The sequence below is a fragment of the Aulonocara stuartgranti genome, assembly GCF_965226115.1.
Source record: "Aulonocara stuartgranti genome assembly, chromosome: 3".
Lineage (NCBI taxonomy): Eukaryota > Metazoa > Chordata > Actinopteri > Cichliformes > Cichlidae > Aulonocara > Aulonocara stuartgranti.
The window spans coordinates 54,759,920-55,037,506 of NC_138941.1; the positions used below are offsets into that span (position 1 = coordinate 54,759,920).

A 277,587-nucleotide genomic window follows, 5' to 3' on the forward strand; every position below is an offset into this window, starting at 1 on the left:
AGAGCACACCTCCTCCACCCTCATTCTGAACGTAGGTGTCCCACAGGGGTGTATCCTCCATCCCTTAATATACTCTTCACCCATGACTGTTCTTCAATTCACACCAGTAACACCATTATAAAATTTGCAGGCGACACCACCATCATAGGAGTGATTGACGACAACAACAATGAATCAGCCTACAGAGACGAGGTTCAGCATCCGAAACAATGGTGTGACAACAACAACCTGCATCTGAACACAGCCAAGACCAAGGAGATGGTCTTGGCTTCAGAAGAACAAAGCGATCAGAGCACTCAGCCCAAGGAAGTACAGGGTGGGCCATTTATATGGATACACCGTAATAACATGGGAATGGTTGGTGATATTAAAGTCCTGTTTGTGGCACATTAGTATATGTGAGGGGGCAAACTCCTCAAGATGGGTGGTGACCAGTGTTGGTCAAGTTAATTGAAAAAAGTAATCAGTAACTAATTACTGATTACTTCCCCAAAAAAGTAATCCCATTACTTTACTGATTACTTATTTTCAAAAGTAATTAATTACTTAGTTACTTAGTTACTTTTTAAAAACACGATTTACAACCTGAAGAGGTGATAAAGCGATAGATCTTTCAGCCCAATTCTACTTTTTCTACATAATCCATCATACAAAATGTAATCAAATGGAAAAGTCTCTCTTTTTTTTAACTTCTTTTATCAGTTTTAATCTTTTAACTTTATGCATCAAGCAAACCTGTAATTATATGCAACATTCTCTGACTTGAATAAATTAGTTTAACATTTAAACCTATTTTCTGCACATTCCAGCACATAAAATAAAATGTTTTTTGTGTTTACACTCAGTCTTTCAAATAGATGCAAGTAAAACACAACAGAAAATAAATAAAGTCAAAGACTAGCGGTCCTCTTGCTCTATTTTCACCTGTAAAGCAGGAGTGGGTTAGGCAGATGGGGCGACCGTGGCTCAGGGGGTTGGGATGCGTATCTGTAACCGGAAGGTTGCCGGTTCGATCCCCGGGCTCTCTGTCCTGGTCGTTGTGTCCTTGGGCAAGACACTTTACCCTACTGCCTACTGGTGTTGGCCAGAGGGGCCGATGGCAGCCTCGCTTCTGTCAGTCTGCCCCAGGGCAACTGTGGCTACAACCGTAGCTTGCCTCCACCAGTGTATGAATGTGAGAGTGAATGAATAGTGGCACTGTAAAGCGCTTTGGGTGCCTTGAAAAGCACTATATAAATCCAATCCATTATTACCCATCTCTGGTGGTGACCATGGTGGCTATTTAGAAGTCGGCCATCTTGGATACAACTTTTGTTTTTTCAATAGGAAGAGGACCATGTGACTAGGGATGGGTATCGTTTAGGTTTTATCCGATACCGGTGCCAAATCGGTACTTTTGAAACCGGTGCTTAAACGGTGCTCGAACCGGTGCTTAAAGAATGGAGAACACAAACTTTGTCCAAAAACCTCTCATGTTCAGCTGTTTTTTTTTTGCAAAAAGATAACAATGTTAGCCTTTTCTGCAGCTATGGGGCATATATGGTATCACTCTTGGCTGGAAGCAGTGCTTAAACAATGGAAAAAAAACACAAACTTTGTCCAAAAACCTCTCATGTTTAACTGTTTCCCACTTTTTCTTTGGTCATTTTAGCCTTTTTGTCCAGGGTGAAGGGAGTATCTGCCATCAAACAAGAGGACAGCCGCATGTAGCTATGATGATGTTTGCTAGTTCACCTTACATGCATTAATGTAATAACGTGGTTAGCCTACTCAACATAAATTACACTCGAACAACATTAAGCGACTCACGCAGAGAAGAACGGCTTCTGCTGCCATCATCATCCTCATCATTTCTGCTACACTGGCAGGGCTAGGGGCCAGGACTCTATTCTTCGTGTTTTTGGGGGATGTTGCTCCGGGTCCGATAACTGGCAACCCACCCGACGTGCACAGTGTGAGGTCTCGCAGCAAGCTATCAAATACGGCGCATTTCTCGGCTTTTAAAAAAAACGCTATGCGTCGCCAGGTGTTTCATCGGATTCGAGGTGTTACCTCCTTTGACAGTATCACAGTATCAGCTTAAAGCACTTGTTGCAGGCTGCTGAGTTTGCATATTTTGCTGTGAAGTACAGCCAGACTTTTGACCGCTTCGCCTTGGACATTTTTAATCTGTAGCTCTGCTCTAACTGAACGTACGTACCTGGCCCCGCCTACTATCCTCGGAAACGTAAAATGATTGGCTAGAAGTGTATCACAGCTCAGGAAAAAAAAAGCACCGAAATAAAGCACCGAAATGTGCGCTGCTTTTCGGTCTGGTTACTACCGTTTATGTCAGAACCGGTGCCATCATGGCACCGGACACCGGTACCCATCCCTACATGTGACACATCAAAATTATTGGTAATGTCACAAGAAAAACAATGGTGTTCTTGGTTTCAATGTAACTTTATTCTTTCATGAGTTATTTACAAGTTTCTGACCACTTATAAAATGTGTTCAATGTGCTGTGTGTTGGATTGTCAATGCAATCCTCATCTCCCACTCTTCACACACTGATAGCCATCCAGTATCCGTAGTTTCCGTAGTTTCAGGTGCTGCACATCTCGTATCTTCACACCATAGACAAATGCCTTCAGATGACCCCAAAAGTCTAAGGGGGTCCGATCGGGAGACCTTGGGGGCCATTCAACTGGCCCACGACGACCAATCCACTTTCCAGGAAACTGTTCATCTAGGAATGCTCGGACCTGGCACCCATAATGTGGTGGTGCACCATCTTGCTGGAAAAACTCAGGGAACGTGCCAGCTTCAGTGCACAAAGAGGGAAACACATCATCATGTAGCAATTTCAAATATACAGTGGCCTTGAGGTTTCTATTGATGAAGAATGGACCCACTATCGTTGTACCCCATATACCACACCAAACCATCACTTTTGTTGTTCCAACAGTATTGGAGGGATCCATTCAATGTGGGTTAGTGTCAGACCAATAGCGGTGGTTTTGTTTGTGTCATGACCCTGTGCCTTCTCGGCTGACTCTGTATGGCTACAAGTGTTTTTGTTGTGCTGCATCTCTCTCTCTCCCCTCCCGCGCACTGCGCTCTACCGGGGCGGAGTCGTGACGGCTCTAGCCCCTGGCTCGGACACCTGCAAGCAATCATCTCACCCACTTCTGAAGGCGGCTGCTGAGAGTGCTTCCTCGCTGGATTATTGTGTAACACTCGTCAGTGTCATCACCTATCTGAGCCGTTTTTCGAGTTTCTGTCGTGCCACTACTCACCTGCCTTTCCTCTCTGTGCCAGAATTCTCGCCAGCCTGAGGACCGCCGTTGGTGAGCTAAAGCCGGAGTCCGAGCTACCTGAGCTTCAGTGGATTTTGTACCTAGCCCTCTTCTTCCCGTGCCTGTGTTCCCCGGAGACCCTCTTCCTGTGCCCCCTCACCTGTATATAGTCGCACCTGGTGTCTGTGTGTGTAAATAAATCACGAACTTTAGTGACGGTCTGACTCCGAGTCCCTCCTGAGCCTGACAGTTTGTTAACTTCACCGTTCACATAAAAGTTTGCCTCATCTCTGAACAAAATCTTCTGCGTGAACTGAGGGTCCTGTTCCAATTTTTGTTTTGCCCATTCTGCAAATTCTGTGTGCCGATCTGGGTCATCCTCGTTTAGATGCTGCAGTAGCTGGAGTTTGTAAGGGTGCCATTTGTGAGTAGCTAATATCCGCCAAAGGGATGTTCGACCAATGCCACTCTCCAGTGACATGCGGCGAGTGCTACGCTGTGGGCTCTTGCTGAATGAAGCTAGGACAGCCACTGATGTTTCTTCATTAGTGACAGTTTTCTTGCGTCCGCATTTTGGCAAATCCAACACTGAACCAGTTTCACGAAACTTAGCAAGCAGTTGGAGCATGGGAGATGGGTGGTCTCGTATGGTGTCTTGCATTGAAATCTGCTGCAATGACCCGGTTACTGCGTTCACCAGATATCAACACAATTTCGATCCGCTCCTCACGTGTTAACCTCTTCGACATGTCAATGGCTGTTGAAAGGCATGTATTTCAGAAAGAGCAAGTCAAAAAGAGAAAAAACAATTGAAACCTCTATTAATTCTCACCGCACACACAAGAAATTGAAAAAATAAAACACCAGCAATTATTGCTGGACTGTGAACAAAGAGAAACTTGTAAATAACTCATGAAAGAATAAAGTTACTTTGAAACCAAGCACACCATTGTTTTTCTTGTGACATTAACAATAAGTTTGATGTGTCACATGGCCCTCTTCCTATTGAAAAAACAAAAGTTGTATCCAAGATGGCCGACTTCTAAATGGCCAACATGGTCACCGCCCATCTTGAGGAGTTTGCCCCCTCACATATACTAATGTGCCACAAACAGGACTTTAATATCACCAACCATTCCCATGTTATTACGGTGTATCCATATAAATGGCCCACCCTGTAGAAAGGGTAGAAGGCTTTACGTTCCTCGGGGTCCACATCTCGACCAACCTTAACTGGTCCACAAACATTTTCCACCAGGTAGGAGAAGCACAACAAAGGATGTACTTCCTCAGGAAGCTGCGTTAGGCCCAATTACCCCAGAGACTGCTAATTAACTTCTACCCTCTGACCTACTGCTCCACACTCTGGTTCAACTGCTGTACTGTGGAGGACAATAGGAAACTGCAATGGGTGGTGAGTGCAGCAGAGCGGGCAACTGGCATTTCACTAACCCCCTCAGAGACATTTATACTGGCAGACGTCAGCAGAAAGCTAGCATCATCATCAAAGAACCCTCGCACCCTGGACACTCAAAACACTCCCAAACTGTGTTTCATTGTTCTGGTAACAGTGACAATAAATATCTTATCTTATCTTATCTTATCTTAAACAAACAAAAAATGGACTTCACAGTTTCACCACTGCTTGGAGAGGAGTTGCCAAGTGTTTGCAGACATGCAAACTACAAGCACCAGCAGCGATCTGCTTCCGACCAAAGCAGTCAGCTATTTTCCTTGTGACCAGCAGTTTCCAGAATGGTCACTGACCACTCTGGAGCTTTAGCAGTCAGTTTCACCGCAGCTGGCATCAACCACTCACCAACCAGTCAGGGAGTGCAAATTTTTCTCTCTAGCAACCAGCGGTGGTCTATGGCGGCCCAGTGTCACAGGTCCAAAATGATGCAAAAGTTAATGTCACATGGTTAGTAGTCAGGTTACTGCTAAAACATGTGGCTAAACAGTTATGGCCACGTAGACTTGCCAAAATTTTAGGTTAGGTATGTAAAAAAGAAAAGAAAAGAAATCCAAATTACTATACGTCTAAAGTTGGACACACCTAAATAAAATCTTGAAATGCTGAGATAATAAATGAAAACTAAAACATTTTAAATAATAACCTGAATAATAACAACCTAAAAGTTCATCTTCTTTTGCAAACATTATCACTATTTGTATTGGTGCCAGCAGTTCAAGTATCGGTGTGTAATCTGAGCTGGGGAAAAGTTACTGCTGTAATACTGCATGCAGCCAACCTGATGCAGTATGTGGAAACAGGTCTGTTAGATCAGTATTCAGTGAGACAGTGGAGCAGTTGCAGGATCATGTCCCCCTTAAGAGTATCCAACATGCAGGTTTCTCCTCATGGTTCGTGCTGATGGAGGCTGTTAACATGTTATGTGCCCTGTGCAGACACACGCTGCATCTCCCTCACACAGACACACACACAGAGAAAGAGAGAGGGAGAGAGAGAGCAGGAGGAGGAGGCGGAAACCTCCATCTGCCCTGCTCGGTGACCGACCCGTCATCCTCGGGCTCGGGGAACAGACGGATCGTCTCCTCGCTGTTGTCATTTTTTTAATTTTAACTTTCACATCTCTGGATGAGGAAACCGCGGGGAGATGATGTGACCACGGGAAAAGCGAGAGGAAATTTAACACGGAGCAGATCTTCAGTCTATATATAGGCTATGCCCCGGACTGCACCACCACCACCACCTGCCCCCCCTGGTGCCGGTAAGTCACGGAGGGAAGAGGAGGTGGGAAGCTGGGAGAGAACCGTGGTGTCCCGGGGCGGGTTGGTGCTAGCCGTGCCTGGGTATCGTTGGTAACTGACCCGTGAAAATGACTTTTGAGGTCTCGTGAGGTCGGGTTACCGTTCAGCCATGTTGCAGGAGATCGATAGGCGAGGGAGGGAGGGAGGAGGTGTGTGTGGGGGGGCCGTTGGACTCTTGACACCTGCCCTTGTTCCCCATAACTGAAGGCAGCGCGAGGGAAAACCGTTAAAAATGTGTAAATTGGCAGTTAGGCGGCTCTAAATGGCGTGATGACTTTCTGACTCGGTGTGGCGGGGAGTCGGAGTGCCGTTCAGCCATGTTGCGGGGGGGGGCTGTACAGGAGGAGGAGGGAGGTAACTAGCTAACAGCGGGGCTCCGGGGGCTCTGACTCCGACCGACCGACCGACACCGAGAGGGACGTGAGGGGAAGGGGAGGGGGTGTTGTGGAGAAGCTGGTGCCCGATGATTGTCGCCTCCCTGCCGGATGCGGCGGCAGCAGCAGCCCGCGCGGTGTCGCTTAGAGACGGAGGCAGGAGGCAGAGCGAAACGGGGTCGACGGGGGTAGTGAGTGAACCGAGGCAATGAAGAGCCTGCCAGCCACATTTGATTTATTAAATAAAATTATTTAGTGCAATTTTTTAATTAACAAGGACCTAAATGTTAAAAAGATGAAGCAGTGAATTTAGCAGGATTTTTTTTATTATTATTTACTATTATTATTTAATTGCTATAGAAAATAATTTTTATACACACACACACACACACACACACACACACACACACACACACACACACACACACATATATACATACATACATTATTTGCACAATATTTCTTGATTATTGACTTTTTTGGTGTAGTTTTGAGTCATCATGGCGCTAAAATACTTTGATTTGGGGCTGATATTCTGACGGGTCTTTTTTACATTTTTAAAATGAAATGTGATTTATTGTTTAAAATAGTTTTTTCAACAACAATCATGTTCATTTAAATTACGTGTGTTCTTGCAGCCTGTGTTCATGTGTTCATTCTTTTTTTTTTTTTGCACATTTAAATTACGTAGATATTCCTACAGACACAGGCATGTCAATTTTTAGATAATTTATTTTACTTTTTCATTGATCTTTATTTAAATTACATTCCTACAATGGGACGCTGATAGATTATTATTTATTTATTCATTACATTTGTATTTATTTATTTGTTTGTTTATCTCTTTATTGTTAGCCTTCAAATGAAAGTATTTTCCTAGGATGCAGTCAATTTTTTTCCTTTCAGGGGCAAAAAGTGACCAAGGCTAACAGGCGGTGACAGGCGGAGTAGTTATTGATGATCACTGATCACAAGTGACGATTATTGTTTTTCAACAGGAAGGTCAGGGCAGGAGGTGACGAGGCAGGGTCCGTTACCATGGTGATAACAGATGATGATTTATCCCCTTATTGGGCCTTATCCATTCAATAATTTATTATTCACAGATTCACTTTGTTCCTTTTCTTCTCCTCCTCCTCCTCCCTTTATCTTCCTCTCCCCTGTTCTCTCTCGCCCTGCATCCTCGCTGCTTCCTCTTCCTCCCCCTCTCTCGTCCCGTTCCCCTCCGTTCGTCTTCCCTCCTCTCTCTTTCAGGTCACCGAGAGCCAGCAACAGCTCGCTCTGAAGATCAAATCCACCCTCGTTTCCTCTCTCTACGATGCTCTGCTCACGTCCATATGTTGAAGAACACACTCGTCTTATTTTAGCACCACTACCTTCCTCCTCCTCCTCCTCTTCCTCCTCTCTTGCCCTCCTCTCTTCTGAGTTTTGACTCCCCTTTTCACTCTCTCTCTCTTTGTCTCTCTCTCTCTCTTTCTTATTTTTTTCACACACGGAAAAAGAAAATGAAGCGTGGGTCGAGTGTGTTGCAGCCTCACTCTGCTGCAGCCAAACGACACGCACACCCTGCAAACACACACACAAAGACACACACAGGCGATGACGCACAAGCCGCAGGTTCGAGCCCCTTCCCAGCAGCCACCTCTCTGTTCAGCCCTGATGTCAGCACCAAGATGGCGTCTGACCTCCTCATCAGGCTGTCAGGTAACACACACACACACAGTGGGCACTAGAGCTGCTGCCTAATGACTAATCAATCAATTGATTTGCAGATTATGTAATAATGAAAAGGATGGTTAGCTCCACCCCTAATGTCCAGAATTGCATCTTGTTTATGTCATTTTTGTGGATGCTAATTTGTGCTCACAAACACTACAAAAGTATGTGGACAGATCTTTGTACTGTCCTGTCGTGGGAAATGGAGTTGCGTGGGTGGAGTGAAACAATAATTGCACAAGAATAATACAGTAATACAAGAATAAATGAACAACAAGCCCATTTCCCATGTGTGTCGTCCACGTTCCTGTCACTCCCTATACTGTCTTACCTAAGGAAGGCAAAGAATGGCCAAAAATAAAAGAATATATATGATAACTTGCACGGTGTTTATCCCAAAGTGAAACGCTTTATAAAGAAAAATCTAAACATAATACAAGGTTAGTAAGTAAACCACCTACTCCACCTGTTCTGGTGGGACACAGACGTGTTCACAAGCAAAACCAGCTCATATACTATATCACCAAATGTATTCAATCCAAATCATTGAATTCAGGTGTTCCAGTCACTTCCATGGCCACAGGTGTATAAAGACAAGCACCTAGGCATGGATACTGTTTCTACAAGCATTTGTGAAAGAATGGGTCGCTCTCAGGAGCTCAGCGGACTCCATGGTGGTAATGTGCAGCCCGTTCTCATTCCCAATGCGTAAAATACCGACAACTTGTCATGTCATGTCTCATGGGAACACAAAAGGTATGTGGATGAAATTCAATGGAATGACGCTCCCGGCGGTAACTGACATTCCAGCTGTGTATTCCAGCCCTAACCCTAACCTTAATCCTAACTCTAGCCATAACCTTAATGGTGTTAGATAGTGTTTTCCAAAGCAATTAAAGAAAACTAAATGTACATGTGCAGATTGAGTCCAAACGGTTCTCATGTTTCCTCCTGTTTCCGAACGCATAACATAGGAACATGTTGTGGCAGAAAGCATAATATACCGACGATTTGTCACACACAGTAATATGTTATGCTTTGGGAGTGGGAACGTGCTGAGGTGCCTAGTGCACGGAGATCACCAACTTTCTGCAGAAGGTATCAGTACTGACCTCCAAACGTCACGTGCCCTTCAGATAAGCTCAAGAGCAGTGTGCAGAGACGAACCACGCTTCTCCGTCTGGCAATCCGATAGGCGAGTTTGGGTTTGGCAGTTGCCAGGAGAACGGTACATGTCTAATGAGTTGAACCCTTATTTCCAGTGAAAGGAATTCTTAATGCTTCAGCACACCAAGACATATTGGACAATTTAATGCTCCCAACTTTGTGGGAACAGTTTTGGGCATGACCCCTTCCTGTTCCAACATGACTGCATACCCGTGCACAAAGCAGGGTCCATAAAAACATGGATGAGCGGTTTGGGTTTTGGAAGAACTTGACTGGCCTGCACTGAGCCCTGCCCTCAACATGACAGAACGCCTTTGGGATGAATTAGAGCGTGGGCAGACTTCATGTTAAACCCTGTGGATTAAGAATGGGATTTGACTCAAGTTCATGTGTGTGTGAAGGAAGTCGAGCAAATACTTTTGGCAATTTAATGGATGATCTTCACGTGTCCCCTCTCAATAGACATACCTGAAACACCTCACCTTTAAGGCACCCAGGAGGCATCCTTGTCAGATGTCGATGTGGAGGAGCTCCCAAATGACTGAGCTCCTCACCCTGTCTTTAAGGGAGTGCCCAGGCTCCTCATGCAGATAGCTCACTCTGTTGGTCACTCCACACAGCCTGTGGCCATACGTGAGAGCTGAAGCCTAACTCAATCAATCTTCCCTTTCACACTGTATTCACTGGGATTGGGCAGTCCAGGGGTATAATTTCCAGGGGGGTTAGGAGGGTTATGACCCCTCCAATAATCAGACCCAGCCAATATAACCCCTTTACTTTTCTTTACTCATTTCAGTTAATACCAGCAAAATAGTTGCATGTTTAATCATCTGGGAATTTATCCAGATTTATTTATTTATTTAGACAGAGATTCCCCCCCAGTGTTCAGCACAAAGTTACGCTCATGGGGCAGTCATCCCGTTCCTGCTGGGAATCACATCCTCAAACTTGGAGGTGCTCATTCCTTCCACTTCACATCTGGGTGCAAATCACCCAGCTGGTTCAGCTCGTTCGATGAGCCCAACTGAGCAGAGAGGTGATCTGGATGCAAACCCACCTTCCACTGTGTTTGTATGGGGACAGGATAGCCTGCAACAACAACATGTGATATCCCATACTCCTGAAACACCCCCTACGGGAAGTAATGAGGCCCACGGTTGGATGCCTTCTCCACATCCATGAAACACATGTAATTATGGCTATAATACATGGGTTATTCCACAGGATGTTTCAGTAATTTTCAGTACAAAGCGGTATACTGTGCCTCCACCTAAGACTGAATGCATTTTCACTATCTTCCAGTCAGCTCAGGTTTAACATGAAAAATAAAAAGGACGAGGCTGTCTCACCCTGAGTTTTCAAGGTCTACTAAAGCTATTGGTGCATACTCAAACACACCAATCAGAGCATACTGATGTAGAGCGACTTCAGAGATCAGAAAATGTTATTATTAAAAAGGAATTTTTGACCTAAAAGAAAATACGTATTCAGCCGCAGAACACATCTGAGCCTTATAACAGTGGTGGCACAGCCTGTAAGGTATAAATTAGCCCATCAGCATCACTAATAGGTGCAAATAATTATATTCTTTTACCACATGTGAGTACCCTGCAGACTTTTTACGATTATTTGCTACTTTAACTTTGCCTACAATAACAGCATGTTATGTTGCACTTATGAAATCATAGAATTAAAATAATGAAGATGATTTTGCGTTCATTTTATTTAATACAAAAAAATAAAACAGCTGTGAGGCAAAGGAACACATTTTGGCCTTGACAGAACGGTAGCATTCAACATCCAAGGAGTGATGGCTAAAAGCCTATGCCAAGGCACCCGGGAAATGAAAATGGTGGAAAAAGAATAACGATAATGACATTAATAAAGACAAATAAAATCAGTAAAAGGCAACATAAGCAGAATAAACAGGCAGGTTTTAAGGTTCTTTCACGGCTCTCCTCAGGCAGACTGAGGAGTAAACACCAGAAGCTGCTTCACCTCAGGTTTTTGTCCTGCTCTTTGGAGCAACTGAAAGCCCAGAAGACCTCAGAGACCATCGTCATTCACAGATCTGAAGCAAGTGGGCGGCTGCAAGAACATGAAGTACAAGATTTTTTAAATCAATAAAAAAACAAGCATCCAATATCAGGTCTTTAAAACAGGGTGATATGTCACTCTCCGGTTGAATACTATTACTCTGAGTTTAACTCCCATTGCAGTAAATTCCTGCTGCAGGTTTTATCTGCTGGAAATGAAGAGACGTGAGCGTGTAGGTGTCCGCGTACTTCGGGCATGTGTTGCAGGAGCCTGTGCGCTCTCATGAAGGCTTGAGTGCGGTTATCAGGCTGCAATTTGACCTCTGCAGTAATCTGTTTACAGTTAACTTGAATCAAATCACTCTCTGTCTCCAGAGGCCACCCAGAAGGCCCAGATGCATCCTGGGAGCCGAGAGGAAGCGGAGCAGCAGGATGAGCCAGGCGTCGCTCTCTCACCGGACAGCCCCGGGGCGAGTCCCGAGCCACCGTCCCTCACGCACACGCCTGACGGCAATACCGCTACGGACACGCTAGCTTCAGATCTGCTCCGGAAGCTAGCAGGTACGAGTTCGCCAAAACTGTGATGAGAGATACAGCACTGTGTAAAAGTCTTGAGCCAGTCCTTATTTTTTCATGTTATGTAGGGAAATGGATGCAGTGATTTACTGGAACATGTGCAAACATACACAGCATACAGCATATAAGGCAATAACAGAGTTTGTACAGTTCCAAGAACTTTGGAATGACCACAGTTATTCTTTTAGGCACCTTTCTTGTCATTTCTTGAAGTAGTCTTCAGGAATAGTTCTCCAGGACATTCAAAGCTCTCCTTTGGATCTTTCTTCTTTTTGTTCTGTTTTCTTCTGGTCTGAGCTCTGAGGAGGCCAATCCATGACTGATAATGTTCCATTTTGTGTTTTTATATCCAACTATACTTTGAGTGCATTGGAAGTGTTTTGGGATTGTTGCTGACAAATGAAGCTGCTAAATTTTGATGAATTCAATTTCTTCTTGAGAGCCACGCTAACACTCACACAATTTCTGATGGGGCTTCAGTGAACAGTAGATCAATCAACTGAAGGTCCAAGTGCATCTCTCGACTCCTGTGTCAGGCCTTTGCTGTTTCTTAAGGACATGACTTTCAGATAAGCCTGCCATTTCTTTTTTTGTCCTCCACTTTTCCCGATTTCCCAGATTTGTTTGAGGATACACTGCACACCATATCTAGACATGCCAAGGTTTTAGCTAAAAAATCTTTGGGTATGATCTTGTTAGTGCAAAAGTGCTATGTTACGCCTGTCAAACTGTGTTATTTCTTAACATTTTTTATAGATTCAGCTAAAAAATAGTAACAAATAATTGTGTGTTCTTGCAACAGGCTGCTGGTAGCAAAGTGCCTAAAGACACTGATTAAAAATGGTTATTTGCCACGTTGTCTGTTTTGTATAGCCACAACACTGGTTCATCCCTTGAGTTAGGTGCCTTTTTATGCTTGAATGATTCACGGGTCTGCATTAAGTGGCAGTGTACAAAGAAACACTTTGAAAGACCTTCCGACAGCCTGGAGAACTACTGTTCAGCACCACAAAATATAAGAAAGTCGGACTTTGAGGCAAATATAGAGAGAAAAGAGTGGTGGTTCAAGACTTTTGCACAGTACTGTAAGTCATTTCTGACTGTTGGCTTTGCGCTGGATTCCAGCCCTGCGCTCCCAGTTATAAGCCTACTGGTGTGGACGTCTTACTCACTTGTATTGGTGAACAACACAAAGTAGAGGTTCTATAGCTTGGAACCAGAACTCAGGTACCAGAGTCCAGCTGGACTGTCTGTTTTGTTTTGGGTTTTTGTTGGTTGAGGTCAAAAACATGTTACCATCTCTAGCTTTGAATGAACTTTCACACACTGCTTCTAATCATTTATTATTATTTCTTCCCAATCACAGAGCGTCAGGAAGTGAATGGCCATGTGGTGAGACTCAAAGAAGAAGAAGAGCCAATGGAAGTCGACACAGTAGCCCAGAGTCAAATAGTAACAGAAGACGTTGCTCTGCCTGCCCCGAAAATGGTAAATCATCACATCTTCAGTGTTAAAACAGAAGATCGGGGCCTCACTGGGAACAAGGTGGCCGAGGAGTTGCACCCCAGAGCCAAAATGGCAGACCGGTGTCTCTTTGGCCTTAAAGTAGAAGGCAAGTTCTGTGCTGAAGGATGCCCGCCTGTCTCCGCAATGGCAGACAGTGCAGTCTCTGGAGCCAAACAGTTTCACTTTCAAGTGAACATGGAGGATGTCTCTGGAACTAAGATGTCGGACCACCTTCTAACTGGAGCCAAGATGGAGGACCAGCTTCTCTTTAAAGCAAAGTTTGCCGAGCGGCCTTTCTCTGGAGTCAAGGTGACCAACAAGTTTCTCTCTGGAGTCAAAACGGAGGACAAGTTTGCTTCAGGGGCCAAGATGGAGAACCAGGTTTTCTCCGGGGTGAAGATGGAGGAGCAGCTCTTCTTTGGAGCCAAGATGGAAGACCAATTTACCTCTGGAGCCAAGATGGCTGACCAGTGCCTCAGAGCAGTGCTGTGGCAGGACATGTCAGTGAACCTGGCGTCCACACTGCTGCACCAACTGTCAGGTAACCACACAAGCTTTAATATTAACCTAGATTAAATCTAAAGTTGATTGTCGTGTTTCTACTGGTCAGAGTTGCTCCTTGATGCCGAAACATCAAATCTAAGAATACATAAAGCTGTCAAAAAAACAAATAAACGGAAAAACACAATCTTTCTTGAATATTTGTGAGTTGAATTTCAGAGATATTCTTTTTTTTTCCCTTGAAAATATTTATATGCTCAGTTTTGTGCAGGTCTTTGGAGGTTTTTTCACTAGTAACATAGTGAAAACCCCAGTGATTGCCTGTAAGCGAGCACATGGAATCAGCTGACTTCCTTTAAACAGGAAGAAGCAGCTGTGTGAGCCGACGGGCTGGTGCAGAGAGAGCAGACCGAGACTTTAGGAAACAACAGATAAGAAACCGTGCGTATCAGAGACATGCAGCCTCAGAGGTGGAGGTAGCTGCAGAGAGAAAAGTGCACATTGTCCACTGTTTGGGTTTTAGCCAAACACACAGGTTGCATAATTTTTTTCGGTTTGCACTCGAATGCGTTTCTTTTTCTGTCGCTTGTCTGCAGAGAGGGTCAGTAAGTCCAACAGTCAGCTGGTGGACAGGATGACTCCACCCATCAGAAGCAGGTAAGTGCACACTTCCATCTATCAGCGGCATATTTTGACCTCTGACCTCAGTCATGATGGTATCCTGTATCTGTGCGTGTTGCTCTCTGTGTAGTCCTGTTTTGAAGGGTAACGACGACCAGCGCCGCTCTTCCCCGGCAGTGATCAGCTCCCAAACTCCTCCACTTGGTAATGGACTTTCAATTTTTCACTTTTCATTTCCAACAGCGTTTAACAGCAAGCCCAGACATTTGTATCCACGCACTGCAGCACATGCATACCATTCAGGCTTCTAAATGCTGCAGATGACTTCTGCAGGCTCAGCTGGGAGAGGGATCAGACACAAGGCGAAACAGTCTTACTTTTAGAGCTGTGAAGAAACAGAGTTTTACGTTTGTGTGCACAGTGTAATCGATTTTTGGGGGTTAGCCTCTCCGCTATCAAGGTCTCACTATTTGTAGAGGCCCAAGAAAAGTTTGAACCTCGATTATACCCCGCTCCTGACGCAGACACAAAAACCAGGAGACACGCCAGAGCGGCTTGAAGGCTGCTGGCAGAGTTGGTGGATTGTAATGCAAATTATCCACAGATGAGTCCAGTGGAACTGCAGTCCCTTAGCGGACTTAGGGATAGAGAAATTATGATCAAGGCTTTAGTCTAGGTGAAGTTTCCAGGAGTTAGATGACCTCTGCTAAAGATCCTGAATGTAACCACAGCCCAGCTGCTTTTATATAGTGCAGCGGTGGGCAAAGTCCAGGTTTTAGATGTGTCCTTAATCCAACACAGCTGATTTAAATGGCTAAATGACCTCCTGAACATGTTTTGAAGTTCTCCAGAGGCCTGGTAATAGCCTAATCAATTGATTCAGGTGAGATCTAAAACCTGCAGGATACCGGCCCTCGAGGTCTGGAGTTGCCTACCCATGATATAGTGCATGGATGTAAAGTCTCTTTATTTGGAGAGCTGATGTAGAAAATTGAAAGCTTGTATCTTGGTCAGGCTTAGCTACTAAAAACACAGCTTGGTTAAGTTACACACTACAACTACCTGGTAAATTTAAGGCACTACAACAAGTTTAATGACATCATTTAAGAATTCCATGTTTTTTGACACTTTATTTTGTAGTTTTCTGTTAATTAATCACACTGACATAATAACCTGGTTTGCACACACAGGTTAAGATTTACATGAGTGTCACAGTGTCTACATGAAAATACAGGAACTCTGCGAGGATGCTCTGCAGCTGGAGGAGGTGTAGCGCCTTGATTATTAACCGTCTCCTGGAGGTGTTTTTCTTTTCTTTATTAATGAGTCACGGCGTTATGGGTTGTTGTCATTGATGTGTTTGCCTGCCAGTCTCGGGGTAATTTGCAGTGATGGAAACTGACACTGTCAGTCAGAGTGGAAGGATTAAAGGAGCTGACGGCTGAAATAGTGATCCAGCTAAATTTACAATGAACACTGGCACAGCAGGAAGGATGTCAGGTACAAGGATGCGAGCTCCCAAACCTCCAGCTGCCTTTTTAACAGCGCGCACTTCAGCATTTACAGATAAGCCCGGTGATGTTATGAATTTTTAATGCATTAGTCTGACTCTAAATCCCTCCCTAGTCGGAGAGTATGAGGCATGACTCTAAAAACAAAGCTTCCAAATATAAAGTGTCACTTTTAAGTGATGGTCACTGTTGTTTCTATTAAAGATTAATGAAACAAGAGGAAACATTTGCATGCGTTTGATACGCACTTATTCAGTGTTTCCGACAGACTAAGTGAATATTATTGGTTGGTTATAGCGTTTGGTTACATATCAGGATAAAAAGTGTTCATGCTTTTATTTGTGCATCAGTATTATTAGTAACAGATTTTTATTTTCATTTTAATTGAAATCTTGAGTCCAGATGTTTTGTGCAAAAACCTGTTTACCTGAATTTCTACTTCAGAGGTTGAGAATGATAAAGTTTATCTAATAGTCTGTAACAACTTCAAACTTCTAATGACTGAGACGTGGAGCTGTGGCACTAGTCTTAAGTATGAAGGTAGCTCCATCGATTGGAGTAAGCTATAAACCACTGAGAAAGTCTTTTGTAGACCACCTGTTCATGGTTTCTCTGTTAGACAGACTGGATTTTAAGTATCATCATAGCTAATTCTGTCACATGCTGCTTTGTGGACCTGTTTTGAAGCCTTGAGTTTGGCGTTTTGGGGTCACCAAGAGCTCGATTCATATTCCCTGCTCGTTAGTGCTAAAATCCAGACAAAAAAACCTAGAGTTTCATAAAAAATGTAACCATGGGTTACAAGTAACCACAGAGCCGGCCGTATTCTTTGTCAGATAAGTCCATTTAGAAATCAGAATCCAGTTCAGTTATTAAGGTTAGTGGGGGTGAAGCAGAGACTGTTTAAGAGATAGACGTAGCTCTGTGGTTGGAAAAATAAACCTGCATTGTGCCTGAAGGCCAGCAGTGGTTTCAAAACTGGTTCTCCGATCTGACCTGTGTCAAAGCTTTTCTCTTATTTTGGGTTGTGTTTAATAGACGAATAGCAGAGGTTTTTTGGTAAATCCTGTAACACCAAAATGCAAGATTATAAAACCATTAAATGGACCGATTCTTATATAGCGCTTAAAGTGTGTGCTTATTGGCTAACAATGTATAAAAACCACAAGTCATTGCAAACAGCTAGCTGCTTGCATCAGGTCAGGTATTTAACTTTAAGCCTTAATAAGAAGCAAATTTTGATGCAATAAACGTGTTTGTTTCTAACACAAATCTATGAGAAGTTACTCACGTCTAGAGGCAGCCTCAAGTGGCCATTTGAGGAACTGCAACCTCTGAGCGTTTTTTTGTTTTTAAATGTTTTTTTATGACCGTCATAACAAAAGTTTAAAACTTCAACTTTTTAAGGTGCTCGACCAAAAATGAAGTCTGAGCTCGTGACTTTATTTGGATCTGATTATCACCCTCTGTGTTCTGCCTGGCTGGCTCTTAGCCACCACAAACACTTTTGATCTCCTCCACTGACAGCTCTCAGCAAACACTCTCACTGAATGTGTGTGTTCAGTTTGCCTGCATTGTCTCTGTATCATTATTATTATTATTGCTATTATTATTACTTTTTAATGACTGCATGCTGCCTTTGTCTGCGTTATGGATGCATGCTGCTACTGGAGTGCCCTTTGGGTCTATAATAATAAAGATGGTGGTGAAGTGCGCTGACAGAGGCTACAGTCACACAGAGGTTTAGCAATAATAGCTTCCAGAGGGGCTCATCATTAAGAAGTTCTGCTGTGTGTAAAAAGCAAAAATCACGCAGAATAATAAACGAATGCTCTTCTTCTTCCTCACAGAAACCCAAACCAGCCTCAGCAGACACCAAACCACAGGTTGCTCTTACTTTTTCAGGTAACACACACACACACACACACATGTTTTCACATCTTAGTGAGGACATTGAATTGACATAATGCTTTACCTAGCCCCTTACTCTAACCATACCCTTATTGTAACCTCACTCTAAAACCACATTTTTGAGCCTCAAAAATGCCTTCAAATTTGTGAGGACGGGCGCTTGGTCCCCACAGGTACAGTGGCATGTTTTGGTCTTCACAAAGATGCTTAAACAAGTACACACACACACACACACGTACACCTTTACTCCTATATCTGTGAGGACCCCCTTTAAGATAGTGCACTTCCTCGCTGACTCTATATAGCTATCTCTAATCTTTGAGTTTCAGCCTGTTTTGGGACTCACTCTTGTTTATAGCTCTGTGAACGGTGATCCTAAATGTTGCAGCATTTTATCCAGCAGTAAAGCTTTCGAGCTGTTGTTTTCTGGCCTTCTGGAGAGACTGAAGTCCCCGCTTATCTTCCTGCATAGCTGCAGCTCTGCCGGATTCTCCATCTCAGTGTATTCTGCCAGCGAAGGCGTCTTTGAACATTAACTTTCTGGAGATGTTTAACAAACCGGTGGGAGATTTTTTTTTTTCATTAGCAGGAAGAAATTAGTACAAAGATTTCAAAGCTCTGGATTTTTAAAAAAGTTTTTATCCATGCTCGGCTCGATTTTGGAGACACAACCTTGGCATCCTGGAGGCAATTTTCATGGAGAAAATTATGGTGGATTAAAATGGAGTGTGTCTGTGATCTGCAGGAACTCAAGTGTATAAAACGACACAAATACTTCTTAGTGAGTGTACGTGTTGGTGGTGTGCAATAAGGCTTTGATCAGAAAGTGAGGCAAGAATGAAGTACGCTCTGGATACTGTAAGCAGGCTAACACATATACTATGTATAGTGTGGTAAACTAATTGAGTCCTTTTGTATTATTCTAGGGCCTTTACTTCACAATATAAGGCATCTGTTTTTGAAGTGTTGTGATTTGGCACTTTAAAAATAAAATTGCAATTTGAAGAAATCCAAATTCAAATAAAAAATTGCCCATAAAAGTGTTTTTGGTGAGAGTGGGCTGACTTCATCTACAACATAACCCTTACACTCACACTAACAACTCAAAAAGAAGCTTTTAATATAAAAAATGGCTTCATTATAAACTAACAAAGCCGTTACTGAGAGTGTGAAAGGCATTGAATGCTATTGTACTCGGCGTCCCGCTCCTTCTTCTTCTGTTGTGATTTTTATCTGTGATTCGGGCTCCACTCTTACATCAGGATGTGTGACTCGATCAGGATTAGCGTGCTGCCACTTTTGGGAGCGATTTATTGCATCGTTTTACAAAACTACAGTGCATCTGACAGAGTTAAACCCGAGCCTATTTTTGAGCGCCAGCTCTCAGCCATGCTTCATGGCGGTGGACTCAATCAGCACTTTGACATCCTCGATGGGGTTTTTATGGTCATTTTTTCACAGTTGCAGTTTACGTTTAATGAGAAATGTAGTTTTTCTCTCAGCTTTCCACATTAAAGACACTGTGAGGTGTCAGCCTGGAGAGTTTTGTCCTCCCGTTACTCTTTTCGTGACGGGACTTGTGGTTTTGAGCGCCTCTCTCATAGAGAACCATCATAAAACTTCCAAAACCAGGAGCACCTGTCTCCCAGAACTAATGCCACACATGAAACACTGAAACACTGATGAAGAGGTGAGTTTTAAGAGGACATGGAAAAACGAACAAGGTCAAGCGGAAGTTGTCGCTGCTTGTAGTGAAAGCGTTTTTTGTGGCTCCATTCTGTGAGTTTGTTTAAGGAATTGAAGAACCATGAAACTGTTAGTACTGTTCACCTGATGTTTGTCTACCTGTGCCCTCTAATCAAGCTAATCACTCATTGTTACATAAACGAGGTTCACTATGATCTGATTATCTCCAGCTGTCATGTATTTCACCTTCTCTTCATGCTAAAAGTGAGAAATGAAATCATTTCCTGGTGTTATGTCTCATTCTTAAACCCTCTCAGATCTGAAGTGTGTATATAAATCCAAACCAGCTTTATCCATAAAACACTTTAAACAACAGCTGAACAAAGTGCTTGAGATTAAAGATAGAATAAAAATACAAAAATATAATAAAATACAAAAATAAATAAACTAATAATAATACATATATATTTGAAAACAAAAGTGCATTTCAAGCATAATTACAACAAAATAATAACAAGTTAAAACCAACTGTAAAAACCAGCCAAGCGCACGCTAGAAAAACCTGCACCTGATTGGTTGCTGTCCTCTCCCACAGTGAGTCCCGCTGTGACCGCTTGGAGATTCATAGACAAATATCTGTTACCGTCATTTATGTGTTACAAGCTTTTGTCGTGTCCTTGCCTTCCAGGTGTCACGTGTGCGGTTTTGAGACCGAAGGACAGGCCCTTTTCCAGAGTCACATGACCGAACACCGCCAATGGGAGCACAGATCCTTCTCGCTGCACTGCTGCGTGTGCGACCACTCGACCAATCAGGAGGCAGAGATGAGGGCTCACGTCTGCACGCACATTCAGGGCGAAGTGAGGTAGGTGTAAGGATCCCTAACGACCCCCCTCCCCCCCGGATACGTGACCACACATCCACGTGTCAGCACATGATTACATCGTTAAATTTAAATTTACTTAGATTTTTGAGTTGTTTTTAAGCGAAACAACCCCAAACCTTATATGACAAATGACGATGATGATATTTTATCTTTTGGACAATATTTTTACAAAAATCTATCATATCAATAGTAAAAATAATCATGTCTGCAGTGCTCCTTTGAGGCGTTAATACGACCTTACAAAAGGTTTTCTGTGTATGACTTATTAAATAAGTGGAAACATCTAATAAAACGTACTTTAAACATAAAAAACCTTTGAGGTGAAAGTCGAGGCTGAACAGAATCAGTTTCTAAATCTTTGCTCAGTTACTGATATGAAGAAGTAAACTGAACTAAACAGTAAGATAGAGGTAGAGCTTTTATTGGTACATTTAAATTCTTCATTGAATGGATTTAAAACGAATTTGTTGATGTTACATGTTGATGTTACATGCAGGTGAGCGTGCTTTCTGTCAGCATCCTCGTGTAATGTGTGGGTCATTAACTCCTCCCTCTACCTTTCCTGACTCCCAGATGCCCTGTTACCCTTCCTGCCACAGCCTCCACCTCCAGCAGCGGTGCTCGTTCAGTTGCCACGGCAACCCAGCCGGAGACAAGCACCTCAGAGCATCGCTGCCGCATCTGCCAGAGGTCGTTTCCAGGGCAACAGGAGCTGCTGGTTCACTTCCAGGGTCATCGCCAGGGCAACCAGTACCGCTGCGACCGGTGTGGCCACCTGACCCGGACAGCCAACAAGCTGGTGGAACACGTGCGCGTGCACACGGGGGAGCGACCGTTCACCTGTGACCTCTGCCCCTACAGCGCCAAGCGGCGGGACAGTCTGCGCCTGCACTGCAAGGTCAAACACGCTGCGCACTTCTTCAACGGGGGCGCGACGGACGCACCCGCCGACGTGCATACGCACCGGTCATACGTGCATGCAGACAATCAGCGCTCGAACAAGCACGTCCAGCGGCTGCACACACCGCCAAGCGCTCACACTGCTGCATCCTCCTCCTCTGTTCCTCCTCTTCTTCTTCATCCATCGCTGTCCGACCGCGCTGGATGGAGGGATTTGTCTCCTCTCCTCCCGATCACGACCCTCATCTCTCTGAAACAGCGCTCTCCTTCATCTTCCTCCTCCTCCTCTTCATCTTTCTCTACCAAACACTCTTTTCTTGGTTACCTCGGCCTGACAACTTCTTTGTAAAGCCTCCCTGCTTTTGGTCCTCCTCTCTTCGTCTCCTTCTCTTCTAATTTCTCCTCTTCCTCTTCTTCCTTTTCTCTTCTATCCATCCTCTGGACTCTTAAAGCGATGGATGTAAAGCTCTGTAATGTATCCAAGGTACTGTCACTCAGCACTATGTATGAGAATGTCAAACAGCACTGAAAACACACCGATAAGGAACGTTTTTGAATTTATTCAACTTTTGCATCATGCTCGTGATTTTTGCTGCATTCCTGCCTGCTTTAGCCCGTCATATAATCACTGAACTCTTAGCTATTTAACCGTGTGACATATTTATTGCCTGTCTCTCTTGTCCTCCAGAAACCTTGAACTTAAAAAGTCGAATTTTATTATAAATTGTTCTAATCAGAAACACGAGATGCTGTGAAGTAAGGGTCATTTATTGAGATGATGAGATAATGTTGAGGGTGAGATAGTTTGTTTTTCTTTTAAAACACAACGTGTTTTTTAGACATTTTCTTTAAAAAAGCAGCGGACTTCAAAAAAACATGATTAAAGGAAGAAAATAAGAGTTGACAGCATTTCTAGCAGCTCTTTAAGGCAATATCTATATGAAGGTTTACTTAGCTGTTTACTTTGAGTTCAGCATGCTAACTGTTCCACAGTACAATGCTAATATAGCAGGTATGATGCTAATCGTATTCTATGTTCTTATTTTGTTATGTGAACATGCTAACTTTTGCTAATTATCGGCAGTGAGAACAAGCTACTGCTACTACTGAGAATGTCCTTAGTTCGGTATGCTTATATGTTAATTTTTGCTAATTAACCGCTGAGGCTAATGGAAATGTCTTTAGTTTTATTGTTGTATTATTTGCTTATTGCTGCTGAGACTTCGAACTTTTTTACTTGGTATAAATGTCTTTAGTCTAGCTTTTTAGCATGGTAATGATGGCGATTTAATACTAAAAAAATGCAGTTCAGCTAAGAGTTATATATATATATATATATGTCTTTAATTTAGATTGTTACTGCGCTAATATTTGCAATTTATCACAACAAACAATGCTGCTTAAATTGATGAGAAGGGTGTTAGTTTAACATGCTGTTTAGCACTAAACACAATATACAAGTGAGGCTGATGGGAATGCCTTGTGCTGATTTTTAGCATTGATAATGTTGGCCATATCTTGCTGTGGCATGTGAACATGCTAACCTTTGCTAATTTGCACTAAAAGAAATCACCACTTAGGCTGATGGGATATTATCAGTTTATCATGCTAATTTGCACGAATGATGCATTCCAGTTGAAGTTGGAATTTCCAAGTACCCAGTTGGAATTGGACCCCCCTCTCAAGTTGGATTTCCAATAGAAAGTGAGACCAGCCCCACCAACCCGACTTCTCAATCCCAAATGGTGGCTCCGAATCGCTTCGTAAAACTTTCATTCGTGCTGCCAGTGTTGTGTATCTGTGCCTCACTCTAGCCTCAAATGTGTTGCAGGGGCGTTTTAAGTGCAAAAACACAAGCGTTGCACTGTGTTAATAGTGATGCACGAATGGCTCTACTTTGCTTAGAAGCAAAACTAATCCTGGTATCCCTTGCTTTTCTGACTTTAGTACTGGAATACATTCAAATGAGGAGTGACATCACTCCCAGCATTGACAACCGACTTCTGAGTTAAATGGATTCACCATAAAAATAAGCTATTGATGCTACTGGGATTGAGAATGTCTTTAGTTTTGTGTGTTACGTGCTAACCTTTCAGTTTTGTATAGGCTCAAAGGGATGTCTGTAGCATGTTAGTATCTTAAACTTTCGAAGTTAGTACTATTCACACGCAATATTCCTGAGGGGGTTTGAAACTGCATTACTTTAGGGTGCTAACATGATCATTTCCACTGAAGTTATGAGAATATAATTATGGTGCATTCCAGATTAAGTCGAACTTTCAGAATTCCCTGTTGGAATCGTTGTCTCAAACACCCCCTGAACCTGGAGTTCCAACTGATAAAGTGGGAGAAACCCCTATATAAAAATCGAAAATGGTGGCAGTGAATGGAAAAAGTAGTGAAACTGTAATACTTTCTATCTGTGCCACTACTGACTTGCTAAATAAGCCATATACAGAGCAGTGAGAACGCTCTGTCCGTGAACGTGCTGCAGCTACATTTTTAAGCACAAAAACCAAACATTATGCTGTGTTCCTAGTGATGACATGAATGACTGCTTTGCTAAGAAACAAAACAAATCCTGTTTGTCGTGCTTTTCTGACTTTAGTACTGAAATAGACTAACTCTGGAATAACTTCACTCCAGAGTTCTGAATTAACTGGAATGGGACATTACCGTAGGGTATTAGCATGCTAACACTGGCTAATGAAAGCAAAAAAAAACACAGCAAGGCTATCAGTCCTCAGCTTATTGCGTAAACATGCTAACATTTGCCATTTAGCATTAAACAGAGCATCTAGCTGAGCTGATGAAAATGTTACTAGCTTTATTATTTTATCCTGAATTTGGTTAAAGTCATCAGGATGTTTGTGTCAAGTCTTTAATGCTCCATGTAAATCCATCCAGCCAACAAATGTGGAGATATTTCCAACAGACCAATTCAGAGAACCACTCAAGGTTTAAATCATTGGTGTTTTACTGAGTTCATCTACAACTGTGAGTGAAAGCATTTTAAACCAGATGCTGCAGCCGAAGTATACTTTTTATAATCTGTTGCTTATTGTCTTAGCCATTCTAATCGTAAAGTCTATATTTTCTGAGAGACCATCTTCACTTGTTGTGTCTGACTTTGGTATTGTATTACTGCAGAAAGCTCACATTTGATGAGAACACTTTATTTTATTTGACTTGTTGCATGAATTATTTAAAGTTACCATCCTTCAGTCTGCTGCTTCCACTTCAATATTGGAGGATTTTTGGGGTTATTCGTGGTTTCTGGAGGACAGTGATGATACTTCTAATATTTGTGTTGTATATTGATAATGTATTTGTGTTTACATGACTACATGGGGCTCCTGGGAGTCTGAAATGTCTTAATTTAAGGTTGCACTATATGTAGACAGAAGAAAAGTCAGTTTAGAACACTTTAGCCTTTTGCAAAAACACTTTAAGTGTTGGTTTATTTTGTAACTTCGCCGAAGGAAAAGTCGAAACCCACAGCCAAATAATTACTCTGCAGATTCAGTCCCGGGGATCCAGTTTTTGTTAAATTATCCAGTACTAACAGCTGATCCACGACTGGTATGGGGCAGGGACAGCTGCTCAATAAAGTGTCGAAAATATGTTTTTTCAGTGAGTATTATTTATTAAGGTTTAAAGCCGAAGAGCATCTTTCTTTCCTGAGGCAGGGAACGGCTTTAGTTTGAAGACAGTAAAAACCCGAAGTTGTATTACCAAACGCACAACACAACCTAAGCTAGCTTAAAAATTCTTTTAAAAGGAAGAATAATGCCCACTATGATTATTTGGTGATTGTCCCTTCTATCTGTTCCTACTTTGATAATAGCATAGCCACAGCGGCCTCACAGTGGGTGAAATGTCTTGCAGATTACAGGATTCAATCAAAATCTTATCCGTGATTTTTATTAGTTATGACAACAAAAGCTTATTTTATTCATAAAACATAACATTTTGCTTAAAAATTAAGACTTTCCTGTAGATTGTCTGGGCACACAATGACTTCTTTATGCTCAGAGCCAAATTTCATTGCACATGATGTTTTTGTTATATTTTCCACTGTTTTAATTATTTTTATGACCTGGTGGAAGCACTCACCGTGCCATTTATCTTTAGGAAACAATTAAATTCACAAAAGTGATTGTCCTGGTCACAACAAGACAAAGTTTGAAAAGAGTAATATACACTTGCCAGACACTTTACTAGGACTATTTTACAAACCGCCGATCTGCTGGGATTTTCCTTCACGCCCATCTCTAAACTACGGTTTACAGATGGAAAAGAGAAAATATCCAGTGAGCCTCAGTTTTCTGCATGAAAATGTCTTGTTGATGTCAGACATCAGGGGTGAAGGGTCAGACTGCTTTGAGCTGATTTGAAGGCAACAGTAAGTCAAAGAATCACTCATTACAACTAAGGTATGCAGAAGAACAGTGGCTACTGTAATCACACTACATTTTTCAGTAATGTGGTGTATTACTGCACAAAATTCAATAATATGTTGGCAGTGATGATGTTACTTGCGTTAAGGTTTTTCAATTATCTGCAGGTTGGGTGGACGGAAAGAAAAAACAACTGCAAACTTGAGCTACATTGAGGTGATTTCAGTTCATGTGTGGGAGGAGGAAAATAGTGGGCCGGTCTGCAGCAGAGACATCGACATTACCTTTATTTTTATTGCACGAAAGAACGAGAGCACAATGGTGAAGTGCAAACTGCACCCAGGACACAAACAATCACATTATGCTGCTAACACAACTTTGGCTCTTTGCAAACATCAGCACAGACAGCATGCTAACACAAAGTCAGCAAGCAACCCAGAGTGATGACAAACCTTAGTGCATGCAGACTTCAGTCCAGCAGCCAGAGCCTGAACTTCAACAGAGTCAGTAATGAGCAGTCTGGACTATAATAATAATAATGATGGATTGGATTTATATAGCGCTTTTCAAGGCACCCAAAGCACTTTACAATACCACTATTCATTCACTCTCACATTCACACACTGGTGGAGGAAGCTACAGTTGTAGCCACAGCTGCCCTGGGGCAGACTGACAGAAGCGAGGCTGCCATATCGCGCCATCGGCCCCTCTGGCCAACACCAGTAGGCGGTAGGGTAAAGTGTCTTGCCCAAGGACACAACGACCAGGACAGAGAGCCCAGGGATCGAACCGGCGACCTTCCGGTTACAGATACGCTTCCCAACCCCCTGAGCCACGGTCGCCCCTATAGTCTCCATTTGTGTCTGTTCATGTTTTTATAGTAGAATCACGGTGGAAGTCGCTTTGGGCACAACATGTCAAACATGAAGCAGACGGGATACAGCAGCAGAAGACCACACCAGGTGCCTGCAAGATAAGAGCAGGAAAGTGAGGCTACAATTCAAATTGAACAATACAAAACTGCAAAAGTGTTGCCTGGTCTGAGTCTCTTTAGCATTCGGCCATAATTTGATTTAAACGCCATAAAATCATGGATCCATCCTGTCTGGTATCGACGGTTAAGACTGGTGATGTAATATAATCAACAATCTTCTGGATACACTGTGTGCTCCTTAGCACAAACTGAGCATCATTCAAACACCACAGCCTACCTGAGTATTGTTGCTGACTGTGTCCATCCCTTTATGGCCATAGTGTACTCATCTTCTGATGGCTGCTGCCAGCAGGGTAACACACCATGTGGCAAATCATTTAAAAGCGATTTCTCGAACATGACAATGAGTCACTGCACTCACTTACCTCCACAGTGATGCAGTGTATCAGGAGGAAATAAAGGAAGCAGTGAAACATCTATCCTCGGTATCTAGAGCATGTGACCAGCGCTCATTACAGATGCCATGCATACATGTTGGGCTCTCTTCCCTCAGAAACCTTTAGTGAGTGAATGAAGGCCAACAGGTGTCCTTTATAATTGAGCTCTGATCTGGCAGCTTGTTGAGGGGAGGTCAGGTCTAAGATCACGTTCACCAGCGCTTCTCAGTGAGGAACATTCACCTACACTAGTGTTACATAATGTGTTTGTAGAGCACTGCAGCACGTCAACAAGGCAGGAACCTCATCAGGGGACGCTTGGACCCAGAAACGGGGTCGAGACCTCATCACTCAGGTTGGGTCTGCTTCAACAGCTGAATTTCACACAAAGCAGTGTAAAATACAACGACACCCTGAGCTCATCTTTGCCTCTTTTTTTCCTTTTTCTCTGCCGCATCCTGTCACTGTTTGCTGCCATGATCAATGAAGCTTAATTTCATCTGACTCGCCTTTGCCCTCGTGTCTTCCTCCCTCACGTGAGAGGAAGATCGTGTTACAGAGGAAGCTGAACCTGTTAACTGGGGCAGGGATTCAGCGTGGCGCCTGGATCAAATTAAAAATAAATAAATAAAATTTCATGGAGCTGAAATATAAACTCTGTCAGATTGGCTGTGCAGAGAGGGAGGGGCAGAGTTTTTACACAGAAACCAGGGATGAAGGTCACACACCACACTCACCAGGCGAGTGGGAGGATAAGTGTCAATCGCCACAGGTCCTGTCCCCTCCTCGCCAGTTGCCACGGTTACCTGGCATGTTGTAAGTCCCCGTGGCGGCGAGCGGGTGGCCCTTCTATTGGCCGGGAGCCGCTCTGGCCTCGGCGAATCGCGGAGAAGCGTGAAGGCCGCACTCACACAGAGGTCATTATTAGATTTGAGTAAATGGCATTAGAGGCGAGGAAGAAGAGGAGGAGGAGAAGCGTGTCAGTTAGAGGTGCAGTCAGGCTGCCAAGGACGCCTCACGCGTTCACAGAGGCAGAAAATGTTCACACGTGGACGAATACGAGCACTGAATAATCATTTAAAGGCACTTAGTGCCAATGAATGTGTTTAAAATGACTTGAGATCTTTTAAATTGACTAAATCTGTCAGCAGAATGTGAAGAAATAACTCCAAGGTGTCTGTGGTTGGTGCTGTAGAGATATCAGCTAAAGCTGAGCCGAAGCCAGGCTGTACCTTTCATGTATCACAACATCAGGGGTCAAAGGTGAAGTGGAAGCAAAGAAGGTGGACACAGATTCTGGCCTGGATAAGTTGTCTGCTTGAACATGCAAACAGATGCTTATTTTTCCTTCACTTCACCATTGTTGTGTTGATATTTAAAATTAAAATTTAATTAAAGGTAAACAATTTACTTTATTTCACTTCTATAACTTCATAAATGCAACAAAAACATGTTACTAATGCAAAAAAAATGCTAACTTAACGTACTAAATATCATAAATAGCCGGCTTCACAGTTACAGGATATGTCGCCGTCATTAGAGGCCCAGATATTCTTACAGATGTTTGTTTGCTTTGTTTTTTCAGTTGCTGACATTTTATATTCATTTAAGAGTAAACATGACCCTTGTGCTGCTGGAAAAAGTAAATTTCCTGATTTGGGGTTTTGATAAAGTCTGTGTCTAATATAAATGAGTTTTAAAGTTTAAAAAAGCAGCACAGCAGTGAAATGCTGCACCCTGCTGGTGAAATATATAGTTAAATTGTGCAAATACAAAAAGTAACTTTACATTTATTCTAAGGTTATTATAGTTGCCTATAACTAAATTAATGTCTGACTTAAATATGCCGAGAAAACACATGAAAATAACATCAAGCCATTCAGGACATGTCACAGATAAAGACTGTGCTTTCTGACATGCCAGAACATTAGTCACATAATGCTTTAGAAGTGATAAAAAACAGGAATCACCTGCACAGTTTTATGAATTTATGGAGACCGAAACTGTTGTTCGTGTCAGGCTGTAAACATGTTTATTTCTGCTCTAAAGTTACACATCCTAACATGGGAGTCAGTGGGGAGTGACTCGCTGTTGCAGGCAGCCTCAAGTGGCTGTTAGGTGAACTGAACTGCTGTTTTTGGTAGTAAAGTCTTGGCTCTGGTCCCATTTTTTGTTTCAAACCAGCTAGTTTTCTGCTTGGTCATTTCCTTTTTCTTTGCACGAAAGTTTTATGGTACAAAGTTTGAACATTTCACTGGAAACAAAAAGGCTTGAAAGTGGGTTGATGGACCATTTTTCAAAAATGTATATTTTCAGAAGTACTTTTGCCTCACAGCAAGAAGGTTGTGAGTTCCACTTGACCACGTGGCCTTTCCGCGTGGAGTTCGCATGTTCTCCCCGTGTTTGCGTGGGTTCTCTCCAAGTACTCCGGCTTCTTCCCACAGTCCAAAGACATGCAGTTAGTGGGTTTAGTTTAAATGGTGTGAATGGTTGTCTGTATTTCTGTGTTACACTTGTCCAGTTTGTATCCTGCCTCTCACCCTGTGGTTGCTGGGATAGACTCCTAACGGTAAATATGCAAGGCTTTAATGTACTAACTGGGATTCCTGCTAAGCCTGAGAGGTTGGAGATATGGTGTCCCCCGCTGGCTGGTGGAGTTGAGCACCTACAGCATGCACTGTGGCTAGCATTAACTAGAATGCTTATTGTTAACATGGCTTTTAAATTAATGCATGCCTAGATAAGAGGCATCCTTGGGCTGGAATAGCGATCTGCAGGCACAGTCATGAACACTGTGTTCAGTCAACATGCAGCCTCTCTCCGAGCGCTCTACTGGAGTGAAATCGATACCACAGCGAGTCACAGGAAGAGATGAAGAACCGCTGACGGTTGAAAAAGTGAAAGGGGGACTCAAAAGGACTGAGAGAAAGAAAAGAAAGAGTCAGGTGACCGAGGCGCTTCCTGCTATTTCTATATACTTTATTAAGACTATGCTGAGCTGCTGAGATCTGCACATTTTACATTTGGTTCAGGTCATAGATAAATACATAGATAAAATATGACTGTAAAACGCCCTGGAGAAAGCTGAATACAACACAACAAAAATGGTTCTATAAAGGAAAAGACAGCTTTTAATTTAAATCGAACAGGATGAAATAACTCATTTTCATATGAGTATTTTGTTTATTTATTTATTTATTTATTTATTGCTAATAGCTTTCTCTTTTTTCATAAGAAGAGTTTGAAACTAAATAATTGTAGGCTCTTATATATCTTTCTTTGTAAAAACGATAAATCAATTAAAGGCTCTAAAACGTTGTCATAATCTTACCCACCCGTCTCAGTTACATTTAAAAATACCTTCACGGTTTTTTTTTTTGGGGTTTTTTTTTTGAAATTATGTAATTTTATCACCTCATTGTTCAAAGTTTAATTAAATTAAATTATACGCAAGACGATGTGAAGCCTTTGTGTGTTCTTAATTCTGCGTTTTGTATACAGTCAGTGAATCCACCTAAGGATAGATGACTCAAGTACTTAAGACATAAGTAAGCTGAACCTAGTCCAGTAATAAAATAAAATGTGACTCTGAAAGACTCCGTTTTCCTTTGAATTTATAAAAAAAGAGGTTTTATTTATATTTAAATTTTAATGATTTAATTAAATGTATTATTATTATCCATTTTTATTTTATTTCATTGGTTTTTATTGAGCTTGTTTATTTTTTTAAATTATTTTTTATGTTTCCATAAATGTATCCTGTATCCTTTTATTTTGATAGCAACTGTGGAAGTCTTTGTTTTATGATGAATTATGTCAGAAAACCTGCGAACAGAACTTTTTATTATGTTGTACTAATGTACTATTATTAAATTCATCACTTCAGTAACGAATTTTATACACCGAGGAGTCTTAGAGTTAATTTCGCGATGAATTAATCGAGTGTTATTGACAAATGGAGGCTTTTACTTTGTAGAATCTGTTCCGTTCATGTTTGACAGTGAAGGGGGCGTGTTGTTAGCTGTTAGCCTGAGTGCTAACCGTGAGAGCTAAAGTTGACTTTCACTTTCTGAAGCTGGGATTCTTTCAGCGGGATGAACCGGGCTTCCAGGAAAACGAAACTGGACGCTGTCACCGCTGACGCTAACTCATTTTAGTTCGTAGATGTCGTTATGTAACTCTTTTTGGTGGCGATATTGACAACTTTTAGCGCAAAGTTTCGCCCCGCTTGACGTCCAAAACACGCAGGTATCTTTAGCGGCTAGCACCCTGCTAGCATGGACGGCGGCGGAAGCATGCAGAGTATTGACGAGAGGGGTGTCGAGAAATTAATGGATGACTACTTGAAATCGATCGGTTTGCATCGGAAGAAGATAGCCAAAGACGGGTCCTGTTTGTTTCGGGCTGTCGCCGAGCAGGTAAAACGGGAAAACTACAGAAAATGCTAACGTTAAGTAAGTTTTTAGCTTAGCACAGGTGAGAAGCTGGGCTTGGTCTGTTTGGTGTGCAGCTGCGATGTCCTAATGTTAGCCGAACAAAAGTTATGCCCACAAACTCTGGTTTCAGCGTAGACTCAGACCTACATCTACAAATGAATAAACTTTAAATGATGAAAAAAAATTTAATTGTGGCTTTTTTAAATCGTACTTCCGGCTTGTTTACCCAAAAGTGTCTCTGCTAGGCTTCTGACTGCAAAGGTCAGCTGTTTACAACTTCTTAACGAATTGTAAATGTAATATTTCCACAATATATGTGAGAATATTGATATTAAGTATGTCTGTTTGTGTTTATTGTTGACCTTTGACCCCTCCTGTGTAGGTGCTGCATTGCCAAAGCCTTCATACTAAAGTCAGGGCGAAGTGTGTGGAGTTTCTGAAGCAGAACAGAGACACCTATGAGGCGGTATGTACAGTGTCACCAAAATAAAACAACATCATGGGAGAGCAAAGTGGTTTTACTTTTCGAACTAGAAAGTAGATTTGTGGTAAAAAATAGCTGCCAGGGAGTATTTTTTATTTACTGAATTAGAATTCATAGAAAGGAGGAGAAATTTGTGTTAAAAAGAAACTGAAACCATATTGTGTGGTTTGAAAAGTAACTAAAGGGAAATAATAAACAGGTTTATTGGTTTAAGCAAATTTGTCAACCCAGTAGTCATCGGGAGGCTTTGGTGTTGATGTTCATTGACACTGGGATGTCCATGTGTCGTGAGATATTTTATTTTTATTGTAATATCTTTTGTGAACTTCTTAAATCTGTTCACACGATGATGATAAAAAACGACTACAACGAACACTGAAACTAGTCAAACTAAACTGAAACATGCAAATGCCCTGGAAACTGAAGTGAAAGTTAAAGGGTAAAACTTCAATAACTGCACTCATACCTATGAAAAGACATCAAAAAACACATAATTTGGAGTCAGTGTATCATATAGGTTGGACACTGTGTATATTTTTGTACATTACGGACAATTTCAGTTCTTTATCTGTACAGATACCCATGTATACACTTACCGGCTGCTTTATTTGGTAGTACAGGGTTGGATGCCCTTTTGCTGTCAGACCTGCTTTAATACTTTGTGGCACAGATTCAACAAGGAGCAGGAAACATTCTTCAGAGATTTTGGTTCATGTTGATGTGATGGCATCATGCTGATTTCCTGCTCAACCGCATCACAAAGGTGCTCTACTGGATTGAGATCTGTGGAGGAAAAGTGTTGAGAAAATATTCTGAACCCACTATCTAAATGTTGCAGCAGAAATCAAGACTCGCATTAGATCAGGTGATATTTCTCCAGTCCTCTGTTGACCGTTTTTGGCGAGCCTGTGTTAATTGTAGCCTCAGTTTCCTGCTCTTAGCTGACAGGAGTGTGTGCTCGGTATGGTTTCATGTGTTCTGCATACAGAGATGCTCTTCTGCATGCCTTGGTATTAAGGGTGTCATTTGAGTTGCTGTTGCCTTCCTATCAACATGAAGCAGGCTGTCCATGACATCGTCAAGGCATTTTTACCAAGAGACCTGCGCTCACTGGATATTTTCCGTTTTTGTTTTTGTTTTTTTCGGACCTTGAAACCACAGAGATGGTTGTGCTGAAAAATCCCAGCAGATCAGCAGCTTCTAAAATACTCAGACCAACAACCATGTGCGTTCAAAGTCACTTGAATCCACTTTCCTCCCAATCCCTGGGCTCAGACTGAACTTCAGCAGGTCATCTTGACCAGTGTACTTGCCTGAATGCACTGAGCTGCTGTCATGTGACCGGCTGACAGGTGTACCTAATGAAGTGGCCAGTGAGTATAAATTCAGCTGGTGACCCGTTCGTACTGATTACACACAGCATTCAAACAAAGGTGATTGTTAAACATTATATATATACTTCAACGAGGCGGCTCGGTTTTGTCCCACCCGTGTGTTATAATTAATCCTGGGAGGTGTAAACATCCCCTCTATGAGCTCTGAGGCTTCGAACTAATAAATTACATGAATAATAAATGTAGATGTAACAGGTGCTTACACCATGTCTGCTCAGCACTGAGAATTTGAACTTATATTTAGAAGTAATTTTCACTAAGCATGTGCTTGCGTTCTCCATCTGTAACCTGTTATTGTAACTGAGAGGTTGTTTTAATGTATCTCAGTTTAGTTAATGTTTTTTTCACTATTCAGAGACGTTCAGTTGTAATTTATCTTCACGATGGTGTGGCTGGTGGTTGTCGGGGACTTCACAATAAATCAAAACAAATGTGTCCCGAGTCTCAATAAGCAGATGTACCGAAGCCTCCCGACACTGTTTGTTTTGACAAATATGACGACGCTGAGCAAAGTTAATAGTTCTGGTATTTTTAGGGTTTGCGTTTCCTCTTAAAGAGCCGGACCGAGCTGTTATTCAATTGCAGTCGAGTTAATCATAAGTCTGTAAAGTAAGACAAGTAAAAACATGAGAGAATTTAAATTTTTTTTCTTTTTGTTTGTTTAGTTTAGCTTTATTCTCTTTAGTGACGTCACCCTGTGGCCTAACATTGAGAAAAGAAGCTGCTTTTGCCTCTCACACAAGCCGCAACTTCTCTATTTATAGCAGAAAACGTGTGAAAGCTCGAGCTTTCGGTCTTGTTTTAATGCATGAGCTGCACGTAATCATGATCCTGCTCGTTTCGTCGATAAATAATATAAATTACCATGTTTTATTTTTTTTAAATGTCTTGTTTTTGTTTTCAACAGCTGAGAACTGAAAGTTAGTGAGTTCACACCAAATGTGAGACAGAAAAGGCTCAAACGTTTCCTGTCTGAGCAGATTTTTGGCTGTTTTTGGACCCTCAAACTGCTGTCGAGGAGTCGATTTACTCTTCTGTGAATCACAGATCACGGTTGAGTGACTCTGCGGGTTTTCACTCCCTGAGTGACACATGAGAGGAAATGAAAGCAAAAGCTGCTGCTGGTGTTGTTTTTAATAGTGGTGATAAACTCGCTCTGCTGCAGGGCTTTACTACATTTCCCAGGGTGCCCTTTGGGCAGCTGGCAGAGCAGGAGCTGTGAGCTGCTGTCAGAATGGGGCATAGAGGTGGATCAACAGCATTAAAGCTCCACCTGTCATGTTGCTGCCTTCACTTCCTGGAGGAGTGGAAATGTTTTAGGTCCCATTTCAAAAAACTTTTAAATAATTTCTTGTGTGTGTTTGTTTGTTTTTCACTTGCTTACTTCTTAAATATCTTGATGGAGGGAGTACAGTCTGATAGATTTTTTTTTTTCTAAATTCATTTTTAACCTCCTAAGACCTGAACTCTTCCACAGCATGCATTTTTAATTTCTCTTTGATATTTGGGCACATTGGGGCCCGATGAATGTAAAAACAAAGAATTACCAGATTTTTTTCTTTTTACCAAATTTTTGTTTCTAAGAAAAATTAGATCCACATATGAGGATATTCATTTAAAGGACAGTGGCAGTATAATGTCCTCGTAAGTGGATATCAGGTCCTTGTAGAGCAAAATTGAGTATTTTGGTCTAAATAACCCAAAATGTGATGTCCACATACGTGGACGCCAGGTCCTAGGAGGTTAAAAATATCTTTCGACAGCATGTCATTGGCTAAACGTCTAAATTTAGTTACCTCTGACTGCGGTGTTTTAGGTTTTGTGTGGCCTGGTCGGCTGTAAACATGTTTATTTCTGCTGCAGAGTTAAACATGGTAACACTGGAGTCTGTGGGGACAGACTCGCGTATCCTTTAGAGGAAGTGGCGGTTTTATTTTGGCTTTGTTTTCAGCCTCACACATCATGTTTTTGTTTTTTTGGGAGAACTGAGGAAGAAAATTGCCTAAAAAAGTCACTGCTGTTTTTGTTTTGCAGTTTATTGAAGGTGACTTTGAGGATTACCTGTGCAAGCTTCAGGATCCACAGGTAAAAACACCACACGCTCTTATTGTTCTCACATGCTGGGTCATTTTAATATGAAAGCTCATAAAGTTTCTCTGTTTTCCAGCAATGGGTGGGAGAGGTGGAGATCAACGCGCTGGCCGCCATGTACAAGTGAGTGAGATCAGAGGTCTCTGAACAGAGAGCTGCACTTTAACTCGACAGAAAGCCTAGTGGGAGTTCCCACAGTGTTTGAGCTTTATTCACTGTGGATAATAAAGCTTTACGCTCACTGGCCACTTCATTAAGTATACCTATTTAAATGCTCGTTAACACAAATGTCTAATCAGCCAATCACATGAAAGCAGCTCTGTTTATGTGTGGAGAAATGGTGAAGACGACCTGCTGAAGTTCAGTCTGAGCATCAGAATGAGGAAGAACAGTGATTTCAGTGACTTTGAGCGTAGCGTGGTTGTTCGTCTGAGTAGTTCAGAGACTGCTGATCTGCTGGGATTTTCCCCGACAACCATCTCTGTGGTTTACAGAGAATAATTCAAAACTGACAGATTATGCAGAGAACGCCTTGTTTATGTCAGATTTAAGAGCAGAATGCTGATAGGAAGGCAACAGTAACCCAAATAAGCACTCATATTCCAACCAAGGTATGCAGAAGAGCATCTCTGAATGCACAACACATTAAACCATGAAGCAGCAGAGGCCCACACTGGGTGTCACTCCTCCCAGCTCCCAGTACTGGTTTCTTGAACCAGTTTATTATACTCACTGGCCTCCACAGTCACCAGACATCCAACAGAGGACCTTTAGGACGTGGTAGAAGCAGAGATTTACACTAACTGTGTGATGCTGTTGTGTCACTGAAACCACAGGAATGTTTCCAGCAGCCTTTTAAACCTCTGCCACGAAGAATTAAGGCAAACAGGTCCAGTCTGGCACTAACAAGGTGTATCTAATATAGTGGCCAGTGCAAATGTGATACTTGGATATTTTATTCACATAGTAACAATAATCACTCGTTTATGAGACATTTATGTTTTGTTTTGTTACTAAAAGCTAAAATCACCTCTGTCAGCATCCAGGTTTCAAACTAGTCTTTTTGAGTGCGTGCTGCTCAGTTCTTCCTCCAGTTTCATTGGTGCAGGTTTTGAGCAGAGGACCAATGCCGTGTGAGGTGTTTTTGATAATATGGCAGTGCAGTTTCTAAGCGCCGATAACGATGTGTGCAATGATCCTAGTGACACTGTACTGCCACCGCTCAGATGATTTTGATGAAAATGGTCGTAACTCGTTGTCTGTGGCTGTAAAGAGGCGCCACATTTACTTTAGAAGGTTTTGAAGCTAAACTTGATGAAAATCTTCTGCCCCCATGACCTGGACGCAAATGAGCAGAAGAGAATAGATGGATTATGTTTGGGTTTTTACCCCTTAGCTGTAAAAGACTGATGGGGTCACGACAAGTCTTGGACGAGTTTGGATCTTGGTGACCTCGACCTCAAGGTCAAAGGTCAAGTTTTCTGAAAATAACTGAAGAAGGAAGTCACCAAAGATTTTCCCTTTGAGGCAGCGCTGCCAGCTGTTTTGGGAAACTGCACGTAATGAGACAAATAACGTTTCTTTTTATTTAGTTTAAAGATGTGCATTTAAGTTTTCTAAGACACCCAGACCTTCACCTTTTGTTTGGACGCACAGTCTGAGACGTTCACGGAGTTTGACGATGATCTGCTTGTGAAATGTGTGTGAACGAGGCTCGGGGGTCTTAACAGGTCGGCAACGACCATCAGTCTGTCGACACGGCAACACTTAAACCCTGAGTTAGGCTTTAAAGGGCATCTCAGTCAGATATGAAGCAGCATCCCGAGGTGGCGGTGAAATCATCCCAGGTGTGACAGCTTTGGCTCTCTGGGTCCAAACGTGCAGAAGCTCGTCCTCATTTATAGTTGGAGGAATCTGCGTTCCTGCCCCCGAGTTTAGCATCAGATGGTGAAAACGATGAGTCACCAAAGCTTCGTCATCTCATTTCATCCTCTCCTCTCTCTCTCTTCGTCTCTTTTGATCTCTTCCTGCAGGAGGGATTTTCTGATCTTCCAGGAGCCCGGCAAGCCAGCCGTCAACATCACAGGCAACAACTTCAAGGACAAGGTGAGGTGGACGCGTTCGGCCGAGCGTTTAGTTAGAGACACGATTTGCATTTCCTGTCGGAGGAAAACTTTCAGAAAATACACCAAGCTGTCAGGCGGAAGCTTTGAGATGCTAACGGCGATTTTTCAAACGACACAGCTTGTTATTTTGTCTTTACCGGACATTTTAAAGCAGGAAAAAAAGATCGGTTCATCCCCGAAGCCTTTCAGGCTCTTCTCGCTTCAGTTTCCACTCTTTTATTTACTGAAGCCGAACCGTTTGTTTGCCTCTACAGGTGCAGCTGTGCTTCCTGAACGGGAATCACTATGACAGCGTTTATCCCATCAGCCGGATCAAGAACACCGCACTCTGCCAGTGTGAGTGTCTGTGATTTCATTTGTTTGTAAAACAAGGAGAGCGGAAAAGAGTTTAACTGATCCTGCAGATCCTCTCAGGGAGGGTAATCATCACTGAAGAGAAGTCTCAGTGAATTCATAACAAACAGATGAGAACATCAATCAAAATGTGGGCACTCGGCAGAGAAAATGAGAGAACAGAGACCACATTATAAACCAAACACCACATAGTCAGTGTAAGGCTGCGGCACTCCGAGGAAACCCTTTCAGCTCAAGTCTTCATAACACTTCTTAGTCAGTGTGCAAGAGGAGCAGCGTGAGTCATTAACCACGCTGCTCAAACTGGTTTTGTCTTAACTCTGCTAAAGGTGAACAATCACAGGAGAGCCTGCAGAGCCTCTGATTCATGCTGCTGTGTGTCCAGCGTTTAACACTGATGTCTCTGTTTGACATCTCTAACAGTCGCTGTCGTCTAATTACTGCCCGTTAATTTGATGTAACGTAAGCTTGTAGTGTTTCCTGTAGTGTAAGTTTCTGAAGTCCAGCGACCCGAGAAAACCGACACTTTGCAGCATAAACACAGAAGTTAAACTCAGTCTGTGAGCAGCTCGCAGGTGTCTGCTGACTCAGAACGTTTTCTGTACTACAAACTAGATTCACTTCACTCACCCTGTCACAGACACACATCCATGCAGCACTATCTAACATTACAACACAGTCAAAACGTGGGGGTTCAGGATACTTGGACCAAAGGAACAGATTGATCTTTCGATCTTCTGGTTGGTAGATGCTTTACTGCCTGAGCCCTCGTATCACTTTCCCCCTTAAATCTTCACCTCGGGATCGTCTAGCAAACGTATTTGTTACCTCTGATGTGAAGGTCAAGTTTTTCATGTAGCGTTCTGTCTGTGAACACGATATCTCTAAAAGTGGTGAAACCTTGTAGGGGTGTAGAGTGGGGTCGTGGCCCACATCCACCCAGCGTGTCTCACTGAGTACCAGCTCAAACATAGTTCAACATGGCAGCCCGAAACTCCCCTGACGTCATTTGTGTGCGACAGAAACACAACACAGCAATGGAGGACGTCAGGGTGATGGTACGCCTGCTGCTAAAACCCACCTTGTTGCTGGACCACGATGTTGTGGTGCAGCCGTCTTCCTCATCGTCGGGTTTCAAAAATTCTTGTGAAGGCGTTACGCTCGTGACTCACGTGGTGTTTTCACTTCTTGGCCAATCAGTGACATTCTGTCTTTTGACGTCACATTTTCGGAGTGAAACCCTGGCTGAGTAGGTACCGGATAATACCAGCTAATCGCCACATGGGCCGAGCAACAGGTATACCTGCACCCCGATGCCCTCCATTGTTGTGTTTGTGTCGCGTACAAAGAGCTTGTGGGGCTTCGGGCTGCCTTGCTGTAACTGCTTCGCCTACATTGAGGTTTCGCTCAGTTGTAATAGAAAACGACTGAAACAAAGTAGAGTGAAGCCAAGTAGATGCCAGTGGAAAAGAGACTACAGGCTATTCTTCATACAGGCCCACAGCAGGGGTCTGATGCTTTGTTAAAAAGGTGGCAGTCAAAGTCGAGGCTCGCCCAACATGACAGTCTTGTATTATTATGTGATTGTTCATCATAATCAATCCATCCACTTAAATGCAGCCTGCAAAGACAGTAAGTCAGTGATTACAGTTTAATGAAACTGGATGAGCCCACAGAGCGTGGGTTACCCATTCACTCACTTTTTTTTTTTTCTTGGTTCAAATATTGAATTTCTGTCTCGCCTCTTATCAAAAGTTAGACTTCAGGCTATAATTAGACCTCCTGTGATTCACACGAACACGGCAGCAAACCCCAGAAAAACCCTCATCCCGAGTCTCTGTGTGATTCTCCTGCAGCCGTCCTGTACGAGCTGCTGTACGAAGGCGTGTTTAAGGTGGACCGCAGCTATTTGGGTTCCTGTCAGCGGATCGGCCGACCCGCCGACCTCCTGAGCGACGACTGCATGCCCGCCTGCCCCAGCAGCGACGACTCCGACCTGGATGTAGACGAGGCGCTGTGGTAGGAAACTGGCATCAAGCAGCGGTTTATTCACCTGCATGATAACTTTTACTGTGAAGGGAAATGAGTCAAAATCCAGCACCTTGTGCCTGATTTTTAGTAAACGAGCACTCACACTTCATTTTTATTTACTGGCAGTGAATTCACAGGCTGCTGGTTTTGTTTACTTCCTCATCGTTATTGATTTACTTTTGTATACTAAAAACTGATTACCTACTTATTTGGACATATTGACACTTTATTTCCTTTGTAAGTGTTCTCAGCTCCTTTTATCAAACACAGTAAAACTTTAAGGCTTTAATAATCTCATGATGTCTGTTTTTGTGGCTCAGGGTGGAAAATGGAACCAGCCCTACCTCCACAAAGCACAACCAAAGCTACAGGGTAACATTCATAAAACACATGTTTTATAACAACCACACAGGGTAGTACTGTCACTGAAGTGTGTGTGTGTGTAACAGGGCCGTGGGCGTGGGCTGCCTCAGAGGGTGAGGCGATCTTTGAACCCAACATTGCTCAGAAATGTGGAGTACGATGTCTGGCACAAGTCCAAGAGAGGTGACACACACACACACACACACACACACACACACACACACACACACACACACAGAGAAAAACAAAGCATGCGTCTAAAAGTAGTCAGATCCCAGGGCGATGTCCAAAGAAACGACCTGCTTCACTATCAGTTTGTCGTGTGTAAGTTCACGCGAGGTCAACGTTACGATGAAACATGTTTGTTGAACATTTTCACAGGATAAAAATAACTAGAGCAACACGAGTTTAAAAACTAAGTAAAATTTAAATACACATTCTTGTGTTTACACATGTGCGTGGGCTGGAGGGATGTGTGGTATGCAGCACATTAAAGATGTGAGTGGTGTAAGCAGCAGTCTGATGGTCACGTATGGGTCAAGAACACTTTCATAAGTTATAAGAACGTCCGGCTGCTTGGACGGGTGACTGAAGACGAGCAGACCAGAACACTGCTTAAAAGTAAAGGCTGGTTTGCATCGGTTATAACCGGCCATGTTGGTGGTACTATTTCCTACAGTGGTCTGACAAAAGCAAACGCGAGGATCGTTTAGTTGGGAATTTGGCTGAGCTGAGAGCAAACCGATGTGAGCAGAGAGAGGAGACACTGGTTCCTGTGGTGTTGCAGGCACGCCACTGTTAGAAATATGCTGGGAGTGCATGATGTGTATCTGTGCTGGTGCATCACACCTGAGTGAGTGCTGGTAATGTGTGGTAAGCTCCCACTGAAACCACAGGAAGTGCTTCAGGTTTCTCAGGTGTTACTGTGGTGCTGGATAAATGCTGGGAAACCCTGTCAGCTGCAGAGGTCACAATCACATTACGTATAAATATAGACTCAAAGGAGACAGTTTTATATTCATTAAACTAACTCAGACTTCAAATAGCAGCGCAGACTCACTGTTGAGATTTGTCGTCTTGGGCTTGGTTTTCTTTCAGGGCTGCTTCAAACTGCCCGCTGATCGTCAGACTGTAATGTTCAATGTGGACGCTTTACAGAGTTGAACGTTTGGGACAACTTGCAGTTATGGACTTTGTATTGAACTCTCTGCACACCAATGGGATTCTGTTGGGATGTTCCCAAGGCTATGAACCTGCTGTGAAGCACCAGTTATGCTGACACGGTTTATCAAAGCTGTCATTCATGGCTTTGATCCTCTACTGACTTTTGGATGGCGTCCTTCGTACATCAGTGATTATATAATATAAACTAAACTCCTTCACATGTCGAACATGTAAAATTAGTCAGACTCGCCTGATCTTAACTACAGCTGTTAACGCTGACTGCATCACTTCACTGGGCAGATTTGAGGCTTTTATTTTTTCAAACCATTTTGTAATCTTTTTTTCAAACACGAATAAACAGATCTGACCAATCAGAGCGCTGCATTTGGCAACAAGTCCGGGTCAGCCGGCTCTCTGAAATTATTTCTTTGCCAACAAGAGTTCATATTCCTCACGGCACGTCGGGGCTCGATGTCAACTACATTTTTACCTCTTGGCCGTAACTGATCAGGTCATAACCCCAGTGGACCTGCAGGTGAGGTGGACACCTGAGTTTGTGACTGCAATAATGCGAGAACGAGGCATGAATCCTGATGAGGTCAGAGGGCAGAAGTGTTGAGGCTGTGTACAATTTTAACATCTACTAAGAGAATGACTGGTACTGGCTCTGAGCGCCGTCCCGGCTTGTCGATGAGGCGGGACGTCTGTGCCCAGCCTGATCGTTAAAGCGGAGGACCACTGCTCCACTTAGCTGGACACAGCTGTTGGTGGCAGGCAGCAGCAGCTGGATGTGATAACCTGTGTTTAAATATGCAAAACAGTGGCAGCGTAGCAGGTGGTGCAGAAGCTGAAAGTGTGACAATCAGCCCTGTTTTTGGATTTTGTAGGAAGATTGAAAACAGACGTCAGGCTGGGGATAAAAGATCTGAAGGGGAACTTTGAACACTTTTTGGACTCAAAGTGATCAGAAAATCATTTTTTAACAAAAGTTAAAAGTGAATGTTTCACGTTTTATTTTATTTTTTTCTTTTAGCCCAACAGAAGCTGGATTACTGCATCGCTGCTGGGATGCAGTTCACTGTAGGAGACCGCTGCCAGGTGTGTGTGTGTGTGTGTGTGTGTGTGTGTGTGTGTGTGATCCTCCTCGAGTGCATGTTTCACGCTGTTTGTGCGTCACCTGCAGGTTCGTCTCGAGGGAACCAATCGGCTCTACAGCGCCGTCATCAAGGAGGTGCCGGCCAATAACCAGCCAGTGACCGTTTACATAGAAGATCTGGGCAGGAAGTAGGTCGCACTAACAGCACGCACACACGCTCAGTGTCGTGGAGGTTGCACAGACGTGACAAATCTTGTTATGTGTGTTTTAAGGCAGGTGGTGCCTTTGTGGAGTGTCCGCCCTCCCAGTGATGACAGCGGGTGGAGCAAGGTGGGCAACCGTGACAAGAGGCTCAGCAACGGGCACGGAGGAGGTGAACACGTGCGCGCACACGTATGTTACAGGTTTATTGCATGAGTGCAGTCTGTGGAAACTCTCTTTCTCCTTCAGAGTGGGAGGAGCGGGGGAGAGGCCGAGGAAGGGGGAAGTCCGTCGGGCCATCGTCGTCCTCTGGTTCTCAGGCAGCGGCGCCGGGCTCAGGGGGCCGCACGCTGAAGCAGCACTCCTGGCCCCCGCAGGCCAATGTAGAGGAGCAGGGCGGGGCCAAAACCAGCAGGTGTGTCATCTCTGTTTGTATACATCAGTGCTGGATCACACAATGACACGATCACTGAACCCCTCCTTCATAATCTTCCTCTATGGTTTATATAAAGCATAAATATCATTTTGAGCTCGATTATTAGTTTATTTATTTTGTAGTTCTTTTCATTTTACGCTGCTGTTGTTGCTCTTTGGATTAAATAAAGTTCTTCTGCGTTTCTGTGTCTTTCTACAGGAAGTCCGTGGGTGCGGCGGAGGTGGCGTTCGGCCTGACAGAGGAGCAGCGATTGGCCAAAGAGGAGGAGGAGAGGAACGTGGCGTTGGTGGAGATCCAGCTCAGAGACGAGCACAGCTTCCCCGCACTGGGCGTGAGTTCACATGAGGCTGATTTCATGATAGGTGCAGATAAACCTGAACGTCCTGCTGAGGCTGGGTCGGCCGGTTTGAACCCTTTTAGAAAGGCAGCGAGCTGATGTTTAAACATCTGGGGCCAGATTCACTGACGATTCCCAGACAGCGCAGAGAGGTGTTCAGTTTTACGGCTGTCGAGGAGCCTGCAGGCGCCGTGTCGTAGTTTACTGAGAGTTTTATGTTTATTTTCTACCTCGCTCACCTCTGACTGCCAGACAGGAGTGTTACTCACATTTACAGACACTATTTTCACTGCTTCGTTTCCTCTCCTTCATTTTCCTCAGTGTTGTGTTTCTATGTCGAAGTATTGATGTGGACTCGGGGAATAGTGCATTGATGGGATACAGAGAAAACACACAGCAAGTGGCCCATATGGTAAAAATGTTTAACGAGCTCCAGGCTCGCTGTTAGGACATGTAAAAGTCTGAAAATGTTCCTCAGAGGCTGATACACGACGCTCCGGGAAGGATGAGAGTTTGGATTTAATTCATCATGCTCACGCTGTTTCTTGTTCAGCAGATGTTTTTTAGTTTTTAATGTTTCTAATGTTTGTTTTTCTCCCCTCAGTCTCAGCCGGGGACGCAGGGAGAGGGAGGGAAGAGGAAAGGAGAGAAGAAGCGATCTCAGAGGAACAAGACGGTGAGTTCAGACCACAAACGGACACAAACAGGGAGACATGTTATGATGCAGAAACGCTCTCAGGGCCATTTCCTCTGGTCCGAATCAGCTGATGAGTTTGTAAACTTGCAGCTTTTCCCTCGCAGTTTCGTTTGTTTGCACACAGCGAAGTCCAAGCGGACCAGAATGCATCACTACAAACTACGTGAGAGCATTTCAGTCTGCTCATTGGCCTGATGCGTCTGGTGTGGAAGCAACTAAAGTAAATACAGGAAGAAGATGCTGTGTGAGAATTGATTCATTTCCCAGCTAGTTGGTATCCCGCACAGACCGCTGCACATCTGTAGGACCTTCCAGCAGAGAATACAAAAGAACACAAGCTTACGGGGCGTGCTGTAGCTCAAGCTTATAGTAGTTGGTTTGGATCGCGTTCACACCATAAACGAACCGCTGTGTTCGTTGTGAACTGTACTTTGGAGGTTGTGTTCTCTGTACAGTGTTCACATCTGCACAGCCTCGTCAAAAGGGGAAAACTAACCAGAGTTTGATTTAAACAGACTAAACACCCTAACATTAATCACCAGCACAAAAAGGCACCGCATGGTATGTGACATTGTTCACATTCAGCTGTGAATGATTTCGCCTGCTCAGTTAGTGCGTACATGACTGTTAATGGGAGCAGCCGGTGAACATTCCTGTCTTCATTTAGGAGGTTTAATGCAACGATCTGCATTTAAAGTTAAAAGCATCCTGGTGCCGAGGCTCAGTGATACACTGATGCTAACTTTATTTGTAAAGCACCTTTCACACAGACGACTGACAGAAGAAAAAGGGATGAAACAAAATAATCAGCAGTGACACGAAACTCAAATTAAAAACACAAAACATCAAAGAAATTAAATTAAAATGGAAAGGCCTGCAAGTAGAATTAGAGTACATGAAATTAAATTGAGAACAATTAGAAAATGAGATGAAATGCTAATAAAGAAAATCAAATTAAAAAGCCTATCAGGAAGCTTTGTAGGAAAATTAGATTGCTGAATAAAAACTAAAATACTTAGAAACTAACAACAATAAAACAGAAGATGAATACAAAACACAAGTTAAAATAAATTAAAATAACTAATCGCACGCTGTCAGCTCGTGAGGCGTTTGCCGTCCTCTGAAAACTACGTACGTCACAGCATTCAGGAGCTTCTTTGAGACTGTCCTTCCCTCACATCACTGTGGACCAGTTTTGACCTGATGTCTTTACAACGTTGCTTCCAGTCATTGAGGTTTACAGATGGTAATTTATGCAAAGCTCTTAAGTTTTCACCACAGCCCTCCATGGACTTCATGGTTGCTTCGTTTTTTTAGCCATTTGGTTGTAATTTGGCTTGGACCATCGTCCTGTTGCATGACAGTGTTTGTGTGTCAGACAGCTGACGGGGGCCTACATTTACACAGAACACTTTTGTATAAAGATGGCTTCATGTATGACTCAATGACTGGTGCCCAAATCATCATCGCTCCACCACCGCGCTGACTTTGTTCAGATGTAACATAAGCTGTGCTGCCATGCTCTTTAAGAGAGACGGCAATCGTTCCAACGAGAAACGATGTGAGAGCGAGACCACGAGGTGATTTTTAAATCGGTAAAAAACCTCTGAAAATGAGAAAAAGCCTATGAGTGCACGAGTTCTAGTTTGCTTCGTACCTGGGACTTCAGTAAGGAAGCTCTATGAAGAATGTGGTCACTCCATATATGATCTATCAAATCTGAAGTTTCCACCTGACCCCAGAAGCTGAGCAGCTGTTTTTTTTCTGTGCATTTGGTCGTTGAAATGTTACCTGAGACCTTCAGGGACCGTCTGGAATTTAAAACCTGGAGTCTGATCGCTGCTGCTCTGTCCTTTTACAGAAGAGCCCCGTTGAAGATGTCAGAGCTCCGTCTCCTTCTGCCCTGGACAAACCCACACCCTCCACCCCACCTCTTACAGCAACCTCTACAACCACTACACCTGACACCATGACCAGCCCCGCCCTTCCTGCTGCTAAACCTTCTGACTCCACCCCCTCGGGGCTGAATTTTGTCAAGGCCTTGATGCCAAATGCGAGCCCCTCTGTCAGCCTGCCACTCACTTCTGTAGCTCCGGCTGCTAAAACAAACACACCTTCCTACGCCTCAGCCACTGCTGCGCCGGGCTCTCCTCCTCCTCCTGCTGCTCCTCCTGCTGCTAAACCTTCTCCAAAAGGCGAAGCACCGCTGCCTCCCTCTGTCCCATCATCTGCCTTCTCCTACAGCACCCCCGTTCTCCCCGCAGCTTCACCCACCTCCTCCTCATCCTCTAAACTCCCCCCTGCATCTGTTCATCTTCCTAAGCCAACCACCTCTCCTCCTCCTTCCTCCTCAGTTCCTCCTCCCACTTTCATCACTCCCATTGCTTCCCCACCCACAGCTGCACCAGGCTTCCCCGCCGCCCGCTCCTCTCCACCTATCACTTCTCTCCTCCGCTCTCAGACTCCACCCTCCTCCTCCTCCTTAATTCATCCTTCAGCTGAAGTCCGGGAGGCTCCACCTGCTCCACCTCCAACCACAAGTAAGAAATCTGTTCAGTTTCAGGCTCGTGTCACAGTTTAGACTGCAGGCTGTCCACAGAAGTAAATACACAGATATCCCCAGACTGACACAGAGTAGCAGACTTTCAGTTTAAACCAGTAAAAACTATTTTTAAGTTTATTTTGGGGGTTAAAATCCTTTTGAATCAGATGCGCCTTTCAAAATAAGAGCTTTGTTTATTACCATTCCAGCATTTTTGGGGTTGCTCAGGTGGTTCAGGCTCTGGGTGTTTAGTAGTAAACAATTTAAATGATGGCTATAGCCAGTGTGGCTAGGCTTTTTGGGGCTAGTACCCAGCTAACAGTGAAAGTGGCCACACCCCTTATAATTCTCAACTGTAAGCCTTTATAAAACTCCAGCAGGTGACGTATGAAAGAAGAAAATAGAGGTAGAGTTGTTCTGAAGGGTGAAATGATCCAAAGGATTTTTGTACTGTGCTGTAACAGGTTTATTTCTGTTGTTGGGAAATTGAAGATTGTTTTTCAGTTTTCAGCGAGATTTTAATAAACATAAAGTGAAAATCAGTAACGTGATTAACAGACAACAAATATATTTGAAGTTTAATTGAAAGATATTTGTTCTCACCCCTTAGTTTGTGCTTAATTTTGACTGTTTTGTATTTTTTTAGGCAGATAATTGGTAAATGTATCAGCAGCTGGCACGTCAGTAATTTACTTTGGTCTTCATGTCTTCTCTCTTTCTTTCAGATTCTTTACCAAATACTGGAGGCCCTCTGATGGCATCTCAGGCTTTCCAAAGTGAAATTCCTCCACCTGAGGTCCAGACCCAGGTCTCTGTGCCCTCAGCTGAGGAACAAGCAGAGTCTTCTTTACCCCAAATCCAGACTGAAAGTCAGGCTTCTCTACCACAAATCATGGGCCCACCCATGATGCTGAGCGAGCCCCAGGATCAGCCGCAGTCTGGCACAGAGGCGCCTGTCCTGCCTCAGACTGACCTCCAGCCCCACATTCAGACCTCTTATCCCACTCCTGTGGCTTCCTACCCCCAGGCCTCCCTTCCCCACCCCCCCGCCCAGGCTCCTCACCCTTCCCAGGTCCCACATCCCTCCCTTTCTCTCTCTGCCTCCACCATTGTTCCCCAGACCCAAACCGAAGCCCCACCACAACAGCACCAGTCTGCACCTGAGTCTCAAGCTCCACCTGCCTCCGAGAAGCTATCCCCACCTCACCCCCCTCATACTGCTCCTCCTCAGCCCCTCCCCGGACCCGTCCCCCTGCAGCAGATGTCCCAGCTCTACCAGGACCTCCTTTATCCCGGATTCCCCCAGGGAGAGAGAGGCGAGATAGCTGCGACTCCAAACCTTTCTTCCAACAAGTCCGGGGACGACCTGCCCACAGGTGAGCCACACCAAAGAGTCCTAAGATGATAAATAACCACGTCAACTGTCGCCATAGAAAACTGAACAATCAGATCAGCCATCAGAGCCATGCCTGTGTCGTGCTCTGAGACTCACAGCTTTATATTCAAAGACGGTGCTGACTGTCAAAGTAAAACGAAATAATGAAAAAAATTAGGCATGACAGAAGTGTTTCAGCAGATTTGAAAACATGAGAAAATATCCACATGCTTTAGTTTAATCAGCACTGGATGTCCTACACGGACTCCCTCAGCGGGAAACACCTGTCCTTCCACAAAAACTGCTTTTGACCCATTTAGGCAAAGAAAATACTCACAGATGTGCACGAAGGCCACCATACAGGCAGGGTCAGACATAAAGAACATGCTGGTGCTTCCCTGTGAGACGAAGCAGCTGAAATAGACTAGAGATGAGTTTTGTATGTTAATGGTCAGTGTTTTCATGGAGCAAAAGTAGAGGCTGCGATGTGTCAGCGCAGTGAGCAACACCATGAAAGAGATATCTGATCAGGATTTTGTATCCTTGTGTGTTTTTTGTTTTTCTCCTCAGACGTCAACATCTTGAGGTTTTTCTTTAACTTGGGCGTTAAGGTAAGACGTAAGCCTGGACCAACAGACACACAAACGCACACCCACAAGACACAGACCAGGTTTGGAGAAGAGGATTGAGAGTTGTGTTAAAGTAAAAGCCCATCATCTCACATTTCCTGTTAACAAGTTGATTCATCGTGTGCTGTATTTTGGGAACATTTGGAATAAAAACAAAAAAATACAACCACGTAAACAATGACTTCTGATGCAGCATGCCCAGTTGCCTAGCAACAGGTATTGTTTACACAGATTTTAATGTGGTAAATTATGTAAAAATAATGCCAAGCACTACAAGATGTACTTTAATTTTGTTAAAATAAAAGTTATTTTTGATGCACTTTTAAGTAAAATAACGAGGGGCTGATGCTGAGTCCTGCCTCTGCTCTCTTCCTCTACAGGCCTACTCCATGCCCATATACCCACCATACCTGTACCTCGTCCCCCTGCAGCAGGCCCATGCCATGCAGCCCAAGCCATCTTCCCGTTCCCCGTCCCCACAGTGCCTTCCCTCTAACACCCCCAGCAACACCCCCACCAACCCGCAGGAGGGCTATCCGCCTCACCAGTACCCTCCCACTGTAGCACCGGTGCCCTCTCAATATGACAACCAGGCTGCGCTCGATGAGCCCCCCGGTCCGGCTGAACCCTCCTTCAACCAGGCCAGGTACCCCATCACCCAGCCACAACCCCCCAGGATGCCATGGCAACAGATGCCTGCACGAAACCCAAGCTACTCAGTTGGGTATCTTTCCCCACCTCCACCGTACTCGGGTCCCCCGCCTTCATCTCAGGGTTACCACCCAAATCAGGGCGCGGGGGTCCCGGTGTACCCCACAGCCATGGGTCCGTACAGCCCCTCCTCTCTGGCATATCAAACTGCATCCACCCACCAGGAGCTCCAGGTGAGCCAGGGGGCGATGCAGCAGCACCAGCTTCAGGCAATCAACGGGGACACGATGCCTGGCCACGGGAACATCCACATCTCCAGTCCTCTGGAGAGCGCCGCTGCGTCTAACATTCCCACTACCAACAGTAACCGATCAGTGATGGTCCCATCCAATTATAGTAAGCAGGAATTCTGGGAGATGAAGTCCTTACATTTCAAAGTGTTATGGCTTTCTTTTAACTGTCAGGTGGAAAATTTTTTAATTCATTTTGTTTTCCTGATAGGCTTCAAGAGAGATCCGGGGGAGAGTTTGCCACGAGCAGTGCTCCTGGTGGATCCGCCACTTAACGACATGCCCATAGTACGTATATTTCTGAGCAACTTGATAACCTAATCAAATTAACTTCGGGTTTTGATTTTGAAACTAATATCTAATAAGTAGTTAGAAGTGGCTTTTATCTTTAAAAGATCACTGAAAGGCATCCTTCAATTTCCTGTAAGCAGGTGTTGGCTTTTATTATGGAAATCTGACAGTTTCCATAATGTGTCACATTTCTGAACTCCCTGGTAGCTTTTCATAACAAAGTGATTTGTTTTAAAAGTTGTTACGTCAAATAATCTTGATGAGATCTTAAGAAATTGAGATCCCATCAATTGAGATCCCCCCCCCCACTAAAACCCATCCTTTAACATCCTGTTAACTAACTGGCTCTTAGTATGTAAATCTGAGTGTTTAAAGAAACCAGTTAAATTTCTCTACCCTGTGGCTTTTATTAGAGAAAGTCTGACATTCCAGAGCGTCCTGGTAGCTTTTTATTACTAGGTGTTTTATTTTGAAAGTCATGCTGCATCATATCCTCTTGTAACAGGACCTCCTTCTGTTTCGCTCTCAGGTTGCTCTGCTTTCTGATCCGCACTTTAAGGACATCTCCATGGGAGCTATGAAAGGCAGCAGCAGCAGCCCCGGCTCTCCGTCGCAATACCGTCCCCGGAAACCAGTCCATGCCACCAACGTGTATGAACAGAGCCAGAGGGGCAGCTACATGAAGCCTGTCACCATGACGGACAATCATTCTGTGGGCTGCAGCACGGAGGATGACTGGGAGGAGGTGGAGGGGTTTAAAACGATGGTGCCAAACTACAGAGGGCAGAGGAGGCCCTACAGAGGAAGAGGAGGGAGAGGAGGCAGAGGAAGGGGTGGCTACGATCCAACCAGGGACGTGTACAGGAGTAGACAGGAAAGAGATATGGGGGTAGGGTATAACTATATTCAGCCTAACCCTGCCCACATGGGATGGGCTCGCGAGAAACGGTATTAGCTCTGAGCCAATGAGAGAAGAGGACACAGGTGGTGATTTTTTTTTTTCTTTCTTTCTTTTGCTTTTTTCTGGAGATCTGATTGGTGTAGACCGGCAGCCATGGAAATGCAGTGTGGACCCGAGTCGGAAAATCTAAAACTCCATTTGTGTTTTGCTGCCTCTAAATCAACAAGCTTATTGCTTTGTATCAAAACATAAACACTATCCTCCTCTTTTCTTTTAAGTGCATTAGCATAGCATGTTAGCACTATTTCTTATCACTCAGACGAATGGATTCAATGAATGTCGAGCTCAAAGTTTGTTTACGAGGATTGTGAATGATTTAAAAAAGTTACCCACTGTGTTGACATGATGAATGTATGGGTTTCTTTACTGGTTGTGTTTGAGATTTTGGGAAATATGTTTATTAGCTTTCTTGCCTGAGAGGAAACGCTTTCATGTCTGTGGCAGTTTAGCTTAGCTTAGCATAAAGCAACGGAAAATCAGCGAAGACTTTGTTTTTTTTAATGTAGCAAAATGCTACTCAATCTAATGACACTGGCATAGAACAATACTCATTTCATAAAGATATATAGTAAAAAAGGCATAAATTACCATTGCTATATAAATAAATTTTAGTAACTCTCTTAAAACCATACTCTCCCCTCTATTTCTATTATCACAGTTTAATGCTAGCAGCGGGAAATCAGTTATGACTGTAAAGTATAATTTTCTATGATCTATAAAAAAAAAAAACTCATAAAACCATACTCTCACTTGTACATATAGTTATTTAGCACAGCTTAGCAAAGCTTGTTAGCTAGCTTAGCAAAAAAAACCTTGAGGTATAAAGTAGCATTTTCCTATTTCCTATATAAATCAATCTTTTAGTAACTCTCTTAAAACCATATGTTTTTTTTTGTTTTTTTTTAATCTTTCCACTCCTATTTTTACATCATGCTAGTTAGTTGAGCACAAAGCAGTGGGAAAAGCCATGACTGTCGGGAGAAAGTTAGCATTTTTGTATATAGATAACATCTAATAAGTTAAACCAAATTTTTTCCCACTTTAGTTTTTACACACAGCTAGCTAGCTTAGCACAGGTGAGCCCGCCAATCCCCAGATTCAGTTTTTGCATACAGTAACAAGCTTTAAATGGGCGTGCTCGCCTAGCTGTTTGTGCCCATGTCTCTATGCTAAGGTAAGCACAGACACAAAGCGCTCTGTCTGCTCCTCTCTCTAAAATTATTTACAGAAGTCTTCCTCTGATGAGTCAAAGATAAATTTGTCGTGTTTGTTTTTTATGTTGTTAATACTGGGAGCTCAGTGGATCAGTGCGGGGGGAGCAAAAAGCCAAGGGGAGCGGGCTGGAAAGGAGTGTAAGAACTGCTGCTGCTGTTAGCGCCCATCAGGCTGTTGGTCACTGTGAGTTGTGCTTGGACATTTTTCTTTCAGGTCCGTCTGCTGGTTTCTGGTCGTCTAGCCTCAGATCCAGTGCCTTATGTTTGCTGAGTTTACTTCTCTGTGCTCGGAGAAACACTGCTGTATAGAACAAAAACGTGCTGTTTGGATTTGATTTTCTATGTGGTTAAATAAATAAACCTTTGGCTCAGATGCTGCCTCTGGAGCTGTTGGTTGATTTTTGGGTGAATAAAATTTCAGAATCTTTTAGCATATTATTAGCATATCGTAGTAACTATTGCAATGCACAACAAACTTCAGTGAAGTGCCGTGAAGAACTGATTCAGGTCATCAAACTTTATTATTAGACAAAGATAACATGAGTAAGTACAATGTGCAGTTTTTAAATGATGCAATGAAATCTCTGATTAACTACCTTGTTTTGAAAAGCTTAGCTCAATGTCACTTTTGGGCAGGCTCAACTTGAGAACAAGGGAACGTAGGAGTTTCATACTAAAAATCTCAGTGACCATAACCTCAATGCCAAGTTTTCTGAAATTCTTGTGACAGTGATAAGTCAAGGAGGAAGTCACCGCAAACATTACCATTTCCTTTTCTCTGTCTGCCACAAGGCTAACTCAGAGGCCTGCTTTGAATCCACCCTGAGGCCACTGACTGCATGCCGTCACAATAAACGCTGAAATAACCCCACACATTGTTTAATCTCTACTCTGGAGACCTCAACATGCCAATAACAGGTCACAGTTACAGCGCCACCCAGTGGAAGCAGGATGATATGTATCATAACATCATCCGGTTAACATGAAACAAACATGACGGTCTCTGCACACCATGTGCAGTAACAGGCATACACTAGTTGTTTATTTATAGCTGCCCTTTCTCCGTGACTAAAACGTGATGTGTTTAGGGAACGTCCGTAAATTGCAACTATCAAAAAAACAAAACTTATTGGTGAGGCCCTCCACAACAGTCCCAGCTTCTCATGTGGCCCCTTTGTAGAATTGATTGATCACCTCTGATCTAAAGGGTGTAGAGTTCATGAAAATGCTTTTAAACCATATTTCAGCTCCTAGGTGTCTGCAGTTAGCACTGCTGCCTCACACCAACAAGGCTCAAATCCTGGGGTGTGTCTGGGTACTCTGGTTTACTTCCAGTCTAAACACTTGCAGTGACTGGCTTGGTTAACTAGTGAATCTAAATTGCGTGTGGGTGTCTAGCACAGTCTGAATAGTTGTCACTCTGTTCCGCTCCTCACCCCCAAATGGTCACAGCAGATGGCTGTCCCTCCCCAAGCCTGCTGGTCTCTTCCTGTTAAAAGAGTTTTTCCTTCCCATTGTCACAAAGCGTTTGTGGTGATATGATTGTGGGGGTTTCCTCTGTGTTGTTGTAGGGTCTTTATCTTTTTTGTGAATAAAACTTGAATTGAGTTGTGTTAGCCTCGAGTCTGTAAGGTGTTTACAAACAAAGACACACACGGAGCATTCCTGGTTCAGGAAGCATCAGTTTATTCTGATTGTAAATGTACGGGTGTTAAAATATTCTCGCTGCCTCTGAATTCAGCCGAGCGTGTTCAGCCTGACGCACGCACACACACACACACACACACACACACAACGCAATGCACTTTATTTTTAAACACTTCACAACATTGCTTGCTATTGAATGCAGTCCGGTACATATAGGCTGATGTTTCTTTGTTTTTCTTAAATGTTTTTTTATTTAAAGTTTTAATATGTCTGCTGTTTGGCAGGCCGGCCATGAAATGTTGAGGTTATAACGCTTGAGCGTGCGCCGGCTCCAAGATGCGGCTGGGTAGTCGCCTTTGGTCAGGTGGGTCTTAGTCGTCCAGGAAGAAATAGTTCCCACTCTTCTTCTGTTCCGTGTCCTGCAGAGAGATGAGGCAGAGGTCAAAGGTCGGACTGATTCCTCCTCACTGACATCACCGTTTGGATTTTTCTGTCTACCCCCCTACATAAAGATTTCCATGTAGTGCAGCAGCATATATAATGCTGGGAGGGCTACACTTTCTAATTATTATCTCTAAATAACCCCACAGCTGAGTGGACGACTGCAGCTCAGCACAGTAAAAGCTCTTAAGTGATCACATGTAGAAGAGCCTTCAGTGAAACCGGAGGAGCACTGTGATGCTTCCTCGGGTTTGAACAGATTAAGAGAAAATACTAAATGCCTCTGAGCGGGTCAAGAGATTAGAACCGTCTGCTCAAATCCAAGGCTTTGGGCAAAAACAGTGAATCATAAAAAACGTTTGCTTGAAGGGGCGGAGCTAAAAGTCCTCAGTCTCTGCAAACTTGCACGTCGCCTTGAAGCCGGCAACTGATTGCCTGAGAACATTCCAGGGTCCAGTTGCCTAGGTAACTCTCTAACACTTTTACTACCAGGTTGTATGTCGGTCAGCGGTGTTCTTCGCTCTCATTGGCTCGCCTGTAAGTTGAGTCAAGTCTATTTTGGTTCCCACCCTCCTCGTTGCACCAGCTGTTATTTCGTCGAAAGTCACTGACTTTATGATCTCTGGTCGCCCTGTCGCTTCCAGCGTGTACGCAGCTTCATCTTTATCACATATTATGTCATCCTGTTGCCTAGCAACCACCTTCCAGTGGGCTAAAATGACCCATTTGGAGTATTTATGCACCGCAACACTTTATAACAGCATCGCATCGGTTTAATTTCAACAAAACTTGTTGATACAAAACTTGTTATGCATGACATATGTCATCCTGTTGCCTGGCAACAATGGACTAAAACACAGCAAATCACACTGCAGCATGAGTATGTGCAACCAAGATAAATTAGGATTCTTTTGACCTGAAAAGCTAATGGTCTCCAAGAAATAAAAACATGGAGCTGGAAATGAGCCTGAACCTAAATATATTCATTAAAAATATATTTATAATATATAATAATGCTTTCCCTCTCTATAGTGTACTGGTTTAGATTTGTATTTTAGTTTCTTTGATTTATTTTTTAACAAATGGGTTTTATTTGTTAGATCAGCTTTAAAGAAACGTCCTTTGGGTTGAATCAGGAATGTTGTAAATCAAAATAAATAGAGTTTATGGATCTACCCGCTGCATCTTTGTCATGTAAGACTCTCAGATCTGAAGAAAACTGATTTCCGCCTGGCTGAAGCACGGCACCAATCACAGCTGGACTCTGCTGCGTGGAGCTCTGTGCATCCCTGACACCTGTGAGGCAGGGCACAGGTCACGATGAAATCACTACAGCTCTGTATCATTTATCCCGGTGTTGACGGGTGAGGACTCGTCATGTGTCACCACTGACATAAAACCTCCACATCACCCCGGAGGAGGAGGAGAAGCCTCACACTGGTGCCCCTCAGTACGATCATTGAGCGTCTGCACTGACGTCACTAAAGCGCCGATAAAAACAACTACAATCATAAACTGCGTCAGCAAACTGGCTGCAGCGGCACCTGTGACAGGTTACCAAAATCAGGAAATGCACGACTGGCTGAAACGACACCCAGAAGTTACTTTTTAATATTATTAGTTCAGTGCTGCATTTTCGTGTCAAGAGTCCGTCCGTGTGTGACGGTCAGTGTGTTTAAATAAAGATTCAAATAAACATGGAGGTTGGGTCGTGGCGTTACCTTGATGGAGTTGAGTTTGTTGATCCTCGGCCTGAAATTGTTCGGATCTCTCCTGAATGTGATCTCCAGCAGCGACAGGAAGCGATTCATCCCAGCCAGCAGACCCTGAGGCCTGAAAAAACAAACATCACGTTACCGTGGCGGTGGCCGGCGAGCTGACGAAGCAGCTTAGACTCGACGGTTCATCTTACGTGTTGGCTGAAGTCTTCTTGGAGGGAAGCCCGTCAAACACGATGACTCTGTCGGCCAGGTAGGTCGCCATGATGAAGTCGTGCTCCACCACGAATGCTGTCTTCTTGGCGTGGAGGATGTACCTGCGAATAAAAGACGTGTCACAACAGCGCCACACACGGGCAGAGACACACGACAACAACGAGGCCTTCTAATTAGACCGTTTCAGGTCATCCAATGTGGAAGTTCTCCTTCTTAATTACATATTTTGAGACATGACAGACACTTCTTACCATCTTCCACCGCTGCAAAGATTAACCATTCAAATAACAAAAATACTGTTGAGCTATAAATCATGCAAAGCTACTCACAGAGTCCAAGAATGAAGCTGAAACGAGGAGATTACCTGAAATATGATTATTAAGACGCGCTCTCGTCTGACTTTGTATCAAAGTAAAACTGAAAAGAAATCCTGAGTTTTAAGCCGCTCGCTGTGGATTCGTTGACGCTTGTGTTTGAGGATAAACAGGAAGGGAGCTGCTTGAGGAGCAGGGAGAGGAGCGCATACCTCTTGATGACTCTGGCGGCCATCAATCGCTGCTCGGAGTCCAGGTAGGCAGAGGGCTCGTCGATGAGGTACACGTCGGCCGGTTTTCCCAAACAGAGTGTGAGGGCGACTCTCTGCAGCTCACCTCCAGACAGGTTCTGCACCTGTGGGCGGAGCAGGCAGCTTCATCACCCCGTCTTCATCGTATCTCATTAGAAAACGCTTTCTACCCTCCAGTCGGCTCAAAAAGTCTCCTTACATTTTATTTTAATTATGTTTAAATTGAGTCTGATGACACACAAGTAACAAAATAAAATGGAAAAAGATGGATCGGCGCCTTATCCAGGACAAAGATCAGGTTAGTGTGTTTGTGTGTACCTCTTTAGACATCTTTGCGGGGATCAAAAATTACAACGTTACTCTACTTGTGGTCACTTATGAGGACAAAGGGCCTGTCCTCGCGAGTTCGAGGGCATTTTTGAGACTCCAAATGTGGTTTTAGTGTCAGGGTTACAGTGAGGCTGATGGTTAGGGTAAGCGGCTAGGCTAGCATTAGGTTAATTAGAGGGCCGCTAATTGTTTGTCTCTCTCTTACATCCTGGTCGATGATGCTCTCGATCTGCATCGGCTTCATGACGTCGGTGATGAACTGCGGGTGCGTGTAGGCGTCTCTGATCTTCTCGTGCAGCAGAGCTCGGACGCTGCCCTGAAAACGTAAAACACACTCGACTCCATCAGAGTCCGGACCTTGGTCGCTGCAGATTGGTTTTCATGATATGAACAATGGTAAAAGTCTGGTTCAACTTTATTTAAACTTTTTGGACTCTGAACCCTGGATTTCTGTAAATTCAGTTTGCTGGCTAAAATCAATCAGCAGGCTGAAAGCTGTGAAACAGACGGATGGATGATCCTGTCATGGGTCCGCGGTTAGAAAACGAGAGCTGACCTTGAACTTGGGGCTGATGGTCTGAGGCTTGTAGCTGACGTTCAGGATGGGAATCTCGCCTGAAAGACAGAGCTCAGGGTCAGTGGGTGCGTCCGGTTTAATCTGGCTTCATCTGAGAGAGAGAGACTCACCTCCTCCGTCAGGCCTGAGCCCACCGGCCAACATCCTGATGAAGGTCGTCTTTCCTGTGCCTGGAAACACACATACACACTTTCAGACGTGCACGTGTCAGCTTTTCCATTTTTGTGGGAAACAGTCAGAGGAAACAAGATGATCCATATTTTTATTATTTTCCTTTAGTGCCATTTTAAATGAGCTCGTCTGAGCTACGAGATTTTTCATATTTTGCAACTTTTCTTCTCTGAAATTAAATAACTGACTAAGAAAAATTACAGGTTCACACCCTTTAAATTAGATTTTTTTAAATTGGCTTGGAAATGATAAAATGTGTGACGGCCTCCAAAGCTGCTTCTGAATGAAACATCTGAAAAGTTCAATTTAAAACCATTTTTAAACCTTGACCACAGAGATTTAGACTAAAACCCTCAGCGCAGCTCACCGTTCTCTCCCAGCATCACCATGATCTCAGAGTCTGTAAACTCTCCTCCTTTGATGTCCAGCGTGAACTCGCCCATCGTCTTCGACATGTCCGGATACTGAACAACAACAAACAATCAAACATTCAACAAAGAAGCAACTCGGCTCATTTTCTTATGCTGCTTTTTTGCAAATTGTGCAAAACAATATTTATTTTCATTTTCTTGCACTTCATAAAAATTTGTGTATCTCAATAATAAACGGAGTTGGTCCTGTGGTGAGCTTTAAAGGGTTAATGATGACATTTCTAAACCCACAAGATCGAAAAAGCTCAAGAAAGAAAAGGAATCGGCAGATAGAACTACAGCCCCGTGTGACGAAGCTTTTATTTTGAAAAGAAAAACGTGACAGGAAATGAAAGTGGTAGGGGAAGAAAAACAAAAAGAAAACAACGAGCCAAAGCAAATGAGCAGTGATTCAGATTAGGCACATAAACTGACCTGGTAATGCCTGAGTCTCTTCACCTCCTCCTCATTGGCCGTCTCGGCCACCTTGAAGACCAGCGACGTCTCACGAAACCTGAGATTCTCCGTGGGGACGTAACCGTCCAGGAAGATGTTGATACCTGGAGGAAGGATGCAGGAAGATCAGGACATGCTTTGGGTCCACTTAGCGACAGTGATATTAAGGACAAATACCACCACTTGTTTCTTCACACTTTTACAGAGGTGTGGTGCAATAACGTTTTTACCCTCTCTGACGCTGAAGGGCATGGTAACGACTCCATAGGCGCTCGGCACTCCGTACAGACAGCAGATGAAGTCCGACAGGTAGTCCAGCACGCTCAGATCGTGCTCCACCACGATGATGTACCTGCAACGCAACATCACGTTTAAGAGCGGCGGTGCACCTCCAGGGATCAAACCGAAGCTTTGAAGTGACAAACCTGTCGGGGGTGATGAGTGAGCGGATGGTGATGGCGGCCTTCAGCCTCTGTTTAACATCCAGGTAACTGGACGGCTCGTCAAACATGAAACTGCAGCAGAAGAGCAGAAACAAGAGGACGGCGGTCAGTCTGCGAGCTCGGCTCTCAGCTCACAGACAAAACAATACGTTTGTTAAATATTAAATAAATAAGCTTTCGGGCTGTTTCCTCACATGTCAGCTCTCTGGATGCAGACGACAGCACAGGCGAACCTCTGCAGCTCTCCTCCGGACAGATCCTCCACGTTCCTCTCCCGCAGGTGACTCAGATCTGCAGACAAACACAGAGATGCAATTAGAAATGTTGTTTATACGCAACATTAAAAAAAATCCAAAACAGGGGGAAGATCCCTGGGATTAAACGCTTATTTTAAGAATAGGAATAGTTTCTGCACACAAACTGGTTTATCAGCTCCACACGGAGACACACGCTTTCTTTAAATATGACCCATGAAATAACTCTGTTCCAATGAACTGTGATGTGTCACAAGAGTAAATAGTGTGTATCAACCTAAAAATACTAACACACGACTGTGTTTGTTCATAACGGCACTAAACTGTTTACAGTCGGCGTGTAAACGCTTCCACATGAAGGTTCTTCAGCTTGTAATTAAGAGAGTGTGTGTGTGTGTGTGTGTGTGTGTACCAAGTTGTTGGCAGACAAGGTCCTGCGTGTCTGTGTCATCTTTCCTGCTCAGGATGGCCCCTACTGACCCCTGTAGGTGGAGACGAAGAATTACAACCGGCCATCAGAGTGAACGCCCATGCCAACAGGAACGATATATTCAAGGAAAAGTCGGGAACCTTGACGGTCTTTGGGATCTGGTCGACGTACTGCGGCTTCACGATGGCCCGCAGATCGTCCTCCAGGATTTTGGTGAAGTAGTTCTGCAGCTCGGACCCTCTGAAGTAGGTCAGGATCTCCTGCCAGTCTGGAGGATTCTGGGATTTCAAAGTACGGATCATTAAAACACAAAGCTTCTGACAACGAGGTCAATGTGTGGAAATGATCCCTGAGGGTGAAAAACTCCGGGGTCTGTATCAGATCCAGGATGATGAACTGAGTGTCTGCACTGAGGCCTAGTATAAGAAAAAGAAGCATTACTTTGAATGTGAATCATGCAAAGCTGGGCTGACAGAGTCCATGTAACCATAACTTGGTGTGTTGTCCTGCACAAGTTAATCTGTTCGTAGCTTTTCAAGCAAAAAGGTTTACTGTGTAAATGTCCCTGAATTCTGTTCCTTGCAACACATCTGTCTTATGGAACAGATGTGCAAATTGTTCTACTTTACTAACAGGAAATATGGGATTTGTAAGGATACTTAAAGAAAATTAATAACAAAAGTGCAAAAATTCCAGAAAAGTATCAGTAAGTTGTGGGTTTACAATGAATGAGCTGAACAACATGAGTAAATGAGTCAAACTGAATTACAAGGGAGGAGTTTTGTTTTTAAATGGAACTTTAGAACCTAGTCAAGAATTTCCTTTTGGCTTTGGCTAAAGATTTCAACCATCGTTAGCAGTGAGAAGAGCATGTGATAAAGTTACCCGACCGGTCGGTGGAGCCACACCATAATCTTTTCCTGTTGCTAAACTGATGGCCAGCAAACCAAAAATGGCAACTCCACCCAAACATTATCTTCTCAGGCCAGCAGCAACATGACTGCTGGCCTGTGTGTGTGTGTGTCGTGTGAACACTCACATCAAACTTCCCCAGGTTTGGTTTCTGTTTTCCGGCCAGAATTTTCAGAGCTGTGGACTTGCCGATACCGTTGGTCCCCACCAGCCCCAAAACCTCACCGGGCCGGGGGATAGGCAGCCTGCGCGCGCACACACACACACACACACACAATAAACATCTTGACCCACCATAACAGACTTTAACATAAGCTAATAATCAAATAATTCCATCATTTAGTGTCAGCTTTCCTTTCAGGCGTTTCTGCTTTGGTTTGACGGCTTTTCTTTGCTGCCATGGTTCTAAAATGACTTCATTGCTGAGCAATAATAATAATAATAAGCTCTTACTTAAACACAAAGTCTTAGCAGTGTTTCTTTACATAGATGGGCTACCTGGGTATGTTTGTGCACTTCAGAGACTTGAAGACTGATTAGTCACGCCCCATGCTTTTATTTTGAAAGTCCAATTGCTGGTATTGAACTAGAGCTGTGCTTCCTGTCATGATGTGACGATCCTCGATGTCATTCAGCTGCCTCTCTTTAATCAGGAATTACTCTGTCCAGCTCCATGAGCCCGTTAGGGTCCGCTTACATAAAATGACGTAAATGTCATCATCAGACGGTTAAGACGAGGGTCTGTGCGGAGGTTTGAATGCCGCTGTTTCAGTGACCACGCAACAACTTCTCAGGAATGACTACATGGACAGCGGCTGTCCAGCTGTTCGCGTCTGCAACAGAGTATATTCAGAGTACGGTGGTCGTACCGACTCGGACAGCACCATCACAGCCCTGGGTTAGGACCTCAGTGGAGAGGCAGCTGATTATTGCTTTTATTTAAAGCATAAAAATCATTAACAGTTGAAACATTATTTTTATTATTCTCCCCTCCAAGGTCAACCTCTCACTTTTTAAAGGTCCTCTTGTTGTACGGAGAATGAGCATCAACTTGTCTGGATCATCAGAGCTGGCTCTCCAGCTATGAGCAGTAGCAGGTTCTCAGTTGAGGAGTCCAGCTTCCACCCAGAGGGCATCAAGTGAGAAGAACACTCACAGGGTTGTAGACCTGAGTGGACGTAAACTTCTGTTTGCTGTTGAGATCATCACGTGGAGCTCGATCCCCTTTCACGGATCCTAAATCTCCTCCAGGAAATCAAAAGAGCGATCTTCACTTTTGATTTCATCTCCATGGAGTAGTAAAGTCACAGGGAGATTCTTTTATTTGTGTGAACAAAACAACTTGTTTCTCCTCAGATCCCGCGAGATGTTCCAACAGAAGTCCGTGTTGGACAGTGCTGCAAAACCACACCTGACCTGATGTGCAGCCTCCAGGCTGAGAATCTGTGGACCCTCCAAACAAAAACTGAAAGCACTATCTATTAACCAGTGTTAACTAAAATTAGAATCATAGCACATGGTGGAGGTGATCAGAACTAAAGGAGCGATCCAAGAATAACAGCTACGCTGGAACTTAATTCCGACCTGTTTCCCGAGGTTTTTGTAACATGTCAGAGGAAACACTGCTCAGCTGTGAAGTGAAGGTAAACAGACTGGAGGTTTATCGCCGTACCGGTGCAGTTTGAAGGAGTTGGCGCAGTATCTGTGTGTGGTTTCCTTCTCCAGGTTGCTGGGAAGGTTGACGATCGACAGTGCTCCAAACGGACATTTCTGCAAGGAGAAAAAGTCACGAAACAAACTTCAAACACACTCTTAATAGTTTAAACGTTGTGACTAAAAGCAGTCTGAAAAGATCATTTCCTGCTAGATATTCAGGCGCCAAGATTACCTTGACGCAGATGCCACAGCCTATGCACAGAGACTCTGAGATCCACGCTATCTTACTCTGTGGAGTCACCTCAATACACAGTTTACCTGAAGACACACACGGTTCACATTTAGACACATTTCTCTCTCACTCTAGTTTGTGCCGTCGGTGCGATCATCTCCACACTCACCCATACGGACGACCGGGCAGCTCTTCTTGCACTCCTGACGGCATTTCTTAGGTTTGCATTTGTCATGGTTGACGATGGCGATCCTGGTGTTCTTATCCGCCATGATTGAGGGCGGGAATGATGGACGTTAGCACCTGTGGAGCTGGAGAAACAAATTGATATCTGAGGAGCTGGTTTTGAGAAAATGTGATTAAACATACAAAGAGAAACAGGAACAATTTATAAACTGAGTCATGATTAGCATGCAGCTGCCCAAAACCATCCAAAAAGTCTCTAAATGTAGAGTGCAGCAGTCGGGGTCAAACCTGCGTCCACATGCACAATGTTAACTCTGCTGAAACAACACATTCGCTTCTGAACAAACGCTCTTTTTATTCAACAATAGAGTGCTGCAAATCTCCTGCCTAAACCAGCCTCTGGCTGCATTTAATACCTGCTGTCTTTAATTCTGATCCTGGTCTGGTGTGTGCGTATCTAGGCCCCCAGGAGTCGGGCCCATTTGAGCTTTGCAGTCTTTTGTAAAGGAAGAGCGAGCCACACCAGGGTCCATTTAAAATTCTGCCCTTTCATCGTTGCTTCACGTCTGTAAGCATGTGTCTGGAAACACCCGCTTCAGCTCATTTAAACAATCTGTGCCCAACTTTCTTTTTAGTTCGGCATTAATTTAACTCATAATATTAATTATTTTAACTAGCTGTATTCTAGCATGACGGGCGGTGGCGACGAGCTTCAAACTAGGGATTTCTCCTCCAATAACGTGCTGTTCTGTGGTGCATACATATGCCGAATTAATAAACTACCCATAAACACTTTAAAAATGTCTTGGAGTTATAATCTCATGACTGTCTGCTACGGTGAGTGATGTGAAACATCATAACTTGGGAGATTTACGAATGGAATTTGGCGCATGATCCTGTCGTTAAAAGAAAACGCAATATTTTCAGGGCCCGTCTCTCAGCAATACGAGCAAACAGGGGAAACCACACTGACTGACTCCCAACAAGCTGTAACCATACAATTACACTGGATAACGGACCAATTATAAAGAGACGCTTGTCCGGTGGAAGCGAAGTTTAGGATGTTCATTGGAGAATGCTAACGGCTAGCTTCACGATATTAGCAGCGGAGGCCCAGCAGTCCGACATCTGCTCGTTTCCGTGGCAATAAAAACGTCAAAAGCAATAAAATCCAGGGCGATGAGTACGCAAACTCACCCTTATCCGGCTCCAGCTACCCGGTTAAGAAGGGATTAGAAGAGAAGACACGTTTAGAGACAAAAACTGTGGGGTGAAACTTCTGTTTTTTTCCAGCAACGTGTTCCTCTCACGGGCTGGAAGCCGGCAGGAAAGATGGCGGGAGTATCGCAGTTAGCATGCGACTGCTTGCTCAGCGCTGGTGACGTGTATAAGAAGCGACGCTGAGGCGCAAAAAAGTGGGAGATTCGAAGTGTGTAAATAGAAGCGGATTTAAACTATTTTGGACGTGCAGCCGTATTTCTGATGCACTGACACGACACCCCGGAGACCTGTACTAACGCGTCTGTGAGTCGGCTTCAATAACTGTGACGTAGATTGAGTTTTAGTGGTTTTGAGAGCGTTTAGAGTTGAGAAGTGTCAGCTGCTGGCGACTAGCTAGTCATAAATAACTCCCAAATAAGTCACATTTTAGCTGAAATGGATGCTCTAGCTTTGTCATTTAGACGAAGAAGTTTACCAAAAGGTCCCCTTATTCCTAAACAGAACTTACATTTTCTGTATTTTCTATTAAATGGAAATAGAGCTCGAAATGTTTAAAATATGCATAAAGGTTTGCGTCTGGTTATAATCTAGTTAAAATAGATGGTGCCAGTAGTGATATTTATAAGCCGAACTTTACCTAATGGTCAGCTTATTATTAAAATACAGTTATATTTGCTTCGTTGATTAAGTTGTATTTACTAAGTGTGAATAAACCTTAAAATATCGAAAACATGAATAGACGTTGGTGTTAGGTTACTGATCTCCATGAACCTTTTGAGAAAAACGCGTCAGATTTTCCATCAGAGTGTGCTGAACTTGTGTTTTTTTGTTTTAAAGTATGGCGACACCGAGCAAGACACCACCTGGAGCTGACCCGAAGCAGCTGGAGCGGACCGGGACGGTTCGGGAGATTGGCTCCCAGGCGGTGTGGTCCCTCTCTTCCTGTAAACCTGGTAACTACTCCCTCAGACCCCCCCTGCATACAGTCTGCTGTGTGAACAGATGACTGTAAACATCTTTCAGAAGTGGACACAATCTCAGAAATTGTGTTATTTTTCTCCTTGGAGCTGTTCATATGCATATCCACATTTGTGACAATAAAAGTGATTTGATTGATTTGATTTGATTTTCACAGCGTAGTAAGCAGTTTGCCTTACTGCACAATTGCCACGTTTGGATCAATTTCAGAGGCCGTTGGGATCAATTCTAGTCTGATGTGTTTGCCCTCTACGTGTCCAGGTTTTGGAGTGGATCAGCTAAGGGATGACAACCTGGAGACCTACTGGCAGTCGGATGGGTCGCAGCCTCACCTGGTCAACATACAGTTCAGGTAACGTTTTCCAGCTTCTGTACAAGAGAAGTTAAAGTAAACCTGGAAAATGTACATTATCTTTAACTGGAAGGTGTTGTTAATTTTATTTGTGTGTGCTGCTGCTGACAGAACCTTACTCTTTTGCTTTGTCATTAATTCACTTTCTTTAATATGTGACCTGTGGAGTAAAGGAGGAGGACGACAGTGAAGATGTTGTGCATTTATGCTGATTATAAGTCAGACGAGAGCTACACCCCGAGTAAGATCTCGGTGCGAGTCGGCAACAACTTCCACAATCTTCAAGAAATCAGGGTAAAGCTTAGTGTATATATCTCAATAAAATAAATAATTAATAAAAATAATCTGGTTTTCATCCGGAGGTTTCAAAATCACTCAGACCCTCCTCTTCCTCGTCTTCCCCTCTGCAGCAGCTAGAGATGGTGGAGCCCAGTGGATGGATTCACATCTCTCTCATGAATCCGGTAAGAATTAATATTTTTCCAACCTTTAAATGCTGCATTTTACCAAAACCGGACTCTGTAACATCCTGCTCTGTGGTCTCTGTTTGCATTTCTGATTGTCTCTGGTCGACAGGGTGTAACTGAATGTAAAGCCTTCGGTCAGGGGACAGAATCCAGTCATTTACTCACTGTGGAACATTTGAAGGCTTACCATCTGTATAAACGTGTAGATGTAAATACTGACACCCAGCCACAGTGACTGAAAGACGGAGAGAGACATTTGTGCCCTTATTTTGCACTCTTTCCCATAATGGCCAAAGTCAGGGAACTAAAGTCTCTGTGCAGTTAACTACTACACCTACTGATTAGAAAGTGTGCAGATTTCCCTCCACAGGCGACTGTTCAGTGTTTTTATAGAAGGAAACATCAGCACTGAACCATTTAATCGCTGCCTTCATTGTCTGTGCTGAGCCGACGTGTAGTTGGCATTCAAAGGAGGTGCAGGTTGTAGAAGTAAGCTTTCAGAAGGGTTTGTGGTTATGATGATGTACAGCGGATAACAAAATTATACGTTCATTGTGCAATGACCATTCATTCGTTAATTCATACCTTCTTTGCACTTTTTATCCACTTTAAAGTTTATTGTGTTGTTTTGTTGTGTTTAGTGCTGAAAGGGGACAGTTTTCTAATTTCACTGTATTTTTGTACAAAGTGTGACTGTGCGATGACAATAAGAGTTATCTTATCTTAAAATCAAGAGAACAAAGAAGTTCTGTAGAAAACGTGTAAACAAACAAACAAAATTAAAAATGACTGAATTCATGTTTTTGTACCTAAACCTGAGCCGGAACTCAGACATAACATTCGACCACCATAAAAAAGTTTTTATGAATGCAAGCAAATAAATGTAATTTGGAATCTTGATTCAAAAATAATATTGTGCTTTACACTTTTTATTCTTTGTTTTTGGTAAGACAGTAAATTTTAAAAAATGCATGGATAACAGCAAAAATTATTTATTAGCATTAAAAATGAATGTTTTGAGCACTGGGTGCTTCTGCTTGTACACATTGGGGACTTAACCATTACAGAAACATAAAAAGTGAATTTGATAATTATAAATACTGTTCATTTAGGGTGGCATAAACCTTACACTGGCCGGTGGTCTGATAAATTTGTGAAGCACTGTTCCTGCAAAAATAGACGTAATGCAAAAAAATAAGGCGGCGCTTCTCCACCTAAGACTTGTGGGGGTCTTTACATGCCACCAAGTGCAGTAACCTACAGCTCTTATGATTGGACAGTGACTATACACTTGAGTGTTTTGTTTGTTTGTTTTTCAACTCAGGGGAGCTAGAGATACGTTTTTGTAAATTCTTGTGTTTAAATATGGTTAAAAATGTTTAAAATGTCACTACAACATTAACAGAATGTAAAAGAAAAGCATGTGCTGTTATGTAATACCAGTTTGTACCACAAGATGGAGCAGTGAGTCAGTCTAATGAATGCAGCGCTCCCCAATCTCTGGGCCACCGACTGGAGAGTTGAGGCTCAGGTGTGAAATTTATGGTTTTCATCGTTTTTATGGTTAACTCTGTTTCTATGGGTCTTTTCCCATGTGTTATGTATAAATCTTTTTTCTTTTTTTGGTAATGGTACTGCTTTTATTTTGTTGTATTTATCTGCGACACCTTAAAGGCCGGTCCGTGGCACAGAAAAGGTTGGGGACTGCTGCTGTAATATTTATTTAAGCAGCACATTCTTCTCAATGGGAGCACCTAAAACAGAAACATTGAACTTAAACAGAACAGCACCTGCTGGTAAAACGCTGCCTCCCGGTGGTTAAAGTTGTAGTTAAAATTAGCAGATTATAAGTATCTTTAAAGAAGTGGCTTGATGCTCGGTCACTCTGTGTGTGTGCGTTTGTGTGTTTTTCAGCGCACAAACGAGCCCATCAGCACATTCATGATCCAGATTGCCGTGCTGGCCAACCACCAGAACGGGAGAGACACGCACATGAGGCAGATCAAAGTTTACACACCCGTGGAGGAGAGCTCGATCGGCAAGTTCCCACGATGCACCACAGTCGACTTTATGATGTACCGGACCATCAGGTGATCTGGACGTGACCCAGGAACCCCAACAGACTTATATCTGGAGCTGGATCATTATCAATGAGAGGAACATCAGTGAAGCTGCCAGTGTTGAATATTTAAAGATGTTCAGTCAGAGTCATAGACCCAGTCAGTGTTGGTTTACATGCTTTAACAATGAGTTTCCACACAGAGTGAATGCTTTGATATGAATTTGGTTCCTAAATTTATCCTTTTTGTCTCTCGCAGTATAAAAAAACGTTTGTGCCTACACATTGTTTCCTGTTGTGGATTGTTAATAAAAAGGTAAAAATAAATGTTTCAAAAATCCAGAATGTGACTGTGTTCGTGTAGAAAACTATAACTTGATTCTGTAGCTGTGCTCAGTCTTATGCTTCTTGGTTTAGTCACAGATGTTGTTGCTTTACTTGAAGAAAATGAGGTTTGAAAACAGTAATACGTTGATGATGCAGGAAAATGTTCTATTCTGCTGATGTTGGACCTCACGTCGACCTTTGATATGGTTGACCACCACTTTTCTGTGGCGGTTTCTAAGTGCAGGTCATCCTTCACTTCCCTTACCTATGGTGTGCCACAAGGTTCTGTATTGGGACCCTTATTGTTTCTAATATATCTACTTCCTTTTCAGCATATTTTGAGCCCCTTTGAGTAGGGCTGTGCGATATGACCAAAATCTCATATCCGGATATAAGAATTCTATCGATAACGATATAAATCACAAAAACATTTTCTGTAAATTATGTGAATCTCGGGCAGCTCGACTTGCGGAAAGTGTTTCCAGCTGCGCGTCGCGTACCTGGAGTCCAGTGTTTTAACCGATGCATGAAACTATACATTTTTAGACATAAGTTGTAAAGGCTGCCGTTTTCTTTGAGTATTTATTACATGGCGTGCTGCGGGGAAAAGCCTGTTCTAACGTTTGAGTCTAAGGTTTATTTTTTAGCACCTGGCGGCTCTTTTTTACTTCTCATCTGTAAATAATCTGCTCTTTCACGTGATTCAGTTTATTTTGAAAAGTCTGAACAGGATCTTGGGCTTTATTGTGAAAGGTTTATGTGGTACATAAACAAGCGGACACGCGATGCTGTTACTGTCATTGTTGCTAACTACAACGCATAAAAACAGGCGCTTGTCCGTCCGTAGTGTGGTTATATAAAATATAAGAGAAAGAGAGAACTTTAAGAAATTAATATAGCCACTACAGTGACCATCAAAACGATGAAAACATATTGCCGTAAACAGTTTATTTTACGACGCCACGAAACAAACGATAGTGTAAACTGAAACGATAGCTGTTTTTATATCGTCATCCGATATATATCGTTATATCGAACAGCCCTACAGTAATGCGTTGTGCTGGCAGACATGCACTTACAATGATGAAAGCTCTAGGTCCCCTTTCGACATTTGTGAAATCGTCTATCAGGAACCTTGGGGTAACTTTTGACTTTCCTCTTACTTTGGATGTTCAAATCTCTGGTTCCGTCTTTCTTTTATCACTTATCACTGCTACATTAAGTCCTGTAGTGTCACACACTGAACTGGAGGTGGTTATACATGCATTTGTTTCATCATGTTTGGACTATTGTAACTCACTGTTTATATGTCTAAACAAAAACTCCTTGGAACAAAACTCTGCAGCAAGGCATAAACTTAAAATCTCAGTTTTTTATTGTCACATAAGTGGTTGCCTGATTCACATGTTGCTGCAGTTTGTAGTCACAGTAGTTGCTCTAGCTTCACATTTACTAGCTCTTGCTGCAGTTTAGCTGCCTAACTTTCCATCTGTAGTTTCAGATGTTAAGTAGTATCAGTGTTTGATTAAGTTGTGGAAGTTTCCATAACTAGCACCAGATGGTGATGTAGCTTGGATATTTCATTTAGTTGCACCAGTTTCAGCTGCTGGTATAATTTATTTGTATCAGTCACTCAAGTTTCAGTCATTTCAGTTTCACTAACTTGACAATGTTGGTGTTGTTAGTTGCAGGCATGGTGTCAATGGTTGCTTCATTGCAGTCGTACTTTCACCCGTAAGCGTAGGTGCAAATCTTGAGATACTTGCCATGTTTAGTTTTAGCCATTACAGTTTTATAATTCCTGTAGTTTCAGAGGCTGACTCATTTGCAGGAGTTGCAGTTATACATATTGCTGTGGTCTCATTGGGTGCTGAATATATATTTATTTGCAAGTGTTGTTTGCATTTGCTGATTATGTATTTACAGATTTTTAACTGACTAGGAGGTAACGGATAAAAATGCAAACTACAAACAGACCTATGATGTTTAAAGTTACTAAACAGTGTCTACTTCAAACTGTTCTTCCTGGTAAAAGCTAAAGTCTGTTAACTCCTCCCTCTTCTACCTGAAGCACAGCAGCTCCAGTCTGTCCACATATTTTCTGGAATAGTTTCACCACTATGTAACAGAAACTCACAGAGACACTCTTACTGAGAGGAGAAATGGCACAGAAAAGAGATCAGCTAGATCGAGAAATGTTCTCTTGTTGGATCTGTTTGGATCTACTGAAGGATACTGTGACTATTCCCTGTGGACACAGCTACTGTATGAACTGTATCGAAACCCACTTTGATGAAGAGGATGAGAAGGGAATCCACAGCTGCCCTCAGTGCAGGAAGACTTTCACACTGAGGCCTGACCTGGAGAAAAACACCATGTTAGCAGAGTTGATGGAGTTACTGAAGAAGACTGGACTCCAAGCTGCTCCAGCTGATCACTGCTATGCTGGACCTGAAGATGTGGCCTGTGATGTCTGCACTGGGAGGAAACTGAAAGCTATCAAGTCCTGTTTATCTTGTCCAGCCTCTTATTGTGAGAGACACCTTCAACCTCACTATGATGCAGCTCCATTAAAGAAACACAAGCTGGTGGCCCCCTCCAAGAAGCTCCAGGAGAACATCTGCTCTCATCATAAAGGCCATGAAACAGTCCCAGCTGCAGCAGAAAGGACTGAGAAGCAGAAGGAGCTCGAGGTGAGACGACTTAACATCCAGCAGAGAATCCAGGAGCGAGAGAAAGATGTGAAGCTGCTTCAACAGGAGGTGGAGGCCATCAATGGCTCTGCTGATAAAGCAGTGGAGGACAGTGAGAAGATGTTCACTGAGCTGATCCGTCTCATCCAGAAAAGAAGCTCTGATGTGAAGCAGCAGGTCAGATCCCAGCAGGAAACTGAAGTGAGTCGAGTCAAAGAGCTTCAGGAGAAGCTGGAGCAGGAGATCGCTGAGCTGAAGAGGAAAGACGGCGAGCTGGAGCAGCTCTCACACACAGAGGATCACAACCAGTTTCTACACAACTACCCCTCACTGTCAGCACTCAGTGAGTCTACACACTCATCCAGCATCAATATTCGTCCTCTGAGCTACTTTGAGGATGTGACAGCAGCTGTGTCAGAGACCAGAGATAAACTACAGGACATTCTGAGAGAGGAATGGACAAACATCTCACTGACAGTCACTGAAGAGGATGTTTTACTGTCACCACCAGAGCCAAAGACCAGAGCTGGATTCTTAAAATGTTCACAAGAAATCACACTGGATCCAAACACAGCACACAGAGAATTGTTATTATCTGAAGAGAACAGAAAAGTGACATTAATGAGACAAAAACAGACTTACTCTAATCACCCAGACAGATTCACTGATTATTATCAAGTCCTGAGTAAAGAGAGTCTGACTGGACGTTGTTACTGGGAGGTGAAGTGGAGAGGGGGTGGAGTTGATGCAGCAGTCGCATACAAGACTATCAGCAGAGCAGGAGAGTCAGATGAATGTGGATTTGGATTTAATGACAACTCTTGGTTATTGAGCTGTGACAGAAAAAGTTGCAAATTTTTGCACAAGAATGTCCAAACTGTCCTCTCAGGTCCTCGGTCCTCCAGAGTAGGAGTGTACCTGGATCACAGAGCAGGTATTCTGTCTTTCTACAGCGTCTCTGAAACCATGACTCTCCTCCACAGAGTCCAGACCACATTCACTCAGCCGCTCTATGCTGGACTTGGTCTTTTTATTGATCATGGAGACACTGCAGAGATATTAAACTGAAATAGACAGAAGTCACTGAGGGACGGCTAGTTCCTGTTTCTTTGGTCTCCAGCATTGCTGTCAACAGTGATGGAGATTTTGAAAAGAGGTCAGAGTGGCACCAGAAAGTTCTTTGAAAGTAAATTCTGCTAGACCAAAAACAATTTCTAATTAGCTTGTATGAAGAAGATCATAAAATCTAATAAAAATGAACAAACATTAATGAACTTCAGTTTTTATATCAAGAAGACACTAGTATTATAAATGTAATTGTTTTATTATGAATAGTATTGTCTAAGCTCACAGACCAAATGTTACACTCTGAATAAGACTTTTAATTTCAGTCCTTCCAGCACACAAAATCACATGTATTCTACTAGAGAAGATGTGGATTTTATAGACACTCAATCTGAAGACTTGCTTAATGTAAACCCTCCTGTGTGAAGTTTGTTACATGTTTGAACTGATACATGCTGATTTTCTTTCTTTTTTGTTGTTGTTGAGGAGTTATTTGGTTATTTGAAGAAATATTGAAATGAAAATCTTGATTTGAATCATCTGCTGCTGTGGCATATGTAACTCATTACTGGTATTTTTTTTTATATCAGGTGTGGCTATAACTTAGACTTTCTGCTGGTCTGTTTTCTGTGTTCTTATCCCTAACCTTAACCACAACCTTAATCATGTTAGATAGTGTTTTCCAAAGCGATTCATGATGATAAAAATTTTTTAAAAAAGTAAAATAAATGTACATGTCCCAACGGTTCTCATGTTCTCTCCTGTTTCTGAACGCATAACATAGAGACGTGTTGAGTGGCCGAAAGCGTAACATACCAACAAGTTGTCTCATAGCGTAGTATGTTACGTTTTGGGATGAGAACATGTTGGAAAAACCAGCAGAAGGCACAATGTAGTGTTACTGACATGTGATTGGATGAGCAGCCTACAGCCCGCCTCCAAAGTCTCCCAGTGATTATGCAGATGAGGAAACTGATGTGTTTGTCAGAGAGTACAAAGGTGTTCAACCATGAACTTAGCACATACACATACAAAGACACATACACTCTAAACCCTGATCTGACTCATGCAGATGATTCAGTATCTTTCTGTGTCCTTCCTGTTTAGCTGCTTTTGGACGAATCCTGATTCTCTTTCTCTGCTTTGGTTAAGCAAACAGGTTTGATTCGTTGGTCATGAGTGACGTGTTTAGCAAAAAACAAACAAACAAAAATATGTTGTTGGAGACTGTCTCTCATTTACAAATTTCCTCTGGCTGCAGAAGTTGAAGAAGAGACTGTCACTGCGTGCTTGTATGATTTTTTTTTTTTGCCACACGACTGTTAAATCCAGGACTTTTAAGGTTACAGTAGTTGCTGTATCTTATCATAGATAGATTTGTTTGGTTGTAGTTAAAGTGTCAGTAGTAGCAGATGTTACTATATTTGAAATTATTAACTTAAATTCAAATATAGTAACAAAGTATATGTGGGGCCTCCCTGCTGCTGCGGAGTCGGGGCGGTCTGCTCCTGCTCCGCGGCTGCTGAGCGACCCCTCATCTGGGGCTCTCTTCAGCTTTTTTCAGGGAGAGTGGCACGGTTTCCCCTCCGTTGGTCTTCTAGCAGATCATTACATGAAGGAAGCTTTTAAATACAAGCGCGCTCATGCTCACAGGTGCACACACGGGTGCTCACACATACAAACTACACCCTTTTTGGCTCCTACCTCAAAGCACACCGTGGGCTGTCAATCCTACGTACTGCACAATATTTAGTATTTACTGTTATATTCACATTGTTTTTTGCCCTTTATCACCGTTCCTCTTCCCTGCTGTTTTTCTTTCCCTCTTTCTTTCTCCCTTTTCTTTTCCCCAGTCAAGTCCATTGGGCATCTTTCTTTGCCTTTAGACAATAATTCTGATGGCAAAAGAACCAAACGGGACAGGCAAAAAAAGAAAAAAAGAAAGAAATTATTAACTTAGTTGCAGAAGTTGCTGTGGTTTTAGGCTTGTTTAGTTACAATCACTCTTTGCTGCTGGTGTGGCTGTAGTTTTAGTTTTAAATTTAGTTGCAGTAGTTTTTGTGTCATATAGCAGATGTTGTTATACTTGGAGTAGCAGAGTTGCAGACATTGCCATGACTAATAGCAGATATTGCTGTAGTCTCCTTCATTCATTTGTTACAGAATTATCCATGCTTTCCTGTAGATGTTATATTTTCAGCCACTGATTTAATTCCTGAAGTCACCATGCTTTCCTGCAGATGATACTGTAGTTTCAGTCATTCATTACAGGAGATGTTGTAGTCTGAGGTTTGTTTAGTTTCAAAAGTAGACAATACTTATAGCAGCTATTGTTTCATTGATCCATTAAGTTACAGAATTCTTCATTGTTTTCTGCTGATGTTCTTATAGTTTTAGTCACTGGTTGAGTTGCAGAAGTAGCCATTCTGCAGATGTTGTGGTATCTGTCTGTCCGTCCTTCCTTCCTTCCTTCCTTCCTCTTCCGCTTATCCAGGCCTAAACAGAGAAACCCAGACCTCCTTCTCCCTAACGACCTGCTCCAACTTGTCCAGGGGGACACCAAAGCGTTCCCAGGCCAGCTGAGAGATATAATCTCTCCAGTGTGTCCTGGGTCTGCCCCAGGGCCTCCTCCCGGTAGGTCATGCTGGGAACACCTCACCCAGGAGACACCCAGGAGGCATCCTTGTCAGATACCCAAACCACCTCAACTGGCTCCTTTTGATGCGGAGGAGCAGCGGCTCTACTCTGAGCCCCTCCCGGATGGCCTCATGCAGGATGGCTTCACCCTCTCTCTAAGGGAGTGGCCAGCCACCCTTCAGAGGAAGCCCCACATGAACTTGTTTATTCAGTCACTACCCACAGCTTGTGACCATAGGTGAGGGTATGGGTGTAGATTGACCGGTTAATGGAGAGCTTCACTTTTACACTCAGCTCTCTCTTGACCGCAACAGACCAGTATGCGTCCGCATCACTTCAGCCACAGCACCAATCTGTCTGTCGATCACCCACTCCCATCTTCCATCACTCGTGAACAAGACCCCAAGATACTTAAACTCCTCCACTTGGGGCATGAACTTGTCCTTCATCCGGAGGGGACACTACAGCCAAATCTGGCTGACAACCACGGCCTCAGATTTGGAGGTGCTGATTCTCATTCCCCCCATTTTGCACTCGGGTACAACTGTTCCAGTGCAAGCTGGAGGCCATCACCTGTTGAACCCATCAAAACCATATCTTCTGCAAAAAGCAGAGATGAGATTCTGAGACCACCCAAAGTCAAAGCCTTCGGCCACTTGGCTACTGTGGAGTTCTTTTTTGCTAAGAAAAGTTCAAGAGACAATCTAGACAATCTAGCAGTTCACATTATTTTATTATCAGGCAGTTAAAGATTCGGCTTGCAAAGCTGTGGACTTCTCTATGTCAGGCAGTCTGTGCATGGAAAACTCCCAGACAGTTCATAATTCAAAGTAAATATTGGACACATGGAAACAGGTAATATTTGTGATTGGCTATTAATGGGGAGATGCTATGGTTTAGACTTAGCACTCCCTGATTTGTTCTCCCATGGGTCCTTCCGCATGGTAATGGTCAACGACAAAACACCACTGGGGTTCAGATCCGGGAGGCTCCAAGAAGGGACTCCAAGAATGCGTCGTTCGGCACATAATGGCAAACGGCAGTCAGGACTAATTCCCCAACCCAAAGATGGAGGGAAAAAACCCTCTTGTCCACTGGGAAAAACCCCAACCTACAGGCAGCAAGCCAAGGGGATACTAGGATACCCACCCCAGCCCGTCGTCTCTCACCAAGGGCAACTCCAGACAGAGACAGAGTCCAGCCCCTCTCCAGGAGTGCTGGTTCCAGCAGAGATGAGATTCTGAGACCAGAACAGTTCCCTTGATCATGTACTCATAAGAGTCTTTTGAATCGCTCTTTGTTTGATCACTCACCCGGGACCAATTTCCCATGGGAGACCATACCAGGGGGCAAATGCCCCTGGACAGCATAGCCTCTGACATCCCTAGGACACAAAAACCCCTCAAGCCACTATAAGGTAGCGATTCACAGAGGGGTATTGTGGTTTCAGGTCTTTATTTAGTCGTCATATCTTCTACCAGATGCTGGTTTGGTTTCATCTGCCAATTTGGTTGCAAAACTTGCCGTGCACAGTAGCAGTTGTTAGTGTATTTTTAGGCTTTCATTTTGTTGCAGTAGTTGCCACATCTTCTAGCAGACATTGTTGTAGTTGCAGTAGTTGAAGGGTTAGTAGTAGTGGTGGATGTTGCTATTTTACAGTCATTTATTTAGTTGTAGAAGTTCCCATGCCATGTAGTGGATGTTGCTAAAGTTTCTTTCATTCATTTGTTGCAGAATTTTTAATACTTTTCTGCAGTTGCATACAATAATATCAGCAGAGCAGGGAGCTTAAATGAATGTGTATTTGGAAACAATGACATATCTTGGTCATTCCATTGTTACACAAACAGTTATATTTTTTGGCACAACAAAGTCCGAACTCTCCTCTCAGGTCCTCGGTCCTCCAGAGTAGGAGTGTACCTGGATCACAGAGCAGGTATTCTGTCTTTCTACAGCGTCTCTGAAACCATGACTCTCCTCCACAGAGTCCAGACCACATTCACTCAGCCGCTCTATGCTGGAGTTCGGCTTTTAGATCACGGAGACACTGCAGCGTTCATTAAAGTGAAATAGTCAGAAGTCAGTATTGGACAATTCGTTAAAATATGTGTCTGACTTTCCAGTTACTTGGTAAGATTTATTTATCTCATGTGAAGAACAAAATTCACAAAGTGCTTTACAATACAGAAATAGGTATAGACCAAATTAAAATAGCATAAACAGATGAAACTATATAAAACCAAACCAGCACAGGCAATTTTTAAGTTTCTTTTTAACAATATCAACAGTGTCCACAGATTTTAGCTCCAGTAGAAGCGAGGTGCACGGTACCACTCATTGGCTGTGTCCCAATTCAGGGTCTGCACGCTTGAAGTACGCGCACTACACGTACTACGTACGGTGCGTACTATAAGTATGAGAAGTGCGGAAGTGAGAGGCCTGTGAAATTGGACGGTCGTCGCGTTGTTCAGGTTGCCTAGCAACCATGATACTAACCGCGAGAAACGTTACATATAGCATTGTGTGACATAAATGAAGGAGAAAAATGTTTTGCTGGTCATTCATTTTTGTCATGACATCACTTTGATTAGCTGAGTATCTGAGGCTGAGACCACGGGACTGTAAAACATGATTGTTGGGCTTCATTTCTGTGCTGAGCAGTCATTGCAAGATTAGTTAGTAAATAGCAATTAGTTAATGTTGTTCATGAGACTAAAATCATCTCACTGTGGTAATGTAAATATAATATGGCCAATATTATAGTATTGTCAGATTATTATGATGTAATATATATATATATATATATATATATATATATATATATATGTATATATATATATATATATATATATATGTATATATGTAGAGGCTTTAAAACCAAGCTGAAGCTGAAAGTACAAACATCACTAATGTCACATAACTTTGCCGACATGTGGCCAACAGTAATGTTTTAATGTTTTTCATTATTAAACATTCGCACATAAATAAGTGACGTCATATTCAGTAATTACTTTTGACAGTTCACTCTTCGGCCGCTCCCTTCTGCCGTATTTTGCGGCAAAATTATCCACACCCACCACCGCGCTATGGATTGTGGGATATATGGGACCACGAAGCGTGCACCGGACCACGCTTGATATTTGGGGAAACCGACGGCGCATTTGGAGTATGCATTTGAAGTACACTTCGAATTGGGACAGCCGTCGTCGCGTGGCGGTGACGTAATCACACTTAAAATGCGTACTTCAAGCGTGCAGACCCTGAATTGGGACACAGCTATTGTCACTGAGAGCTCATTGTTGTTTCCTCTCTGCAGATCACCTGTCAGTCACACTGCACTTGCTGTGTTTCATAGCTCATTTTTTGTTGTTGCGCTTGATCACATAAATCTATAATTACAATCACATTCTTTAAAAAATTTTCTTATTGTACTAAATGAAATTGTAAGACATTGTAGAATGACGTCAAAGTGACACCAGAAAGTAAATTCTGCCAAACCAAAGAGTATTTGTACTCTGCAGAAGATCATAATGTTATTAAATGAACCTTGGCCTTTGGGGGCTTTTTGTTGTTGTTTTTTTTTTAAACATTGTTTTGTGAAAACTATAACACATGAAACTCAGATCATGTTACACACTGAGTAAGACAAATGATTTCACACAGAGTTACACGTATAGTGATGGAAAAAATTTCAGTGTTTGTTGTTTCTTTGTAAAGGATTTTATAGAGAGTCAGTCTGAAGAGTTATTAAATGTAAATCCTGCTTTGTGGAGTTTGTTACATATTCTGAACGGATGCATGCTGACTTTCTTTGAGAAAATGTTTTTGGGGATTTTTTTTAATTTTGGGGATTTTTGTGTATTTTATCGATGTTGGTGTGGTTATCTAACTCATTACTCTTGTATTTTTATATCATATGTGGTATAACAGATGTTTTTCTAAAGTGTCTATTAATCATCATTTATAAGGATTTAATTAAGTCAGGTGTGGCTGTGAATGAGTAACAGGAATATGTACGCTTTACGGTAATTTGGGGGAAATTACAGACCTGGACAGTGTGTTATGGAACAACTTTAATGTGATATGAGACTTGTATTAAAAAAGTCCTCTTGATTTTCTTTTGATTTATGCTGAAATAAAGATTTGTTTGTGGAAGATTGTGTCTGGTACACATGACTTTCAGTCACAAAAACCTGTTGCTAAGCTACTTCTCATAATCTTTACAATCTACTCAAAAGTGCAGAAAAATAATAATTTCTTTTTTTCAGCCAGTGGATGAAAATTCAGCTCAGAAAACACAAGTACATTTTCTAACATCTAACCGAGTCATCAGCTTAGTGCCTGTCTCTGAAGTCTGCTGTGTGTATGTTCAACTATAAACTCAGAGAAACACACCCACACAAACACACACACACATACATACACACACGCACAAACCTGTTCTGACTCGTGCTGATGACTCAGTATACTGATTGTGGTTTCTTTCATATTGCTGTTCATTTGTCGTTGCTGCTTCTGGCTTTTTAGATTGCCGATTCTCTGTTTCTCTCTCTGCTTTGGTTAAAGAATCATTTTTATGTGTCAATCATTATCGATGTGTTTTAATTTCGTTATTTCAGTTGAAGATTTCCCCTGATTTGCATATTGTCTGTTCGGTTGCAGGATGTTGATACAGAACCCGTCACTGGGTGCCTTTATTAACTTTTCCATTGTGCGTGCGTTATGGTGTTGAGCTGTTATTCACAGCGTTTTTGTGGACTTTTCTACTGTTTTAAATGAGCAGCCTAACAAGATGGAAATAAGGTATACAGGGATTATAGAGGGTGAACACTAAGTTCCTCAACCTGAGGGACTCAAATCAGCAACTAGTCAGCTGCTCCTACCTCCTGTGTTCCCATTAGCTGCCCATTTATTATTTCTAGCTGCCTACACTAACATAGTAATTAAACTCTTCTGAAGCTCCTTTTTAAATAAACTCTTACTAAACGTTTACTAATGATTTTACTGATTCAGGTGAGACTACCACAGTGTGACATGTTGAAATTCCCACCTATTGTCTCTCCAGTACAGGTCTAGCTGTTTTCCTACCATTATTATCAAACAGCCTTTCACCTACTGACATGTATGACCACTGTCACAGTCGTGCTATGCCTAGTTCCAAATCACTTATTCTCCTGATACAACAGTTTTCCACAGTGGTTAGCACTGTTGCCGCACAGCAAGAAGGTCCTGAGTTCAATTCCACCATCAGGCCGGGGTCTTTCTGTGTGGAGTTTGCATGTTCTCCCCGTGTTTGCGTGGGTTCTCTCCGGGTACTCCGGCTTCCTCCCACCGTCCAAAGACATGCAGCTTGTGGGGATAGGTTAATTGATTAATCCAAATTGTCACTAGGTGTGAATGTGCGAGTGAATGTGAGTGTGAATGGTTGTCTGTCCCTGTGTGTTGGCCCTGCGACAGACTGGCGACCTGTCCAGGGTGTACCCTGCCTTTCGCCCTATGACAGCTGGGATAGGCTCCAGCGCCCCCCGCGACCCTGAAAAGGATAAGCGGAAGCAAATGGATGGATAGAAATCTTCTGTGTTACGGAGACTTAGCTGAAACCATAGGGCTGCTGATTATAAATTCTTGAATGCCCAGAGGTCCTCGGGCTGTGGTGGGGGAATAGCAGTTGTTTTCAAATGTAATTTAAACTGTATTACAGCCAGTTTGACTTATTATTGTCTAAAATTACATTTGTGAAAATCCAGGTTGGTGTGTCAATATCTACCAGCCTCCTGAATCCTCGACTGATCTCCTACACGAGTTCTCCAACCTGCTTTCATCTGTCGAGTTTGACAGGCTCAGTTGGGTACAGGTGACTTTAACCTAAGACATTGATTCCTGTAAATGTAAAGGAAAAGAAAGTAATTTAAAATGTTGGTCATTTTCTTAAATTCATTCGAGCTTTAATGTTATTTGCATGATTCCTCTATGAGAGAGAAGCTGTCACTGTGTGTGCATGCATCAACTTTTCCCTTTGATGGCGCTGAATGCATAAAATTTTCATCTACTTTACATGATGTCTTGTTTCTGTCACAGATGGCCGAAGGCCGGTAACTGAAACTGAACCTATGCAGAGAAAACCAAGAGCAGAGGCTGAGGGAAAATCCTAACAGCGTTTTATTGATCAGCAATGACAAACAACACAGGGGCTTGGTAAATGTGGCGTGGCAACGTGGCTGAGGCAAAACAAAGAGGCAGGACTGAGAAGATTACTGGAGTGGGACTGGTACATAAGGTCACATTTAATGGAGGGAAATGGATTAAATGAAGGAGAGGCTGCATAGGTGCGGGTGACTTTGACGATGTGGATTTGGCTGACCTGAGTTCCTTTGGTTCCGAAGCCGAGGGACAGCAGGAGGGCCGGCAGGTGAGGCAAGGAGTGAATCCCATAAAACAGAGAGGTAAATCCAAAATCCAAAAGGATTCATTGTTCAGAACCGTGGCGCGTCAGGGAGCAACTGAAGCACAAAACAGCAAGGTAAGCACCTAAAGTAAAGCACCTAAGGTAAGAAACATGACCCATAAGACCTGGTTACCAACGTATAGTAGTCCATACCTGGCAGAGAAGGGATGTCAGTGTGGAGCTTAAATCTCCCAGCCTAATTGCCTCAATCAGCTCCAGGTGCAGGGCCGTAGACTAACTTTTTGCCACGGTTGCACTGGTGCGCCGCGCACCCAAATTTTTCAACCACATCGCTTAAAACCGCAGTTTTATATGTGTACTTTTCTGGGGGGAAAATTGCTGTCCATACAGACAATATTGATTTGTAAATGATTAACTAACAATCTTGTCAACACAAAGTTCTTTATTTGGAGCATATTTTAATATTATATTATAAGTCTGATGATTTATCAGTACTGAGACTTACTATGAGACTTTATCAGAGGTGTGAGCATCACAGCAGATGCCTTTGTGTCAAAGTAACTGAGAATAAAACACAGAAAAACATGAAGGAGATTTTCCTGGCCTGGCTTTTTATAGCAGATAACCTTAAAAATATTCTGCAATTTTGCATAATTTTAAAAAGTTTCAATTTCTTCATTATTGAACAGCAGAAATTAGGCTTTCTTGCCCGAGGTCATTTAAGTTTAAAAAAAAAAAAAAGACAGCAGCCGACAGCGCTGTAAACAACAGTAGACTGGTGGGTAATTAGCAAATGAATATTGCAGAAAACAGAGATTTGAGATGGGAAACTGTTCTTGAAGTACAGAGAGAGAGAGAGAGAGAGAGAGAGAGCTGTGCATGAAGTGTGATTTTATTGTGTTGGACGCAAAGCAGCAAAAGTCAGAGGGAATTAATGACGACATTTATCAAATGTGAATCGTAGTTTGGATCTTCTTTTGCTGCTGGTTCAGTGAATTTCGGATGGAGAGGGACAAAACCTGCAGCTCAGAATCTAGCACAAAAAAGACCTAAACACAAAGCCTGGACCCGCCAAAGCATCACAATCAGTGAGCTGTCGGCTTTCAGCCCTGACGGCGTGTCCGTGTATGTGCTGTCGGTTGAGAAAGTTGAGAAAGCTGATTCTGATGTGTCGGGTCTGCGCTCTGTGTTTGTCTTTGTGTGGAATCGGTTTACCTGCTCTATCTGGATACATTTGGTTGTTGTTGAAATAGTTTTGTGAGCTTTAACCTGAGATTCTGGCATTTCTGGGAAAATACAGTTATATTTAAAAGATATCGCTTTATTCAAGCTACTCACCTCCCTCTATCTGCCTACACTTTCAAACATATACATGCATAGAACTACAGGAATATCTGGACCACGACCAATCAGAGAGGGCCCGCCAATAGCTATCTCTGATTGGTTTAGACCATAATATAGGCATAATGTGTGTCAGTTGTTGACCACATGGAGACTTTCAGAGTTGCGGAGAATTTTATTTTATTTTATTGAAAAGTTGGTCGCACCGATGCCACCTAGGATTTTTTTTAGTTGCACCATTGAAAAATTTGATCGCACTCTAGAGCCCTTAAGAGAAGAGGGTGTGACAGCCCTGCCCACTGGCAGATACCAGAGAAGTTCAGGAACTTAGTAGAAATTTCCAGCCACTCACACAGACCATGACGGTTTCAGTGAAAATTAACTTCACCCTGATTAGGGCTGTTCAATATAACGATATATATCGGATGACGATATAAAAATGTCTATCGTTTCCTTTTACGCTATTGTCGCAAAATAAACTGTTTACAGCAATATTTTTTCATCGTTTTGATGGTCACTGTAGTGGCTATATTAATTTCTTAAAGTTCTCTCTTTCTCTTATATTTTATATAACCACACTACAGACGGACAAGTGCCTGTTTTTATGCGTTGTCGTTATCGTGACGGTAAAACCATCGTGTGTCCGCTTGTTTGTTTTCCACATAAACCTTTCACAATAAAGCTCAAGATCCTGTTGAGACTTTTCAAAATAAACTGAACCACGTGAAAGAGTGTGCAGAGTATTGACGGATAAGAAGCAAAAAAAGAGCTGTTGGGTGCTAAAAGATAAACCTTAGACTCAAACGTTAGAACAGGCTTTTCCCCGCAGCACGCGGTGTAATAATTACTCACAAAGAGTAATATCACACATATCACACAGCCCTAACCCTGATTGTTTTCATCTTGCTTTGACTGCAATTCTGGCAGTATTAATTAATTGCAGCAGTATTTATAAAAACACTTCTATATACACTAAAAAACTGAGCAGCTCTTGTTCTGATGGCTTACAGAGTGTCTGTTTTTTTGTTTGTTATCTGTGGTGCTCTCAAAGGAAATAAACACTCACGTTGATTCAAGTTGTTAGAGATATGTCTCTCTGTTATGTTAATGTGTATATATATTCTTTAACATTATCTCCTCCATTCACTCCTCTTATTTAACTTGCACCACTCTCCTCTCCAGATTTGCTGAAGCCTTTGAAAGGTAACTTAATGGTGCCGTAAAGGATAAGGCACCACTGGAAACACAGCACCTCCTCTCTGTTCACACGTTTCCTCGTTCCCTTACCTTCAGATCTGCAGTTTAAAGATGGGTGTAACCAACATGTGGTGACGTGTAAGAGCTGAGAGGCTCCATTCAGAAATCAGAGGTCAGACTGGTTTCAGTTGTAAGGAACTGAAATTCACACAGTCACTGACACTGAGAGGAGAAATGGCAGAGAAAGGAGTTCAGCTGGACCGAGAAACCTTCTCTTGTTCAATCTGTTTGGATCTACTGAAGGATCCGGTGACTACAACCTGTGGACACAGCTACTGTATGAACTGTATTAAAACCCACTTTGATGAAGAGGACAGGAAGGGAATCCACAGCTGCCCTCAGTGCAGGAAGACTTTCATACCGAGGCCTGTCCTGGAGAAAAACACCATGTTAGCAGCTTTAGTGGAGCAGCTGAAGAAGACTGGACTCCAAGCTGCTCCAGCTGATCACTGCTATGCTGGACCTGAAGATGTGGCCTGTGATGTCTGTACTGGGAGGAAGCTGAAAGCCATCAAGTCCTGTCTGGTGTGTCTGATCTCCTACTGTGAGAAACACATACAGCTTCATCTGGAGTCTCCTGCCTTTGAAAAACACAAGCTGGTGGCCCCCTCCAAGAAGCTCCAGGAGAACATCTGCTCTCGTCATGATGAGGTGATGAAGATTTTCTGTCGTACAGATCAGCAGAGTATCTGTTATCTCTGCACAATGGATGAACATAAAGGCCATGAAACAGTCCCAGCTGCAGCAGAAAGGACTGAGAAGCAGAAGGAGCTCGAGGTGAGACGACTAAACATCCAGCAGAGAATCCAGGAGCGAGAGAAAGATGTGAAGCTGCTTCAACAGGAGGTGGAGGCCATCAATGGCTCTGCTGATAAAGCAGTGGAGGACAGTGAGAAGATGTTCACTGAGCTGATCCGTCTCATCCAGAAAAGAAGCTCTGATGTGAAGCAGCAGGTCAGATCCCAGCAGGAAACTGAAGTGAGTCGAGTCAAAGAGCTTCAGGAGAAGCTGGAGCAGGAGATCGCTGAGCTGAAGAGGAAAGACGGCGAGCTGGAGCAGCTCTCACACACAGAGGATCACAACCAGTTTCTACACAACTACCCCTCACTGTCAGCACTCAGTGAGTCTACACACTCATCCAGCATCAATATTCGTCCTCTGAGCTACTTTGAGGATGTGACAGCAGCTGTGTCAGAGACCAGAGATAGACTCAGACATAAACTACAGGACATTCTGAGAGAGGAATGGACAAACATCTCACTGACAGTCACTGAAGTGGATGTTTTACTGTCACCACCAGAGCCAAAGACCAGAGCTGGATTCTTAAAATATTCATGTCAAATCACACTGGATCCAAAGACAGCAAACACACATCTGTTATTATCTGAGGGAAACAGAAAAGCAACTTTAATGAAAAAACAACAGTCTTTTTTTTTTTTTTAACTCTTTATTTTGTACTTTTTCCTTTATATTACATACGGACAAGACAATAATAATAATAACACAACAACAAACACACAAAAAAAAAAAAAAAAAAAAAAAAAAAACCACGAGAGGTCCCGCCCTATAAGGCTGACTGAGACTTATAAATTATCCATTTTGTCCACTGTTTTCGGTGTTTGTCAGATTTCAGTCTCAGAGTGTAAGTCATTTTTTCCATTGTATATATGTCCTCGATTACGTCCATCCAGTCTTCCAGTTTTAAAGGATCGCTTTTCAGCCAATTCTTTGTTATCACCTTTTTGCTTGACAACAACATAATCTTAAACAAATACCAGTCCTCCTTTTTTACATTTTCCCATATTCCAAAATACATTACTCGTGCCTCACACAGTACTTCATACCCCAGCACCTTCGTCATTGTTGCCGCAATTCTTTCCCAATATGATTTAATATATTTACACTTCCAAAACACATGTGAGTGATTGGCGTTCCAGTCTCCACATAATCTCCAGCATTGTTGGGGTGTTTTCAACTGCTTGCTTTTGATATACGGAGTAATAAAAAACCTAATCACATTTTTCCAGCCATATTCTCTCCATCGTCTAGAGCTAGTGGAGTTATGCTGTGTGAGACATAAGGATCGCCAATCATCCTCTGACAACTCAATTTGTAGTTCCGATTCCCACTTTTGTTTAATATATAATGTTTCATTCCTATTCGAATTTTGTAGGCCATCATATAATTTCGACAGAATTCCTGATGGAAGATTTTTATATGCACCTGTTATTGTTCCTATTATACGATTTCTTTCTCTCGAGAGCTTCTTTCTAATTTCTGTATTGTAAAAGTGTCTTAATTGAAAGTACCTAAATAAATCTGATTTATCCAATCCGAATTGTTTCTGTAGATTCTCAAAAGATTTAAATGTTGTCCCATCTATTAATGTACACATTGCTGTAATTCCTTTATTGACCCATCTTAAAAATGTGCTATCCCATTGTCCACTTTGGAATTTTCGAGAGTATGCAGGCCAAATCAGCAATTTACAATCTTCTGTAATTCTATATTTCTTCATTATTGTCCACCAGAGTTTAATAGTAAATTCAGTGATGAGATTTTTGTTCGTGGGCTGGGTAGTTTCTTCTCCCAATCTTGCTTGTGGATGACATGATAGGCAATAATTTAACTCTATATGCTTCCATTTTGAAGTATATTCTGATGAACACCAGTAAACAGTATATCTCAGCTGGGCTGCATAGAAATATTCCTTGAAATTCGGGAGGGCAAGTCCTCCTTTTTCTTTTCCTGATTGGAGTATTTTAAATCTTATTCTTGGCTTTGTCCCTTTCCAAATAAATCTACTAACTAATTTATCCCATTTACCAAACTGTGCATCTGTTATTTGGACTGGTAATGAGGTGAATAGGTACAATAACCGGGGAAGCACATTCATTTTTATTACCTCTATTCTTGAGCTAAGGTCCTTGACAAGCGGAGCCCATTTAATCAGATCTTTTTGGATTGTGTTACTAAACTTCACATAGTTTGCCTCGTATAAAGTACTTGTATCACTAGTTAAATAGACACCTAAGTATTTGATCTTATTTGAATCCCATTTTAGTTTAAGTTCATTTTGTAATAATTCTTTGGGGAAATAATTCAGACAGAGTACTTGAGTCTTTACGATGTTTAGTTTATATCCTGCGTTTTTACCAAAATATTTTAATGCTTTAAACAGCCAAGGAAAGGTCGTATCAGGATCCTGTAGATATATAATTATATCATCTGCAAAAAGACCTATTCGTTGTTCAAGTTTGGAAACAAAAACCCCTTTTAAGTCTGTACTTTGCCGTATATACTGAGCCAAAGGCTCAATATACAAAGCAAAAAGAGCTGGACTCAAGCAGCAACCTTGCCTAGTTCCTCTAAAGAGCTCAAAGCTGTCTGTCAAGTCCCCATTTATTTTAACTCTAGCCATTGGCCTATGATACAGGGATTGTATACACTTGATGAAGATACTGTCAAAGCCCATTCTCTTCAAAACAGCAAAAAGAAATATCCAAGAGACTCTGTCAAAAGCCTTTTCAGCATCTAAACTCACTAAGGCTGTTGGGATTTTTTCTCTATTAACTTCATTAATTATATGCAATGTGCGTCGTATATTGTCTTGTGTCTGTCGCCCCTTAATGAACCCTGTCTGGTCTTCATCCACCAGGTCAGGAAGGAACAGCTCTAGGCGTCTTGTGATTATAGATGTAAATAGTTTATAATCAACATTTAAGATGGAGATTGGGCGATAAGAATCACAGTTTTCCTTGTTTTTACCTTCTTTCGGTAAGACTGAGATGATGGCCTCTTTCCAGGAAGGTGGAATTTTAGCGTGTTTTATTGTCCAATTAAAAGAATCTATCAAAATAGGGGCCAAAACCTCTTTGAAAGTCTTATACCACTCATTGGGGTACCCATCACTCCCTGGACTTTTATTCGTCTTCAATCTCCTTATTGCCTTATCCAGTTCTTCCTTTGTAATTGGTTTGGTTAATAGTTCATTTTGAGTTGTCCCTATTGAAGGAAGGTCTAACTGATCCAAAAACTCTACAATTTCTGGTCCATTTTTCTGATCCGGTTGACTATACAATGTTTTATAATATTCTTGAAAGGTGTTTTTTATCTGTGTTGGTTCATATAGTAGTTCCTTGGTATTTGGATCTCTAATCTTGTTGACTGCATTAGTTATTTGCATTAATTTTAACCGTTTAGCCAATACTTTAGTTGCTTTGGAGCCAGACTCATAGAATGTTTGTTTTGTGAATCTCAGTTTCTTTTCTATTTCCTCCATAGTCAAATCACTTAGTTGTTTTCTTACGTTTTTGATTTTTTCGGCCAAATCAGGACTCAAATCTGTATGCTTTTTTTTTTCCAAATCCCTTAATTGTTGTTCTAATTTGGACTGTGTAAGCTTCTTCATTTTTTTGAGGTAGCTGGTCCTTGATATCAAATACCCCCGAGTTACTAAAAATCACCCAGACAGATTCACTGTAATGTGTCAGGTCCTGAGTAGAGAGAGTCTGACTGGACGTTGTTATTGGGAGGTGGAGTGGAGAGGGAGAGGAGTTGAAGTAGCAGTCACATACAAAAATATCAGCGGAGTAGGGAGGTCAAATGAATGTGCACTTGGTGGAAATGACAAGTCTTGGTCATTACGTTGTGAGAAAAACAGTTACATATTTTGGCACAACAATGTCCAAACTGTCCTCTCAGGTCCTTGGTCCTCCAGAGTAGGAGTGTACCTGGATCACAGAGCAGGTATTCTGTCTTTCTACAGCGTCTCTGAAACCATGACTTTCCTCCACAGAGTCCAGACCACATTCACTCAGCCGCTCTATGCTGGACTTTGGTTTTTTCACAGTATTATATTGTACTCTGGTGGAGACACCGCAGAGTTCACAAAACGGAAATAGACAAAAAAATTTCTTAAGAACAGTTGGTTTGGATTACTTTTCAGTTTCTTTGTTCTCCAACATTGTTTCTCATAGCTCATTGTTGTTCTGTTTCTTCTCTGCACAGACGTCACTTGCCAGTCACACTTTGTGGGTGCTACATTGACATCATATTGTTTGTTGTCTAGTTAATAAATTAATTGATTTTAACCGAGAAATATCTAAATTATATTTACATTTATCTGAAATTTTGTTCAAATTAAAGGAACTGTTTTTCTCTGTTTTAAAGAAAGAAAATTCAATCAATGTTCTGACTGTGTCAAAGTTGTTTACTATGAGGAATATGTAAATAAAATAATTTTACGTTTGATTCTTCTTGTTTTATTTCCTTTGAGAGGATTGATTTGAGTACATTTTCATTCCTATGATTAATAGGAAAATGAAATGAGACAGATGCGAGTTGATATGAACCAGGTATTTGCTGTCATCTAAACATGGAAGCCTCATTTATGTGACTTAGAGGTCATGGTGAAGAGACAGTTTAAAGATAAATCATATGCATTTGTTAGGTAAAATAACAAGAAAAGCTTTTTAATTGAAAACTGATTTAGTTCAAGAAAAACAACGGTGTTTTGATAACTTAGCACTTAGTTCCTCGTAATCTCTGCGGTGCATCGAACAGCCAATGCTTTCCATGATCAGAGGTAATTGCTTTGGCTTTATTCCAGTTGACCCCAGCATGTGTCACTGGGTCTCTAAACCAGAGGTTTTGGGTTATTTGGCACCTTTTGTTTGTAATTTAGGTCTGTCAAGCTTCTGTTGTCTTTGTGTCTCCATGTTTCCTGTTTTATTTTGAAAGAAACTTTTGTTCCTAGTTCATTGTATCTAGTTTTACTTCCTCCATCCTGTCATTATATCATGTGTATCAGCTTTCATGAGTTATTTACAAGATTCTGACCACTTATAAAATGTGTTCAATGCGCTGCCCATTGTGTTGGATTGTCAATGCAACCCTCTTCTCCCACTCTTCACACACTGATAGCAACACCGCAGGAGAAATGCCTGCACAGGCATCCAGTATCCATAATTTCAGATGCTGCACATCTCGTATCTTCACACCATAAACAATTGCTTTCAGATGACCCCAAAGATAAAAGTCTAAGGGGGTCAGATCGGGAGACCTTGGGGGCCATTCAACTGGCCCACGACGAACAATCCACTTTCCAGGAAACTGTTCATCTAGGAATGCTCGGACCTGGCACCCATAATGTGGTGGTGCACCATCTTGCTGGAAAAACTCAGGGAACGTGCCAGCTTCAGTGCATAAAGAGGGAAACACATCATCATGTAGCAATTTCAAATATCCAGTGGCCTTGGGGTTTCTATTGATGAAGAATGGACCCACTATCGTTGTACCCCATATACCACACCAAACCATCACTTTTGTTGGTCCAACAGTCTTGGAAGGATCCATCCAATGTGGGTTAGTGTCAGACCAATAGCGGTGGTTTTGTTTGTTAACTTCACCACTCACATAAAAGTTTGCCTCATCAATGAAAAAAAAAGATCTTCTGCGTGAACTGAGGGTCCTGTTCCAATTTTTGTTTTGTCCATTCTACAAATTCTGTGCGCTGATCTGGGTCGTCCTCGTTGAGATGCTGCAGTAGCTGGAGTTTGTAAGGGTGCCATTTGTGAGTAGCTAATATCCGCCGAAGGGATGTTCGACTAATGCCACTCTCCAGTGACATGCGGCGAGTGCTACGCTGTGGGCTCTTGCTGAATGAAGCTAGGACAGCCACTGATGTTTCTTCATTAGTGACAGTTTTCTTGCGTCCGCATTTTGGCAAATCCAACACTGAACCAGTTTCACGAAACTTGGCAAGCAGTTGGAGCATGGGAGATGGGTGGTCTCGTATGGTGTCTTGCATTGAAATCTGCTGCAACGACCCGGTTACTGCATTCACCAGATATCAACACAATTTCGATCCGCTCCTCACGTGTTAACCTCTTCGACATGTCAATGGCTGTGAACCAAGAGAAATTTGTAAATAACTCATGAAAGAATAAAGTTACGTTGAAACCAAGCACACCGTTGTTTTTCTTGTGACGTTACCAATAAGTTTGATGTGTCACATGGCCCTCTTCCTATTGAAAAAACAAAAGTTGTATCCAAGATGGCCGACTTCTAAATGGCCACCATGGTCACCACCCATCTTGGGGAGTTTGCCCCCTCACATATACTAATGTGCCACAAACAGGACTTTAATATCACCAACCATTCCCATGTTATTACGGTGTATCCATATAAATGGCCCACCCTGTAGATACATTCATATGTTTAGGCTTATTCTACCATTTTATGCACTGTGATGATTAAATAAACAAACCTCTGCAGCATTATTCTCTTATATTATTGAAAGCAAAAAGATTTTGTTTTTGCTTTATATTTGTAGATCTCTATCACCCATTCCTCTAAATTTTCTCTGACAGGAACAAGTAGAAAAGTATGGAAGCCCGTTTCCGCCACTAAAAAAAAAAAAAAAGGATCCATAACTCAAAATTTCGAGTTATTTTCTTGAAATTTCAAGTTATTTTCTCGAAATTTCGAGTTATTATCTCGAAATTTCGACATATTAACTCAAAATTTTGAGAAAAGCAACTCGAAATTTCGAGTTAGCGCTGCCAATCAGTAATCTACGTGAATGACGTCATTTCCATGTTACCCGGAAGCTGAAGCCCTCAGCTACAAATGCTAGAGCTAAGCTACCGGTATTACATCCAGTCGTGAATGCACAGATTGCTGAGTGTTTTCATCCTGGCTTCACAAATGATGAAATCCCTGTGTTATTAGCTGAATCACATGGTGTTACTATCAGCAAACATACTTTAATTTGTTGGGATCCGTTTTTGAGTGCGCAGTACACCTCTCTGAACAGTGTCTGGGAGGCTGTGGTTGCTGCTGCACGCAATGTTGATGGTGAACAGATCAAAACACTGACAGAATCCATGGATGGCAGGCTTTTGAGTGTCCTTGCAAAGAAAGGTGGCTATATTGGTCGCTGATGTGTTTTTGTTTTGTTTTTGAATGTCAGAAATGTATATTTGTGAATGTGGAGATGTTATATTGGTTTCACTGGTAAAAATAAATAATTGAAATGGGTATATATTTGTTTTTTGTTACGTTGCCTAATAATTGTGCACAGTAATAGTCACCTGCACACATAGATATCCCCCTAAAATAGCTAAAACTACAAACTAAAAACTACTTCCAAAAACATTCAGCTTTGATATTAATGAGTTTTTTGGGTTCATTGAGAACATGGTTGTTGTTCAATAATAAAATTATTCCTCAAAAATACAACTTGCCTAATAATTCTGCACTCCCTGTAGGGGCAGTCCCCTTAAGGGAACGTCTTTATAATGAACAAACTGAGAAAGTACTCCTCAGATCCACTTAGTGCTTGCCGTGGCTGCATGTAGCAGGATCTCCCAATGCGCACTGGTAATAAAGCTTTGATAAAAGGATACTACAGCCTCATCTGACTCTTCTTCTCCAGCTGTGATATTAAAGGATCGGTGAGGTCAAGAAAGTTACCTTGACAGTCCCCACAGCTTCCCCAGAGGCTGAAATGGCCCGTTAGCCTGGGAGCTCAGCCTGGCCGTCTCAGCTTCCCATCTCCCCTGAGAGCTCAGGCAAATCAACCCAGTGAACTCCATCTTCTGCTAAAAGCTTTTGCGAGCTTATTCAGCCAGCTGTGGACTTCATTTTGCTGTTGCTGCCTGAGCAGAGCACATGCTGTTCAGTCCTGAGGGGCTGCTGTGTCGCTGTCTGGTCCTGCGCTGTCTGGTCCGTGTCCAGCATGGCCTGTTCATCTAGGTCCACATCCAGCACGGCCTGCTTGTCCACGTCCACCACCACCACCACGACCATCGGTTGGCATCTGCACCGCCATGGGCAGCCACCTGAACTGTGGTGCCACCACTGTTTCCCGCGTGGTTGGCCTCCAGACCTGTTTCCTCACTGCTGCTGCTTTCCACGTGGTCAGCCTCCGGACCTAGGGATGGGTATTGATAAGATTTTCACAATTCCAATTCCATTTTCAATTCTGTTTAACGATTCGATTCTTTATCGATTCTTTTTTAAAAAGGAGAACACTAAGGTCGATTAGCTTAGAACTTTGTTTTATATCTTCTCTTTGAACAAGATAGAAATTTAGTAACATGGCCTTACAAACCCAACAGTGAGATCTTAAGAGATCCAGCCTATGGCTCTTCAATGGGGTGTCACAGGGTCCCTGGGGAAAAAAATTGTAAATGTAAAATAATAAAATAAATATTCTTCAGTAGCAATAACAAAGTATAACATAAATTATTCTGTAGCAATTACACAAGAATATCCAGTAATGTCCCTGCCTACAATTAAACACATTCACTTACCGAAAATTTGAGGGCATCTGCTGTGGCAAATGGGTGCAAGCCTTTTACCACAAACTTAGTCACTGCTCGGTGACATTCGTCTATCCTGGCCTGAAAGGAGATGCTACCGGTAGACTGCAGCGAGAACTGCCAGCATCTGAGCCAGACTCTGTCTCTCTCATCATGGTCACCTAAATGCACAGTAATGGCAGGTTTTGTAATAAGGCAGATCGCGCTAACATAATATGCACTGTTAGTTGATTATTTACCTGCTGCATTAACGGGAGAGGACGTGCAAACGTTACCGCTGCTGCTGGGTTGAGATTCACGAGTCCGGAGCGGAATTAAAAACACGACATTCATTTAAGGTCATCGCGTGTTTTGTGAGCAAATGCTTTTGCATATTCGTAGTGTTTCCTCCCCTAAATGAAATATCTACATTGCAAGTATTGCAAGTTGCCCTGTTGTCAGTCATCCGTTCTCGTAAAGTATGACCAAACTTTTGAGTGTTTGAGCCGCCATGTTTCCTGCCAGGTAAATGACGCTCCGCAACGTGGTTGTCACGGTCCTGGGTCTTATGACCCAGTGTTTTGAGTTTGAGTTCATTTTGATGTTTATAGTTTATGTTAAGCCCTTCAGGTTTTCTAAGTTCATTTGTTACCATGTCTAGGTGATTTTAGTTCTTATTAATTCCCCCTCACGTTTCCAACCCATGTTAAGTCTCCCCTGCTCTTCATGTGTTTCATGTCTGTGTCTTACGTTGTCAAGTTCTGGTTGTCATGTCTGCGTTTCATTATGCTTCCTGTTTTATTTTGGAAGGAGTCGTGTGTTCTTGGTTCTTTGTATTTAGCTTCACTGCTCCTGTCATTAGGTTCATGTTAGTCAGCTGTTTCCTCATGTGTCTCCACTTCCCCTGATCACCTCATGTGTGTATTTTAGCCTTCGGTTTTCTGCATGTCATTGTCGGGTCGTCTGTTTGCATCCCCATAGTGTTTCGTCATAGTTTACTCAGTGTTCATAGTTTGTCATCGCATTTTCACTGAGTTTCTTAGTCCTTTAGTTTTCTGAGTGTTCACAGTTTTCTTAGTTTTCATAGCTTCATGCTTTTTCGTGTGCCAACATCCAAATAAAGGATCGTCTTCTGTTCAGCCAGCAACTCCGCCTTTCAGCATCTGCTTTTGGGTCCTGTTTCCATTCACATCGGCGCACCCCGCCGTGACAGTGGTGATGTCATTCGGGGCGACTGGAATCGATAAGGGAATCGTTTGCAAAAATGGCAAACAATTCCAAGGAATTGAAACAGTGGGAACCGGTTCTCAACAAGAACCGGTTTTCGATACCCATCCCTATCCGGACCTGCTCTTGCCTGGACTTATGTGCTGTTGACCTCTGGGTTGGCCCCGTGAACTGCCCTTTTATGGACTATTGTGCCGTCAGCCTTCAGGTTGGCCTCCTGATTTGCTTTGTTTTGCACTCCTGTGTCGTCAACCTCTGAGTCGTCCCCCTGAGCTCTTCTGTTTTGGACTGTTTTTGTTCGAGCCCTTCTTCCTGGACTCCCCACCACCAGCCCGGGTTGGGTTGGTATTGGTGTTTCAGTTATTATAATTATGTTCCTTGATTATTGCTCTAGTTTTGCTTCCCCTCGTCTCATTATGTCTGATTAGTCCCAGCTGTGTTTCCTCCTGTTCCCCATCCTCTCGTTATCCTGCCTGTGTATTATAGTCCTCAGTCTTCACCTGGCTGTTGTCGCATCGTATCCTCTCAATGCTGTGTGTTTCCTCCATACTCCGAGTATTTTTGTAGTTCTCTGTCCAAGTTTAGTTCCCTAGTTTTTGTTTCTAGTTGCTTGTTTCTGTTTAAGTTTTTATTGAGGAGTTTTTTTTTTTCATCAAATAAAGCTGCCATTTCAAGTTTACTTCCCTGAGTGTGTTGCAAACATAACAAGCCTGAGTTAGAAAAGAAAGTTGCTAACTGCCGTCTGGGGTCAGACTGATGCTTTTGGTTTTGTTAAGCCAGCTAACTCAAAGAAAGCATGGCTGTGCTGAACCTCCGTCATAACGCAGACCACCGACCTTGGTATTGCTGAACTTTTACTGAATACTTTAGTTGGAGTTGGTTGGTGTTGATACCAGGTGTTAGGTCAGAAGTTTTTACGCTTCATCACAGGTATTGCTAAAGTTTCATCGGTTTTACTTTGAGGAAATATGTTGCTGTATCTGGAGTCTGTAATTAAGATGAAAGTCTATTTGTGGATGTTGCTGTAATTTGAGCTGCCATTAGATTCAGTTGTTATCTTAATTGCAGACAGTGCCGACTTTTACAGAAACTACAACAGAGGACACAACGAAGTTTAAACTGATAGTAACCTGATAAATTAAATGTTATAATTGCTGCCAAAGTCCAAACTGCACCTTTTTATCTGCAGTCTATATTAAACAGAGTCTGACAGCAATTCTTTGTTTGAGACACTCAAAGGTGCTAAGAGGAGAAATGGAGCAGAAAGAAGTTCAGCTGAATTTAGAGACATTCTTTTGTTCAATCTGTTTGGATCTACTGAAGGATCCAGTGACTACAACCTGTGGACACAGCTACTGCAGGAACTGTATTGAAGGCCACTTTAATAAAGAGGACAGTAAAGGAGTCCACAGCTGCCCTCAGTGCAGGAAAACTTTCATACCGAGGCCTGTCCTGGAGAAAAACATCATGTTAGCAGCTTTAGTGGAGCAGCTGAAGAAGACTGGACTCCAAGCTGCTCCAGCTGATCACTGCTATGCTGGACTTGAAGATGTGGCCTGTGATGTCTGCACTGGGAGGAAGCTGAAAGCCATCAAGTCCTGTTTATCTTGTCCAGCCTCTTACTGTGAGAAACACCTCCAACTTCACTATGATGCAGCTCCATTAAAGAAACACAAGCTGGTGGCCCCCTCCAAGAAGCTCCAGGACAACATCTGCTCTCGTCATGATGAGGTGATGAAGATTTTCTGTCGTACTGATCAGCAGAGTATCTGTTATCTCTGCACAATGGATGAACATAAAGGCCATGAAACAGTCCCGGCTGCAGCAGAAAGGACTGAGAAGCAGAAGGAGCTCGAGGTGAGACGACTAAACATCCAGCAGAGAATCCAGGAGCGAGAGAAAGATGTGAAGCTGCTTCAACAGGAGGTGGAGGCCATCAATGGCTCTGCTGATAAAGCAGTGGAGGACAGTGAGAAGATGTTCACTGAGCTGATCCGTCTCCTCCAGAAAAGAAGCTCTGATGTGAAGCAGCAGGTCAGATCCCAGCAGGAAACTGAAGTGAGTCGAGTCAAAGAGCTTCAGGAGAAGCTGGAGCAGGAGATCGCTGAGCTGAAGAGGAAAGACGGCGAGCTGGAGCAGCTCTCACACACAGAGGATCACAACCAGTTTCTACACAACTATCCCTCACTGTCAGCACTCAGTGAGTCTACACACTCATCCAGCATCAATATTCGTCCTCTGAGCTACTTTGAGGATGTGACAGCAGCTGTGTCAGAGACCAGAGATAAACTACAGGACATCCTGAGAGAGGAATGGACAAACATCTCACTGACAGTCACTGAAGAGGATGTTTTACTGTCACCAGCAGAGCCAAAGACCAGAGCTGGATTCTTAAAATATTCACGTGAAATCACACTGGATCCAAAGACAGCAAACACACGTCTGTTATTATCGGAGAGGAACAGAAAAGCAAAATTTATGAGTTATCCACTGTCTTATTCTCGTCATTCAGACAGATTCACTTATTACTGTCAAGTCCTGAGTAGAGAGAACCTGACTGGACGTTGTTACTGGGAGGTGGAGTGGAGAGGGGAAGGAGTTGGTGTAGCAGTTGCATACAAGAATATCAGCAGAGATGGCGGCCTCAGTGAATGTATATTTGGATTAAATGATAAATCTTCATCATTTTGTTGTGACACAAACAGTCACATATTTTGGCACAACAAAGTCCAAACTCACCTCTCAGGCCCTCGGTCCTCCAGAGTAGGAGTGTACCTGGATCACAGAGCAGGTATTCTGTCTTTCTACAGCGTCTCTGAAACCACGACTCTCCTCCACAGAGTCCAGACCACATTCACTCAGCCGCTCTATGCTGGACTTGATTTTTTGGATCATGAAGATACTGCAGAGTTCATTACACTGAAATAGACAGAAGCCACTGATGGACAATTGGTTAAAACGTGTGTTTTATTTTCCACTTTTTTTTTGTCTACATCATTGTTGAGATGGGAGTTGCTGAGAGCTCACAGTTGTGCTGTTTTTACTTTGCACGGAGATCACCTGTCAGTCACACTGAATAGATGTTCCTTTGACCTTTTGTTATCCGTTTTCTATATTTTCCTAACATTACGTTTATATGCCATTTAAATGTTGTTCTTGTACTAATTAAATGTTAAATATATCAAAAAGAAGTCAAAGTGGCACCAAAAAGTTATTTAACAGTAAATTCAGAAGGTCATATTCATAATACAAAATAACCTCAGTTTGTAAATGTCAAAACAATAAAAGTATTGTTTTGGGAGAATAAACTCACAGATCAAATGTTAGATACTGAAACATTATTTCAGTCCTTCCAAGATACAGAGTTATAATAAAAGTTTGCCAGTTATCTGTCCTGAGTCTGACCGCTCTTACATCTGTGTTCTTCATTAACGTCTTGTCTTCAGGCTTATAATTTGGCCGGTTTCTCTTAAATATTTGTGAACTAAAGACAGCTTCAACCCTCTGTGTGTTGACCGCACTGCATTTTCTTGTTAGTAATAGCAACACCATTGTAACGACAGAAATACTAATTAGTTAGATTACTAGTTACTGAAAAACATTTATGGCCATTATTCCCATTTGTGCGAATTTACAAAACATTATGTAAAGATTGCTGGTATTTTTGTGCCCTTAAAAAGTGGAAATAATGATGAGAGCTGAATGAATGATAGTGACACGCAGATCTCGTTTTCACTCGTCTGTATTGAGTGTTACAAAAACAACACAACCCAAACCATATTCTCTCTGCATGGATACACTCAGTCTCAGGACCACAGTTTCCAAACTAAGTTGCCCTGTTTTAACTTATGAGAGTATTTAGACGGTGCACAACTTGAACTGTAACATAAGGTAAATACATCTTTTTAACTCACATATGTTAGCTGACACATTCGCTGACTTTCAACAGTAATGAAATAATACTTTATGCGCTGTATATGTCTTTCAGTAGTTAACTTAAATACAGATAGTGGCAGAAAAACTGTCATTCAATAAGGCGGGACACCAGTGAAAGCTAGCTTAAACAGCAACGGAGTTCAGCTGAAACTTCTCAGCAAAAACTGTCCACAAGTCACCTCTTTCCTTACAATAAACAATGATGGTGGGCTAATAGTCAACTGTAATACACAGAGTTCTGTGCGTGCAGTTACCTTAAACAGGGGAAACGAGGAGAGATGAATGATGATACTGACACAAAGTGCTGGCTTTCACTCGTCTGTACAGAGTGAAGGACAAGAGGCGCGAATCCCTCTAGTGGAGCCCTGAGGAATTACCAATGGATCGATGCACAATCAATCCAGGACATTGTTCCTTCTCGAAAATTGAAAGATATTTCATGCACTGTTATTTATAGAAGGCTTCACACTGTTCCTGCTAACCATAAATATTGTTCCTAAAGTTTTATCCAACTGTAGACAGATTTCTAAACTCCCTTTTACTTAAGTCCTGTTGAAACTTGTATTAGAAAAAATATTACAAATTATTTAAAGTTATAAAGCACAGCACAGAACTGAAATGGCACAGTAGTTAACTTTACAGTTAGGCTGGGGTACAAATTTCCTCATAAAAACCCTGCTCTTATGTGGAATGACTCAGGGGTCCATTCTTGGCCCAGTATTTTTTCCCTCAATTTATGGGTTCATAAAAACCTTTATAAAAGTGACTAAATGCTAGGTATAATAGGTATTTTGTCTGCTTTGGATTTTACTTCTACATTTCACCTTTAAAAACCGTTTATCTTGTCTTGTTTGGTATCGTTCTTTTCAGCACACCTTAACATGTCAAAATTTACAGCTATTTTTTCATTTTGAAATACTATATTAAAACAATTGATCTCAAATCAGACAAAAAACATAAAACTCGAGTATAAAAAAGTAGAATTTTTTTCCACTAATAGAAAGCCAAGGCTTTTTCTTTCTGGGTTTTTTTTTGTCACAAACAGAGAATACTTTCAAGTGCTTCACTTCCCGCTGTAAACACAACGTTAGTATTCAGGAAAAAAAACATTGCGCATATTTTTAATCATAACTCTGGTTTTATGTTACCTATCAACACAATTTAAAAAGTGGTAGTTTGAAGTCCACACTTTTAACACAGAAATGGAGAAACCTCTTCTGTCCGCCGATCCAGGAACTTGAATTCTTTGAATTTCAGGATACTTTTTCTTAATAAACGGTAAGCATTATACATATTGTCCTTACAGAGGTGGTTTCTCTTCTCGCAAGTGAAGTAGATTTTTTGAAGGCGTTTGCTTTTTTCGAGGTCGCGGATGATGTCAGGAGAAGGTGATTGTTCACTTGCAATGTTGAACCTGGAACAACATTATTTATGATGACGAGGGAACAACACCAACACAAGGATATCAGATCGTCTGGACACTCAGGGTTGTCTTGGGTAGCATCTTGTTGCTATGTCATCTTACAGTAACTTGGTCAGTAGTTTACCATGACTACTTTATTCTTCCTCAGCCAATCAGCAGCACTTGTGCAATTGTAACCTGTTGTGTATATAAACCTTCATTAACTGGTTTGAGAAATCCTTTAAACCAGTGACAGGAAAGTTGGATCACAGTGGTAATTATTAAAGGACATTGATGTTTGATGTCTCATTTAATTCGTCATCTGTCATTGAAATTATCAGAGGAGGCCTGAAAGGCTCACACTAGCTGTACAACCACTCACAGCAGCCCATTCATTCATTTTCATTGCTGACACTGGATTGCCCAATCAAATCTCTTAACTTGACCAGCCCATCCCCAGCTTGTAGGAAAAGTTCAGTGTGGAAGAAGTGGTGAAAAGATTGAGCTGAAAAGCTGAGCGAAAACAATAAACAGAAACTACAACTATTAGCCAGACCTTACAGTCACACAGCAAATCAAGGATTAAGGTCAAATGATTGGCTGCTTTCACCATGAGCCACTGCTAATTTTTAAAGTGTAGCATTTAATTATTGTCAAATGCTTTTAAAAAGAACAATCACTGATTGTTGTTTTAAAACTGATAACTTAAGCATGTTGATTGACTCATCTTCCTTTCCGCCTGCCTGGAGGCTCCCTTAACACCTCTCTCTGCCTCCTAACAAACCTTCCCCCTCTCATCTCGCTTCATCTTTGGCCTACAGTAGCACAGTTTCCACCAACACCTTGCTGGCCAACAGAAACTCGTACCTTAAATGAAATAAATGATATGGAGCACTCCAATCATGCTTTCAAAACTACAGCAACTGTTAAAGAAAGAGGTGATAAACATGCCCCTGCGCCTGGTTCTTGTTGAAATGAGTTACTAACATGATTTCCCCTTCATGTATGGTGATAGACTGGCCAAAATATTAGGAATGCTCTGGAATTTCTGATGAAGCCAACAGTAAGTGTTGCTTTAAATCGGGGGTATTCAACAAAAATGAAAAGACTTCTTACTTCTTAATGCAAAGGTTCAGATGATCATTATTCTAAATATTTAATTACTTTAAATGATTTTATTTTATTTATTTTATTTACTTGTAATATATATTGTATTATACATATTATATCTATATTTTAAATATAGAGATAAGAAAAATCATTAGAAAAAGTTGTTATTATTGGTATTATTAGTATTATTGCATATTAATGATGAAGGAACTGACCTCACAGGTCACAGAATCAACTTTTTGGTAACAAGTTAATGTGGTAGTTCAACAGTTTAACCAGCAGAGGGAGCCAGATAAGCTGTTTTGAATTCAACACTAACAGGCAGAGGGGGAGGAGGAGGGACTGTTGCCGTAGTAACTGAATCTACAAAAGTCAGTAAGTGTTCGTCTTAATTAAATCACACTTAGCTGTTAGTGTTCATCTTCAGGCACTGAATTCACTTACAAGAAACAGTCCAACAGATTCACACAAGGGGAACATGTTCGCTGTTTTTTCTGCAGCTGTGAGGACTGTTAGTCTGGACATAACAAGCTGTGTGGCTGCGTCACTGTTCAAACTTCAGGTTCCGAGTACCAGTTTTAGTTTTAGAGCTCAGCAGACCCAGTAGCTCATCACCACTGCTCCTCCATAACAACAGTGGTGAGGCTGAAGGGGACTGGAAAATAATGTACATGGAAATGAATCACTGTAAATAACACTATATAATGTTTGATGATAATACAGTCTGAAGGTTAAATAAACATGTTTACTGCCTGGTATAACACTTGGTTTCGTCTCTGGGGATAGAATTGTGTCCACTTTGACTTGTGGTAATTAAAGTGGAATTTTTCACTTGGTTGATTTGTTGAACTTTCTTAAATCTCTTCTTTAAACACAGTGTCATCTGATTGTATTTACTGACCATTTTAGAGATTTACAATCAATAACTGGGAAACAGGAAGCATTTCACACTCTGCTACCGATGAGTCTCATGGTGCTTTCACCACAAGTTTTTTAATAAAAATAATAAAAATCTACAAAAACACGAACATAATTTATTAGTACAGTAAAATCCTAAAAATTCAGTTAAATTCCTAAAAAACAAGAAGTGTTCATCCAGGAACCTTTAAATGGTCTTCAGATCCCCAGGCCTGCATAAAGCACCATGACGCAACTGCTGTTGTGTTCATTTGCTTATTAAAAAATTGAATTAAATTGATTAATGATTATTAAATAAACAATTATTATGCGGTCAGCACGGTGGCACGGTGGTTAGCACTGTTGCTGCACAGCAAAAAAGTCCTGAGTTCAATTCCACCATCAGGCCGGGTGCTTTCTGTGTGGAGTTTGCATGTTCTCCCCGTGTTTGTGCAGGTTCTCCCCGGATACTCCGGCTTCCTCCCACAGTCCAAAAACATGCAATAGGGGGGATAGGTTAATTGGTCAATCTAAATTGCCCATAGGTGTGAATCTGTGAGTGAATGTTTGTCTGTGTCTCTATGTGTTAGCCTGTCTCTTGCCCTATGACAGCTGGGATAGGCTCCAGTGCCCACTGCGACCCTGGAAAGGAGAAGCGGATGGATGGATAATTATTATGCTCTTCTCACATAATGTCTCAAACTGGTTACATTCATAAAATACTTGGCAGGTATTTTGTCTTTCTACAGCTGAACCATGACTCTTCAGAGTCCAGACCATATGCACTCAGCTGCTCTGTGCTGGACTTTATCTTTTTATCAATCATGGAGACCCTGCTGACTTCATTAGTTTGTTAGTTGTTGATAGAAATTCCACAATATGTGGTTTATATTGTCTGGTGTGATTTTCTTTTCCCTCTTTGTAACAGGGCAGCCCTTAGCAGCTGGAAACACAGTGAGACAGACCAAGGCAAGTGTAGTGGAACAAAGTATTTATTTGCTATATGGCTCTCCTTAAAACAATTAACTTGTCGAGCTTCTTCACAGCACAAAAATCCATCCTCTAATGACAACTGGCAGCCTTAAATATGTTCAGCTGTCACAGACTTAACCATTATTCCACTCTCAGGTAAATTCTTAAATCCCAACCTTCCACCACAGTATACAATATATCAATAAGAATAAATAAATACATAAATACATCTTCACATTTACATATTAATAAATACTTCACACTTTAATGTTACACAAAACCCAATATTATAAAAACCCAGAAACCCAAGCACAAAAAGATTCACCACACTCTCTTTACCAATGGTCTCTCCCGGAACCTTTAAATGGTGTCTGGACCCCCGGGGAAACATTTGCCCAAACACCTTGAAGAGGACACAGGCAAGAAAGGTGAGTAATCATTAACTTACAAACACTTATTTGCACCACTTTTATCCCTAGATTTCACACACACATTTGCATTAGTTTTCCTTATTGGTAAACCTTAATCACAATCTCAATCACCATTCTTCTCTCCTGACAGACAACCACCACATTCCTTGATGAGGAGCAGCTGTGCAGGATCTGAAACAAGGCCACCAACTGATTTTAAAATTCCCAATAAATAGTCAATAAATATTTAAACTTCTTGTGTGCAAATCCATGCTTAAAGTGCAATGCTCATAAAGTGCTTGATAAGGTGCTTTTAATAAAGTGAAAGGTGTGCTCTAAAGTGCTATACAGACAATACAATATAAATAAATGCAGTAAGGGAGTCCTCTTCCTTACACTCTTAATGAAAACTTCTTGACTTGTGGATTTATTTGTGGTTTTGTCTGTTCGTCTTTGCTAATGCAAAGAGAAAATTAGTGTTGAAATATATGTAGACCTGTAGAAATTTACTCGTTCGTGTAGAAAAACAGTCAAATGAAACATTCTGGACTTTTACCATTTAAAAAGGGGAAAAACCTTTATCCTGTAGATGTGAGAGCAGTCTGATGAAAACACACTTTTGTCTTTTAATTGTTTAAGCCTAAACAACAAAGGGAGAGAGAAAAATGATTAATAGATCGATAGTTGTGACCAGTTTATGAGCTGCTGATCTGCACATAAAATCATTTCATCATTTGATTGTTTTTCCATGTACCATCTATATTTACGGATGGATGTTAATAAGGTTTTATTGATGTTGGTTTGGTTTACAAAGGTGGAAAGTTAACATAGTACAAATACTTAAGTAGATTTTTCACATATGTTTACTTCACTTGAGTATTTATTTTTAGTTTTACTCCCTACATTATTAAACTGTGTATAAATATCTGTGCTTTCTACTCCTTACATTTCCAAAGCAGACTTGTTCCTTTAAGTTCATCTAGTGTTTATACTCAGGGATTAAAGTGGGCTGGAGTTCTGGTTGTGGTACTTCAGAGTAGCTAGTGTGTTGTTGTGTCCGGGGAAAACAGGTTAGTTTGCATTCATGTGGTGAATTCACTATAAAACACTGTTGGACAGCTTATGGTTACATCAAGTGTGGCAGAAATGAATGTGCATTTAAGATAATGATGCTTAGATTATTTAACTGAATTGAAACTTTATTCTAGCTGTATACTGTCTAGTGTGAAGCCGCATAGTGTGAGTGTAGGGGATGGACATCAGATATGATAGCTGGTGAAACTGTGTACATGTTGTTAAGTTCAGTTGTGTAAATCCACAAAGAGCAGCAGGTCAGCTGATTGCAGCCTTTACACTAAGAAAACTTTATGAAGCTTACATCAGAAATTATTGTGGGCCATCATTTTTTCCCCACACTGAGCGCCATTACTAATTTTAGAGTTCCTCCACCACTTTAACCCCTGACTGCGCATTTTCCTGTTTAGAGGCAAAGTCACCCTCTACAAAGTAGGCAACAGGAAACAGTTATTGTTTTGAAATCTTTCAAATCAAAATAAGCACATTCATTAGAATTAGAATTTAGATTAGAATAATATTTGTATTCTTGTGCACTGATAATATTTTCTGATTATATTCTTATATTAATATAGCACAAGCTTTAGTTACCTTGTAACCCGTAAACTGTACTTTTTCACTTTTACTCAAAGAAGTTGCTTCAGTGCTTTTACTGGAGAATATTTTTTAAAAACACGGGTATCTGTACTTCTACTTAAGTAAAGAACGTCTGTACTTTTGCCCCCTCTGATGGTCTGTGTAACTCATTACTCTCATCTTCACATCATGGGGTGTTTTTGGGGGGAAACCAAGAATCCAGCTCTCTGTGAAAACAACAGGAAATGAGCAGATACACTGTCAGAGTGGGGTACAGATACTGAGTTTTATTTAGAGGCAGTGCCTGTGTGGTTATGACTGAATATGTACTGTTAACAGTAATTTTGGGGAAACTCCAGAACTGACACCCTGTTATGGAACCATAAGTCATAACAAGATGATGAGCTTTGGTACTGTAGTGAGGACAGTATGCACATGTTCAGATGCTGTGTAGGTGTTCAAGTCTCTGATTTTGATTTATCCAGAAAAAAAGATTCTGCTGTTGGAAGATTATGTCAACTGTATTTGATTTGGGAGGATTGCCAAAGTGGGAGACTTTGGCAATCCTCTCCAAAGTCTCCCACTGCCCATCTTAATGTGACCAGAGGTACAAAACAACAGAGATGCTTCTGTGTGCACAGGTGCTCAAGTGTGAACTCAGAGCAACAATTAAAACAAACACACTCCAGATGAACCTGCTGTGATTCATGCAGATGAGTCAGGATGTTTTTTATGGTGTTTTTATTCTCCCTGTTTTTCCGTTACAGCTCCCTTTATTATGTGTTAGCTGCTTAAGTGCTGGTGTCCTGATTCTTTCTGCGATTCTCCTTTAGTTAAACAAGCACGTCTAATGTTTCTGCTATTGGTGATGTGTTTTAGCAGGACAGAAAAAAAAGGTCATTACTTCTGTTAAATCTGTTGGATTTTGTTCCTCATTTGCATATTTTCTGCTTGGCTGCAGAAGCTGAAAGTGAAACAGTCACTGTGTGCCTGCACTAATGTTTCCCTGTGATGCTTGCAGTGGTGTTTTTGTGGACTTTTATGGTTTTACAGCTTTACAGCCTATCAACACGACTGATTAGAGAGGGATTGTAGATGGTGAGGTATTTAGTGAAGACCTTACATGTTGTTTCAGTAACAATTAAATTCACCCTGATTATTTTCATCTTGTTTTTACTGCAGCTGTAACATTTGTAAAACGACACTGAGAGAGAGCCTGTTTCTGCATCTTTGTGCTGCTCTTACAGGAGTTAAATGTTCAGATGATGATTCCAGCTGTTCTTCAACCTGCAGAAACCATCATAAAGCTACTACATCTGGATTAGAACAAACCAGTGTTTTTAATATCAGTTTAGTCAAGTTTATTGTTTCTGCCCAGGGTTCAGGTACAGAAATGGTCGTCTCAGAGATGACAGTATCTCAAACTAGCAACGTCAAAACAGAACAACAATAAAATAAATACATGCACATCTATGCAAAACAAACAAATGAGCCAGTTACTGATCTGAAACATAGTTAACAATGTCCATGAAAAAAAAAAATCAACAGCTCGCACACTACAAGTTTCCAACTTTACCAGTTGTTTTGCAAATGTTTCCAGCACTCGTGATCTTCGTCGGACAATAACACAAATCAACGCCATTGTAACATGACAAAAATGCATTGAAAAATTCAAAAAGGAAGAAAACTCCAGCGCTATCTTATTAAAAAAATTAGTTCCACATGTTTATTAAAGAGGGAAAAGAAAACTACTGTAATTTAATACAAACAACTGAAACATACAGGATAAAAGCCAGGTGAACAAAATCCAGGGAACAGACCTGAGAAACACAGATATGTGCACCAAAAACAGTATGCAGTACCATCATAGACAGCCATATAACAACTAGAAGTAGACATAGTAGAATACACAGAAAAAAAGACATTGGTAAGGGAACACTAATAGAAATGATAAAGTAACAACTTTGATGACGTTTAATTAACTGTTTAATAACTGTGTCACCTGATGGTGACAGAAGATCTCCTGTTTGACTGATATACAACATTCACTAATGTTTTCTCTGGGCTACTCCATGAGACACGCTGGTTTTCTACTGAACATTACATGAGTCATATTGATATTTTCTATGAATTTGCATCTTCTGCACTGGTGTTAGATAGTACCTATTAGTTGTGTGTGTTTCTTTCCCTGTGATTATTATTATTACACACACACACACACACACAGATACTCGCACTTACATGCACACACACATGCAATAAAGGCTGTTTATTTATTTTATTTTAAGGTGGATAAGCTACCTGATTTCCCCACCAGTTTTTAATTTTTTTTAAGGAGGTCTGGTTTGTCCGCCAGTTTTCAAGGAGGTTTAAGGATGGTTTCACCACCGAAAGGAGGTTTTTTTCTCCGCCACTGAGGACGTAAAGTGTTTGGTTTTGTATGTAAGGAGGATAGAGCTCTCACTGGTGACTCTGCTTTAAGGGAGATCATAGGCCTATTTTGTGTGTGAACAAGTGTGGGCCAGACGTGGTCTGTGTGCGGCTGAAAGTTGTCTTGTTAAGTGTAAATGCATTACTAGTCCCTAAGGACGCTAAGGACCCCAAAGCGCTTTACACATTTAGTCATCCACCCATTCACACACTGGTGATGGCTGGGGCGCACTGACAGAGGCGAGGCTGCTGGACACTGGCGCCACCAGGCCCTCTGACCACCACCAGTAGGCAACGGGTGAAGTGTCCAAGGACTCAACAACCGAGACTGTCCAAGCCGGGGCTCGAACCGGCAACCTTCCGATTACAAGACGAACTCCCAACTCTTGAGCCATGATGGGGAATAAACTGAGTAAGTAGTAAGTATGCCTTGAAAGGGGATGGAAAACATTGCAAAGTATTCACCAGGCAGCACGTAATATGTAGATCATTGAAGGAAGAAAAGAAGTGAAATTGTGCGCAAAGCAGTGTAATGTGTCTGAAGTCACTGTGTGTGTGAACCACAGAGAGGTGTGAAAGTGTGTGGGTGAGAATAGTCTCCAACGGGGGAAGAGGTGATTCTGCAGGTCAGCTTCTACCCCAGTGGACAGAAAAGAAAGAAAATAGTTGTGCTGTTGATGAAAAAAAAGGAAGTGATAAATGAAGAGCTCAGCCTAAGGCAACTTCAATCTCACTTTCTGTTTTAAAGAAAGGAGAGTTCAAAAACCAGAGAGAGAGATGTGTGTTGTTTTAGGCGTCTCTCTATTGTGAAAACAGGGTTAGCAGAGGCGAGGGTGCCGGGTTAGCCTCGCCACTGCCTCTGCGAGGCTAACCCGGCCTAGCAGAGGGTGTGACTTGCAGGTGAAAAGCAGACCAGGATCAAATTTCCACATGCAGCAGTTGGACGACAATTATAGGTTAACATCATTAGAAACACCCAGGCCGAGTCTTGGCTGAATTGTGTTTACAGGTTAACTCCTATGTGTTTCTCACCCCGAGAAAGCAAGCTCCACGGAAGCTAACCTCTGCCTGAAGACAAGGAGTGCAGTTCTAGAACAATGAGATGGATATCAAGAGCTCACAGCAGGTCAAGAGACAGCAGTATCCTGAGCAGAGAGGTCCAGCAGCGCTTTGGGCAAACGGCATCAGAGAGAAAGAAAACCCATCACCTGACTGGATGGACATGTGTTTCCAGCAAGCTACAACTTCACTGTGTGAAGATGACTTTTGAGGAGACTGTCTGAGTGACATTTGCCACTTTTGGAGTGAAATGCCAAGATGAGACAGTGGAAAACACAGGCCAAAGCTGAAGAGAACTGACTGCCATTGGACTGCAGAGTGGGAGAGGAGAACAGAGTGGAAGAAGTAGGTGAGTGTACAGAGGAATGCTGTTGTTTAGTGTGGGAAATCAAAATTTGGGTTAGCAAACCTGTGAAAAAGGAAAATAACTGCTTTAAGTGGGAACATTTGAGGAGTCTGAAGCACTACAAAATGAAAAAGGTACACAAAAAAAACACAAACGGAAAATGTATTAATCCTACTAACCCTACATACACATACAATGAAACTCATGAAGACCAGACAGCATCTTAAGCATGTGATTCTGTTTGTCATCTTATCCAAGTCACTTAGATGAGAAGTGATACATAGACTAGTGGACTAATATTATGGGAGGACAGATGATTGCATCAAAGCTGGGGGAAAACAGAATGCTGATGAGGGGTCTTGAAAGAGTGAGCTGGGCGAGCTAATAGGTTGTTGAGTTTCTGAGGTGTGTGAAGAAGTTTTAACATGGCACACATCTGATTACATGAGAAGAAACTTATTATGTGAAAAGACATCAGGGTTATGTTGTATGTTGTGTGTCGCAAGGTGTGTGGCTGATGGATGAATGCTTGAGATTAATCTGGCCGATGATTTGTCTTTTGTTACAAATTTGAACCTGACAATTAGGTTTGGTATGATTTACCCTCCTGGGACGAAGAGCATATGTCATGACTTAACAAGGCTTTTCTTTTCTCCTGTTTATTTTGTTACAACTTGCCTAATAAATCTGCACTCCCTGTATGTGCTGCGGCACAGTGGTTGGAAACACTGATTTAGAGTTCAAGGAGATGTTAGTGACATCAGAGCCGTACGTATTAGCAGGTACACGTCCCTCACTCGTCCTCAAAAGCAGATGCAACAGATGTTCCTGCCTTGGTTTGAAGACACCTGCATGCATACTTAGAAAATCCATCTGTACATGTCAGTAAGTGTCTCACATTATCGTTACTAATGTGTCTGTCATCACTATAACTGCATGTGTACAATGTGGAAATTGATGTTATGTAACGATGATACAAAAACAATATCAGAACATAATTTGATTCAGCAAATCCTATTTATTAACAACTATTAGTATGAATAAAACATTCTGTCATCTTTTAATAGCAAAACACATTAAAGCAGACGTGTGTCCAAACCTCCTCCACTAACACATCCGTTTCTATGGTGCTGTCATCAGCTCGAGGCACAGCTGCACCTTTACTAACTCCATCAGGCACATTTAAGTCACTACAATCTTTTCATAATCCCCCATCATTCAAGAGTCAGGTATCTCTGAAGGTTTCCAGAGTACTTTTTCACACACATCCAAGTCATGTAGTTGCAGTACCTCGACCGCAGCATTGTCCAACTCATTCTGAGTCGCTTGTCTGATGGATCCTGTGTTCTGCTGTTTTAACCAGTCCAGCTGGTGCTGGAGGACCGAACACTGGTGATGGACTGCACTGTGCTGAGACAGATTTTGTGTTATAGGCTTCATGTTATGGACGCACAGTGTGAGCACTCAGGTCGCATCAGAGCATCGGGCCGTATAGTGTGAGACCTGCATCGTGACCTACAAACTTCTAACCCCTGTGATTCACTCATACAGAGTCAAACATGCTGAATATGAAGAGTAGTATCATTTAAACTCACATGATTATCAGCCATAAGAACAAATTCAGATTTATATTGATGTAAGGTATATAAATGTAAGTACAGTTTGAATCAGTGCAATATTATTTTCACACATCAATGGACCACTGAACTTCTCAGCTTCTAAAATGTAAAGCCTCATTTAGAAACTACACAAGTACATATAATGGTCAGGGATCAACATGAACCTGTCTTCTCTATTTGACTTTAATCAACTCTGCAGTGGCTCCAGGTCCATAAAGATAAAGTCCATAAAGATAAACTCCAGCATAGAGCGGCTGAGTGAATGTGGTCTGGACTCTGTGGAGGAGAGTCATGGTTTCAGAGACGCTGTAGAAAGACAGAATACCTGCTCTGTGATCCAGGTACACTCCTACTCTGGAGGGCCGAGGACCTGAGAGGTCAGTTTGGACATTGTTGTGCAGAAATATATATCTGTTTATGTTACAATATAATGCCCAAGATTTGTTATTGAATCCAAATCCACATTCATAGCCCAACCCTGCTCTGCTGATATTCTTGTATGCGACTGCTACACGAACTCCTTCTCCTCCCCACTCCACCTCCCAGTAACAACGTCCAGTCAGACTCTCTCTACTCAGGACCTGAAAAAATACAGTGAATCTGTCTGGATGATCAGAATAAGACTGTTCTTGTTTCATAAATGTTACTTTTCTGTTCCCCTCAGATAATAACAGACGTCTGTTTGCTGTGTTTGGATCCAGTGTGATTTCATGTGAATATTTTAAGAATCCAGCTCTGGTCTTTGGCTCTGCTGGTGACAGTAAAACATCCATTTCAGCGACTGTCAGTGAGATGTTTGTCCATTCCTCTCTCAGAATGTCCTGTAGTTTATCTCTGGTCTCTGACACAGCTGCTGTCACATCCTCAAAGTAGCTCAGAGGACGAATATTGATGCTGGATGAGTGTGTAGACTCACTGAGTGCTGACAGTGAGGGGTAGTTGTGTAGAAACTGGTTGTGATCCTCTGTGTGTGAGAGCTGCTCCAGCTCGCCGTCTTTCCTCTTCAGCTCAGCGATCTCCTGCTCCAGCTTCTCCTGAAGCTCTTTGATTCGACTCACTTCAGTTTCCTGCTGGGATCTGACCTGCTGCTTCACATCAGAGCTTCTTTTCTGGAGGAGACGGATCAGCTCAGTGAACATCTTCTCACTGTCCTCCACTGCTTTATCAGCAGAGCCATTGATGGCCTCCACCTCCTGTTGAAGCAGCTTCACATCTTTCTCTCGCTCCTGGATTCTCTGCTGGATGTTTAGTCGTCTCACCTCGAGCTCCTTCTGCTTCTCAGTCCTTTCTGCTGCAGCTGGGACTGTTTCATGGCCTTTATGTTCATCCACTGTGCAGAGATAACAGATACTCTGCTGATCAGTACGACAGAAAATCTTCATCACCTCATCATGACGAGAGCAGATGTTGTCCTGGAGCTTCTTGGAGGGGGCCACCAGCTTGTGTTTCTTTAATGGAGCTACATCATAGTGAGGTTGGAGGTGTTTCTCACAGTAAGAGGCTGGACAAGATAAACAGGACTTGATGGCTTTCAGCTTCCTCCCAGTGCAAACATCACAGGCCACATCTTCAGGTCCAGCATAGCAGTGATCAGCTGGAGCAGCTTGGAGTCCAGTCTTCTTCAGCTGCTCCACTAAAGCTGCTAACATGGTGTTTTTCTCCAGGACAGGCCTCGGTGTGAACGTCTTCCTGCACTGAGGGCAGCTGTGGATTCCCTTCCTGTCCTCTTCATCCCAGAAACCTTTAATACAGTTCCTGCAGTAGCTGTGTCCACAGGGAATAGTCACCGGATCCTTCAGTAGATCCAAACAGATGGAACAAGAGAAGGTTTCTCGGTCCAGCTGAACTCCTTTCTGCGCCATTTCTCCTCTCAGTGTCAGTGACTGTGTGAGTTTCACTTCCTTATAACTGAAACTAGTCTGATCTCTGATCTCAACAACATGTTTCTGCAGTGAATGGAGCCTGTCAGCTCTTACATGTCACCACATGTTGGTTACACCCATCTTCAAAGTGCAGATCTGAAGGGGAGGGAACGAGGAAACACGTGGACAGAGAGGAGGTGCTGTGTTTAAGCAGGAAGAAGAGGGAGGTTATCAGGCTGTGCTTCACTCCAGGAAGAGGAGCAGTTAGAGAGTGAAACTGTGTGTTTAACCATTTTTTATTTACTGCTTCTTCTATATAAATAATTTTTAAAAATCCAGCTTTAATGAACACTGGACAGAAACGTCTCATGTAACAATAACCGTCAGAACAGCAGAGGCTGCTGACCTAATCAAAGCATATGTGGAGAGCAGGGTTAGGTTAGCAGACATATGCTGGTTGCTTTTATTTATTTATTTATTGCTTTTATAGGCAGTAATCGATGTTGCTGTAACAGGATGAGAACTAGATAAATGCCACTGCATTGCTTTGAACAGTCAGCAGAGTCTGCACATATAATTACAGATATTCCTGCAAAAAGTTAATTACTCAAAAGAATCTTGCATTTTAGTTTTGCATTTATAACAGCTGCTGCAACAGAAATAACCATGTTCTTTACATTAAAATAGCAACAAACCTTTCTGGAACAACTTTCAAGGTTCATGGCGAAGACAAAGATCTAATGACATGAAGACTCCAGTGAAACTTAAAGTATTAGGAACCAGTTTTAATGCGTGACCAACACATTTCCCCCTGTGGCCTTCACCAGGGTCATTGCTAAATACCCTTGTGATTGTGAAAAGACTACTGGTCAAGTCAAAAAGGAGTGTATGGTAAAATGACCAATGACCATGTGACAAGATCAAGCAAGCATTTTTCTGATGTGTTCACCGCTCAATGGTTTGTTGTCATATTGAACAAAATATTAGGTTCTCTTTGTATATTACACTCAGGCATCAGGAAAGAGTGGTAACTAGTTCATAGTTTTTAGCTAATGACATGTCAATCACAAGACATTGCTCAGAAAACGTGCAGATTCTCAGCTAGATCCACCTTCCACTCTTTACTTACAGTTTCACAACAGCAAACAAACACACAAATAAGTTGAAGTAATTGTTTCCTGTATGACTTCACTGGTCTCGCATCAGTAAGGACTTTTGCTCCTTGTTGCTTGAGTTCATTGAGGTGGTGAGCATACATTTATCCCCAGACATGTCCATGTACACAAACATTAAACAACTTCTTTCTGACTTGTTTCACACTTTTGCACCACTTCAGAGGAATCCCCTTAACCTCAAATCACTGTTTTCTTAAGGTATGACTTACCTTCACAGCTGTGTGGATTACGCATCATGTCACAGAAGGTCCACAAGCATAGATGCACGTGTGTGTTCATGTCTGTAAGCTATTATTGTTTCATCTCACTGAAAGCACAAATGCCATCCTCTCTCTCTCTATTTTTATATGAGGATGGGGTGGACAAAATAACAGGAACACCTCACAACAGTGATGGCGCTGAGTTGCAAAGCTGCCTGAGCTGCATTAGAGACTGCGCTGGTGTTATTCACCTATAACGTGCTACAGTTCGTGCTTCCCTGTGTGTGTCGCTTACAAGAAGGTCAACAAACACACCGCAGTGCTGCAGGAAGAACATACATAATCAATCAGCCCTCAGTGCAAGCTACAAAAATAAAATATGGGACACACACACACACACACACACACACACACACACACACACACACACACACACACACAGCAGCCTGCTCTGATATCTATAGCTTCCTATTAAAAGAGAATGTGTGTGTGTGTGTGTGTGTGTGTGTGTGTGTGTGTGTGTGTGTGTGTGTGTGTGTGTGTGTGTGTGTGAGGGATTAAAACACCTAATAAAGTCAGGGAAAAGCTCTCAGACTCGCAGACAGTAAAACTCAACATCAAAACATCCGGCTGGGACTCATTAAACTGTGAGGGTTTGTAGGAAATGCAGCGCGCGCGCGCGCGCGCGCACACACACACACACACACACACACACAGTCATGTTTTCATATCCTTCCCTAGATGTTTATCCTAACACTAGCCCAGTGCTTCCCAAAAACGGTGCCGTGGCACACAGGTGTGCCGTAGAAGATTATCTGGTTTCACCTGATTAGTACTCCAAGTGACCGCAGTGAGTAACAGGCAGAACAATTACATTCTCTTCCACTAGAGGGCGGTACAACCACCTGTTCTAATTAAGTTGGTTGTCAAACAGAAGAAGATATTACATAATAGTCATGCTGTCAGAACACAGCACGTAATAGCAATAGATAAATATTTGAAGAGAAAAAGCAGTCAGTCTGGGTCCTGGAGAAAATTCCAGCCCACATGAAGGCCGTCATGAGTGATGGTCAGAAGAAAGCAAAAAAGGTATACTGGGGACAAACTGAGCCTATTTTACTAAGATAAATGATCAAAATGCTTTTTGAGACATTTTTGTTTGGTGGTGCGCTGTTTGATTTTTCTAATGTGAAATATGTGCTGTGGCTTCAAAAGGTTGGGAAACACTGGTCTAACCTATTCTGTGCCCATAAGGGCTGTTGGTCCCCACAAGTATGGTAAACTTCCAATTCTTGGTCCCCACACAGGTATGTAAACATGGTACACACACACACACTTTTTCCTAGGGGTACATGTGTGTGCATTTAGCCGTATTACTATTTTAGTGGGGACGTTTCTATGTTGTCACCCTTTGGGGACAGAAAAACAGGCCCCTGTAATATAAATCATTAAATCATAGGATGGAGTCTGAGTTTAACTCTGTCTTTTAGTAGATCTCCAACTTTAATTTGTCATGTAAATATCACAGAATTCAGTCTTAAGGCGACTAATTAGTTGCTTTAATTATCTGGATACAAATTATAGCACTATGTTGGGCTGGTGTTCTGACTCCAGAGTGGATAAGCAGAAGATGGATAGATGACTTCTTCAGTCTCAGCTGAAGCCTCCACGGCTTTTCATTTGCTTTCTTTTATTTACCTTTTCCTTACTTTGCATCCTATTCTGTTTTATGACCTCTTTGTCCTTATTTACTTTATTTTTCCTCTTTTGTTTCTTTTTATCCTTCACATTAATGTACTTTTGTTTCTTCATCTTATTCCACTTTCCTTTGTCTTCGGTGTTTCCATCATTCCTGCTTCCACCTTCATTTACTTAGCTTGTCTTCATGTGTTTTTCTCTTTGCTTTATTTCCTTCCTCACTTGTCCTTCCCTATATTTCATTTGTTTCTCCTCTTTGAATTGTTTTTCTTTCCTTCATCTTTCTTTTGTATCCTAATCAATGTTTTCCTTCCTTCCATTTCTGCCTCTTCTGTTTCCTCTTCCCCTCTGCCACTTTCTTCCCTTCATTTCCTTCGTCTTTTCTTCTTTCCCATCTTTGGTCTTTCTGGTTCATTTTTTTCACTCTTCAGCTGTTTTTGCTCTCTTTGCTTGGGATTTTGCAGTCGTCTGCCTGTTGTTGTGTCGGCTGGCGGTACGTTATCAGGCTACTACAAACACACATCAAACTCTACACACACTTTCACGCTGCACCTTTCATTTCCAGCAGGTTGTAAAAATAGAAAGCCTATAAAATCTGATTCTTTCATGTCGGAGCATTAGGCAGGAAGAAAACCATCCACATGTGCAGAGCACTGATGAGCAGCAGCACGGACCTGCTGCACAGCTTAGATTTAATTCATTAGTTTTATCAATGAAGCTCAGAGAAAAGGAAAAGAAACACCTACATGCTTCAGTTTTCCTCGTACGGGGTGTTGCAGCCAGTTCTGGTTGCATAATATTATCTGCTCTCCTACAAACTCCCACATACTGAAGCAGAAAGCTCGGTGCGAGGCTCAGACAGGAGATGTGTGGGAAGACAGAGATTCAAAGTCAGAGTTCGTCTCATCCTGGTTGAGAATAAATAAGCTTCCTTTAAACGGATTTTGAGTGTAGTAGAGTCTACTCCAAGACGCTGCTAAAATAAACTCGACTCATTAAAGTCTGGGTTTCCGCTGCTTTAATGAAGCGCAGTTTCTACATTCCTCCACGGAGATCAGATTCAGTCTCGTACCAGTGAAGTTGGTCCGAAAAACCTCAAGCTGACGTTAGAGCTCGCTACATTACCAAGTTCAACGTGGCTTTACGTTCACTTCCATCTGTCAGTCTCTTCTCCTTCCTTTCTCATATTTTTCCTTTTACTCTCTTCTTTCATCTTTTCCTTCCTCCTTTTTCCCTCCTCTTCCATTTTTCCTTCCTTTTCCCTCTCCCATTTTTTCCCTTCCTACCTTCCTCCATACCTCCTCCCCAATCTTTTCCTTCCTCCTTTCCTTCTCTCCCTCCTCTCCTTGTCCCCCTTCTAGCCAGTTTCTTTTCCTCTTGTTGAATATGAGCGTTTGCAGTAAACAAACATTAAAATGACCAAGGAAGGAAGGAAGAGAACGATGTGTGCTTGTCAGCATTCAGCTCACCTGTAAATTTCAAGTGACGACTTCATTGAGGTCGTATGAGCCATTCTTTTACTTTGGTAAACCAGAGTTTACCTCAAAGCAGCTCTGTGTACACGGCATTTGGCCGTCTTTGTGAGGACATTCATCAACATCAGTGGGTTTCCCCGTGTATTTAGGAAGTACTACTAAGTGCTTAACTAAAACTCTGACCACAGCCTCATTTAAAGTGGTTTTTGTTTTTGTTTTTTAAATTATTTGGTTTCAGTGGCAGACACCTTCAGCTCACTCATGTTTGGACATTTGGTGCTCTCCTCTTTATGATCAGCTGCAGGTGAAACGTTTAGAGGACATCTGTAAATTGCAGACACATAACCTGCAGTGTTAATACAACACAGGTGTGCATCAAGAGTGAAATCCAACTACCATAAAACTGAGTTACAAATTCTTCTGGGTCACTTTGGTTTGAGTTTTTCATAATAAAAGTCAAAGGAGCTGTAAGAAAAGCAGCAGAAAACTCCCATCACATTTCAAAAGCAATGTTTAAAACACAAAAGACAAGCAGTCAGCACTTTATAAAACTCATCTTTATTGATTCAGAGTCATCCCTCCATCTTCGACAATATTTTCTCTGCTGTGTTCTTATAAAAAGCTGAATATGTACATCCTCTTGTATTTACATTATTTTACATGATTACATCGTCAGAGAGCCTCACACCTGCAAAAAGGTCAACTCTCCTGCCTGAAACGTATCACCTGTTGTCAGGGGAAATGAACAATAGAGCAACTTGCTCGTGGGTTGTTGCCTGGCAACAGCAGCTTATCGGATTAATATCGGTAAAGAGGAATTGTTTTTAATTATTTATCTTATTTTTCTAAATATTTCACAAGCTTAGAAAAACATGCGGAGTGACCCCATGTGCTGCGGCAGGGGGTGGGGAAAAACACAAATTAAAAAAGTAATGGAACATATAATGTAGTGCAATGCAAGTTTCTAATGTGAAGTCGTGACGAAAGTACAAACTAATAACAATAAAGTCGATGCACGTCAAAGAGTTTTTGTGCACTTTACATAAACACACAGTCTGAGGAAAGTTTAACAACAAAAACTGTAGCTAACACTAGGCTGCTAAACATCTCCTCATCAATCAGCTTAGTCCTGCACAAGAAGGTGAGAGGGAAAAATGATACAAAATACAGGGTGGAAAAATGTCCTAAAAAATATACACAAACCACTGATCAGACTTAATGCTGATTATCTGATAAATCATAGAAAGACATCAAAAGGTGGCTGGAAAACATAATGTGGAGAGCAGACTCAGAGCATAAATGTGGCTCTTTAAAACCTGCTTTGTTCTCTAATGAGAAACAAAACAGGTTTTATTTTATGTCTGTAATATGACTTAAAGTAAAAGCACATAATTACTTAGGTATAAAAATATTTTATCCATGGAGGCAGAAAATGTTCACCGAGGTCATGTGAAGTGTTCAAGGGTCGTTTTCACTTTTCTCTTCTTTATTTTAAAAACTGTGTTAATGCTAATGTTAGCAGCTATGTGTAAAGGCAGGAGAGGCCCCAGTCATTCAGGTCTTAGAGAGTGGTGTGCGATTCCGTGGCAACTACTGGTCGCTATGGAAAAATGTGTATTCCCAGACTCGTTGGAGAGTAGTTTCTAGCAACTGCCTGTAGTTTGCAAGGAAGGCGTCGCCTTGTCTGCAAACATCACCAACTATGCAGCTGTTAAACTGAGAAGCACAACACAAACTGGAAACAGAGATAGTTCACCTTCGAAATAAAAGTTGAACCTTTTGAAATGTACGTAGTAAGAAGCAAATTTTCTGTTTTGTGTTGGGGAGCAGTTGGCTAGTGTTTGCAGACAAGTTGGCAACTTCCAAGCAAACTACGGGTGACCACAACAATTTGCTAGCAACACAGTCACAAGGTGGTGCAGCTCAGCCTTCGTGATCAATTTCACAACAGGTAAGTGGTTCATAACCTCTGCACAGCTGAATGAATGACAGGTGTGCAGAAGGAAGAAAAATGATACATATAATAAAATAGTACCTAGCAGCAGTCAGCAATCACTTAGCAACCAGTCAGGGGAATATGCAATTTCCCCTAGCAACCAGAGGTTTCCATAGTATCAACAACTGCTCTCTAAGCCTGCGTGACCGAAGCCTAAGCTTTTAAAACATTCAAGACTCTCTCATTAATACTGAGCAGAAAAAAGGCCTCTCTCACACACAGAATGAGTTTAACAGCAACAATAACTCCGTACTTACAAAAGCTCGTGTGTGCAGCCCCCACCCCCTCCAGCCCTGACGAAGAGTAAATAACCACAACCCTGAAACTGAAGGCGCTAAATGGAAGTCAGCCACCTTTTGAACTGTTAACTCCTGTGCTTTCCCCACTTTAATACTTCAGTGTCTCAACAGAAACAGGCTAATGCCAGAGCTGAGCAGCAGCCACCCCTTTGAAAATGTTTAGGTTTTTGGCAGAAAGTTGTTGCACTACAAGTAAAACTGCGGCATAAATCATTTGGACATGTGCGTCTGCGAGTGATTTAGCGTGCAGTAAACCAGAGTAATCGCCTTTCTCTCTTTAAAAATAATGTTTCTGTAAAGCTTGACAAAGTTTCCAGTGTTACAACCACTGCAGATGTGAGGCTCTGCCTGTGGCCAACATGTTTCGAGGGTTTAGTCTTCCCTCTTTTTAATGATGGGAAAAGAAGCTTTAATTCCCGAATTTCACCGTTTCCAACGAATCCCAAGCACCAAGCATGTAACTCTGCCGCAGGATCAAAACACGCTGTTTAGAGGCAACAGAGATGAAGAATTTGGCTCAGCTGCTGAGAATAAATGTGAAACAATGTGATGGTTTAAAAAAAATACTGACTAAATGTGAGGTTTGGTTTATATGCTGTGACATCGCTCATCGCTGTTGCCTCTAAAAGTTGCCCGTGTCTCTCCAGCTGCCAAGATTTGGTACATTTGCATTGGTTAAACAGCATCTTTGACCTCCTTGTTGGTTCAGCAGCAAAACAAACAAACAAACAAACAAACAAACAAAAACAAATTGTTTGCCCTCGTTCTTCCTCTCATTGGATACATTCAAGAAATCCAACACTTCTCTTACAAGCCGTCCTCTCTGGGCCATTTTGATTGAAATAAATGCACTTGTTTGTCCATTTACATCCATGTTTTTTGTCCTTGTGGATTTATCAGTCACACTGTTTGAATTATCCACACTGGGTTCATCCACCCGCCTCTGCCAGCCAATCAGGGACGAGCTGTAACATTCACATCTATCAGTTTGACTGACGAGAAGAGTCGGATCCAGTCAGGACTTTGGTCAAAAAAGTCAAAGTGTGATGAGTTTCTGTTACTTTTCTTTAAAAAAAATGAAATAAAATAGCCGACCCCCAAATCCTTTAAAAAAAAAAAAAATCTGGGCTTTAACCGCGTTTGATGATGTCACTTCCTCCTCAGTCCGTCTCTTTCTTATTTTCGTCCAGGTCAAAGTCCAGCACGAGAAGTTTGGTCTCCTCAGTGCCGTTTCTGCTGCCGGCGGCGCACACCAGGCGAGTGTCGGACGCTCTGATTCGCCACACGACTCCACCTGGATCAAAGACGTGATTGGTTTAGCCACAGACATGTGATAACAGGTGAGGACATAAATAAAGTTCAGGTACGTATATTTATTCTTAATATTTAATAACACAGTGAATACTGCATCTACCTGCACCATTACAGTTCATTTAGCGTCTTTTCTACTGAAATGTGAATGTATTTAATCTGTTTGTTAGTTCCACATTAAAATGTTGACACTACAAAAAAACCACATAATATATAATTGAGTCAGTTACTAAAAAATATCTTCTTTGTATCATTTTATATGATGATGAAGTTGAGAATTTATTCATTTTTAATTTGTATATTTTTTGGACTGGGAAACACCGGTTGCTATAGAAACGTGTACTTTCTGACAAGACTGGGTGAAACTGGTTCCAAAGAGGTATATGAGCTACACCGAACACCACACTGTGACTGATTTAGTTGCTAGCAGACCACCACGGTAACCTGTAATCTGCATGGAAGGCAAACCACTCACCAATCACGAGTGAAATTGTGAAAAGTGCAGTGCGAATGGGATACAGGCTGCTTGCTTACAAATTAAACGTTGTGCTGTCATGCACGTTTCCAGCTGTGCAGGATGGAAAAAGTGACTGACTGCCTTCAAAGTGAAAGAAACCCCTGTGTTTCCACTTTGTGCATTTTCAAACTTTCACTACAATTCAGTGAATGGCAATCACAGCAGCCTTCTAGCAAAAACAAACAAACAGAAAAGCAAGCACCACATACCTCTTTGCAAATGAATTGACTCAGTAACAGCCAGAAAAATACATTTTTCCCTAGCGACCTAAGATGGCGCGAACTCCTCACCTGATCCTCGGCTCTGCAGCGCCACCACGTCCCGCAGCCAAGCTCCGGTCCGCAGGTCCCACAGTTTGACCGTCCCATCGTCAGAGCTGGACAGGACCAAGCCACGACAGAACTGCAGGCACGTCACCGCCGACTGGTGCTTGTTGGGACCTGAAAAGTACGCATCATTACACCGTGACCCTTGACCTCAACCAGTTGTCTCTACATGAGCAGCCTTTCTTCTCAGCGGTATCACTTTATGCATCCTTTCTTATATGAGCGTCAGCATGTGCATCTTGATATAAAACCTGATTTCACTGAGTTGTAAATTCTCATATTGAATCATTTCCTCCTTCTTTGGCTCTAAAATATTTGCTGCTTAAAATATTTCCTGCTGGACAGATTTCCAAAAAGAAAAAAAGAGAGAAATTACATGGACATTTACAGTCCCAGAAAATAAAGTTCAATACCACTGGCAGCGAGTCCAATTTTTCATCCAGTCACCAAAAACCCTTGAAACCACTCACATTCCCTTTAGCTGTACTTTCTGGCTAAATCCATGTGGCTCGAATTGCCCGCACATGTGAGCTGAACAGATGAAAAGCAAACGCTGTGAAATCCACAACCATAAAAGACTAAACAGGCCGTCACAGACTTTGCATGAAAGTATCCTCAGAACACCAACAAACACCCTGTGGTTTGTTTTATTTCTCACGAGTCTGACCACAGATCAGGTTCACTTTCTGCCTCAGACCTTAACATGATTATTCACGTCATCTCAGAGCCTTTACAATGCCCCCTGTTTCCTCACTTCCTCCCAGCGGGTTGCGGACTTTTGAGTCAGCCTGTTTTATTGCCGAGTCAGCGATCTGGCGCAGAAGTTCCACGGCGACCCTCACCTTCAAGCTGCTCTCATTGTTTAAGCGGACAGATTCCCTCTAAGGGACGTTACCAGCTTCTCACCTTGCAGCGTGTGGAGACACTGTCCTGTCCGGATGTCCCACACTCGCACCGTGGAGTCGGCATTCCCGGAAACCAGGATGTTGTCTCGAAGCTCCATGCCGCTGGTCAGCGATTGGTGGCCCGTCAGCGTGTGGACACACCCACCTGAACAAGAGACACTCGTTTAGCTTAGACTGGCACCCATGCGTTTCATTTTTATATGATTACAGCAGGTTACCACCAACAGGGGGCGCACTGAGCATCACTGTATTTATTCTGTTTAAATTAGATAAAAGTGAAAAGAGGTGATTGCAGCAGCTTTCTGCATTATTTGCCACAAACCATTAAAAATCAACCATATTTGTTTTTTTTCTTCATTTATCACAGAGAAAGAGGCGGCCGTGTTTCAGTTATGTTCCTGTGCGTTATATGTAAAGCAAAATAAATCTATAGTAATAATGATAAACACAGCCCGTCATCCAGAGTTACTGCCCCCTAGTGTCTGAATACAGAAATAAACTCATTAAATAACTCAAGGTTCACAGTGAGAAAACAGAGTCCGTGAGGTCTACCTGTCTCTGGGTCCCACACTTTGATTGAAGTGTCCAACGAGCCGCTCACCACGAACACGCCGTCAAACTGCAGAGAGGGGTGGGAGAGGTGGAGTCAAAACCAAAAGAAGGAGCTCAAAGATGCTAAACCGCCTCATGTAGAGCTCAGTTTAAAGACTCCTGCTCTGTGTTTACCTGCAGCGAGTACACTCTGTTGGTGTGTCCCTGCAGCGTGTGCAGGCACACCTCTGTCTCGGGGTCCCACACCTTCACCATGTAGTCGTAGCCGCCCGACACCACGCGGCGCCCGTCGTACTGAACGCAGCGCACCGCCGCCAAGTGGCCAGTCAGGACGCGCTCACAGCGGCCAGTCGACACGTCCCACACGCGCAGCGTGGTGTCCCGAGAGCCCGACACCACCCTGAGAAAAAGAGAGAGAGAGAGAGGCATTACATCGCTGCAGTGACAGCCAATCAGGTCAAGGTGAACCAGAGGTGTGTGTTTGTATCTCTGTTAAAGCTGCGCTGACCCAGTTCTATGAGTTCATGTGTAACATTAATTTGTGTGTGTGTGTGTGTGTGTGTGTGTGTGTGTGTGTGTGTGTGAGTCTGTTACCGGTTGCCGTTGAGATGCATGCAGCGCACGGTGGACGTGTGTCCGTAAAGCGTGTGCACGCACTCGCCGCTTTCGGCGTCCCACACGCGCAGCGTCCGGTCTGTGGAGCCGCTGATCACCGTGGTAGCCGCCATCTGACTGCACCACACCCCACCGGTGTGACCCGTCAATGTCCGCAGACACTGAGGGAGAACAAAAGAGGGATACATGATGATTAAACAGTGTTATGATTGAATTTAAACTTTGCTTTTAATTTAAATGATAAAACGCATGAAAACATTCAGACTGAAGACCAGTGATTACAGATAAAGTTGCATTTTTACTGCACTTTAAGCTCAAATATTAGAGTTTGCATTTGGAACAGTCGAGGTCGAAGAAAAGCCAACACGTTCTTCCTCATTCACTGAAGATAAAGGAATAAAGAAATAACCTGGTGCTCTAGGCCAATGAAAGCTGTTATTCTGGGTTTTTCCTGCTTGGATCAAATTAATTAAACGCAATCAAAGCCTGCAGTTTGCACAAACACAGCGAACATTAAACGTCTCTCTCATTGTTTGCGAACGCGTGTGAGTCAATATTTATTCCACTTTCATGGACAGCCTTGAGAGACAAACGCAGTTTCACCTTGAGGGTGTTGTAGCGATAGTTGCCATGGTAACAGTGGCAAAACTTTGCCTTGGCTACTGTTGCGGACACGGAGGAAGACACTGCGGGCGTCGACACGAGCGCTCGCTGTTACTACCCGCAGACTAAAACATCGTGAGGGTGTGTGTGTTTTTCTTTCTGCAGGGAACAAAATGACTTCACACACACACACACACACACACACACACACACACACACACACACACACACACACACACACACACACACACACACAGACAGGCAGGTCTAGGCGGATGAGCGAGCAGGTGTGGCGGATTAAAGAATGTTTAACCGAAACCAGATGAACGACCTGAGTCTGCGACTGTTACTGTGGTTTACAGTGCGGCAAAAAAGTATTTAGTCAGCCACCGATTGTGCAAGTTCCCCCACCTAAAATGATGACAGAGGTCAGTAATTTGCACCAGAGGTACACTTCAGCTGTGAGAGACAGAATGTGAAAAAAAAATCCATGAATTCACATGGTAGGATTTGTAAAGAATTTATTGGTAAATCAGGGTGGAAAATAAGTATTTGGTCAATAACAAAAATACAACACAATACTTTGTAACATAACCTTTGTTGGCAATAACAGAGGTCAAACGTTTACTATAGGTCTTTACCAGGTTTGCACACACAGTAGCTGGTATTTTGGCCCATTCCTCCATGCAGATCTTCTAGAGAGCAGTGATGTTTTGGGGACACGGACTTTCAACTCCCGCCACAGATTTTCTATGGGGTTGAGGTCTGGAGACTGGCTAGGCCACTCCAGGACTTTCAAATGCTTCTTACGGAGCCACTCCTTTGTTGCCCGGGCGGTGTGTTTTGGATCATTGTCATGTTGGAAGACCCAGCCTCGTTTCATCTTCAAAGTTCGCACTGATGGAAGGAGGTTTTGGCTCAAAATCTCACGATACATGGCCCCATTCATTCTGTCCTTAACACGGATCAGTCGTCCTGTCCCCTTGGTAGAAAAACAGCCCCATAGCATGATGTTTCCACCCCCATGCTTCACAGTAGGTATGGTGTTCTTGGGATGCAACTCAGCATTCTTCGTCCTCCAAACACGACGAGTTGAGTTTATACCAAAAAGTTCTACTTTGGTTTCATCTGACCACATGACATTCTCCCAATCCTCTGCTGTATCATCCACGTGCTCTCTGGCAAACTTCAGACGGGCCTGGACATGCACTGGCTTCAGCAGCGGAACACGTCTGGCACTGCGGGATTTGATTCCCTGCCGTTGTAGTGTGTTACTGATGGTGACCTTTGTTACTTTGGTCCCAGCTCTCTGCAGGTCATTCACCAGGTCCCCCCGTGTGGTTCTGGGATCTTTGCTCACCGTTCTCATGATCATTTTGACCCCACGGGATGAGATCTTGTGTGGAGCCCCAGATCGTGGGAGATTATCAGTGGTCTTGTATGTCTTCCATTTTCTGATGATTGCTCCCACAGTTGATTTTTTCACACCAAGCTGCTTGCCTATTGTAGATTCACTCTTCCCAGTCTGGTGCAGGTCTACAATACTTTTCCTGGTGTCCTTCGAAAGCTCTTTGGTCTTGGCCATGGCGGAGTTTGGAGTCTGACTGTTTGAGGCTGTGGACAGGTGTCTTTTATACAGATGATGAGTTCAAACAGGTGCCATTCATACAGGTAACAAGTGGGGGACAGAAAAGCGTCTTACAGAAGACGTTACAGGTCTGTGAGAGCCAGAGATTTTCCATGTTTGAGGTGACCAAATACTTATTTTCCACCCTAATTTACGAATAAATTCTTTACAAATCCTACCATGTGAATTCATGGATTTTTTTTTCACATTCTGTCTCTCACAGTTGAAGTGTACCTCTGGTGCAAATTACTGACCTCTGTCATCATTTTAACCCTCCTGCCATCCTTTAAAAAACTCACACCCATTACCCTAGGGACCATTCTCAGCCACGCCCAAAAACGCTATAAAAAGACCATATATCCATATTTTATTCCACTTTGTTAGGATGCCTGGGTCGTCGACCCAGGGTTTTTGGAGTTTATGATATTATTTATACTTTCTAGTTTTTGGTTTCTTTGAGTTCTGTCTTATGGCTTATGTCTCTGTCTTCTTTAGTTGCTCTGTCTCCCCTATCACCTGCATCCCCTTGTCTAGTTCGCGTCTATGTGTATCCTAAGTTCCTATTTCCCCGTGTTCAGTCAGTGTTTGTGTCTGCCCTGTTCCCACGTCTCTGTTCCCTTTGTTATAGTGCCTGCCCGTGAGTCTGTGTTATGTTTCCTGTTTTACTTTGAAAGTCCATGTCTGATGTTAATGTGTCTGGTTTTGCTTCCCCTTGTCTCGTTAGGCCTGATTTGCCCCAGCTGTGTTTCCCTCCTGTTACCCATTCCCTGATTGTTCCCTCTGTGTATTTAAGCCCTGTGTTTCTTAGTGTCTGTGTCGCGATCTACCGTTTATTTTGCTGTGTGTTTTGCCTGTCCACCGGTGTAAGTTTATTTTGAGTTTTTTCCCCGTTATGTCATGTTTGCGTTCAGCATTAAAGCTGTTTTGGTTTAAGTTCTGTCTCCGGAGTCTGCACCTTGGGTCCTATTCCTGTCTGCACACAGCCTCACCTAACAGAAGATCGCGACCAGAACATGGACCCTGCAGACTCTTTTTCCTTTGAGTTCAATGGCGAGATGGAGCGGCTGGTGCGCCTGCTCGACCGCATCGCCCAGTCCCCGGATTTAAGGACCATGGCAGTGGGGCTGAGCGCGGTGGAGGCCATCATTCGGCATAATCCCCAGCTTAGCCAGTTCGCTAAGGACACTGAGTTGGGGAACACCATAACTGCCTGGAGAGAGCAGGTCAGGGCTAGTGAGCTTGCTCTCTCCCTCACTACATCTTCCCCACCGCTGCCGCAGAACAACGCACACTCTGCTTCATCGCCACTGCAGGCTTCCTCCCCTTCCTCACGCCAGCTGGGACCTTGTTCGCCTGTCCGTTCGCCTGCCTTTTTCCTGGCGGCTGTGTGGTCGGAGGATGAGGAGGAGGTCTCCGTTTCTCCACCGGTTCCTGTTCCCTCGTCTAAAAGGAAGCGACGCCACCGTCGCTCCTCTCCTCGGTCATCCGTTCAGCCTCCTGTCTCCGCTGGAGGGTCCGAGGAACCGCTTCAGCCACCTGTCTCCGCTGGAGGGTCCGAGGAATCGCTTCAGCCGTCTCTTCCCGCTGGAGGGCCCGAGGAATCACTTCAGCCGTCTCTTCCCGCTGGAGGGCCCGAGGAATCGCTTCAGCCACCTGTCTCCGCTGGAGGGTCCGAGGAACCGCTTCAGCCGTCTCTTCCTGCTGGAGGGTCCGAGGAACCGCTTCAGCCACCTGTCTCCGCTGGAGGGTCCGAGGAACCGCTTCAGACACCTGACTCCGCTGGAGGGTCCGAGGAACCGCTTCAGCCACCTGTCTCCGCTGGAGGGCCCGAGGAACCGCTTCAGCCACCTGTCTCCGCTGGAGGGTCCGAGGAACCGCTTCAGCCACCTGTCTCCGCTGGAGGGTCCGAGGAATCGCTTCAGGAGCCCGTTCAGCCTTCTGCCACGTCAGCTGGAGGGCCCGAGGAGCCCGTCCAGCCGCCATTAGCCTCTGCCTCGGCTCCGCCTGGTCCGGCCTCGGCCTCTGCAGCTCCGCCTGGTCCGGCCTCGGCCTCTGCAGCTCCGCCTGGTCCGGCCTCGGCCTCTGCAGCTCCGCCTGGTCCAGCCTCCGAGTGTTCAGCTCCGTCTGCTCCTGAGGTCTCCCTACTGTCTGTTCCTGCCCGGCCTGCACATCCTGTCCGGCCTGCTCGTCCTGTCCGGCCTGCTCGTCCTGCACGTCCTGCTCGGCCTGCACGGCCTGCTCGTCCTGTCCGGCCTGCTCGTCCTGCACGTTCTGTCCGGCCGATGACTGGACGTCGTTGCCGTCATGGTCAGCCCTCTGAACTACGCCGCCGTCATGGACGGCCCCCTGAACTACTCTGCCACCAGTGCCTCCGGGCCGCCCCCCTGAACTGCCCGGGATTGGACTATCGTGCTGTCAGCCTCTGGGCCGGCCCCCCTGAACTTTTTTTTGAGACTATTGCCTGGGCCTCTGCGCCTTTCGTGAGCTCTTTTGTTTGTTTGCTTTTGGACTTTGCCTGGGCCTTGGTGTTGTTGTTTTGGACTTTGTTTCTGTGTTTTGTTCTGTTGCTTTCCGGGCTCCAGTGTTTGCACTGTTTTTTGTTTTGTTGTTTCTGGCTCCTTGTTTGGTTTGGTTCGAGCCCTCCATCCTGTTTCCCCCGCCGCCCACCCTGGTTGGGTTGTTTTTGTTTTTGATGTTTTGGTTTGGGCTGTCTGGAAGCCAGCCCTTAAGGGGGGGGTACTGTTAGGATGCCTGGGTCGTCGACCCAGGGTTTTTGGAGTTTATGATATTATTTATACTTTCTAGTTTTTGGTTTCTTTGAGTTCTGTCTTATGGCTTATGTCTCTGTCTTCTTTAGTTGCTCTGTCTCCCCTATCACCTGCATCCCCTTGTCTAGTTCGCGTCTATGTGTATCCTAAGTTCCTATTTCCCCGTGTTCAGTCAGTGTTTGTGTCTGCCCTGTTCCCACGTCTCTGTTCCCTTTGTTATAGTGCCTGCCCGTGAGTCTGTGTTATGTTTCCTGTTTTACTTTAACATCAGACATGGACTTTCAATGTGTCTGGTTTTGCTTCCCCTTGTCTCGTTAGGCCTGATTTGCCCCAGCTGTGTTTCCCTCCTGTTACCCATTCCCTGATTGTTCCCTCTGTGTATTTAAGCCCTGTGTTTCTTAGTGTCTGTGTCGCGATCTACCGTTTATTTTGCTGTGTGTTTTGCCTGTCCATCGGTGTAAGTTTATTTTGAGTTTTTTCCCGTTATGTCATGTTTGCGTTCAGCATTAAAGCTGTTTTGGTTTAAGTTCTGTCTCCGGAGTCTGCACCTTGGGTCCTATTCCTGTCTGCACACAGCCTCACCTAACACACTTTAAATTAGCCAACCTTGTAAAACTACTTCTCCCTGAAATATTCATGTACAGTTTTTATTATATTTTCGTTGTTTTAACCCTTCAAATCCCAGTGTTATTACATGAGTGCCCTGTGTTATAAGCCCCAAAAAACAAAACTAAATATTTCCACAAAAAACCAGTTGAAGTAATATGTGATTGTCATTATAAGTAGGCCTTTAGATGGACCAAAGATTGGCACCAACATACATTTTGACCTGCCATTATTTTTTTTGCATTTTTTTTTTTTGCAATTTAAAAATTAAAACTTCAAGGCCCTGAGTCTTCATTGACATCCAAGAAAAGAAGAAAAAATAAAATCATATAATGATAATTTGGGGATGAAAAATAGCATTTATAATGGAAGTCAATGGGCAGAAAATGGTCCCCAGGGTGATGGGTGTGGGGATTTTTGCTGCTCAGCCATTTTAGGCTGATTTAAGGAATTCACACTGGAATATTAACATTGACAGGTAAAAACTATCCTGTGGCAAGTTTGGTTATATTCCACTGAACACAGTGGAAATGGCAGCCATTTAACACATAGCAGTGGCACAAAAAGGTCCCAAGAAGGCAGGAAGGTTAAGTGGGGGAACTTGCACAATCGGTGGCTGACTAAATACTTTTTTGCCCCACTGTATATAGTACACTCAAAGTATCCCACAATGCCTCACTGCGAGTAATGTACAACCAAGGGTCACTATCCTCGCATTGTATCCCATCATGCATTGTTGCTGGAGTAAGAGGCGCTGGTTGGTTTACAGGACAGAATTTCATGAATGACAGGAATTCTTCAAACCCTGAACGCAAACACACACTGGAGCTTCATCAGAGTGTGTGATTGTGTTCCTGTTATGACACGGGTCAGCAGAGATGAGCTTCCTCTGAAGGGTGACCGGTCTCTCCCTTAGAGGCGGGGTAGAGACTCGTGAAACGAGACATGGTAAACGGCACCTCACGACAGAGTTAATGTCAAACTGTGGCTCTACCGCCTGAGCCACATGTAGAGCAGCTCATGTGTGAATGTCAGACACAAAGCACTCTGGCGTAGAGAAAAACGCCTGTTGCATGGAGAGCTTTGAGTGCTGCATAAGAACCAGACCATTTATCATTTTCCAAAATGACGTCACATGTGCTGTCGTGAGCCGCCGCAGTCCTGCATGTCTCACATTTTACAACTTTGTGTGTTTTGATGCTGCAGCTCGGTTAAAGACGTGAGTGCACCATCGTGTGGGTTTAACTGCAGTTTTAACAATGCACCAGGAGCTCACACATTACACAGACGGACATGCGGCAACAGTGTGAAAAAGATGAAACTTTGTGGAAAATGCTCAAATTCTCATGATGTGGAGGTTTGTCTGAGTGGCGACACCCGTCGGTCTGCAGAATGCTGCTGCGGCTAACAGCAGTGATAAATGGATGTGACTGTGTGACGTCACCGTGCCATGCAGTGTCCCACGCAGCGGGTTTGCTGAGGCTTAACTCTTTCCACCTTTGATGCTTACAAGGATTTCGTTTGTTTCTCTTTTCTGAACCGAGTAGTTTCTGTCATACTTCATAACAACAGGTGAGCGTGGTCGCTGCCTACACAGCTGTCCTCGGAAAAAAAAACAGAACCTGTTCGTCCGTGTAGATTCTTGGTCATAAGGTCACAGTAGTCTAACGAGCTTAAAAAGAAGGCGACAGGACTTCTGGAAGCTTTTCAAATTTATGTACAGGTGACAGAAGTCATCATTAAGGGTACAAGGGAGTTGGTCTAATACCATCTTAAGGGGAAAAGAGTTGAGGAGCTCGGTTACTCAAGGGCGTCCTCCACACTGACAGGAACCCTGAGGTGGTTCAGGATGGGGTGTGGATGCCTCCTGGGCACCTCGTTAGGAGGACACAAGCTCTCAGCTGGCTTGGGAACACAGCGTCACCAGAGCAAAGAGGACGGAGGAGGTGAAGGAATCACAACAGTCTGCTAGTGTTTTAAGCCCGAAACATGTTCAGGATTGTTCTTCTGGTATTACTCTCCTTTTCTTAAAGTGGACTTTCCTTATAAAACAAGATGAGCAAACAGTAAAAACACTGAAACCAGGAAATCAAGAGCACAAGATTGAAGCAAACTGGTATTACATGAGCCCGGCCTTAGTTTAACTTCAGCTGAAATCTCTTCAGCACAATCTAAGATGTCTTTGGCATCCTGCTCATGGTTACTTTTGGAGGGTTTTAAACTATTTTAGAAGGACCTGCAGGGACCCATAAAACTGTTATTTGGTGTAAAACAACGTCCTCTTGCAGAACATTTTGCAGAGTTAAATTAAGATGATCAGTTGCAGCACGGACGTGCACTTGCAATCAGACAGCTTCTTGGCTTCTGCAGAGAGGGCTGCACTTTATGTCAACATTACATTATCCTCGTCTTGGTGCAGCGGGTAGACCGAGAATCTGCAACAATGGCAAAAGCTTAGCTGGCTTAAGATGAGTCCGGGCATCTTTTCTCTGAGGACAAAGGAGGGATTTATATTCCAGCAATGTTCCCTGTTTATTTAAGGAGCTTTTCATGGTCTGAAATAAGGTAAACGAGAGCCTGTCACCTTTCTGAATGCACTCTGATTGCATATTGTGTGTTTAACAGTCTGCAGGTGTTAAACAGGAAGGTTTACAAAAACACGCCAACAGAAACAGACACTTTCTCTACACCTTTAACACAAAAGTGAGTATTCAAACAGAGATGCCTCGGGTGGTGTATGTCTGTGTCTGTACACAAATAGCTTCCCAGCGACACACCCCGACTGACACGACTGTTCCGCCTGTGTTTAGTCCGTTTAGCCACTCTGAGCTTCTCACTGTCCTATTAGGTCACGCTGGCCTACATATTAAAATCTTATTCAGGTCAAATCTGAAGCTGAGTGCAGCTCGCACGCAGGAGCGTCCCATTATTTCATGATAATGTCTTTTACTGACGATTCTCAAGGTCACCTTGATTAAACACTCGATAGCTTCAAATTTAAACCCAAACATATTTGAGCTCTGATTCTTTGAAATTAGAGCTTGAAATGTGGTAAACATATGTTTGACTTCCAGACGATTAAGCCCACAGACTGACAGTTTCCTCTCGTCGCACCCCGATGTTCACATTTCCAGGCTGAAGTGAAATTTGTCCATGAACTCGAGCACCTGCTGTGGACTCGAAAGTCCTTCTAGAAGCAAGTCTAGCAACTCAGCAGCCATTCTGGATCAAATCCAGGGAGTTACTCATTCCTCTGTATGAAAACATGTGAATGAGCGCCCGGTTGCTAACTTGATCTACAGGTAACTCACTTCCTCCTGATGACAGCCTCCTACACAAGTACCTGCCCAGGACAAAAGATTCACTCATTCATCTTTCGCTCAACCAGCCACACCTGCATCTACCTGCAGCTCTTCCATGTGCTTTGCTCACCAGTCTGAAGGCGCTCGTAGGAGCGTTTCACTCTTTAGTCTGAACTGGTTTCACATGTTTATGTCAGACACAAAAGCACTCCACATCACTCTCCTCACATCCTGTAGAGCAGGGATGTCACATTATAGTGTTTCTGTTAGTTTTTAACAGATTAAAGATAAACATCGCCTTCCTGTATTCCCCTGATGGAGGTGCAGACACCAAGTTGGCTCCTGAAGCAAAACCCTTCATTTCTCGTCCCAGTTCAATTATCGGTCCAAATCATACCACTCTGACTCCAAAGAAGGAAACATTGAGATCTGATAATGGTGTGCAACAGCATTATCAGATCTCAATAATAATGCTGCCCATAATGATGGGCAGACACCACCCTCACTGATGCACATCCAGTCATTTTGTTGTTTAAGGGGGATTGAAACAGTTTCAGGTCAGACAAGAGCTTCACAGGTTACTTCTAGCAGACGTGTTTCAGGGTATGAAGATATAAATCCTTGTTCTTGCTCGATGAACTTGGGCTCATGGATTATGCAATATTTAGATCATCTTTACAGAAGATTTCATGGCAGTTTCTTAATCTTAATTTTGTTAAAGTCTATATGGTTTGTTTATTTTTAGGTTGGTGCTAAATCATTTATCTGATAGGCTTTATTGTGAAGTACTACAAAATAAAAGTCATATTTGTACCGAATTTGACTTGCAAAAATAAAAGTCACTGAAGAGGATGTTTTACTGTCACCACCAGAGCCAAAGACCAGAGCTGGATTCTTAAAATATTCAAGTGAAATCACACTGGATCCAAACACAGCAAACACACATCTGTTATTATCTGAGGGGAACAGAAAAGCTATGTATACCAAAGAAGAACAATCCTATTCTGATCATCCAGACAGATTTACTGGATGGCTTCAGATCCTGAGTAAAGAGAGTCTGACTAGACGTTATTACTGGGAGGTGGAGTGGAGAGGAAAAGGAGTTGAAGTAGCAGTCACATACAAGAATATCCGAAGAGTAGGAAAATCAGACGTGTTTTTTTGGATTCAATCAAAAATCGTGGTCACTGAAGTGTTATATCAACAAATATGAATTTTGGCACAACAAAGTCCCAACTGTCCTCTCAGGTCCTCGGTCCTCCAGAGTAGGAGTGTACCTGGATCACAGAGCAGGTATTCTGTCTTTCTACAGCGTCTCTAAAACCATGACTCTCCTCCACAGAGTCCAGACCACATTCACTCAGCCGCTCTATGCTGGACTTGATTTTTTGGATCATGAAGATACTGCAGAGTTCATTACACTGAAATAGACAGAAGCCACTGATGGACAATTGGTTAAAATGTGTGTTTTATTTTCCACTTTTTTTTGTCTACATCATTGTTGAGATGGGAGTTGCTGAGAGCTCACAGTTGTGCTGTTTTTACTTTGCACGGAGATCACCTGTCAGTCACACTGAATAGCTGTTCCTTTGACCTTTTGTTATCCGTTTTCTATATTTTCCTAACATTACGTTTATATGCCATTTAAATGTTGTTCTTGTACTAATTAAATGTTAAATATATCAAAAAGAAGTCAAAGTGGCACCAAAAAGTTATTTCCTGTTTTCTTTTAATAAAGCGCACACCCTTATCCCTAATGACCATTTTGTGCCACGCCCCAAAAACTGCTATAAAAACATTATATATTCATATTTTTTTCCACTTTAAATTAGCCAATCTTTTAAAACTACTTCTCCCTGAAATATTTATATAAAGTTTTAAATATATTTTAATTATTTATTTATTTTTAATCGTAGTTTAATTACATGAGCGCCCTGTTTTTTTAGCCCCAAAAAACAAAAAAACTAAATATTTTCAAAAAAAACCATTTGAAGTAATATTTGATTGTTATTATAATTAGGCCTTCAGATGGACCAAAGATTGGCACCAACATTCATTTTGACCTGCCATTATTTTTTTTTGCAGGAGCACATTAAAAAATGCATGCCTAAGGACAATTCCCCAAAAAGTGCAATAAAAATATTAAATATTAATTTTTTTTCACTTTAAATTGGTCAGTCTTTTAAAACTACTTCTCCCTGAAATATTCATATAAAGTTTTAATTATATTTTCGTTGTTTTAACCCTTTAAATCCCAGTTGTATTACATGAGCGCCCTGTTTTTCAGCCCCAAAAAACAGAAAAACTAAATATTTTTAAAAAAAAAACATTTGAAGTAAAATTTTATTGTTATTATAATTAGGCCTTTAGATGGACAAAAGATTGACACCAACATTCATTTCGATCCATTTTTAATTTTTTTTGCAGAAGCCAAAAATGGTCTCCAGGCGGCGCTGCTGCTCCAGCTCCCCGGGGAGGAGTGCCTCTGCCGCGGGTGTGTCTCGCGCAGCGCCGGGGCATATGGTTCGGTTTCCGTGTCTGCAGCACACACTTCCGCTACCACGTGAAAACAAATACGTCATTTCCTGTTGATTTAAAAAAAAAAGCGCCATCAAACGATCCTAAGGGAAGGAAATGGTCCAGCCCGGTCAGCGGGCCAAGCTCCCGCTGCATGCGGGGAATGAGTGTGCCTTTTCCCGCGAGTGTGTCTCGAGCAGGCCGCTGGAAAGGGGTATTTCCGAGCAGGCGTCAAATGTGAAACAAGGGCGCCACCTGGTGGACAAATAAAAAAATTACAACTCTAAGGCCTCTAGTACAAAACGAAACCTAAGCTGGATTCATGACGATCCCTTTGACCGTAATTTTTTAGCCGTGAAAAATAGCGTTTATAATGGAAGTCAACGGGCACAAAATGACCACTAGGGGTATGGGTGTGGGGATTTTTGCTGCTCAGCCATTTTAGGCTGATTTAAGAAATTAACACTGAAATATTAAATCGGACAGAAAAAAAACTATCCTTTAACAAGTTTGGTTATATTCCACTGAACACAGTGGAAATGGCAGCCATTTAACACATGTAAGTGGCAACAAATGGCCCCAAGAAGGCAGGAAGGTTCAGTAAATTCAGAAGGTCATATTCATAATAAAAAATAACCTCAGTTTGTAAATGTCAAAACAATAAAAGTATTGTTTTGGGAGAATAAACTCACAGATCAAATGTTAGATACTGAAACATTATTTCAGTCCTTCCAAGATACAGAGTTATAATAAAAATTTGCCAGTTATCTGTCCTGAGTCTGACCGCTCTTACATCTGTGTTCTTCATTAACGTCTTGTCTTCAGGCTTATAATTTGGCCGGTTTCTCTTAAATATTTGTGAACTAAAGACAGCTTCAACCCTCTGTGTGTTGACCGCACTGCATTTTCTTGTTAGTAATAGCAACACCATTGTAACGACAGAAATACTAATTAGTTAGATTACTAGTTACTGAAAAACATTTATCGCCATTATTCCCATTTGTGCGAATTTACAAAACATTATGTAAAGATTGCTGGTATTTTTGTGCCCTTAAAAAGTGGAAATAATGATGAGAGCTGAATGAATGATAGTGACACGCAGATCTCGTTTTCACTCGTCTGTATTGAGTGTTACAAAAACAACACAACCCAAACCATATTCTCTCTGCATGGATACACTCAGTCTCAGGACCACAGTTTCCAAACTAAGTTGCCCTGTTTTAACTTATGAGAGTATTTAGACGGTGCACAACTTGAACTGTAACATAAGGTAAATACATCTTTTTAACTCACATATGTTAGCTGACACATTCGCTGACTTTCAACAGTAATGAAATAATACTTTATGCGCTGTATATGTCTTTCAGTAGTTAACTTAAATACAGATAGTGGCAGAAAAACTGTCATTCAATAAGGCGGGACACCAGTGAAAGCTAGCTTAAACAGCAACGGAGTTCACCTGAAACTTCTCAGCAAAAACTGTCCACAAGTCACCTCTTTCCTTACAATAAACAATGATGGTGGGCTAATAGTCAACTGTAATACACAGAGTTCTGTGCGTGCAGTTACCTTAAACAGGGGAAACGAGGAGAGATGAATGATGATACTGACACAAAGCGCTGGCTTTCACTCGTCTGTACAGAGTGAAGGACAAGAGGCGCGAATCCCTCTAGTGGAGCCCTGAGGAATTACCAATGGATCGATGCACAATCAATCGAGGACATTGTTCCTTCTCGAAAATTGAAAGATATTTCACGCACTGTTATTTATAGAAGGCTTCACACTGTTCCTGCTAACCATAAATATTGTTCCTAAAGTTTTATCCAACTGTAGACAGATTTCTAAACTCCCTTTTACTTAAGTCCTGTTGAAACTTGTATTAGAAAAAATATTAGAAATTATTTAAAGTTATAAAGCACAGCACAGAACTGAAATGGCACAGTAGTTAACTTTACAGTTAGGCTGGGGTACAAATTTCCTCATAAAAACCCTGCTCTTATGTGGAATGACTCAGGGGTCCATTCTTGGCCCAGTATTTTTTCCCTCAATTTATGGGTTCATAAAAACCTTTATAAAAGTGACTAAATGCTAGGTATAATAGGTATTTTTGTCTGCTTTGGATTTTACTTCTACATTTTACCTTTAAAAACCGTTTATCTTGTCTTGTTTGGTATCATTCTTTTCAGCACACCTTAACATGTCAAAATTTACAGCTATTTTTTCATTTTGAAATACTATATTAAAACAATTGATCTCAAATCAGACAAAAAACATAAAACTCGAGTATAAAAAAGTAGAATTTTTTTCCACTAATAGAAAGCCAAGGCTTTTTCTTTCTGGGTTTTTTTTTGTCACAAACAGAGAATTATTATTATTATATATTATGCTTCCCTTCCCACTGTAAACACAACGTTAGTATTCAGGAAAAAAAACATTGCGCATATTTTTAATCATAACTCTGGTTTTATGTTACCTATCAACACAATTTAAAAACTGGTAGTTTGAAGTCCACACTTTTAACACAGAAATGGAGAAACCTCTTCTGTCCGCCGATCCAGGAACTTGAATTCTTTGAATTTCAGGATACTTTTTCTTAATAAACGGTAAGCATTATACATATTGTCCTTACAGAGGTGGTTTCTCTTCTCGCAAGTGAAGTAGATTTTTTGAAGGCGTTTGTTTTTTTCGAGGTCGCGGATGACGTCAGGAGAAGGTGATTGGTCACTTGCAATGTTGAACCTGGAACAACATTATTTATGATGACGAGGGAACAACACCAACACAAGGATATCAGATCGTCTGGACACTCAGGGTTGTCTTGGGTAGCATCTTGTTGCTATGTCATCTTACAGTAACTTGGTCAGTAGTTTACCATGACTACTTTATTCTTCCTCAGCCAATCAGCAGCACTTGTGCAATTGTAACCTGTTGTGTATATAAACCTTCATTAACTGGTTTGAGAAATCCTTTAAACCAGTGACAGGAAAGTTGGATCACAGTGGTAATTATTAAAGGACATTGATGTTTGATGTCTCATTTAATTCGTCATCTGTCATTGAAATTATCAGAGGAGGCCTGAAAGGCTCGCACTAGCTGTACAACCACTCACAGCAGCCCATTCATTCATTTTCATTACTGGATACCATGACACTGGATTGCCCAATCAAATCTCTTAACTTGACCAGCCCATCCCCAGCTTGTAGGAAAAGTTCAGTGTGGAAGAAGTGGTGAAAAGATTGAGCTGAAAAGCTGAGCGAAAACAATAAACAGAAACTACAACTATTAGCCAGACCTTACAGTCACACAGCAAATCAAGGATTAAGGTCAAATGATTGGCTGCTTTCACCATGAGCCACTGCTAATTTTTAAAGTGTAGCATTTAATTATTGTCAAATGCTTTTAAAAAGAACAATCACTGCTTGTTGTTTTAAAACTGATAACTTAAGCATGTTGATTGACTCATCTTCCTTTCCGCCTGCCTGGAGGCTCCCTTAACACCTCTCTCTGCCTCCTAACAAACCTTCCCCCTCTCATCTCGCTTCATCTTTGGCCTACAGTAGCACAGTTTCCACCAACACCTTGCTGGCCAACAGAAACTCGTACCTTAAATGAAATAAATGATATGGAGCACTCCAATCATGCTTTCAAAACTACAGCAACTGTTAAAGAAAGAGGTGATAAACATGCCCCTGCGCCCGGTTCTTGTTGAAATGAGTTACTAACATGATTTCCCCTTCATGTATGGTGATAGACTGGCCAAAATATTAGGAATGCTCTGGAATTTCTGATGAAGCCAACAGTAAGTGTTGCTTTAAATCGGGGGTATTCAACAAAAATGAAAAGACTTCTTACTTCTTAATGCAAAGGTTCAGATGATCATTATTCTAAATATTTAATTACTTTAAATGATTTTATTTTATTTATTTTATTTACTTGTAATATATATTGTATTATACATATTATATCTATATTTTAAATATAGAGATAAGAAAAATCATTAGAAAAAGTTGTTATTATTGGTATTATTAGTATTATTGCATATTAATGATGAAGGAACTGACCTCACAGGTCACAGAATCAACTTTTTGGTAACAAGTTAATGTGGTAGTTCAACAGTTTAACCAGCAGAGGGAGCCAGATAAGCTGTTTTGAATTCAACACTAACAGGCAGAGGGGGAGGAGGAGGGACTGTTGCCGTAGTAACTGAATCTACAAAAGTCAGTAAGTGTTCGTCTTAATTAAATCACACTTAGCTGTTAGTGTTCATCTTCAGGCACTGAATTCACTTACAAGAAACAGTCCAACAGATTCACACAAGGGGAACATGTTCGCTGTTTTTTCTGCAGCTGTGAGGACTGTTAGCCTGGACATAACAAGCTGTGTGGCTGCCCCACTGTTCAAACTTCAGGTTCCGAGTACCAGTTTTAGTTTTAGAGCTCAGCAGACCCAGTAGCTCATCACCACTGCTCCTCCATAACAACAGTGGTGAGGCTGAAGGGGACTGGAAAATAATGTACATGGAAATGAATCACTGTAAATAACACTATATAATGTTTGATGATAATACGGTCTGAAGGTTAAATAAACATGTTTACTGCCTGGTATAACACTTGGTTTCGTCTCTGGGGATAGAATTGTGTCCACTTTGACTTGTGGTAATTAAAGTGGAATTTTTCACTTGGTTGATTTGTTGAACTTTCTTAAATCTCTTCTTTAAACACAGTGTCATCTGATTGTATTTACTGACCATTTTAGAGATTTACAATCAATAACTGGGAAACAGGAAGCATTTCACACTCTGCTACCGATGAGTCTCATGGTGCTTTCACCACAAGTTTTTTAATAAAAATAATAAAAATCTACAAAAACACGAACATAATTTATTAGTACAGTAAAATCCTAAAAATTCAGTTAAATTTCTAAAAAACAAGAAGTGTTCATCCAGGAACCTTTAAATGGTCTTCAGATCCCCAGGCCTGCATAAAGCACCATGACGCAACTGCTGTTGTGTTCATTTGCTTATTAAAAAATTGAATTAAATTGATTAATGATTATTAAATAAACAATTATTATGCGGTCAGCACGGTGGCATGGTGGTTAGCACTGTTGCTGCACAGCAAAAAAGTCCTGAGTTCAATTCCACCATCAGGCCGGGTGCTTTCTGTGTGGAGTTTGCATGTTCTCCCCGTGTTTGTGCAGGTTCTCCCCGGATACTCCGGCTTCCTCCCACAGTCCAAAAACATGCAATAGGGGGGATAGGTTAATTGGTCAATCTAAATTGCCCATAGGTGTGAATCTGTGAGTGAATGTTTGTCTGTGTCTCTATGTGTTAGCCTGTCTCTTGCCCTATGACAGCTGGGATAGGCTCCAGTGCCCACTGCGACCCTGGAAAGGAGAAGCGGATGGATGGATAATTATTATGCTCTTCTCACATAATGTCTCAAACTGGTTACATTCATAAAATACTTGGCAGGTATTTTGTCTTTCTACAGCTGAACCATGACTCTTCAGAGTCCAGACCATATGCACTAAGCTGCTCTGTGCTGGACTTTATCTTTTTATCAATCATGGAGACCCTGCTGACTTCATTAGTTTATTAGTTGTTGATAGAAATTCCACAATATGTGGTTTATATTGTCTGGTGTGATTTTCTTTTTCCTCTTTGTAACAGGGCAGCCCTTAGCGGCTGGAAACACAGTGAGACAGACCAAGGCAAGTGTAGTGGAACAAAGTATTTATTTGCTATATGGCTCTCCTTAAAACAATTACCTTGTCGAGCTTCTTCACAGCACAAAAATCCATCCTCTAATGACAACTGGCAGCCTTAAATATGTTCAGCTGTCACAGACTTAACCATTATTCCACTCTCAGGTAAATTCTTAAATCCCAACCTTCCACCACAGTATACAATATATCAATAAGAATAAATAAATACATAAATACATCTTCACATTTACATATTAATAAATATTTCACACTTTAATGTTACACAAAACCCAATATTATAAAAACCCAGAAACCCAAGCACAAAAAGATTCACCACACTCTCTTTACCAATGGTCTCTCCCGGAACCTTTAAATGGTGTCTGGACCCCCGGGGAAACATTTGCCCAAACACCTTGAAGAGGACACAGGCAAGAAAGGTGAGTAATCATTAACTTACAAACACTTATTTGCACCACTTTTATCCCTAGATTTCACACACACATTTGCATTAGTTTTCCTTACTGGTCAGTAGTGATGGGCAGATGAAGCTTCATGAAGCACTGAAGCTTTTCATCCAATTGGTTCACCCCAGCGCAAAGCTTCATGAAGCTTCATTTGCTCTAGCAGGACACCTACTGGACGTAAAAATATTAGTTGGCATGAATTTGAAGAGTGTGGCATTTTGCACACAGCCTGTAAATATCAACAACAAAAGGAGTGTGTAAAACATCTATATTGTATTGATGGCAGTATACTGTGTATATTTATAGTGGCAGTATGGAAAATGATTATTTGGAAATGCTTAAAATGGAAATGATCATTTACCGTGAGGTGAGGTGTGGTTGGGGTGTGGACAGTGGTTGTGCTTTTGTAACGTTGAGGTATGGACAGCTACACACTGAGGCCTCAGTCCTGCCTGTTCACATTTTATTCAGTAAAAACAAAATTTTCACTGCTTTTATGGCCTTTTTAGTGGGGAGAACATAGCTAGGATTTAATGATTTAACAAATCTTTTGAATCCTTTGTCCTCCACAATGCTAAATGGCTGTGAGTCCTCAATCACCATGCTAACCAGGTCTTCATCTATTTGAGATTGTTCTCCTGAGGAAAGACAATAAAGATAAAGCACAAATATAAATATCACACACGTAACTTATAACAGTTGTATAATATTGTTATATCATTTAGTAACATTACTGCATGCTATATTATCATAGCATTTGATGGCTCACCTGGTCTTGCTCCACAATCGGTGTTCCCCTTATTCTCATGCAAAGCTCTGTAGTGCCTAAGCATGGATGAGGTGTTGTTGTTATATCCCAGCTCCCTGGCACATAGCAAACACTTCACCTTGTACAAAAGTACAGACAGCTTAACATAAATTGTATTGCACCATCAGTATTGTGAAAATACATCTTCTGTAGAAATTTACATACCTTGTTGGGAGGAATGAAATCAAAATGTTCCCACACAGGGGAGGACATCCTCCTCTTCTTAGCTGGCTCCATTCTCTCCTGACTTTCTCTCCTCACTCTCCTAAACCTCCAAACTGTCTCTAACCAGTGGCGTGTCTAGAAAATTTTTGTTGGGGGGGCCAGGTAGGGGCACAGATTTGGAGAAGGGTGGCAGATTTAATTGGCAGATAATGTTTAAAAAAAAAAAAATTCTACCAACCCTTAACCATAATTCAATAATCCTATAAACCTAATAACCAAATGCACTTTTAACTCTTAATAGAATGAGATTTTACCACTCCGGTGCAAAGTTTTTAGATACTGCGTTGATAAAGTACAAGAGATACAATCAGTGCTTTGTCAGTGTTTACTCAGCATTCAAGGACAGCAATATTTGCATAGTAGTTTTACTGACATATAGTGCACATATGTTTTGGGCAAAAACATTTTTGAATATTAAAATACGAACATTTGTAACAAACAATTGACAAATTAGCCAATGCCAATGCAAAACTTTATCTGCCTGTTAAAAAAAGAAGATAATCTTCTCACAAACTGGTGTTTGATTTTGAAACAGGAAAAAAGTGGGGAAACAACTGAAAAGACTAACATTTGAATAAAACCTGAAAGCAAGTAAATACTTTCTATGCTGCCTTATGGTAAACTTTGGTAATATTGATAAAGAACAACACTGGCTGATGATGAAATACAGTCAGCTGGCATGGTGACACTGCCAGTATAACCTGCAGGGCTGGACTGGGACAAAAAAATTGGGCATTTTCACTACAGACCGACCCACCAGGTAGTAAAGCCATAAAGACTTTGACTGAAAACAAACGCTGTTGTGACAGTGATGTACAGTCTTATTGGTATATGTATGATTTCTATACATTTTACGTCAGATAAAAACTTTGGTTGTAAGATTTAGATAATTATTTAATAAAAGCTAGGTTTTTTAAATGAGAATAAGAAAGAAAAGTATTTCTTTGTGCCCCCCTCTCCCTGTTAATGCCCTACCTGGCCCCCTGGCAAAACTTTGCTAGACCCGCCCCTGCACAGTTACCAGCTGTCAGCTACATAAAAAAGGATCCTGGTGTTATTTGTCTCTCAGAAACAGTTCATAACTTCCCTTCAACTCATTCATGTCACCTGTTTCTCCATCACCTGTTCAGCTCTGATGATTCAGTAAGGACATCTCCTGGTTTCATCTTCATGTTTACCTCTCACCACATATCCAAACCGACATCATGACCAGCAGCTTTACAGCTTTACAGCTGTGGCTCCAGCAAACATCAGCTGATACTAGAAATTAATATTAAATACATTCTAACAACAGCTGATCAAGCTTAAACGTGCTGCTGTTGTTTAGCGCAACATCCGCTGGTTTCCTCTTTCTGGCGCAAAGTGGGCGATAAACAAACAAGAGAGAAAAGCCGATCAGCTGATCATTGATCAGTTTCATGATTAAAGTAGCAACAGGAGAGGGAGGGGAGAGAATGAGAGAAGAAGAGGCAGCTGTGCAGCGTAACGACAGAATAACTCCAGCTTTGTGTCTTTTTCCATTCTAGCTAAAGTCCAGGACAAACTGCGTCTCTTCTCAGCTCAATACCAAACATGTAATATTTTCTCTGAATGAGGGACCATTCCATTTTTTAAGGAGCCGTTGGCAACTCTACTAACTAACCTTATGAATAAAATAAAGTTCACTATCAGTAACATCATAGCACCCACCCAGCTGTATAAAAACTCCATCAAGCTGGCTAAAACGCAGTATGAGTTATTGCAACTGACAGTAAAAAGTCAGCAACATGAAAATAAACTCCACCTAAACTTGGTTTATATCTGACCCAGATAGACTGCAGGTCATAACTTCTTACCTGAAGTTCAGTTCACCTGACACTCGGACTGGTGGCTGCCTCGGGTCTCTCCTCCTGCCTCCCCTTCCCTCATCCACCTGTTGCCTCTGTGGAAGCCCCGTCATAGCCACCACCAAACAACGGAGTTATTTCTACACATCGACCTGCATCTGGCCAATCCACCACCTCTCATTGTTCATGCCGTTACAAAAAAAATAAAAAATAAGTCACTGGGGATATGCCCGGTATGCCCGATGGCCAGTCCAGCTATGTTAACCTGCAACCAAATCTGCAGCTCCATACAGCAATGTTACGACTTAGATTATATCTTATAACTCATAACTCTTATGTTAGCTGCCCTCAGTAGCATACTGTCTGAAATATTCCACAGCTGCAATAATTCTTTAAGTGTTATTTTTTCCTTGGGATTCTAATTTCACCGAAGTTTACTAAACTCAAACTTAATATTACTTACCGGGACATTTATTCTGTCCTCATTTTCTTTCACCGAAGAATTGTTTCCTGCAGTGACGTCTTTCGTGCTTGGCTCTCCTACCTTTGCTAACCTGATGCACATAGAGCAGAAGCCGATGCTGCATTCACTTACACTCGGATATCTGAGCGTCACCGTGAAAACATAATCGGACATTTGATATTTGATTGAATTTTATTGTTTTGCCTTTGGGGTGGCACCTGGGGTGGCCAGTCTGGTTGGGGGGGTGGCCTGTGCCCCCCCAGGCCACCCCGCTGGACACGCCATTGTCTCTAACTCTCACTAACCGCAACTCTCCATCAAACACCCACATTTTGAATGAAGTCTGAGGGGTTTATATCGCTGTCATATCTCGCGGCAAAGTTCGAACCACTTCATGAACCAGTCACGTGGTACAGCCGGGCAGCGAGGCTTCGGACGTCATCATTTTCAGCTCCTCCCATAAATGAAGCAAGCCTCGATACGCGCATCGCGGAAACGCCCCCTCCAGTACTCGACACACGCTCCGAAGCCTCGATACAGAACGTCACATCACTACTGGTCAGCCTTAATCACAATCTCAATCACCATTCTTCTCTCCTGACAGACAACCACCACATTCCTTGATGAGGAGCAGCTGTGCAGGATCTGAAACAAGGCCACCAACTGATTTTAAAATTCCCAATAAATAGTCAATAAATATTTAAACTTCTTGTGTGCAAATCCATGCTTAAAGTGCAATGCTAAATAAAGTGCTTGATAAGGTGCTTTTAATAAAGTGAAAGGTGTGCTCTAAAGTGCTATACAGACAATACAATATAAATAAATGCAGTAAGGGAGTCCTCTTCCTTACACTCTTAATGAAAACTTCTTGACTTGTGGATTTATTTGTGGTTTTGTCTGTTCGTCTTTGCTAATGCAAAGAGAAAATTAGTGTTGAAATATATGTAGACCTGTAGAAATTTACTCGTTCGTGTAGAAAAACAGTCAAATGAAACATTCTGGACTTTTACCATTTAAAAAGGGGAAAAACCTTTATCCTGTAGATGTGAGAGCAGTCTGATGAAAACACACTTTTGTCTTTTAATTGTTTAAGCCTAAACAACAAAGGGAGAGAGAAAAATGATTAATAGATCGATAGTTGTGACCAGTTTATGAGCTGCTGATCTGCACATAAAATCATTTCATCATTTGATTGTTTTTCCATGTACCATCTATATTTACGGATGGATGTTAATAAGGTTTTATTGATGTTGGTTTGGTTTACAAAGGTGGAAAGTTAACATAGTACAAATACTTAAGTAGATTTTTCACATATGTTTACTTCACTTGAGTATTTATTTTTAGTTTTACTCCCTACATTATTAAACTGTGTATAAATATCTGTGCTTTCTACTCCTTACATTTCCAAAGCAGACTTGTTCCTTTAAGTTCATCTAGTGTTTATACTCAGGGATTAAAGTGGGCTGGAGTTCTGGTTGTGGTACTTCAGAGTAGCTAGTGTGTTGTTGTGTCCGGGGAAAACAGGTTAGTTTGCATTCATGTGGTGAATTCACTATAAAACACTGTTGGACTGCTTATGGTTACATCAAGTGTGGCAGAAATGAATGTGCATTTAAGATAATGATGCTTAGATTATTTAACTGAATTGAAACTTTATTCTAGCTGTATACTGTCTAGTGTGAAGCCGCATAGTGTGAGTGTAGGGGATGGACATCAGATATGATAGCTGGTGAAACTGTGTACATGTTGTTAAGTTCAGTTGTGTAAATCCACAAAGAGCAGCAGGTCAGCTGATTGCAGCCTTTACACTAAGAAAACTTTATGAAGCTTACATCAGAAATTATTGTGGGCCATCATTTTTTCCCCACACTGAGCGCCATTACTAATTTTAGAGTTCCTCCACCACTTCAACCCCTGACTGCGCATTTTCCTGTTTAGAGGCAAAGTCACCCTCTACAAAGTAGGCAACAGGAAACAGTTATTGTTTTGAAATCTTTCAAATCAAAATAAGCACATTCATTAGAATTAGAATTTAGATTAGAATAATATTTGTATTCTTGTGCACTAATAATATTTTCTGATTATATTCTTATATTAATATAGCACAAGCTTTAGTTACCTTGTAACCTGTAAACTGTACTTTTTCACTTTTACTCAAAGAAGTTGCTTCAGTGCTTTTACTGGAGAATATTTTTTAAAAACACGGGTATCTGTACTTCTACTTAAGTAAAGAACGTCTGTACTTTTGCCCCCTCTGATGGTGTGTGTAACTCATTACTATCATCTTCACATCATGGGGTGTTTTTGGGGGGGAAACCAAGAATCCAGCTCTCTGTGAAAACAACAGGAAATGAGCAGATACACTGTCAGAGTGGGGTACAGATACTGAGTTTTATTTAGAGGCAGTGCCTGTGTGGTTATGACTGAATATGTACTGTTAACAGTAATTTTGGGGAAACTCCAGAACTGACACCCTGTTATGGAACCATAAGTCATAACAAGATGATGAGCTTTGGGACTGTAGTGAGGACAGTATGCACATGTTCAGATGCTGTGTAGGTGTTCAAGTCTTTGATTTTGATTTATCCAGAAAAAAAGATTCTACTGTTGGAAGATTATGTCAACTGTATTTGATTTTATGTGAGCAAGCCCCTCCAAAGTCTCCCACTGCCCATCTTAATGTGACCAGAGGTACAAAAAGGCAGAGATGCTTCTGTGTGCACAGGTGCTCAAGTGTGAACTCAGAGCAACAATTAAAACAAACACACTCCAGATGAACCTGCTGTGATTCATGCAGATGAGTCAGGATGTTGTTTATGGTGTTTTTATTCTCCCTGTTTTTCCTTTGCAGCTCCCTTTATTATGTGTTAGCTGCTTAAGTGCTGGTGTCCTGATTCTTTCTGCGATTCTCCTTTAGTTAAACAAGCACGTCTAATGTTTCTGCTATTAGTGATGTGTTTTAGCAGGACAGAAAGAAAAGGTCATTACTTCTGTTAAATCTGTTGGATTTTGTTCCTCATTTGCATATTTTCTGCTTTGCTGCAGGAAGCGAAACAGTCACTGTGTGCCACACTGTCATTATATCAATGCTGCTATCCTGTATATATTGTACATACTATTGTTTGAGTACTTACGATTGTTTTTTTTTTGTACTTTTATATTTTACATTTATATTTATTATTGAAACTTGCACCAAGGGAGCGGCACTCCAATTTCGTTGTACTCTGTACAATGACAATAAAGGCTATTCTATTCTATTCTATTCTATTCTATTCTAATGTTTCCCTGTGATGCTTGCAGTGGTGTTTTTGTGGACTTTCATCGTTTTACAGCTTTATAGCCTAAAAACACGACTGATTATAGAGGGATTGCAGATGGTGAGGCATTTAGTGAAGACCTTACATTTTGTTTCAGTAACAATTAAATTCACCCTGATTATTTTCATCTTGGTTTTACTGCAGCTGTAACATTACAGTATTTGTAAAACGACACTGAGAGAGAGCCTGTTTCTGCATCTTTGTGCTGCTCTTACAAAGGTTAAATGTTCAGATGATGATTCCAGCTGTTCTTCAACCTGCAGAAACCATCATAAAGCTACTACATCTGGATTAGAACAAATCAGTGTTTTTAATATCAGTTTAGTCAAGTTTATTGTTCCTGCCCAGAGATCAGGTACAAAAACTCATCTCAGAGATGACAGCATCTCAAACTAGCATCGTCAAAACAGAGCAACAATAAAATAAATACATGCACATCTATGCAAAACAAACAAACAAACGAGGCAGTTACTGAGCTGAAACATAGTTAACAATGTACATGACAACAGCTCGCACACTGCAAGTCTCCAACTTTACCAGTTGTTTTGCTAATGTTTCCAGCACTCGTGATCTTCATGCACTGAGTATTTCTATTTATTTCTGAGTTAATCTATTAACTTGTGAATGACAGGACAACTGCACATTTGTCATGGTCCCCATGCCTCGCCAGCTGACCCCTTGTTAGGCAACATGTTGGTTTTTTTTGTTTTTTTTTGTTTTCTGCTCTCTCTCCTCTGCTGGGGCGGTGCTTATTACGGGCTCCCGCCCTTGGCCCACGCACCTGCGTTCAATCTCCCCACCTGCTGCTGATCTCCACTAATCTTGAGCCCTTCTTAAGACAGTAGTGCTTTGCTACTCATCGTTGGATCGTTGAGCAATCTGTGTCAGGCACCCTTTAATCTGAAAACTAGAATCCTTGAGTTGTTGTCGTTACTAACTGACGCTTCTTTGTGTAGATCTTTCCTAGACCTGCCTACCTGAAATCCTGCAAGTGAGTGTGTGGAAGCATGAGAGCCTGCTGAGGAGAGTGGAGTGTGATTTGGAGAGGAGTGGAGCATGTTTGATCCCTTCCTTTTCCCCCACGGTCCCTGGAGCCCCTCTAGAACATTGTGTATATATATAATCACTTGGTGTTGTCACTGTAAATACATTCACTGTCTTTTCTGCAAGGATCCCTCGTCTGCGCCTGAGTCTGTTTAGGAACTCTGACAACACTGGAGTTGGACACATGTAATCTTTAAAAGCTTCTCATAGTGTTTAGGTCTGGAGGTGCAGAGTGCACATGACCATTACTGCTAAATGTTTTCCTCCTAGTGAGGAAACAAAATATTCACATTTTGCACAGTGAAAGCTGACAGTCAGTTAGAAAACTGGTATTTTAAGCATACTGACCGACTCATGACGTCAGCACGTCTTTTTCTTTTGGCTGCTCCATTTAGGGAATCACCACAGCAGATCCTCTGCCACCATCTCATCCAGTCCCTAGCATCCTCCTCTGTCACATCCTTAACGACAAATAAGAATCTTGTATGTGGTCTTACTCTTTTCCTCATTCTAGGTTTGACAGATTTTCAATGATTGTATGATCATTGATCAGAAATTACAAAGTAAGACCTGAGGTGACCAACATTTTTAAATGTATTCTATATGTATTCTGTTTAATACAAACTGCGACTCCTATATTCACTGTTTTCTGAGGTTTCAGCGTTCAACGTTCAAAGACATGAAAATGTTACACAAGCTCCTCAATTAATCTCAGTTTTATCTATATAGCGCCAAATCACAACAACTGTTCACTCAAGGTGCTTTATACTATAAAGACCCTACAGTGATGCAAACATATGACTGATTTCCAGGCATTGCTGTAGTTTCATACAGAAGTCACATTAATTAGCAGGTGCCACTGTGCCACCCTCCTGGAAGGAGCTGAGGAGAGCCCCAGACTCGGGGTCACCCAGCAGCCACGGTGCAGAAGCTACAGGGACTATATTTCAATTCACTCTCCTCTCATTACTATATGCGAATCTGCCTGGGCTGGGAGCCACCACTGCTATTCTGCTCTGAGGCCTTCCCCAAACATTTGTCTTAATTCATGCTTATGCCATCTGCCTTTACGTATGTGAAATGCTTTCAAATCTAAATGAGAATTTGGGCCAGCTAAAGAATTACAATGCAGAAGTTGTCATTACAGGATTGGTGTGCTTGCAATGTTTTACATGTGTTGCACAGTATGGAATCTTGTTGTTTTTAAGGTTGCTGCAGTTACAGTGGTTATTCAACTGCAAAAGGGATCACTTTCTGTTGTTGGTTTTGCTGCCAGAGGTTTCTGTAGTTTCCATTGATTTTGTTAGTTGCAGGTATAGTGTCAATGGTTGCTTGCATCACTCCAGGTGTTTTGTTAGTTTCACAGGTTTGTTACCCTGCAGATTTTTGGGAGATTGTGGGAGTTGCCTTGTGTAGTTGTAGGCAATGCTGTAGACACAGTTTAGCAGTTTTGGCAATTTCAGTGACAATTTTAGACGTTGTTCACATTGGTGTTGTTAGTTACACTGGTTTCAGATATTGCTCTAGTTTAATTGCTAAGTCATTTTTTTTATAAGGGTTGCCGTAAATGCTGCAGTGAGAGAACTGCTGAATTCATTTAAGTCGCCTGTTTAAAGGCACGATTAATCAGAAATTGCCACCTAAAAACTGACCGACCAAAATGTTTAAATGTAAGACTCACAACTCTTACCTCATTTCACTGAAACACAGCACCTCCTCTTGGTGATGTCACCTCATTCCCTCACCGACAGCTATCAGCCTACAACACATATGTTGGGTTTAGATTAGTTTCACTTCTACAAAGAGGAACCTACACTGTCATTATTACTGAGAGGAGAAATGGCGCAGAAAGGAGTTCAGCTCGACCGAGAAACCTTCTCTTGTTCCATCTGAGCTACTTTGAGGATGTGACAGCAGCTGTGTCAGAGACCAGAGATAAACTACAGGACATTCTGAGAGAGGAATGGACAAACATCTCACTGACAGTCACTGAAGAGGATGTTTTACTGTCACCACCAGAGCCAAAGACCAGAGCTGGATTCTTAAAATATTCACGTGAAATCACACTGGATCCAAACACAGCAAACACACATCTGTTATTATCTGAGGGGAACAGAAAAGTAACAAGAACAGAACAACAACAGTCTTATTCTGATCATCCAGACAGATTCACTGCATGGCTTCAGGTCCTGAGTAGAGAGAGTCTGACTGGACGTTGTTACTGGGAGGTGGAGTGGAGAGGGAGAGGAGTTGGTGTAGCAGTTGCATACAAGAATATCAGCAGAGCAGGGGGGGGGGCGATGAATGCAAATTTGGATTCAACGACAAATCTTGGTCTTTACGTTACGATTCAAATGGTTTTCAGTTTTGGCACAATGAAGTCCGAACCAACCTCTCAGGTCCTCGGTCCTCCAGAGTAGGAGTGTACCTGGATCACAGAGCAGGTATTCTGTCTTTCTACAGCGTCTCTGAAACCATGACTCTCCTCCACAGAGTCCAGACCACATTCACTCAGCCGCTCTATGCTGGACTTCGGTTCTTTTATTATGACAGTGACACCGCAGAGTTCATTAAACTGAAATAGACAGAAATGATTGAAGGACACTTGGTTAAAACAGGTTTTTCGGTTTCCACTTTCTTTGGTCTCTTTCATTGTTGCTCAGACGTTATTGATGTGCTGTTGCTTAGCCTGTCAGTAACACTTTATAGGTGCGACTTTGACATTGCATTATTTGTTGTCTAGTTAATGATTGGCTTTGTTTTAATGAAGGAAAAGTGTTTCACTCTGCAGAAACAATACAGCCTCATATATCTTTGTAAATGTTGTATGTTGTTCTAATTAAGGTATTTAATGTAAAACATCCCATTTCTAGTTTGTTATATCTTCTACACAAGAGTTATTCTTTATGGGAAACTGTTTTTCATTTATGTGCACTGTCATGTTTCAATTTAGAGAAGTGATCAGTTTGGTTGGGTGTTTTTGTGTTATTCTCTGGTTGGTTCCTTTTTCTTTTGTTTAAGAAAACTAGCCATTGAAATATGCGCAACCCTGTGAAAAGAAGAAGTAATATGCACTCAAACAACTTTGTATGGAATAAAATGACACCTTATATAAAACTTCCTCAGTTAATCACTGTATTGTGTTCCAGTAAAATTTGACTGAGTTAAAAGTTTCATCTCTGAAAAATATTGTTAACTTGATCAGACTGATATAACAGTTCAATAGTTCAGGCCCTGAAGTGCCGGTGATGATCGTCCGGAGTGAGGCCCATTTAGTCCAGCACAACTCTGCAGACGTCTGCGAATCTGCCCCGTGAGGTTGGCGGCAGACTCAGGGCCGCCATCTCAGCCCCCCCGACAGCAGTGGAAGCTGCCGTGGTGCCCAATCTTGCACACTTCTGCCCCAGGACTAAAAATATGTCATATCCTGGATTAATCACATCACATCCTGCATTGGACAATTCCTGACTGAGTCTATCAAAGTCATAGTGGTAAACACGAATAACTTGGATGTGAAATAGATTCACAAAGACATTTGGAAGGAGGTAACCCAGACAGACATGAAACCATACATGAGTCATTTGATTTGTACAGATCTAGAAATGAATCTACCAGAAGTTCATGCAGAGTCTGGCTGGACAATCTTTTGGGCCAATCACTCAATGAATTTCCCATGTTGCCATGCGTGATTCACTTTAACAACTGTGATTCAAGACCAGGCCGTCATCAACAAGACAAGCTGGCAGTCAGTGGATGGCGTGCCTGCCCCTCATTTTTAACCCAATCCAAACATCAGTTGATGAGCATCTAGTCACTTTTAGGGGATGCTGCCCTTTTACACAGTATATGCCAAGAGTGCCATTTAAATGTAGCATAACGATCTGGGCAACATATCATGGCAGGACAAGTTATGCCTGAAACATTCAAGTATGTACTGGGAAACATGAAGACGGTGTTCCTCAAAAAGAACCAAGGGCAGCACATGGTTTTGGAGATAACTGCAACTATCATTGGGCCATTCTGGATTACAATAGGAACAAAGGTGGATTTGACAACCATGCTAAGGTATGCTTATTTTTGTACTCCTTGTCTATCATCAGATTGTTTGAAATGGACTATAAAGTGCTGCGCCAGCTGGCCCGGCCTCCACAGTCACCTGACCTAAACCCAATCCAGATGGTTTGGGATGAGATGGAGCGCAGAGTGAAAGCAAAGGGCCAACAAGTGCTCAGCATCTCTGGGAACACCTTCAAGACTGTTGGAAGAACATTTCAGGTGATTACACATTGAAGCTCATCGAGAGAATGCCAAGAGTGTACAAAGCAGTAATCAAAGCAAAGGGTGGCTATTTTGAAGAATCTAAAATAGGTTTTGAGTAATTTCAGATTTTATTGCTTACTGCATAATTCAATACGTGTTAATTCATAGTTTTGATCATGAAAACAAGAAAAAACATTAAATGAGAAGGTGTGTCCAAACTTTTGACTGGTAATGTACACTCACATCAACGAGACATATGGATTATGAACAACAAATAACAGTTCAATACATGGGTAGCACTTTATAATAATGTCACACTAGTAAGTATTAGTGAGGTACTGGCAGGTGCTTCATTCTTACTATGCCATTTATAAATACAGTTATGTTATGTTTATCCATCTGTTACTGGTACACCATGCACAGCTATCACTGCTATTACATCACTGCTAGTAAAACTGATAATCATAATCATATCCTTTCATTCATTTCCGCTTATCTTTTTTCAAGGTCGAGGGGGCACTGGAGCCTGTTCCAGCTGTCTTAAGACAAGAGGCAGGGTACACCTTGGACATGTCGCCAATCTGTCCCAGGGATAACCCACATACACAGACAACCATTCACACTCACATTCACACCTATCCCCACTAATTGCATGTCTTTGGACTGTGGGAGGAAGCCGTAGTACCCGGGGAGAACCACACAAACACGAGGAGAAGAGAACTCTAAACAGAAAGACCCCGGCCTGATAATGAAATTGATTTTGCTGCAGTTGCTATATGTAGTTTCAGATGCTAGTTTAATTGCAGAAGTTACCATGTTTTGTAGAAGATGCTGCTGTAGTTTGCAGGTTTTGTGGTTAAAACTGTTACTATACTTTGCTGATGATGTTGCTTCTAGTTTCAGTCATTGAATTAGTTGCAGACGTTGCCACTGCTTCAATGTGTTTGTTGGGTTGCAGTAGCTATGCTTACTTACAGTTTTTTTGTGCTTGTTTTACATTTGTTATCCAAGTTGGAATCTTTAGTCACATGTTTTTAAGGTTGCTGCAACTCAAATAAAGTTGCAAAAGTTGCCAAAGTGATCCTTGTTGTTGTGCTATTGTTGCTATTGTTGCTATTGGCATTGTTAGTTGCAGGTGTACTGTCAGTGGTCACTTTCTTCATTGTAGGTGTTGCATTAGTGTCACAGGTTAGTTTAGCTATAGTGTCTGATTAGTTGTGGGAGTTGCCTTGTGTAGCTGTAGGCATTGTTGTAAACATGAGGGGTTTTTTTTGTAATTTTTGCAATTTCAGTAACAAACTTAGTTGCAGATTGCAGTTGCAGTTTTTCTGATAAGTGTTTGTTACAGTGGTTGTAGATATTTCTGTAGTTTCATTCAGAAGTCATTTATTTATTTAAAGATGTTACTGTAAATGTTGCAGTGATGGGTTTGTTTACCTCATTTAAGTGTCGCTCCTATCAGAGAGCCCATTCTGATTCCATTTAATAACAATTTTACGGGTTTTCCTGAATTTACCACCTAAAAACTGAGCTCACCAACATTTTTTAATATACTGTTTATAAAAAAGGTATTTACTTCAAACTCAAACCTCATCCTGGAATACACCAGATACTGATAACTCCTCCCCTTCTATCTGACAGCACCTCCTCTTTGTCTGTTTCCTCATTCCCTCCCATTCAGTCTATATTTTGAAAATGGGCATAACCAACATCTGTTGACGTGTAAGAGCAGACAGCCTCCATTTCCCACGTAAACACCTATTGATTAGGTCACAGCTCAGAATAGTTTCACTTCTGCAAAAGACAAACCAGCAAGTCATTGTTACTAAGAAAAGAGAATGGATGAAGAAAACATTTCTTGCTCCATCTGTTTGGATCTACTGAAGGATCCGGTGACTACAGCCTGTGGACACAGCTACTGCATGAACTGTATTAAAACCCACTTTGATGAAGAGGACAGGAAGGGAATCCACAGCTGCCCTCAGTGCAGGAAGACTTTCACACCGAGGCCTGTCCTGGAGAAAAACACCATGTTAGCAGCTTTAGTGGAGCAGCTGAAGAAGAGTGGACTCCAAGCTGCTCCAGCTGATCACTGCTATGCTGGACCTGAAGATGTGGCCTGTGATGTCTGCACTGGGAGGAAGCTGAAAGCCATCAAGTCCTGTTTATCTTGTCCAGCCTCTTACTGTGAGAAACATCTCCAACCTCACTATGATGCAGCTCCGTTAAAGAAACACAAGCTGGTGGCCCCCTCCAAGAAGCTCCAGGAGAACATTTGCATGGTTTCAGATATACAAGAGAAAGTGACAGACATCTCATCAAGAGTTGCTGAAGAGGATGTTTTACTGTCACCAGCAGAGCCAAAGACCAGAGCTGGATTCTTAAAATATTCACATGAAATCACACTGGATCCAAACACAGCAAACACACATCTGTTATTATCTGAGGGGAACAGAAAAGCAACAACAGTGAAAGAACATCTCTGAAACCATGACTCTCCTCCACAGAGTCCAGACCACGTTCACTCAGCCGCTCTATGCTGGACTTCGGTTCTTTTATTATGACAATGACACTGCAGAGTTCATTGAACTGAAACAGACAGAAATGATTGAAGGACACTTGGTTAAAAACTTTTTTTTTTCTAGTTTCCACTTTTTGTCTACATTGTTGCTGCTTAGAGGTAATTGATGTGCTGTTTCTTAACCTGCCAGATCTGCAAATAAAGTCATTTTACATTTGAATCTTTTGGACAGATGTTAACAGGGTTTTGTTGATGCTGGTGTGGTACATGTAACTCATCACTCGTGTTTTTATATTGTGTGTTGTCAATATTAAAAAGGTTAAATACAGTGTCTGCTTCAAATCAATCCTCTTTCTGGAATACATCAGAGACTGGTAACCCCTCCCCTTTTTCTGCCTGTTACTGGTCTGTCTGTAATACCTCCATATGTCAACCTGTTTCCCCCCCTGGTTGTTTTCCTGTGAGTTATCAACACGTTCTCACTCCCAACTCGTCAAACGTGTGACGCATGGTCAGGCTCCCTCTGCTTCACTTATCGACGCGCAGGGTACCCCCTGGCGTCGGGAATTGACGTGCAGGGTCCTCTCATTGAATACTATAGAGCTCCCTAAACGTTGCTTATTGACGACAAGAGATTGCCGCGGAAGAGCCTGTTGTTCGTATATTTATACATTTCCAAAATCACATTGTAGTGACCTATACAAAACACAATAAATTATATAATGTAAACAACTACCTGAGAAACAGCAGATACAGCAGATACATTAATTATAGGCTGTTACTTTTGTATCGTTTATTGCATATGGAGGGAGTGATGTATGCTGGGTAATGGCACAGCTAGCTACTGGGTGACTTTATTCACCCGCTTCGGCTGTTATCAGTCCATACAGTGGGTGTTATTAGCACAAATCAGTCCCATAGATATGGGCCATCAAAAATAAAGTTTGTATTCCCATCTAATAATATTATTTTATTATTACATACCTGTAGCACAATCCGTTCAGTTAGCTTCACACAAAAATAGCTGGTAGAAATGTCCTCCAAAGATTATCTTTGTTCACCTCTGAGGGGGTATTTTGATGCTGATCCTCTTCATCTGTTCACTGCCTGCTGGAAACCTGCTTGCTGCTGCTGCTCTTCTCTCGGCTTCCCAGAGTAAATCTGAAAAGTCACCTGCCTGCCCTCCTGCCTGCCACAACACACCTCTGCTCTAAAAAAGAAAAGGTCAGACATGTTGTTCTTCTCTTTACTCCACCACACACCCAGAGAAACTCCCGTCTCTGTAGCTTTGCTTCAGCCTGTAATACAAGGAGGCAAAATCTCCTTTCACTCACCTCACATCGTACTCACCTTTAACCTCATCTAGAAATAACTCACCTTCTCCCTCTGTTACAGTGAGTCCTGCTCTGTGGAATTTCCTCCACGTCTCACCTCAGCCTTTCTGATCCGTGCGATAAATAAAGTTTTCCTTCAAATCAAACAAACATGTACCGAGTCAGCTTTTGGCTCCAACCTCTTTACACCGGCTGCTTGGCCTTGACAGCACAAGGTCCTGGACCACGTTTACATGTCTTCATAAGTTAACAGATGTGAAGTATTTTCACATACGGCCCTTAAAGCTTCTGTTAAAATGCTCCACAACACTTGGTTCAATCTGGCTTTATGCAGAGAAATGTGTGATGTTAAACTGAACCATCAGCTGATGCAAATGTTTATTATTAAACTCCTCGCCTTCATCTGTTGGAAGTTTAACAGGTACATGTCCTTCACTCAGAACATCCTCAAAAGCAGATGCAACAGATGCTGCTGCCTTGGTTTGAAGACACCTGCATGCATACTTAGAAAATCCATCTGTACATGTCAGTAAGTGTCTCACATCATCGTTACTAATGTGTCCGTCATCACTATAACTGCATGTGTACAATGTGGAAATTGATGTTATGTAACGATGATACAAAAACAATATCAGAACATAATTTGATTCAGCAAAACCTATTTATTAACAACTATTAGTATGAATAAAACATTCTGTCATCTTTTAATAGCAAAACACATTAAAGCAGACGTGTGTCCAAACCTCCTCCACTAACACATCCGTTTCTATGGTGCTGTCATCAGCTCGAGGCACAGCGGCACCCTTACTAACTCCATCAGGCACATTTAAGTCACTACAATCTTTTCATAATCCCCCATCGTTCAAGAGTCAGGTATCTCTGAAGATTTCCAGAGTACTTTTTCACACACATCCAAGTCATGTAGTTGCAGTACCTCGACCGCAGCATTGTCCAACTCATTCTGAGTCGCTTGTCTGATGGATCCTGTGTTCTGCTGTTTTAACCAGTCCAGCTGGTGCTGGAGGACCGAACACTGGTGATGGACTGCACTGTGCTGAGACAGATTTTGTGTTATAGGCTTCATGTTATGGACGCACAGTGTGAGCACTCAGGTCGCATCAGAGCATCGGGCCGTATAGTGTGAGACCCCCATCGTGACCTACAAACTTCTAACCCCTGTGATTCACTCATACAGTTTGAGCTGAATAACACGACTGAAAATTTTTTAAAAATAAAAATTAATAAATCACATAGTGTATGCCCAGCTTAACCAGACTGATGACAGATTTCAAACATGCTGAATATGAAGAGTAGTATCATTTAAACTCACATGATTATCAGCCATAAGAACAAATTCAGATTTATATTGATGTAAGGTATATAAATGTAAGTACAGTTTGAATCAGTGCAACATTATTTTCACACATCAATGGACCACTGAACTTCTCAGCTTCTAAAATGTAAAGCCTCATTTAGAAACTACACAAGTACATATAATGGTCAGGGATCAACATGAACCTGTCTTCTCTGTTTGACTTTAATCAACTCTGCAGTGACTCCAGGTCCAAGACCAAGTCCAGCATAGAGCGGCTGAGTGAATGTGGTCTGGACTCTGTGGAGGAGAGTCATGGTTTCAGAGACGCTGTAGAAAGACAGAATACCTGCTCTGTGATCCAGGTACACTCCTACTCTGGAGGGCCGAGGACCTGAGAGGTGAGTTTGGACTTTGTTGTGCAGAAATATATATCTGCTTGTGTCAAAATCTAATGCCCAAGATTTGTCATTGTTTCCAAATCCACATTCATTGCCCCCTGCTCTGCTGATATTCTTGTATGCGACTGCTACACGAACTCCTCCCCCTCTCCACTCCACCTCCCAGTAACAATGTCCAGTCGGACTCTCTCTACTCAGGACCTGAAACCATCCAGTGAATCTGTCTGGATGATCAGAATAAGACTGTTGTTGTTTCATTCGTGTTACTTTTCTGTTCCCCTCAGATAATAACAGATGTGTGTTTGCTGTGTTTGGATCCAGTGTGATTTCATGTGAATATTTTAAGAATCCAGCTCTGGTCTTTGGCTCTGCTGGTGACAGTAAAACATCCTCTTCAGTGACTGTCAGTGAGATGTTTGTCCATTCCTCTCTCAGAATGTCCTGTAGTTTATCTCTGGTCTCTGACACAGCTGCTGTCACATCCTCAAAGTAGCTCAGAGGACGAATATTGATGCTGGATGAGTGTGTAGACTCACTGAGTGCTGACAGTGAGGGGTAGTTGTGTAGAAACTGGTTGTGATCCTCTGTGTGTGAGAGCTGCTCCAGCTCGCCGTCTTTCCTCTTCAGCTCAGCGATCTCCTGCTCCAGCTTCTCCTGAAGCTCTTTGACTCGACTCACTTCAGTTTCCTGCTGGGATCTGACCTTCTTCTTCATATTGGATCTTCTTTTCTGGATGAGACGGATCAGCTCAGTGAACATCTTCTCACTGTCCTCCACTGCTTTATCAGCAGAGCCATTGATGGCCTCCACCTCCTGTTGAAGCAGCTTCACATCTTTCTCTCGCTCCTGGATTCTCTGCTGGATGTTTAGTCGTCTCACCTCGAGCTCCTTCTGCTTCTCAGTCCTTTCTGCTGCAGCTGGGACTGTTTCATGGCCTTTATGTTCATCCATCGTGCAGAGATAACAGATACTCTGCTGATCAGTACGACAGAAAATCTTCATCACCTCATCATGACGAGAGCAGATGTTCTCCTGGAGCTTCTTGGAGGGGGCCACCAGCTTGTGTTTCTTTAATGGAGCTGCATCATAGTGAGGTTGGAGGTGTTTCTCACAGTAAGAGGCCAGACAGACTAAACAGGACTTGATAGCTTTCAGCTTTCTCCCAGTGCAGACATCACAGGCCACATCTTCAGGTCCAGCATAGCAGTGATCAGCTGGAGCAGCTTGGAGTCCAGTCTTCTTCAGCTGCTCCACTAAAGCTGCAAACATGACGTTTTTCTCCAGGACAGGCCTCGGTATGAAAGTCTTCCTGCACTGAGGGCAGCTGTGGATTCCCTTCCTGTCCTCTTCATCCCAGAAACTTTTAATACAGTTCCTGCAGTAGCTGTGTCCACAGGCTGTAGTCACCGGATCCTTCAGTAGATCCAAACAGATGGAACAAGAGAAGGTTTCTCGGTCCAGCTGAACTCCTTTCTGCGCCATTTCTCCTCTCAGTGTCAGTGACTGTGTGAGTTTCACTTCCTTATAACTGAAAGTAGTCTGAGCTCTGATCTCAACAACATGTTTCTGCAGTGAATGGAGCCTGTCAGCTCTTACACGTCACCACATGTTGGTTACACCCATCTTCAAAGTGCAGATCTGAGGGGAGGGAACGAGGAAACACGTGGACAGAGAGGAGGTGCTGTGTTTAAGAGCAGGAAGAAGAGGGAGGTTATCAGGCTGTGCTTCACTCCAGGAAGAGGAGCAGTTAGAGAGTGAAACTGTGTGTTTAACCCTTTTTATTTACTGCTTCTTCTATATAAATAATTTTTAAAAATCCAGCTTTAATGAACACTGGACAGAAATGTCTCAGGTAACAATAACCGTCAGAACAGCAGAGGCTGCTGACCTAATCAAAGCATATGTATAGAGCAGGGTTAGGTTAGCAAACATATGCTGGTTGCTTTTATTTATTTATTTATTGCTTTTATAGGCAGTAATCGATGTTGCTGTAACAGGATGAGAACTAGATAAATGCCACTGCATTGCTTTGAACAGTCAGCAGAGTCTGCACATATAATTACAGATATTCCTGCAAAAAGTTAATTACTCAAAAGAATCTTGCATTTTAGTTTTGCATTTATAACAGCTGCTGCAACAGAAATAACCATGTTCTTTACATTAAAATAGCAACAAACCTTTCTGGAACAACTTTCAAGGTTCATGGCGAAGACAAAGATCTAATGACATGAAGACTCCAGTGAAACTTAAAGTATTAGGAACCAGTTTTAATGCGTGACCAACACATTTCCCCCTGTGGCCTTCACCAGGGTCATTGCAAAATACCCTTGTGATTGTGAAAAGACTACTGGTCAAGTCAAAAAGGAGTGTATGGTAAAATGACCAATGACCATGTGACAAGATCAAGCAAGCATTTTTCTGATGTGTTCACCGCTCAATGGTTTGTTGTCATATTGAACAAAATATTAGGTTCTCTTTGTATATTACACTCAGGCATCAGGAAAGAGTGGTAACTAGTTTATAGTTTTTAGCTAATGACATGTCAATCACAAGACATTGCTCAGAAAACGTGCAGATTCTCAGCTAGATCCACCTTCCACTCTTTACTTACAGTTTCACAACAGCAAACAAACACACAAATAAGTTGAAGTAATTGTTTCCTGTATGACTTCACTGGTCTCGCATCAGTAAGGACTTTTGCTCCTTGTTGCTTGAGTTCATTGAGGTGGTGAGCATACATTTATCCCCAGACATGTCCATGTACACAAACATTAAACAACTTCTTTCTGACCTTTTTCACACTTTTGCACCACTTCAGAGGAATCCCCTTAACCTCAAATCACTGTTTTCTTAAGGTATGACTTACCTTCACAGCTGTGTGGATTACGCATCATGTCACAGAAGGTCCACAAGCATAGATGCACGTGTGTGTTCATGTCTGTAAGCTATTATTGTTTCATCTCACTGAAAGCACAAATGCCATCCTCTCTCTCTCTATTTTTATATGAGGATGGGGTGGACAAAATAACAGGAACACCTCACAACAGTGATGGCGCTGAGTTGCAAAGCTGCCTGAGCTGCATTAGAGACTGCGCTGGTGTTATTCACCTATAACGTGCTACAGTTCGTGCTTCCCTGTGTGTGTCGCTTACAAGAAGGTCAACAAACACACCGCAGTGCTGCAGGCAGAACATACATAATCAATCAGCCCTCAGTGCAAGCTACAAAAATAAAATATGGGTTACACACACACACACACACACACACACACACACACACACACACACACACACACACACACACACACACAGCAGCCTGCTCTGATATCTATAGCTTCCTATTAAAAGAGAATGTGTGTGTGTGTGTGTGTGTGTGTGTGTGTGTGTGTGTGTGTGTGTGTGTGTGTGTGTGTATGAGGGATTAAAACACCTAATAAAGTCAGGGAAAAGCTCTCAGACTCGCAGACAGTAAAACTCAACATCAAAACATCCGGCTGGGACTCATTAAACTGTGAGGGTTTGTAGGAGATGCAGCGCGCGCACACACACACACACACACACACACACACACACAGTCGTGTTTTCATATCCTTCCCTAGATGTTTATCCTAACACTAGCCCAGTGCTTCCCAAAAACGGTGCCGTGGCACACAGGTGTGCCGTAGAAGATTATCTGGTTCCACCTGATTAGTACTCCAAGTGACCGCAGTGAGTAACAGGCAGAACAATTACATTCTCTTCCACTAGAGGGCGGTACAACCACCTGTTCTAATTAAGTTGGTTGTCAAACAGAAGAAGATATTACATAATAGTCATGCTGTCAGAACACAGCACGTAATAGCAATAGATAAATATTTGAAGAGAAAAAGCAGTCAGTCTGGGTCCTGGAGAAAATTCCAGCCCACATGAAGGCCGTCATGAGTGATGGTCAGAAGAAAGCAAAAAAGGTATACTGGGGACAAACTGAGCCTATTTTACTAAGATAAATGATCAAAATGCTTTTTGAGACATTTTTGTTTGGTGATGTGCTGTTTGATTTTTCTAATGTGAAATATGTGCCGTGGCTCCAAAAGGTTGGGAAACACTGGTCTAACCTATTTTCTGTGCCCATAAGGGCTGTTGGTCCCCACAAGTATGGTAAACTTCCAATTCTTGGTCCCCACACAGGTATGTAAACATGGTACACACACACACACTTTTTCCTAGGGGTACATGTGTGTGCATTTAGCCGTATTACTATTTTAGTGGGGACGTTTCTATGTTGTCACCCTTTGGGGACAGAAAAACAGGCCCCTGTAATATAAATCATTAAATCATAGGATGGAGTCTGAGTTTAACTCTGTCTTTTAGTAGATCTCCAACTTTAATTTGTCATGTAAATATCACAGAATTCAGTCTTAAGGCGATTAATTAGTTACTTTAATTATCTGGATACAAATTATAGCACTATGCTGGGCTGGTGTTCTGACTCCAGAGTGGATAAGCAGAAGATGGATAGATGACTTCTTCAGTCTCAGCTGAAGCCTCCACAGCTTTTCATTTGCTTTCTTTTATTTACCTTTTCCTTACTTTGCATCCTATTCTGTTTTATAACCTCTTTGTCCTTATTTACTTTATTTTTCTTCTTTCCTCTTTTGTTTCTTTTTATCCTTCACATTAATGTACTTTTGTTTCTTCATCTTATTCCACTTTCCTTTGTCTTCGGTGTTTCCATCATTCCTGCTTCCACCTTCATTTACTTAGCTTGTCTTCATGTGTTTTTCTCTTTGCTTTATTTCCTTCCTCACTTGTCCTTCCCTATATTTCATTTGTTTCTCCTCTTTGAATTGTTTTTCTTTCCTTCATCTTTCTTTTGTATCCTAATCAATGTTTTCCTTCCTTCCATTTCTGCCTCTTCTGTTTCCTCTTCCCCTCTGCCACTTTCTTCCCTTCATTTCCTTCGTCTTTTCTTCTTTCCCATCTTTGGTCTTTCTGGTTCATTTTTTTCACTCTTCAGCTGGTTTTGCTCTCTTTGTTTGGGATTTTGCAGTCGTCTGCCTGTTGTTGTGTCAGCTGGCGGTACGTTATCAGGCTACTACAAACACACATCAAACTCTACACACACTTTCACGCTGCACCTTTCATTTCCAGCAGGTTGTAAAAATAGAAAGCCCATAAAATCTGACTCTTTCATGTCGGAGCATTAGGCAGGAAGAAAACCATCCACATGTGCAGAGCACTGATGAGCAGCAGCACGGACCTGCTGCACAGCTTAGATTTAATTCATTAGTTTTATCAATGAAGCTCAGAGAAAAGGAAAAAAAACACCTACATGCTTCAGTTTTCCTCGTACGGGGTGTTGCAGCCAGTTCTGGTTGCATAATATTATCTGCTCTCCTACAAACTCCCACATACTGAAGCAGAAAGCTCGGTGCGAGGCTCAGACAGGAGATGTGTGGGAAGACAGAGATTCAAAGTCAGAGTTCGTCTCATCCTGGTTGAGAATAAATAAGCTTCCTTTAAACGGATTCTGAGTGTAGTAGAGTCTACTCCAAGACGCTGCTAAAATAAACTCGACTCATTAAAGTCTGGGTTTCCGCTGCTTTAATGAAGCGCAGTTTCTACATTCCTCCACGGAGATCAGATTCAGTCTCGTACCAGTGAAGTTGGTCCGAAAAACCTCAAGCTGACGTTAGAGCTCGCTACATTTCCAAGTTCAACGTGGCTTTACGTTCACTTCCATCTGTCAGTCTCTTCTCCTTCCTTTCTCATATTTTTCCTTTTACTCTCTTCTTTCATCTTTTCCTTCCTCCTTTTTCCCTCCTCTTCCATTTTTCCTTCCTTTTCCCTCTCCCATTTTTTCCCTTCCTACCTTCCTCCATCCCTCCTCTCCCATCTTTTCCTTCCTCCTTTCCTTCTCTCCCTCCTCTCCTTGTCCCCCTTCTAGCCAGTTTCTTTTCCTCTTGTTGAATATGAGCGTTTGCAGTAAACAAACATTAAAATGACCAGGGAAGGAAGGAAGAGAACGATGTGTGCTTGTCAGCATTCAGCTCACCTGTAAATTTCAAGTGACGACTTCATTGAGGTCGTATGAGCCATTCTTTTACTTTGGTAAACCAGAGTTTACCTCAAAGTAGCTCTGTGTACACGGCATTTGGCCGTCTTTGTGAGGACATTCATCAACATCAGTGGGTTTCCCCGTGTATTTAGGAAGTACTACTAAGTGCTTAACTAAAACTCTGACCACAGCCTCATTTAAAGTGGTTTTTGTTTTTTGTTTTTTAAATTATTTGGTTTCAGTGGCAGACACCTTCAGCTCACTCATGTTTGGACATTTGGTGCTCTCCTCTTTATGCTGCAGGTGAAACGTTTAGAGGACATCTGTAAATTGCAGACACATAACCTGCAGTGTTAATACAACACAGGTGTGCATCAAGAGTGAAATCCAACTACCATAAAACTGAGTTACAAATTCTTCTGGGTCACTTTGGTTTGAGTTTTTCATAATAAAAGTCAAAGGAGCTGTAAGAAAAGCAGCAGAAAACTCCCATCACATTTCAAAAGCAATGTTTAAAACACAAAAGACAAGCAGTCAGCACTTTATAAAACTCATCTTTATTGATTCAGAGTCATCCCTCCATCCACGACAATATTTTCTCTGCTGTGCTCTTATAAAAAGCTGAATATGTACATCCTCTTGTATTTACATTATTTTACATGATTACATCGTCAGAGAGCCTCACACCTGCAAAAAGGTCAACTCTCCTGCCTGAAACGTATCACCTGTTGTCAGGGGAAATGAACAATAGAGCAACTTGCTTGTGGGTTGTTGCCTGGCAACAGCAGCTTATCGGATTAATATCGGTAAAGAGGAATTGTTTTTAATTATTTATCTTATTTTTCTAAATATTTCACAAGCTTAGAAAAACATGCGGAGTGACCCCCTGTGCTGCGGCAGTGGGTTGGGAAAAACACAAATTAAAAAAGTAATGGAACATATAATGTAGTGCAATGCAAGTTTCTAATGTGAAGTCGTGACGAAAGTACAAACTAATAACAATAAAGTCGATGCACGTCAAAGAGTTTTTGTGCACTTTACATAAACACACAGTCTGAGGAAAGTTTAACAACAAAAACTGTAGCTAACACTAGGCTGCTAAACATCTCCTCATCAATCAGCTTAGTCCTGCACAAGAAGGTGAGAGGGAAAAATGATACAAAATACAGGGTGGAAAAATGTCCTAAAAAATATACACAAACCACTGATCAGACTTAATGCTGATTATCTGATAAATCATAGAAAGACATCAAAAGGTGGCTGGAAAACATAATGTGGAGAGCAGACTCAGAGCATAAATGTGGCTCTTTAAAACCTGCTTTGTTCTCTAATGAGAAACAAAACAGGTTTTATTTTATGTCTGTAATATGACTTAAAGTAAAAGCACATAATTACTTAGGTATAAAAATATTTTATCCATGGAGGCAGAAAATGTTCACCGAGGTCATGTGAAGTGTTCAAGGGTCGTTTTCACTTTTCTCTTCTTTATTTTAAAAACTGTGTTAATGCTAATGTTAGCAGCTATGTGTAAAGGCAGGAGAGGCCCCAGTCATTCAGGTCTTAGAGAGTGGTGTGCGATTCCGTGGCAACTACTGGTCGCTATGGAAAAATGTGTATTCCCAGACTCGTTGGAGAGTAGTTTCTAGCAACTGCCTGTAGTTTGCAAGGAAGGCGTCGCCTTGTCTGCAAACATCACCAACTATGCAGCTGTTAAACTGAGAAGCACAACACAAACTGGAAACAGAGATAGTTCACCTTCGAAATAAAAGTTGAACCTTTTGAAATGTACGTAGTAAGAAGCAAATTTTCTGTTTTGTGTTGGGGAGCAGTTGGCTAGTGTTTGCAGACAAGTTGGCAACTTCCAAGCGAACTACGGGTGACCACAACAATTTGCTAGCAACACAGTCACAAGGTGGTGCAGCTCAGCCTTCGTGATCAATTTCACAACAGGTAAGTGGTTCATAACCTCTGCACAGCTGAATGAATGACAGGTGTGCAGAAGGAAGAAAAATGATACATATAATAAAATAGTACCTAGCAGCAGTCAGCAATCACTTAGCAACCAGTCAGGGGAATATGCAATTTCCCCTAGCAACCAGAGGTTTCCATAGTATCAACAACTGCTCTCTAAGCCTGCGTGACCGAAGCCTAAGCTTTTAAAACATTCAAGACTCTCTCATTAATACTGAGCAGAAAAAAGGCCTCTCTCACACACAGAATGAGTTTAACAGCAACAATAACTCCGTACTTACAAAAGCTCGTGTGTGCAGCCCCCACCCCCTCCAGCCCTGACGAAGAGTAAATAACCACAACCCTGAAACTGAAGGCGCTAAATGGAAGTCAGCCACCTTTTGAACTGTTAACTCCTGTGCTTTCCCCACTTTAATACTTCAGTGTCTCAACAGAAACAGGCTAATGCCAGAGCTGAGCAGCAGCCACCCCTTTGAAAATGTTTAGGTTTTTGGCAGAAAGTTGTTGCACTACAAGTAAAACTGCGGCATAAATCATTTGGACATGTGCGTCTGCGAGTGATTTAGCGTGCAGTAAACCAGAGTAATCGCCTTTCTCTCTTTAAAAATAATGTTTCTGTAGAGCTTGACAAAGTTTCCAGTGTTACAACCACTGCAGATGTGAGGCTCTGCCTGTGGCCAACATGTTTCGAGGGTTTAGTCTTCCCTCTTTTTAATGATGGGAAAAGAAGCTTTAATTCCCGAATTTCACCGTTTCCAACGAATCCCAAGCACCAAGCATGTAACTCTGCCGCAGGATCAAAACACGCTGTTTAGAGGCAACAGAGATGAAGAATTTGGCTCAGCTGCTGAGAATAAATGTGAAACAATGTGATGGTTTAAAAAAAAAATACTGACTAAATGTGAGGTTTGGTTTATATGCTGTGACATCACTCATCGCCGTTGCCTCTAAAAGTTGCCCGTGTCTCTCCAGCTGCCAAGATTTGGTACATTTGCATTGGTTAAACAGCATCTTTGACCGGAAGGTTTACAAAAACACGCCAACAGAAACAGACACTTTCTCTACACCTTTAACACAAAAGTGAGTATTCAAACAGAGATGCCTCGGGTGGTGTATGTCTGTGTCTGTGTGTGTGTACACAAATAGCTTCCCAGCGACACACCCCGACTGACACGACTGCTCCGCCTGTGTTTAGTCCGTTTAGCCACTCTGAGCTTCTCACTGTCCTATTAGGTCACGCTGGCCTACATATTAAAATCTTATTCAGGTCAAATCTGAAGCTGAGTGCAGCTCGCACGCAGGAGCGTCCCATTATTTCATGATAATGTCTTTTACTGACGATTCTCAAGGTCACCTTGATTAAACACTCGATAGCTTCAAATTTAAACCCAAACATATTTGAGCTCTGATTCTTTGAAATCGGAGCTTGAAATGTGGTAAACATATGTTTGACTTCCAGACGATTAAGCCCACAGACTGACAGTTTCCTCTCGTCGCACCCCGATGTTCACATTTCCAGGCTGAAGTGAAATTTGTCCATGAACTCGAGCACCTGTTGTGGACTCGAAAGTCCTTCTAGAAGCAAGTCTAGCAACTCAGCAGCCATTCTGGATCAAATCCAGGGAGTTACTCATTCCTCTGTATGAAAACATGTGAATGAGCGCCCGGTTGCTAACTTGATCTACAGGTAACTCACTTCCTCCTGATGACAGCCTCCTACACAAGTACCTGCCCAGGACAAAAGATTCACTCATTCATCTTTCGCTCAACCAGCCACACCTGCATCTACCTGCAGCTCTTCCATGTGCTTTGCTCACCAGTCTGAAGGCGCTCGTAGGAGCGTTTCACTCTTTAGTCTGAACTGGTTTCACATGTTTATGTCAGACACAAAAGCACTCCACATCACTCTCCTCACATCCTGTAGAGCAGGGATGTCACATTATAGTGTTTCTGTTAGTTTTTAACAGATTAAAGATAAACATCGCCTTCCTGTATTCCCCTGATGGAGGTGCAGACACCAAGTTGGCTCCTGAAGCAAAACCCTTCATTTCTCGTCCCAGTTCAATTATCGGTCCAAATCATACCACTCTGACTCCAAAGAAGGAAACATTGAGATCTGATAATGGTGTGCAACAGCATTATCAGATCTCAATAATAATGCTGCCCATAATGATGGGCAGACACCACCCTCACTGATGCACATCCAGTCATTTTGTTGTTTAAGGGGGATTGAAACAGTTTCAGGTCAGACAAGAGCTTCACAGGTTACTTCTAGCAGACGTGTTTCAGGGTATGAAGATATAAATCCTTGTTCTTGCTCGATGAACTTGGGCTCATGGATTATGCAATATTTAGATCATCTTTACAGAAGATTTCATGGCAGTTTCTTAATCTTAATTTTGTTAAAGTCTATATGGTTTGTTTATTTTTAGGTTGGTGCTAAATCATTTATCTGATAGGCTTTATTGTGAAGTACTACAAAATAAAAGTCATATTTGTACCGAATTTGACTTGCAAAAATAAAAGTCACTGAAGAGGATGTTTTACTGTCACCACCAGAGCCAAAGACCAGAGCTGGATTCTTAAAATATTCAAGTGAAATCACACTGGATCCAAACACAGCAAACACACATCTGTTATTATCTGAGGGGAACAGAAAAGCTATGTATACCAAAGAAGAACAATCCTATTCTGATCATCCAGACAGATTTACTGGATGGCTTCAGATCCTGAGTAAAGAGAGTCTGACTAGACGTTATTACTGGGAGGTGGAGTGGAGAGGAAAAGGAGTTGAAGTAGCAGTCACATACAAGAATATCCGAAGAGTAGGAAAATCAGACGTGTTTTTTTGGATTCAATCAAAAATCGTGGTCACTGAAGTGTTATATCAACAAATATGAATTTTGGCACAACAAAATCCAAACTGTCCTCTCAGGTCCTCGGTCCTCCAGAGTAGGAGTGTACCTGGATCACAGAGCAGGTATTCTGTCTTTCTACAGCGTCTCTGAAACCATGACTCTCCTCCACAGAGTCCAGACCACATTCACTCAGCCGCTCTATGCTGGACTTGATTTTTTGGATCATGAAGATACTGCAGAGTTCATTACACTGAAATAGACAGAAGCCACTGATGGACAATTGGTTAAAATGTGTGTTTTATTTTCCACTTTTTTTTGTCTACATCATTGTTGAGATGGGAGTTGCTGAGAGCTCACAGTTGTGCTGTTTTTACTTTGCACGGAGATCACCTGTCAGTCACACTGAATAGCTGTTCCTTTGACCTTTTGTTATCCGTTTTCTATATTTTCCTAACATTACGTTTATATGCCATTTAAATGTTGTTCTTGTACTAATTAAATGTTAAATATATCAAAAAGAAGTCAAAGTGGCACCAAAAAGTTATTTCCTGTTTTCTTTTAATAAAGCGCACACCCTTATCCCTAATGACCATTTTGTGCCACGCCCCAAAAACTGCTATAAAAACATTATATATTCATATTTTTTTCCACTTTAAATTAGCCAATCTTTTAAAACTACTTCTCCCTGAAATATTTATATAAAGTTTTAAATATATTTTAATTATTTATTTATTTTTAATCGTAGTTTAATTACATGAGCGTCCTGTTTTTTTAGCCCCAAAAAACAAAAAAACTAAATATTTTCAAAAAAAACCATTTGAAGTAATATTTGATTGTTATTATAATTAGGCCTTCAGATGGACCAAAGATTGGCACCAACATTCATTTTGACCTGCCATTATTTTTTTTTGCAGGAGCACATTAAAAAATGCATGCCTAAGGACAATTCCCCAAAAAGTGCAATAAAAATATTAAATATTAATTTTTTTTCACTTTAAATTGGTCAGTCTTTTAAAACTACTTCTCCCTGAAATATTCATATAAAGTTTTAATTATATTTTCGTTGTTTTAACCCTTTAAATCCCAGTTGTATTACATGAGCGCCCTGTTTTTCAGCCCCAAAAAACAGAAAAACTAAATATTTAAAAAAAAAAACATTTGAAGTAAAATTTTATTGTTATTATAATTAGGCCTTTAGATGGACAAAAGATTGACACCAACATTCATTTCGATCCATTTTTAATTTTTTTTGCAGAAGCCAAAAATGGTCTCCAGGCGGCGCTGCTGCTCCAGCTCCCCGGGGAGGAGTGCCTCTGCCGCGGGTGTGTCTCGCGCAGCGCCGGGGCATATGGTTCGGTTTCCGTGTCTGCAGCACACACTTCCGCTACCACGTGAAAACAAATACGTCATTTCCTGTTGATTTAAAAAAAAAAGCGCCATCAAACGATCCTAAGGGAAGGAAATGGTCCAGCCCGGTCAGCGGGCCGAGCTCCCGCTGCATGCGGGGAATGAGTGTGCCTTTTCCCGCGAGTGTGTCTCGAGCAGGCCGCTGGAAAGGGGTATTTCCGAGCAGGCGTCAAATGTGAAACAAGGGCGCCACCTGGTGGACAAATAAAAAAATTACAACTCTAAGGCCTCTAGTACAAAACGAAACCTAAGCTGGATTCATGACGATCCCTTTGACCGTAATTTTTTAGCCGTGAAAAATAGCGTTTATAATGGAAGTCAACGGGCACAAAATGACCACTAGGGGTATGGGTGTGGGGATTTTTGCTGCTCAGCCATTTTAGGCTGATTTAAGAAATTAACACTGAAATATTAAATCGGACAGAAAAAAAACTATCCTTTAACAAGTTTGGTTATATTCCACTGAACACAGTGGAAATGGCAGCCATTTAACACATGTAAGTGGCAACAAATGGCCCCAAGAAGGCAGGAAGGTTCAGTAAATTCAGAAGGTCATATTCATAATAAAAAATAACCTCAGTTTGTAAATGTCAAAACAATAAAGTATTGTTTTGGGAGAATAAACTCACAGATCAAATGTTAGATACTGAAACATTATTTCAGTCCTTCCAAGATACAGAGTTATGATAAAAGTTTTCCAGTTATCTGTCCTGAGTCTGACCGCTCTTACATCTGTGTTCTTCATTAACGTCTTGTCTTCAGGCTTATAATTTGGCCGGTTTCTCTTAAATATTTGTGAACTAAAGACAGCTTCAACCCTCTGTGTGTTGACCGCACTGCATTTTCTTGTTAGTAATAGCAACACCATTGTAACGACAGAAATACTAATTAGTTAGATTACTAGTTACTGAAAAACATTTATCGCCATTATTCCCATTTGTGCGAATTTACAAAACATTATGTAAAGATTGCTGGTATTTTTGTGCCCTTAAAAAGTGGAAATAATGATGAGAGCTGAATGAATGATAGTGACACGCAGATCTCGTTTTCACTCGTCTGTATTGAGTGTTACAAAAACAACACAACCCAAACCATATTCTCTCTGCATGGATACACTCAGTCTCAGGACCACAGTTTCCAAACTAAGTTGCCCTGTTTTAACTTATGAGAGTATTTAGACGGTGCACAACTTGAACTGTAACATAAGGTAAATACATCTTTTTAACTCACATATGTTAGCTGACACATTCGCTGACTTTCAACAGTAATGAAATAATACTTTATGCGCTGTATATGTCTTTCAGTAGTTAACTTAAATACAGATAGTGGCAGAAAAACTGTCATTCAATAAGGCGGGACACCAGTGAAAGCTAGCTTAAACAGCAACGGAGTTCAGCTGAAACTTCTCAGCAAAAACTGTCCACAAGTCACCTCTTTCCTTACAATAAACAATGATGGTGGGCTAATAGTCAACTGTAATACACAGAGTTCTGTGCGTGCAGTTACCTTAAACAGGGGAAACGAGGAGAGATGAATGATGATACTGACACAAAGCGCTGGCTTTCACTCGTCTGTACAGAGTGAAGGACAAGAGGCGCGAATCCCTCTAGTGGAGCCCTGAGGAATTACCAATGGATCGATGCACAATCAATCGAGGACATTGTTCCTTCTCGCAAATTGAAAGATATTTCACGCACTGTTATTTATAGAAGGCTTCACACTGTTCCTGCTAACCATAAATATTGTTCCTAAAGTTTTATCCAACTGTAGACAGATTTCTAAACTCCCTTTTACTTAAGTCCTGTTGAAACTTGTATTAGAAAAAATATTACAAATTATTTAAAGTTATAAAGCACAGCACAGAACTGAAATGGCACAGTAGTTAACTTTACAGTTAGGCTGGGGTACAAATTTCCTCATAAAAACCCTGCTCTTATGTGGAATGACTCAGGGGTCCATTCTTGGCCCAGTATTTTTTCCCTCAATTTATGGGTTCATAAAACCTTTATAAAAGTGACTAAATGCTAGGTATAATAGGTATTTTGTCTGCTTTGGATTTTACTTCTACATTTCACCTTTAAAAACCGTTTATCTTGTCTTGTTTGGTATCATTCTTTTCAGCACACCTTAACATGTCAAAATTTACAGCTATTTTTTCATTTTGAAATACTATATTAAAACAATTGATCTCAAATCAGACAAAAAACATAAAACTCGAGTATAAAAAAGTAGAATTTTTTTCCACTAATAGAAAGCCAAGGTTTTTTCTTTCTGGGTTTTTTTTTGTCACAAACAGAGAATACTTTCAAGTGCTTCCCTTCCCACTGTAAACACAACGTTAGTATTCAGGAAAAAAAACATTGCGCATATTTTTAATCATAACTCTGGTTTTATGTGGCCTATCAACACAATTTAAAAAGTGGTAGTTTGAAGTCCACACTTTTAACACAGAAATGGAGAAACCTCTTCTGTCCGCCGATCCAGGAACTTGAATTCTTTGAATTTCAGGATACTTTTTCTTAATAAACGGTAAGCATTATACATATTGTCCTTACAGAGGTGGTTTCTCTTCTCGCAAGTGAAGTAGATTTTTTGAAGGCGTTTGCTTTTTTCGAGGTCGCGGATGATGTCAGGAGAAGGTGATTGTTCACTTGCAATGTTGAACCTGGAACAACATTATTTATGATGACGAGGGAACAACACCAACACAAGGATATCAGATCGCCTGGACACTCAGGGTTGTCTTGGGTAGCATCTTGTTGCTATGTCATCTTACAGTAACTTGGTCAGTAGTTTACCATGACTACTTTATTCTTCCTCAGCCAATCAGCAGCACTTGTGCAATTGTAACCTGTTGTGTATATAAACCTTCATTAACTGGTTTGAGAAATCCTTTAAACCAGTGACAGGAAAGTTGGATCACAGTGGTAATTATTAAAGGACATTGATGTTTGATGTCTCATTTAATTCGTCATCTGTCATTGAAATTATCAGAGGAGGCCTGAAAGGCTCACACTAGCTGTACAACCACTCACAGCAGCCCATTCATTCATTTTCATTGCTGACACTGGATTGCCCAATCAAATCTCTTAACTTGACCAGCCCATCCCCAGCTTGTAGGAAAAGTTCAGTGTGGAAGAAGTGGTGAAAAGATTGAGCTGAAAAGCTGAGCGAAAACAATAAACAGAAACTACAACTATTAGCCAGACCTTACAGTCACACAGCAAATCAAGGATTAAGGTCAAATGATTGGCTGCTTTCACCATGAGCCACTGCTAATTTTTAAAGTGTAGCATTTAATTATTGTCAAATGCTTTTAAAAAGAACAATCACTGATTGTTGTTTTAAAACTGATAACTTAAGCATGTTGATTGACTCATCTTCCTTTCCGCCTGCCTGGAGGCTCCCTTAACACCTCTCTCTGCCTCCTAACAAACCTTCCCCCTCTCATCTCGCTTCATCTTTGGCCTACAGTAGCACAGTTTCCACCAACACCTTGCTGGCCAACAGAAACTCGTACCTTAAATGAAATAAATGATATGGAGCACTCCAATCATGCTTTCAAAACTACAGCAACTGTTAAAGAAAGAGGTGATAAACATGCCCCTGCGCCTGGTTCTTGTTGAAATGAGTTACTAACATGATTTCCCCTTCATGTATGGTGATAGACTGGCCAAAATATTAGGAATGCTCTGGAATTTCTAATGAAGCCAACAGTAAGTGTTGCTTTAAATCGGGGGTATTCAACAAAAATGAAAAGACTTTTTACTTCTTAATGCAAAGGTTCAGATGATCATTATTCTAAATATTTAATTACTTTAAATGATTTTATTTTATTTATTTTATTTACTTGTAATATATATTGTATTATGCATATTATATTTTAAATATAGAGATAAGAAAAATCATTAGAAAAAGTTGTTATTATTGGTATTATTAGTATTATTGCATATTAATGATGAAGGAACTGACCTCACAGGTCACAGAATCAACTTTTTGGTAACAAGTTAATGTGGTAGTTCAACAGTTTAACCAGCAGAGGGAGCCAGATAAGCTGTTTTGAATTCAACACTAACAGGCAGAGGGGGAGGAGGAGGGACTGTTGCCGTAGTAACTGAATCTACAAAAGTCAGTAAGTGTTCGTCTTAATTAAATCACACTTAGCTGTTAGTGTTCATCTTCAGGCACTGAATTCACTTACAAGAAACAGTCCAACAGATTCACACAAGGGGAACATGTTCGCTGTTTTTTCTGCAGCTGTGAGGACTGTTAGCCTGGACATAACAAGCTGTGTGGCTGCGTCACTGTTCAAACTTCAGGTTCCGAGTACCAGTTTTAGTTTTAGAGCTCAGCAGACCCAGTAGCTCATCACCACTGCTCCTCCATAACAACAGTGGTGAGGCTGAAGGGGACTGGAAAATAATGTACATGGAAATGAATCACTGTAAATAACACTATATAATGTTTGATGATAATACGGTCTGAAGGTTAAATAAACATGTTTACTGCCTGGTATAACACTTGGTTTCGTCTCTGGGGATAGAATTGTGTCCACTTTGACTTGTGGTAATTAAAGTGGAATTTTTCACTTGGTTGATTTGTTGAACTTTCTTAAATCTCTTCTTTAAACACAGTGTCATCTGATTGTATTTACTGACCATTTTAGAGATTTACAATCAATAACTGGGAAACAGGAAGCATTTCACACTCTGCTACCGATGAGTCTCATGGTGCTTTCACCACAAGTTTTTTAATAAAAATAATAAAAATCTACAAAAACACACGAACATAATTTATTAGTACAGTAAAATCCTAAAAATTCAGTTAAATTCCTAAAAAACAAGAAGTGTTCATCCAGGAACCTTTAAATGGTCTTCAGATCCCCAGGCCTGCATAAAGCACCATGACGCAACTGTTGTTGTGTTCATTTGCTTATTAAAAAATTGAATTAAATTGATTAATGATTATTAAATAAACAATTATTATGCGGTCAGCATGGTGGCACGGTGGTTAGCACTGTTGCTGCACAGCAAAAAAGTCCTGAGTTCAATTCCACCATCAGGCCGGGTGCTTTCTGTGTGGAGTTTGCATGTTCTCCCCGTGTTTGCGTGGGTTCCCTCCGGGTACTCCGGCTTCCTCCCACCGTCCAAAGACATGCAGCTTGTGGGGATAGGTTAATTGATTAATCCAAATTGTCACTACGTGTGAATGTGCGAATGAATGTGAGTGTGAATGGTTGTCTGTCCCTGTGTGTTGGCCCTGCGACAGACTGGGGAACTCTCCAGGGTGTACCCTGCCTCTTGCCCTATGACAGCTGGGATAGGCTCCCGCGACCCTGAAAAGGATAAGCGGAAGCGAATGGATGGATGGATAGTTCCTCCTTACATTTCCAAAGCAGACTTGTTCCTTTAAGTTCATCTAGTGTTTATACTCAGGGATTAAAGTGGGCTGGAGTTATGGTTGTGGTACTTCAGAGTAGCTAGTGTGTTGTTGTGTCCGGGGAAAACAGGTTAGTTTGCATTCATGTGGTGAATTCACTATAAAACACTGTTGGACTGCTTATGGTTACATCAAGTGTGGCAGAAATGAATTTGCATTTAAGATAATGATGCTTAGATTACTTAACTGAATTGAGCTGTATACTGTCTAGTGTGAAGCCGCATAGTGGCTGTAGCTCAGGTGGTAGAGCAGGTCATCTACTGATCGGAAGGTTGGTGGTTCGATTCCTGGCTTCCCCTAGTCTGCATGCCAAATATCCTTGGGCAAGATACTAACCCGAAATTGCTCTCCGATGCATTCATCGGAGTATGAATGTGTGTGAATGTCAGTTAGAAAGCACCTAGAAAAAATGTGCTGGTGTGAATGGGTGAATGCACAAGTTGTGTAAAGCGCTTTGAGTGCTCAGAAGAGTAGAAAAGCGCTATATAAGAACCAGTCCATTTACCATTTACCATAGTGTGAGTGTAGGGGATGGACATCAGATATGATAGCTGGTGAAACTGCGTACATGTTGTTAAGTTCAGTTGTGTAAATCCACAAAGAGCAGCAGGTCAGCTGATTGCAGCCTTTACACTAAGAAAACTTTATGAAGCTTACATCAGAAATTATTGTGGGCCATCATTTTTTCCCTACACTGAGCGCCATTACTAATTTTAGAGTTCCTCCACCACTTTAACCCCTGACTGCTCATTTTCCTGTTTAGAGGCAAAGTCACCCTCTACAAAGTAGGCAACAGGAAACAGTTATTGTTTTGAAATCTTTCAAATCAAAATAAGCACATTCATTAGAATTAGAATTTAGATTAGAATAATATTTGTATTCTTGTGCACTAATAATATTTTCTGATTATATTCTTATATTAATATAGCACAAGCTTTAGTTACCTTGTAACCTGCAAACTGTACCTTTTCACTTTTACTCAAAGAAGTTGTTTCAGTGCTTTTACTGGAGAATATTTTTTTTAAAAACACAGGTATCTGTACTTCTACTTAAGTAAAGAACGTCTGTACTTTTGCCCCCTCTGATGGTCTGTGTAACTCATTACTCTCATCTTCACATCATGGGGTGTTTTTACAGATACTGGGTTTTATTTAGAGGCAGTGCCTGTGTGGTTATGACTGAATATGTACTGTTAACAGTAATTTTGGGGAAACTCCAGAACTGACACCCTGTTATGGAACCATAAGTCATATCAAGATGATGAGCTTTGGGACTGTAGTGAGGACAGTATGCACATGTTCAGATGCTGTGTAGGTGTTCAAGTCTCTGATTTTGATTTATCCAGAAAAAAAGATTCTGCTGTTGGAAGATTATGTCAACTGTATTTGATTTTATGTGAGCAAGCCCCTCCAAAGTCTCCCACTGCCCATCTTAATGTGACCAGAGGTACAAAACAACAGAGATGCTTCTGTGTGCACAGGTGCTCAAGTGTGAACTCAGAGCAACAATTAAAACAAACACACTCCAGATGAACCTGCTGTGATTCATGCAGATGAGTCAGGATGTTGTTTATGGTGTTTTTATTCTCCCTGTTTTTCCTTTGCAGCTCCTTTTATTATGTGTTAGCTGCTTAAGTGCTGGTGTCCTGATTCTTTCTGCGATTCTCCTTTAGTTAAACAAGCACGTCTAATGTTTCTGCTATTAGTGATGTGTTTTAGCAGGACAGAAAAAAAAGGTCATTACTTCTGTTAAATCTGTTGGATTTTGTTCCTCATTTGCATATTTTCTGCTTGGCTGCAGAAGCTGAAAGCGAAACAGTCACTGTGTGCCTGCACTAATGTTTCCCTGTGATGCTTGCAGTGGTGTTTTTGTGGACTTTTATGGTTTTACAGCTTTACAGCCTATCAACACGACTGATTAGAGAGGGATTGTAGATGGTGAGGTATTTAGTGAAGACCTTACATGTTGTTTCAGTAACAATTAAATTCACCCTGATTATTTTCATCTTGTTTTTACTGCAGCTGTAACATTTGTAAAACGACACTGAGAGAGAGCCTGTTTCTGCATCTTTGTGCTGCTCTTACAGGAGTTAAATGTTCAGATGATGATTCCAGCTGTTCTTCAACCTGCAGAAACCATCATAAAGCTACTACATCTGGATTAGAACAAACCAGTGTTTTTAATATCAGTTTAGTCAAGTTTATTGTTTCTGCCCAGGGTTCAGGTACAGAAATGGTCGTCTCAGAGATGACAGTATCTCAAACTAGCAACGTCAAAACAGAGCAACAATAAAATAAATACATGCACATCTATGCAAAACAAACAAATGAGCCAGTTACTGATCTGAAACATAGTTAACAATGTCCATGAAAAAAAAAATCAACAGCTCGCACACTGCAAGTTTCCAACTTTACCAGTTGTTTTGCAAATGTTTCCAGCACTCGTGATCTTCGTCGGACAATAACACAAATCAACGCCATTGTAACATGACAAAAATGCATTGAAAAATTCAAAAAGGAAGAAAACTCCAGCGCTATCTTATTTAAAAAAATAGTTCCACATGTTTATTAAAGAGGAAAAAGAAAACTACTGTAATTTAATACAAACAACTGAAACATACAGGATAAAAGCCAGGTGAACAAAATCCAGAGAAAATCCAGGGAACAGACCTGAGAAACACAGATATATGCACCAAAAACAGTATGCAGTACCATCATAGACAGCCATATAACAACTAGAAGTAGACATAGTAGAATACACAGAAAAAAAAAAGACATTGGTAAGGGAACACTAATAGAAATGATAAAGTAACAACTCTGATGACGTTTAATTAACTGTTTAATAACTGTGTCACCTGATGGTGACAGAAGATCTCCTGTTTGACTGATATACAACATTCACTAATGTTTTCTCTGGGCTACTCCATGAGACACGCTGGTTTTCTACTGAACATTACATGAGTCATATTGATATTTTCTATGAATTTGCATCTTCTGCACTGGTGTTAGATAGTACCTATTAGTTGTGTGTGTTTCTTTCCCTGTGATTATTATTATTACACACACACACACACACACACACACACACACATGCAGTGTTGTAACCTTCTGTGACCATGAGAATAAAAGGCTGCAATAAAGGCTGTTTAATTATTTTATTTTAAGGTGGATAAGCTACCTGATTTCCCCACCAGTTTTTAATTTTTTTAAGGAGGTCTGGTTTGTCCGCCAGTTTTCAAGAGGGTTTAAGGATGGTTTCACCACCGAAAGGAGGTTTTTTTCTCCGCCACTGAGGACGTAAAGTGTTTGGTTTTGTATGTAAGGAGGATAGAGCTCTCACTGGTGACTCTGCTTTAAGGGAGATCATAGGCCTATTTTGTGTGTGAACAAGTGTGGGCCAGACGTGGTCTGTGTGCGGCTGAAAGTTGTCTTGTTAAGTGTAAATGCATTACTAGTCCCTAAGGACGCTAAGGACCCCAAAGCGCTTTACACATTTAGTCATCCACCCATTCACACACTGGTGATGGCTGGGGCGCACTGACAGAGGCGAGGCTGCTGGACACTGGCGCCACCGGGCCCTCTGACCACCACCAGTAGGCAATGGGTGAAGTGTCTTGTCCAAGGACTCAACAACCGAGACTGTCCAAGCCGGGGCTCGAACCGGCAACCTTCCGATTACAAGACGAACTCCCAACTCTTGAGCCATGATGGGGAATAAACTGAGTAAGTAGTAAGTATGCCTTGAAAGGGGATGGAAAACATTGCAAAGTATTCACCAGGCAGCACGTAATATGTAGATCATTGAAGGAAGAAAAGAAGTGAAATTGTGCGCAAAGCAGTGTAATGTGTCTGAAGTCACTGTGTGTGTGAACCACAGAGAGGTGTGAAAGTGTGTGGGTGAGAATAGTCTCCAACGGGGGAAGAGGTGATTCTGCAGGTCAGCGTCTACCCCAGTGGACAGAAAAGAAAGAAAATAGTTGTGCTGTTGATGAAAAAAAAGGAAGTGATAAATGAAGAGCTCAGCCTAAGGCAACTTCAATCTCACTTTCTGTTTTAAAGAAAGGAGAGTTCAAAAACCAGAGAGAGAGATGTGTGTTGTTTTAGGCGTCTCTCTATTGTGAAAACAGGGTTAGCAGAGGCGAGGGTGCCGGGTTAGCCTCGCCACTGCCTCTGCGAGGCTAACCCGGCCTAGCAGAGGGTGTGACTTGCAGGTGAAAAGCAGACCAGGATCAAATTTCCACATGCAGCAGTTGGACGACAATTATAGGTTAACATCATTAGAAACACCCAGGCCGAGTCTTGGCTGAATTGTGTTTACAGGTTAACTCCTATGTGTTTCTCACCCCGAGAAAGCAAGCTCCACGGAAGCTAACCTCTGCCTGAAGACAAGGAGTGCAGTTCTAGAACAATGAGATGGATATCAAGAGCTCACAGCAGGTCAAGAGACAGCAGTATCCTGAGCAGAGAGGTCCAGCAGCGCTTTGGGCAAACGGCATCAGAGAGAAAGAAAACCCATCACCTGACTGGATGGACATGTGTTTCCAGCAAGCTACAACTTCACTGTGTGACATTTGCCACTTTTGGAGTGAAATGCCAAGATGAGACAGTGGAAAACACAGGCCAAAGCTGAAGAGAACTGACTGCCATTGGACTGCAGAGTGGGAGAGGAGAACAGAGTGGAAGAAGCAGGTGAGTGTACAGAGGAATGCTGTTGTTTAGTGTGGGAAATCAAAATTTGGGTTAGCAAACCTGTGAAAAAGGAAAATAACTGCTTTAAGTGGGAACATTTGAGGAGTCTGAAGCACTACAAAATGAAAAAGGTACACAAAAAAAACACAAACGGAAAATGTATTAATCCTACTAACCCTACATACACATACAATGAAACTCATGAAGACCAGACAGCATCTTAAGCATGTGATTCTGTTTGTCATCTTATCCAAGTCACTTAGATGAGAAGTGATACATAGACTAGTGGACTAATATTATGGGAGGACAGATGATTGCATCAAAGCTGGGGGAAAACAGAATGCTGATGAGGGGTCTTGAAAGAGTGAGCTGGGCGAGCTAATAGGTTGTTGAGTTTCTGAGGTGTGTGAAGAAGTTTTAACATGGCACACATCTGATTACATGAGAAGAAACTTATTATGTGAAAAGACATCAGGGTTATGTTGTATGTTGTGTGTCGCAAGGTGTGTGGCTGATGGATGAATGCTTGAGATTAATCTGGCCGATGATTTGTCTTTTGTTACAAATTTGAACCTGACAATTAGGTTTGGTATGATTTACCCTCCTGGGACGAAGAGCATATGTCATGACTTAACAAGGCTTTTCTTTTCTTTTTTCCTTTTTATTTTGTTACAACTTGCCTAATAAATCTGCACTCCCTGTATGTGCTGCAGCACAGTGGTTGGAAACACTGATTTAGAGTTCAAGGAGATGTTAGTGACATCAGAGCCGTACGTATTAGCAGGTACACGTCCCTCACTCGTCCTCAAAAGCAGATGCAACAGATGTTCCTGCCTTGGTTTGAAGACACCTGCATGCATACTTAGAAAATCCATCTGTACATGTCAGTAAGTGTCTCACATCATCATTACTAATGTGTCCGTCATCACTATAACTGCATGTGTACAATGTGGAAATTGATGTTATGTAACGATGATACAAAAACAATATCAGAACATAATTTGATTCAGCAAATCCTATTTATTAACAACTATTAGTGTAAATAAAACATTCTGTCATCTTTTAATAGCAAAACACATTAAAGCAGACGTGTGTCCAAACCTCCTCCACTAACACATCCGTTTCTATGGTGCTGTCATCAGCTCGAGGCACAGCGGCACCTTTACTAACTCCATCAGGCACATTTAAGTCACTACAATCTTTTCATAATCCCCCATCGTTCAAGAGTCAGGTATCTCTGAAGGTTTCCAGAGTACTTTTTCACACACATCCAAGTCATGTAGTTGCAGTACCTCGACCGCAGCATTGTCCAACTCATTCTGAGTCGCTTGTCTGATGGATCCTGTGTTCTGCTGTTTTAACCAGTCCAGCTGGTGCTGGAGGACCGAACACTGGTGATGGACTGCACTGTGCTGAGACAGATTTTGTGTTATAGGCTTCATGTTATGGACGCACAGTGTGAGCACTCAGGTCGCATCAGAGCATCGGGCCGTATAGTGTGAGACCTGCATCGTGACCTACAAACTTCTAACCCCTGTGATTCACTCATACAGAGTCAAACATGCTGAATATGAAGAGTAGTATCATTTAAACTCACATGATTATCAGCCATAAGAACAAATTCAGATTTATATTGATGTAAGGTATATAAATGTAAGTACAGTTTGAATCAGTGCAATATTATTTTCACACATCAATGGACCACTGAACTTCTCAGCTTCTAAAATGTAAAGCCTCATTTAGAAACTACACAAGTACATATAATGGTCAGGGATCAACATGAACCTGTCTTCTCTATTTGACTTTAATCAACTCTGCAGTGGCTCCAAGTCCAAGACAAACTCCAGCATAGAGCGGCTGAGTGAATGTGGTCTGGACTCTGTGGAGGAGAGTCATGGTTTCAGAGACGCTGTAGAAAGACAGAATACCTGCTCTGTGATCCAGGTACACTCCTACTCTGGAGGACCGAGGACCTGAGAGGACAGTTTGGACATTGTTGTGTCGAAATATATATCTGTTTGTGTCACAATCTAATGCCCAAGATTTGTTATTGAATCCAAATCCACATTCATAGCCCCTCCCTGCTCTGCTGATATTCTTGTATGCGACTGCTACACGAACTCTCCCTCTCCACTCCACCTCCCAGTAACAACGTCCAGTCAGACTCTCTCTACTCAGGACCTGAAACCATCCAGTGAATCTGTCTGGATGATCAGAATAAGACTGTTGTTGTTTCAACTGTGTTACTTTTCTGTCCCCTTTAGATAATAACAGCTCTTTGTGTGCTGTGTTTGGATCCAGTGTGATTTCACGTGAACATTTTAAGAATCCAGCTCTGGTCTTTGGCTCTGCTGGTGACAGTAAAACATCCTCTTCAGTGACTGTCAGTGAGATGTTTGTCCATTCCTCTCTCAGAATGTCCTGTAGTTTATCTCTGGTCTCTGACACAGCTGCTGTCACATCCTCAAAGTAGCTCAGAGGACGAATATTGATGCTGGATGAGTGTGCAGACTCACTGAGTGCTGACAGTGAGGGGTAGTTGTGTAGAAACTGGTTGTGATCCTCTGTGTGTGAGAGCTGCTCCAGCTCGCCATCTTTCCTCTTCAGCTCAGCGATCTCCTGCTCCAGCTTCTCCTGAAGCTCTTTGACTCGACTCACTTCAGTTTCCTGCTGGGATCTGACCTGCTGCTTCACATCAGAGCTTCTTTTCTGGAGGAGACGGATCAGCTCAGTGAACATCTTCTCACTGTCCTCCACTGCTTTATCAGCAGAGCCATTGATGGCCTCCACCTCCTGTTGAAGCAGCTTCACATCTTTCTCTCGCTCCTGGATTCTCTGCTGGATGTTTAGTCGTCTCACCTCGAGCTCCTTCTGCTTCTCAGTCCTTTCTGCTGCAGCTGGGACTGTTTCATGGCCTTTATGTTCATCCATCAAGCAGAGATAACAGATACTCTGCTGATCAGTACGACAGAAAATCTTCATCACCTCATTATGACGAGAGCAGATGTTGTCCTGGAGCTTCTTGGAGGGGGCCACCAGCTTGTGTTTCTTTAATGGAGCTGCATCATAGTGAGGTTGGAGGTGTTTCTCACAGTAAGAGGCCAGACAGACTAAACAGGACTTGATGGCTTTCAGCTTCCTCCCAGTGCAGACATCACAGGCCACATCTTCAGGTCCAGCATAGCAGTGATCAGCTGGAGCAGCTTGGAGTCCAGTCTTCTTCAGCTGCTCCACTAAAGCTGCTAACATGGTGTTTTTCTCCAGGACAGGCCTCGGTGTGAACGTCTTCCTGCACTGAGGGCAGCTGTGGATTCCCTTCCTGTCCTCTTCATCCCAGAAACTTTTAATACAGTTCCTGCAGTAGCTGTGTCCACAGGCTGTGGTCACCGGATCCTTCAGTAGATCCAAACAGATGGAACAAGAGAAGGTTTCTCGGTCCAGCTGAACTCCTTTCTGTGCCATTTCTCCTCTCAGTGTCAGTGACTGTGTGAGTTTCACTTCCTTATAACTGAAACTAGTCTGAGCTCTGATCTCAACAACATGTTTCTGCAGTGAATGGAGCCTGTCAGCTCTTACATGTCACCACATGTTGGTTACACCCATCTTCAAAGTGCAGATCTGAAGGGGAGGGAACGAGGAAACACGTGGACAGAGAGGAGGTGCTGTGTTTAAGAGCAGGAAGAAGAGGGAGGTTATCAGGCTGTGCTTCACTCCAGGAAGAGGAGCAGTTAGAGAGTGAAACTGTGTGTTTAACCCTTTTTTATTTACTGCTTCTTCTATATAAATAATTTTTAAAAATCCAGCTTTAATGAACACTGGACAGAAACGTCTCAGGTAACAATAACTATCAGAACAGCAGAGGCTGCTGACCTAATCAAAGCATATGTGGAGAGCAGGGTTAGGTTAGCAGACATATGCTGGTTGCTTTTATTTATTTATTTATTGCTTTTATAGGCAGTAATCGATGTTGCTGTAACAGGATGAGAACTAGATAAATGCCACTGCATTGCTTTGAACAGTCAGCAGAGTCTGCACATATAATTACAGATATTCCTGCAAAAAGTTAATTACTCAAAAGAATCTTGCATTTTACTTTTGCATTTATAACAGCTGCTGCAACAGAAATAACCATGTTCTTTACATTAAAATAGCAACAAACCTTTCTGGAACAACTTTCAAGGTTCATGGCGAAGACAAAGATCTAATGACATGAAGACTCCAGTGAAACTTAAAGTATTAGGAACCAGTTTTAATGCGTGACCAACACATTTCCCCCTGTGGCCTTCACCAGGGTCATTGCTAAATACCCTTGTGATTGTGAAAAGACTACTGGTCAAGTCAAAAAGGAGTGTATGGTAAAATGACCAATGACCATGTGACAAGATCAAGCAAGCATTTTTCTGATGTGTTCACCGCTCAATGGTTTGTTGTCATATTGAACAAAATATTAGGTTCTCTTTGTATATTACACTCAGGCATCAGGAAAGAGTGGTAACTAGTTTATAGTTTTTAGCTAATGACATGTCAATCACAAGACATTGCTCAGAAAACGTGCAGATTCTCAGCTAGATCCACCTTCCACTCTTTACTTACAGTTTCACAACAGCAAACAAACACACAAATAAGTTGAAGTAATTGTTTCCTGTATGACTTCACTGGTCTCGCATCAGTAAGGACTTTTGCTCCTTGTTGCTTGAGTTCATTGAGGTGGTGAGCATACATTTATCCCCAGACATGTCCATGTACACAAACATTAAACAACTTCTTTCTGACCTTTTTCACACTTTTGCACCACTTCAGAGGAATCCCCTTAACCTCAAATCACTGTTTTCTTAAGGTATGACTTACCTTCACAGCTGTGTGGATTACGCATCATGTCACAGAAGGTCCACAAGCATAGATGCACGTGTGTGTTCATGTCTGTAAGCTATTATTGTTTCATCTCACTGAAAGCACAAATGCCATCCTCTCTCTCTCTATTTTTATATGAGGATGGGGTGGACAAAATAACAGGAACACCTCACAACAGTGATGGCGCTGAGTTGCAAAGCTGCCTGAGCTGCATTAGAGACTGCGCTGGTGTTATTCACCTATAACGTGCTACAGTTCGTGCTTCCCTGTGTGTGTCGCTTACAAGAAGGTCAACAAACACACCGCAGTGCTGCAGGCAGAACATACATAATCAATCAGCCCTCAGTGCAAGCTACAAACATAAAATATGGGTTACACACACACACACACACACACACACACACACACTCTCTCTCTCTTTTAATAGGAAGCTATAGATATCAGAGCAGGCGTGTGTGTGTGGGCCGGGTCCTCAGAAGGTCGTGTAGGCCGGAAGTAAACGGCCGTGAAATTGGACGGTCTAGCCTTCTGATTAGCGTCACCGCTGTCTCGGTGGAGTTTAATAAACTCAGCCGTCTGATCCTTGCTATCTAAAGTATAACAGGACACTGGCGTAAATTCTCGACTGTCTCATACTTCTTTTTAATTAGTTTTCTGTTTGACGTTTAGTCAGCTGTGTAAAAACCAAGGAGGAACCCACCCGGGGAATTAATAAAGTTTTATTTTATCTAATCTAATAACTTTAATCTCAGCCAAACCGATTTACTCACGAACAAACAAAACACTGAAAACAGCCCAACAATAACATTTTTAGGTTGTCTAAGTGACTTATATATTACGTTTAACCCGAGTAGTCCGCGGTGATCTGAAAACGATGTGCCGGGAGTTGTGCCGTTCTCGGCGGCATCACTGACCATCGAGCTCCCGGCTAGCTGTCGAGCTGGTGGGTAGCAGACGTCTCCGAAAACGTCGAAGCACTTTTGCAAATATGCGATATCTTGATAAACCGAGCAGATATTTGATGTTTACACAGCTACTTTCTCGCCTGAAAATATGCTAAAAGTTTATTTTGTGACCCAGAAAGATGAGTAAGAGTAATTTTAAAACTTAGTATCGGCCATTGTTGGAAACTGGAGTTTGGCTGGGCTTCTGGGATATTGGTAGGCCACGAAGGACACACCTGACCCATCCTTCAAATTCGGGGAAAAGGAGGACGCATTTGTCGGCTGCATTCGGAGGAGTCTACGAATTTGGACAGCCTTCGGCGCGTCGCTGTGACGTAATCGGTCTACAAATGCGGCCTCAGGAGGATGCAGCCCATGAATTTGGACACGACCACTGGCTGTATCCCAGTTCAGGGTCTGCAGCCTTAAAGGCCGCATTTTAAGGCCGATTACGTCACAGCGACGCGACGAAGGCTGTCCCAATTCAAAGGCTGCTCGAAATGCGGCCCTCAAATACGTCCTTCATTTCCCTGAATTTTAAGGATGTGGCGATGTAGACTTCATGGCCCAACATATCCCAGAATGCATAGCGCGGCGGTGGGTGTGGATAATTTTGCCGAAAAAAAACGGCGGAAGAGGGGCGGTCGAAGAGTAAACTGTTAAAAGTAAGTACTGAATATTATGTCACTTATTTATGTGCAAATGTTTAATAACGAAGAACATTAAAACATTCCTGTTGGCAAAGTTATGTGACATTAGCGATGTTAGTACTAACTTGACTTTAAAGCCTTTACTTTAAAATATACACCGTTCAATAGTTGACCTTAATCTTACAGAGACTGTGATGATTTCATGGATATTTAAAGTAAGCACTGAGAGAAATTTAGTAATGCCAACATATTGAAAGAACAATATTTGTCTCTTATATATAATACATTTATATATACAGTGTCAAAGGAACCTGTCTTTGAGTGAAGATTTAAGGCGACAGGAAATATAAATAATATAAATAAATGCAGCTTGAATCTTTACTGAAGCTCAGTATTTGAAACAGAGTCATTCACTGCTGTAATAACTAATAATGATTGAAATTATAACTTTAATATTGGCCATATTATATTTACAATACCAAAGTGAGATTACTTTAGTCTCATGAACAACATTAGCTAATTGTTATTTACTAGCTAATCTTAAAATGACTGTTCAGTACAGAAATGAAGCCCAACTATCATAATTTCACAGTCTCGGGGTCTCAGCCTCAGATACTTATCAAATCAAAGCTCATGTAGAAACAAACAAACAAATGAACAAAATATGTTTTCCTTCATTTCTGTCAAACAAAGCTGTATGAAACGTTTCCAGCTGTTAGTGTCATGGTTGCTAGGCAACCTGGGCAGCAGGGCAGAGGCTAGACCGTCCCATTTCACATGCCTCGCACTTCCGGCCTTAGCGGTCTTTGAGTACGCCTCCTTTGTGGACCATTAAGGCTGCGTACATTTAGATGAGAAAATATATATTTGACACATTTAAGGAAAATACTAATAAAAAAAATAAACAAAATAAATGTTTAATAAGCAATTTTAATAGGAAATTGCTTAATTTTAGAAATGTTTTTGCTGCTTTTGCTCTATAAAATAGTTGTTTTCTTTTAGAATCACTCATCTTAGCAGTAGGATATACATGAAAATGTACATTTTTTGCACTTTCTGGTCAACTGACTCAGTGAATCAAATGACTCAAAAAACTGATTCACTTTGGTGAGTGACTCATTAAAACTCGAATCAAATTTACCATCACTACTTTGGGGGTGCTGAGCACCCAGAGAGCTGCCCATCCAGGCAAGGTCAACTTTACTCGTCATAAGGAGACGTCTTCCCCGTCTCTGTCAGTCCCTGCATCCTTAAATGTCTCCAGTTGTCCTGAGTTCCCTCTGACTGTCTCCTTGGTGCATTTAAACCCCTGTTCCTCCCTGTCCTCATCGTCTGTTGTCTTCATCTCCATTTTCACTCATCATAATTTTACCCTCTCTGTGCAAGTCTGCAAATTTCTTTATTAAATCATAAGATTCTTAAATTCATCAAGTCTCTCTGTGCCTGGGTCCTCGTCACAAAACAGGACATCACTGTTTTGTACATTTTAACACAATTGAATCCCCACATTTGTGAAAGAAAAGCAAAAAGCTTTTTTGAAAAGTCTGTAACAAAACCATCAAATCAGATAAAGGTTATTTAAATGCTGCTAAAGAAGAATGGATTGGAATTTAAAAAAATACATATTCTAATCTTAATTACTGGAGGAGAATAATGAATGATGCTCAAAGTGAGTAAAAAGTAAACTGAGTGCATTTTTTGGACAGAGATTCACTTTTAATGTGTATGTATAATATAATACAGATACATAGAAAATACACTGCAAAAATAGAAGAGTCCTTGAAATGTACAAAATATTATTACAAAATTAGACAAACTGAGACACCTTGGCCTCTGGTACAATGTATACAATGTATGAAAAGATCTTTACTGCAGATGCTACTATGACTCTGCAGATTTTTTCTTTTCTTTTAACCTATGTCGCCTCAGCTTGAGGTTGGTAAATCTGTCTATCACATTTTGGTGGTCAAGTCTCTCAGGCATCTCTTTCTCAACTGACATCACAGCCAGGTGCTGGAGTCTGCTTTGACCCATGGTCCTTCTCAGCCAGGTATGGAGCTGACGCAAGAGACTAAATGACCTCTCACAGCTACAGCTGCTAACTGGGTTTGTTAGGGCAACCTGAATAACAGTTTTCAGTGTGGGGAAGATCTGATTATCCAGAAGATTGTACAATGTTAGCATATCTGGGATGGCACCAGCCTCACTCTTGAGCTTCAAAAAGTTCTTGGCAACCGTGACTTCCTCTGACTGATTCAATATGGTAATGCAGTGCCAGGGCTGACAACCCAGTTTGTTTTGAAGATTCTGTATAGCAGCTTTAATATAGGGAGAACACAACTTCGAGATTGTATGAGTAAAGTTTGTTTGTTTGTTTTTTCTTTGTCAGTTTAACAGTTTCTGTTTTGCCTGTCACTGTTCCCTGTCTGTTTTCTTACCTGGTTCTTCCTGAACTTGTACTTTCTCCTCATGTTCCCCTCTTTCCTCTCTCCCTCTTTGGACTGACAATCATACACAAATAGATTGTATTCAATTAGATTAAAAAATACTATTAAGATCACTAATAAAAAAAAAGTCCTCTCTCAATGTACTTTCAACCAAAAGGCAAATAACCAGACCACATGTACGTCTAATAAAGGATATAAATATTGAAACACTGATCCAACATTATCCTTTATTGATGGATCATTTGATCTTACACTTTTACCTGAATGTGGCTCCTGTTTTTGAAAAAACGTCTTCATATTCATTATGAACCTGGCTGTCTCTGTGCACACACACACACACACACACACACACACACACACACACACACACACACACACACACACACACACACACACACACACACGACACACTGTAATGTGTGGTCACATTATGTGATTTAATTTTTGTATCTTGAATAAGCTTTTAGGTGTAGTTTTGTTAAGGAAGGGCCTTAATCTTGTGATTTTGTTGGAGATCCAACATGTGGTGCGATCCCTAGTTACGCCACAAGGGGGCACTTCCGCCCCAGTGAGATGGTTTAGTGTGACGCTACTGCTCGTCTTCAGATCTGGCAGAAGCGAGAGAGGAAACACACTACCTGTCGTCCGTCTCATGATTTATCTGTTTTTTTCAGGTTAGTAAATAATAAGGCCACACATCTGGTCCACATAATCTACATACCAAATAAGGGTAAAACCTGACCAGCAGGTTGTTTTGCTGGGATCTGTATTTGTCTGTTTTGCTCATTGAAATGTGTTACGATCGAGAGTGGGAGCTAGCTTAGCTCGCCACATCCTAGAGTAGCTGTTAGCTTTGTTGTTTTCTAAACGTAAGGCACCCTCTTGTAACAAAAGTACACCGCGGCTCCTGTATATTTGAGTTAATGTGTTCGCAGAGACAGTTTGATGTGTTGTCACTGTTATTGTCTAAAGTTAATGTAATAACCTATAATAATTCTAATCGCTCTGCAATGTTGATGTGGAGATTTCCACTACACAGATACACCATTAGTATATGGTACAGTACTGGAATGTTTGCTTTATCAAACGATGTGTGAAAAAAGCGTGATTAATAGCTCTTAGTAACAAACAACAGAGATGACTGTTTAGATTTTTGTTTATACTATTACTATACTATTTTAGTTTATTCTGATTTTGGGCTTTGGGAATGTGAGACAGAGATGTTAAGAAGTTTTTGCAACCTGTTGTGAACACATGAATGTGTTTAAATAGAGATCTGGCAGAAGCGAGAGAGGAAACACACTACCTGTCGTCCATCTCATGATTTATCTGTTTTTTTCAGAACCAGACATAATCTGTCAGCCGCCCTCTTGCTTGGGGTGTGTTACACACGCACACACACACGCACACACACACAACAGGAGTTATAAGGTTAATGGGAATCCAGTCAGCTAGTTAGTACCTTGGGTTCAATATCGGCACATATGACAAAATAACCAGCTTCTCTCATCACATTTCAAACAGGTACAGATGATGTTAAGTTTTAGATTTTAAATAGGCTGTATAAATTTCAATGGGAGCAACAGGACGGTCAAATATCGCTGATTTTACTACAGAGCAGGACGGATTGTAGGGTAGCAAACATTGTCGGGAAACACGTTTTCAACCCTGCAGGTTACCTGGGGTAATGTTTTTCAGTTAAAAAGAAACACGGTCTGACTCCGACCTAACTATATAAAGAGTAACTGAAGGTTAAATGCAGCTAACATGTGCTGTTTTAAGCCAGCACTCACACCTCCGCTCCGCTGCGTCTCAGCCACTATTGCTCTGGCAGCAACCGTGCCAGAGCCAGGGCAGGGGAGAGGCGAGCTGGAACAAACCATTTTGGGAGGGGGGAGGGGTTATCTAAACTTTTGTTGTTAAAATCGCCCCTGGTTCCATCAGATTACTGATCAGTGACTAAAGTTTCATACAGATTGATTTAAAGACTTTATCACAGTAACAAATGCTTTAGTGCAGAGTTACTGACTGATAACCAGTGTGGATTCAGTCAATCAATAATCTATATTCATGTGGATCTGTCTTCAAACAGAGGAGTGATCAAAGTTTGTCCTAAAATAAGAGTTGAACATCTGGTACAAACATCACAGAGCAGAAACAACATCTTTCAAGTTCCTGACAAACGGACTCTGATGTGAAAAGTGAAACTTCCTTCTGTCTCTTTCCATGGAACACAGGATCATTTTTGTTTTTACTTTCTTGGTTAATTTCCTTTAAATCTGCCATACAACTTCTCACAAACCACCAGGTTCAGGGAACAGACTGCTTCCTCTTAACTCCAGTACAGACATGATCCCATAAAGAAATCCAATCAGTTTTTCTATCATTCTGTGTCTCTATATACAATAGAAAGCACTTATTTGGAGTAAAAACATACTGTTGATAACAGTGTTAGTGTCAGCAGTCAGAGAGAGCTCCATTCACACCGAGCTGTGATTTCAGGGGAGGTGGACATATTTATTTATTTATTTATTTATTTTCTTTTTCCTTTTTTTCTCCTTCCCTCTTCCCTTTTTTTCGTTTTCGTTTTTTTCTCTTCTCTTCCTTTCTGTTTTCTTTTCTCCTGTAAATAAATGATTCTAATGATTTTGTTCAGTTTTTGCTTAATATGGTTTCTTTTTTGTACTTTTAGGATTTGTGAGGAAGTTTTAAGACTGTGAGGAATGTAAGCATGTAAATGTAAACTCCACAGATCAACCTTTCAGAACTTTTGCGTATCTTTCTGATATTTACTGTTTATTTAAACCTCCACTGAATTAGAAAAATCACCTTTCTCAGCTCCGTCCCCTCCCTGAGGTCCCAGCATACGGGCTGGGTGTACTGTTCTCACACACAATGCAACAACAACCAAAAGTACCGCAAACGTGTATACCCTAGTCACACATCCAGTAGATAATTTATGCAACATTTGACAACTTTTGAGTAGCTGAAGACTTTTTTTTTCAATACTAAAACAAAATATGTTCTTCATGTCCATTTGAAAGCAGAAGACTGTAAGACCAGCTCAGCCTTTTTTTTCTCTGTCACACTCTTGGAAGCACACGTGCAAACACACACACAGACGCACATGCACACAGTCTCCTTTAGCCTCTCTGTGCCATAATAAGAACCTGTCAGCGCAGCACTGTGAAAACAAATTAGTCCAATGATTAATGAAAGGGTATTAGAGCCAGCAGCTCATCCTGCTGTGTAGATGGGACACCCAGTGCAGAACAGCATGTGGCATATACGGCCCATACACACTTAAACACACCTTTATTTCTCAGCTTATATTTTAAATATCAGAGACAAATCCTTTACAAATCAGCAGCAATATTTATATCGCATAATGTTAATATGACCACCGTTTTGTATCATCATTTGCAAGTGCAAATAATGCCAGATAAGCATTTATTTTTCAGTTTTTGTGGTAATCATTTGTTTCACTGTTTAAAGTGTTCCAAATCGTGTTTGGCCTGCTGCATGTGTCATGCTCCATACTATAGGGACATATTTTAAAATGCAACAACTGAATTAAAAGCTAACTGACAAAAATGAGGTGGACATATTTAAACATCATTAGCAACAGTACTAAGTCTCTCAGAGCACGAGACTGTTCTTTTCATCCGGATGTCCTTCAGCTGTGTTGTGTAGACAATCAAAGAAACTGAAATGACCTGTAAGCTTGTTACAGCTCCCACATCCGACTGTAAACACTGAAACCTGAAGTTCCAGTTTGACGATCATTCTTGTTTTTTTTCTGTAACAGACACGAAAAATTATTAAAAGGTTAAAATTCTTCTAAAGTTAATTCATATCTTTTTTGTCCAGAAAGAACACAGTGAACAGTAAGTGATTCATATAAGCTTCCTTCTTTTCCTGCTCCCCACTTACAGCCTGTATGATCTGCTTCTTAATGTTGTTGAGTTAAATTGTTGTGACACAGTTTTTTCTCCTCAGTGAAGAGTGACTATTACAGGCGAACATAATCAAACACAGTTCAGCTGTGATGAAACTCCTACTCTGTCTGCTCTATCCTTCTTTCTGGTTTTATGTATACATCAGACAAAGTGTGAGAGTCAGATACTACTATTCTGGTCTGCTAACATGTTGTCTCTTTTCTCCTCAGCAAATTAAAATGAGGTGTTAACTTCAGGATAAACTTAATTAATCTGAATTTTAAACATGTTTAAACATTATTTTCTTGCTCACATAGATGGGGAAAAAAGAGTTCATCTGGACTCCACACCCCATGATTCAAAAACAACAAACACTGTATTATATTCTGATTCACAATTCGTTTCTCCAACTAAAATACAGCATTATATTACAAGATTTCTGGAAACTAGAAAAATCAGATGAAGACAAATGAAACAAGTTTGACACGTTTCATGGATCCTGATCATGTACAGACTTTACTGTGTAGAAACAGATCTTTGTTTTTATAATTTAATGTTAATTTGATTAAAGCTTTTGACCTTCATCATTGTTTGACTTCAGACTGGTTCAGAGTAAAGTTCTCTTGTTGTATCTGCCAGTGTGAACAGACATCTAATATCAGCCACACCCAGACTGCTTACTTTGTTTGGAGCATTTCTACTGCAAAGTTTCACTCTGTTCCAAGTCTATAGATGCAGTCACACTTTCTGTGAGAGATAAAAATGATCCTATTGACAACATGATTCTTTTTTTTTTTTGCTGGATGACTAGGTGTTCCTATTCATCGATGACTAACACGACCTGGATGACTGAGAAGCTCCAGTTTCAATTTCTTTATGAATCTTCTGAATTCTGACCTCTGAAGCATTCAAGCATGAAAGGGCTTCTAACTCGAGGATGAACGAGTGTGATGCTCATCTTTGTACACTTTAATTTCACTCTTTTTTATGCTCTGTTTTTTGTGGTGAAGCAATTTGTGATGGTCGTCTTGAAAGGTGTTCTATAAATAAAATGACATGACAGATGTTTAAACTGCATCTGGAGCTGCTCTAATACAACCAGCCTGTCATGGAAACACATCGTTTGCTCCCATTTCTCTTGTTGGATCCACAAGAAATGCTAAAAATAACAGCTGCCATGCATCAACAAGTCTCTGTGAAAGAAACAGAAACAAAGAGTTCTTGTTTGTGAGTTCAGGCAGTAAGTGTTCAGGCTGTGAAAAAACTAAACACTGACTGTTTCTGCCTTTTGATTTTCTGTATTTCTATGTGTTTTTGCACATTTCACTGCATGCATTTCACAGCAGACTAGAAACAAATGAGGGCTGGCTCCAGACTTTTGCACAGTACTGTAGATTCCCAAAGAGCCCCTTAACTCAGTCAGAGTGCACAGGAAAAGCTGCTCAGCACAAGCTGACCCTTCAAACTCTTTCACATGTATGAATGTGATGGAAGGTCAGAGGCGTGTGCTGATTCAAAGCTGCACTGCTGCTGTATCTCCACTGGGTTCATCTGTGATCTGAGAGGCTAGGCTACAGTTACTGAGCTAGACTGATGGCCAAACACAGATGTTGACCAGGGTTATGCACAATGTACAGAAAACTCCTTCTGAATGACTTTGCTCTTCCATATATTTATTCAGCACAGCAGTGAGGAAAAGATTCTCTAATCCAAACAAATCCCTCTCTCACTGGCTCTGATCTTTGCTGATCCATCTGTAGAAAAAAGAGGTGAAGAACTCCACCATCAGAAGAACAAATTAAACCTGAAGAGACACTTTTGTGTGTCCTACCAAACAAAGTCATCATGGAAATACAGAACTGTGTGGATGACAGCGCTCTGAAGCACTTGTTCCATGTTTGTTAGTATGAAGCAGAGGGTTACAGAACTCTATCTGCTAGCCATGCCTGTGCCTGCTTAGACTTAAACATAGACTTATAGAAAGAAATCTTTTGAGCTCAGGAATTTAGCAAGTGCCACGACAGGAAGCAACGATCATGAGCTGCCAGCTCCTGAGCAGCATCTGTCGTTGGTCAGGCTGGTCTACACCCCCATCCCTGAGTCCAGGAGCTTTACCTCAAACAGTAACCTCCTCCTTTAAATGCAGTCTAGTCCTGTTCAGGCGGCTCTCCCATGTTTGCCATGTGTGGAACTGGATTAACAAGGAATCCCAGAAACAGGAAATCTGTGTCACATTAGTAGTGATGACGTGCAAAGCAGCCGCTGATACACTATAGTGTACCTAACACACACTGTGTGACGACACTTGCTGTGTTTGCTGTTGGAAACATTACTGTACAGTGTTGTCATTCCACGTGAACAGCACACAGCCATTAATCACCACATCTTCTACATTTACACTATAATCAAACTGTATTAGCAGAACAAAAAAAAGCTGCTCCTCATTTTAACAAATGTCACTCTAACCCAAAAGAAACAGGAAAGTGCATCAATTCATTAGATGATAAAGACAATCAGAAACATGCATTTTACTGCTCAGAGCTGCATTTAACAACTTGTTATATCCAGATTGTTGACATGAGTGATGAAAGGTGTCCATGTGTTCTCAGAGCTCTGCTGTTTAGCCTTTAAACTGGAGCTTATTCCTTCTCCTGATTGGTGCTTGGTCTGTGAGCAACTTCCAGAACAATGAAATATAGTCAGACTGAGATCCACAACAACTCAGAGCTCATTTTTACTACAACTATGCTTTTCAGTCCCATCAGGAAAAGTTTGGCATCGTCTCCTCCTCAGTATCTGACTCGTGTTGTTGGGCCTGCGTCGCTCATTCTGCGCTTTTTTATCTCCTTCCTTGTGTTCTTTGTGACCTCCACAGCAGCACCAAATCCTGCAGATGATCCTGGTTTCATGGAGCTCACAGTTGCCAGTGTTGCATCCACTAAATCCTCTTCTGGCTCCGCCCTTAGCTGCCATGCTCTCATGAGTGTTTTGTGCATCACTGGAAATATGCACATAAGTGCATTAGTTTGCTAGTTTTAATGATTTTGGTTTGTTGGATTTACGGGTTTCAGCGTGAAAGTGAATTGAGCCTCGATGCTTTTAGAAGGATTCTGTCATGATCAGCAGCAGAGCAGTGAGCTTCCTTCATGGCAGCTATAACCAGCCTCATCTATATGTTAGAGAACAGGCACCTTTCCCTGAAAGCAGCGTGAGCACTCCTGAAGATCTGTTAGAGCTCAGACTATCAGAAGCCCTGAAGGTTTTTAAGAGCAGCAGGAGGAAATATGGCTGCAGGTGAGAGAAAAACTCTCTTTGAAACATTCATTTCATCAAATCCTGTTAGATCGAGTTTAAATCACAGTTTAACGCACAGCTTTCCTTCATGTTTATAAGATTGGAGAAACCTGCAGTCAGCTGAGACTGAAGAAGTCACTTGGATGAGTGACTAAACATTTCTCCCACTGAAAACATTCAGATGAACAAAATCAACTTTTGAAAATTTACTTACCTGGATGATTGTGTAATAAAAATATGAACATGTATTTATAAGTTACACTTGTGTTATTTTATTATTGTTATATTTCTTATTGTGTTATTTATAAGTTGGTCCGTATACAGAATACTGAATGTAATAAACATCTAAGTCATGAATTATGATTCATTAGCGTTCTTCGAATCTAATCAGAACTACAAATGGGAATTCCTATATGAACATCTACATGCACAAGTTTCATACACTACTCCCAAAGCCTTACAGTACATGACACTGACTGCCAATACACACAACAACAATATATCACAAAACACCAAATGGGTTTAGCTTACAGCTAGCAGGTATGTAGCATAACAAGTAGCATTAGTAGCATGAACTAGCCACATAGCAAACAGGTCAATACACATTGCACTCCTACATCCACTAAATGTCCAAATGGCATAAAAGACTAAAACTGTCCTTTCCAGGTAGGGCTCCACGTCTACTCACAGTTCTTTAGCGACGCACACGACTCACACCGTGTGTAGACATCCACTGCTGAGTCAGTCTGCCAGGTGGCTTTTGCCCTGTGTTAGCTCAAATAAACTCTGATCACTGGAACATGTCCTCAATAGTGCAGCTGTGCTCTCTCGCCACAAGGGGGCTCCCCCACTCAGCTGACAGCCTTTCCAACAGATATGATTTTTACCTTATCTTTAAGCATACCCTTACTATTTGAATATAATTAATCTTGCATTGACAAGATGTCTGTGAAGGTTCTCAGTCATCCAGGTCATTGTAGTCAAAGGAGCTTGCAAAGAAAAGCATCTGGACTTCTTTAAGTTGCTTGAAGACGTTTCACCTCTCATCCGAGAAGCTTCTTCAGTTCTAAGATCAAATGGTGGGGAGTCCCAGATTTAAACCTAGTGGGAGTAACCCCCCACAGAGGGACAAAAGGACCAAAAAGAAAGAAGCCATTGTGGGGATGAACAAAAAGTATTTTACCAGCATAATATAATCTGCAGTATGATCATTGCTTTAACAATGTAACAGATAGCTTTAAGATGGCCTTAAGATGTTTATGATGATATTAACTTTGTATTTCAGGTGCAGTTATAACTATTTTATACATATTGCATATCTGTGCTTATTTGAGTTGATGTTCAGGTTCTTTAAAGGTTTTAAGCCTCACTGACGTGACTGTTCAGGTGATACATGCTGAGGGAAAACTAGAACATAGAAGGAATTGCAATACATGCTTACAAAACACTTATATCAGGTCATTCTTGTATTAAGCTTTTAGTAGGGGTTCTTGATTAAAACATTTATTTAGTAGAAGACATACACATAGTCTCAGTGAGCCTCTGGTCTGGTAAAAGGTCAGAAGTGCGAGAGGTGACATCGAGGCTGAGTGAGGTTGTGACACACACACTTTAAATTAGATTTATTTAGAGGATGTTTGGCTGTAACTGCAAAATTGTCTTGGTAAAAGAGGAACCGTTTCTTGGTGTCTCGGCAAGAAAGAGGAACAAGACAAGAACTGAAAGGTAGACAGGAAGGGCTAGCCATGAAAATAGAAGATGATTTTCTAGGTGAAAAGTCATGATGATGTTGATCTGATCTATGTATAAAATGTATCTGTGACGCATGAAGGGGCGTCAGTAAACAAACCCTGATGTTATAAAATAATTGTTTGTGCTTTAGTAAGTTGAAGATCAATTGCTGTTTTCAGTGATCTTCCCACGTGTGAATTAAAATCTTCGTTTGACTTCACCCGGCCGGACCAGTGTGGTTATTTTTCGATCACCTCTTGTACCCTTTCTCAATTTTTGAATCTTAACATTTGGGGGCTTCGTCCGGTGGTTGAGTAAGGGAGAAAAGTGGAGGTGTGAGCAGTGGTCCGAGGTGGTCAGACGGGCAGACTTGGCCAGTGGTCAAAAGTGAGTGGACGCACGCCGGCGCATCATATTTAAAAAAGGTAAGACACTACCTGTTGAATTATTTCCAAAGTGTGTCAAATTGGGCTGTGAAAATTAAAAGTCTACTCACTGAAATTACTGGTCGATGTCTGTTTTGATTTTGATAAAAATCTGAGGATTTAAAGCAGTTGGACTGCTGGTAATGATTGAATGCGGTTGGACCGTTTAGTAGGTTAGGGAATTTGGTTATTTTTTGGTTATAAGGTTGGACCTGCTTCAGTCTTACACTTGGTTGGGTGTTTTACTGTTGTTCCAAAGTATTATAAATTACTCAAGAACGCCAGTTGGACTGGTAGGAAGCGCAGAGCCCGGAGGTTACGCTCCCTCCTTGTCGTGGACGCGCGACATTGACCTCTCGGCGAAGAGGGATAGTTCAGTGTGGCTTAACTGTGGGGTACAGGGCAGCCTGGAATTAAGCTAGGAGTTAGAGTCTCCTTACCGTTTGGAACGGTATCTGCGCTTTTTTGGGCAGCAAACGTTGGACCTTGGGTGTTGGACACTTTTAAATTGAGTTAGGGAGTTTAGAGATGAGGCCAGAAACTGTTGGACAGATACTGGTGAATTGATCGCAAAAAACTCAGGGAGTTTATCGGTTAGACTGTTATGTTAAATTTGTCGAAATTCGATAGGTGTTAAAAGGTTTAAAATCTGTGCAGTTGTAAATATAAGATGTCTCTGTAATAAAAAAGATCTCTGTGGGTCGAGTCAGCAATGCACTGACTGCCTGCTGCTATTCTTAGATGAAGAGTGTGTGTGCATGCAAATGAGGCAGCTGATGCAGAGCGCATGAGAGGACTATGCTTTCGGTTTTGTGTGTCATTCAGCTCTATAACTATTGTTTGCAAATGTGGATAAATGTCTGCGATTAAAATGCTGGCTTAGTAAATAATAACATTGTAAATATATGAATGGTGACAGCGTTTCAAAATAGAATATAAGAATTGTTTGTGTTTAAAACCAACGTTTAGGTAAAAAGATTTAAGGTGGATTTGAAGGCATAAACAAAAAATAAAAGGGTTACAGTCTGCAAGTGTTGTTAATTCATGAGCTGACTGGATGCAGAGAAAGGAGTGGTCATCCTGAGAGGATTGAATGATGCTCTAACTCTGTGGTCAAGTCAGACATAGGCTTTAAGCAACCATGAGCCACTAATAAGCGTGACAGATTAATGAGTATGTGTAAATTGAACTTGTTAAATAGCTTTGATAGGAGTAACTCAATGAGCACGCAATAAAGTGGACTTTTTAGGGGTAGTGTACCACTGATACCATAAAAAGCAACTTAATTAGTAGTTCAATAACAAATTTTAAAGATAACTTTGTTATTTGATAAGAGAGAGAAAATTCAGGTTACATATAGTGAATAAATAAGGAAATGTTAATCTCTGCGTCATTCCACACTGAAATTTCAATTGTAGGGGATCATTTGGAGGTGAATTGTGTAGGACACGGGGAGACAGAAGAATCTCCCCATGAGTTTTCGGTGTGCATAGAAATTGAGGAGGCTGAACTGGAAGCCTGCCTGGGTCGTTGTTTTTGTTTATTTGAGGGTCTGCTGGAAGTTTGTGAAAACGACCACCTTGATATGTGGGAGCCTTCTCGGGCAGCGATTTTTTTGTTAAACCTGTGGCAGGCTGTGCAACATGGAGAAAGCTTTGACATAATGTCATAAAGGTGATTTCTTGGTTTTAGACTTATTAGTACGGGACAAGTTGAGGGACCCTTGAGGGTGTGTTGCTGTAAAGTATATAAGGGACGCGCAGCGCCGTTAATGGGTTTAAAATAAATGAAAAAACGGAAAACACTAATCCGAGGAACTATTGGAGAGGTAAGTATACGGAGGTGAGCGCGTTGCGCATAAGGGTTGCTGGTGTCATATATTAACACTTTGAGGGCGAATAATTTTGATTGAGTGTTAACGCTTGAGAACGCGAGGACAGCGTTTAAAGTGCTGGGTTAAACTTTGTGTGTCACCGAGCAGGGGAAGAGGAGCCAGTGGTTGCGAGAACAGCGAGACGAAGACTGAAACCGAAAGTTAAGCGTGTCTGGGTGACCTAGACCTAGAAGGTGGAGTCGACCAACGCCGTTGGAAGAGGTAAGTCTGTGTTTCAGAGAATGGCTGACAGCTCGGGTGCGACACCTAGTGGGAAAAGGGGATGCAAACCTCTGAAGGATCAGCTTGAACAGCTTAAGAAAGCTATTCGTTTGGCTTCCCCTGGAGCATTAAAAGCAGCAGAGAAAGAGTGCCAAGCGATGGAGGTTGAGGTAAGCAAACTTATTACATCTCAACAGAAAGGGCTGGGTGATAAAATAACTCTGAGCCTGGTGTTAAAAACTGAAGGAAAGAGATGTGAACAGAAATTGAAACAATTTGAAGAGGAGTCCAAGGGACATTCAGTGAACAGGAAAGCCAGAGGAGAAATTAAGGACCTAAAAGAAACTCATGACAGGTGCTGTAAGTGGCTGTTCCTGTGGAGGGCAGCCTCTTCCTGGATGACAGAAGAGGATGACACAGGAAAATCAGGAGACATGGTGAGTATAATGGAGTCTTTGAAACATTTGAAGGAGGAAAATAAGAAGCTAAAGGACCAAGTGAAGGACTTGACTCCGAAGGTAGAAGAGGCTAACAGGTATTACACACCGAAACTATATCTTTGGGCCGAATTGGCACGTTGTGCACCACCACCACCATATGTCATGCCTGTAATGACCCTTGGAGGGGGACAAGTTTGTGGTCCTGATGGACAGACTGGAGTTGTCCTTGGCGGAATAGCAGATGTTGAATATACTACTACTCCCCTGAATATCCCTGAAGAAGGGATAAGGGCAGTGGAATGTCAGTCCCAAGATATGGGAGGGAGAATGATAGCCTCAGCTGCAGATGAAGGCTCGACCTCGCCTCCCAGTTTGGTGGATAGTGGAAACATCATACGGGCCGAAGTGTCTACAGTGGAACAGCCAAAGCAGGACGGGGAGGCCAAAAGGACCCCTAGAATGAAGGACAAAATACCACAAGGAGTGATAACCAAGGGAGAACATTGGGAAGGAGAAGTGTATGGACAAATGCATGAGCCCCCACGTGCGTTAATAGAGGCATTAACGGTATTGGAGGTTATAAAGCAGAGAGTAATGCAGGGAGGGCCAGAAGAGGAGAATGAAGACCGTGCGACGTCATCAGAAGAAGAGGACGATGAGGAGGACGAAGATGGAGGACCTGAGCCCCAACCAAGTACAAGCCTAATTTTGAGGAAAAGAAGTGTGAAGAGAGACCAAGCACAGAGACAGCCCATATTTAGGAGCTCAAAGGGAAAAGGAAAGTCGAGGAAGAGTAGAAAAGTGAGTTTTGAACAAGGAGCTCCTGACCCTGGTTTAAATCTGCCTCTAATAGCAGGTCCAAAGAACGAACCAGTTTATCGCGCCTATAAGGTGAGAGATTTGGAAGCATTGGTTAAACAACTTCCACCAATAACTGAGGGAGGAGCTAGCTGGTTGAGAAGGCTGGGCGCGCTGACCGAAGGAGAAGAATTAGCGCTGGGCGATTTTCGCGCTTTGGCCGGACGTTGTATGCTGGGTGGTGGGTTAGCAGATGTAGAGCAGATAGCTCAAACAACCAGATATGCAAATGACCTGCAATACCATGAGGTGCAGAGTGACTTAGCAGATGCAGTTCGGGAGAAGTACCCAACTCCTAACTCTGGAGCCATTCCAAAAATTATTTGGGATCCCAAAAACACACCCAGAGAGTTTTTAGCTAAAGCAAAGGAACAATGGTTGTTAGAAACAGGAATACATCCGGGGAAGGAGGGTGAAAGTAGAGCGTGGTTTCGTTCGGCAGTGCTGGCAGGGCTGCCCAACCAGGTTGCAGTTGACTTGGAAAAGAACCCAGATTTTGCCGTTGCAGACTCGGTGCAGTGGGAGAGACATGTGACCCACAGACTTCAGCAGGAACAGGATTTGGCAAACAAACAAAAGAAAGAGTTGGAGGAGGCACAGGCGCAGCTGGTAAAGATACAGCTGACGGAGGCGAGAAACAAGGCAGGTGACAGAAAGAAAGAGGATAAAGAGAGCGCAAGGAAAATAATGGTGGCAAGGTCTCAGCCCGATCCTGTGCCTGACTGGCCAGATCAGGATCCGGGTCTCTACCCTGATGACCGTTGGCCCGTCAATGCACCAAGGCAGCGTCAACCAGTAGGGAATTGGGGGACCGGTGGACCGCAGAGAGGGCGTGGTGGATCCGTGAGGGGAGGACAAAGGGCTCGGAATCCGGGGAATCCTGGCAGTGTGTCTTGGACTGCGTGTCTGAGATGTGGAGCAGAAGGACACTGGGCCCGAGATTGCCCTGAACCGCCGCAGAACTATCAGGGGCGAGGCTATCAATCCCAGGCACGAGGAGGCCCAAGACAAAGAGCTGCTTACAGGGGAGCACATCAAGCTCCAAACCCGAATGCAGCACCAGCCCCCCAGTACCCAGTAGCCGACTGGGGCTGGGAGGGGGAGCAATACTGACGGAGCCCGGAGAAACCGAACAGCGTGGGAACGGCAGAACCCATGCTGTCGATGACCGTGGAAGGCACTGAATTGCCCTTCCTGGTGGATACTGGAGCAACATACTCAACATTGAAAGACACACCAGACAGTGCAACACTCTCCTGTCACACAGTTAATGTGGTAGGCTTTTCCAGGATTCCAATGACACTGCCATTGACGGATCCAGCATTGACAAAGCGGGGAAAACAGACTTTGAAACACCAATATGTGGTGTCCTCACAGGTGCCTGCAAATCTCATGGGCAGGGACCTGCTTGTGAAACTGGGAGCCACAATCATGTGCTCACCAGATGGACTGATTGTTACTCTGCCTGGAGGAAAAGAATTCCCGTGCCTGGGATCACCTTCAAAGACTCAATATCTAGTCCAGAACTCTGAACAACCCACTGCCGAAATCTACTGGGGGAGGCTAGTGGAAGAAGGCATTCTGAGACATTATCAGCTATGGAAACCCTGGATAATGAGCCTGGCCGTCTACTCCCCTCCGCGAGATCCTTTCCACGTTACACTCTTTTATGATAGGGAAGATAACGATATCTATCGGGAACAGTTCCAGTCTGATCTTGAGGGACAGACGTGGAATGTGCAAACACATAACATTTATGTTGGACCAGAAGGTGTGGCCGCGGCTGTGAAATTTACTGATGAACAACTGCCTTGGTACAATGTGGGAGAGGATTCAGCCCCTCACATTACATTGGCGGTCCACGAGGGTCATGGGCCAAGAGATCTGGGACCAATGGTCAAGCGGGCGCTGGACAACGCATGCTGGCAAAGCACCCAAATTCCAAATGTCTGGTATGCACCGAAATGTAAAATATATCGCATAACTTGTTTGTCCAACGATGCAGTGATCTTAGAACATAAAGAAATCTCCAGAATACATGGCAGGGAAAGAATGGATCATCCTGATGCAGTAGCTGAGCTCTCAAAATTGCCTGGTACTTTGTGGTCCGCAGGGCCCACAGATGTAGGTTTAGCTAACTGTTCGCCTGTCCTGTTCCAGCTGAAGTCTGACATACCAATTAACAGACCACAATATAAGCACAAAACTGAAGCAGAAGAAGGTATAGCTGAAACCATTGAAGGGCTGTGGAAAGCAGGAGTGCTTGAGCCCTCATGGTCATTTTGGAACACACCTATTTTGCCAGTGGAAAAACATGGGACAGGGAAGTACCGTATGGCACATGATTTGAGAGCAATAAATGCCATACTGAGGACTGACACTGTGCCTGTACCAAATCCCTACACGGCTCTGACCGAAATTACTGGGGACCAAAAGTGGTTCACATGTATTGACCTAGCGAATGCATTCTTTTGTCTCCCACTGCACGAGTCACTCAGAGACATTTTCTCATTCACATACAGAGGCCGGAAATTTAGGTACACACGCCTACCACAAGGCTTTGCACTCTCACCAGGAATTTTTAATCAGGTGTTGAGAGAGGCATTGTCCCCATGTCAACTGCCAGAGGGCTGTACATTAATACAGTATGTTGATGATCTTATTGCAGCCCCGTCAGCAGCGGCCTGTACGGCAGCATCGCTCGTGGTGTTGAACAGATTGGCGGAGTGTGGCTTCAAAGTGAGCAAAGAAAAACTGCAGTTGGTCCGGCCAGAGGTAACATTCCTGGGCCGGGTGATTGCACACAGATCAGTGGGGTTAATGAACACACACAGGGACCAAATTCTGACACATCCAAAACCAAGAACTGTGAAGGAGTTGCTTTCCTTTCTTGGCTTGACAGGTTACAGCAGGCAGTTCATTCCGAACTATGCGGGTAAAACTGCCCCTTTAAGGGACCTGATCAAGAAAGTTGGTGTCCGAAATCTGAAGGCTGAGTTGCCTTGGACGCCGGACACAGAGACAGTGTTCATTTCGCTAAAACAGGATTTGTCAAGAGCCACAGATCTGGCCACTCCTAACTATGATGAGGCATTTTATCTGGATGTTTCAGAAACAAAGGGAGTTGTGAATGGTGTGTTGTTTCAGAAAAAAGGGGGAGGTAGGGATGTACTTATGTATGTTAGCATAAGATTAAATTCAACAGAAGCAAGGCATCCCACATGCACACAACACGCAGCAGGAGTAGCAAAGATAATTCAGAAAACAGCACACATAGTGAGGGAACACCCACTGGAAGTGCTTACCACACACAGTGTAGTGGCCTATGTGAACTCACAGGCATTCACAATGACTCCACTGACGCAACAAAGGTTGAGCAAAATTTTAGAGGCGCCAAATTTGATATTCACACATGAAGGAATAAATATGGCAGACCTAATGGGGTCAGGAGAACCACATGACTGTATTAAGAAAGCCCAAGTTGAAGGAAAAATCAGGGAAGACCTGAAGGCAGAGCCCATACTTGGAGCTGAGGATTGGTTCACAGATGGATGCTGCCACAGAGATGAAGAAGGATTGAAAGCGGGCTATGCAGTAGTCTGTAGAGTAGGAACTGAGTTTCAGGTGAAAGAAGCAGGAAAAATTGAGGGACAACAGTCGGCCCAGAGAGCTGAAGTGATAGCCCTAACTCGAGCCCTGAGGCTGGCTAAAAACATGAGAGTGAACATCTACACTGACTCAGCATATGCGTTTGGAGCAGCTCATGTGGAACTGGTTCAGTGGAAGAGAGCCGGGTTCAGAACGGCCACTAATGCACCCATCTGTCACAAAAAGGAAATGGAGGAACTGGAAAAGGCCCTGGAGGACCCAGACGAGGTAAGTATTATAAAATGCAAAGGCCACTCACAAGCAGACAGTATGGTGGCAAGAGGAAATCAGAAAGCTGATGAAGCCGCAAAGGAAGCAGCGGGCTACAAAGGACAGAGACAACTGGTGCAGGTAACCCCAGAAGAGGAGGTTAGCACTAACAGCATGGAAGAAGTTAGACAGGCTCAGGAGGAGACATCCCCAGAGGAAAAGGGGGTGTGGGAAAACAAAGGAGCCTGGCAAGATGGCGGTTTGTGGAGGGGGCCAGATGGGCGTCCCGCTTTAACGGCCAAAATGGCGGAACAGAAGGTGAATGAGGCTCACGGGCTTGGTCACGTGGGAGTGAAACAGATGGAGAGAAATTTGTGCCGATGGTGGCATCCTGATTTGAGAAGGATGATACTGGAAAAGGCCAGAACGTGCCTAATTTGTGGGGCACACAACCCAAAGCCAGCAGTAAAACCTGAAGCTGGTAAGTTTCTCATGCCAGAAAGGCCAGGAGAAGAGGTCGTGATTGATTATACCGACATGATTGATACAGGCCCAGGTGGGGTGAGGTATTTGTTGGTGTGTGTGGATGTTCTGACTGGATGGCCCGAAGCATGGGCGACCAAATGTGAAGACGCGAAAAGCGTGATTAAGTGCTTAATCAATCATTACATTCCAAGGCATGGGTTTCCCAAGAGAATTAGATCAGACAATGGTACTCACTTCAAGAATAAAGATTTGCAAGAGGTAGAGAGGATGTTGGGAGTGCAACATAAGTTCGGGACGGTCTATCATCCTCAATCTCAAGGAAAGGTAGAGAGGATGAACCTAAATTTGAAAAACAAGTTGGCTAAAATCTGTGCGCAGACAGGGCTAAATTGGGTCGCAGCCCTGCCCATTGCTTTGATGACCATAAGATGTTCTGTTAACCAATCCACAGGTTTCACCCCTTATGAGCTGCTGACTGGGAGACAGTTTCCAGCACCCTGGACAGTGGTCCCGGTGGAGCAGCCCAGGACAAGCAACAGGTCTCATGCAGAATATTTTAATGAGTTGAAAGCTCTTGTGTCCAGCTTTACAAAACAGGTCACTTGTGAGAGACCCACGGGGAACGGAGAGGTCCCGGACGCAAAGGCAGTGTGGCTGAAGGTCATTAAGCGAAAGTGGAAGGAGCCCCGCTGGACTGGTCCGTATGAGGTGACCGCCCGGACGGCTACAGCAGTCCAGCTGAAAGGGAAAGGCGACACCTGGTACCACTGGTCGCAGTGTGCACCCGCACACGAGAGCTTGGTGGAGGAAAATTCGTCTTCAAAGAACGCAGGTGTCAAGAAACAGAGGCAGAATAAACCTCTTCACCTGTGCAACGGGCCGACCAGTAGTCCACCTGGAAGGCCGAAGAAAGAAGAGCAGCCTAGGAGGAGATCGCCGCGCCTACAGAAAGGAGTGGTAACAAATTGAGAGTTTGAAAAGGGGTGGTTTAAATAAAAAGAGTAAAAAAAGGGAAAGTGGAAGGGGCTTGTTCTGTCAATTATGTTGTCTCTATCTGTATTGGTGGGTATTTTGGTGACCTGTGGTTGTTGTCTCATTCCTTGTGCCCGAAGGTTGGTAGAGAAAGTGATTGTAAAGGCAGTGGACCCTGGGGCGGTGGCCCCTATGTCCATGATGCCGATGATGGATCTGGAAGTAGTCGAGTGGACTGAGGAGTGAACAACAACCTATGTATCGACCTCTGGTGTGCCAGAGGTCGAAAGGGGGATTGTGGGGATGAACAAAAAGTATTTTACCAGCATAATATAATCTGCAGTATGATCATTGCTTTAACAATGTAACAGATAGCTTTGAGATGGCCTTAAGATGTTTATGATGATATTAACTTTGTATTTCAGGTGCAGTTATAACTATTTTATACATATTGCATATCTGTGCTTATTTGAGTTGATGTTCAGGTTCTTTAAAGGTTTTAAGCCTCACTGACGTGACTGTTCAGGTGATACATGCTGAGGGAAAACTAGAACATAGAAGGAATTGCAATACATGCTTACAAAACACTTATATCAGGTCATTCTTGTATTAAGCTTTTAGTAGGGGTTCTTGATTAAAACATTTATTTAGTAGAAGACATACACATAGTCTCAGTGAGCCTCTGGTCTGGTAAAAGGTCAGAAGTGCGAGAGGTGACATCGAGGCTGAGTGAGGTTGTGACACACACACTTTAAATTAGATTTATTTAGAGGATGTTTGGCTGTAACTGCAAAATTGTCTTGGTAAAAGAGGAACCGTTTCTTGGTGTCTCGGCAAGAAAGAGGAACAAGACAAGAACTGAAAGGTAGACAGGAAGGGCTAGCCATGAAAATAGAAGATGATTTTCTAGGTGAAAAGTCATGATGATGTTGATCTGATCTATGTATAAAATGTATCTGTGACGCATGAAGGGGCGTCAGTAAACAAACCCTGATGTTATAAAATAATTGTTTGTGCTTTAGTAAGTTGAAGATCAATTGCTGTTTTCAGTGATCTTCCCACGTGTGAATTAAAATCTTCGTTTGACTTCACCCGGCCGGACCAGTGTGGTTATTTTTCGATCACCTCTTGTACCCTTTCTCAATTTTTGAATCTTAACACCATCTATGTCCACTGTGAGCAACCATCTTGAACAGAGGCGGTGGTTTACGACACCAACTGTCTGCCATCTATAATCCAGTTTTGAGTTCCCTCCCCAGACGCCTTAATGCCCACTCACATCCTGGGCCATCTGACCTCAGGAATTTGCATGATAAGGTGGGGCCAGGTTTCACAATGAGCTCACCCGAAACCCTGGCTGATTGGGACCCACACCCAGTTTCACACCTTAGCTCAGGCGATTAGAGGATCATCAGGGGGTCCTTTTGTCCCTCTGTGGGGGTCACTCCCACTAGGCTTAAATCTGGGACTCCCCACCATTTGACCTTAGAACTGAAGAAGCTTCTCGGATGAGAGGTGAAACGTCTTCAAGCAACTTAAAGAAGTCCAGATGCTTTTCTTTGCAAGCTCCTTAGCATTGACAAGTACCATCAGACCACTCCCTAAACATACATAAGCAAACATTAATATTAACATTAAAGCTGTATAAAACAACAGCTACAGAAATGAACTTTATTTGGTCAAAAAAAAAAAAAAAGAAAGAAAAAAAAGACTTCCAACTGTGGGGTCTCCAATGACCCTAAGTAAGCCCCGATAAAGAAGGGGGCTTCGAGGGGGGGCCTCTCTCACCTCTATGTGAGACAGGGCCTTCCTTTGCCAGCCGGCCAATGTCCATTCTACTAGCATAGGTAAAACATCCGCCTATTTTCAATTTCTGCATTGCCACTTGAGTATATTATTTCGAAATAAGAAGTCTTTACCAGGTTAGTTTCCTCAGAGGATATTTTAATTACATTAAACTCACCACCTGTTCTCTTTACTCCTCAATTTTTCGGTGTCCCACTCATTCTTACTCGGAGTCTTTCCTTATAATCTCGGGTCTGGTCTTTATTTACTTGGCTCCGTGTTTTCCTTTCTATGCACCACGATAAACGTCGGATCTGTTCCAGAAGCGTCTCCGGGCGTTTGATGATCGTCACCGGGAATCCACTCTTTACCATGTCATCTGTTGCCTCCTCCACCGAGCCGTATAGCACTGTTCCCTCAGTATAAAAAACTCTCATCTTTGCTGGAAAAGGAGTTTGGAATCGGATTTTCTTGTCTTTTAAAACAGATTTCACCTCTGCGTATTCCTTTCGCTGCTTTAAAATCTGTGGTGCATAATCATGATCCAAGTTAACTGTCTTGCCTTGGTAGTCAAATCCACGCTTCTGCCAGGTCAATTTCAATATTTCTTCTTTCATTCTGGAACTAGACAGTTTGACAACAATTGACCGTTGCGTCGCTCCTGGCGGTGGTTTTGACATCAAAGCGTGATGTGCTTTTTCCACTCGTAGCTCAGCGGAGTCCAGCAACTCCAGATTCTGTCGTAATAAACTCTCCACAAATACGACCATTGATGTAGAATTGTCTTCCGACCCCTCCTTGACACCGTATATTCGAATGTTTTCTCTTCTAGACCATCCCTCCAGGTCTGTTAGCTTGGCATCCATCTCAATATGCAGTTTGAGCATCTCTGTTACTACTTCCTCATTAGCTTGTACTTGGGTTTCAACATCCACAATTCTTTCTTCTACCTCTTCCACTCGTTGGTTTTGTTTATTTCTTCTCTTTCCTTCCCCGAGAATTAAGGGAATTCAGAAGAGATAACTGTGCACAATTGAATGAAATCGGAGAGGTGTGTCCTATTGCTAGCAAGGGGATGATCTCAGAGCAGCATCTCTGCCCTCGTCTCAGACCACCACTCCAAAGAACCAGCATCCCCCTGCAGTATGTGCACGTGAGTGAGTGTGTGTGGATGTGGGTGTTTGTGTGACTTCCTGCTGATCACAAAGGGTCATCTCCCCTTACGATGCTGGGGGGGGGGGGGGGGGGGGGGAGACAATAGAAACAAAGAATGTCTTTGGAGTTGCCTTGTGTAGCTGTAGGCATTGTTCTAAATATGTTTTTTGTTGTTTTTGAACTTTCAGTGACAAATTTAGTTCTAGGACTTGTTCTGAATAGTGTTTGTTGCAATGTTTGTAGACACTCCTCGTTCCCTCCCACATGTAAGAGCGGACAGCCTCCATTTCCTGTTGATTAGATCAGAGGTCAGACTAGTTTCACTTTTACAACAGACAAAGCTGCAAGTCTTTCTTACTAAGAAGAGAAATGACGCAGAAGGAAATTAAAATGGATGAAGAAAACATCTCTTGTTTAAGCTGTTTGGATCTACTGAAGGATCCGGTGACTATTCCCTGTGGACACAGCTACTGCATGAACTGTATCAAAAGTCACTTTGATGAAGAGGACAGGAAGGGAATCCATAGCTGCCCTCAGTGCAGGACGAACTTCATGCCAAAGCCTGTCCTGGAGAAAAACATTATGTTAGCAGAGTTAGTAGAGGAACAGAAGAATATCTCACCGAGAGTTGCTGAAGTGGATGTTTTACTGTCACCAGCAGAGCCAAAGACCAGAGCTGGATTCTTAAAATATTCACATGAAATCACACTGGATCCAAACACAGCAAACAGACATCTGTTATTATCTGAGGGGAACAGAAAAGCAACAATAATGAGACAAAAACAGTCTTATTCTGATCATCCAGACAGATTCACCGGATGGCTTCAGGTCCTGAGTAGAGAGAGTCTGACTGGACGCTGTTACTGGGAGGTGGAGAGGAGGAGGAGTTGGTGTTGCAGTTGCATACAAGAATATCAGCAGAGCAGGGAGCTCAAATGAATGTAAATTTGGATTCAACGACAAATCTTGGTCTTTACGTTATGATTCAAAGGGTTTTCAGTTTTGGCACAATGAAGTCCAAACTGTCCTCTCAGGTCCTCGGTCCTCCAGAGTAGGAGTGTACCTGGATCACAGAGCAGGTATTCTGTCTTTCTACAGCGTCTCTGAAACCATGACTCTCCTCCACAGAGTCCAGACCACATTCACTCAGCCGCTCTATGCTGGACTTGATTTTTTGGATCATGAAGATACTGCAGAGTTCATTACACTGAAATAGACAGAAGCCACTGATGGACAATTGGTTAAAATGTGTGTTTTATTTTCCACTTTTTTTTGTCTACATCATTGTTGAGATGGGAGTTGCTGAGAGCTCACAGTTGTGCTGTTTTTACTTTGCACGGAGATCACCTGTCAGTCACACTGAATAGATGTTCCTTTGACCTTTTGTTATCCGTTTTCTATATTTTCCTAACATTATGTTTATATGCCATTTAAATGTTGTTCTTGTACTAATTAAATGTTAAATATATCAAAAAGAAGTCAAAGTGGCACCAAAAAGTTATTTAACAGTAAATTCAGAAGGTCATATTCATAATAAAAAATAACCTCAGTTTGTAAATGTCAAAACAATAAAGTATTGTTTTGGGAGAATAAACTCACAGATCAAATGTTAGATACTGAAACATTATTTCAGTCCTTCCAAGATACAGAGTTATAATAAAAGTTTGCCAGTTATCTGTCCTGAGTCTGACCGCTCTTACATCTGTGTTCTTCATTAACGTCTTGTCTTCAGGCTTATAATTTGGCCGGTTTCTCTTAAATATTTGTGAACTAAAGACAGCTTCAACCCTCTGTGTGTTGACCGCACTGCATTTTCTTGTTAGTAATAGCAACACCATTGTAACAACAGAAATACTAATTAGTTAGATTACTAGTTACTGAAAAACATTTATCGCCATTATTCCCATTTGTGCGAATTTACAAAACATTATGTAAAGATTGCTGGTATTTTTGTGCCCTTAAAAAGTGGAAATAATGATGAGAGCTGAATGAATGATAGTGACACGCAGATCTCGTTTTCACTCGTCTGTATTGAGTGTTACAAAAACAACACAACCCAAACCATATTCTCTCTGCATGGATACACTCAGTCTCAGGACCACAGTTTCCAAACTAAGTTGCCCTGTTTTAACTTATGAGAGTATTTAGACGCTGCACAACTTGAACTGTAACATAAGGTAAATACATCTTTTTAACTCACATATGTTAGCTGACACATTCGCTGACTTTCAACAGTAATGAAATAATACTTTATGCGCTGTATATGTCTTTCAGTAGTTAACTTAAATACAGATAGTGGCAGAAAAACTGTCATTCAATAAGGCGGGACACCAGTGAAAGCTAGCTTAAACAGCAACGGAGTTCACCTGAAACTTCTCAGCAAAAACTGTCCACAAGTCACCTCTTTCCTTACAATAAACAATGATGGTGGGCTAATAGTCAACTGTAATACACAGAGTTCTGTGCGTGCAGTTACCTTAAACAGGGGAAACAAGGAGAGATGAATGATGATACTGACACAAAGTGCTGGCTTTCACTCGTCTGTACAGAGTGAAGGACAAGAGGCGCGAATCCCTCTAGTGGAGCCCTGAGGAATTACCAATGGATCGATGCACAATCAATCGAGGACATTGTTCCTTCTCGCAAATTGAAAGATATTTCACGCACTGTTATTTATAGAAGGCTTCACACTGTTCCTGCTAACCATAAATATTGTTCCTAAAGTTTTATCCAACTGTAGACAGATTTCTAAACTCCCTTTTACTTAAGTCCTGTTGAAACTTGTATTAGAAAAAATATTACAAATTATTTAAAGTTATAAAGCACAGCACAGAACTGAAATGGCACAGTAGTTAACTTTACAGTTAGGCTGGGGTACAAATTTCCTCATAAAAACCCTGCTCTTATGTGGAATGACTCAGGGGTCCATTCTTGGCCCAGTATTTTTTCCCTCAATTTATGGGTTCATAAAAACCTTTATAAAAGTGACTAAATGCTAGGTATAATAGGTATTTTGTCTGCTTTGGATTTTACTTCTACATTTCACCTTTAAAAACCGTTTATCTTGTCTTGTTTGGTATCATTCTTTTCAGCACACCTTAACATGTCAAAATTTACAGCTATTTTTTCATTTTGAAATACTATATTAAAACAATTGATCTCAAATCAGACAAAAAACATAAAACTCGAGTATAAAAAAGTAGAATTTTTTTCCACTAATAGAAAGCCAAGGTTTTTTCTTTCTGGTTTTTTTTTTGTCACAAACAGAGAATTATTATTATTATATATTATGCTTCCCTTCCCACTTTAAACACAAAGTTAGTATTCAGGAAAAAAAACATTGCGCATATTTTTAATCATAACTCTGGTTTTATGTGGCCTATCAACACAATTTAAAAACTGGTAGTTTGAAGTCCACACTTTTAACACAGAAATGGAGAAACCTCTTCTGTCCGCCGATCCAGGAACTTGAATTCTTTGAATTTCAGGATACTTTTTCTTAATAAACGGTAAGCATTATACATATTGTCCTTACAGAGGTGGTTTCTCTTCTCGCAAGTGAAGTAGATTTTTTGAAGGCGTTTGCTTTTTTCGAGGTCGCGGATGATGTCAGGAGAAGGTGATTGTTCACTTGCAATGTTGAACCTGGAACAACATTATTTATGATGACGAGGGAACAACACCAACACAAGGATATCAGATCGTCTGGACACTCAGGGTTGTCTTGGGTAGCATCTTGTTGCTATGTCATCTTACAGTAACTTGGTCAGTAGTTTACCATGACTACTTTATTCTTCCTCAGCCAATCAGCAGCACTTGTACAATTGTAACCTGTTGTGTATATAAACCTTCATTAACTGGTTTGAGAAATCCTTTAAACCAGTGACAGGAAAGTTGGATCACAGTGGTAATTATTAAAGGACATTGATGTTTGATGTCTCATTTAATTCGTCATCTGTCATTGAAATTATCAGAGGAGGCCTGAAAGGCTCACACTAGCTGTACAACCACTCACAGCAACCCATTCATTCATTTTCATTGCTGACACTGGATTGCCCAATCAAATCTCTTAACTTGACCAGCCCATCCCCAGCTTGTAGGAAAAGTTCAGTGTGGAAGAAGTGGTGAAAAGATTGAGCTGAAAAGCTGAGCGAAAACAATAAACAGAAACTACAACTATTAGCCAGACCTTACAGTCACACAGCAAATCAAGGATTAAGGTCAAATGATTGGCTGCTTTCACCATGAGCCACTGCTAATTTTTAAAGTGTAGCATTTAATTATTGTCAAATGCTTTTAAAAAGAACAATCACTGATTGTTGTTTTAAAACTGATAACTTAAGCATGTTGATTGACTCATCTTCCTTTCCGCCTGCCTGGAGGCTCCCTTAACACCTCTCTCTGCCTCCTAACAAACCTTCCCCCTCTCATCTCGCTTCATCTTTGGCCTACAGTAGCACAGTTTCCACCAACACCTTGCTGGCCAACAGAAACTCGTACCTTAAATGAAATAAATGATATGGAGCACTCCAATCATGCTTTCAAAACTACAGCAACTGTTAAAGAAAGAGGTGATAAACATGCCCCTGCGCCCGGTTCTTGTTGAAATGAGTTACTAACATGATTTCCCCTTCATGTATGGTGATAGACTGGCCAAAATATTAGGAATGCTCTGGAATTTCTGATGAAGCCAACAGTAAGTGTTGCTTTAAATCGGGGGTATTCAACAAAAATGAAAAGACTTCTTACTTCTTAATGCAAAGGTTCAGATGATCATTATTCTAAATATTTAATTACTTTAAATGATTTTATTTTATTTATTTTATTTACTTGTAATATATATTGTATTATACATATTATATCTATATTTTAAATATAGAGATAAGAAAAATCATTAGAAAAAGTTGTTATTATTGGTATTATTAGTATTATTGCATATTAATGATGAAGGAACTGACCTCACAGGTCACAGAATCAACTTTTTGGTAACAAGTTAATGTGGTAGTTCAACAGTTTAACCAGCAGAGGGAGCCAGATAAGCTGTTTTGAATTCAACACTAACAGGCAGAGGGGGAGGAGGAGGGACTGTTGCCGTAGTAACTGAATCTACAAAAGTCAGTAAGTGTTTGTCTTAATTAAATCACACTTAGCTGTTAGTGTTCATCTTCAGGCACTGAATTCACTTACAAGAAACAGTCCAACAGATTCACACAAGGGGAACATGTTCGCTGTTTTTTCTGCAGCTGTGAGGACTGTTAGCCTGGACATAACAAGCTGTGTGGTTGCGTCACTGTTCAAACTTCAGGTTCCGAGTACCAGTTTTAGTTTTAGAGCTCAGCAGACCCAGTAGCTCATCACCACTGCTCCTCCATAACAACAGTGGTGAGGCTGAAAATAATGTACATGGAAATGAATCACTGTAAATAACACTATATAATGTTTGATGATAATACGGTCTGAAGGTTAAATAAACATGTTTACTGCCTGGTATAACACTTGGTTTCGTCTCTGGGGATAGAATTGTGTCCACTTTGACTTGTGGTAATTAAAGTGGAATTTTTCACTTGGTTGATTTGTTGAACTTTCTTAAATCTCTTCTTTAAACACAGTGTCATCTGATTGTATTTACTGACCATTTTAGAGATTTACAATCAATAACTGGGAAACAGGAAGCATTTCACACTCTGCTACCGATGAGTCTCATGGTGCTTTCACCACAAGTTTTTTAATAAAAATAATAAAAATCTACAAAAACACACGAACATAATTTATTAGTACAGTAAAATCCTAAAAATTCAGTTAAATTTCTAAAAAACAAGAAGTGTTCATCCAGGAACCTTTAAATGGTCTTCAGATCCCCAGGCCTGCATAAAGCACCATGACGCAACTGCTGTTGTGTTCATTTGCTTATTAAAAAATTGAATTAAATTGATTAATGATTATTAAATAAACAATTATTATGCGGTCAGCACGGTGGCACGGTGGTTAGCACTGTTGCTGCACAGCAAAAAAGTCCTGAGTTCAATTCCACCATCAGGCCGGGTGCTTTCTGTGTGGAGTTTGCATGTTCTCCCCGTGTTTGTGCAGGTTCTCCCCGGATACTCCGGCTTCCTCCCACAGTCCAAAAACATGCAATAGGGGGGATAGGTTAATTGGTCAATCTAAATTGCCCATAGGTGTGAATCTGTGAGTGAATGTTTGTCTGTGTCTCTATGTGTTAGCCTGTCTCTTGCCCTATGACAGCTGGGATAGGCTCCAGTGCCCACTGCGACCCTGGAAAGGAGAAGCGGATGGATGGATAATTATTATGCTCTTCTCACATAATGTCTCAAACTGGTTACATTCATAAAATACTTGGCAGGTATTTTGTCTTTCTACAGCTGAACCATGACTCTTCAGAGTCCAGACCATATGCACTCAGCTGCTCTGTGCTGGACTTTATCTTTTTATCAATCATGGAGACCCTGCTGACTTCATTAGTTTGTTAGTTGTTGATAGAAATTCCACAATATGTGGTTTATATTGTCTGGTGTGATTTTCTTTTCCCTCTTTGTAACAGGGCAGCCCTTAGAGGCTGGAAACACAGTGAGACAGACCAAGGCAAGCGTAGTGGAACAAAGTATTTATTTGCTATATGGCTCTCCTTAAAACAATTAACTTGTCGAGCTTCTTCACAGCACAAAAATCCATCCTCTAATGACAACTGGCAGCCTTAAATATGTTCAGCTGTCACAGACTTAACCATTATTCCACTCTCAGGTAAATTCTTAAATCCCAACCTTCCACCACAGTATACAATATATCAATAAGAATAAATAAATACATAAATACATCTTCACATTTACATATTAATAAATATTTCACACTTTAATGTTACACAAAACCCAATATTATAAAAACCCAGAAACCCAAGCACAAAAAGATTCACCACACTCTCTTTACCAATGGTCTCTCCCGGAACCTTTAAATGGTGTCTGGACCCCCAGGGAAACATTTGCCCAAACACCTTGAAGAGGACACAGGCAAGAAAGGTGAGTAATCATTAACTTACAAACACTTATTTGCACCACTTTTATCCCTAGATTTCACACACACATTTGCATTAGTTTTCCTTATTGGTCAGCCTTAATCACAATCTCAATCACCATTCTTCTCTCCTGACAGACAACCACCACATTCCTTGATGAGGAGCAGCTGTGCAGGATCTGAAACAAGGCCACCAACTGATTTTAAAATTCCCAATAAATAGTCAATAAATATTTAAACTTCTTGTGTGCGAATCCATGCTTAAAGTGCAATGCTCATAAAGTGCTTGATAAGGTGCTTTTAATAAAGTGAAAGGTGTGCTCTAAAGTGCTATACAGACAATACAATATAAATAAATGCAGTAAGGGAGTCCTCTTCCTTACACTCTTAATGAAAACTTCTTGACTTGTGGATTTATTTGTGGTTTTGTCTGTTCGTCTTTGCTAATGCAAAGAGAAAATTAGTGTTGAAATATATGTAGACCTGTAGAAATTTACTCGTTCGTGTAGAAAAACAGTCAAATGAAACATTCTGGACTTTTACCATTTAAAAAGGGGAAAAACCTTTATCCTGTAGATGTGAGAGCAGTCTGATGAAAACACACTTTTGTCTTTTAATTGTTTAAGCCTAAACAAAGGGAGAGAGAAAAATGATTAATAGATCGATAGTTGTGACCAGTTTATGAGCTGCTGATCTGCACATAAAATCATTTCATCATTTGATTGTTTTTCCATGTACCATCTATATTTACGGATGGATGTTAATAAGGTTTTATTGATGTTGGTTTGGTTTACAAAGGTGGAAAGTTAACATAGTACAAATACTTAAGTAGATTTTTCACATATGTTTACTTCACTTGAGTATTTATTTTTAGTTTTACTCCCTACATTATTAAACTGTGTATAAATATCTGTGCTTTCTACTCCTTACATTTCCAAAGCAGACTTGTTCCTTTAAGTTCATCTAGTGTTTATACTCAGGGATTAAAGTGGGCTGGAGTTATGGTTGTGGTACTTCAGAGTAGCTAGTGTGTTGTTGTGTCCGGGGAAAACAGGTTAGTTTGCATTCATGTGGTGAATTCACTATAAAACACTGTTGGACTGCTTATGGTTACATCAAGTGTGGCAGAAATGAATGTGCATTTAAGATAATGATGCTTAGATTATTTAACTGAATTGAAACTTTATTCTAGCTGTATACTGTCTAGTGTGAAGCCGCATAGTGTGAGTGTAGGGGATGGACATCAGATATGATAGCTGGTGAAACTGTGTACATGTTGTTAAGTTCAGTTGTGTAAATCCACAAAGAGCAGCAGGTCAGCTGATTGCAGCCTTTACACTAAGAAAACTTTATGAAGCTTACATCAGAAATTATTGTGGGCCATCATTTTTTCCCCACACTGAGCGCCATTACTAATTTTAGAGTTCCTCCACCACTTTAACCCCTGACTGCGCATTTTCCTGTTTAGAGGCAAAGTCACCCTCTACAAAGTAGGCAACAGGAAACAGTTATTGTTTTGAAATCTTTCAAATCAAAATAAGCACATTCATTAGAATTAGAATTTAGATTAGAATAATATTTGTATTCTTGTGCACTGATAATATTTTCTGATTATATTCTTATATTAATATAGCACAAGCTTTAGTTACCTTGTAACCTGTAAACTGTACTTTTTCACTTTTACTCAAAGAAGTTGCTTCAGTGCTTTTACTGGAGAATATTTTTTAAAAACACAGGTATCTGTACTTCTACTTAAGTAAAGAACGTCTGTACTTTTGCCCCCTCTGATGGTCTGTGTAACTCATTACTATCATCTTCACATCATGGGGTGTTTTTGGGGGGGAAACCAAGAATTCAGCTCTCTGTGAAAACAACAGGAAATGAGCAGATACACTGTCAGAGTGCTCTTACAGGAGTTAAATGTTCAGATGATGATTCCAGCTGTTCTTCAACCTGCAGAAATCATCGTAAAGCTACTACATCTGGATTAGAACAAATCAGTGTTTTTAATATCAGTTTAGTCAAGTTTATTGTTCCTGCCCAGAGATCAGGTACAAAAACTCATCTCAGAGATGACAGCATCTCAAATTAGCATCGTCAAAACAGAGCAACAATAAAATAAATACATGCACATCTATGCAAAACAAACAAACAAACGAGGCAGTTACTGAGCTGAAACATAGTTAACAATGTACATGACAACAGCTCGCACACTGCAAGTCTCCAACTTTACCAGTTGTTTTGCTAATGTTTCCAGCACTCGTGATCTTCATGCACTGAGTATTTCTATTTATTTCTGAGTTAATCTATTAACTTGTGAATGACAGGACAACTGCACATTTGTCATGGTCCCCGTGCCTCGCCAGCTGACCCCTTGTTAGGCAACATGTTGTTTTTTTTTGTTTTTTTTTTTTGTTTTCTGCTCTCTCTCTCTCTCCTCTGCTGGGGCGGTGCTTATTACGGGCTCCCGCCCTTGGCCCACGCACCTGCGTTCAATCTCCCCACCTGCTGCTGATCTCCACTAATCTTGAGCCCTTCTTAAGACAGTAGTGCTTTGCTACTCATCGTTGGATCGTTGAGCAATCTGTGTCAGGCACCCTTTAATCTGAAAACTAGAATCCTTGAGTTGTTGTCGTTACTAACTGACGCTTCTTTGTGTAGATCTTTCCTAGACCTGCCTACCTGAAATCCTGCAAGTGAGTGTGTGGAAGCATGAGAGCCTGCTGAGGAGAGTGGAGTGTGATTTGGAGAGGAGTGGAGCATGTTTGATCCCTTCCTTTTCCCCCACGGTCCCTGGAGCCCCTCTAGAACATTGTGTATATATATAATCACTTGGTGTTGTCACTGTAAATACATTCACTGTCTTTTCTGCAAGGATCCCTCGTCTGCGCCTGAGTCTGTTTAGGAACTCTGACAACACTGGAGTTGGACACATGTAATCTTTAAAAGCTTCTCATAGTGTTTAGGTCTGGAGGTGCAGAGTGCACATGACCATTACTCCTAAATGTTTTCCTCCTAGTGAGGAAACAAAATATTCACATTTTGCACAGTGAAAGCTGACAGTCAGTTAGAAAACTGGTATTTTAAGCATACTGACCGACTCATGACGTCAGCACGTCTTTTTCTTTTGGCTGCTCCATTTAGGGAATCACCACAGCAGATCCTCTGCCACCATCTCATCCAGTCCCTAGCATCCTCCTCTGTCACATCCTTAACGACAAATAAGAATCTTGTATGTGGTCTTACTCTTTTCCTCATTCTAGGTTTGACAGATTTTCAATGATTGTATGATCATTGATCAGAAATTACAAAGTAAGACCTGAGGTGACCAACATTTTTAAATGTATTCTATATGTATTCTGTTTAATACAAACTGCGACTCCTATATTCACTGTTTTCCGAGGTTTCAGCGTTCAACGTTCAAAGACATGAAAATTAGGGGTGGGTTTTTATAATCGATTCATCGATTAAAATCGATTCTGGCTTGGATAACGTAAAATCGATTCATTAAAATCCTGAATCGATTTTTTAATATAAATTTATTTTGTCCGAAATGCCAGAATCTCTGGTGACATCTCACAAAATTTCAAGAACCACCAAACAGTAAATGAGAGCAGGTACTGATTCTGACCCGCGGATCAGAATCAGTTAGATGTCGCCTTTCTCACAGTCGGGGCTGAAAGCCGACAGCTCGCTGATCCGGGTCCGCGCTTTGTGTTCACGCCCTTTATGCGCTGATTCTAAAGCTGTTAGTTTGATCTCTCTCCAAACAATATTGACCGAACCAGCAGCAAAAGAAGATCCAAACGCTTCACATAAACATCGTCATGAATTCACTCTTTTACTGTTTTGCTTCCATTGCGATGCGCAGCTCTCTCTCTCTCCCTCTCTCCCCCCCCCCCCCCCTCTCTCGAACAGTTTCGCTTTCTTCATTATTCGCTTGCTTGTTACACAAGTCTACTGTTGTTTACAGCGCTGTCGGCCGCTGTTTTTTTCCCTTTTACATTCTTCCGAAAAGAAAACCTCATTTCTGCTGTTCAATACTGAACAAATTGAAACTTTTTAAAATTATTCAAAATGCAAAATGCTTAGCCATGTCTCTAATAAAACCGCTGTAACGTCAGAGGTAATGTTGATTAATTAATGGTTTTCTTTCGTTTTTGATGTACTGCAGAATATTTTTATAAAATCCCAGGCCAGGAAAATCACCTTCATGTTTTTCTGTGTTTTATCTTCAGCTACTTTGACACAAAGGCATCTGCTGTGATGCTCACACCTTGGATAAAGTCTTGAGAGTGTCAGCTTCCTTTTTATAGATACAAAAATATGTAAATGTCCTGATCTGAATTATATCTCTGACTGTCAAAATTTCCCAGATTTAAATCGAATCGAATCGAATTAAATCGAATCGTGGATCGAATCGATTCGGGACCTTGTGAATCGGAATTGAATCGATTCTAGAAATCAGTGACGATACCCAGCCCTAATGAAAATGTTACACAAGCTCCTCAATTAATCTCAGTTTTATCTATATAGCGCCAAATCACAACAACTGTTCACTCAAGGTGCTTTATACTATAAAGACCCTACAGTGATGCAAACATATGACTGATTTCCAGGCATTGCTGTAGTTTCATACAGAAGTCACATTAATTAGCAGGTGCCACTGTGCCACCCTCCTGGAAGGAGCTGAGGAGAGCCCCAGACTCGGGGTCACCCAGCAGCCACGGTGCAGAAGCTACAGGGACTATATTTCAATTCACTCTCCTCTCATTACTATATGCGAATCTGCCTGGGCTGGGAGCCACCACTGCTATTCTGCTCTGAGGCCTTCCCCAAACATTTGTCTTAATTCATGCTTATGCCATCTGCCTTTACGTATGTGAAATGCTTTCAAATCTAAATGAGAATTTGGGCCAGCTAAAGAATTACAATGCAGAAGTTGTCATTACAGGATTGGTGTGCTTGCAGTGTTTTACATGTGTTGCACAGTATGGAATCTTGTTGTTTTTAAGGTTGCTGCAGTTACAGTGGTTATTCAACTGCAAAAGGGATCACTTTCTGTTATTGGTTTTGCTGCCAGAGGTTTCTGTAGTTTCCATTGATTTTGTTAGTTGCAGGTATAGTGTCAATGGTTGCTTGCATCACTCCAGGTGTTTTGTTAGTTTCACAGGTTTGTTACCCTGCAGATTTTTGGGAGATTGTGGGAGTTGCCTTGTGTAGTTGTAGGCAATGCTGTAGACACAGTTTAGCAGTTTTGGCAATTTCAGTGACAATTTTAGACGTTGTTCACATTGGTGTTGTTAGTTACACTGGTTTCAGATATTGCTCTAGTTTAATTGCTAAGTCATTTTTTTTATAAGGGTTGCCGTAAATGCTGCAGTGAGAGAACTGCTGAATTCATTTAAGTCGCCTGTTTAAAGGCACGATTAATCAGAAATTGCCACCTAAAAACTGAGCCGACCAAAATGTTTAAATGTAAGACTCACAACTCTTACCTCATTTCACTGAAACACAGCACCTCCTCTTGGTGATGTCACCTCATTCCCTCACCGACAGCTATCAGCCTACAACACATATGTTGGGTTTAGATTAGTTTCACTTCTACAAAGAGGAACCTACACTGTCATTATTACTGAGAGGAGAAATGGCGCAGAAAGGAGTTCAGCTCGACCGAGAAACCTTCTCTTGTTCCATCTGAGCTACTTTGAGGATGTGACAGCAGCTGTGTCAGAGACCAGAGATAAACTACAGGACATTCTGAGAGAGGAATGGACAAACATCTCACTGACAGTCACTGAAGTGGATGTTTTACTGTCACCACCAGAGCCAAAGACCAGAGCTGGATTCTTAAAATATTCACATGAAATCACACTGGATCCAAACACAGCACACAGATATCTGTTATTATCTGAGGGGAACAGAAAAGTAACAAGAATGGAACAACAACAGTCTTATTCTGATCATCCAGACAGATTCACTGCATGGCTTCAGGTCCTGAGTAGAGAGAGTCTGACTGGACGTTGTTACTGGGAGGTGGAGTGGAGAGGGAGAGGAGTTGGTGTAGCAGTTGCATACAAGAATATCAGCAGAGCAGGGAGCTCTGATGAATGCAAATTTGGATTCAACGACAAATCTTGGTCTTTACGTTACGATTCAAATGGTTTTCAGTTTTGGCACAATGAAGTCCGAACCAACCTCTCAGGTCCTCGGTCCTCCAGAGTAGGAGTGTACCTGGATCACAGAGCAGGTATTCTGTCTTTCTACAGCGTCTCTGAAACCATGACTCTCCTCCACAGAGTCCAGACCACATTCACTCAGCCGCTCTATGCTGGACTTCGGTTCTTTTATTATGACAGTGACACCGCAGAGTTCATTAAACTGAAATAGACAGAAATGATTGAAGGACACTTGGTTAAAACAGGTTTTTCGGTTTCCACTTTCTTTGGTCTCTTTCATTGTTGCTCAGACGTTATTGATGTGCTGTTGCTTAGCCTGTCAGTAACACTTTATAGGTGTGACTTTGACATTGCATTATTTGTTGTCTAGTTAATGATTGGCTTTGTTTTAATGAAGGAAAAGTGTTTCACTCTGCAGAAACAATACAGCCTCATATATCTTTGTAAATGTTGTATGTTGTTCTAATTAAGGTATTTAATGTAAAACATCCCATTTCTAGTTTGTTATATCTTCTACACAAGAGTTATTCTTTATGGGAAACTGTTTTTCATTTATGTGCACTGTCATGTTTCAATTTAGAGAAGTGATCAGTTTGGTTGGGTGTTTTTGTGTTATTCTCTGGTTGGTTCCTCTTTCTTTTGTTTAAGAAAACTAGCCATTGAAATATGCGCAACCCTGTGAAAAGAAGAAGTAATATGCACTCAAACAACTTTGTATGGAATAAAATGACACCTTATATAAAACTTCCTCAGTTAATCACTGTATTGTGTTCCAGTAAAATTTGACTGAGTTAAAAGTTTCATCTCTGAAAAATATTGTTAACTTGATCAGACTGATATAACAGTTCAATAGTTCAGGCCCTGAAGTGCCGGTGATGATCGTCCGGAGTGAGGCCCATTTAGTCCAGCACAACTCTGCAGACGTCTGCGAATCTGCCCCGTGAGGTTGGCGGCAGACTCAGGGCCGCCATCTCAGCCCCCCCGACAGCAGTGGAAGCTGCTGTGGTGCCCAATCTTGCACACTTCTGCCCCAGGACTAAAAATATGTCATATCCTGGATTAATCACATCACATCCTGCATTGGACAATTCCTGACTGAGTCTATCAAAGTCATAGTGGTAAACACGAATAACTTGGATGTGAAATAGATTCACAAAGACATTTGGAAGGAGGTAACCCAGACAGACATGAAACCATACATGAGTCATTTGATTTGTACAGATCTAGAAATGAATCTACCAGAAGTTCATGCAGAGTCTGGCTGGACAATCTTTTGGGCCAATCACTCAATGAATTTCCCATGTTGCCATGCGTGATTCACTTTAACAACTGTGATTCAAGACCAGGCCGTCATCAACAAGACAAGCTGGCAGTCAGTGGATGGCGTGCCTGCCCCTCATTTTTAACCCAATCCAAACATCAGTTGATGAGCATCTAGTCACTTTTAGGGGATGCTGCCCTTTTACACAGTATATGCCAAGAGTGCCATTTAAATGTAGCATAACGATCTGGGCAACATATCATGGCAGGACAAGTTATGCCTGAAACATTCAAGTATGTACTGGGAAACATGAAGACGGTGTTCCTCAAAAAGAACCAAGGGCAGCACATGGTTTTGGAGATAACTGCAACTATCATTGGGCCATTCTGGATTACAATAGGAACAAAGGTGGATTTGACAACCATGCTAAGGTATGCTTATTTTTGTACTCCTTGTCTATCATCAGATTGTTTGAAATGGACTATAAAGTGCTGCGCCAGCTGCACTAGGTCACCTGACCTAAACCCAATCCAGATGGTTTGGGATGAGATGGAGCGCAGAGTGAAAGCAAAGGGCCAACAAGTGCTCAGCATCTCTGGGAACACCTTCAAGACTGTTGGAAGAACATTTCAGGTGATTACACATTGAAGCTCATCGAGAGAATGCCAAGAGTGTACAAAGCAGTAATCAAAGCAAAGGGTGGCTATTTTGAAGAATCTAAAATAGGTTTTGAGTAATTTCAGATTTTATTGCTTACTGCATAATTCAATACGTGTTAATTCATAGTTTTGATCATGAAAACAAGAAAAAACATTAAATGAGAAGGTGTGTCCAAACTTTTGACTGGTAATGTACACTCACATCAACGAGACATATGGATTATGAACAACAAATAACAGTTCAATACATGGGTAGCACTTTATAATAATGTCACACTAGTAAGTATTAGTGAGGTATTGGCAGGTGCTTCATTCTTACTATGCCATTTATAAATACAGTTATGTTATGTTTATCCATCTGTTACTGGTACACCATGCACAGCTATCACTGCTATTACATCACTGCTAGTAAAACTGATAATCATAATCATATCCTTTCATTCATTTCCGCTTATCTTTTTTCAAGGTCGAGGGGGCACTGGAGCCTGTTCCAGCTGTCTTAAGACAAGAGGCAGGGTACACCTTGGACATGTCGCCAATCTGTCCCAGGGATAACCCACATACACAGACAACCATTCACACTCACATTCACACCTATCCCCACTAATTGCATGTCTTTGGACTGTGGGAGGAAGCCGTAGTACCCGGGGAGAACCACACAAACACGAGGAGAAGAGAACTCTAAACAGAAAGACCCCGGCCTGATAATGAAATTGATTTTGCTGCAGTTGCTATATGTAGTTTCAGATGCTAGTTTAATTGCAGAAGTTACCATGTTTTGTAGAAGATGCTGCTGTAGTTTGCAGGTTTTGTGGTTAAAACTGTTACTATACTTTGCTGATGATGTTGCTTCTAGTTTCAGTCATTGAATTAGTTGCAGACGTTGCCACTGCTTCAATGTGTTTGTTGGGTTGCAGTAGCTATGCTTACTTACAGTTTTTTTGTGCTTGTTTTACATTTGTTATCCAAGTTGGAATCTTTAGTCACATGTTTTTAAGGTTGCTGCAACTCAAATAAAGTTGCAAAAGTTGCCAAAGTGATCCTTGTTGTTGTGCTATTGTTGCTATTGTTGCTATTGGCATTGTTAGTTGCAGGTGTACTGTCAGTGGTCACTTTCTTCATTGTAGGTGTTGCATTAGTGTCACAGGTTAGTTTAGCTATAGTGTCTGATTAGTTGTGGGAGTTGCCTTGTGTAGCTGTAGGCATTGTTGTAAACATGAGGGGTTTTTTGTAATTTTTGCAATTTCAGTAACAAACTTAGTTGCAGATTGCAGTTGCAGTTTTTCTGATAAGTGTTTGTTACAGTGGTTGTAGATATTTCTGTAGTTTCATTCAGAAGTCATTTATTTATTTAAAGATGTTACTGTAAATGTTGCAGTGATGGGTTTGTTTACCTCATTTAAGTGTCGCTCCTATCAGAGAGCCCATTCTGATTCCATTTAATAACAATTTTACGGGTTTTCCTGAATTTACCACCTAAAAACTGAGCTCACCAACATTTTTTAATATACTGTTTATAAAAAAGGTATTTACTTCAAACTCAAACCTCATCCTGGAATACACCAGATACTGATAACTCCTCCCCTTCTACCTGACAGCACCTCCTCTTTGTCTGTTTCCTCATTCCCTCCCATTCAGTCTATATTTTGAAAATGGGCATAACCAACATCTGTTGACGTGTAAGAGCAGACAGCCTCCATTTCCCACGTAAACACCTATTGATTAGGTCACAGCTCAGAATAGTTTCACTTCTGCAAAAGACAAACCAGCAAGTCATTGTTACTAAGAAAAGAGAATGGATGAAGAAAACATTTCTTGCTCCATCTGTTTGGATCTACTGAAGGATCCGGTGACTATTCCCTGTGGACACAGCTACTGCATGAACTGTATTAAAACCCACTTTGATGAAGAGGACAGGAAGGGAATCCACAGCTGCCCTCAGTGCAGGAAGACTTTCACACCGAGGCCTGTCCTGGAGAAAAACATCATGTTAGCAGCTTTAGTGGAGCAGCTGAAGAAGAGTGGACTCCAAGCTGCTCCAGCTGATCACTGCTATGCTGGACCTGAAGATGTGGCCTGTGATGTCTGCACTGGGAGGAAGCTGAAAGCCATCAAGTCCTGTTTATCTTGTCCAGCCTCTTACTGTGAGAAACACCTCCAACCTCACTATGATGCAGCTCCGTTAAAGAAACACAAGCTGGTGGCCCCCTCCAAGAAGCTCCAGGAGAACATTTGCATGGTTTCAGATATACAAGAGAAAGTGACAGACATCTCATCAAGAGTTGCTGAAGAGGATGTTTTACTGTCACCAGCAGAGCCAAAGACCAGAGCTGGATTCTTAAAATATTCACATGAAATCACACTGGATCCAAACACAGCAAACACACATCTGTTATTATCTGAGGGGAACAGAAAAGCAACAACACTGAAAAAACATCTCTGAAACCATGACTCTCCTCCACAGAGTCCAGACCACATTCACTCAGCCGCTCTATGCTGGACTTCGGTTCTTTTATTATGACAATGACACTGCAGAGTTCATTGAACTGAAACAGACAGAAATGATTGAAGGACACTTGGTTAAAAACGTTTTTTTTTCTAGTTTCCACTTTTTGTCTACATTGTTGCTGCTTAGAGGTAATTGATGTGCTGTTTCTTAACCTGCCAGATCTGCAAATAAAGTCATTTTACATTTGAATCTTTTGGACAGATGTTAACAGGGTTTTGTTGATGCTGGTGTGGTACATGTAACTCATCACTCGTGTTTTTATATTGTGTGTTGTCAATATTAAAAAGGTTAAATACAGTGTCTGCTTCAAATCAATCCTCTTTCTGGAATACATCAGAGACTGGTAACCCCTCCCCTTTTTCTGCCTGTTACTGGTCTGTCTGTAATACCTCCATATGTCAACCTGTTTCCCCCCCTGGTTGTTTTCCTGTGAGTTATCAACACGTTCTCACTCCCAACTCGTCAAACGTGTGACGCATGGTCAGGCTCCCTCTGCTTCACTTATCGACGCGCAGGGTACCCCCTGGCGTCGGGAATTGACGTGCAGGGTCCTCTCATTGAATACTATAGAGCTCCCTAAACGTTGCTTATTGACGACAAGAGATTGCCGCGGAAGAGCCTGTTGTTCGTATATTTATACATTTCCAAAATCACATTGTAGTGACCTATACAAAACACAATAAATTATATAATGTAAACAACTACCTGAGAAACAGCAGATACAGCAGATACATTAATTATAGGCTGTTACTTTTGTATCGTTTATTGCATATGGAGGGAGTGATGTATGCTGGGTAATGGCACAGCTAGCTACTGGGTGACTTCATTCACCCGCTTCGGCTGTTATCAGTCCATACAATGGGCGTTATTAGCACAAATCAGTCCCATAGATATGGGCCATCAAAAATAAAGTTTGTATTCCCATCTAATAATATTATTTTATTATTACATACCTGTAGCACAATCCGTTCAGTTAGCTTCACACAAAAATAGCTGGTAGAAATGTCCTCCAAAGATTATCTTTGTTCACCTCTGAGGGGGTATTTTGATGCTGATCCTCTTCATCTGTTCACTGCCTGCTGGAAACCTGCTTGCTGCTGCTGCTCTTCTCTCGGCTTCCCAGAGTAAATCTGAAAAGTCACCTGCCTGCCCTCCTGCCTGCCACAACACACCTCTGCTCTAAAAAAGAAAAGGTCAGACATGTTGTTCTTCTCTTTACTCCACCACACACCCAGAGAAACTCCCGTCTCTGTAGCTTTGCTTCAGCCTGTAATACAAGGAGGCAAAATCTCCTTTCACTCACCTCACATCGTACTCACCTTTAACCTCATCTAGAAATAACTCACCTTCTCCCTCTGTTACAGTGAGTCCTGCTCTGTGGAATTTCCTCCACGTCTCACCTCAGCCTTTCTGATCCGTGCGATAAATAAAGTTTTCCTTCAAATCAAACAAACATGTACCGAGTCAGCTTTTGGCTCCAACCTCTTTACACCGGCTGCTTGGCCTTGACAGCACAAGGTCCTGGACCACGTTTACATGTCTTCATAAGTTAACAGATGTGAAGTATTTTCACATACGGCCCTTAAAGCTTCTGTTAAAATGCTCCACAACACTTGGTTCAATCTGGCTTTATGCAGAGAAATGTGTGATGTTAAACTGAACCATCAGCTGATGCAAATGTTTATTATTAAACTCCTCGCCTTCATCTGTTGGAAGTTTAGCAGGTACACGTCCTTCACTCAGAACATCCTCAAAAGCAGATGCAACAGATGTTCCTGCCTTGGTTTGAAGACACCTGCATGCATACTTAGAAAATCCATCTGTACATGTCAGTAAGTGTCTCACATTATCATTACTAATGTGTCCGTCATCACTATAACTGCATGTGTACAATGTGGAAATTGATGTTATGTAACGATGATACAAAAACAATATCAGAACATAATTTGATTCAGCAAATCCTATTTATTAACAACATTAGTATGAATAAAACATTCTGTCATCTTTTAATAGCAAAACACATTAAAGCAGACGTGTGTCCAAACCTCCTCCACTAACACATCCGTTTCTATGGTGCTGTCATCAGCTCGAGGCACAGCGGCACCCTTACTAACTCCATCAGGCACATTTAAGTCACTACAATCTTTTCATAATCCCCCATCGTTCAAGAGTCAGGTATCTCTGAAGATTTCCAGAGTACTTTTTCACACACATCCAAGTCATGTAGTTGCAGTACCTCGACCGCAGCATTGTCCAACTCATTCTGAGTCGCTTGTCTGATGGATCCTGTGTTCTGCTGTTTTAACCAGTCCAGCTGGTGCTGGAGGACCGAACACTGGTGATGGACTGCACTGTGCTGAGACAGATTTTGTGTTATAGGCTTCATGTTATGGACGCACAGTGTGAGCACTCAGGTCGCACCGTATAGTGTGAGACCCCCATCGTGACCTACAAACTTCTAACCCCTGTGATTCACTCATACAGTTTGAGCTGAATAACACGACTGAAAATTTTTTAAAAATAAAAATTAATAAATCACATAGTGTATGCCCAGCTTAACCAGACTGATGACAGATTTCAAACATGCTGAATATGAAGAGTAGTATCATTTAAACTCACATGATTATCAGCCATAAGAACAAATTCAGATTTATATTGATGTAAGGTATATAAATGTAAGTACAGTTTGAATCAGTGCAATATTATTTTCACACATCAATGGACCACTGAACTTCTCAGCTTCTAAAATGTAAAGCCTCATTTAGAAACTACACAAGTACATATAATGGTCAGGGATCAACATGAACCTGTCTTCTCTATTTGACTTTAATCAACTCTGCAGTGGCTCCAAGTCCACAAAGACAAAGTCCAGCATAGAGCAGCTGAGTGAATGTGGTCTGGACTCTGTGGAGGAGAGTCATGGTTTCAGAGACGCTGTAGAAAGACAGAATACCTGCTCTGTGATCCAGGTACACTCCTACTCTGGAGGACCGAGGACCTGAGAGGACAGTTTGGACTTTCTTGTGCAGAAATTTATAACTGTTTGTGTCACAACGTAATGCCCAAGATTTGTCATTGTTTCCAAATCCACATTCATCGCCCCCCCCTGCTCTGCTGATATTCTTGTATGCGACTGCTACACGAACTGCTCCCCCTCTCCACTCCACCTCCCAGTAACAACGTCCAGTCAGACTCTCTCTACTCAGGACCTGTAAACATACAGTGAATCTGTCTGGATGATCAGAATAAGACTGTTCTTGTTTCATAAATGTTACTTTTCTGTTCCCCTCAGATAATAACAGACGTCTGTTTGCTGTGTTTGGATCCAGTGTGATTTCACGTGAATATTTTAAGAATCCAGCTCTGGTCTTTGGCTCTGGTGGTGACAGTAAAACATCCTCTTCAGTGACTGTCAGTGAGATGTTTGTCCATTCCTCTCTCAGAATGTCCTGTAGTTTATCTCTGGTCTCTGACACAGCTGCTGTCACATCCTCAAAGTAGCTCAGAGGACGAATATTGATGCTGGATGAGTGTGTAGACTCACTGAGTGCTGACAGTGAGGGGTAGTTGTGTAGAAACTGATTGTGATCCTCTGTGTGTGAGAGCTGCTCCAGCTCGCCGTCTTTCCTCTTCAGCTCAGCGATCTCCTGCTCCAGCTTCTCCTGAAGCTCTTTGACTCGACTCACTTCAGTTTCCTGCTGGGATCTGACCTGCTGCTTCACATCAGAGCTTCTTTTCTGGAGGAGACGGATCAGCTCAGTGAACATCTTCTCACTGTCCTCCACTGCTTTATCAGCAGAGCCATTGATGGCCTCCACCTCCTGTTGAAGCAGCTTCACATCTTTCTCTCGATCCTGGATTCTCTGCTGGATGTTTAGTCGTCTCACCTCGAGCTCTTTCTGCTTCTCAGTCCTTTCTGCTGCAGCTGGGACTGTTTCATGGCCTTTATGTTCATCCATTGTGCAGAGATAACAGATATTCTGCTGATCAGTACGACAGAAAATCTTCATCACCTCATCATGACGAGAGCAGATGTTCTCCTGGAGCTTCTTGGAGGGGGCCACCAGCTTGTGTTTCTTTAACGGAGCTGCATCATAGTGAGGTTCAAGGTGTTTCTCACAGTAAGAGGCTGGACAAGATAAACAGGACCTCATGGCTTTCCGCTTCCTCCCAGTGCAAACATCACAGGCCACATCTTCAGGTCCAGCATAGCAGTGATCAGCTGGAGCAGCTTGGAGTCCAGTCTTCTTCAGCTGCTCCACTAAAGCTGCTAACATGGTGTTTTTCTCCAGGACAGGCCTCGGTATGAAAGTCTTCCTACACTGAGGGCAGCTGTGGATTCCCTTCCTGTCCTCTTCATCCCAGAAACTTTTAATACAGTTCCTGCAGTAGCTGTGTCCACAGGCTGTAGTCACTGGATCCTTCAGTAGATCCAAACAGATGGAACAAGAGAAGGTTTCTCGGTCCAGCTGAACTCCTTTCTGCGCCATTTCTCCTCTCAGTGTCAGTGACTGTGTGAGTTTCACTTCCTTATAACTGAAACTAGTCTGAGCTCTGATCTCAACAACATGTTTCTGCAGTGAATGGAGCCTGTCAGCTCTTACATGTCACCACATGTTGGTTACACCCATCTTCAAACTGTAGATCTAAAGGGGAGGGAACGAGGAAACACGTGGACAGAGAGGAGGTGCTGTGTTTAAGAGCAGGAAGAAGAGGGAGGTTATCAGGCTGTGCTTCACTCCAGGAAGAGGAGCAGTTAGAGAGTGAAACTGTGTGTTTAACCCTTTTTATTTACTGCTTCTTCTATATAAATAATTTTTAAAAATCCAGCTTTAATGAACACTGGACAGAAATGTCTCAGGTAACAATAACTGTCAGAACAGCAGAGGCTGCTGACCTAATCAAAGCATATGTGGAGAGCAGGGTTAGGTTAGCAGACATATGCTGGTTGCTTTTATTTATTTATTTATTGCTTTTATAGGCAGTAATCGATGTTGCTGTAACAGGATGAGAACTAGATAAATGCCACTGCATTGCTTTGAACAGTCAGCAGAGTCTGCACATATAATTACAGATATTCCTGCAAAAAGTTAATTACTCAAAAGAATCTTGCATTTTAGTTTTGCATTTATAACAGCTGCTGCAACAGAAATAACCATGTTCTTTACATTAAAATAGCAACAAACCTTTCTGGAACAACTTTCAAGGTTCATGGCGAAGACAAAGATCTAATGACATGAAGACTCCAGTGAAACTTAAAGTATTAGGAACCAGTTTTAATGCGTGACCAACACATTTCCCCCTGTGGCCTTCACCAGGGTCATTGCTAAATACCCTTGTGATTGTGAAAAGACTACTGGTCAAGTCAAAAAGGAGTGTATGGTAAAATGACCAATGACCATGTGACAAGATCAAGCAAGCATTTTTCTGATGTGTTCACCGCTCAATGGTTTGTTGTCATATTGAACAAAATATTAGGTTCTCTTTGTATATTACACTCAGGCATCAGGAAAGAGTGGTAACTAGTTCATAGTTTTTAGCTAATGACATGTCAATCACAAGACATTGCTCAGAAAACGTGCAGATTCTCAGCTAGATCCACCTTCCACTCTTTACTTACAGTTTCACAACAGCAAACAAACACACAAATAAGTTGAAGTAATTGTTTCCTGTATGACTTCACTGGTCTCGCATCAGTAAGGACTTTTGCTCCTTGTTGCTTGAGTTCATTGAGGTGGTGAGCATACATTTATCCCCAGACATGTCCATGTACACAAACATTAAACAACTTCTTTCTGACCTTTTTCACACTTTTGCACCACTTCAGAGGAATCCCCTTAACCTCAAATCACTGTTTTCTTAAGGTATGACTTACCTTCACAGCTGTGTGGATTACGCATCATGTCACAGAAGGTCCACAAGCATAGATGCACGTGTGTGTTCATGTCTGTAAGCTATTATTGTTTCATCTCACTGAAAGCACAAATGCCATCCTCTCTCTCTCTATTTTTATATGAGGATGGGGTGGACAAAATAACAGGAACACCTCACAACAGTGATGGCGCTGAGTTGCAAAGCTGCCTGAGCTGCATTAGAGACTGCGCTGGTGTTATTCACCTATAACGCGCTACAGTTCGTGCTTCCCTGTGTGTGTCGCTTACAAGAAGGTCAACAAACACACCGCAGTGCTGCAGGCAGAACATACATAATCAATCAGCCCTCAGTGCAAGCTACAAACATAAAATATGGGTTACACACACACACACACACACACACACACACACACACACACACACACACACACACACACACACACACAGCAGCCTGCTCTGATATCTATAGCTTCCTATTAAAAGAGAATGTGTGTGTGTGTGTGTGTGTGTGTGTATGAGGGATTAAAACACCTAATAAAGTCAGGGAAAAGCTCTCAGACTCGCAGACAGTAAAACTCAACATCAAAACATCCGGCTGGGACTCATTAAACTGTGAGGGTTTGTAGGAGATGCAGCGCGCGCACACACACACACGCACACACACACACACAGTCATGTTTTCATATCCTTCCCTAGATGTTTATCCTAACACTAGCCCAGTGCTTCCCAAAAACGGTGCCGTGGCACACAGGTGTGCCGTAGAAGATTATCTGGTTTCACCTGATTAGTACTCCAAGTGACCGCAGTGAGTAACAGGCAGAACAATTACATTCTCTTCCACTAGAGGGCGGTACAACCACCTGTTCTAATTAAGTTGGTTGTCAAACAGAAGAAGATATTACATAATAGTCATGCTGTCAGAACACAGCACATAATAGCAATAGATAAATATTTGAAGAGAAAAAGCAGTCAGTCTGGGTCCTGGAGAAAATTCCAGCCCACATGAAGGCCGTCATGAGTGGTGGTCAGAAGAAAGCAAAAAAGGTATACTGGGACAAACTGAGCCTATTTTACTAAGATAAATGATCAAAATGCTTTTTGAGACATTTTTGTTTGGTGATGTGCTGTTTGATTTTTCTAATGTGAAATATGTGCCGTGGCTCCAAAAGGTTGGGAAACACTGGTCTAACCTATTTTCTGTGCCCATAAGGGCTGTTGGTCCCCACAAGTATGGTAAACTTCCAATTCTTGGTCCCCACACAGGTATGTAAACATGGTACACACACACACACTTTTTCCTAGGGGTACATGTGTGTGCATTTAGCCGTATTACTATTTTAGTGGGGACGTTTCTATGTTGTCACCCTTTGGGGACAGAAAAACAGGCCCCTGTAATATAAATCATTAAATCATAGGATGGAGTCTGAGTTTAACTCTGTCTTTTAGTAGATCTCCAACTTTAATTTGTCATGTAAATATCACAGAATTCAGTCTTAAGGCGATTAATTAGTTACTTTAATTATCTGGATACAAATTATAGCACTATGTTGGGCTGGTGTTCTGACTCCAGAGTGGATAAGCAGAAGATGGATAGATGACTTCTTCAGTCTCAGCTGAAGCCTCCACAGCTTTTCATTTGCTTTCTTTTATTTACCTTTTCCTTACTTTGCATCCTATTCTGTTTTATAACCTCTTTGTCCTTATTTACTTTATTTTTCCTCTTTTGTTTCTTTTTATCCTTCACATTAATGTACTTTTGTTTCTTCATCTTATTCCACTTTCCTTTGTCTTCGGTGTTTCCATCATTCCTGCTTCCACCTTCATTTACTTAGCTTGTCTTCATGTGTTTTTCTCTTTGCTTTATTTCCTTCCTCACTTGTCCTTCCCTATATTTCATTTGTTTCTCCTCTTTGAATTGTTTTTCTTTCCTTCATCTTTCTTTTGTATCCTAATCAATGTTTTCCTTCCTTCCATTTCTGCCTCTTCTGTTTCCTCTTCCCCTCTGCCACTTTCCTCCCTTCGTCTTTTCTTCTTTCCCATCTTTGGTCTTTCTGGTTCATTTTTTTCACTCTTCAGCTGTTTTTGCTCTCTTTGTTTGGGATTTTGCAGTCGTCTGCCTGTTGTTGTGTCGGCTGGCGGTACGTTATCAGGCTACTACAAACACACATCAAACTCTACACACACTTTCACACTGCACCTTTCATTTCCAGCAGGTTGTAAAAATAGAAAGCCCATAAAATCTGACTCTTTCATGTCGGAGCATTAGGCAGGAAGAAAACCATCCACATGTGCAGAGCACTGATGAGCAGCAGCACGGACCTGCTGCACAGCTTAGATTAAATCATTCGTTTTATCAATGAAGCTCAGAGAAAAGGAAAAAAACACCTACATGCTTCAGTTTTCCTCGTACGGGGTGTTGCAGCCAGTTCTGGTTGCATAATATTATCTGCTCTCCTACAAACTCCCACATACTGAAGCAGAAAGCTCGGTGCGAGGCTCAGACAGGAGATGTGTGGGAAGACAGAGATTCAAAGTCAGAGTTCGTCTCATCCTGGTTGAGAATAAATAAGCTTCCTTTAAACGGATTCTGAGTGTAGTAGAGTCTACTCCAAGACGCTGCTAAAATAAACTCGACTCATTAAAGTCTGGGTTTCCGCTGCTTTAATGAAGCGCAGTTTCTACATTCCTCCACGGAGATCAGATTCAGTCTCGTACCAGTGAAGTTGGTCCGAAAAACCTCAAGCTGACGTTAGAGCTCGCTACATTTCCAAGTTCAACGTGGCTTTACGTTCACTTCCATCTGTCAGTCTCTTCTCCTTCCTTTCTCATATTTTTCCTTTTACTCTCTTCTTTCATCTTTTCCTTCCTCCTTTTTCACTCCTCTTCCATTTTTCCTTCCTTTTCCCTCTCCCATTTTTTCCCTTCCTACCTTCCTCCATCCCTCCTCCCCCATCTTTTCCTTCCTCCTTTCCTTCTCTCCCTCCTCTCCTTGTCCCCCTTCTAGCCAGTTTCTTTTCCTCTTGTTGAATATGAGCGTTTGCAGTAAACAAACATTAAAATGACCAAGGAAGGAAGGAAGAGAACGATGTGTGCTTGTCAGCATTCAGCTCACCTGTAAATTTCAAGTGACGACTTCATTGAGGTCGTATGAGCCATTCTTTTACTTTGGTAAACCAGAGTTTACCTCAAAGCAGCTCTGTGTACACGGCATTTGGCCGTCTTTGTGAGGACATTCATCAACATCAGTGGGTTTCCCCGTGTATTTAGGAAGTACTACTAAGTGCTTAACTAAAACTCTGACCACAGCCTCATTTAAAGTGGTTTTTGTTTTTGTTTTGTTTTTAATTATTTGGTTTCAGTGGCAGACACCTTCAGCTCACTCATGTTTGGACATTTGGTGCTCTCCTCTTTATGATCAGCTGCAGGTGAAACGTTTAGAGGACATCTGTAAATTGCAGACACATAACCTGCAGTGTTAATACAACACAGGTGTGCATCAAGAGTGAAATCCAACTACCATAAAACTGAGTTACAAATTCTTCTGGGTCACTTTGGTTTGAGTTTTTCATAATAAAAGTCAAAGGAGCTGTAAGAAAAGCAGCAGAAAACTCCCATCACATTTCAAAAGCAATGTTTAAAACACAAAAGACAAGCAGTCAGCACTTTATAAAACTCATCTTTATTGATTCAGAGTCATCCCTCCATCCACGACAATATTTTCTCTGCTGTGTTCTTATAAAAAGCTGAATATGTACATCCTCTTGTATTTACATTATTTTACATGATTACATCGTCAGAGAGCCTCACACCTGCAAAAAGGTCAACTCTCCTGCCTGAAACGTATCACCTGTTGTCAGGGGAAATGAACAATAGAGCAACTTGCTCCTGGGTTGTTGCCTGGCAACAGCAGCTTATCGGATTAATATCGGTAAAGAGGAATTGTTTTTAATTATTTATCTTATTTTTCTAAATATTTCACAAGCTTAGAAAAACATGCGGAGTGACCCCATGTGCTGCGGCAGTGGGTGGGGAAAAACACAAATTAAAAAAGTAATGGAACATATAATGTAGTGCAATGCAAGTTTCTAATGTGAAGTCGTGACGAAAGTACAAACTAATAACAATAAAGTCGATGCACGTCAAAGAGTTTTTGTGCACTTTACATAAACACACAGTCTGAGGAAAGTTTAACAACAAAAACTGTAGCTAACACTAGGCTGCTAAACATCTCCTCATCAATCAGCTTAGTCCTGCACAAGAAGGTGAGAGGGAAAAATGATACAAAATACAGGGTGGAAAAATGTCCTAAAAAATATACACAAACCACTGATCAGACTTAATGCTGATTATCTGATAAATCATAGAAAGACATCAAAAGGTGGCTGGAAAACATAATGTGGAGAGCAGACTCAGAGCATAAATGTGGCTCTTTAAAACCTGCTTTGTTCTCTAATGAGAAACAAAACAGGTTTTATTTTATGTCTGTAATATGACTTAAAGTAAAAGCACATAATTACTTAGGTATAAAAATATTTTATCCATGGAGGCAGAAAATGTTCACCGAGGTCATGTGAAGTGTTCAAGGGTCGTTTTCACTTTTCTCTTCTTTATTTTAAAAACTGTGTTAATGCTAATGTTAGCAGCTATGTGTAAAGGCAGGAGAGGCCCCAGTCATTCAGGTCTTAGAGAGTGGTGTGCGATTCCGTGGCAACTACTGGTCGCTATGGAAAAATGTGTATTCCCAGACTCGTTGGAGAGTAGTTTCTAGCAACTGCCTGTAGTTTGCAAGGAAGGCGTCGCCTTGTCTGCAAACATCACCAACTATGCAGCTGTTAAACTGAGAAGCACAACACAAACTGAAAACAGAGATAGTTCACCTTCGAAATAAAAGTTGAACCTTTTGAAATGTACGTAGTAAGAAGCAAATTTTCTGTTTTGTGTTGGGGAGCAGTTGGCTAGTGTTTGCAGACAAGTTGGCAACTTCCAAGCGAACTACGGGTGACCACAACAATTTGCTAGCAACACAGTCACAAGGTGGTGCAGCTCAGCCTTCGTGATCAATTTCACAACAGGTAAGTGGTTCATAACCTCTGCACAGCTGAATGAATGACAGGTGTGCAGAAGGAAGAAAAATGATACATATAATAAAATAGTACCTAGCAGCAGTCAGCAATCACTTAGCAACCAGTCAGGGGAATATGCAATTTCCCCTAGCAACCAGAGGTTTCCATAGTATCAACAACTGCTCTCTAAGCCTGCGTGACCGAAGCCTAAGCTTTTAAAACATTCAAGACTCTCTCATTAATACTGAGCAGAAAAAAGGCCTCTCTCACACACAGAATGAGTTTAACAGCAACAATAACTCCGTACTTACAAAAGCTCGTGTGTGCAGCCCCCACCCCCTCCAGCCCTGACGGTGAGTAAATAACCACAACCCTGAAACTGAAGGCGCTAAATGGAAGTCAGCCACCTTTTGAACTGTTAACTCCTGTGCTTTCCCCACTTTAATACTTCAGTGTCTCAACAGAAACAGGCTAATGCCAGAGCTGAGCAGCAGCCGGTGCCACCCCTTTGAAAATGTTTAGGTTTTTGGCAGAAAGTTGTTGCACTACAAGTAAAACTGCGGCATAAATCATTTGGACATGTGCGTCTGCGAGTGATTTAGCGTGCAGTAAACCAGAGTAATCGCCTTTCTCTCTTTAAAAATAATGTTTCTGTAAAGCTTGACAAAGTTTCCAGTGTTACAACCATTGCAGATGTGAGGCTCTGCCTGTGGCCAACATGTTTCGAGGGTTTAGTCTTCCCTCTTTTTAATGATGGGAAAAGAAGCTTTAATTCCCGAATTTCACCGTTTCCAACGAATCCCAAGCACCAAGCATGTAACTCTGCCGCAGGATCAAAACACGCTGTTTAGAGGCAACAGAGATGAAGAATTTGGCTCAGCTGCTGAGAATAAATGTGAAACAATGTGATGGTTTAAAAAAAGATACTGACTAAATGTGAGGTTTGGTTTATATGCTGTGACATCGCTCATCGCTGTTGCCTCTAAAAGTTGCCCGTGTCTCTCCAGCTGCCAAGATTTGGTACATTTGCATTGGTTAAACAGCATCTTTGACCTCCTTGTTGGTTCAGCAGCAAAACAAACAAACAAACAAACAAACAAACAAAAACAAATTGTTTGCCCTCGTTCTTCCTCTCATTGGATACATTCAAGAAATCCAACACTTCTCTTACAAGCCGTCCTCTCTGGGCCATTTTGATTGAAATAAATGCACTTGTTTGTCCATTTACATCCATGTTTTTTGTCCTTGTGGATTTATCAGTCACACTGTTTGAATTATCCACACTGGGTTCATCCACCCGCCTCTGCCAGCCAATCAGAGACGAGCTGTAACATTCACATCTATCAGTTTGACTGACGAGAAGAGTCGGATCCAGTCAGGACTTTGGTCAAAAAAGTCAAAGTGTGATGAGTTTCTGTTACTTTTCTTTAAAAAAAATGAAATAAAATAGCCGACCCCCAAATCCTTTAAAAAAAACAAAAACAAAATCTGGGCTTTAACCGCGTTTGATGATGTCACTTCCTCCTCAGTCCGTCTCTTTCTTCTTTTCGTCCAGGTCAAAGTCCAGCACAAGAAGTTTGGTCTCCTCAGTGCCGTTTCTGCTGCCGGCGGCGCACACCAGGCGAGTGTCGGACGCTCTGATTCGCCACACGACTCCACCTGGATCAAAGACGTGATTGGTTTAGCCACAGACATGTGATAACAGGTGAGGACATAAATAAAGTTCAGGTACGTATATCTTTTCTTAATATTTAATAACAGAGTGAATACTGCATCTACCTGCACCATTACAGTTCATTTAGTGTCTTTTCTACTGAAATGTGAATGTATTTAATCTGTTTGTTAGTTCCACATTAAAATGTTGACATTACAAAAAACCACATAATATATAATTGAGTCAGTTACTAAAAAATATCTTCTTTGTATCGTTTTATATGATGATGAAGTTGAGAATTTATTCATTTTTAATTTGTATATTTTTTGGACTGGGAAACACCGGTTGCTATAGAAACGTGTACTTTCTGACAAGATTGGGTGAAACTGGTTCCAAAGAGGTACATGAGCTACACCGAACACCACACTGTGACTGATTTAGTTGCTAGCAGACCGCCACGGTAACCTGTAATCTGCATGGAAGGCAAACCACTCACCAATCACGAGTGAAATTGTGAAAAGTGCAGTGCGAATGGGATACAGGCTGCTTGCTTACAAATTAAACGTTGTGCTGTCATGCACGTTTCCAGCTGTGCAGGATGGAAAAAGTGACTGACTGCCTTCAAAGTGAAAGAAACCCCTGTGTTTCCACTTTGTGCATTTTCAAACTTTCACTACAATTCAGTGAATGGCAATCACAGCAGCCTTCTAGCAAAAACAAACAAACAGAAAAGCAAGCACCACATACCTCTTTGCAAATGAATTGACTCAGTAACAGCCAGAAAAATACATTTTTCCCTAGCGACCTAAGGTGGCGCGAACTCCTCACCTGATCCTCGGCTCTGCAGCGCCACCACGTCCCGCAGCCAAGCTCCGGTCCGCAGGTCCCACAGTTTGACCGTCCCATCGTCAGAGCTGGACAGGACCAAGCCACGACAGAACTGCAGGCACGTCACCGCCGACTGGTGCTTGTTGGGACCTGAAAAGTACGCATCATTACACCGTGACCCTTGACCTCAACCAGTTGTCTCTACATGAGCAGCCTTTCTTCTCAGCGGTATCACTTTATGCATCCTTTCTTATATGAGCGTCAGCATGTGCATCTTCATATAACACCTGATTTCACTGAGTTGTAAATTCTCATACTGAATCATTTCCTCCTTCTTTGGCTCTAAAATATTTGCTGCTTAAAATATTTACTGCTGGACAGATTTCCAAAAAGAAAAAAAGAGAGAAATTACATGGACATTTACAGTCCCAGAAAATAAAGTTCAATACCACTGGCAGCGAGTCCAATTTTTCATCCAGTCACCAAAAACCCTTGAAACCACTCACATTCCCTTTAGCTGTACTTTCTGGCTAAATCCATGTGGCTCGAATTGCCCGCACATGTGAGCTGAACAGATGAAAAGCAAACGCTGTGAAATCCACAACCATAAAAGACTAAACAGGCCGTCACAGACTTTGCATGAAAGTATCCTCAGAACTCGTAGCAACAAACACCCTGTGGTTTGTTTTATTTCTCACGAGTCTGACCACAGCTCAGGTTCACTTTCTGCCTCAGACCTTAACATGATTATTCACGTCATCTCAGAGCCTTTACAATGCCCCCTGTTTCCTCACTTCCTCCCAGCGGGTTGCGGACTTTTGAGTCAGCCTGTTTTATTGCCGAGTCAGCGATCTGGCGCAGAAGTTCCACGGCGACCCTCACCTTCAAGCTGCTCTCATTGTTTAATCGGACAGATTCCCTCTAAGGGACGTTACCAGCTTCTCACCTTGCAGCGTGTGGAGACACTGTCCTGTCCGGATGTCCCACACTCGCACCGTGGAGTCGGCATTCCCGGAAACCAGGATGTTGTCTCGAAGCTCCATGCCGCTGGTCAGCGATTGGTGGCCCGTCAGCGTGTGGACACACCCACCTGAACAAGAGACACTCGTTTAGCTTAGACTGACACCCATGCGTTTCATTTTTATTTGCAAATTTTTATATGATTACAGCAGGTTACCACCAACAGGGGGCGCACTGAGCATCACTGTATTTATTCTGTTTAAATTAGATAAAAGTGAAAAGAGGCGATTGCAGCAGCTTTCTGCATTATTTGCCACAAACCATTAAAAATCAACCATATTTGTTTTTCTTTCTTCATTTATCACAGAGAAAGAGGCGGCCGTGTTTCAGTTATGTTCCTATGCGTTATATGTAAAGCAAAATAAATCTATAGTAATAATGATAAACACAGCCTGTCATCCAGAGTTACTGCCCCCTAGTGTCTGAATACAGAAATAAACTCATTAAATAACTCCAGGTTCACAGTGAGAAAACAGAGTCGGTGAGGTCTACCTGTCTCTGGGTCCCACACTTTGATTGAAGTGTCCAACGAGCCGCTCACCACGAACACGCCGTCAAACTGCAGAGAGGGGTGGGAGAGGTGGAGTCAAAACCAAAACAAGGAGCTCAAAGATGCTAAACCGCCTCATGTAGAGCTCAGTTTAAAGACTCCTGCTCTGTGTTTACCTGCAGCGAGTACACTCTGTTGGTGTGTCCCTGCAGCGTGTGCAGGCACACCTCTGTCTCGGGGTCCCACACCTTCACCATGTAGTCGTAGCCGCCCGACACCACGCGGCGCCCGTCGTACTGAACGCAGCGCACCGCCGCCAAGTGGCCAGTCAGGACGTGCTCACAGCGGCCAGTCGACACGTCCCACACGCGCAGCGTGGTGTCCCGAGAGCCCGACACCACCCTGAGAAAAAGAGAGAGAGAGAGAGGCATTACATCGCTGCAGTGACAGCCAATCAGGTCAAGGTGAACCAGAGGTGTGTGTTTGTGTCTCTGTTAAAGCTGCGCTGACCCAGTTCTATGAGTTCATGTGTAACATTAATTTGTGTGTGTGTGTGTGAGTCTGTTACCGGTTGCCGTTGAGATGCATGCAGCGCACGGTGGACGTGTGTCCGTAAAGCGTGTGCACGCACTCGCCGCTTTCGGCGTCCCACACGCGCAGCGTCCGGTCTGTGGAGCCGCTGATCACCGTGGTAGCCGCCATCTGACTGCACCACACCCACCGGTGTGACCCGTCAATGTCCGCAGACACTGAGGGAGAACAAAAGAAGGATACATGATGATTAAACAGTGTTATGATTGAATTTAAACTTTGCTTTTAATTTAAATGATAAAACGCATGAAAACGTTCAGACATGAATGCGACATGAAGACCAGTGATTACAGATAAAGTTGCATTTTTACTGCACTTCAAGCTCAAATATTAGAGTTTGCATTTGGAACAGTCGAGGTCGAAGAAAAGCCAACACGTTCTTCCTCATTCACTAAAGATAAAGGAATAAAGAAATAACCTGGTGCTCTGGGCCAATGAAAGCTGTTATTCTGGGTTTTTCCTGCTTGGATCAAATTAATTAAACGCAATCAAAGCCTGCAGTTTGCACAAACACAGCGAACATTAAACGTCTCTCTCATTGTTTGCGAACGCGTGTGAGTCAATGTTTATTCCACTTTCATGGACAGCCTTGAGAGACAAACGCAGTTTCACCTTGAGGGTGTTGTAGCGACAGTTGCCATGGTAACAGTGGCAAAACTTTGCCTTGGCTACTGTTGCGGACATGGAGGAAGACACTGCGGGCGTCGACACGAGCGCTCGCTGTTACTACACGACTGTCAGCGGCTCGTACGTGGCGGCGCACACGCCTCATCACCCCCGCAGAGTAAAACATCGTGAGGGTGTGTGTGTTTTTCTTTCTGCAGGGAACAAAATGACTTCTCACACACACACACACACACACACACACACACACACACACAGGCAGGTCTAGGCGGATGAGCGAGCAGGTGTGGCGGATTAAAGAATGTTTAACCGAAACCAGATGAACGACCTGAGTCTGCGAGTGTTACTGTGGTTTACAGTGCGGCAAAAAAGTATTTAGTCAGCCACCGATTGTGCAAGTTCCCCCACTTAAAATGATGACAGAGGTCAGTAATTTGCACCAGAGGTACACTTCAGCTGTGAGAGACAGAATGTGAAAAAAAAATCCATGAATCCACATGGTAGGATTTGTAAAGAATTTATTCGTAAATCAGGGTGGAAAATAAGTATTTGGTCAATAACAAAAATACAACACAATACTTTGTAACATAACCTTTGTTGGCAATAACAGAGGTCAAACGTTTACTATAGGTCTTTACCAGGTTTGCACACACAGTAGCTGGTATTTTGGCCCATTCCTCCATGCAGATCTTCTCGAGAGCAGTGATGTTTTGGGGCTGTCGCCGAGCAACACGGACTTTCAACTCCCGCCACAGATTTTCTATGGGGTTGAGGTCTGGAGACTGGCTAGGCCACTCCAGGACTTTCAAATGCTTCTTACGGAGCCACTCCTTTGTTGCCCGGGCGGTGTGTTTTGGATCATTGTCATGTTGGAAGACCCAGCCTCGTTTCATCTTCAAAGTTCCCACTGATGGAAGGAGGTTTTGGCTCAAAATCTCACGATAAATGGCCCCATTCATTCTGTCCTTAACACGGATCAGTCGTTCTGTCCCCTTGGCAGAAAAACAGCCCCATAGCATGATGTTTCCACCCCCATGCTTCACAGTAGGTATGGTGTTCTTGGGATGCAACTCAGCATTCTTCGTCCTCCAAACACAACGAGTTGAGTTTATACCAAAAAGTTCTACTTTGGTTTCATCTGACCACATGACATTCTCCCAAACCTCTGCTGTATCATCCACGTGCTCTCTGGCAAACTTCAGACGGGCCTGGACATGCACTGGCTTCAGCAGCGGAACACGTCTGGCACTGCGGGATTTGATTCCCTGCCGTTGTAGTGTGTTACTGATGGTGACCTTTGTTACTTTGGTCCCAGCTCTCTGCAGGTCATTCACCAGGTCCCCCCATGTGGTTCTGGGATCTTTGCTCACCATTCTCATGATCATTTTGACCCCACGGGATGAGATCTTGTGTGGAGCCCCAGATCGTGGGAGATTATCAGTGGTCTTGTATGTCTTCCATTTTCTGATGATTGCTCCCACAGTTGGTTTTTTCACACCAAGCTGCTTGCCTATTGTAGATTCACTCTTCCCAGTCTGGTGCAGGTCTACAATACTTTTCCTGGTGTCCTTCGAAAGCTCTTTGGTCTTGGCCATGGCGGAGTTTGGAGTCTGACTGTTTGAGGCTGTGGACAGGTGTCTTTTATACAGATGATGAGTTCAAACAGGTGCCATTCATACAGGTAACGAGTGGGGGACAGAAAAGCTTCTTACAGAAGACGTTACAGGTCTGTGAGAGCCAGAGATTTTCCATGTTTGAGGTGACCAAATACTTATTTTCCACCCTAATTTACGAATAAATTCTTTACAAATCCTACCATGTGAATTCATGGATTTTTTTTTCACATTCTGTCTCTCACAGTTGAAGTGTACCTCTGGTGCAAATTACTGACCTCTGTCATCATTTTAACCCTCCTGCCATCCTTTAAAAAACTCACACCCATTACCCTAGGGACCATTCTCAGCCACGCCCAAAAACGCTATAAAAAGACCATATATCCATATTTTATTCCACTTTGTTAGGATGCCTGGGTCGTCGACCCAGGGTTTTTGGAGTTTATGATATTATTTATACTTTCTAGTTTTTGGTTTCTTTGAGTTCTGTCTTATGGCTTATGTCTCTGTCTTCTTTAGTTGCTCTGTCTCCCCTATCACCTGCATCCCCTTGTCTAGTTCGCGTCTATGTGTATCCTAAGTTCCTATTTCCCCGTGTTCAGTCAGTGTTTGTGTCTGCCCTGTTCCCACGTCTCTGTTCCCTTTGTTATAGTGCCTGCCCGTGAGTCTGTGTTATGTTTCCTGTTTTACTTTGAAAGTCCATGTCTGATGTTAATGTGTCTGGTTTTGCTTCCCCTTGTCTCGTTAGGCCTGATTTGCCCCAGCTGTGTTTCCCTCCTGTTACCCATTCCCTGATTGTTCCCTCTGTGTATTTAAGCCCTGTGTTTCTTAGTGTCTGTGTCGCGATCTACCGTTTATTTTGCTGTGTGTTTTGCCTGTCCACCGGTGTCAGTTTATTTTGAGTTTTTTCCCGTTATGTCATGTTTGCGTTCAGCATTAAAGCTGTTTTGGTTTAAGTTCTGTCTCCGGAGTCTGCACCTTGGGTCCTATTCCTGTCTGCACACAGCCTCACCTAACACACTTTAAATTAGCCAACCTTGTAAAACTACTTCTCCCTGAAATATTCATGTACAGTTTTAATTATATTTTCGTTGTTTTAACCCTTCAAATCCCAGTGTTATTACATGAGCGCCCTGTGTTATAAGCCCCAAAAAACAAAAAACAAAACTAAATATTTCCACAAAAAAACAGTTGAAGTAATATGTGATTGTCATTATAAGTAGGCCTTTAGATGGACCAAAGATTGGCACCAACATACATTTTGACCTGCCATTATTTTTTTGCATTTTTTTTGCAATTTAAAAATTCAAACTTCAAGGCCCTGAGTCTTCATTGACATCCAAGAAAAGAAGAAAAAATAAAATCATATGATGATAATTTGGGGATGAAAAATAGCGTTTATAATGGAAGTCAATGGGCAGAAAATGGTCCCCAGGGTGATGGGTGTGGGGATTTTTGCTGCTCAGCCATTTTAGGCTGATTTAAGGAATTCACACTGGAATATTAACATTGACAGGTAAAAACTATCCTGTGGCAAGTTTGGTTATATTCCACTGAACACAGTGGAAATGGCAGCCATTTAACACATAGCAGTGGCACAAAAAGGTCCCAAGAAGGCAGGAAGGTTAAGTGGGGGAACTTGCACAATCGGTGGCTGACTAAATACTTTTTTGCCCCACTGTATATAGTACACTCAAAGTATCCCACAATGCCTCACTGCGAGTAATGTACAACCAAGGGTCACTATCCTCGCATTGTATCCCATCATGCATTGTTGCTGGAGTAAGAGGCGCCGGTTGGTTTACAGGACAGAATTTCATGAATGACAGGAATTCTTCAAACCCTGAACGCAAACACACACTGGAGCTTCATCAGAGTGTGTGATTGTGTTCCTGTTATGACACGGGTCAGCAGAGATGAGCTTCCTCTGAAGGGTGACCGGTCTCTCCCTTAGAGGCGGGGTAGAGACTCGTGAAACGAGCCATGGTAAACGGCACCTCACGACAGAGTTAATGTCAAACTGTGGCTCTACCGCCTGAGCCACATGTAGAGCAGCTCATGTGTGAATGTCAGACACAAAGCACTCTGGCGTAGAGAAAAACGCCTGTTGCATGGAGAGCTTTGAGTGCTGCATAAGAACCAGACCATTTATCATTTTCCAAAATGACGTCACATGTGCTGTCGTGAGCCGCCGCAGTCCTGCATGTCTCACATTTTACAACTTTGTGTGTTTTGATGCTGCAGCTCGGTTAAAGACGTGAGTGTACCATCGTGTGGGTTTAACTGCAGTCTTAACAATGCACCAGCAGCTCACACATTACACAGACGGACATGCGGCAACAGTGTGAAAAAGATGAAACTTTGTGGAAAATACTCAAATTCTCATGATGTGGAGGTTTGTCTGAGTGGCGACGCCCGTCGGTCTGCAGAATGCTGCTGCGGCTAACAGCAGTGATAAATGGATGTGACCGTGCAGTGTCCCACGCAGCGGGTTTACCGAGGCTTAACTCTTTCCACCTTTGATGCTTACAAGGATTTAGTTTGTTTCTCTTTTCTGAACCGAGTAGTTTCTGTCATACTTCATAACAACAGGTGAGCGTGGTCGCTGCCTACACAGCTGTCCTCGGAAAAAAAAACAGAACCTGTTCGTCCGTGTAGATTCTTGGTCATAAGGTCACAGTAGTCTAACGAGCTTAAAAAGAAGGCGACAGGACTTCTGGAAGTTTTTCAAATTCATGTACAGGTGACAGAACTCATCATTAAGCGTACAAGGGAGTTGGTCTAATACCATCTTAAGGGGAAAAGAGTTGAGGAGCTCGGTTACTCAGGGGCGTCCTCCACACCGACAGGAACCCTGAGGTGGTTCAGGATGGGGTGTGGATGCCTCCTGGGCACCTCGTTAGGAGGACACAAGCTCTCAGCTGGCTTGGGAACACAGCGTCACCAGAGCAAAGAGGACGGAGGAGGTGAAGGTGAAGGAATCACAACAGTCTGCTGGTGTTTTAAGCCCGAAACATGTTCAGGATTGTTCTTCTGGTATTACTCTCCTTTTCTTAAAGTGGACTTTCCTTATAAAACAAGATGAGCAAACAGTAAAAACACTGAAACCAGGAAATCAAGAGCACAAGATTGAAGGAAACTGGTATTACATGAGCCCGGCCTTAGCTTAACTTCAGCTGAAATCTCTTCAGCACAGTCTAAGATGTCTTTGGCATCCTGCTCATGGTTACTTTTGGAGGGTTTTAAACTATTTTAAAAGGACCTGCAGGGACCCATAAAACTGTTATTTGGTGTAAAACAACGTCCTCTTGCAGAACATTTTGCAGAGTTAAATTAAGATGATCAGTTGCAGCACGGACGTGCACTTGCAATCAGACAGCTTCTTGGCTTCTGCAGAGAGGGCTGCGCTTTATGTCAACATTACATTATCCTCGTCTTGGTGCAGCGGGTAGACCGAGAATCTGCAACAATGGCGAAAGCTTAGCTGGCTTAAGATGAGTCCGGGCATCTTTTCTCTGAGGACAAAGGAGGGATTTATATTCCAGCAATGTTCCCTGTTTATTTAAGGAGCTTTTCATGGTCTGAAATAAGGTAAACGAGAGCCTGTCACCTTTCTGAATCCACTCTGATTGCATATTGTGTGTTTAACAGTCTGCGGGTGTTAAACAGGAAGGTTTACAAAAACACGCCAACAGAAACAGACACTTTCTCTACACCTTTAACACAAAAGTGAGTATTCAAACAGAGATGCCTCGGGTGGTGTATGTCTGTGTCTGTACACAAATAGCTTCCCAGCGACACACCCCGACTGACACGACTGTTCCGCCTGTGTTTAGTCCGTTTAGCCACTCTGAGCTTCTCACTGTCCTATTAGGTCACGCTGGCCTACATATTAAAATCTTATTCAGGTCAAATCTGAAGTTAGTGCAGCTCGCACGCAGGAGCGTCCCATTATTTCATGATAATGTCTTTTACTGACGATTCTCAAGGTCACCCTGATTAAACACTTGATAGCTTCAAATTTAAACCCAAACATATTTGAGCTCTGATTCTTTGAAATCGGAGCTTGAAATGTGGTAAACATATGTTTGACTTCCAGACGATTAAGCCCACAGACTGACGGTTTCCTCTCGTCGCACCCCGATGTTCACATTTCCAGGCTGAAGTGAAATTTGTCCATGAACTCGAGCACCTGCTGTGGACTCGAAAGTCCTTCTAGAAGCAAGTCTAGCAACTCAGCAGCCATTCTGGATCAAATCCAGGGAGTTACTCATTGCTTTAATTGCTCTGTGTTTCTTCCTCTGTATGAAAACATGTGAATGAGCGCCCGCTTGCTAACTTGATCTACAGGTAACTCACTTCCTCCTGATGACAGCCTCCTACACAAATACCTGCCCAGGACAAAAGATTCACTCATTCATCTTTCGCTCAACCAGCCACACCTGCATCTACCTGCAGCTCTTCCATGTGCTTTGCTCACCAGTCTGAAGGCGCTCGTAGGAGCGTTTCACTCTTTAGTCTGAACTGGTTTCACATGTTTATGTCAGACACAAAAGCACTCCACATCACTCTCCTCACATCCTGTAGAGCAGGGATGTCACATTATAGTGTTTCTGTTAGTTTTTAACAGATTAAAGATAAACATCGCCTTCCTGTATTCCCCTGATGGAGGTGCAGACACCACGTTGGCTCCTGAAGCAAAACCCTTCATTTCTCGTCCCAGTTCAATTATCGGTCCAAATCATACCACTCTGACTCCAAAGAAGGAAACATTGAGATCTGATAATGGTGTGCAACAGCATTATCAGATCTCAATAATAATGCTGCCCATAATGATGGGCAGACACCACCCTCACTGATGCACATCCAGTCATTTTGTTGTTTAAGGGGGATTGAAACAGTTTCAGGTCAGACAAGAGCTTCACAGGTTACTTCTAGCAGACGTGTTTCAGGGTATGAAGATATAAATCCTTGTTCTTGCTCGATGAACTTGGGCTCATGGATTATGCAATATTTAGATCATCTTTACAGAAGATTTCATGGCAGTTTCTTAATCTTAATTTTGTTAAAGTCTATATGGTTTGTTTATTTTTAGGTTGGTGCTAAATCATTTATCTGATAGGCTTTATTGTGAAGTACTACAAAATAAAAGTCATATTTGTACCGAATTTGACTTGCAAAAATAAAAGTCACTGAAGAGGATGTTTTACTGTCACCACCAGAGCCAAAGACCAGAGCTGGATTCTTAAAATATTCAAGTGAAATCACACTGGATCCAAACACAGCAAACACACATCTGTTATTATCTGAGGGGAACAGAAAAGCTATGTATACCAAAGAAGAACAATCCTATTCTGATCATCCAGACAGATTTACTGGATGGCTTCAGATCCTGAGTAAAGAGAGTCTGACTAGACGTTATTACTGGGAGGTGGAGTGGAGAGGAAAAGGAGTTGAAGTAGCAGTCACATACAAGAATATCCGAAGAGTAGGAAAATCAGACGTGTTTTTTTGGATTCAATCAAAAATCGTGGTCACTGAAGTGTTATATCAACAAATATGAATTTTGGCACAACAAAATCCAAACTGTCCTCTCAGGTCCTCGGTCCTCCAGAGTAGGAGTGTACCTGGATCACAGAGCAGGTATTCTGTCTTTCTACAGCGTCTCTAAAACCATGACTCTCCTCCACAGAGTCCAGACCACATTCATTCAGCCGCTCTATGCTGGACTTGATTTTTTGGATCATGAAGATACTGCAGAGTTCATTACACTGAAATAGACAGAAGCCACTGATGGACAATTGGTTAAAATGTGTGTTTTATTTTCCACTTTTTTTTGTCTACATCATTGTTGAGATGGGAGTTGCTGAGAGCTCACAGTTGTGCTGTTTTTACTTTGCACGGAGATCACCTGTCAGTCACACTGAATAGCTGTTCCTTTGACCTTTTGTTATCCGTTTTCTATATTTTCCTAACATTACGTTTATATGCCATTTAAATGTTGTTCTTGTACTAATTAAATGTTAAATATATCAAAAAGAAGTCAAAGTGGCACCAAAAAGTTATTTCCTGTTTTCTTTTAATAAAGCGCACACCCTTATCCCTAATGACCATTTTGTGCCACGCCCCAAAAACTGCTATAAAAACATTATATATTCATATTTTTTTCCACTTTAAATTAGCCAATCTTTTAAAACTACTTCTCCCTGAAATATTTATATAAAGTTTTAAATATATTTTAATTATTTATTTATTTTTAATCGTAGTTTAATTACATGAGCGCCCTGTTTTTTTAGCCCCAAAAAACAAAAAAACTAAATATTTTCAAAAAAAACCATTTGAAGTAATATTTGATTGTTATTATAATTAGGCCTTCAGATGGACCAAAGATTGGCACCAACATTCATTTTGACCTGCCATTATTTTTTTTTGCAGGAGCACATTAAAAAATGCATGCCTAAGGACAATTCCCCAAAAAGTGCAATAAAAATATTAAATATTAATTTTTTTTTCACTTTAAATTGGTCAGTCTTTTAAAACTACTTCTCCCTGAAATATTCATATAAAGTTTTAATTATATTTTCGTTGTTTTAACCCTTTAAATCCCAGTTGTATTACATGAGTGCCCTGTTTTTCAGCCCCAAAAAACAGAAAAACTAAATATTTAAAAAAAAAAAACATTTGAAGTAAAATTTTATTGTTATTATAATTAGGCCTTTAGATGGACAAAAGATTGACACCAACATTCATTTCGATCCATTTTTAATTTTTTTTGCAGAAGCCAAAAATGGTCTCCAGGCGGCGCTGCTGCTCCAGCTCCCCGGGGAGGAGTGCCTCTGCCGCGGGTGTGTCTCGCGCAGCGCCGGGGCATATGGTTCGGTTTCCGTGTCTGCAGCACACACTTCCGCTACCACGTGAAAACAAATACGTCATTTCCTGTTGATTTTAAAAAAAAAAGCGCCATCAAACGATCCTAAGGGAAGGAAATGGTCCAGCCCGGTCAGCGGGCCGAGCTCCCGCTGCATGCGGGGAATGAGTGTGCCTTTTCCCGCGAGTGTGTCTCGAGCAGGCCGCTGGAAAGGGGTATTTCCGAGCAGGCGTCAAATGTGAAACAAGGGCGCCACCTGGTGGACAAATAAAAAAATTACAACTCTAAGGCCTCTAGTACAAAACGAAACCTAAGCTGGATTCATGACGATCCCTTTGACCGTAATTTTTTAGCCGTGAAAAATAGCGTTTATAATGGAAGTCAACGGGCACAAAATGACCACTAGGGGTATGGGTGTGGGGATTTTTGCTGCTCAGCCATTTTAGGCTGATTTAAGAAATTAACACTGAAATATTAAATCGGACAGAAAAAAAACTATCCTTTAACAAGTTTGGTTATATTCCACTGAACACAGTGGAAATGGCAGCCATTTAACACATGTAAGTGGCAACAAATGGCCCCAAGAAGGCAGGAAGGTTCAGTAAATTCAGAAGGTCATATTCATAATAAAAAATAACCTCAGTTTGTAAATGTCAAAACAATAAAAGTATTGTTTTGGGAGAATAAACTCACAGATCAAATGTTAGATACTGAAACATTATTTCAGTCCTTCCAAGATACAGAGTTATAATAAAAATTTGCCAGTTATCTGTCCTGAGTCTGACCGCTCTTACATCTGTGTTCTTCATTAACGTCTTGTCTTCAGGCTTATAATTTGGCCGGTTTCTCTTAAATATTTGTGAACTAAAGACAGCTTCAACCCTCTGTGTGTTGACCGCACTGCATTTTCTTGTTAGTAATAGCAACACCATTGTAACGACAGAAATACTAATTAGTTAGATTACTAGTTACTGAAAAACATTTAACGCCATTATTCCCATTTGTGCGAATTTACAAAACATTATGTAAAGATTGCTGGTATTTTTGTGCCCTTAAAAAGTGGAAATAATGATGAGAGCTGAATGAATGATAGTGACACGCAGATCTCGTTTTCACTCGTCTGTATTGAGTGTTACAAAAACAACACAACCCAAACCATATTCTCTCTGCATGGATACACTCAGTCTCAGGACCACAGTTTCCAAACTAAGTTGCCCTGTTTTAACTTATGAGAGTATTTAGACGCTGCACAACTTGAACTGTAACATAAGGTAAATACATCTTTTTAACTCACATATGTTAGCTGACACATTCGCTGACTTTCAACAGTAATGAAATAATACTTTATGCGCTGTATATGTCTTTCAGTAGTTAACTTAAATACAGATAGTGGCAGAAAAACTGTCATTCAATAAGGCGGGACACCAGTGAAAGCTAGCTTAAACAGCAACGGAGTTCACCTGAAACTTCTCAGCAAAAACTGTCCACAAGTCACCTCTTTCCTTACAATAAACAATGATGGTGGGCTAATAGTCAACTGTAATACACAGAGTTCTGTGCGTGCAGTTACCTTAAACAGGGGAAACGAGGAGAGATGAATGATGATACTGACACAAAGTGCTGGCTTTCACTCGTCTGTACAGAGTGAAGGACAAGAGGCGCGAATCCCTCTAGTGGAGCCCTGAGGAATTACCAATGGATCGATGCACAATCAATCGAGGACATTGTTCCTTCTCGAAAATTGAAAGATATTTCACGCACTGTTATTTATAGAAGGCTTCACACTGTTCCTGCTAACCATAAATATTGTTCCTAAAGTTTTATCCAACTGTAGACAGATTTCTAAACTCCCTTTTACTTAAGTCCTGTTGAAACTTGTATTAGAAAAAATATCACAAATTATTTAAAGTTATAAAGCACAGCACAGAACTGAAATGGCACAGTAGTTAACTTTACAGTTAGGCTGGGGTACAAATTTCCTCATAAAAACCCTGCTCTTATGTGGAATGACTCAGGGGTCCATTCTTGGCCCAGTATTTTTTCCCTCAATTTATGGGTTCATAAAAACCTTTATAAAAGTGACTAAATGCTAGGTATAATAGGTATTTTTGTCTGCTTTGGATTTTACTTCTACATTTCACCTTTAAAAACCGTTTATCTTGTCTTGTTTGGTATCATTCTTTTCAGCACACCTTAACATGTCAAAATTTACAGCTATTTTTTCATTTTGAAATACTATATTAAAACAATTGATCTCAAATCAGACAAAAAACATAAAACTCGAGTATAAAAAAGTATAATTTTTTTCCACTAATAGAAAGCCAAGGTTTTTTCTTTCTGGGTTTTTTTTTGTCACAAACAGAGAATACTTTCAAGTGCTTCCCTTCCCGCTGTAAACACAACGTTAGTATTCAGGAAAAAAAACATTGTGCATATTTTTAATCATAACTCTGGTTTTATGTGGCCTATCAACACAATTTAAAAACTGGTAGTTTGAAGTCCACACTTTTAACACAGAAATGGAGAAACCTCTTCTGTCCGCCGATCCAGGAACTTGAATTCTTTGAATTTCAGGATACTTTTTCTTAATAAACGGTAAGCATTATACATATTGTCCTTACAGAGGTGGTTTCTCTTCTCGCAAGTGAAGTAGATTTTTTGAAGGCGTTTGTTTTTTTCGAGGTCGCGGATGATGTCAGGAGAAGGTGATTGTTCACTTGCAATGTTGAACCTGGAACAACATTATTTATGATGACGAGGGAACAACACCAACACAAGGATATCAGATCGTCTGGACACTCAGGGTTGTCTTGGGTAGCATCTTGTTGCTATGTCATCTTACAGTAACTTGGTCAGTAGTTTACCATGACTACTTTATTCTTCCTCAGCCAATCAGCAGCACTTGTGCAATTGTAACCTGTTGTGTATATAAACCTTCATTAACTGGTTTGAGAAATCCTTTAAACCAGTGACAGGAAAGTTGGATCACAGTGGTAATTATTAAAGGACATTGATGTTTGATGTCTCATTTAATTCGTCATCTGTCATTGAAATTATCAGAGGAGGCCTGAAAGGCTCGCACTAGCTGTACAACCACTCACAGCAGCCCATTCATTCATTTTCATTACTGGATACCATGACACTGGATTGCCCAATCAAATCTCTTAACTTGACCAGCCCATCCCCAGCTTGTAGGAAAAGTTCAGTGTGGAAGAAGTGGTGAAAAGATTGAGCTGAAAAGCTGAGCGAAAACAATAAACAGAAACTACAACTATTAGCCAGACCTTACAGTCACACAGCAAATCAAGGATTAAGGTCAAATGATTGGCTGCTTTCACCATGAGCCACTGCTAATTTTTAAAGTGTAGCATTTAATTATTGTCAAATGCTTTTAAAAAGAACAATCACTGATTGTTGTTTTAAAACTGATAACTTAAGTATGTTGATTGACTCATCTTCCTTTCCGCCTGCCTGGAGGCTCCCTTAACACCTCTCTCTGCCTCCTAACAAACCTTCCCCCTCTCATCTCGCTTCATCTTTGGCCTACAGTAGCACAGTTTCCACCAACACCTTGCTGGCCAACAGAAACTCGTACCTTAAATGAAATAAATGATATGGAGCACTCCAATCATGCTTTCAAAACGACAGCAACTGTTAAAGAAAGAGGTGATAAACATGCCCCTGCGCCCGGTTCTTGTTGAAATGAGTTACTAACATGATTTCCCCTTCATGTATGGTGATAGACTGGCCAAAATATTAGGAATGCTCTGGAATTTCTAATGCAGCCAACAGTAAGTGTTGCTTTAAATCGGGGGTATTCAACAAAAATGAAAAGACTTTTTACTTCTTATTGCAAAGGTTCAGATGATCATTATTCTAAATATTTAATTACTTTAAATGATTTTATTTTATTTATTTTATTTACTTGTAATATATATTGTATTATACATATTATATCTATATTTTAAATATAGAGATAAGAAAAATCATTAGAAAAAGTTGTTATTATTGGTATTATTAGTATTATTGCATATTAATGATGAAGGAACTGACCTCACAGGTCACAGAATCAACTTTTTGGTAACAAGTTAATGTGGTAGTTCAACAGTTTAACCAGCAGAGGGAGCCAGATAAGCTGTTTTGAATTCAACACTAACAGGCAGAGGGGGAGGAGGAGGGACTGTTGCCGTAGTAACTGAATCTACAAAAGTCAGTAAGTGTTCGTCTTAATTAAATCACACTTAGCTGTTAGTGTTCATCTTCAGGCACTGAATTCACTTACAAGAAACAGTCCAACAGATTCACACAAGGGGAACATGTTCGCTGTTTTTTCTGCAGCTGTGAGGACTGTTAGCCTGGACATAACAAGCTGTGTGGTTGCGTCACTGTTCAAACTTCAGGTTCCGAGTACCAGTTTTAGTTTTAGAGCTCAGCAGACCCAGTAGCTCATCACCACTGCTCCTCCATAACAACAGTGGTGAGGCTGAAGGGGACTGGAAAATAATGTACATGGAAATGAATCACTGTAAATAACACTATATAATGTTTGATGATAATACGGTCTGAAGGTTAAATAAACATGTTTACTGCCTGGTATAACACTTGGTTTCGTCTCTGGGGATAGAATTGTGTCCACTTTGACTTGTGGTAATTAAAGTGGAATTTTTCACTTGGTTGATTTGTTGAACTTTCTTAAATCTCTTCTTTAAACACAGTGTCATCTGATTGTATTTACTGACCATTTTAGAGATTTACAATCAATAACTGGGAAACAGGAAGCATTTCACACTCTGCTACCGATGAGTCTCATGGTGCTTTCACCACAAGTTTTTTAATAAAAATAATAAAAATCTACAAAAACACGAACATAATTTATTAGTACAGTAAAATCCTAAAAATTCAGTTAAATTCCTAAAAAACAAGAAGTGTTCATCCAGGAACCTTTAAATGGTCTTCAGATCCCCAGGCCTGCATAAAGCACCATGACGCAACTGCTGTTGTGTTCATTTGCTTATTAAAAAATTGAATTAAATTGATTAATGATTATTAAATAAACAATTATTATGCGGTCAGCACGGTGGCACGGTGGTTAGCACTGTTGCTGCACAGCAAAAAAGTCCTGAGTTCAATTCCACCATCAGGCCGGGTGCTTTCTGTGTGGAGTTTGCATGTTCTCCCCGTGTTTGTGCAGGTTCTCCCCGGATACTCCGGCTTCCTCCCACAGTCCAAAAACATGCAATAGGGGGGATAGGTTAATTGGTCAATCTAAATTGCCCATAGGTGTGAATCTGTGAGTGAATGGTTGTCTGTGTCTCTATGTGTTAGCCTGTCTCTTGCCCTATGACAGCTGGGATAGGCTCCAGTGCCCACTGCGACCCTGGAAAGGAGAAGCGGATGGATGGATAATTATTATGCTCTTCTCACATAATGTCTCAAACTGGTTACATTCATAAAATACTTGGCAGGTATTTTGTCTTTCTACAGCTGAACCATGACTCTTCAGAGTCCAGACCATATGCACTCAGCTGCTCTGTGCTGGACTTTATCTTTTTATCAATCATGGAGACCCTGCTGACTTCATTAGTTTGTTAGTTGTTGATAGAAATTCCACAATATGTGGTTTATATTGTCTGGTGTGATTTTCTTTTTCCTCTTTGTAACAGGGCAGCCCTTAGCGGCTGGAAACACAGTGAGACAGACCAAGGCAAGTGTAGTGGAACAAAGTATTTATTTGCTATATGGCTCTCCTTAAAACAATTAACTTGTCGAGCTTCTTCACAGCACAAAAATCCATCCTCTAATGACAACTGGCAGCCTTAAATATGTTCAGCTGTCACAGACTTAACCATTATTCCACTCTCAGGTAAATTCTTAAATCCCAACCTTCCACCACAGTATACAATATATCAATAAGAATAAATAAATACATAAATACATCTTCACATTTACATATTAATAAATATTTCACACTTTAATGTTACACAAAACCCAATATTATAAAAACCCAGAAACCCAAGCACAAAAAGATTCACCACACTCTCTTTACCAATGGTCTCTCCCGGAACCTTTAAATGGTGTCTGGACCCCCGGGGAAACATTTGCCCAAACACCTTGAAGAGGACACAGGCAAGAAAGGTGAGTAATCATTAACTTACAAACACTTATTTGCACCACTTTTATCCCTAGATTTCACACACACATTTGCATTAGTTTCCCTTACTGGTAAACCTTAATCACAATCTCAATCACCATTCTTCTCTCCTGACAGACAACCACCACATTCCTTGATGAGGAGCAGCTGTGCAGGATCTGAAACAAGGCCACCAACTGATTTTAAAATTCCCAATAAATAGTCAATAAATATTTAAACTTCTTGTGTGCAAATCAATGCTTAAAGTGCAATGCTCATAAAGTGCTTGATAAGGTGCTTTTAATAAAGTGAAAGGTGTGCTCTAAAGTGCTATACAGACAATACAATATAAATAAATGCAGTAAGGGAGTCCTCTTCCTTACATTTCCTCCTCCCTCTCTTAAGCACGAAGTGCTTCAGTCCTCTGTCATCCTAGATAAACAATCAGCAACCACATTTGACTTCCCCGGCCTATACTGGACCGTAAAGTCATAAGGCTGCAGAGACAGGTACCATCCTGCAATGCGGGCATTCGCATCCCTCATGCGGTTCAACCACTGGAGGGCACGATGATCAGTCTCCAGAGTGAAGTGACGTCCCAGAAGATAATACCTCAAGGCCTCAATAGCCCATTTCATGGCCAAGCACTCTTTCTCTACCGTCGAATACCTCGTCTCCCTGTCGAGTAGTTTCCGACTCAGAAACACCACAGGCCTTCTTTCACCATCCACCTCTTGCTGAAGGACAGCACCAAGGCCAACTCCCGAAGCATCAGTTTGCAAGATGAATGGCTTGTTGAAGTCTGGACTGTGTAGAACTGGATGTGTGCAAACTGCTTCCTTGAGGTCTCTGAATGCTTGCTCACAGTCTTCCGTCCAACGCACTTTGTTAGGGGCTGAGCCTTTTGTGAGGTTATTAAGTACAGTGGATCGCTCTGCAAAAGAAGGTATGAATTTCCGGTACCAGCCTACTAGACCCAGAAAACCTCTCACCTTCCTTTTTGTTGTCGGAACTGGGAAGGACTGAATTGCTTCAATCTTTCCAACCTGCGGCTTTATCTTCCCAGAGCCAACTACAAAGCCCAAGTACTCCACTTCTCTCTTGGCTATGGAGCACTTCTTGGGATTGATAGTCAGTCCAGCCATTCTGATGGAGTGTAGCACCTTCTGTAGGTGAATGACATGCTCTTCCCAGGACTGGCTGTACACCACCACGTCATCCAGATATGCTGCAGAGAATGCTGACACATCTCTCAGTACATGGTCCATTAATCGTTGGAATGTCGCTGGTGCACCTTGAAGACCAAATGGCATGACTTTAAATTGGTACATACCAAACGGAGTTTTGAAGGCTGTCAGCTCTCTTGCTTCTGGTGCCAAAGCCACTTGCCAGTATCCTTTACACAAATCAAGTGTTGTAATGTACGTTGCTGATCCAACTCTCTCCAGCAGGTCATCCACCCTGGGCATTGGGTAGGGATCAAACTTGGATACTGCATTCAAATATCTGAAATCAATACAGAATCTCAGGGTGTCATCTTTCTTTGGTACCAAAACAATCGGGCTGCACCACTCACTACTTGACACCTCAATGATTCCCAGGTCCAACATCAGTTTTATTTCTTTCTGCAGCACTGGCACCAACCGTTCTGGAATTCTGTAGCTCTTTTGTCGAACGGGTGCATCCTCCTTCACCCGTATCTTATGCTGAACCAGTGATGTGAAACCTGGTGTCTCTCGAAAGAGCTGTGGGTCCACGAGTGGTTTTATATCAGCCTGCTCAGTAGGAGACAAATGAGAAAGGTCAACTGAAGCACAAACTTGAATGTTAGTTGGAAAGAACTTCTCAGTCACCTCCTCATCCTTAACTGAACGCACCAGTAACTGATAGACCGGCTCTTGTCGGCTGTGGAATTCCTTCAACAAGTTCATGTGAAATGTCTGATATTTTTTTAACTCTTTCTGGCATATTCAGCTCATAAGTGACTTTACTCACTTGTCTGACGATCTCGTATGGTCCATGCCATTTTGTCAGCAACTTGTTATCGCTAGTGGGAAGCAATAACAGTACTTTCTGACCTGGAAGGAAGACCCTATCCCTGGCCTTCTGATCATACCAAGTCTTTTGATGTTTTTGTGCAGCTTTCATGTTGTCTTGCATCAATGATGCCATTTTCTCCAACCTCTCTCTCATGGTGATGACGTAGGCTGCGATGTTTTCGCCCTCTGCTTTGGATTCCTCCCAGCAGTCCTTAAGCAGATCCAGGGGGCCTCTCACTTGGCGACCGTATAAAAGTTCAAAAGGCGAGAAGCCAGTGGAAACCTGCGGGACCTCCCGGTAGGCGAACAGAAGGTAGGGCAGCCATTGATCCCAGTCAGAACCTGTGTCAGAGACAAACTTGCGCAGCATACTTTTGAGAGTCTGGTTGTATCTCTCCACTAGCCCGTCCGTTTGGGGGTGATACAGGGTGGTCTTAAGTCCCTTTATCCCTAACAACTTATAAACCTGCTGCAACAACTTGGATAGAAAGTTCGTTCCACAGTCCGTCAGAATTTCTCTTGGTATGCCTACCCTAGAGAAAAGCTGCAGAAGACAATTAGCAATGTGACGAGCTTTAATTGATCTGAGTGGGAAGGCCTCAGGAAACCGTGTTGCATAGTCACATATGACTAATATGTAGCGATGACCTGTGGAGCTCCTCTCTAAAGGGCCCACGATATCCATGCCTAGCCTCTCAAACGGTGTTTCAATAATTGGCAGTGGTTGCAACTGGGCTCGCGCTACTCCTTTGCCTGAGGTCAACTGACATTTTTCACAGGAACGGCAAAACTCAGAAACCTGGACATACATCCCTGGCCAAACAAAACGGCTGCTGATCCTATTCAGTGTTTTGTGAAAAGCCATATGACCTGCCCATGGAATTGAATGACCCAAATCCGTAACTTTGTCTCTGAACTGTTGTGGGAGTGCCACAGCTTCGCACTTCCCCTTTCTCTGGTACAAGATGCCTCCTTTAATCAAGTAAACAGTGTCTGCAAGACAGCTTACCTGACCTTGACTAGCCCCCTCTACCTCTGTTACCTTCTCAAACCAGGGTTTTAGAGTAGGGTCGCTTCTTTGGAGTGCACCTAAATCTGAGGGAACATCAAACTCAAGTTGGTTATTTGGCTTAGGGAACAATGCTGTACCTTTTTCCCCTGAGCCTTTGAACTTTTCTCTTCTTTTCTGAGCCCTAGACTTCCTAATCTTCCCTGGCTCCGTTTCGAGAGACTCCTCAAAAAAGGGCAGTTCTTGCATCCTTTCCTTTGCACTTTGTGCTCTTGTGACTACATGACAGGGTTTAAATGGTTCAACTGTCATCTCTAGAGGAAGTGAGCTTCCAGATTCATCACCTAAGCCTTGAATGTCTTTCTCAGCACTCACTTGAGGGTCATAATCCGACTGATGTATTAGATCAAAAAGAGTGGGGATGTCATTACCAAGTATCACTGAATATGGCAAACTGGGAACAACAGCTACCACTAACAAGTAGGTTTGACCTCCTACTGTCAGGTAAACCTCAGCAGTGGGGTACCTGTGTTCGTCTCCATGCACACAACTTATTGTAGCCCCAACCCCACTTAGCTTTTCTCCTGAAATTATGCTAGAGTGTACAAGAGTTTGGAAGCACCCAGAGTCAAGCAAAGCTTCCTCTTTACGCCCATTAATTAAAACAGGGACAGTACAAGCTTTCTTTCCTACTGGCTCTGTGGCTGGTCTTGGAACTGCACATAAAAGAGATGGTTTTGACTTAAGTGCAGGGCAAAATTGTTGTGTATGGCCAAAGTTATGACAGTGATAACATTTAATATCCTGAACTGAAGACTTAAAGGATTTCTTCACATTGTGAGGTCTATGGGAAGGGAGCTGCCTAGAACTAGAAAGATTTCTAGCCTGAACTTGACCAGAACCCTGTTCACCCCCAGTGGACTTACTTGGTTGGGCGTAGTGGGTCTCCCGGCTGAAGTAGGTGCTCTTGCTTCCTTTTCTGGCTGAAGTGAAAACCTCTGCGAGGCTAGCTGCTTCCTTTGCAGTCTTCGGGTCATGCTCACGTATCCAAATCTCCAGCTCTGGATTAACCATTCTCAAAAACTGCTCCAGAATTATCTGCTCAGATATTTCTTCTACAGTTGATTTTTTAGGTTTAATCCATCTTGAAAACAGGTCTTTCAATCTTACATAAAGTTCACGTGGCATCTCACCTGGCTCAACTGTCAGAGATCTGAAGCGGCATCTGTAGGTGTCAGCAGTGATCTCATATTTTGCCAGAATTGCCTCTTTCACCTTATCATAATTCTCAGAGTCTGTTAAATCCATAAGAATGTAGGCTGTGCGGGCTTTACCTGTCAACAGGGGAACCAGACGAATAGCCCACTCATCTCTGGGCCATCGACACACGTTTGCCATTCTTTCAAACGTAGTCAGAAAATGTTCAATGTCATCTTCTGGTGACAGAGGAAAAAGTTTTGGTTCAATTAAAGACCTGGACCCACTGGCCACTGGAATGTCTTCACCATTGAATCCAAGTTCTTGTTCTTCAGATGTTGTAGGGGGCGCTGGCGCCTCTGGTGGGTCAGGCTTATCAGTTACAGCGTTAACTTGTAGCTGGATTTGCTGAAATTGATGCTGCATGCCTTTCCACCTTTGCTCCTGACGTGACAAATCCTTCTCCCACTTTTGGTCTCTGGCTGCTTGAGACCGCATAAGAGATTTCACCAACCCTGTTAACTCCTCCAATTTGTCCTCAGGACTTGTTGCTGCCATGGCCTCTAGCTCAGATGAAGCTCCAACTCCTTCATCAGGCTGCTCCTCTTGGCCTGGCTTTCTTCCACCTCTTGTCATCATCTTCTCACTGTGGCATGAGTGACACACTCCTAGAAAGTGTACATTATTGTACTTTATTGAGCCCCGTGGGGAAATTGCTCTCTGCATTTAACCCATTCGCTCACTGACACCACTTGTAACAGTGCAGCCCTTAGCGGCTGGAAACACAGTGAGACAGACCAAGGCAAGTGTAGTGGAACAAAGTATTTATTTGCTATATGGCTCTCCTTAAAACAATTAACTTGTCAAGCTTCTTCACAGCACAAAAATCCATCCTCTAATGACAACTGGCAGCCTTAAATATGTTCAGCTGTCACAGACTTAACCATTATTCCACTCTCAGGTAAATTCTTAAATCCCAACCTTCCACCACAGTATACAATATATCAATAAGAATAAATAAATACATAAATACATCTTCACATTTACATATTAATAAATATTTCACACTTTAATGTTACACAAAACCCAATATTATAAAAACCCAGAAACCCAAGCACAAAAAGATTCACCACACTCTCTTTACCCATGGTCTCTCCCGGAACCTTTAAATGGTGTCTGGACCCCCAGGGAAACATTTGCCCAAACACCTTGAAGAGGACACAGGCAAGAAAGGTGAGTAATCATTAACTTACAAACACTTATTTGCACCACTTTTATCCCTAGATTTCACACACACATTTGCATTAGTTTTCCTTACTGGTAAACCTTAATCACAATCTCAATCACCATTCTTCTCTCCTGACAGACAACCACCACATTCCTTGATGAGGAGCAGCTGTGCAGGATCTGAAACAAGGCCACCAACTGATTTTAAAATTCCCAATAAATAGTCAATAAATATTTAAACTTCTTGTGTGCAAATCCATGCTTAAAGTGCAATGCTCATAAAGTGCTTGATAAGGTGCTTTTAATAAAGTGAAAGGTGTGCTCTAAAGTGCTATACAGACAATACAATATAAATAAATGCAGTAAGGGAGTCCTCTTCCTTACACTCTTAATGAAAACTTCTTGACTTGTGGATTTATTTGTGGTTTTGTCTGTTCGTCTTTGCTAATGCAAAGAGAAAATTAGTGTTGAAATATATGTAGACCTGTAGAAATTTACTCGTTCGTGTAGAAAAACAGTCAAATGAAACATTCTGGACTTTTACCATTTAAAAAGGGGAAAAACCTTTATCCTGTAGATGTGAGAGCAGTCTGATGAAAACACACTTTTGTCTTTTAATTGTTTAAGCCTAAACAACAAAGGGAGAGAGAAAAATGATTAATAGATCGATAGTTGTGACCAGTTTATGAGCTGCTGATCTGCACATAAAATCATTTCATCATTTGATTGTTTTTCCATGTACCATCTATATTTACGGATGGATGTTAATAAGGTTTTATTGATGTTGGTTTGGTTTACAAAGGTGGAAAGTTAACATAGTACAAATACTTAAGTAGATTTTTCACATATGTTTACTTCACTTGAGTATTTATTTTTAGTTTTACTCCCTACATTATTAAACTGTGTATAAATATCTGTGCTTTCTACTCCTTACATTTCCAAAGCAGACTTGTTCCTTTAAGTTCATCTAGTGTTTATACTCAGGGATTAAAGTGGGCTGGAGTTATGGTTGTGGTACTTCAGAGTAGCTAGTGTGTTGTTGTGTCCGGGGAAAACAGGTTAGTTTGCATTCATGTGGTGAATTCACTATAAAACACTGTTGGACTGCTTATGGTTACATCAAGTGTGGCAGAAATGAATGTGCATTTAAGATAATGATGCTTAGATTATTTAACTGAATTGAAACTTTATTCTAGCTGTATACTGTCTAGTGTGAAGCCGCATAGTGTGAGTGTAGGGGATGGACATCAGATATGATAGCTGGTGAAACTGCGTACATGTTGTTAAGTTCAGTTGTGTAAATCCACAAAGAGCAGCAGGTCAGCTGATTGCAGCCTTTACACTAAGAAAACTTTATGAAGCTTACATCAGAAATTATTGTGGGCCATCATTTTTTCCCCACACTGAGCGCCATTACTAATTTTAGAGTTCCTCCACCACTTCAACCCCTGACTGCGCATTTTCCTGTTTAGAGGCAAAGTCACCCTCTACAAAGTAGGCAACAGGAAACAGTTATCGTTTTGAAATCTTTCAAATCAAAATAAGCACATTCATTAGAATTAGAATTTAGATTAGAATAATATTTGTATTCTTGTGCACTGATAATATTTTCTGATTATATTCTTATATTAATATAGCACAAGCTTTAGTTACCTTGTAACCTGTAAACTGTACTTTTTCACTTTTACTCAAAGAAGTTGCTTCAGTGCTTTTACTGGAGAATATTTTTTAAAAACACAGGTATCTGTACTTCTACTTAAGTAAAGAACGTCTGTACTTTTGCCCCCTCTGATGGTCTGTGTAACTCATTACTATCATCTTCACATCATGGGGTGTTTTTGGGGGGGAAACCAAGAATCCAGCTCTCTGTGAAAACAACAGGAAATGAGCAGATACACTGTCAGAGTGGGGGTACAGATACTGAGTTTTATTTAGAGGCAGTGCCTGTGTGGTTATGACTGAATATGTACTGTTAACAGTAATTTTGGGGAAACTCCAGAACTGACACCCTGTTATGGAACCATAAGTCATATCAAGATGATGAGCTTTGGGACTGTTGTGAGGACTGTATGCACATGTTCAGATGCTGTGTAGGTGTTCAAGTCTCTGATTTTGATTTATCCAGAAAAAAAGATTCTGCTGTCGGAAGATTATGTCAACTGTATTTGATTTGGGAGGATTGCCAAAGTGGGAGACTTTGGCAATCCTCTCCAAAGTCTCCCGCTGCCCATCTTAATGTGACCAGAGGTACAAAACAACAGAGATGCTTCTGTGTGCACAGGTGCTCAAGTGTGAACTCAGAGCAACAATTAAAACAAACACACTCCAGATGAACCTGCTGTGATTCATGCAGATGAGTCAGGATGTTTTTTATGGTGTTTTTATTCTCCCTGTTTTTCCGTTACAGCTCCCTTTATTATGTGTTAGCTGCTTAAGTGCTGGTGTCCTGGTTCTCTCTGCGATTCTCCTTTAGTTAAACAAGCACGTCTAATGTTTCTGCTATTGGTGATGTGTTTTAGCAGGACAGAAAAAAAAGGTCATTACTTCTGTTAAATCTCTTCGATTTTGTTCCTCATTTGCATATTTTCTGCTTGGCTGCAGAAGCTGAAAGCGAAACAGTCACTGTGTGCCTGCACTAATGTTTCCCTGTGATGCTTGCAGTGGTGTTTTTGTGGACTTTTATGGTTTTACAGCTTTACAGCCTATCAACACGACTGATTAGAGAGGGATTGTAGATGGTGAGGTATTTAGTGAAGACCTTACATGTTGTTTCAGTAACAATTAAATTCACCCTGATTATTTTCATCTTGTTTTTACTGCAGCTGTAACATTTGTAAAACGACACTGAGAGAGAGCCTGTTTCTGCATCTTTGTGCTGCTCTTACAGGAGTTAAATGTTCAGATGATGATTCCAGCTGTTCTTCAACCTGCAGAAACCATCATAAAGCTACTAGATCTGGATTAGAACAAACCAGTGTTTTTAATATCAGTTTAGTCAAGTTTATTGTTTCTGCCCAGGGTTCAGGTACAGAAATGGTCGTCTCAGAGATGACAGCATCTCAAACTAGCAACGTCAAAACAGAACAATAAAATAAATACATGCACATCTATGCAAAACAAACAAACAAATGAGCCAGTTACTGATCTGAAACATAGTTAACAATGTCCATGAAAAAAAAAATCAACAGCTCGCACACTGCAAGTTTCCAACTTTACCAGTTGTTTTGCAAATGTTTCCAGCACTCGTGATTTTCGTCGGACAATAACACAAATCAACGCCATTGTAACATGACAAAAATGCATTGAAAAATTCAAAAAGGAAGAAAACTCCAGCGCTATCTTATTAAAAAAAAAATAGTTCCACATGTTTATTAAAGAGGGAAAAGAAAACTACTGTAATTTAATACAAACAACTGAAACATACAGGATAAAAGCCAGGTGAACAAAATCCAGAGAAAATCCAGGGAACAGACCTGAGAAACACAGATATATGCACCAAAAACAGTATGCAGTACCATCATAGACAGCCATATAACAACTAGAAGTAGACATAGTAGAATACACAGAAAAAAAGACATTGGTAAGGGAACACTAATAGAAATGATAAAGTAACAACTTTGATGACGTTTAATTAACTGTTTAATAACTGTGTCACCTGATGGTGACAGAAGATCTCCTGTTTGACTGATATACAACATTCACTAATGTTTTCTCTGGGCTACTCCATGAGACACGCTGGTTTTCTACTGAACATTACATGAGTCATATTGATATTTTCTATGAATTTGCATCTTCTGCACTGGTGTTAGATAGTACCTATTAGTTGTGTGTGTTTCTCTCCCTGTGATTATTATTATTACACACACACACACACACACACACACACACACACAGATACTCGCACTTACATGCACACACACATGCACACACACATGCAGTGTTGTAACCTTCTGTGACCATGAGAATAAAAGGCTGCAATAAAGGCTGTTTATTTATTTTATTTTAAGGTGGATAAGCTACCTGATTTCCCCACCAGTTTTTAATTTTTTTAAGGAGGTCTGGTTTGTCCGCCAGTTTTCAAGGAGGTTTAAGGATGGTTTCACCACCGAAAGGAGGTTTTTTTCTCCGCCACTGAGGACGTAAAGTGTTTGGTTTTGTATGTAAGGAGGATAGAGCTCTCACTGGTGACTCTGCTTTAAGGGAGATCATAGGCCTATTTTGTGTGTGAACAAGTGTGGGCCAGACGTGGTCTGTGTGCGGCTGAAAGTTGTCTTGTTAAGTGTAAATGCATTACTAGTCCCTAAGGACGCTAAGGACCCCAAAGCGCTTTACACATTTAGTCATCCACCCATTCACACACTGGTGATGGCTGGGGCGCACTGACAGAGGCGAGGCTGCTGGACACTGGCGCCACCGGGCCCTCTGACCACCACCAGTAGGCAACGGGTGAAGTGTCTTGTCCAAGGACTCAACAACCGAGACTGTCCAAGCCGGGGCTCGAACCGGCAACCTTCCGATTACAAGACGAACTCCCAACTCTTGAGCCACGATGGGGAATAAACTGAGTAAGTAGTAAGTATGCCTTGAAAGGGGATGGAAAACATTGCAAAGTATTCACCAGGCAGCACGTAATATGTAGATCATTGAAGGAAGAAAAGAAGTGAAATTGTGCGCAAAGCAGTGTAATGTGTCTGAAGTCACTGTGTGTGTGAACCACAGAGAGGTGTGAAAGTGTGTGGGTGAGAATAGTCTCCAACGGGGGAAGAGGTGATTCTGCAGGTCAGCTTCTACCCCAGTGGACAGAAAAGAAAGAAAATAGTTGTGCTGTTGATGAAAAAAAAGGAATTGATAAATGAAGAGCTCAGCCTAAGGCAACTTCAATCTCACTTTCTGTTTTAAAGAAAGGAGAGTTCAAAAACCAGAGAGAGAGATGTGTGTTGTTTTAGGCGTCTCTCTATTGTGAAAACAGGGTTAGCAGAGGCGAGGGTGCCGGGTTAGCCTCGCCACTGCCTCTGCGAGGCTAACCCGGCCTAGCAGAGGGTGTGACTTGCAGGTGAAAAGCAGACCAGGATCAAATTTCCACATGCAGCAGTTGGACGACAATTATAGGTTAACATCATTAGAAACACCCAGGCCGAGTCTTGGCTGAATTGTGTTTACAGGTTAACTCCTATGTGTTTCTCACCCCGAGAAAGCAAGCTCCACGGAAGCTAACCTCTGCCTGAAGACAAGGAGTGCAGTTCTAGAACAATGAGATGGATATCAAGAGCTCACAGCAGGTCAAGAGACAGCAGTATCCTGAGCAGAGAGGTCCAGCAGCGCTTTGGGCAAACGGCATCAGAGAGAAAGAAAACCCATCACCTGACTGGATGGACATGTGTTTCCAGCAAGCTACAACTTCACTGTGTGACATTTGCCACTTTTGGAGTGAAATGCCAAGATGAGACAGTGGAAAACACAGGCCAAAGCTGAAGAGAACTGACTGCCATTGGACTGCAGAGTGGGAGAGGAGAACAGAGTGGAAGAAGTAGGTGAGTATACAGAGGAATGCTGTTGTTTAGTGTGGGAAATCAAAATTTGGGTTAGCAAACCTGTGAAAAAGGAAAATAACTGCTTTAAGTGGGAACATTTGAGGAGTCTGAAGCACTACAAAATGAAAAAGGTACACAAAAAAAACACAAACGGAAAATGTATTAATCCTACTAACCCTACATACACATACAATGAAACTCATGAAGACCAGACAGCATCTTAAGCATGTGATTCTGTTTGTCATCTTATCCAAGTCACTTAGATGAGAAGTGATACATAGACTAGTGGACTAATATTATGGGAGGACAGATGATTGCATCAAAGCTGGGGGAAAACAGAATGCTGATGAGGGGTCTTGAAAGAGTGAGCTGGGCGAGCTAATAGGTTGTTGAGTTTCTGAGGTGTGTGAAGAAGTTTTAACATGGCACACATCTGATTACATGAGAAGAAACTTATTATGTGAAAAGACATCAGGGTTATGTTGTATGTTGTGTGTCGCAAGGTGTGTGGCTGATGGATGAATGCTTGAGATTAATCTGGCCGATGATTTGTCTTTTGTTACAAATTTGAACCTGACAATTAGGTTTGGTATGATTTACCCTCCTGGGACGAAGAGCATATGTCATGACTTAACAAGGCTTTTCTTTTCTTTTCTCCTTTTTATTTTGTTACAACTTGCCTAATAAATCTGCACTCCCTGTATGTGCTGCGGCACAGTGGTTGGAAACACTGATTTAGAGTTCAAGGAGATGTTAGTGACATCAGAGCCGTACGTATTAGCAGGTACACGTCCCTCACTCGTCCTCAAAAGCAGATGCAACAGATGTTCCTGCCTTGGTTTGAAGACACCTGCATGCATACTTAGAAAATCCATCTGTACATGTCAGTAAGTGTCTCACATTATCGTTACTAATGTGTCTGTCATCACTATAACTGCATGTGTACAATGTGGAAATTGATGTTATGTAACGATGATACAAAAACAATATCAGAACATAATTTGATTCAGCAAATCCTATTTATTAACAACTATTAGTGTAAATAAAACATTCTGTCATCTTTTAATAGCAAAACACATTAAAGCAGACGTGTGTCCAAACCTCCTCCACTAACACATCCGTTTCTATGGTGCTGTCATCAGCTCGAGGCACAGCTGCACCCTTACTAACTCCATCAGGCACATTTAAGTCACTACAATCTTTTCATAATCCCCCATCGTTCAAGAGTCAGGTATCTCTGAAGGTTTCCAGAGTACTTTTTCACACACATCCAAGTCATGTAGTTGCAGTACCTCGACCGCAGCATTGTCCAACTCATTCTGAGTCGCTTGTCTGATGGATCCTGTGTTCTGCTGTTTTAACCAGTCCAGCTGGTGCTGGAGGACCGAACACTGGTGATGGACTGCACTGTGCTGAGACAGATTTTGTGTTATAGGCTTCATGTTATGGACGCACAGTGTGAGCACTCAGGTCGCATCAGAGCATCGGGCCGTATAGTGTGAGACCCCCATCGTGACCTACAAACTTCTAACCCCTGTGATTCACTCATACAGACTGATGACAGATTTCAAACATGCTGAATATGAAGAGTAGTATCATTTAAACTCACATGATTATCAGCCATAAGAACAAATTCAGATTTATATTGATGTAAGGTATATAAATGTAAGTACAGTTTGAATCAGTGCAATATTATTTTCACACATCAATGGACCACTGAACTTCTCAGCTTCTAAAATGTAAAGCCTCATTTAGAAACTACACAAGTACATATAATGGTCAGGGATCAACATGAACCTGTCTTCTCTATTTGACTTTAATCAACTCTGCAGTGGCTCCAGGTCCATAAAGATAAAGTCCATAAAGATAAACTCCAGCATAGAGCGGCTGAGTGAATGTGGTCTGGACTCTGTGGAGGAGAGTCATGGTTTCAGAGACGCTGTAGAAAGACAGAATACCTGCTCTGTGATCCAGGTACACTCCTACTCTGGAGGGCCGAGGACCTGAGAGGTCAGTTTGGACATTGTTGTGCAGAAATATATATCTGTTTGTGTCACAATGTAATGCCCAAGATTTGTTATTGAATCCAAATCCACATTCATAGCCCCCCCCTGCTCTGCTGATATTCTTGTATGCGACTGCTACACGAACTCCTTCTCCTCCCCACTCCACCTCCCAGTAACAACGTCCAGTCAGACTCTCTCTACTCAGGACCTGATAACATCCTGTGAATCTGTCTGGATGATCAGAATAAGACTGTTCTTGTTTCATAAATGTTACTTTTCTGTTCCCCTCAGATAATAACAGACGTGTGTTTGCTGTGTTTGGATCCAGTGTGATTTCATGTGAATATTTTAAGAATCCAGCTCTGGTCTTTGGCTCTGCTGGTGACAGTAAAACATCCACTTCAGCGACTGTCAGTGAGATGTTTGTCCATTCCTCTCTCAGGATGTCCTGTAGTTTATCTCTGGTCTCTGACACAGCTGCTGTCACATCCTCAAAGTAGCTCAGAGGACGAATATTGATGCTGGATGAGTGTGTAGACTCACTGAGTGCTGACAGTGAGGGGTAGTTGTGTAGAAACTGGTTGTGATCCTCTGTGTGTGAGAGCTGCTCCAGCTCGCCGTCTTTCCTCTTCAGCTCAGCGATCTCCTGCTCCAGCTTCTCCTGAAGCTCTTTGATTCGACTCACTTCAGTTTCCTGCTGGGATCTGACCTGCTGCTTCACATCAGAGCTTCTTTTCTGGAGGAGACGGATCAGCTCAGTGAACATCTTCTCACTGTCCTCCACTGCTTTATCAGCAGAGCCATTGATGGCCTCCACCTCCTGTTGAAGCAGCTTCACATCTTTCTCTCGCTCCTGGATTCTCTGCTGGATGTTTAGTCGTCTCACCTCGAGCTCCTTCTGCTTCTCAGTCCTTTCTGCTGCAGCTGGGACTGTTTCATGGCCTTTATGTTCATCCACTGTGCAGAGATAACAGATACTCTGCTGATCAGTACGACAGAAAATCTTCATCACCTCATCATGACGAGAGCAGATGTTCTCCTGGAGCTTCTTGGAGGGGGCCACCAGCTTGTGTTTCTTTAACGGAGCTGCATCATAGTGAGGTTGGAGGTGTTTCTCACAGTAAGAGGCTGGACAAGATAAACAGGACTTGATGGCTTTCAGCTTCCTCCCAGTGCAGACATCACAGGCCACATCTTCAGGTCCAGCATAGCAGTGATCAGCTGGAGCAGCTTGGAGTCCAGTCTTCTTCAGCTGCTCCACTAAAGCTGCTAACATGGTGTTTTTCTCCAGGACAGGCCTCGGTGTGAACGTCTTCCTGCACTGAGGGCAGCTGTGGATTCCCTTCCTGTCCTCTTCATCCCAGAAACTTTTAATACAGTTCCTGCAGTAGCTGTGTCCACAGGGAATAGTCACCGGATCCTTCAGTAGATCCAAACAGATGGAACAAGAGAAGGTTTCTCGGTCCAGCTGAACTCCTTTCTGCGCCATTTCTCCTCTCAGTGTCAGTGACTGTGTGAGTTTCACTTCCTTATAACTGAAACTAGTCTGAGCTCTGATCTCAACAACATGTTTCTGCAGTGAATGGAGCCTGTCAGCTCTTACACGTCACCACATGTTGGTTACACCCATCTTCAAAGTGCAGATCTGAAGGGGAGGGAACGAGGAAACACGTGGACAGAGAGGAGGTGCTGTGTTTAAGAGCAGGAAGAAGAGGGAGGGTTATCAGGCTGTGCTTCACTCCAGGAAGAGGAGCAGTTAGAGAGTGAAACTGTGTGTTTAACCCTTTTTATTTACTGCTTCTTCTATATAAATAATTTTTAAAAATCCAGCTTTAATGAACACTGGACAGAAATGTCTCAGGTAACAATAACTGTCAGAACAGCAGAGGCTGCTGACCTAATCAAAGCATATGTGGAGAGCAGGGTTAGGTTAGCAGACATATGCTGGTTGCTTTTATTTATTTATTTATTGCTTTTATAGGCAGTAATCGATGTTGCTGTAACAGGATGAGAACTAGATAAATGCCACTGCATTGCTTTGAACAGTCAGCAGAGTCTGCACATATAATTACAGATATTCCTGCAAAAAGTTAATTACTCAAAAGAATCTTGCATTTTAGTTTTGCATTTATAACAGCTGCTGCAACAGAAATAACCATGTTCTTTACATTAAAATAGCAACAAACCTTTCTGGAACAACTTTCAAGGTTCATGATGAAGACAAAGATCTAATGACATGAAGACTCCAGTGAAACTTAAAGTATTAGGAACCAGTTTTAATGCGTGACCAACACATTTCCCCCTGTGGCCTTCACCAGGGTCATTGCAAAATACCCTTGTGATTGTGAAAAGACTACTGGTCAAGTCAAAAAGGAGTGTATGGTAAAATGACCAATGACCATGTGACAAGATCAAGCAAGCATTTTTCTGATGTGTTCACCGCTCAATGGTTTGTTGTCATATTGAACAAAATATTAGGTTCTCTTTGTATATTACACTCAGGCATCAGGAAAGAGTGGTAACTAGTTCATAGTTTTTAGCTAATGACATGTCAATCACAAGACATTGCTCAGAAAACGTGCAGATTCTCAGCTAGATCCACCTTCCACTCTTTACTTACAGTTTCACAACAGCAAACAAACACACAAATAAGTTGAAGTAATTGTTTCCTGTATGACTTCACTGGTCTCGCATCAGTAAGGACTTTTGCTCCTTGTTGCTTGAGTTCATTGAGGTGGTGAGCATACATTTATCCCCAGACATGTCCATGTACACAAACATTAAACAACTTCTTTCTGACCTTTTTCACACTTTTGCACCACTTCAGAGGAATCCCCTTAACCTCAAATCACTGTTTTCTTAAGGTATGACTTACCTTCACAGCTGTGTGGATTACGCATCATGTCACAGAAGGTCCACAAGCATAGATGCACGTGTGTGTTCATGTCTGTAAGCTATTATTGTTTCATCTCACTGAAAGCACAAATGCCATCCTCTCTCTCTCTATTTTTATATGAGGATGGGGTGGACAAAATAACAGGAACACCTCACAACAGTGATGGCGCTGAGTTGCAAAGCTGCCTGAGCTGCATTAGAGACTGCGCTGGTGTTATTCACCTATAACGTGCTACAGTTCGTGCTTCCCTGTGTGTGTCGCTTACAAGAAGGTCAACAAACACACCGCAGTGCTGCAGGCAGAACATACATAATCAATCAGCCCTCAGTGCAAGCTACAAAAATAAAATATGGGTTACACACACACACACACACACACACACACACACACACACACACACACACACACACACACACACAGCAGCCTGCTCTGATATCTATAGCTTCCTATTAAAAGAGAATGTTTGTGTGTGTGTGTGTGTGTGTGTGTGTGTGTGTGTGTGTGTGTGTGTGTGTGTGTGTGTGTGTGTGTGTATGAGGGATTAAAACACCTAATAAAGTCAGGGAAAAGCTCTCAGACTCGCAGACAGTAAAACTCAACATCAAAACATCCGGCTGGGACTCATTAAACTGTGAGGGTTTGTAGGAGATGCAGCGCGCGCGCACACACACACACACACACACACACACACACACACACACACACAGTCATGTTTTCATATCCTTCCCTAGATGTTTATCCTAACACTAGCCCAGTGCTTCCCAAAAACGGTGCCGTGGCACACAGGTGTGCCGTAGAAGATTATCTGGTTTCACCTGATTAGTACTCCAAGTGACCGCAGTGAGTAACAGGCAGAACAATTACATTGTCTTCCACTAGAGGGCGGTACAACCACCTGTTCTAATTAAGTTGGTTGTCAAACAGAAGAAGATATTACATAATAGTCATGCTGTCAGAACACAGCACATAATAGCAATAGATAAATATTTGAAGAGAAAAAGCAGTCAGTCTGGGTCCTGGAGAAAATTCCAGCCCACATGAAGGCCGTCATGAGTGATGGTCAGAAGAAAGCAAAAAGGTATACTGGGGACAAACTGAGCCTATTTTACTAAGATAAATGATCAAAATGCTTTTTGAGACATTTTTGTTTGGTGGTGCGCTGTTTGATTTTTCTAATGTGAAATATGTGCCGTGGCTCCAAAAGGTTGGGAAACACTGGTCTAACCTATTTTCTGTGCCCATAAGGGCTGTTGGTCCCCACAAGTATGGTAAACTTCCAATTCTTGGTCCCCACACAGGTATGTAAACATGGTACACACACACACACTTTTTCCTAGGGGTACATGTGTGTGCATTTAGCCGTATTACTATTTTAGTGGGGACGTTTCTATGTTGTCACCCTTTGGGGACAGAAAAACAGGCCCCTGTAATATAAATCATTAAATCATAGGATGGAGTCTGAGTTTAACTCTGTCTTTTAGTAGATCTCCAACTTTAATTTGTCATGTAAATATCACAGAATTCAGTCTTAAGGCGATTAATTAGTTACTTTAATTATCTGGATACAAATTATAGCACTATGTTGGGCTGGTGTTCTGACTCCAGAGTGGATAAGCAGAAGATGGATAGATGACTTCTTCAGTCTCAGCTGAAGCCTCCACGGCTTTTCATTTGCTTTCTTTTATTTACCTTTTCCTTACTTTGCATCCTATTCTGTTTTATAACCTCTTTGTCCTTATTTACTTTATTTTTCCTCTTTTGTTTCTTTTTATCCTTCACATTAATGTACTTTTGTTTCTTCATCTTATTCCACTTTCCTTTGTCTTCGGTGTTTCCATCATTCCTGCTTCCACCTTCATTTACTTAGCTTGTCTTCATGTGTTTTTCTCTTTGCTTTATTTCCTTCCTCACTTGTCCTTCCCTATATTTCATTTGTTTCTCCTCTTTGAATTGTTTTTCTTTCCTTCATCTTTCTTTTGTATCCTAATCAATGTTTTCCTTCCTTCCTTCCATTTCTGCCTCTTCTGTTTCCTCTTCCCCTCTGCCACTTTCTTCCCTTCATTTCCTTCATCTTTTCTTCTTTCCCATCTTTGGTCTTTCTGGTTCATTTTTTTCACTCTTCAGCTGTTTTTGCTCTCTTTGTTTGGGATTTTGCAGTCGTCTGCCTGTTGTTGTGTCGGCTGGCGGTACGTTATCAGGCTACTACAAACACACATCAAACTCTACACACACTTTCACGCTGCACCTTTCATTTCCAGCAGGTTGTAAAAATAGAAAGCCCATAAAATCTGACTCTTTCATGTCGGAGCATTAGGCAGGAAGAAAACCATCCACATGTGCAGAGCACTGATGAGCAGCAGCACGGACCTGCTGCACAGCTTAGATTTAATTCATTAGTTTTATCAATGAAGCTCAGAGAAAAGGAAAAAAACACCTACATGCTTCAGTTTTCCTCGTACGGGGTGTTGCAGCCAGTTCTGGTTGCATAATATCATCTGCTCTCCTACAAACTCCCACATACTGAAGCAGAAAGCTCGGTGCGAGGCTCAGACAGGAGATGTGTGGGAAGACAGAGATTCAAAGTCAGAGTTCGTCTCATCCTGGTTGAGAATAAATAAGCTTCCTTTAAACGGATTCTGAGTGTAGTAGAGTCTACTCCAAGACGCTGCTAAAATAAACTCGACTCATTAAAGTCTGGGTTTCCGCTGCTTTAATGAAGCGCAGTTTCTACATTCCTCCA

At 41.9% G+C, this 277,587-nt stretch overlaps 15 protein-coding genes across 19 annotated transcripts; 7 read left to right on the plus strand and 8 right to left on the minus strand.

Moving 5' to 3' along the window:
• Window positions 1–5,540: 5,540 nt before the first annotated feature.
• Window positions 5,541–25,056, plus strand: LOC309699202 (uncharacterized protein). 4 transcript variants are annotated; one of them, XM_082522118.1, is made up of 9 exons: window positions 5,541–6,013; window positions 7,682–8,131; window positions 11,722–11,907; window positions 13,289–13,969; window positions 14,526–14,586; window positions 14,681–14,754; window positions 17,912–17,966; window positions 20,347–20,523; window positions 21,118–25,056. In XM_082522118.1, exons 2-9 carry the CDS (start codon window positions 7,933–7,935, stop codon window positions 21,791–21,793), a joined length of 2,109 nt encoding a protein of 702 aa, XP_082378244.1. In that variant the 5' UTR covers window positions 5,541–6,013; window positions 7,682–7,932; the 3' UTR covers window positions 21,794–25,056. The 4 variants fall into 4 exon arrangements, with proteins under 4 accessions (XP_082378244.1, XP_082378246.1, XP_082378245.1 ...); XM_082522120.1 differs by having other exon boundaries at window positions 7,930–8,131; XM_082522119.1 differs by lacking the exon at window positions 5,541–6,013 and adding an exon at window positions 6,020–7,468.
• Window positions 25,057–31,221: 6,165 nt separating this feature from the next.
• On the plus strand, window positions 31,222–52,751 carry otud4 (OTU deubiquitinase 4). Its single transcript, XM_082521890.1, has 21 exons — window positions 31,222–31,633; window positions 32,034–32,117; window positions 35,564–35,614; window positions 35,697–35,743; window positions 37,654–37,726; window positions 38,001–38,082; window positions 39,957–40,119; window positions 40,452–40,503; window positions 40,581–40,677; window positions 42,692–42,756; window positions 42,842–42,942; window positions 43,027–43,127; window positions 43,205–43,370; window positions 43,590–43,722; window positions 44,333–44,404; window positions 46,287–46,965; window positions 47,693–48,343; window positions 48,913–48,953; window positions 49,352–50,018; window positions 50,124–50,200; window positions 50,733–52,751. The coding sequence occupies exons 1-21, from the start codon at window positions 31,493–31,495 to the stop codon at window positions 51,156–51,158; spliced, it is 3,969 nt and encodes a 1,322-aa protein (XP_082378016.1). The 5' UTR covers window positions 31,222–31,492; the 3' UTR covers window positions 51,159–52,751.
• Window positions 52,752–54,040: 1,289 nt separating this feature from the next.
• Window positions 54,041–64,363, minus strand: abce1 (ATP-binding cassette, sub-family E (OABP), member 1). The gene is made up of 19 exons (XM_082522202.1): window positions 64,220–64,363; window positions 63,006–63,147; window positions 62,837–62,922; window positions 62,621–62,718; window positions 61,076–61,193; window positions 60,177–60,314; window positions 60,019–60,088; window positions 59,547–59,643; window positions 59,335–59,424; window positions 59,140–59,261; window positions 58,889–59,013; window positions 58,411–58,507; window positions 57,983–58,042; window positions 57,852–57,910; window positions 57,501–57,611; window positions 56,927–57,069; window positions 56,379–56,501; window positions 56,188–56,299; window positions 54,041–54,444 (listed from the first exon to the last, which is right to left on the minus strand). The coding sequence occupies exons 2-19, from the start codon at window positions 63,106–63,108 to the stop codon at window positions 54,397–54,399; spliced, it is 1,800 nt and encodes a 599-aa protein (XP_082378328.1). The 5' UTR covers window positions 63,109–63,147; window positions 64,220–64,363; the 3' UTR covers window positions 54,041–54,396.
• A 30-nt stretch (window positions 64,364–64,393) lies between these two features.
• anapc10 (anaphase promoting complex subunit 10) lies at window positions 64,394–68,444 on the plus strand. The gene is made up of 6 exons (XM_082522837.1): window positions 64,394–64,546; window positions 65,081–65,196; window positions 65,483–65,573; window positions 65,747–65,867; window positions 65,984–66,037; window positions 67,955–68,444. Exons 2-6 carry the CDS (start codon window positions 65,082–65,084, stop codon window positions 68,132–68,134), a joined length of 561 nt encoding a protein of 186 aa, XP_082378963.1. The 5' UTR covers window positions 64,394–64,546; window position 65,081; the 3' UTR covers window positions 68,135–68,444.
• A 2,097-nt stretch (window positions 68,445–70,541) lies between these two features.
• LOC309699369 (tripartite motif-containing protein 16-like) lies at window positions 70,542–73,330 on the plus strand. The gene has a single exon (XM_082522371.1). It carries the CDS (start codon window positions 70,589–70,591, stop codon window positions 72,185–72,187), a length of 1,599 nt encoding a protein of 532 aa, XP_082378497.1. The 5' UTR covers window positions 70,542–70,588; the 3' UTR covers window positions 72,188–73,330.
• Window positions 73,331–80,579: 7,249 nt separating this feature from the next.
• LOC309699751 (tripartite motif-containing protein 16-like) lies at window positions 80,580–91,033 on the plus strand. Its single transcript, XM_082522908.1, has 3 exons — window positions 80,580–81,341; window positions 83,751–85,235; window positions 88,250–91,033. Exons 2-3 carry the CDS (start codon window positions 84,000–84,002, stop codon window positions 88,727–88,729), a joined length of 1,716 nt encoding a protein of 571 aa, XP_082379034.1. The 5' UTR covers window positions 80,580–81,341; window positions 83,751–83,999; the 3' UTR covers window positions 88,730–91,033.
• A 4,788-nt stretch (window positions 91,034–95,821) lies between these two features.
• LOC309699419 (tripartite motif-containing protein 16-like) lies at window positions 95,822–97,929 on the plus strand. The gene has a single exon (XM_082522433.1). The coding sequence runs from the start codon at window positions 95,828–95,830 to the stop codon at window positions 97,286–97,288; it is 1,461 nt and encodes a 486-aa protein (XP_082378559.1). The 5' UTR covers window positions 95,822–95,827; the 3' UTR covers window positions 97,289–97,929.
• Window positions 97,930–110,181: 12,252 nt separating this feature from the next.
• On the minus strand, window positions 110,182–112,156 carry LOC309699517 (tripartite motif-containing protein 16-like). Its single transcript, XM_082522580.1, has one exon. It carries the CDS (start codon window positions 112,051–112,053, stop codon window positions 110,365–110,367), a length of 1,689 nt encoding a protein of 562 aa, XP_082378706.1. The 5' UTR covers window positions 112,054–112,156; the 3' UTR covers window positions 110,182–110,364.
• A 5,029-nt stretch (window positions 112,157–117,185) lies between these two features.
• LOC309699674 (uncharacterized protein) lies at window positions 117,186–136,221 on the minus strand. 2 transcript variants are annotated; one of them, XM_082522795.1, is made up of 7 exons: window positions 136,115–136,221; window positions 123,102–123,283; window positions 122,682–122,907; window positions 122,508–122,574; window positions 121,957–122,100; window positions 121,015–121,164; window positions 117,186–120,190 (listed from the first exon to the last, which is right to left on the minus strand). In XM_082522795.1, the coding sequence occupies exons 2-7, from the start codon at window positions 123,233–123,235 to the stop codon at window positions 120,057–120,059; spliced, it is 855 nt and encodes a 284-aa protein (XP_082378921.1). In that variant the 5' UTR covers window positions 123,236–123,283; window positions 136,115–136,221; the 3' UTR covers window positions 117,186–120,056. The 2 variants fall into 2 exon arrangements, with proteins under 2 accessions (XP_082378921.1, XP_082378920.1); XM_082522794.1 differs by lacking the exon at window positions 136,115–136,221 and adding an exon at window positions 134,422–134,616.
• A 20,934-nt stretch (window positions 136,222–157,155) lies between these two features.
• On the minus strand, window positions 157,156–159,868 carry LOC309699292 (tripartite motif-containing protein 16-like). Its single transcript, XM_082522256.1, has one exon. It carries the CDS (start codon window positions 159,706–159,708, stop codon window positions 158,014–158,016), a length of 1,695 nt encoding a protein of 564 aa, XP_082378382.1. The 5' UTR covers window positions 159,709–159,868; the 3' UTR covers window positions 157,156–158,013.
• A 21,757-nt stretch (window positions 159,869–181,625) lies between these two features.
• On the minus strand, window positions 181,626–184,184 carry LOC309699525 (tripartite motif-containing protein 16-like). The gene has a single exon (XM_082522607.1). The coding sequence runs from the start codon at window positions 184,085–184,087 to the stop codon at window positions 182,420–182,422; it is 1,668 nt and encodes a 555-aa protein (XP_082378733.1). The 5' UTR covers window positions 184,088–184,184; the 3' UTR covers window positions 181,626–182,419.
• Window positions 184,185–205,659: 21,475 nt separating this feature from the next.
• Window positions 205,660–207,986, plus strand: LOC309699239 (uncharacterized protein). The gene is made up of 2 exons (XM_082522190.1): window positions 205,660–206,900; window positions 206,967–207,986. The coding sequence occupies exons 1-2, from the start codon at window positions 205,725–205,727 to the stop codon at window positions 207,609–207,611; spliced, it is 1,821 nt and encodes a 606-aa protein (XP_082378316.1). The 5' UTR covers window positions 205,660–205,724; the 3' UTR covers window positions 207,612–207,986.
• Window positions 207,987–230,715: 22,729 nt separating this feature from the next.
• LOC309699560 (tripartite motif-containing protein 16-like) lies at window positions 230,716–232,786 on the minus strand. The gene has a single exon (XM_082522655.1). The coding sequence runs from the start codon at window positions 232,676–232,678 to the stop codon at window positions 231,005–231,007; it is 1,674 nt and encodes a 557-aa protein (XP_082378781.1). The 5' UTR covers window positions 232,679–232,786; the 3' UTR covers window positions 230,716–231,004.
• A 4,938-nt stretch (window positions 232,787–237,724) lies between these two features.
• Window positions 237,725–244,500, minus strand: LOC309703126 (uncharacterized protein; the record flags this gene model as incomplete). Its single annotated transcript, XM_082527836.1, has 7 exons — window positions 237,725–240,783; window positions 241,607–241,756; window positions 242,553–242,696; window positions 243,119–243,185; window positions 243,293–243,518; window positions 243,685–243,865; window positions 244,371–244,500. The coding sequence occupies 7 exons, from the start codon at window positions 244,498–244,500 to the stop codon at window positions 240,650–240,652; spliced, it is 1,032 nt and encodes a 343-aa protein (XP_082383962.1). The 3' UTR covers window positions 237,725–240,649.
• Window positions 244,501–270,945: 26,445 nt separating this feature from the next.
• On the minus strand, window positions 270,946–273,698 carry LOC309699452 (tripartite motif-containing protein 16-like). The gene has a single exon (XM_082522465.1). It carries the CDS (start codon window positions 273,438–273,440, stop codon window positions 271,752–271,754), a length of 1,689 nt encoding a protein of 562 aa, XP_082378591.1. The 5' UTR covers window positions 273,441–273,698; the 3' UTR covers window positions 270,946–271,751.
• Window positions 273,699–277,587: the final 3,889 nt, after the last annotated feature.

Excerpts from the sequence above, each read along its gene's own strand:
- LOC309699560 (XM_082522655.1), bottom strand. The coding sequence starts at position 232,678 with ATGGCGCAGAAAGGAGTTCAGCTGGACCGAGAAACCTTCTCTTGTTCC.
- abce1 (XM_082522202.1), bottom strand. The coding sequence starts at position 63,108 with ATGGCGGATAAGAACACCAGGATCGCCATCGTCAACCATGACAAATGC. Across the intron at positions 62,923-63,005 it reads CTGCCCGGTCGTCCGTATGG|GTAAACTGTGTATTGAGGTG; the intron begins GTGAGTGTGGAG and ends GTGTGTCTTCAG. Across the intron at positions 56,502-56,926 it reads GCCGCCAGAGTCATCAAGAG|GTACATCCTCCACGCCAAGA; the intron begins GTATGCGCTCCT and ends TTTTATTCGCAG.
- LOC309699751 (XM_082522908.1), top strand. The coding sequence starts at position 84,000 with ATGGCAGAGAAAGGAGTTCAGCTGGACCGAGAAACCTTCTCTTGTTCA. Across the intron at positions 85,236-88,249 it reads GAAACAGAAAAGCAACTTTA|CTGGTCCTTGATATCAAATA; the intron begins ATGAAAAAACAA and ends TTTTTGAGGTAG.
- anapc10 (XM_082522837.1), top strand. The coding sequence starts at position 65,082 with ATGGCGACACCGAGCAAGACACCACCTGGAGCTGACCCGAAGCAGCTG. Across the intron at positions 65,574-65,746 it reads CTGGTCAACATACAGTTCAG|GAGGAGGACGACAGTGAAGA; the intron begins GTAACGTTTTCC and ends TGTGGAGTAAAG. Across the intron at positions 66,038-67,954 it reads ACATCTCTCTCATGAATCCG|CGCACAAACGAGCCCATCAG; the intron begins GTAAGAATTAAT and ends TGTGTTTTTCAG.
- LOC309699452 (XM_082522465.1), bottom strand. The coding sequence starts at position 273,440 with ATGGCGCAGAAAGGAGTTCAGCTGGACCGAGAAACCTTCTCTTGTTCC.
- otud4 (XM_082521890.1), top strand. The coding sequence starts at position 31,493 with ATGGACGGCGGCGGAAGCATGCAGAGTATTGACGAGAGGGGTGTCGAG. Across the intron at positions 32,118-35,563 it reads ACAGAGACACCTATGAGGCG|TTTATTGAAGGTGACTTTGA; the intron begins GTATGTACAGTG and ends TTTGTTTTGCAG. Across the intron at positions 46,966-47,692 it reads TGCTCCACCTCCAACCACAA|ATTCTTTACCAAATACTGGA; the intron begins GTAAGAAATCTG and ends TCTTTCTTTCAG.
- LOC309699369 (XM_082522371.1), top strand. The coding sequence starts at position 70,589 with ATGGCACAGAAAAGAGATCAGCTAGATCGAGAAATGTTCTCTTGTTGG.
- LOC309699239 (XM_082522190.1), top strand. The coding sequence starts at position 205,725 with ATGGCAGACCTAATGGGGTCAGGAGAACCACATGACTGTATTAAGAAA. Across the intron at positions 206,901-206,966 it reads AGAATAAAGATTTGCAAGAG|GTAGAGAGGATGAACCTAAA; the intron begins GTAGAGAGGATG and ends TCTCAAGGAAAG.
- LOC309699202 (XM_082522118.1), top strand. The coding sequence starts at position 7,933 with ATGAAGCGTGGGTCGAGTGTGTTGCAGCCTCACTCTGCTGCAGCCAAA. Across the intron at positions 14,587-14,680 it reads ACTCCACCCATCAGAAGCAG|TCCTGTTTTGAAGGGTAACG; the intron begins GTAAGTGCACAC and ends CTCTCTGTGTAG. Across the intron at positions 17,967-20,346 it reads GGTTGCTCTTACTTTTTCAG|GTGTCACGTGTGCGGTTTTG; the intron begins GTAACACACACA and ends CTTGCCTTCCAG.
- LOC309699674 (XM_082522794.1), bottom strand. Across the intron at positions 122,575-122,681 it reads ACAGAGTGTACTCGCTGCAG|TTTGACGGCGTGTTCGTGGT; the intron begins GTAAACACAGAG and ends CCCTCTCTGCAG. Across the intron at positions 120,191-121,014 it reads GCTGCAGAGCCGAGGATCAG|GTGGAGTCGTGTGGCGAATC; the intron begins GTGAGGAGTTCG and ends TCTTTGATCCAG.
- LOC309699292 (XM_082522256.1), bottom strand. The coding sequence starts at position 159,708 with ATGGCGCAGAAAGGAGTTCAGCTGGACCGAGAAACCTTCTCTTGTTCC.
- LOC309699517 (XM_082522580.1), bottom strand. The coding sequence starts at position 112,053 with ATGGCGCAGAAAGGAGTTCAGCTGGACCGAGAAACCTTCTCTTGTTCC.
- LOC309699525 (XM_082522607.1), bottom strand. The coding sequence starts at position 184,087 with ATGGCACAGAAAGGAGTTCAGCTGGACCGAGAAACCTTCTCTTGTTCC.
- LOC309699419 (XM_082522433.1), top strand. The coding sequence starts at position 95,828 with ATGTTAGCAGCTTTAGTGGAGCAGCTGAAGAAGACTGGACTCCAAGCT.